General features: G+C 43.6%; 2 protein-coding genes across 12 annotated transcripts; both read left to right on the top strand.

The window, feature by feature from the left end:
• The first annotated feature begins 46,806 nt into the window (after positions 1-46,806).
• On the top strand, positions 46,807-261,787 carry pik3cd (phosphatidylinositol-4,5-bisphosphate 3-kinase, catalytic subunit delta). Of its 8 annotated transcripts, XM_068016968.1 has the most exons (27): positions 46,807-47,039; positions 47,235-47,310; positions 107,062-107,170; positions 149,676-149,813; positions 151,241-151,752; positions 172,945-173,113; positions 178,019-178,247; positions 185,707-185,939; positions 190,981-191,160; positions 193,867-194,022; positions 203,645-203,734; positions 217,608-217,829; positions 223,234-223,330; positions 225,743-225,873; positions 226,840-226,890; positions 228,074-228,241; positions 237,704-237,825; positions 238,079-238,222; positions 238,373-238,472; positions 238,674-238,852; positions 239,601-239,710; positions 241,551-241,629; positions 244,151-244,318; positions 248,263-248,386; positions 250,125-250,270; positions 252,947-253,079; positions 255,790-261,787. In XM_068016968.1, the coding sequence occupies exons 6-27, from the start codon at positions 172,973-172,975 to the stop codon at positions 255,925-255,927; spliced, it is 3,141 nt and encodes a 1,046-aa protein (XP_067873069.1). In that variant the 5' UTR covers positions 46,807-47,039; positions 47,235-47,310; positions 107,062-107,170; positions 149,676-149,813; positions 151,241-151,752; positions 172,945-172,972; the 3' UTR covers positions 255,928-261,787. The 8 variants fall into 8 exon arrangements, with proteins under 8 accessions (XP_067873069.1, XP_067873067.1, XP_067873070.1 ...); XM_068016966.1 differs by lacking the exon at positions 151,241-151,752; XM_068016967.1 differs by lacking the exons at positions 46,807-47,039; positions 151,241-151,752 and adding an exon at positions 47,047-47,129.
• An 855-nt stretch (positions 261,788-262,642) lies between these two features.
• lzic (leucine zipper and CTNNBIP1 domain containing) lies at positions 262,643-287,769 on the top strand. Of its 4 annotated transcripts, none has more exons than XM_068016965.1 (7): positions 262,643-262,716; positions 274,490-274,597; positions 282,016-282,151; positions 283,679-283,777; positions 285,589-285,684; positions 285,936-286,017; positions 287,503-287,769. In XM_068016965.1, the coding sequence occupies exons 2-7, from the start codon at positions 274,497-274,499 to the stop codon at positions 287,559-287,561; spliced, it is 573 nt and encodes a 190-aa protein (XP_067873066.1). In that variant the 5' UTR covers positions 262,643-262,716; positions 274,490-274,496; the 3' UTR covers positions 287,562-287,769. The 4 variants fall into 4 exon arrangements, with proteins under 4 accessions (XP_067873066.1, XP_067873063.1, XP_067873064.1 ...); XM_068016962.1 differs by lacking the exon at positions 262,643-262,716 and adding an exon at positions 268,905-268,973; XM_068016963.1 differs by lacking the exon at positions 262,643-262,716 and adding an exon at positions 268,979-269,056.
• Positions 287,770-288,358: the final 589 nt, after the last annotated feature.

The following is a 288,358-nucleotide window of genomic DNA, read 5'->3' as shown; positions in this document are numbered from 1 at the left end:
TTCTCTTTTTCAATTGTTTATCCACTTTTTTTTAAAATGCTGTATGGGTTCCAATTCCAGCATTGTTTCTGGTAGGACATTCCATGTAGCAACATCCATCCGTGTAGAATAAGGTCTCCCAATCTCTCATTTCCTTCTTTTTGCCATGATCCTAAATATTAATCACAGCTCATCCAACAGTAGAAACAATATTCCCTGTTTACCGAACCAAAAGCCCACAGATTCTTAACATACTGCTTTGACTCAGAATCGCCAATACAAATGTTAACCTATCTTTTTTTTCTTTACCTGCCATGTGTTTTCAAACTTTTCCGAACTTAGTTCAGATTTCCAGCATTGATGACTTTTCTATTTATCTCTGTAAAGTGCAATCTGTAGTACGTTATGAACTAACAGGGTGGTCCCAATACACGCCATACATATAGACACACTTGCATAGTAAACCCATTTGCACACATGCCCATATTTTGCCAGTGGATGCTGTGAGTGGATATTTTAGAGCGACACTTTCTGCTGGCACTACTCTTGAACCAGGAAAAGGAAAGCAGCATGGCAGCTGGGGAATTTAAATGTAATCAATTTAATAAATCTGGAATAAAAAGTTAATCGCAGTAATGCTGAGCAGGAAACTACAAGTTTGTCGTAAAAAACCCATCTGGCTCACTAATGTCCTTTAGGGAAGGAAATTGGCTGCCCTGAACTGGTCTGGCCTGCATGTGCCTGCAGACCCACAGCAATATGGTTGACTCTTAACTGCCCTTTGAAATGGCCCAGCAAGTCACTCTGTTGTATTAAAGAAAGTGGCTCACCACCGCCTTCTCAAGGCCAATTAGGGTTGGGCCAGTGACACCCACATCCTGTGAATGAATTTTAAAAAAAAGAGACCTTACATGCACAGATAACCACATGAGCACAGCTTTGTTTACTAGCCTCCAACTACATGTGGCATTTTAAAATTTGGGAAAAAGCTATGGGGATAGTTAGTGCTATACCATCAAAGAAAAACTTAAAGCAATTCCGTGGTGCCTGGTATCTTCTTCAACGCTAAAGATTGGTTTCATACTCCAATCCATATGAAGTGGTGAAATTACTCTCAGGTATCCTCATAAACCAAGTAAAACAGCAAAAACATGTACTTGTTTATATAAATTCAAAGTTGGTTAAATATAATCCCTAATACTACCTGTATCAGGAGCCTTTCCAGGTTCAGCAGTAACCACAAATTAGGAAAAGATTGTATATTATGAGCTAAATATTAATAATACTGTATGTCAACAAAATGTAATTTCTATGTGATTTTATGTAGTTTGACTGAATTTCCACAATCTTTCTTTCGCAGCAGTGAAAAAGTATGGGAGAAACTTAAGGGACTAAAAGGCAACAATTTCCCAGGACCTGATGGCTTACATTCTAGGGTTCTAAAAGAGGGAGCTGCACAAATACTGGATACACTGGTTTGATTGTCCAAAATTCCCTAGATTCTAGAATGGCCCCGGTGGATTTGAAGTTAGCAAGGGTAACAACACTATTCAAGAAAGTATGGAGAAAGAAAATAGGGACCTACAGGCCAGTTGGCCTGACATGAGTCATCAGGAAAGTGCTGGAATCTATGATTAAGGAAGTCTTAACAATGCACTTCAAAAATCATAATATGATCAGACAAAGTCAATGTGGTTTTACGAAAAGAAAATCATGTTTGACAAACTTATTTGAGTTTTTTGAGGATGTAACTAGTAGGGTAGATAAAGGGGAACCAGTAGATGTCGTATACCTGGATTTCCAAAAGGCATTCAATAAGGTGCCACACAACAGGTTAATATACAAGATATGGGCAGATGTAGTTCGGGGTAAGAAATGAGCATGGATGGAAGGTTGGTTAATGGACAGGAAGCAGAGAGTAGGATAAATGGGGCATTTTCAAGTTGGCAGGTTGTAACTAGTGGAGTGCCGCAAGGATCAGTGCTGGGGCCTCAGCTATTTACAATCTATAATAATGACTCAGACAGAGAGTAATGTATCTAAGTTTGCTGATGATTAGAAGTTAGGTGGAAAGGTAAACTGTGAGGAGGTCACGGGGAGGCTGCAAAGAGAAGTGGACAGGTTCAGTGAGTGGGCAACAAGGTGACAGATGGAGAATAACATGCGGAAGTGTGAGGTTATTCACTTTGGTAGTAAGAATAGAAAAACATTTTTTTTAAAAGGTGTGAAACTTTTAGATGTTGATGTTCAGAGAGACTTGGGTGTACTCATACAAAGAACCCAGAAAGTTAGCATTGCAGGTACAGCAAGCAGTTCGGAAAGCAGATGGCATGTTGGCCATTGGAGTACAAGAATAGGGAAGTCTTGCCACAATTGTACAGGGCTTTGGTGAGACCATATCTGGAGTACTGTGTGCAGTTTTGGTCTCCGTGTCTATTTGCCTTGGAGGCGGTACAGCGAAGGTTCACTAGATTGGTTTTTGGGATGAGAGGATTGTTCTCTGATGAGAGCCTGTGTAAATTGGGTCGATACACTCTGGAATTTAGAAGAATGAGAGGTGATCTAATTGAAACATACACAATTCTGAAGGGGCTTGACAAAGTAAATAGTGAGAGGTTTTTTTTTCCCCCTGGCTGGAGAATCTAGAACACAGGGGTCTCAGGATAAGAGGTCAATTATTTAGGATTGAGATGAGGAGAAATTTCTTGACTTTGACTCTTTGGAATTCTCTACCCCAGAGGATAGTGGGTGCTCCATCGTTGAATACATTTAAGGTTAAGATAGACAGATTTTTGGTCTCTCGGAATCAAGGGATATGGGGAGCAGGTGGGAAAGTGATTTGAAGCAGAAGATCAGCCATGATCGTATTGAATGGTGGAACAGATTCGAGGGGCCGAATGGTCTACTCCTGCTCCTATTTCTTATGTTCTTATGTTTTTCATGACCCCTTCAGATAATTCTTTTCAAGATGTACATCTGAAAACCCATTTTATAACAGTTGGACAGCTCCACTTAGCATCCATATTACTTTAGTCAACTCCCATCAGAAACCAAATTACTGGTCTAACCCATGCAATACTCACAGCTCCAAGTAAATGTTTTCCTCAGTGAAGATGATAGCATAACTTAAAATCTAAATTAACGGAGAGGCAAAACGAATGTCATTGCTTTAGTTACACTATATAGGATACGCTATTGGTTTAATTATTGGAGACAGGAAACAGGGTGAGGGCAGCAATGGATTAAGGTGTTAATTGGTGGTTGATCAAGAGGGTCAGTGGTAATGAAAACTCCAGAATTGTTTCAGCAGTTGTGACTGTTTGGCAGGATTGTCACTGAATTCCCCAATCATGTGTGGGTCGAGCAAGCTCCAACAGACCAGGAATTCCCCGCATATGTTAATGCAGGCAGATACCATCTGTTGTGAACATTTCTTGATGGCAGCAGTGCGTACCATCTACAAGATGCACTGTAGCAACGTACCAAGGCTCCTTCGACAGCACCTTCCAAACCCACGACCTCTACCAACTAGAAGGACAAGGGCAGCAGATGCATGGGAAAACCAGCACCCGCAAGTTCCCCTCCAACCCACACACCATCCTGACTTCAAACTACATCGCTGTTCCTTCACTGTCACTGGGTCAAAATCCTGGAACTCCCTCCCTAACAGCACTGTGGGTCTACCTACCCCAAATGGACTGCAGGCTCAAGAAGGCAGCTCACCACCACCTTCTCAAGGGCAATTAGGGATGGACAATTAATGCTGGCCTAGCCAGCGACGACCACATCCCTAGAATGAATAAAAAATGTGCAGAAGCATCATTAAAACAATAATGCAATGGTCCAGGGTGATGTTCACTGTGTCATTTTGTACTATCAGTAATAGTTCACAGCGCTTCGGCAGTGAAACTCGTGAAGCTGAATCTCAAAATGCTTTGAGTCGCTTATTATTACAGTATCATATTAATATCTAACCACAGTTCATCTTAAAGATTCACTGATAAGGAGTATAACGATGCGATTTGTGGTTTCTACATTGTGCTCATGTATTCTCAAGTTTGAATTTATCTTCAATTCACCTAAATGACTTTTTACTGTTCATCTGACGGAAAATTCGTTATAATTCCGAGGACCATCTCTTACATTTCTATAGTTGTTTTTTTTTGAATTTCTGACAGTCCTTTTACATGCAGATAATTTTAAAACGAATTCCGATTAAAATCAATGTCCTACAGTATTGGGGTGTTGCCATTTAGCGGCGCCCCTGTTGTTTTTCCAAACTAGGAAGTGAACGAACCAAAGTTGGAAGAATTGGTTTCGACACATTTGTGAAGATTTCCTCGATACCTCCTTTTCGATTCGTTTGACTTAGCGAACAGAGGAAATTAGCGACGTGAGGGAATTCCTGCCAAAACACACCTTTATACTAATACCCGCATTGCTGGAAAGTGTTGGCAGTTTATACTGACTGCTGTATGATCTGCGGAAAAGTTAATAAAATCATAGCAAAAAGGGACGGTTGTTAAAATACCCCCTTACCGTCTCAGTCAGTGTATTACTCTGTTAGATCTAACAGAGTCTGCCTTTTAACAAGATAACCCGGCCTTTTCCGGTTCTGAGGTATCAAAGATTGATTTGGTTCCAGAACAAAGGCTTTCCCTCCACTCCCTCCCCTTGCACATGACTGGTGGATCACAAATTGATATAAACATGAACGATTTAGTTGAAGAAAATTAGTGTACAATTAGTCATTGCGTCATTATGGCACAGAAGGAGGCCATTCGGCCCATCATGTCCATGCCGGCTCTCTTTTATGCAATTCAATCAGTCCCGTTTCCCTGCTCTATCCCTGTAGCCCTGCAACTTTATTGCCTTCAAGTGCCCATCCAATTTCCTTTTGAAATCATTGATGGTCTCCACTTCCACCACCCTCATAAGGCAGCGAGTTCCAGGTCATTACCACCCGCTGTGTAAAAAAGTTCTTCCTCATATTCCCCCTGCATCTCTTGCCCAAAACCTTCAATCTGTGTCCCCTAGTCCTTGTACCGTCCGTTAATGGGAACAGTTTTTCTTTGTCTACTTTATCTAATTCTGTCATAATCTTGTACACCTCTATCAAATCTCCCCTCAATCTCCTTTGCTCCAGGGAGAACAACCCCAGCTTCTCCAACCTAACCTTGTAACTAAAATCCCCCATCCCTGGAACCATTCTGATAAATCTCCTCTGCACCCTCTCAAGGGTCCTCACATTCTTCCCAAAGTGTGTTGGCCAAAACAGAATCCAGTACTCTAGTTGTGGCTCTTTTGTACTCAATATCTGTATTTATGAAGCCCAAGATCCCATATGTTTTGCGAATTACTCCCTCAGTGTGTCCTGCCACCTTCAAAGATCTATGAACCTCCAGGTCCCTCTGTCCCTGCACACTCTTTAGAACTGTGCCATTTAGTCTATATTGCCTCTCCCTATCCCTTCTGCCAAAATGCATCACCTCACACTTCTCTGTATTAAATTCCATCTACCGCTTGTCTGCCTATTCTGCTAGCCGGTCCATGTCCTGTTACAGTCAATTGGTATCATTCTCACTGTCTGCCACACCTCCAAGTTTGATATCATCAGAAAATTTAGAAATTTTACCCTGTATTCCAATATCCAAGTCATCTGTGTATATCAAAAAAGCAGTGGTCCCAGCACTGACCCTTAGGGAACACCACAGTCTACCATCCTCCAGTCTGAAAAACAACTATTTACCACGACTCACTGTTTTCTGTCCTTAAACCAAATTATTTTTATCTAAGCTGACACTGATCGTCCTATTCCATGAGCCTCAATTTTGTTAACCAGCCTTTCATGTGGTACTTTATCAAACACTTTCTTAAAATCCATATAAACAACATCTACTGCATTCCCTTCATCAACCTTCTCTGGTACTTCATCAAAAAATTCAATTAGTCAAGCATGATTTGCGTTTTACAAATCCGTGCTGGCTATCCTTAATGAAGTCAAACTGTTATAACAGCGTGTATTAATCAGCCAATGTATGAAATAGTACAGTTAAAATAGTTTGGGGCCAGTTACTTATTTCTGGCAAAGCTAAATACGAAAAGTTCTTAGTGCATTCTTAAAATGCAATAAGCCTTCTCCCAAGAAAAGTAGCTTGTGATGAGATCGCCAGTAAAATAAAAGACGGAAGGATGGAGGACTGGTCACATTCTGCATATAATTGCAACTGCAATCTTTCTTAGCAAGGGGTTGCGACTTATTTATAGGCAAGACTGGATCGAGAATTTTGGAGACCCTTAAAAGTAGGTGATGGCCCCTTACTCAGTTTGTCCCTTTCTCAGTCCCACACCTACCCATCCAAAACCCACTCATTACCATTACAATTCCGATTTCTCCAAATAAAATATGATACACTCTGTCTTAAAATGTTAACAGCGTCATTACCACCAATTGATGTCCCTGTATGAAGAGGCTCTCCCCCTTACTTTTGGATACATTTCAGAGAATGGACATAATCCACCCCCCCCCCCCCCCCCCCATTGATTTCTGTCACCCCGAGGACAGGAGACTAACAGTGGCGAAAGGAGTTATTCACAATCCCAGCAATCCTTCAATGCACGGTGAATAGTTTTACCCAGGAGCTATTCCGGGGTTCGTGTAGAACCCAAGCACTTTATTAACGAAAGTTAAAAGGGCGAATGTACTCGTTATCAGATTACGATTATTTGTCGTATTTTCGATCGAATAAGGCACTGGCATATGTAGTTTCAATCAATATTCCGTAACAAATAAGTGCACCGAGTTAAACTATGTGTCTCTCCCCTTTCAAGCCTATTTGTTTGGTCAAATATCACTAGATTATATGAAAAATATCATATAGTATAAAGCACAGAGCACAGCCAATCCCAAAGAACAGAATGTGGTCATGAATAACAATTGTGGCCATTTTACTGAAATTAGTTTATTTTCGCCCCCAAAATTATTTTTGTTTGTTGAAATATTTACACTATTTTTGAACATTTGGTGTATCTGTGCGTGACAAGAAATTATATTTCACCAGCCGCTTCCTAAAGTTAATAAACTTGCACCACAGCAAAGGCAGCGTGTTTTCGGTACAAGCTGCAAATGAAACCCAGCCTGTGTCCTGTGGTTAGCATCGCTCCTCAGGAACAATAAAAATGTTGTGAAAATATTGAGCTTAGTCATAAACGGTAACATATTAAAACTAAATGCATACGATTTTAATGACATTTACATGCGGGAGGACTTTCTTAGAAGCATTCTTTTTCCTTGTAACTTGTGGCAATAATTTGATGCTGCAGACGTGTATCAGAACTGCAACATTGAACAAAATCAAAATAGCAACTTTCCCCTGGACTCCAGTGGAGAAAACTCCTTTGTGAAGAGAAAAAAAAAGAGCAACTGAGACAGTGGTGTTGACAACCACCTGAAAGAGCTCCCTCCTGTTTTGAAGGGGTGATCATAATTATTGGTCATATTCGAAGAAAGAATTTGGTGAGATTAGCTGCTGTCCTAAGGAAATAAACTTGCTCTATAAACGATGTGCCTCACAGTCAGAATTGGAAAACCTTTTGAGGGGATCCTGTCTCCCAATCATTTGCTAGTGCTCATATGAAGTATTTGGCATTGCTTTTATACTGTGGATAACAGTCTCAGGCCCTCCTCACCCCCTATACCGACTGGAAAGGGCTCATAGATTTTTTGATGTGTAAGAATGCATCTTTACTAGTAGTTTTGTGCCCTGTGGTGTGGTTTCCCTTGGCAATGCCATAGATGCATTCAAGAGGAAACTAGATGAATACACGAGGGAGAAAGGAATAGAAGGATATGCTGATAGGGTTAGGTGGAGAGGGGTGGGAGGTGTTTGACATGGAGCATAAACACCGGCATGGGGGCTGAATGGCATGTTTCTCTGCTGTAAATTCTATATGATGGATGTTAGATCCTGTGCCAAGGTTCCAAATGACTCCAAAATGAAGGAGAGGAGCTGTGTATATGAAAGTTATTTATAAAGGATAGTTTGTGACCTGTTATTCTTTCCCCCTTTGAGGGAATGGATGGCAGAATCTCCACTGTAACTAGATGTTAAATTGTTGTTGCACATTGGCTTGTTCATTGTTTACTAAATTTGTTTTAACTGTTTAAAAGTAGAACAAGGGTCGAAGTGATGTCATACCATTTACCAAGGACTGAGAATAGGAACAATTCAGTTGTTCTCCTGGGCACCTTACTGTGCCTTTACATAAGAGCATAAGAAATAGAAGCAGGAGTAGACCATATGTCCCATCGAGCCTGCTCCGCCATTCAATATGATCATAGAACCATAGAATGGAAATAGGTCATAGAGACACAGAATAATAGAAATTTACAGCACAGAAAGAGAACGTTCAGCCCATCATGCCCATGCTGGCCAAAAAAGCTATCTACTCAAATCCCACATTCCAGCTTTTGCTCCATAGCCTTGGAGGTTACAGCCCCTCAAGTACACATCCAGGTGTTTTTTAAATGCAACGAGAGTTTCTGCCTCTCCCAGTCAGTTGCCAGCATTCGCCAGAGCTGGCGGGCAGCCATAAAGACAGGGCTAAATTGTGGCGAGTCGAAGAGACTTAGTAGTTGGCAGGAAAAAAGACAGAGGCGCAAGGGGAGAGCCAACTGTGCAACAGCCCCAACAAACAAATTTCTCTGCAGCACCTGTGGAAGAGCCTGTCACTCCAGAATTGGCCTTTATAGCCACTCCAGGCGCTGCTTCACAAACCACTGACCACCTCCAGGCGCGTATCCATTGTCTCTCGAGATAAGGAGGCCCAAAAGAATTCTTTAAGGTTGTGAGTTCTGGGTTCCCATCACCCTCTGGGTGAAAATATTCTCTTCGACTTCCTTCTAATCTTTCTACCAATTACATTTATTCTATGCCCCTGGTTTTTGATCTCTCTGTTAATTGATGATCTTGAGCTTTAATTCCACTTTCCCACCTTCTTTCCATGCCCCTTGATTCCCTCAGAGACCAAAAATCTGTCTCTCTCAGCCTTAAATATATTCAACGATGGAGCATCCCCAACCCTCTGGGGTAGAGAATTCCAAAGATTCACAACTCTTTGAGTGAAGGAGTTTCTCCTCATCTCACTCCTAAATGATTGATCCCTTATCCTGAGGCTGTGCTCCTGTGTTCTAGATTCTCCAGCCATGGGAAACAACCTCTCAGTGTCTATCCTGTCAAGCCCCTCCAGAATCCTATATGTTTCAATGAGATCACCTCTCATTCTTCTAAACTCCAGAGAATATAGACCCAATTTACTCAGCCTCTCATCAAAGGACAACCCTCTCATCCCATGGATCAATCTAGTGACTCTTCACTGCACTGCCTCCAATGCAAGTATATCCTTCCTTAAATATGGAGACCAAAATTGCACACAATATTCCAGGTGTGGTCTCACCAAAACCTCATACAATTGTAGCAAGACTCCTTTATTCTTGTACTCCAATCCCCTTGCAATAAAGGCCAAATGCCATTTGCTTTCCTAATTGTTTTCTGTACCTGCATGCTAGCTTTTGTTGTTCCTTGTACGAGTACAACCAAGTGTCTTTGCACATCAACATTTACAAGTTTCCTACATTTTAAAGATATTCTGCTTTTCTATTCTTACAACCAAAATGAATAACCTCACGCGTCCCCATATTATTCTCCATCTGTCACCTTGTTGCCCATTCACTTAACCTGTCCATATCACTTTACAGCCTCCCTGTGTCTTCCTCACAGCTTACATTCCCACCTAGTTTTGTATCATCAGCAAACATAGATACATTACTCTCTGTCTGAGTCATTTATATAGATTGTAAATAGCTGAGGACCCAGCACTGATCCTAGTGGCACTCCACTAGTCTCAGCCTGCCAACTTAAGAATGCCCCATTTATCTCTACTCTCTGCTTATTGTCCATTTTTTAATCCTCTATCCATGCTAATATATCACCCATAACTGCATGAGTCCTTATCTTCTGTATTAACCTTTTGTGTGGCACCTTATCAAATGCCTTTGGAAATCCAAGTATAGTACATCAACTGGTTCCCCTTTATCTACCCAACTTGTTACATCCTCAAAAAATGAATAAAATTGTCAAACAGGATTTCCCTTACGTAAAACCATCTTGACTTGTTCTAATCATTCTGTGCTTTTCTAGGTGCATTGTTAATAATTCCTTAATAATGGATTTACCTTGATAAGAAGGCTAATGAAAACACTTTGAAAGTGTATCAATAAAAGTGATATAAGGTACAAGAGCCTTTGAAGCTCCTGATGTATGGGCTTTGTGTAGTTGGTGGCAATGCCAAACCAAACTTGTCAGATCAGCTCTGTGGCAACTTTTATTCCAGTGTCAGTCAATTGGTGGCTCTCTCCTTTCTGAGTCAGAAACTTCTGGGTTCAAGACTCATTCTAGAATGTGAGTACAAACTCCATGATGACACTTCAGTGCAGTATTGTGGGAGTGCTGCACTGTCAGAGGTGCCATCTTCCAGATGAGAGGTTAAATTGAGGCCCCATCCGCCTTCTCAAGGGCTCTAAATGATCCCATGGCACTATATGGAAGAAGAACAAAGGATTTTCCCCGGTGTCCTGGCCAATATTTATCCCTTAACGAACATCACTAAAATAGATTATCTCATTGCTGTTTCATTATTTCATTATCTGCAGTGCCTGTGGAAGAGTCTGTCACTCTAGAATTGGCCTTTATAGCCACTCTAGGCACTGCTCCACAAATCACTGACCACCTCTCGGGGCTTACCCATTGTCTCTCGAGACAAGGGGGCCAAAGAAGAAGATTCCTCAAAGCCATGTTGATGAAAATGTAATTAACAATTAACATTCAAAGACAATCACTAAAACAAAATGAAAAGAAACAGAAGGAAACAGTGATAAACGTAACAAATCTGTTTAACTAGTCGCTTTGTAAAAGAGGAATTCATGGCTTCACCAACTCCTTCAGAGTCATTCAGGGCAGAATGACTGCAAGAGACTCAGCTCTAATGCTACCCCCCCCCCCCCCATCCCCTCACCACCCACCCCCCCCCACCCCCCCCCCCCCCCCCAATCCACCTGACCTCCACATTGAGACATCTCACCACCATCCACAGCCGAGGGTCAGCCCATGAAGAATGAGTGAAGCAACAGAGGGTAGCTGCACCAGTTGAAATATACCCCAGCAAGGGTCAACATTACGAAGGGACTGGAGAAGAAAATTGGGAAGTGAGAGGAGGAGGAGTGAATGCCTCTTTAAGAATTGAAATACAAGAAAAACAGATGTGAAAACCTAAATGTTTTGGTTACTTTGCAAACCTGCATTAATTCACTGTACAAGGTTTCCATTTAACAAATGATAGCTTTCACCATAAAGGCCCGACTATTGTGTCGGTTGGGTTGATCCATTACACCTTGTTCACACACTTGTTAATTCTTTTGTTTCAAAACATTATTTACTCACAAGATACAAAATAATGCAAACACCAGAGCCCAAAAACATTGCAGACTTGAGAGGTGGGTTAGGAAATGTTTCTCACAGACAGAACTTGGTTTCAGATGTACCATGTACACTGTGATTTGTCTGGCAGGGCTAATGAGTGCTTCACTCCCTTATTATCACTTCCCAACATAAAAAGGTGACCACAAAAGCAAACATGAGCAAACCATGTACACAACTTTGGGCGAATCTTCAGCTCATTTTCACCAATCAGATTGGGAAATTTATAGAACTCCATTAATTTATCCCAACATCACAATCTAACACGGGAGAGAGGAGGGTAGATTTAGACTTTGTGCAATAGTGTGAAAAAAGTGATAGCGAATCAGCAGCCTGTTTTGTACCCCCCGGCAATTTTTATGTCCAGTGACATCAGTGAAAATAAAAAAACCTGAAGAGATGTAAAATGGCTGCTGATTCATTATCACCACATTACACTATCATGTAAAGTCATAATTTACCCTGATTTGCGGGAAGCTCAGACACGTCAGTCCAGATTTTCCCAGTAGCTGAACTCAGGTGCACCTTGGGCCTGGCATATCTTGTGGCCCTGACATAGAATTAGGCTCCAATGAGGAGTCAGTCAGGAGTGAAGGTGGAGTTATTCTGCAGCGGGCCTTGGAGGTCCACCATCCCTAGAGAGTTGTCAGAAACCTTCAAACTACCAAAACAATTAGGCAAATGTCTTGCTAAAATTTGAAGCCTTCTTCCTAGTGGCTCTGTGTAGGCTTTGTCAGTGATAACAATTGAAAGGCTGTTCTCTGCCGCCATGACAACACTGGATACCTGGAACTAACAGATACCTTTGTGTCCAGAATGGTGCAGACTCAATGGCATGAATTTGTTTTTTTTTCAATTCATTCATGGGATGTGGGCGTCACTGGCCAGGCCAGCATTTATTGCCCATCCCTAATTGCCCTTGAAAGGCAGTGGTGAGCTGCCTTCTTGAACCGCTGCAGTCCATGTGGGGTAGGTACACCAACAGTGCTGCTAGGAAGGGAGTTCCAGGATTTTGACCCAGCGACAGTGAAGGAACGGCAATATAGTTCCAAGTCAGGATGGTGTGTGATTTGGATGGGAACTTGCAGATAGTGATGTTCCCATGCATTTGCTGCCCTTGTCCTTCAAGGTGGTAGAGGTTACGGGTTTGGAAGGTGCTGTCTAAGGAGCCTTGGTGCATTGCTGCAGTGCATTTTGTAGATGGTACACACTGCTGCCACTGTGCGTTGGTGGTGGAGGGAGTGAATGTTTATGGATGGGGTGCCAATCAAGAGGGCTGCTTTGTCCTGAATGGTGCTGAGCTTCTTGAGTGTTTTTGGAGTTGTACCCATCCAGGCAAGTGGAGAGTATTCCATCACATTCCTGACTTGTGCCTTGTAGATGGTGGACAGGCTTTGAAGTGTCAGGAGGTGAGTTACACCCCGCATGATTCCTAGCCTCTAACCTGCTCTTGTGGCCACTGTATTTATTTGGCTACTCCAGTTCAGTTTCTGGTCAATGGCAACCCCAGAATGTTGATAGTGGGGGATTCAGCGATGGTAATGTCATTGAATGTCAAGGAGAGATGGTTAGATTCTCTCTTGTTTGAGATGGTCATTGCCTGGCACGAATATTACTTGCCACTTATCAGCCCAAGCCTAGATATTGTCCAGGTCTTGCTCCTACTGTGCTGTACTATTCTATGAGTCAGTGCTATGGTGCAAATAGTACAAAACATTGGAGGAATGTACTATCTCCATTTGCATCTGCTTACAATATGTCCGCTCCCTCCTGAATTACGGCAAAACATTGACAAAGGGTCTATGGTAAAACCACACTATTATGCATACAGAAGTTGGGAGCACATCCTGTATTCGATGTTCAATATCCCCCTCCAGGGCTTCAGCCTATGAAGTGGGCTGAAACTTCAGTGCCTACTATAAAACACGTTAATAAATGTCTCCCAATGGACCCATGGTTCCATGGAGATTGAGTGATCATCAGAAGGAAATGAATGAATTGATGTTTAAAGGGTGCTTGTCGGATATGTTAGTCTTAGAGGGCATGTAGTATTGATTTCTAGTGATACCTGGATTGTAAGGCTTAATTTACGAGAAGAATTTAAACAAACTCGGGTTGTATTCTCTGAAATTTAGAAGGTTAAGAGGTGATTTGTTTGAAGTTTTCAAGTTATTAAGGGGAGCAGATTGGAGAAACTGGCTGGAAATTTAGGCCAACCCAACGAGCTGGATGGTGGCTGGGGGGTGGCGTAAAATGGAGCAGGAGGCTCCAAGAGGCCTTCCCGACCTGCTCCTGCCTCCGCCCCACTCTACGTACAATGGGGGGCGAAAAACGGGCCTCCTGCCCCAGCCAATCAAAGCCCTTAAGTTGCCAATTAACAGCGATTTAAGAGCCTTTGCCCGCCTCCACACAGATTTTGCGCGTGGCAAGTGGATGTTCTGGACCCAGGAAAAGCCACCTGTGAAAGACAGGTGGCTGCAATCGTCTTGGTGGGGGGCGCAGGGGGCTCTGCTCATCGGGCACAGGGTGCCTGAGGGAGGGCCGCCCCCGCTACCCCAACCACCCCCAGCAGCCAACACGCCCTCCCTTTGCCCCAACCGATCACCCTTGCCTTGCCGGGGCCCGACCGATTACCCCTAGCAAGGCAACCAAAACCTACCTGTCTTCCCAGCACCATGTCTTTGCCTGGGCTGCAGTCCCAGCAGTGGCCACCGCTCCTGGTGGCGCTGCTGGGACTAAGAGCTGCCTACCCACTGATTGGCTGGCAGCTCAATGAGGCAGGACTGCCTCCCTCAAGTGGGTGGAAATCTCGCCTCGGAACAATTAAAGCCTGGGGACCCTTTAAAATGCGGGTTGGAGCCCCAGGCGAGGCGGAAGCGGGTTCGACACCGACTTTACAGTTGGTGGCCGGCTCCCGTCCATCCAACGTGAAGTCCTGGCCGCTATTTCTGCTGGTTGGGGAGTCTAGAACAAGGGGGTATAATTCTAAAACTAGAGGCAGACCTTTCAGGAGTGAAATTAAGAAACACTTCTACACACAAAGGGTGGTAAAAGTTTGGAACTTTCTTCTGCAAATGGCTATTGATGCTGGACCAATAATTAATTTTAAATCTGAGATTGATAGATTTTTGTTAACCAAAGACGTTAAAGGATATGAGGGGGGTATATGCAGTTAGTTCACAGATCAGCCATGATCTCATTGAATGGCGGTGCAGGTCTCGAGGGGCTGAATGGCCTACTCCTGTTTCTACGTTAACAAATTACACAAGTGAAGGCCAGAGTGCTATTTACGACTAGTTAGGATGCAGAATGCCTCTCCAGTTTGCTTCGATAAGTAATATATAATGGTTCCCCAAAGCCAAATGGTGAGCACTACACTTGATATCCAAAATTAATTTTTAAAATTTACAATTCACTCCCGATAATTTGAAATTATTTTTAATGGTTAAAAAGTTTTCAGTTATCTACTATTTCAAAGTAAGCAATGCAAACTATATAGAAAAGTATAATTATATGTTAAACATTGAATTATGGGATTATTTAAATTAAGCAAATTTGATTTTAGAGGAACAAATTGCACACATTTATTCTATGGTGAAGGGAAGCTGGGGTGGGGGTAGTGCAGAAATAGACTCAGTGATCGTATTAGCTCATCCTCCGGGTGCTCCGGTTTCCTCCCACAGCCAAAAGACTTGCAGGTTGATAGGTAAATTGGCCATTATAAATTGCCCCTAATATAGGTAGGTGGTAGGGAAATATAGGGGCAGGTGAGGATGTGGTAGGAATATGGGATTAGTGTAGGATTAGTATAAATGGGTGGTTAATGGTCGGCACAGACTCGGTGGGCCGAAGGGCCTGTTTCAGTGCTGTATCTCTAAATCAAAAATCAAATCAAATCCACATGGTGCACGACACACCAGGGCTCAATTTATTCAGTGCTCTCATTACTTATAATGGACTTGACATTGTTTGAGATGATCAGCCTCTGTCATTCAAACAGCTCCTCAATGGCACTGGCAGAGTTAGCTTCTCGGACCTCAGAACTTAAAAGTTTTCTCTATCTCTCTTAAAAAAGCTTCTAATTCGTAAATTACTTTCACATTCATGACTATGGGATAGCTAAACTCTTGCTTGCAAAGAATCATTTAGTTTGAAAAAAATTGATCTCTTGATATTTTCTTTAAAGTGGCCAGTCCCTACAAACAAAATTTACCTTTTTTTCAGTTGGAGCTGCCTTTCCTTCAAAGAAGGAATCCATCACCATTGAGTGTTCACTTAGCGCTGACTAGTGGACACATGGAATACTACAAGCCATTTTTATTTCTCCTCAATAGGGAGGAAAATTAGATCAGGTGTATATCTTGCTAATGGGCAAAGCCCCATGTGTCAAGCATGAACATAGACAGCAGGGATGGGGCGAATGGGGGTCAGCGAGAGGGCAGATTTTCCTGTTGGCTGTAATAGCTACATAACCTCAGTAAGGTGGAGTCTGCTCCATGACTGCCCCTCTGTCTCTCCGTGCAGCACCCTAAGAAACAATAACCTGGATTTTGCAGTGGTTATGAGGGCAAAACTGTCAGCGTTCGCCCTCATTACTCCTCTGAAATTGACAGCAATCTCTGGAGTCTGCACATATGCAAAATAATGTGGAAATCCAGATGTGTCAGTGATTCAAAATAAAAACAAGAAATGCTGGAAACACTCAGCAGGTCTGGCAGCATCTGTGGAGAGAGAAGCAGAGTTAACATTTCAGGTCAGTGACCCTTCTTTAGAACTGGCACAGTGATTCTGTGCTTTTTGAGAAGGTGCGCTGTTGAGGCTCTCCAGACTGCAATCAATGGAAATCAATTGAATTGATGAGATCTTAGTCTTGCTAGTAAAAGCGTTGACAAAGTTACTCCTTGTTGAATGAAGTGTAAAGGGGTTTTTGGCAGCACACTAACTTCATAATTACTGCTGAACGCCCTCACACTGCACCGCAGTACTGAGGGTATGCTGAGGTGTTGGAGATGCAGCCTTTTGGATGAGATGTTAAACATCTGTCCTTTCAGGTGGATGTAAAAGATCTCCTGGCACCATTTCAAAGAAAAGCAGGGGAGTTCTCCCCAGTGTCCTGCCCGATATTTATACCTCAATCAACTTCACAAAAACAGATTGTCTGGTCCTTATCACATTGCTGTCTGTGGGATCTTGCTGTGTACAAATTAGCTGCTGTGTTTCCTACATTACAACAGTGAATACACTTCAAAATGTATTTAATTGGCTGTAAAGCGCTTTGGGGCAACCCAAGTTTGTGAACGACGCTATATAAATGCAAGTCTTTTTAAAAAAAGTCTATTTATTTTAGCTGCTATCTTAATTTAATCATAATCATTTTTTTCAAAATCTGAAAATTTTAATTAAAAGTGAAGGATATTAAGTGTTTTTAACTTCCTGGTTTGCTGTATGTGAGAATACTTCAATGTGATTGGCTGCTTACTGGCTTGCTGACATCACTGCTGCTGCAGGTCCAGACATTCACTTGACTTGGCGCCAGATTTAAACTGCTGTTGGGAATGGGGAAAGCTGCACCACAGAGATTGCTGGATTTTCCGGGGCAACTTTCTTCATGTGCCCTTACTGCACCACTAACTACAAAATCCGGGCCATTGTGTGCAAGCATCAGTGTGCTTTGCCACCAGGCCATGCGCTTGATTGCATCTAAGCAAAAAGAAAAATAATTAATTGAATAAGATAGTCTCAGTGAGTGAAGTTTCACTTCGTTTCTGTTTCGAAGAAAAATGTTTCACAATTATCTCACTTGTATCTTCAATAATTAAGATCAGTCCATCAACTTCTTAGGGGTAATTAGGGATGGGCAATAAATTTCTGTATTCGTTATCTGAAAATTCAATTTTATGCACCAAATTGCCACATTGATATCTTATTTAGATTTCTTAATTCAAATTATATTCTCGTGGTGAAAAAGATGACCTTGAATTATCAGGAGCGGAGCGTACCATAATGTTGCAGTAATTCTGCTCTCCTTGTGATCAAGAATAAAACGCTGGCCTCAACTTTGTACTTGCTTAACTAATGCTAGAATTTAAAATGAAAAGGCACCAGCAGTATTCGGAAATGGTACGAGGCAGAATTTAAATGTGCCACACCACAGTTCTTGAAAATCAAGTGCCCAAATGCTGTGCCAACATGTTCTGCTGCTTAATTGACACAAGAGGGCACTAAAAGCCCAGAAAAGGCCGACTTTGTGCATTATTAGGAAGTGGTGTCTCTGATGGTGAGTTCGAGCACAGGCTACTTTGTAATGACAGGAGTTGTTAGACTACAGACCCCCTGTTCATAGCAGCCACATTGGCTTTAACGCGATTTATCCAGTATAAGCGGTGTTCGGTTAAACCATAACTGGTTAAGTCTCCTCATTTCAATCTCAGTGTTAAGCCTCCTCATTCTGTTGCTCTAACAGACTGAAGCTTGGTAGCATATTCTCAATAGGATGAAATTAAACAATATTTAGACGCTGAGGATTAAATGGCAACCTGTGAATTAAGCAGCTTTGAATTAAATGCGGAGTGTATTTGGATAGGGCACAGAAGTGTAAACCCATTTTTATTTATTATTTATTCTTGGGATGTGGGTGTTGCTGGCAAGGCTGGCATTTATTGCCCACCCTGAATTGCCCATAGAAGATGATGGTGGGCTTTTCTCTTGAACAGCTGCAGTCTATGTGCGGAAGGTGCACCCGCAGTGCTGTTAGGGAGAGAGTTCCAGGATTTTGACTCAGCGTCACTGAAGGAACTGTGATCGATGTCCAAGTCAGAATGTTGTGTGACTTACAAGGGAGATGATGGTGTTCCTTACAGCATAATTTCCTCTTTTAGCTCTCTTATCTTCAAAAACAGCAACAGGTTTATATAGTGCCTTTAACGTAATAAAACATCTCAAGTTGCTACACAGGAGCATTATAAAACAAGACATAAGGAGATATTAGGACAGACGACCAACAGCTCGGTCAAAGAGGTAGGGTTTAAGGAGATTCTTAAAGGCAGAAAGCAAGGTGGAGAGGCGGAGAGGTTTAGGGAGTAAATTCCGGAGCTCAAGGCCTCGGCAGCAGCAGGAACAGCCACCAATGGTGAAGTGATTAAAATCAGGGATGCTGAAGAAGAATTAGAGGAGCGCAGAATCTTGGAGAGTTGTGGGGCTGGAGGAGGTTACAGAGATAGGGAGGGGTGAGGGTTTCAGCAGCCTATGAATTGAGGCAGGGGTGGAGTCGGGCGATGTTAAGGAGGTGGAAATAGGTGGTCTTAGTGATGCTGTGGACATATGGTTGGAAGCTCATCTCGGGGCCAAATATGACACCAAGGACAACATGACATCAAATAACACATACTTACTGATCTCATAAGGCATCAACAACAACTTATATTTATATAGTGCCTTTAACATAATAAAATGTCCCAAGGCACTTTACAGGCACGCTATAGAATAAAGTATGACATTGAGCCGCATGAGGAGATATTAGGTCAGATGACCAAAGGCTTGATCAAAGAGGTAGATTTTAAGGAGTGTCTTAAAGGAGGAAAGCGAGTTAGAGAGGCAGAGAGGTTTAGGGAGGGAATTCCAGAGCTTGGGGCCCAGGCAACTGCAGGCACAGCCAGCAATGGTGGAGTGATTAGAATCAGGGATGTACAAGAGGCCAGAGTTAGAGGAGCACAGAGATCTTGCACGGTTGTGAGGCTGGAGTAGATTACAGAGATATGGAGGGGTGAGGCCGTGGAGGGATTTGAAAACAAGTGCCCAATATCTTTCTAAGAATGATTTGATGGATCACTCACGAGCAGCATTAGAAGATCTTGTTTCACTGAAGTAAATGCGTTGGAATATTTTAAACTTTCCAGGACAACACTAATCAATGTATGGTGTGTAGTGTAGTGTATGGTGTAATATTATATAGTGGAATACTGTATAGTGTTTTGCAGAGATTGATTAAATTATCTTGTTACAGAAGCTTCTGAAGATATTTTCATCTTCTAGGTGCAGCCAGTCCTTCCGTCTGCTTGGGGACTTCCAAATTGAATAGTAATTTAGATCACATATGGACATGTGCTGTGCAAGACTGGCACAGACTTGATGGGCCAAATGGTCTCCTTCTGTGCAGTAAAGCTTTTATAAGAACATAAGAAATAGGAGCAGGAGTAGGCCATTTGGCCCTTTGAGTTTGCTCCACCATTCAATAAGATCATGGCTGATCTGATTGTGGCCTTAACTTCACTTTCTTGTCTGTTCCTCATAACCCTTGACTCACTTGTCAATCAATAATCTGTCTAACTCAGCCTTGAATATATTCAATGACCCAGCCTCTGGGGAAGAGAATTCCAAACACTAACGACCCTCTGAGAGAAGAAATTCCTTTTCATCTCCATCTTAAGAGGGAGACCCCTTTATTTTGAAACTGTGCCCCCTTGTTCTAGATTCCCCCATGCAGGGAAACATCCTCTCAGCATCTACCCTGTCAAACCCCCTCAGAATCTCATACATTTCAATAAGATCACCTCTCAATCTTCTAAACTCCAATGTGTATAGGCCTAACCTGCTCATCCTTTCCTCATAAGACAACCCCTTCATTCTAGGAATCATAGAATGGGGGGGGGGGGGGGTGGGGTATAGGGGCCCATTGAACCTTCTCTGAACTGCTTCCAATGCAACTATATCCCTCCTTAATTAAGGAGACCAAAACTGTACACAGTACTCTAGGTGTGGTCTCTCCAATGCCCTGTACAGTTGTCACAAGACTTCCCTACTTTTGTACTCCATCCCCCTTGCAATAAAGGCCAACATTCCATTTGCCTTCCTAATTACTTGCTGTACCCTCATGTTGATGTTTGCGATTCAAGTACAAGGACACCCAGATCCCTCTGTACTGCAGCATTCTGCAGTCTCTCTCCATGTAAATAAGATTTTGCTTTTCTATTTTTTTCTTCCTATGTTTCTATGTCTTGATTTGAGTCAAATTACAAGGATTTTGGTTGAAGGTCACTTTCTGATGAAGTTACCCACAACATCAACCTGCAAGAAAGAAAGAGGAATGACTTGCATTTATACAGAGCTTGAATGACCTCAAGACATCCCAAAGTACCTTTCAGCAAACAAGCACTTTTGAACTCCAATCACTGTTCTAATGCTAGTCATAAATATCAGAATTAATCTTTGCTGACCATTTTTTCAGTTCTTGTCTTTGTGTTGGAACAGTCCAATCTGTTCTGTGAATAATGAAGAACGTGCAGAGAGCCAGACCGAGTCCTTTGAACATTATCCCATCACTTGGACAAAACCAAAAGAGAAATCAAGGTTGCAGCAGCACTAGTAACACAACGGAGCCTGTAGCACAGATTAAGGTGAAAGTACTTAAAAGCAAAGCAAGTTACTATAACGTAGCTCACCGCCACCCCCTACAATTAAAATTTGGATTGGTGGTCATCTTCCAAGATTCTACAGACTCTGGAACAGCTCCTACAGATTGGAGGGTAGCTAATGTAACCCCACTATTTAAAAAGGGAGGTAGAGAGAAAGCAGGGAATTATAGTCCAGTCAGCCTGACGTTCGTAGTGGGAAAAATTGCAGAGTCCATTATCAAAGATTTTATAGCAGAGCACATGGAGAACAGTGGTAGAATCGGGCAGAGTCAGCATGGATTTACGAAAGGGAAATCATGCTTGACAAATCTACTAGAATTCTTCGAGGATGTAACTGGTAGAGTTGATGAGGGAGAGCCAGTGGATGTGGTTTAATTGGACTTTCAGAAGATTTTCGACAAAGTCCCACATAAGAGATTAGCGTGTAAAATTAAAGCGCATGGGATTGAGGGTAGTGTATTGCGATGGATAGAAAATTGGTTGGCAGACAGGAAACAAAGAGTAGGGACAAATGGGTCTTTTTCCGAATGGCAGGCAGTGACTAGTGAGGTACCACAGGGATCGGTGCTAGGACCCCAGCTATTCACAATATACATTAATGATTTAGATGAGGGAACTAAATGTAATATCTCCAAATTTGCAGATGACACAAAACTGGGTGGGAGGGTGAGTTGTGAGGAGGATGCAGAGAGGCTTCAGGATGATTTGGACAAGTTGAGTGAGTGGGCAAATGCATGGCAGATGCAGTATAATGTGGATAAATGTGAGGTTATCCACTTTGGTAGCAAAAACAGGAAGGCAGATTATTATCTGAACTGCTATAAACTGAGAGAGGGGAATATGCAGCGAGACCTGGGTGTTCTCGTACACCAGTCACTGAAGGTAAACATGCAGGTGCAACAGGCGGTGAAAAAGGCAAATGGTATGTTGGCCTTCATAGCGAGAGGATTTGAGTACAGGAGCAGGGATGTCTTGCTGCAATTATACAGGGCCTTGGTGAGGCCACACCTGGAATATTGTGTGCAGTTTTGGTCTCCTTATCTGAGGAAGGATGTTCTTGCTATAGAGGGAGTGCAGCGAAGGTTTACCAGACTGATTCCTAGGATGGCAGGTCTGACGTATGAAGAGAGATTGAGTCAGTTAGGATTATATTCGCTGGAGTTCAGGAGAGTGAGGGGGGATCTCATAGGAACCTATAAAATTCTAACAGGACTTGACAGGGTAGATGCAGGAAAGATGTTCCCAATGGTGGGGGAGTCCAGAACCAGGGGTCATAGTCTAAGGATACGGGGTAAACCTTTCAGGACTGAGATGAGGAGATATTTCTTCACCCAGAGTGGTGAGCCTGTGGAATTCGCTACCACAGAAAGCGGTTGAGGCCAAAACATTGTATGTTTTCAAGAAGGAGTTCGATATAGCTCTTGGGTCTAAAGGGATCAAAGGATATGGGGCAAAAGCGGGAACAGGCTACTGAGTTGGATGATCAGCCATGATCATAATGAATGGCGGAGCAGGCTCGAAGGGCCGAATGGCCTACTCCTGCTCCGATTTTCTATGTTTCTATGTTAAATTGGCAGTAATCTGAACACATGCTGACTGTATGAGCAAGTTTTAGTGACTAGCTTAAAACCTCCATCACTCCCAGGCAGCTTGAGAGGGGAAGTACACTGACAATTTGAAACATACTGCTGGTGAAATTTAAAGTCATTTAAAGGCATAATTCATTACAAAACACTGCATTCTCTGATTTACTTTGATCAATGCCACAGGTGGTCAGCTCGTAAATAAAATAACAATGGTAGCTGCAATAAACACTCGACAAGGCACATCTGGGAATTCTGATCAGCTGAACTCCAACACCTGTGAAATAGCTACTGCTTGCGTTATGCTGTATATCTTACTCCAGGTAATGAAAGAAAGAACCTTTCACAACCTGAGAAGGTCCCAAAGTATTTCATAGCCAATTGAAGAGTAGTCACTGTTGCAATGTGAGAAACACAGCATCCAGTTAGTGCAGAGCACATCCCTCAAACAGCAACGTGATGGTGACCAGACAGGCTCTTGGGTTGACGGATAAATAATGACTCCCCTTCTCTTCAAAATCTTTTACATCCACCTGAGAGTGCAGATAGGGCCTCATCTGAATGTCAGCATCTCCCAACAATGCAGCTCTCCCTCAGTACTGTACTGGAGTGGCAACCTAGATTTTGTGCTCAAGTCCCTTGGATGGTACTTGAACCCTCTGAAGGAAAGGTACATGTGCTACCCACTGATCAAACTCCCGGAAGCAAAAGCAAACCTTGATTTGCACTGTTGCCCAAACTCATTTGAGGCTTGTGGTTTCACGACTGACTTCTGCTTATTTCCATTAAAATATTGCAGAGGGGATGAAATCTCAAAATCTTTTTTTGTTAATCAGTAGCAGCAGCTTTCAAAATTGGCAAACACTCAAGAATTTTTGTTTGTAATAACATGAATATTTTCAAAATTACATTTATTGGAATTATTTAAGGGTATAACAGCCAGAATACTATTCACGGTGGATGGATCCTAGTGAGGGAACTGGGGAGGGGGACGAGACACAAAATAGACCAAAGCAATTAAACAGTTTCGGTTGGAAAGTTAATTTTCATTACCAGACATAATGAGGCACTTTGCCGCATCTCAGCTGTTACTCTTTCTCCAGATTCTGACCTCACCCAATGTTTAACTGCCCATCCTTAGTTAATTAGAGCTAGCTGATTAGATCTATACTCTGTAGTATGTGGTAAAGGCATTATGATGGCATACAGAACCCAAGACCAGTCAAGCAATAGCCTGACAAAGTCATACTCACAGAATCAGACCTTGCAGACAACGTCCTAGACACTGCTATCACTGTCCCTGGGTATGTCCTATCCCACCGACAGGACACCACCAGAGGTGGCAGCACAGTGGTATGTAGTTAGCGGGGAGTTGTCCTGTATTCCTCAACATTGACTCTGGACCCGATGAAGTCTCATGGCATCAGGTCAAACACGAGCAAAGAAACCTCCTGCTGATACCATCCCTCCCTGATTACCATCCCTCCCTCCACGCCTCGGCTGATGAATCAGTGCTTCTCCATGTTGAACACCAATTAGAAGAAGCGCTGAGGATAGCAAGGGCAAAAAATGTGCTCTGGCTGGGGGACTTCAATGTCCATCACCAAGAGTAGCTCGGTAGCACCATTACTGACTGAGCTGGCTGAGTCCTAAAGGACATAGCTGCTAGACTGGTTCTCTGGCAGGGAGTGAGGGAACCAAGAAGAGGAAAGAACCTACTTCAGTACCATTCACGACTCCTCAGATACTGAAGCAGTCCATATAGAAATGCAGCAAGACCTGGGCAATATCCAGGCTTGGGCTGATAAGTGGCAAGTAACATTCACGCCACACAAGTGCCAGGCAATGACCATCTCCAACAAGAGAGAATCTAACCATCTCCCCTTGACATTCAATGGCATTACAATCGCTGAATCCCCCACTATCAACGTCATCGGGGTTACCATTGACCAGAAACTGAACTGGAGTAGCCATATAAATACTGTGGCTACAACAGCAGGTCAGAGGCTTGGAATCCTACAGCGAGTAACTCACCTCCTGACTCCCCAAAGCCTGTCCACCATCTACAAGGCACAAATCAGGAGTGTGATGGAATACTCTCCACTTGCCTGAATGGGTGCAGCTCCAACAACACTCAAGAAGCTCGACACCATCCAGGACAAAGCAACCCGCTTGATTGGCATCCCATCTACAAACATTCACTCCCTCCACCACCGATGCACAGTGGCAGCAGTGTGTACCATCTACAAGATGCACTGCAGCAACGCACCAAGGCTCATTAGACAGCACCTTCCAAACCCTCGACCTCTACCAACTAGAAGGACAAGGGCAGCAAATGAGCATCTGCAAGTTCCCGTCCAAGTCACACACCATCCTGACTTGGAACTACATCATCATTCCTTCATTGTCGCTGGGTCAAAATCCTGGAACTCCCTTCCTAACAGTACTGTGGGTATACCTACCCCACATGGACTGCAGCGGTTCAAGAAGGCAGCTCACCACCACCTTCTCAAGGGCAATTAGGGATGGGCAATAAATGCTGGCCTGGCCAGCGACGCCCACATTCCACGAATGAATAAAAAAAAAAGCCCTGACGGTGAGCTGCTGAGTTTTTGACAATTAAATACATGAGGGAACTTGCTCTAATCCCATTTCCACACCTACCCTATTATTGCAGCTTTTTCTAAAGCAAGGAAAACACAATTACATCATTTTGAAATCTGCACATAAACAGGTTGCTTTTGAAATTTACAGTCTAAATTTACCAAGACCATGCTGTGCTCAGGACTATCGACTACTGCCAGTCAATATTAGTACAGTGCTTCTCAAACCTTTTTAGTAGAAGGACCCTTTTTCAAATGGATTCATAATCAAGGACCCTGCCCCACACCTAAATTATAAAACTATATAATACTCAACTTGTGTATTTGCGTCTTGACACCCTTTCTTTGAGTTTATGTAGTTAGCTCCCCTCTCTTGAGCAAGGCTGAACTCACCTAGTAGCCACTACCAGCCTTGGTTACTGGTCTACTTGGTGATCTTTCTGTCACTCTCAGTGCTCCCCTCCAACATGAGACAGCCAGACCACTCTGCACTGCACATATGGTGGCCGCACTAAACTCCTGCCTCCCAGCCAGCATCAAGCCCACCTCCGGACGCTGCTCATTCGTGTACTGTTTGACCATTTGGCAGACCCCTGGAAAGTTTCTACAGACGTGCAGGGGTCCGCAGACCTCAGATTGAGAAACACTGTATCGAAAACCACTTTGCATTGACCATGACTTTCCACCTGCTGATTTCATGTGCCCACGTTTTTCTTTATGTCCAAATGACTGGTGAATTGACAGTCACTGGGGAATGGGTTGAGGCTGCTCAATCTTGTGCACTTAGAGCTATCTGACAGTAGACTTCCAATGCATTAAAAATTTAACAATAATTAGCCAAATGTTTATAATGCACTGAAGGGTTGGGGAGGTGTAGTGAGTTGGGTTTTAATTTCTAGGATTGTAGGCACCTACAGTCTGCGACGCCAGAGTTCCCAATCTGAGCTGAATTATAGTGGGGAGAAATGCTAAGCAGAGGCCAAGTGCTTATCAATGACACCAACAAATAGCAATAATATTGCACCTTTTACGTCATAAAATATTCCAAGGCACTTCAGAAGAGCATTATTGAACAAAATTTGACACTGAGGCAAAGAAGGAGACATTAGGACAGGTGATCAAAAGCTTTATCAAAGAGGTGGGTTTTAAGGGGTGCCTTAAAGGAGGAGATCAGAGAACTGCTACAAAAATTCTATCCCTTAATCAGTGGCCTAGCAAGGTTTGACCGAGCAAGGGGTGGAACTTGAGATTTGGCCAACTTGGCAGGAAGGGGTCCAATCTGGGTCTCGGGAATGCAGACATAATTAGTCCGAAAAATGATCAGGGGAATCTCACCGTTTGGCAGGTTAAATCTGGAGGCCCATGACAGAGGTGCCAAGGAACAAAATGCTGCCCTCCAAACTGCATTGATCAATCTCAAAATGATTGGGCAGGTCATGACCCCACATTGGCTCCACTACTGCCTTTGCTGTTCAGATCATCCAAGGCATAGAAAGAATTTCTGAAGAAAGCTGAGAGAGGAGCACACTAATAATTCCAAAACTTTCCACATTTTGAAAGAAAAGTTTGTAACCTTCCACAGCCAAGAAAAACAAATTTTAAGGAACAGATTTCTTACTCAATGTGTTTAAAGGGGAAGTTCAAAATAAGGATGTAAATCCCAAAGAGGATCTTAAGATAAGAATCTGTTTTAAAGTTATTTGGTTCCCTAAAAAACTGCCTTTTGCAGGAAGTGGGGAAATAGCTAGATACAACTAAAGATCTCATAAGCTTTACTGAGTTGAACAAGTTGCCACATTTGTTATTTGGTTAATTTACAATAAAGCAGGAGAAATGGAGACTGTTCCTTTTTGCAACATGTAAATCCACAAGAAAAATCGTAGAACTGTAACCACTAGAGCATACGCTCGTATTTTTCGGAACAAAGTGTTAATTGCCTTAATTTCCTTGTTTATTATGCAAATAAAACCAAAATGGAAAGTTAACCTTCAGTACTCGACTGTGGCACCTCAGAACCCACCCCCCCCCCCATGCTGCTAGTAATAAACTTCCTCCGTCTAAGAGAGATAATGCTGGTGCTGGTAGCTTGCCCTCCGTGGATAATGATCCTCAACCCAGGAAAATGGGTCAGGGGTCACATGCAGGAGCCCACTCCATCCTATCCTGCCCCATCTCCATCAACAAAAGTGCATCAGTGCTTGGGCATCAGCTGTTTACAATCTATATCAATGACTTAGAGGAAGGGATCAGGTGTAATGTATCCATGTTTGCTGATGATACAAAGTTGGGTAGGAAAGTAAACTGCGAGGAGGATGCAAAGAGGCTGCAAAAGGATTTAGACAGGGTAAATAAGTGGGCAAGAATGTGGCAGATGGAATATAATGTGAAGAAATGTGAAGTTATCCACTATGTTAGGAAAAATAGAAAAGCAGATTATTTTTTAACTAGTGAGAGACTCTCAAGTGTTGGTATTCAGAGAGAGCTGAGAGTCCTTGTACATGAATCACAGGACATTAACGTGTAGGTACAGCAAGCAATTAGGAAAGCATATGGTATGTTGTCTTTATTACAAAGGGATTGGAGTATAAGAGTAAAGACCCTGCAATTGTACAGGGCCTTAACGAGAACACACCTGGAGTACTTTGTACAATTTCGGTCTCCTTACCTAAGGAAGGATATACTTGCCTTAGAAAGAGTGCGACAATGGATCACTAGACTGATTCGTGGGATAAGGGGACCAACCTATGAGGATAGATTGAATAGACTAGGCCTAAATTCCCTAGAATTTAGAAGAATGAGTGGTAATCTCATTTGAAACCTATCAAATTCTTATGGGGCTTGACGGGGTAGATGCTGAAAGGATTATTTCCACCAGCTGGGGAGTCTAGAACAAGGGGTCACAGCCTCAGAACAAGGCTTCAGCCATTTAGGTCTAAGGTGAGGAGAAATTTCTTCATTCAAATGGTTGTGAACCTTTGGAATTCTCTGCCTGAGAGAGCTGTGGATGCTCAGTGGTTGAATATATTCAAGTCAGAGATTGACAGATTTTTGGATACTAAGGGAATCAAGGGATATGGGGATAGTGTGGGAAGGTGTAGCTGAGGTAGAAAATCAGCATTCATCTAATTGAATGGCAAAGCAGTTTCAAGCAGCTGAATGGTCTACTCCTGCTCTTATTTCTTATCTTCTTTTGTTCTTATATCCTTATACATGCAATGTGAAGCACTGCCTCAGAAATCAATGAGCCGCAATAACTTTAGTAACACAGTACACCTGGCACTGCACCAGGTGTTATCAGTGTTAACGGCAGATGTAAATGTCAGCCTTCTGAATCCCAGGCAGTTCGCTGTTCAGCTGGCAGTCAGAATCAGTCTCTTCTCCTTAGGCAGTCCCTTGGGAATGAGGATGACTTTCTTCCACTTGAGGGTTGTGGGTCCTTAGGTGACTGAAGAGTCCAATTCTGCGATCCGCACACTCTGCCACAAATGGGGCAGGTGGTGTCTGATGAGGCGAGTGGATGGGATGCTGGAATTTCCAAACTCTCCTTCTGCTGTTTGTGTTTGGTCACTGTCTGGGCATGTCGCTTTTGTTTGAAATGGCTGGCACCTTCGCGGATGCTTCTTCTCCATTTTGGGCTGTCTCGGGCAAGAGATTCCCATGAATCAGTGGAGATGTCACATTTTTTTCAGGGAGGCTTTAAGGATGAATAGGAGAAATATTTTACAGATTAAAAACTAAAGGCCAGTCGGAAATTTAAAAAACAAATTAACATCTAATTAAATAAAATAGAGATGCAGGGCCAGGCGATGTGCTGTACCTGCATGATGAGAGCTGGTGGACCCCATTGTGGTTCCTGGTGACCACATCTGTAGCAAGTGTTGGCTGCTCGAGGAACTCAGGCTCAGAGTTGATGAGGTGGAGTCTGAGCTTCGGACACTGCGACACATCAGGGAGGGGGAGAGTTACCTGGACGCTGTGTTTCAGGAGGCAGTCACACCCCTTAGATTAGAATTCGGCCAGTGGTCAGGGACAGGAGGGTGTGACTATGAGTGAGGCAGGTAGAGGGATCCAGGAGGTAGTGCTGCAGGAGCCTCAGCATTGTCCTTGTCCAACAGGTTTGAGATTCTTGCTCCCTGTGTGGATGAGAGCAGGGACTGTGGGGAGGATGAGCAAACTGACCACAGCACCGTGGTACAGGGAGCCATTCAAGTGGGAGGAGAAAAGGGAAATGTAGTCGTAATCGGGGATAGTATAGTTAGGGGCATAGACACTGTTCTCTGTGGCCACGATCCAGAGTACCGAAGGCTGTGTTGCCTACCTGGTGTCAGGGTTCAGGATATTCCATCTGGGCTGCAGAGGAACCTGGAATGGGAGGGAAAAGATCCAGTTGTCGTGGTCCACGTAGGTACTGACGATACAGGTAGAGCAAGGTTAGAGGTTCTGCTGAGGGAATATGAGCAGCTAGGGGCTAAATTAAAAAGCAGAACCGAAAAGGTAACAATCTCCGGATTACTACCTGAGCCATGAGCAAATTGGCAAAGGGGCAATAAGATTAAAAAGGTAAATGCGTGGCTCAAAGATTAGTGTGGGAGAAATGGGTTCAAATTCGTTGGACATTGGCACCAGTACTGGGGAAGGGGGGAGCTGTTCTGATGGGACGGGCTCCACCTGAATCATGCTGGGACCAGAGTCCTGGCGAATCGTATAACTAGGGCTGTAGATTGGGCTTTAAACTAAATAGTGGGGGGGAGGGTTCAGTTACATGGAAAAACAGGAAGTTAAAGGAGAAGGTAGGAGTGCAGGTTAGTGGTGAGGCTGATTGTTACCAAACCGCAAGAAGTAAACTGGTTAAACCAGAAGAGAGAAATAATAAACTGGTGAATAAAGCATCAGTGTTGAGGGACAGGTTAGGGGGTATTGCCCAAATAAGAGTTCTATATACAAATGCACGGAGTGTAAGGAATAAACTAGATGAGCTGCAGGCGCAATTTCAAATGGAAGATTATGATGTGGTGGCCGTTGCGGAGACGTGGCTGCAGGATGGTCGGGACTGGGAACTAAATATACCTGGTTATAAAGTTTACAGGAGGGACAGGGAAAATGGCAGAGGGGATGGAGTAGCCTTACTGATTAGAAATAATATCACCTCATTGGTGAGGGAGGATATAATGAGGGGAAAGCATCCAGTGGAGACCTTATGGGTGGAATTGAGGAACAGAAAAGGATCTAAAACTGTAATGGGTGTTGTGTATAGACCCCCTGGTAGCAGTTCTGAGGTGTTAGATTGTATAAATGAACAAATTAGGCAAGTGTGTAACAAAGGCAGAGTAGTATTAATGGGGGATTTTAACTTACACATAGATTGGGAGAGGCAGACTAACACCTGTCAGAAAGGTAGTGAATTTCTGGAATGTGTCCAGGATAGTTTCCTACAGCAATATGTCCGAGATGTAACAAGGGGACAGGCAATATTAGATTTAGTTATGAGTAACGAGCCAAATTTAATTAGTAGCCTAACTGTGCGTGAACATTTATCAAATAGTGATCACAACATGATTGAATTCAAGGTAGCGTTTAAAAGTGAAAAGCACGAATCAGCTACTAGAATTTTAGACTTGGGTAAGGCTGACTTTACTGGGATGAGACAGAGACTGTCCACGGTAAACTGGGTAGATCTGTTAATGGGTCAAACTACTAAAGAACAGTGGAGAATATTTAGAGAAACATTTAACGAAATACAGAGTGAGTATATACCCCTGAGAGGAAAAAGCTCCACTTCACAGAAAAAACAGCCATGGACAACTAAAGAGATTAGGGATAGTACAAAACAAAAAGAAAGGGCTTACAAAAATGCAAAACACAGCACAGATCCGGCCAAATGGGATCAATACAAAGACCAGCAAAGGGTCACAAAGCAGCTTATAAGAGCTACTAAAAGAGATTATGAAAGGAAACTTGCAAGGGACATCAAAATCAATAAGAAGAAATTTTATAGTTACATAAAGGGAAAGCAGGTGGTCAAGAGCAAAGTAGACCCACTAAAAGCTGAAACTGGAGATATTGTCATTGATAATGGGGAAATGGCAGACATGTTGAACAATTACTTTGCCTCAGTATTTACAGCTGAAAAGGAGGATAACTTGCTGGAAGTCCCGAAAATATTAATAGCCGATAGGGGACAGGGACTTAATACAATTAACATTAGTAAATCATCAGTAACAAGGAAATTAATGGAACTAAAGAGTGAGAAATCCCCAGGACCTGACGGTTTCCATCCGAGGGTGTTAAAGGAAGTAGGAGAGCACATTGTAGATGCCCTAACTATAGTCTTTCAGAGTTCCCTAGATTCAGGAGTGGTCCCTCTGGATTGGAAAGTTGCACATGTCACTCCACTTTTTAAGAAGGGTGAAAAGGGGAATCAAGGAAATTACAGAGCAGTTAGCCTGACATCTGTGGTGGGCAAGTTGCTGGAGTCTATAATCAAGGATAGGGTGACTGAACACCTAGAAAAATTTCAGTTAATCAGGGACAGCCAGCATGGATTCATGATGGGAAGGTCATGCCTGACTAATCTCATTGAATATTTTGAAGAGGTGACTAAGGTAGTGGACAGGGGAATGTCCATGGATGTTATTTATATGGACTTCCAGAAGGCATTTGATAAAGTCCCACATAAGAGACTGTTAACTAAGGTAGAAGCCCATGGAGTTGAGGGCAAATTATTGACATGGTTAGGAAGTTGGTTGAGTGGTAGGTGACAGAGAGTGGGGATAATGGGTAAGTACTCCGAATGGCAGGATGTGACTAGTGGTGTCCCACAGGGATCTGTGTTGGGGCCTCAATTATTCACATTATTCATTAACAACTTGGATGATGGTATAGTAAGTCATATATCCAAATTTGCTGATGATACAAAGTTAGGTGGCATTGTAAACAGTCTAGATGATAGCATAAAATTACAAAGAGATTTTGACAGACTAGGTGAATGGGCAAAACTGTGGCAGATGGATTTCAATGCAGGCAAGTGTGAGATTATCCATTTTGGACCAAAAAAGGACAGAGCAGGGTACTTTCTAAATGGGAAGAGGTTAAATACAGTGGATATCCAAAGAGACTTGGGGGGTTTCAGGTGCATCGATCTTTAAAATGCCACGAGCAAGTACAGAAAATAATCAAAAAGGCTAATGGAATGCTAGCCGTTATATCTAGAGGATTGGAGTATAAAGAGACAGCGGTTATGCTGCAGCTATACAAACCCCTGGTTAGACCCCACTTGGAGTACTGTGAGCAGTTCTGGGCACCACACCTTAGGAAGGATATATTGACCTTGGAGGGAGTACAATGTAGGTTTACAGGAATGATACCTGGACTACAGCGGTTAAGTTACGAGGAGAGATTACACAAATTAGGCCTGTTTTTGCTAGAATTTAGAAGGTTAAGGGGTGATCTGATCGAAGTCTTCAAGATATTAACAGGAAAAGACAGGCTAGATAAAGATAAACTATTTCCACTGGTTGGAGATTCTAAAACTAGGGGGCATAGTCTAAAAATTAGGGCCAGACTGTTCAGGAGAGATGTTCAGAAGCACTTCTTCACGCAAAGGGTGGTAGAGGTTTGGAACTTGCTCCCACAAACAGCAGTTGAAGCTAGAACAGTTGTTAATTTTAAATCTGAGAGAGATAGATTTTTGTTAAGCACAGATATTAAGGGATACGGGCCAAAGGCAGGTATATGGAGTTAGGCCGCGGATCAGCCATGATCTCATTGAATGGCGGGACAGGCTCGAGGGGCTGAATGGCCTACTCCTGTTCCTACCTTCCTATGTTCCTGTGATATTCTTGTAGCATCCCTGATACAGGACAACTTCGCAAGAGGGCACAATACACCGCAATATGAAGTAGGTTGCAAATCGCAAGGCATAAACACCACAGAGAACACACGGAAAACCTGTACTCAAACACCACATGCACGAACTTAATAAACAAAATAATGTGCTACTTCTAATAAAAGGACATCAGCCTGAAAATGTTAACACTGTTACACTCTTCACAGATGCTGCCTGGTCTGCTGAGTGTTTTCCAACATTTTCTGTTTTTATTTTTAATATATTTTGTCATTTGGTATTTCTTCATAGAGCAGAATAGGAGGGCGTGTTTTCTTTGAAGCTGACCAATCCGAAAGTGGGAGCAATTCTTTGCCAAATTTAAACGGGTGAAAAAATGAGCAGTTTCCTGACACATAAACTATAGTTAATTCTCACGGCCAATTGAAGTGGGAACCAAATTCCTGCGGATGACTCCTGCACACTATCATCCTTTTGTCCTTCCATTTCTTGCTGCTGTTCTTTATCCAATCACAGTGCAGCTTTAGCCTAATGTTACAATTTTACCCACCTTCTGAAATCTGAAATGTCTGAAATTTTGTACTCACAGCCCAAATGTTTGCTCAATGATGGTCGTGGTTCACACCTGTGCTCCTTTGTGTCTGCTGGGGTACAGAGGCTGTACAGAAGTGTCATCAGTCATGATTCCATTGCCGAGCCTGTATCTCCAAGCAGCCAGCCTTCCATCTGTCCTTCTCTTTCAATGAGCTGTGTCACATTTGATTGTCTCAGAATGAAAGCATTGCGAGTACTCTTTGAGATGACATTATTTTCAGCCAGGAGGTGTATATCATTTGTACATTAATGAAATAAGAACTTGCATTTATACAGTGCCTTTCATAACTTTAGGTCAAGAATCCAAACTGCTTCATGTTAGGGCCTGAAGTTCTGTTAATGGATGATGGGTGAAGTTCTTAAAGTGCCTCAGGGTTTGTATGTTTTTTCTCCAATGTTTACAACACCTTTTTACCATAGTGTTGTTTTTCTTAAACATACTTTTCCTATTTCTGAAATTGTTATTACTAACTGGTGGATTTCCTGTAGTGTTGTATGCCATTTCATGGTTTCTGCCTGTCTTGCTTGCACTGCTGATTGTGTCTCTATCACCTCCTTTGGTTCTCTCTGCCTTGTTACATTATTTTCTGGCTGCCTCTCTTTGCTTTTTTGGCTTGTGTTTCTCTTTGTTTTCATTTTTTTGATTATTCGTCTGTGTCTGTTCCCAGGTCCTGCAGCTTCTCTTTCTAGCTCCTGTGCATCTGAAATGCAATGATCCCACCACCACTGCAATGGGATCGCACAAGAGCCCCTTTGTCAAATAAAGAAAATCCTGAATTATTATGTGAGGAACAACGAGCAGCTTTAAATTGGTAATGAACAAATAATCCTGAGCAATATCTGATGAAGATGTTTGGAGACTGGATGCTTCATCAACACTGAATTAAATCCTATTGGTTGAAAAAAGCTGAACAGTAGTAAATGAAAAATATTGGCCAGCTCTTGGCAAATAATGAGTTGGAATTGGTGAAATATTTTTCATTCTTGCAGATACTGAGTTACGAGCACAGAGTTTATGTAACAAGAAAAAATATTGACGTGATGTTGACTAAATGATTCTTTTTTAACTCATTCATGGGATGTGGGCATTACTGGCCAGGCCAGCATTTATTGCCCATCCCTAATTACCCTTGAGAAGGTGGTGGTGAGCTGCCTTCTTGAACTGCTGCAGTCCATTTGGGGTAGTTACACCCACAGTGCTGTTAGGAAGGGAGTTCCAGGATTTTGACCCAGCGACAGTGAAGGAACAGCGATATAGTTCCAAGTCAAGATGGTGTGTGACTTGGAGGGGAACTTGCAGGTGGTGGTGTTTCCATGCATTTGCTGCCCTTGTCCTTCTAGTTGGTAGAGGTTGCGGATTTGGAAGGTGCTGTCTAAGGAGACTTGGTGCCTTGCTGCAGTGCGTCTTGTAGATGGTACACACTACTGCCACTGTGCGTTGGTGGTGGAGGGAGTGAATATTTGTGGATGGGGTGCCAATCAAGCATGCTCATTTGTCCTGAATGGTGTCAAGCTTCTTGAGTGTTGTTGGAGCTGCATCCATCCAGGCAAGTGGAGGGTTTTCCGTCACACTCCTGACTTGTGCCTTGTGAATTACTCGCTGCAGGATTCCTAGCCTCTGACCTGCTCTTGTAGCCATGGTATTTATATGGTTACTCCAGTTTAGTTTTTGGTCAATGGTAGCCCCTAGGATGTTGATAGTGGGAGATTCAGTGATCATAATTGCATTGAATGTCACGGAGAGAAGGTTAGATTCTCTCTTGTTGGAGATGGTCATTGCCTGGCACTTGTGTGGCGCGAATGTTACTTGCCACTTATCAGCCCAAGCCTGGATATTGTCCAGGTCTTAGTGCATTTCTAAATGGACTGCTTCAGTATCTGAGGCGTTGTGAATGGTGCTGAACATTGTGTAGTCATCAGCGAACATCCCCATTTCTGACCTTATGATTGAAGGAAGGTCATTGATGAAGCAGCTGAAGATGGTTGGGCCTAGGACACTACCCTGAGGAACTCCAGCAGTGATGTCCTGGGACTGAGATGATCGACCTCCAACAACCACAACCGGGTTGGACTTGTCCTGCTTTTTGTGTACAGGACATACCTGGGCAATTTTCCACATTGTTGGGTAGATGCCAGTGTTGTAGCTGTACTGGAACAGCTTGGCCAGGGGCGTGGCAAGTTCTGGAGCACAGGTCTTCAGTACTATTGCTGGAATGTTGTCAGGACCCATAGCCTTTGCAGTATCCAGTGCCTTCAGTTGTTACTTGATATCACGTGGAGTGAATCGAATTGGCTGATATCTGGCATCTGTGATGCTGGGCACTTCAGGAGGAGGCTGAGATACATCATCCACTTGGCACTTCTGGCTGAAGATTGTTGCAAATGCTTCAACTTTGTCTTTCGCACTGATATGCTGGGCTCCCCCGTCATTGAGGATGGGGATATTTGTGGAGCTACCTCCTCCAGTTAGTTGTTTAATTGGCCACCACCATTCACGACTGGATGTGGCAGGATTGCAAAGCTTAGACCTGATCCATTGGTTATGGGATCGCTTAGCTATGTCTAGCACATGCTGCTTGGCACGCAAGTAGACCTGTGTTGTAGCTTCACCAGATTGACAATTCATTTTGAGATATACTTGGTGCTGCCCCTGGCATGCCCTCCTGCAGTCTTCATTGAACTAGGGTTGATCCCCCGGCTTGATGGTAATGGTAGAGTGGGGGATATGCCGGGACATGAGGTTACAGATTGTGGTTGAGTACAATTCTGCTGCTGCTGATGGCCCACAGCGCCTCATGGATGCCCAGTTTTGAGTTGCTAGATCTGTTCAAAGTCTATCCTATTTAAGATAGTGATGGTGCCACACAACATGATGGAGGGTATCCTCAATATGAAGACGGGACTTTGTCTCCACAAGGACTGTGCGGTGGTGATTCCCACGCATACTGTCATGGACAGATACATCTGCGACAGGCAGATTGGTGAAGACAAGGTCAAGTATGTTTTTCCCTCTTGTTGGTTCCCTCACCACCTGCCGCACCACCAGTCTAGCAGCGATGTCCTTTAGGGCTCGGTCACTAATGGTGCTACCTAGTCACTCTTGGTGATGGACATTGAAGTCCCCCAGCCAGAGTACATTCTGCACCCTTGCTCCTCTCAGTGCTTCTTCCAAGTGCTGTTCAACATGGAGGAGTACTGATTCAACAGCTGAGGGAGGGCACGGTCGGTGGTAATCAGCAGGCAGTTTCCTTGCCCATGTTTGGCCTGTTGCAATGAGACTTCCTGGAGGTCCAGAATGGATGTTGAGGACTCCCAGGGCAACTCCTTCCCGACTGTATACCACTGTGCCGCCACTTCTGCTGGGTCTGTCCTGCCGGTTGGACAGGACGTACCAGGGGATGGTTATGGTGGTGTCTGGGACATTGTCTGTAAGATATGATTCCGTGAGTATGACTATGTCAGGCTGCTGCTTGACTAGTCTGTGGGACAGGTCTCCCAACTTTGGTACAAGCCCCCAGATGTTAGTAAGGAGGACTTTGCAGGGTCGACAGGGCTGGGTTTGCCGTTGTTGTTTCCGATGCTGGGTGGTCCATCCAGTTTCATTCCTTATTGACTTTCTAGTGGTTTGATACAACTGAGTGGCTTGTTAGGCAATTTCAGAAGGCATTTTAAGAGTCAACCACATTGCTGTGGGTCTGGAGTCACATGTAGACCAGACCAGGTAAGGACAGCAGATTTCATTCCCTATAGGACATTAGTGCATCAGATGGGTTTTTACAACAATCAACAATGGTTGCATGGCCATCATTAGACTAGCTTTTTAGAATTACAGATTTATTAATTGAATTCAAATTCTACCTTCTGCCATGGTGGGATTCGAACCCATGTCCCCAAATTAATACCCTGGGTCTCTGGGTTATTAGTCCAGTGACAATACCAATGCGCCATCACCTTATATTGTGCTTATATTATGATGGAATAAGTTGATTTATTGTCGATCATTTTCCTTCTTTTTTGCTGGCAATAATGTCATGGACACCACAGCAGACAGAAGGCTGAAGCAATTTGGTCAAGTTTCTTGGACACAAGGGCCACTGGGATTGATTATACTGTGTGTTCCAGGCATATTTCATAGCTAGTACAATATAAATATATTACAATGCATTACTAGTTGGAAAACTGTACCATGGGACTGTGTGAGTAATTCACATTTCACAAAAAGAGAAAGACTTGCATTTATATAGCACCTTTCACAACCTCAGGATGTCCCAAAGCACTTCACAGCCAATGAAGTACTTTTGAAATGTAGTCACTGTGTATGGTGGGACATGTGGCAGCCAATTTGTGCAGAACAAGCTCCCACAAACAGCAATGTGATAAAGATAAGATAATCTGTGTGTTAGCCTAGACTTTTGTGTTCAAGTACCCGGAGTACTTTCTGACTCACCGGTGAGAGTGCTACCAACTGAGCCACAGCTGACACAAGTATTTACTTAGCATTGGCATAGATGAGGTGTATGATGTTGAGTCAAGCTTACATTGGATTAAACGGGTGCCCATGATTAGAATTCATTACATAACTCGCCCATTTTGTCTCCACCTAATTATTGTGTTGCTCTCGAACCTCTTATTATCTGATCTGAAAATTGTGTTGTTCGCATCCAAGTTACCAGGTGCTGGATTACTATACAGCATCAGATTGTTATCTGCTTCCTCTCATATACTCCAAACATCATTGGAAGGGGGATGAAAAAAGGTGAGGTTATTAGCTGGAGTTTGTACTCGGCATTTTGACTCAGGGCAACTTTACTATACCTATTGGGAGTAGTATGGTCATAAGACAAACAGTGCTGATCTCTGTGCAACCAGAGGAAGCGGCTGCACATATTGACCACTCCTGTTTGTCTGAAACTGGGAACACTCCCTTCCATTTAAATTTCAGAGCACCCCTTCAATCTAACTAGAAGCACAATGACTAATAAGTAGCACTTCATTTGTGTGACATCAGAATCATCTCTTGTCCTCTACCTAATCACAGATCATTCATTTTGGCTCCCTGCCTCCTGTTCCCTGGCTCCATTCCTCCTTATAATCTGTTCATCTCAAACATCTTCTGGCTCTGATGAAAGCTCATCAAACTGAAACATTTATCCCCCATCATCCTCTCTCCCCAGATGCTGCCTGAGCTGCTGAGCATTTCCAGGAATTCCTCTTTTAATGTAATCTCACCACCATATGTTGCTTGTAAGGTCAAAGAGTAATTTGAGACCATGGTAACACCAATGGAATATTCCTTTTTTCTATTATTGCTGATATTAAAATCGAAAGACTTGTTCCTTGCTCATGTGCACCTAAGACCATTGGGTTACTTGGTAAGGCTGTATATATCATTAAAGATATCTTATAACATACACACTTCTTATACACTTTGGGTGAAGGGTCTCCGTCTAGACGATTACTGGATTGAAAATGGTCTATGCCAACAGCGTGAAGCAGGCTGATAATGAGTTGCCAGCCCGTTCTACACTGTGTCCGATTTACTTTGGCTTCAATGAAAAACGTTTACCAAGGAGGGCCCTGCAGTTTTTCTGTGTTATAAAAATACAAGTCATTTCTTCTCAAAATAAAATTTGAAATGGATGAACGTTTGCTAAATTTATGTTCTTTTTACAAGTTACACATTTCTGGCGCACATGCTGTCTGAAGTAAATACTATTGCAAAAATTAGTAAAGAAGATTGTAGGACACATATACTTCATGACACTTCTTTTCCAGTTACGTTTTGTGTTCCGTATACCTTCACAAATTAGACTTTGACTGTCCGGATTTCAGAAATGTTGTTTTTAATTCCCCTTCATTGTTTTGTAGCGATCACTCATTTAACTCAGAACATTTCAGCACAAATTCAACAATGAATGAGGTAAGATTAATCCAATGTACAGTCAACTTCACATTAACCTAATCGATGCAATGTTCCAATGCAAACTGTAACACTTTAATTATGCTCAGCCAGTACTGGAGTAATTTACAGTTGATCTAATAATCAGGGGATAGTAGCATAGTTGTTATGTTACTAAACTAGCCAATCCAGTGCTCTGGACTAATGATCTGGTGACATGAGTTTAAATCCCACCGTGCCAGCTGGGAGAGTCATCTGAGAGCCTTGGGACAAGCTCTTAGGTCTGTTGCACCATTTCTGTACCTTCGTCCTGGTCTTCTAGAGTCATAGAGTCATACAGCATAGAAACAGGCCCTTCAGCCCACCGCGTCCATGCCGACCATAATGCCTATCTATTCTTCTTCAAGCAAATACAGCCCTTGCTGCAACGAGAATGCACCTCGCTTTTAAGAGGTGCAGCCTGGCTTTAAGTAGTGCAGGCCAGCTTCAAGTGATGCTAGCCTCGCATGAATTTAGACCCCCTGCTGAGGCATGGAGAATGCATTCAGAACTGGCTGCATGCCACAGTCATTATAATTAACTGGCAGCATGCAGTTTCATTCCTGCCTGCATCATTGTGAAAGGGCATGGGGCAATTGCTCAACGCAATCCTTGCTCCCGATTTCGGCTGTTATCCAATTTAGCCTTGCCAATCAACCATTAGGTGTCTGTCTCCAATGAATATTCCACTGTAAATTTACTCAATTGGCTATGCAGTAAGTTCACACACAGCAGATGTTACATCTTTTACAACAAACATTTGCACTGGAGTTTTATTACAATTTTTATTGAGTTTTATAGGATAACAACACCACAGGAACAGTTGCTGAGGACAATTCTGACTCTATCCAACAAAACAGGGCAGATAAAAATAAAAATTGCAAGGTTAGCTGGACATATGAAATAAAATCAGAAACTGCTGAATATATACCGTAATGTCTTTTAGCATTTGAAAAAGAAAGGGATGAAATCAGTCTCTGAAAGATCATCAAACTGAAATATTAACTCTGCTTCTTTGCGCTGCCTGACTTGCTGAGCGTTTCCGGCATTTTCTGTTTTTATCACTCGTTTAGTACTCCATTAATAGAATGCAAAATCGACACAGTGTAAAATAGGCTGTGGATTTGAGTCAGTCTGTTTGGTCTACCGGATAAGACCAATTCCACCCCATAATATTTCAGATGGAGACATTTTGTGCCAAGTAAATATGAGATGTCTATGTTACGAGATGCCCCTAATAGTATATACACCATACCAAGTACTCAATGGTTTTAGGAGGGCATGAATAAGGGACGAATCTTTGCATTTTGTATTCTGCAGATAAAGAATAAGGTGAGTTCGGCCAGAAAATGATTCACTGCATGAACGGAATCAGCTGCCCCCATGCTTTCATTTTTCTTTAATTTGGGTTAGAAAATAAAAACACTATGATTATGAAATTAATTCAGTGAGCTTTAAGCAATGTAAACGTCTCAAATTTCCTCCTCTTGATCTTGGTATTGCCAATCCCTATGTTTGACAAGCCCAGTTTACCATGTATTAGATGAGGACTGATGGATTTATTGTGCATTCACTAAATTCTGCTAGGTATACCATGCATAATATGAGTGCTGCTGGGTTTACATTGACAATTTCTGGTGGTACAAGATACATCAAGGACTGGGTGAGTGATGCTGGGTATATTAGGCACTGGGTGAGCGTGCTGAGTAGATCAAACACTTGGGGCTGAATCTTTGGGCCCCCATGAAGTCAGGAATGGAGGTTGGTGGTGGGCCCCAAAAATACTGGCACCGGGCAGCCTGAAATTTCAAGGTGCCAATCCTGGCACTGGCAGTAATCATCAGGGCGGGGGTAATGGGGGACAGGAATTCCCTTCTCGTCCCAATTCAGGGCAGTTAAACTAGTTAAAAAGCTCATTAGGAGTTTGTTGAAAAGAAAGGGGGGAATATATAAAGGGGCCAATGGGTTTTAGAAGCTTCAGTTTCTGAACAGCTGAGGGGATGTGGGTACACAGTGGGGAGCCCATCAAAGATGCCCCAGGGCATCCCCTGGCCCCATAAAAGGGTCAACGGGGCAAAAGGGAACTTGGCACTTGGTAAATAGGTGCCCTTGGTGCTGTGCAGGTGACAGGGAGAGTGGGCAATCAGCGCTTGAGCATTGAATGGGACCATCACCCCCTGGTATCGTGGAGACAGAAGATCCGGGAGCAAGGCCTGATAGGACGGCTAGCTGTCTAAAAGGAAAGATGCAGCTGGCATTGGGGCATGACTGTCAGATATTGGGCCCAGTGGCGATGAAGAGCAACACACTCTGCCAGAAGGACAGAACCCCCGGTGACAGGAGGGCACAGGAGAGGAAAGAGGGGCAGGAAGGCAATGGAGGCCATACCCTCAACAGAGGATCTACCACTGAAGATGGAGCTACCTGGAGATGACCGAGCCCCAGTGCTGCAGGAGACTGCAACTCTCCAGGCAGATGATCACTGACATCTGTGCCCTCATCACCGCAGACCTCACACCTCATAGCACTGATCGCCATGCCCTGCCATAGGCCATCAAAGTCACTGTGGCCCTGAACGTCTTTGTGTCTGATTCCTTACAAAGATCAGTTGCGGACCTTGGTGGTATCTCACAAATGGCTGCACACCACTGCGTCTCGTTGGACACTAATGCCCTGTTTGCCAGAGCTGGACAGTACATTTATCTGACGAGGGACACAACCTAACAGGAACAAAGGGCATTGGGTTTCGCCACCATCGCTGGATTCCCCCAGGTGCAGTGCATCATCGACTGCACCCAAGTGGCCATCAAGGCACCCAGCGACAGACCAATGAGATTCATCAACGGGAAGGTCTTGCACTCTCAACATCCAACTGGTCTGAGATCACAAGAGTGATCTACCATGTGTGCGCTCATTTTCCTGGTAGCTGCCATGACTCCTTCATCCTCTGCCAGTCCAGGCTGCCTCAGATCTGCCTCTATCACCTAGAAGGACAAGGGCAGCAGATGCATGGGAACACCAACATCTGCAAGTTCCCCACCAAGCCACATGCCATCCTGACTTGGAACTATATCACCGTTCCTTCACTGTTGTTGGGTAAAAATTCTGGAACTCCCTTCCTATCAGCACTGTTAGTGTACATCCACCCCAAGGACTGCAGCGGTTCAAGAAGGCAGCTCACCACCACATTCACAAGGGCAATGAGGGATGGGCAATAAATGTTGGCCTAGCCAGTGACACCCACATTTCATGAAGGAATAAAATTACTTCCAAACCCCAAAGTGTGTGGATGGATCCAAGGGGACAAGGGAAATCCCTTGAAGACATGGCTACTCACCTCTCTATGGGTGCCCCAAACAGAGGCACAGAGGTGATACAACCAATGCCACCTGCTTAGCAGGACAACCATTGAGTTGGCCATCAGGCTTCTGAACATGCGATTCTGGTGCCTGGACTGGGTCTAGGCCATTGTGATGCTCTGCTACGCTCCCCATGACACGGCCTTCCAGAGAAGTGTGGACCTTGAGGACATGAGGCCCTGGAAACAGACAGCTCATCGGGCAGGAGCAGGAGGTGAGAGAGGAAGAGGAAGAGGAGGGGGAGAAAGAGAAGGAGGAGGAGAATTTTAGTAAACAGAGAGGTGCCCCTGCTGCACGATGAGGTGGCCTCCTCCTGCCACCCTCTGGGAAAGGGACCTCCCTCCTCTCCCTCACGGCCTTCAGCATTAGATCTAGGTTGGCATCGATGAAGTGAAGATCTGCACTGCCCAGGGAGCCAATCAGCTGGCTCTCCTGTGTTATCTCACTTCCCTCTGGTGCTGTAGAGGCTTTGGCACAATCAACAGATCTCTCCCTCAGGACAACCAGCAGCCTCAGTGATGCCTGCCATGGGGAGTCTCAGTCAGTCCCACACTTCATCTGACCCACCTCCGTTGCTGTCCCAAATACTACTAAGTGGTCAGGAAACACATTTCCATATTAATTTGGGGCTTCCCATGCGAAAATCTGAACTTTAATCAGTTTTCCACCAGAGATGGGTTTCTGACCTGAAAACAAACACTGCTCTTGTTTCCTGCCTCCATGGTGAAAATCCAGCTCTTGGTGAGGGTGCTGAGTATATCAGTCATTGGGTGAGTGATGTTGAGTATTCCCTGGTCCTCGGTGAATGATGTTGAGTGTTCCCAGGGTCTGGGTGAGTGATCTTGAGCATTCCCAGTTTCTGGGTGAGTGATGTTGAGTATTCCCAGGTTCTGGGTGAGTGATGTTGAGTATTCCCAAGTTCTGGGTGAGTGACGTTGAGTAATCCCAGGTCCTGGGTGAGTGATGTTGAATATTCCCTGGTTCTGGGTGAGTGATGTTGAGTATTCCCAGTTTCTGGGTGAGTGATGTGAGTATTCCCAGGTTCTGGGTGAGTCATGTTGAGTATTCCCTGGTTCTGGGTGAGTGATGTTGAGTATTCCATGGTTCTGGGTGAGTGATGTTGAGTATTCCCTGGTTCTGGGTGAGTGATGTTGAGTATTCCATGGTCCTGGGTGAGTGATGTTGAGTATTCCCAGTTTATGGGTGAGTGATGTGAGTATTCCCAGGTTCTGGGTGAGTCATGTTGAGTATTCCCTGGTTCTGGGTGAGTGATGTTGAGTATTCCCTGGTTCTGGGTGAGTGATGTTGAGTATTCACAGGTTCTGGGTGAGTGATATTGAGTATTCCCTGGTTCTGGGTGAGTGATGTTGAGTATTCCCTGGTTCTGGGTGAGTGATGTTGAGTATTCCCAGGTTCTGGGTGAGTGATGTTGAGTATTCCATGGTCCTGGGTCAGTGATATTGAGTATTCCCTGGTTCTGGGTGAGTGATGTTGAGTATTCCCAGGTTCTGGGTGAGTGATGTTGAGTATTCCCAGGTTCTGGGTGAGTGATGTTGAGTATTCCCAAGTTCTGGGTGAGTGATGTTGAGTAATCCCAGGTCCTGGGTGAGTGATGTTGAATATTCCCTGGTTCTGGGTGAGTGATATTGAGTATTCGCTGGTTCTGGGTGAGTGATGTTGAGTATTCCCAGGTTCTGGGTGAGTGATGTTGAGTATTCCCAAGTTCTGGGTGAGTGATGTTGAGTAATCCCAGGTCCTGGGTGAGTGATGTTGAATATTCCCTGGTTCTGGGTGAGTGATGTTGAGTATTCCCAGTTTCTGGGTGAGTGATGTGAGTATTCCCAGGTTCTGGGTGTCATGTTGAGTATTCCCTGGTTCTGGGTGAGTGATGTTGAGTATTCCATGGTTCTGGGTGAGTGATATTGAGTATTCCCTGGTTCTGGGTGAGTGATGTTGAGTATTCCCTGGTTCTGGGTGAGTGATGGAGTATTCCCAGGTTCTGGGTGAGTGATGTTGAGTATTCCCAGGTTCTGGGTGAGTGATGTTGAGTATTCCCTGGTTCTGGGTGAGTGATGTTGAGTATTCACAGGTTCTGGGTGAGTGATATTGAGTATTCCATGGTTCTGGGTGAGTGATATTGAGTATTCCCAGGTTCTGGGTGAGTGATGTTGAGTATTCCCAGGCTCTGGGTGAGTGATGTTGAGTATTCCCTGGTTCTGGGTGAGTGATATTGAGTATTCCCAGGTTCTGGGTGAGTGATGTTGAGTATTCCCAGGTTCTGGGTGAGTGATATTGAGTATTCCCAGGTTCTGGGTGAGTGATATTGAGTATTCCATGGTCCTGGGTGAGTGATGTTGAGTATTCCCTGGTTCTGGGTGAGTGATGTTGAGTATTCCATGGTTCTGGGTGAGTGATGTTGAGTATTCCATGGTTCTGGGTGAGTGATGTTGAGTATTCCCAGGTTCTGGGTGAGTGATGTTGAATATTCCCTGGTTCTGGGTGAGTGATGTTGAGTATTCCCAGTTTCTGGGTGAGTGATGTCAGTATTCCCAGGTTCTGGGTGAGTCATGCTGAGTATTCCCTGGTTCTGGCTGAGTGATGTTGAGTATTCCCAGGTCCTGGATGAGTGATGTTGAATATTCCCTGGTTCTGGGTGAGTGATGTTGAGTATTCCCAGTTTCTGGGTGAGTGATGTGAGCATTCCCAGGTTCTGGGTGAGTCATGTTGAGTATTCCCAGGTTCTGGGTGAGTGATGTTGAGTATTCCCTGGTTCTGGGTGAGTGATGTTGAGTATTCCCTGGTTCTGGGTGAGTGATGTTGAGTATTCCCAGGTTCTGGGTGAGTGATGTTGAGTATTCCATGGTTCTGGGTGAGTGATATTGAGTATTCCATGGTCCTGGGTGAGTGATATTGATTATTCCCTGGTTCTGGGTGAGTGATGTTGAGTATTCCCTGGTCCTGGGTGAGTGATGTTGAGTATTCCCAGGTTCTGGGTGAGTGATGTTGAGTATTCCCTGGTCCTGGGTGAGTGATGTTGAGTATTCCCAGGTTCTGGGTGAGTGATGTTGAGTATTCCCAGGTTCTGGGTGAGTGATGTTGAGTATTCCCTGGTCCTGGGTGAGTGATGTTGAGTATTCCCAGGTTCTGGGTGAGTGATGTTGAGCATTCACTAGTTCTGGGTGAGTGATGTTGAGTATTCCCAGGTTCTGGGTGAGTGATGTTGAGTAATCCCAGGTTCTGGGTGAGTGATGTTGAGCATTCACTAGTTCTGGGTGAGTGATGTTGTGTATTCCCAAGTCCTGGGTGAGTAATGTTGAGTATTCACTGGTTCTGGGTGAGTGATGTTGAGTATTCCCAGGTTCTGGGTGAGTGATGTTGAGTATTCCCAGGTTCTGGGTGAGTGATGTTGAGCATTCACTAGTTCTGGGTGAGTGATGTTGAGTATTCCCAGGTTCTGGGTGAGTGATGTTGAGTAATCCCAGGTTCTGGATGAGTGATGTTGAGCATTCACTGGTTCTGGGTGAGTGATGTTGAGCATTCACTAGTTCTGGGTGAGTGATGTTGAGTATTCCCAGGTTCTGGGTGAGTGATGTTGAGTAATCCCAGGTTCTGGATGAGTGATGTTGAGCATTCACTGGTCCTGGGTGAGTGATGTTGAGTATTCCCTGGTCCTGGGTGAGTGATGTTGAGTATTCCCAGGTTCTGGGTGAGTGATGTTGAGCATTCACTAGTTCTGGGTGAGTGAAATTGAGTATTCCCAGGTTCTGGGTGAGTGATGTTGAGTATTCCCAGGTTCTGGGTGAGTGATGTTGAGTATTCCCAGGTTCTGGGTGAGTGATGTTGAGTATTCCCAGGTTCTGGGTGAGTGGTACAGGCGGCCTGCCCAGTGCTGACTCACTCTGTCATGTCCTGCGCTGTGGGCGCTGTCGAGCTTGTGTTGCTGATCAATGTGAGCCGCACATTTCAGCACTTCCGCTTCTCAAGTCACGGGCCTCCATTTTTTGTTTGCACTTTAGTTATTTAAAAAAAAAAGAATCAACATTTATTTTCTTGTTTCGGTTACAGTAAAAGAAACTGAAAGGGAGCGGCTCCCCGCCCGGGAGGTGTCTGAACTGCGGCTGCAGCTCTCATCAATTTCAGTGGGAGATGTGGCTGAGTTCCTGTCCACTGGCAGCTTGTGAATCCACATCATTTCGGTACAAACCCCTCAATCAGTGTGTGCATGTGTAGTATATTGAAAACAAATGTTTTTGTTTCCTATTAAGCCGCGTATCAATACTTTAAACGTAAATAAAACAGAACGATGTGTTTATTTTCAACCTTCTAACAGCTTAAAATGTTATATTTGTATCTCAATCCCTTTCAATGATTCCCTGCCTCTATTTTTCTAGGGCTGAGCATTAAGCCAGTGAGGAACCGACTCAGAGACACGGTTTCGGACCTATTACGGGAGTGACTGAATCACTGGTGAGTAATGTCTGTTCCTATTGACCCAGTAAAGATTGTTATGGTGAGAAACTCTAGTCCTGGGTCTGTGTGTGTGTTTTGATGTGTTTATTGTTTTAATAAAGGGTTTGAGACCCTGCCCTCAAATCATTCTTAAAAATGTAATATCAAATTTAAAACGCATTGCCTTTGAAGTTCACGCGCGAATTTACATGTTTACCACTTGCTTTGACGACAAAACTGGTCATTAAGAACTGTGCACTTGTCATGTTTTAAAAGGGCTTGTGTGTGTTAGACTTTTTTTGAAATACTTTCGGCCAATATTTTTTTTTCCAGCAATCCATACACACCAAGAGATAGGGTCACGTACTAAAAGAGTCTGCACAATAATTTAATTTTTTAAATATTTTACGTAGGATAAAGAAATGAATGGGTGAGGGAGCACCAGTTTACTTTCGATACCTTGTAACTGATGGGACGTGTCACAACCTGCTGACAGTGAATGGTGCTAATAGTTCAAGTATATGAAAAAGATTGAGTGTAACTGCTGTTTCCCACTAAACATAAGGGAGCTATTGCTATACAGATGCTATTTATAATCTGGTGTCTTTTATATTGTTTCCTGAAGGATGTCACATGTTCAGGTGTTTTAAAATCAAATAGAGATAGCTTAATCTTTTTTAAAAAAAACAAATAAAACATGCACCATTGTATTTATAGTATTCAGTCCTACAGATGTTGGTGTGTGAATAATCTAGTGTTGGAGGAGGTAGGGGAGAGAGGAAAGCTGGGGGAATGTATGTCAATACTTGGAATGTCAGACCTCTCGGGAAAGATTCTACTGCATTTGAACACATGTTTAGGCTCCAGCCACAGTCTTTTGGTGCTTTTCCTTTCTTCCTTGAAGAAATGACATTGAGTGAAAGTGCAGGATTGGCTGTAACTGGGAGCATTTCATTACATGGGCCCAGGGGATTGCAGCATGCAGCATTCCCATATAAAAGTGAAACACTATAAATAGTTACAAAATGTCCTGGCTTTATTTTAAGTGATGTTAAAATGTCATTGCTAAAGCAGCTTTTAAGGGACGTGCCCAGTGATATTAATTGTTGTCTCCAAGAATTTCCTTGAGGTTTATTACAAAACATGTTGTTAAGGCAGGAAACAAGCCTCATATTAGTTTTATTCCACGGCGTTCTGGGATTTTTACCTATGTTTTATTTCCTTTGCTTTAAGATGGCTGAATAAGTTTAACTCTATAGGTCATAATAGGATTTTTCTGGGATCTTTACCTGTGTTTTAGGATTCTCACTCCATTACACCTCCCATGCGAGTCATAAACCATTTTTTTTCATATTTTCCTTTTCACGCAATGCATTATGTTGATAGCAAAATCATCCTTTTAAGCAGCTGGTGTCTGTTTGATGTACTAATTGAAGTTTAATCTCTATCTGGCTTTTGTCTGAATACAGAAAAGGTTATATTCAACTACTTCAGCAAACTAAGCATCATTTGATAGTTGAAAACTAAATGTTTATTAAATCTGGTGCTATTCAGAACAATATTATACAGATCAGTTTATTTAATTTAAATAGATTAATGAGAGAGGATCCCATTTATTGGCCAAAATGCAGTGGGGGTTTAAATCCATTCAAAATCAGACCTGAAAATTATTATTTTTTTGTTTTGTAATTTAGTTGGGGATGTTTTCCTGTTGTTGATTGTCACAGTTAAGGTCATAACACTGTTTCATATGGATTCCTTAGGTAAGAATTTTGACTGGACTGTTAAGGTATTGGTAATTTTTATGTTCAGACTATTTACTAATCAGTTTTAGATGTGTTTCATAAAGTCTTGGTCCATTCTCACAGATTCCAGGAGAAATTGTTGCAGTAAAATACATTTTAAGAAGTAATTGTGATGAGGATTAAGTTGCAAAAATAGTACAATGATACGATAAATATTATATTTATGAACAATAAGTAGCCTCAAAGACTTGATCCATTTTCAAGCCGCAAATAAAACTGTGGTTATATATGTTTCTTGTGGAAATGATTTGAAATATACAGAAAGTGGGTTTATATATTTCTTCTTTGGCCTCCTTATTGCGAGAGACAATGGGTAAGCACCTGGAGGTGGTCAGTGGTTTGTGGAGCAGCGCCTGGAGTGGCTATAAAGGCCAATTCTGGAGTGACAGGCTCTTCCACAGGTGCTGCAGAAAGATTTGTTTGTCGGGGCTGTTACACAGTTGGCTCTCCCCTTGCGCCTCTGTCTTTTTTCCTGTCAACTGCTAAGTCTCTTCGACTCGCCACACTTTAGCCCCGCCTTTATGGCTGCCCGCCAGCTCTGTATTTATGAGGGTTATAATGTGACCAACAACTGTGACAATATGACTATAATGACAATCGTGACAATTGTGTCTGAATGCAGAAGAATGCAAAGCAATTTCAGGCTCCCCTGTGGCTTATGGAGTAATGGGAAAGTCCCAGGTTTGATTCCACCAATAGTGATGAAATAGGTTTTCTCAACCTGGCCGAAGGTTGGGTCATTACCACTGGATTGAGAAGGGTAGACATTGACTAGTGAAAAGAAAGACAGACTTGCATTTATATAGTGCCTTTCATGATCACTGGCCATCCCAAGGCACTTTACAGCCCATGAAGTACTTTTGAAGTGAAGTCTCTGTTGTAATGTAGGAAATACAGCAGCCAATTTGCACACAGCAAGATCCCACATACAGCAATGTGATAACGAGCAGATAATCTGTGCTTAGTGATGTTGGTTGAGGGATAAATATTGTCCAGGACACTGGGGATAGTAACACTGGGGACAGTAAACTGAGAGATACATTTTGAGCCCCATTCCATATCATACAGAAGCAATTGTAGTTTATTGGGCTTGTTGTTCTTGATTGTGGTAGATAGCATTACTCACAAGTAAATCAATAAAACCACTACATACACTTGAGATATCCAGATGTTAACATACTGCATAATTTTATGTAATTTAACAGTTCAGGTGATTATAATAAACCATTTGAGCTGTGTTCTATTGGTTTTAAATCGTTGAACCCAGAGAATAGTTGGTGCCGCAGTTAAATTGCATTACTGGGGATCTTGCCACCGACAATTGATTTTCTGCCTTTGCCTACATCATAACGACTGCATTTTAAAAATAAAAAGTTGTGATGCGCTTTGGAACTTCTTATTTTCACAAAACAAATAGGAACAGAACCCCTAAAATAGTCAGTATCCTGTTTTATATAATAAAATATATCAACCTACCCTTTGTAGGTTTTACATAATTCCCTCAGGGTTGCCCTGAAAATCATTCCACTGCAGTTACAACAAAGAAGCTCATTTTATCATGACAGAAACCCCAAAGTAGACCAGGTATTTAGAGTGTACCAATTCCTTCGAGTGATCTACTGACCCCTTCCGGACACACTGAACAAACAGCAGTGACAATAGAATCAGGTTCAGGGATGATTCCCTTCCAACTGCGGACCAGCCGACTATCATTTACTGTCAAGTATTGCAAATAATCATGATCAGTTGGATGAGCTACTAACAGATGACCAGTGCTCTTGGAACTTTACGCCAGCAAGGAGTCAAAAACTCCAACACATTGAGGAGATAAGGGAAAAGGAGCAAGCTGCAAGAAAGAAAAATGTTATTATCTTATCTGATCATCTGTAGACATCTGAAGTGTAAATATTTGTAATATTGAGATATTGTGAAGTTTTCCACATCTTCAAAAATGGTATCCTTTTTCTTAACTATTCCAAGAGGATATTTAACACTCTGGAGCAGAGAGAAAACTAACCAATTGTAAAATGTGTAATTAAATCATTATTACGTTTCACATCTCAGCAAAATAAATGTTGGGATTGGTTAGTGTAATTGGTTTCTGAAAGATGATTTGACTTGGACAAATTAAGTTGCAAATATATTTCTGTCCCAATAAAGAATCATTTCAGACTAACTCCAGGCCGAGGCATTGTTTCTCTTATGGAAAGCATACAGCATGGACTCAATGGGCCGAATGGTCATTATGATGCTCTTTATTCTCTTCAGTTTACAGCCAAAGTCTAGGGAGCTAATGAATAATAGACAGTGTTGTTCTAAAAGATTTAATCCATAAATAAGCAGTCCTAATATAAGTAGCTGCTGCCAAATATTCTGACATATGGAAGATACATATGGGAAGCAGTGACTTCACTTATTCTGCACGTAATCAGGTTATGAATGAGTTATAGCATTTTTCCTTAAAAAGGCAATAAACTGGATTCCCTGCTTCCTATTTATCTTCTGTTTATTGCACAAGATTGGAAATTTAAAAAAAAATTTTTAACTTTATTTTATTATAAAATGCAGGATGCTTTCCATGGTTCTCATTATGTTGGCAGAGATTTTTTACTGTGTCCTTTGCACTTTTAACTGGCCCAACCTTGTAGAATTCCGAAAGCCTGAATTTTTAGATTGGGCCTCCCATTAATTCACATGCAATTGCTTTCAGTAGCATGCTGAGTGATCATCTTTGGACTCGAGACTCAAATTTTATTAAAATAAGAATTAAAATATGTTTCACTTTCGATTTGGCTGGTGTGGTGTGATTTAAAGCACCCAATTATAATGGGAGTGGAGAGAAAAAAAGAATTCTGAAGTTATTGGAGTCCCACTGGACTGTGATTTTTTGTAAAACAAGCTGGAGTGAAACGGCAATATAATATAATCGGCCATTATTACATTTCAATAATCTTATTGCTTTGGAGTTTTGTATTTTGATAAATTCTAATTGACTTCAATCTGTCAGTAACTTCCTAATTCTGGCACAAGTTATTTCTGTGAAGTGGTATTGTGTCTATGCCCTGTCCTGCTTTTCCAGAATGCAATTGTAATATTCAATTCAAAATAAATGTTGTATCAATAAGCAGCAGGAGAATTAAATCAAGTGAAAAATGTGTCGTATATAAAAAAAAAATTTTTGAACATAGACAAAATTAGGAAGGAACTCTGCCTTGGATCACTCAAATGTATCTCCTGATGAGTTGAGCTAAGAGCAGCCTTTATGCTGTCTATACAGTTCTCATCTGTTGGTCTTAACACTTTCAGATAAGATATTGAACCAAGGCTCCAGCTGCTCCTCAGGTGGATATTAAAATCCCATGGAATTATCTGAAGAAGGTCAGGGTAGTTCTCCTGCTGTCTTCGTCAACATTTATCCCTCAACCAATATTGGCAAGAACAGATGATCTGGTCATTTATCCCATTGCTGTTTGTAGGAACTTGCTGTGTGCAAATTGGCTGCTGCAATAGCTGATATTATAACAGTGTCTACACTTTGAAAGTACTTCATTGGCTGTTAAATGCTCTGGGATGTCCTGAGGATGTGAAGGATGCTATATAAATGCAAGTTCTTCCTTGTATTTTGTGGCTTTGGTTGGGGGTGGGGGCGCGATTAGTGGGGTGTGGGGACATTTTATTATGGGTCTATCAGTGAACCCCAGCAACCTCTCAGTAACTTTCTGATTTTTTTTTAAAAGAAAGCGAGATTTTGATTAAACCTAAGTATCAACTCCTTTGTTAAGTAATACGACCATATGAATTAGGAGCAGAAGTAGGCCATTGAGCCTGCTCCGCCATTTAATAAGTTCATAGCTGATCTGTTTGTGTTTTGAATTCCACACTCCCATCTACCCCGATAACCTTTGATTCCCTTGCCTAACGAGAATCTATCTACCTCTGCCTTAAAAATATTCAAATATTCAATGACCCCACCTCCACCACCTTCTGAGGCAGAGTTCCAAAGTTGCAAAGTTCAAAAATTTCTCCTCATCTCTCTCCTAAAAGGGCGACCCCTAATTTTAAAACAGTGCCTCCTAGTTCTGAACTCCCCCACAAGAGGAAACATCCTTTCCACATCCACCTTGTCAAGACCGTTCAGGATCTTATAAACTTCAATCAAGTCTCACCTCACTCTTCTAAACTCCAGTGAAAACAAGCCCAGTCTGTCCAACCTTTCCTCATAAGACAACCCGCTCATTGCAGGTATCAATCTAGTAAACGACCTCCAGAACCACCTCCAACGCATTCACATCTCCTTTAAATAAGGAGACCAAAACTGCACACAGTATTCGAGATGTGGCCCTGTATAACTGAAGCATAACATCCTTGCTTTTATTTTCAATTCTTCTCGTAACAAAGGATAGCATTCCATTAGCCTTCTCTATTACTTGCTGTACCTGCATACTAACTTTTTGTGACCCTTGCACTAGAACACCTAGATCCCTCTGCACCTCGGAGTTCTGCAGTCGTTCCCCGTTTAAGTAATACTCTGCTTTTTTATTCTTCCTGCCAAAGTGAACAACTTCACATTTTCCTCCATCTGACAAATTTTTGCCCACTCACTCAACCGATCTGTATTGGTCTGCCACCTCCTTATATCCTCTTCACAACATACTTTCCTACCTATCTTTGTGTCAGCTGCAAATTTAGCTACCATGCCATCACTCCCCTCATCTAAGTCATTGATATAAATTGTAAAAAGTTGAGGCCCCAGCACAGACCCCTGCGGGACTCCACTCGTCACATCCTGCCAATCAGAAAAGGACCCATTTATGCATACTTTCTGTTTTCTGCCAGCCAGCCAATCTTCTATCCATGCTAATATGTTACCCCGTACACCATGAGCTCCTACTTTGCACAATAACCTTTTATGTGGCACCTTGTCAAATGCCTTCTGGAAATCCAAGTACCGTATGTCAAAAGGCTCCCCTTCATCCACGGCACATGTTACTCCTTCAAAGAACTCCAATAAATTGGTTAAACATGATTTCCCTTTTACAAAACCATGCTGACTATTCCTGATTAACTTGAGTTTTTCTAAGTTCCCAGCTATAGCCTTCGTAATGATCGATTCTAACACCCTCCCCACAACAGACGTCAAGCTAATTGACCTATAGTTAACTGCTTTCATTCACCCCACCCTTTCTTGAATAGAGGGGTTATATTTTGCTACTTTCCTGTCTGATGGAAACTTTCCAGAATCTAGCAAATTTTGAAAAATTAACACCAACGCATCTACTACCTCTATAGCCACCTCTTTTAAGACTCTAGGATGAAGTCCATCAGGACCTGGGGACTTGTCAGCCCGCAGCTCCATCAGTTTACTCAGTACTGCTTCCCTGGTAATTGTAATTTCACCAAGTTCCTCTCTTCCTTCCACCTCCTGATTTATAGCTTTTACTGGAATGTTTTTAATATCCTGCAAAGTGAAGACAGAAGCAAAATATTTGTTCATTTCATCTGCCATTTCCTTATTATCCCCATTCTCACTCTCTGGAGGAACAACATTCACTTTACTTACTCTTCCTTTTTAAATACCTTGTTTTGTTTTTAAATAGCCTTGTTTCGAGAGTTTGCATGCTTGAGTAATCTTGATTGGAAGAAGCAATGTGTCCTCTTTAAAAAGCCTCAAAACCTTTCGGTGGATCCCAGAACTCCCGTCTTCCTCTTTAGACACTGGCTCATTTTGTGAATGTAATTCTTAAACAGTTTTGTTTTACACTCTTATTTGTATTTATTTAAAATGTTCATTGAAATTAGGAATGAAATGCAAAATACAGCACAGAAATGTTTTCTTTTGAAAGCTTAGCTCATTTAATGTACAGATACTGTATAAACGTTCCTGTCTGTGTTTACTTCCTTCATATGACCTTTTGACTGTCTGGAGTAATTTTACAAACCTTTATCAGCACCTTTTACAGAGGGTTTTCTGACTGCCGATGTGATTTTCTCGTTTTAGTTTGTTTCCTTAGTAAGCATTTGCATTGAAATTGTAAGTAAAATTTGTCAAATCATATAGGCTGACTAATGATACTTCAGTAGAGCTAGTACAGAGAGCTTTCCTGCAGAACTCAACAATGTTATAAGCATCAAGTTAACCAGTAGTGTGAAGGGTTATGATAAACAGTACTGTTGTCACAGCACAGATGCCATAATGCAGCACATTTTATAGTTTGCTATTAACAATGACTTCCATTTGTATAGCATCTTATGTTTCATATATAATGAATTACTTTGAAATGTGGTGACCATTGTTATGTGACCACTGCACTGAAGTAGCAGAAGTTGTGCTGCAGTGAGGCTTAAACCCACAACTTCCTTACCTGGCAGCGACAGTATCGACAGCTATATCAAATTAGCCAACTGCAAAATGATGCCATGAACTGTTTACCAAGGCTAATCATGCTTTAAAGCACAAAATTCTACTGAATGTGTTTGTTGCTTTTCACTCAAATCTGGATTTCATTCACAAAATACATGCTAAACTATTTTTTTCATATTGCAAGGCCTTTTCCAGCTTTCAAAATATACCTATTTCTTGATTCCCTTGTCCTTTTTGAAATGATGGAATTAAGGTTGAAAAAGTCACTTGTTGCATGTCTCAAGATTTGCAGAAAACGGCACTGTAAGAATTGCTGGCACTTTCGACTACTTTGAAATGCTGCCAAAATTTCTCTTTGCAATGAACTGACTTCTATTATTTATGATCAGAATCTTGGCATCAATGGGATCGGAACAATTTCTAGCACCATTATGTGCGGGATTACTGTTTTATCTCAATTTACCTCAAATATGATCATGTCAGGGAATTAGCTCTGTATATATAAAAACTGCAGTGCAGTTGTAGTGTCCTCAGACTGTTTTGCAATAATGTGTGATGCATGGAGTGTGACTTTTGCATGCGCTAGATGCACCACTTTTAATATATAACTAGCAGGTCTCCTGCAGTGTTGCTAACAGTGAGTTGGACGATATGCTAATAGCAATAGGCATGTCATGGCAGACACTGAATTCTCAGAGCCCTAATACCTGGTGCCTGAATAAGTTAAATCATATTCGTTCCATATGGAACGTTTGAGCAGTATTTTGCGCATTCCATATTGGGAGTTTGTCCATCCTTCCTTGCAACTTGGGTTGGCAGCCTTAATGTTTATATATTTCTTTACCTGCATACTTGATATTTTTTCTCACTTACCTTTTCTTAAAGGCCTAGGTTATACAGCAAGATGGTAGACAAAGTAGACTCAGTTGTGGGGGGAGGGGTGGGTTGGAGGTAGTGTGGGTTGGCAGCAGTGATTGGTGGGAGCCCTGGGCCTTGGTAGTGTTGGGAGGTGGTCCTAGGATTTAGTAGCATGGGATGGGATTTTTGGGGTTTGGCACCACTCTTGGGTCTGAGATAGTTTTAAAGCATTGGGGGCAGAATTCTGGGGAGTCAGCAGTATGGGGTGGGGGGAGGTGTTCATGGGTTTTATCATAATGGGGTTGATCCTGGACCTTGACAGCACAGAACATGGGGGTTGTAGGGTTTCGTAGCTTCAGGGGTGGGGGTGAGTTCTGGGTTGGTGGCCTTTGGAGATGGTTTAACACTGGGGGTGGCGGGTGGTGGAGTTTTACTTGCTGACACTTTGGGGTTGGGTTCGAGTAGCGTGTGGGAAACCTGGAAAGTTGGGGTTTCCCCACATGTTGTGGAGTTTGAGTTTTGGCCCTGATACCTTCCTCACCCAGAAATCAGCCTGATTGATGGGCTTGGCTTCCAGTCAAGTGGGGGGGGCACTCTGGAGGAGTATGTCCGATCCAGGGGTGGGGTGGGATGGGGGTGGGACGTCTGATGGTGGGGAGATTGGGGGGCTGAGAGGAAGAACTCTTGCTCATCCTGGTCCACTAGGAGCGCTGTAAAGCCTCGCAGGTTAAATCCGAGGCTTCCAGCCTCATTAACATGTAAAATGCCAACCTGTGCTCAGAATATTTGCCCATTCACCCATGTTAAAATTCCCCCGTCTCTCTGAGTAAAAAATAAACCCAAGTAGCATAAATGTAACATTTTTACTGTAAAAGCCAACAAAATTGATTATCCACCATGTTTTTAAATCATTTGGAAACTCATAGGATTGCTTACCCTGGAGCATTCAGGAAATTGCAGGGGAAAAATATTAAATTGCAGCTGAGGCCTTCAAGTAAAAACTTTAAAGATACTCTCAGACGCAAAAGGAAATGTTATTGAAAAATGAAGTGTATAATGTATTTCTGTTTGCATTATACATATAATTTTCAAACCCCCGTTAGCAGGCTAAAGAGGAAAGAATTGATGGAGGAAGATTTTGAGCATTTTGATTGGTTCACCTCTTGACGGTCCTTGAAGGAGTGGTTGTTTTTCATAAGCACTTAGTGATTTTTCATTGGTTGCATTTTTAGCTTCTCTCCTCACTCTTGACTTTCAGATTCCCTATCTCCTCGGTGCTGACTTGCCAGATTTTGTCTGGTAATGTACCCGTGAAGCACCTTGGGATGTTTTACTACATTAAAGGCGCTATATAAATGCAAGATGCTGTTGTCACTGTTTTATTTTTCTCGGTGAAATATCATGCCAGAAGTGTGTGCAAATGTAGCAATTTTATAATGCAAGTAATGTTAATTCACCAATAAATCTGTGGTTGTAGTTCACGCCCTAGTTAGTTTCTTCATTGAGGGATTGCAGAAGTAGTTTGTAGCATTTTTGATGCTTGCCTGATAGCTCAACAATTTTTTTTTCATGGTGTAGAGTAACTGGCTTTTTATACCTGGGTAAGCTGGGGATTCTGACACTGAGTTCCACCCCCCCACCCCCCCTTTAGCCTGACCCAGTTTCCTAGCTAATGTATTGCACAGGACAGTCGTAGTAGATTTAATATTTTATTGCTGTAGTTTAATAGGAGACTTTATGCAGCCAGGTAAATCTGGATAGATTGAGGGTGCATTATCTAGACTTTTTTTTTAAAAAAAAGCAAAGATTCTCAAGAATGCCATAACCAAAACAGCTACAAGAAATCAGCCCAGGCTCAACAGAAAGGGATACATCACTTCACAATAATAATATGCACCCCACACTCTGAACATTCACAATTACTAAGTATACTGTCTACAAGGGTCATCCTCTGTATTTGAGATATTGGAGCGATAAGACTTACATCATGGATTGTACAAAGACTATCTGCAATTTTCTTCAAATAGTTCAATATTTTCTTTGAAAAACAAGGCTGTACGTTCTTGTACAAAGAGTTCGAGCCATTAAAAAAAGCACACAGCAATTTAATAGTGGCTCACACAGTTGGTCGAGTGCCAGTATAAGCTTACAAACAATGGATTTTGGAACATAATTCTTATGTGCTAAATTAGTACAAACAGCACTTCACGTGATTTCGTCCATTGAATTTTAATCCATCAGGACACGCTTGACTTGCGTAACACTTGACTTGTTTAATGCTTGACTTGTGTGGGTGTAACTTAACTTAATTATGAAGCATGGCCATACTTTAGTGTCACCATCCTTCTCTACTTTGTTTGTTTTCACTTCCGTTATCATTTGGATCTCATTGTAATCACTCTGTGTAATCTGATTAACTACGCTATCACCTTTTTAAAAACACTTGCAAAGAAATGTCAGTGTCCTCAAAATTTCATTGTTATTGTTGAGCGCATTGAAGCTTCTTTGACTTGTTGCTTTGTGAGTGAAATCATTTCTTTATATTTTAAATAAGGCCAAGTCCTAGTCTGTATTAGTCTGCACTGTTAGTGTATCAGGAAGGTGTTTTATAAATAAGTGGTATAGGACACAATTGACTGGAAATTTACTATTGAATAGGTCTCTCTCTTTTTATTGTTTCTCTGGCTCCAGTTGCATTGCCACCTTTGTGTCATTGTAACACATCAATGCCAAGCACAGCATAATTTAGCAATTGAGTTAGTGACCTGGCTGTTAAGTGTACTAAACTGAGACTTGTGAGATTGCTTCCATGGGCCATGCCATGTATTGCTTAGGAGTCACAATAGGGGGAGGCGGTGGCATAGTGGTATTGTCACTGGACTAGTAACCCAGAGACCCAGGGTATTGCTCTGGGGACATGGGTTCAAATCCCACCACAGCAGAAGGTGGAATTTGAATTAAATTAATAAATCTGGAATTAAAAAGCTAGTCTAATGATGGCCATGAAACCATTGTCGATTGTTGTAAAAACACATCTGGTTCACTAATGTCCTTTTAGGGAAGGAAATCTGCTGTCCTTACCTGGTCTGACCTACATGTGACTCCAGACCCACAGCAATGTGGTTGACTCTTACATGCCCTCTGAAATGGCCTAGCAAGCCACTCAATTAGGGATGGGCAATAAATGCTGGCCTGGCCAGCGACGCCCACATCCCATGAATGAATAAAAAAAAAGATGCACTATAATTTCAGTGTATGCTCTGAACCTTTAGAAGTTTATTTGTCCATCTTTTCGAAATGACCAAATAAATGAGCATTCCCACCCATGTCAAAACATTTGAAAGTTTGCCAAGTTAAAAACAAAATAATGCAGAACCTGAAAACTGAAAATACTGGAAAGACACAGCAGGTCAGTCAGCATCTTTGGTGGGAACAGAGGAGTTTAAGTTTGAGAGGTGAGCTTTTCTTGTACTCTAAAGCATTTATATCTAAAGCATAAATGTGTTTGTCCCCCACAGAGGCTGCTGATTTGTATGTTTCCAGCATTTTCGTCCTTTTTTTTCCTATATTAACTTAAAAATCAGCTGCCTGGACAGCAGAACCAAACACACATAACGTAAGAACTAGGAACAGGAGCCCCTCGAGTCTGCTCCACTATTCAGTAAAATCATGGCTGATCTGCTACATCAACCAGAGTTTCCTGCCTTATTCCCCTTGTGGATTGTAACATTCTACAGATACCACCAGAAGCTAAGTTTGTACTATAACTACAGTCTACAACTGCACCATGGAGGGAGCGAAAGATTCAAGATGAAACTATCCCAATGCACATCTCCCAGGAGCTGATTCGGCAGCCTTCTCAATCATGAGTGGTACAGGGGTATGCATTTTTTAGAAAGGGGCAGAAAATATATATAGAATGATAAAGAAAGGTTTGGGCGCAGATGAAGTATCACCATTACATTCAGCAGTAATGGCAATGATTTGAACTGAGCTCAGTGATCTGTTTTTATGTTTGTGTTTTCTTTTTGGTATGTACGAGACAGAAGGAAAAGGGCACCGCTCATGCCACAGGTCCAGGGAAGTGAGTTTAAATTGCGGGCCACAGAATATGAGGGTTGTACAGATGAGAGAGTTCGTGTGACATTGTTGCGTCAAACTTCCCTATGGACTAGTTGGTCGTACCCTCATCGTTGAATCAAAAAATTGTGCATTCAAGCCCCGCTCCAGGACTTGAGTACATAATCTATGCTAACACTTCACTGCAGTTCTGAGGGAGGATCAAGTTGTCTTTCAGGCAAGATATTGAACCAAAGCCCATTTGTCTGCTGTAAAAGATCCTTTTGATATAAGAGCAAGTACATCTAGTGTTCTGGCCAGCATTGCTATTCCCCGAACAACAACACCAAAAACTGGCCAATCATCTCATTTACTGTTTGTGGGACTTTGAGCTTGCAAATTGGTTGCCTAGGTGATAACGGTGCCCGCACTTCAAGAAGTAATTCAACAACCACTTGTATTTAACCAGTTCCTTTAATGTAGAAAAACATCCCAAGGTGCTCACAGAGGTATTTAAAATGGATGCTGAGCCAAAGAAGGAGCTACTAGGAGGGTAATCAAAAGCTGGATCAGGTTAATTGACCGTAAAGCACTTTGGGATGTCCTGCAGGCATCAGGAGGCATAGGTTTGGTCTGTAGTCACTGGCAGACCTGTGCTGTGCCATTCTATGCAAATCACTCCCAACCGGGAATTGTACCAACCTCAGCTCCTTTAAGGCTGTTTAGTCTTTTATTTGATTTTGATTGGTTAGCCAGCATTATCTCTTGGTATGAGCCCACTCCAGCTATTAGTCACCTTTCTCATAAATGACACAAAGACTCACAATATTGGTTAAATGTGTCAATACCACATCTGTAACCCCAAACTCAGTTAGGTGAAAACAGGCTGCATACAAGGGTGCGACATTTGGTTTCAGACTGCAATCACACTTCTATTTACATTGAAAGGGACACTTTGTTTTTTCCGCCTTTGCAGCTTTGATTGGTATTTTTACCTTGCAGCAAGACTTGTCCCGAGTATTTCTGAGTGATAATTAATGTTGCTCAATGATAGTAATGATCTGGATGCTTTTTACTTTCTGCACAGATGGGGGTCTGTATAATAACCAGTGGGACAGAGTCTGTTTCAGGACACAATTGCCTTGTAAACATATACACAAAAACCAGGTTTTTGTCCTTTTGCAGCTGGCCTGAGACTCATCCCATTTCAATATAGTGAACTATTCTTCACACTGAAAGGGACATCAAGGCTTGAGCACTTCAGTGCTCATGATTGCAAGAAGCATATGTTCAGGATGTTGTAACTGAAAATAATCACAGGAAGGACATAAGCTGTATCTAGTTAAGATCAACTTGGTCAGTCTGCTGAACAACATCTTAAATGGCAACTGAAAGTGGAAGGTTTTTAAGATAATTTGTCGTTCAGTTTTAATAAACCACTGATGCTCCTTGTCCTGTAGTCACACTGTGGAAGTCACGGATGGGTGCAGCCTAGCCATATTTAAGTAGAAAACTGCTTTCCCTGATCCTTTAAGTAAGTACACAGAATGAATAGCTACTCATCTTGCTTGGCTAATATGGAAATGGTCTGTGTATGTCTGTCGGGGTTGATTTTTGATAGGATGGGGAATCAGTTGTTGATTCCTGAGCATTTGGATGTTCGACACACACGAGCTGGACTCTGACTCTGAATGAATGTTCTTCTCACTGTAGGATGTTAAAACCACGTTGAAAACAGTACAAGCCCAATTTTAAACAGGCTTTAACTTCTGCTGATAGAGCAGTACTAATATTCCAGTGTTATGTCAGTCCTGGGTTGATTGTGACTGAAGTTTGATTTATTATACTTTTAGGTGTCAATATTAAGTTTCCAAAGATGGCCAGTCTCTGTTCTTTTATCCATTCTTACAACAATAACACCCTGTAGTTATATCGTGACTTTAACGTCGTGAAATGTTCCAAGGTACTTCACATGTGAAACTATCAAACAAAATTTGACACTGAGCCACTTGAGATGTTAGGACTGGTGACCAAAAGTTTGGTCAAACTGGTATGTTTTGAGGAGCGTCTTAAAAGGAGGAAAGAGAGGCGGAGAGGTTTGGGAAGGCAAATCCAGAGTTTTGGGCCTTGCCAGCTAAAAACATGGCCAGCCATGGTCGTATGATTAAAATCAGGAATGTGAAACCCATCAACGGTTGTTCTAATGCGGTTGAATATGCAGCTGTATGTTTTAACTTTGTATTTTATAACTTATGGTTGGGTGGGTTGAGTTATTTTTAATGATTTTTGATATCAGTTTCACTTCAGGAATTGCTTCAAAAAGGGTGGAGCTGTGAACTTCGATCCCCAACAACTTGCTAGTTTCATTGGGTGGTGAGCCTTGGTCCATCATTTCCCAACACCTTTCCAGCTCCATGCTGGAACTCAGTAACTAGTCTCTGGGAAAGACATGCATTCTCTTTTGGCCAACAGCAAAACAAAGAAGAAGCTGCAACAAAAACAAGAAATGCTGGAATCACTCAGCAGGTCTGGCAGCATCTGTGGAAAGAGAAGCAGAGTTAACGTTTCGGGTCAGTGACCCTTCTTCGGAACTGACAAATATTAGCAAAGTCACAGATTATAAGCAAGTGAGGTGGGGGTGGGGCAAGAGATAACAAAGGAGAAGGTGCAGATTGGACCAGGCCACATAGCTGACCAAAAGGTCACGGAGCAAAGGCAAACAATATGTTAATGGTGTGTTGAAAGACAAAGCATTAGTACAGATTAGGTGTGAAACCACCCAGGATCACAGGTATCTCCGAGAAATACAACGTTCCTCGGACTGCTACTCTCGCCACATCCTGAGATCCACACTCAGTGCTATGCGCCGCCACATGCACACACTGGACCTCTCTCTCCAGCATTCACACCTAATCTGTACTAATGCTTTGTCTTTCAACACACCATTAACATATTGTTTGCCTTTGCTCCGTGACCTTTTGGTCAGCTATGTGGCCTGGTCCAATCTGCACCTTCTCCTTTGTTATCTCTTGCCCCACCCCCACTTCACTTGCTTATAATCTGTGACTTTTCCAATATTTGTCAGTTCCGAAGAAGGGTCACTGACCCGAAACGTTAACTCTGCTTCTCTTTCCACAGATGCTGCCAGACCTGCTGAGTGGTTCCAGCATTTCTTGTTTTTGTTTCAGATTTCCAGCATCCGCAGTATTTTGCTTTTAAAGAAGAAGCTGCGGTGGTTCTGGGTTTTGTGGTCACACAGAGTGGACGATGACTCCTTTAACTCCATACAATCAGCCATCTGTCTCTGTCTATAGTACAGGCCACAGGGAGTGAGCCATACCGATTGGCAATGATCATGAGTTCTTTATGGAAATGATGTGATCAGGCTGGATTAAATATCCCCCAAGACTTTTGCTGAAGCAGACAGAACAGAGTTCTGGCATCTGTATTTAACTGACCTGTACGTGGGATATTAAGTGGTCGTTGTTGTGTCAGGAAGCTATCTGTTGTCTGTGCTGACTGCATAGAATTCTTTACTGCATCAAGTTAAGCCATCTTAACCTGGTCATTTTAATGATACACTCTGTCGGTTTTACCGTATTATTGGCAATAATTATAGAAAAAAGCATACTTGGGTCAATATGCTTTTAACATTGTGACACCATACTTCTCATGGGGTGGCATTAGCCTCTCGAATTGCTCGCAATGGTGCCAGAGCTATGGACCATCTATGAAGGTATTTTCTCAATCGCATGGGGCAGATGTTCATCCTGACATGTCTCGTAGCTCAACTCTTGTTTTGGGTCTGTAGCCTACATGATTTCTGGGATCATAATTAGGTATATAGCCAGCATATATGTGTGCGTGTGTGTGTACATGTGCACATATACATGAGGTTTTAAATATCAAATACCCCTTGCCTTTGCTAATGGTGAGTCAGGGTTTTTATAATAAGGATATTATGACAAATAGCATTCTCGGCAAAATTATTTATGATCTTTTTGGGAGTGGCTGTGGAATCTGAATACACTGGAAAGCAGGACTGGAATCTAGCATGGGTGTATGTGACTTGCCAATGCCACAACTCTGAGGCAGTTCCAGGGTCTTGGGATGTGAGGGAGAATGGGTCCTGGGGATGTGAAAGGGAATGAGTCGTGGGTGTGGGAGCACAACAGAAAGAGGTTCTGGAGGCACCAGAGGCAACTGGAGAAGGAAGCCCCAGGATCTGACACTATTGAGTTGCCCACAGATCGGGAAGAAGTCCTGGGATCTTGGAGCATAGCGGGTGGTGGAGGATGGAATGTGGAATGGGTGAGGGACATGGTATCTGATGATATTGGGCTTTTCTGTTCTCCAGCAATGCGTAAGAGCTGTTATTGGAGCAGAGTAACATCTGCACAGTATAACATTTCATTTCCTACACTACATGTCCTTATGACCCCTTTTTTTGAATCAGTGAGCCAATGTGCACTGAACTCTGTACAATTTCATGCTGTGAATTGACGGTCACTAGGGAATGGGTTGAGGCTGTTCATTCTCCTCAATTACAGCTCTCTGAGAGAGACTTCCACCTCATTAATATCTAACAACAGTTCGGCAAAAAGTTTATGGTGCACAGAAGAGCACATAATTATTCAAAGAGACTTGTGGGAGGGTGGGGACGTGCAGTGAGTTGGGCTTTATTTGCTATGATTGTATGTGGTTTGCACCTACAGTCTGTGGAGGCAGAGCTCCCAATCGGAGCTAAATTTTAATGGGGAAATTGCAAAGCAGAGGCCAAGCACTTCACAACAACAACTTGCATTCACAAAAATAGATATTAGGACAGGTAAGTAAAAGCTTGGTCAAAGATGTAGGTTGGAAGGGAGGGAATTCCACAGCTTGGGGTTTGGGCAGCTGAAGACACCGTCTCCAATGGTGGAGCAAAGAAAATCAAATACGAGCAAGAGGCCAGAAATCTGCAAGGGTTGTGGGGCTAGAGGAGATTACAGAGCTCGGGAGGGCGTGAGACCATGGACGGATTTGAAAACAAGGATTCGAATTTTAAAATTCACCACTGGGAGCATTAGTAATATGAGTCCTAATGAGGCCCTACACACATTCCAATTGGCAAACTAATTCTGAGCGGCTTTAGCGAAGGTCTGCGTGTGGGTTGACTGTCTGCTTCACTTGTTTCTGGGAAGACAATCTGAAGGGGAAATCAGAGAAATAAGGAAAACCAGAATGGAAACATTCTCACTGTTGGGAATATTAAGAGCCTCCCAGATTTTGCAGCTACAACAGCAGCCTTGAAACGAATGGGTTAAGACACAATCTGTTGAAGTGTCGGAAAGTATAGCTGAATTTCCTTCTTGTAACTTCTCAAAAATTAAAATCTAAACGGTCCTCATTTTAATACAAATGAAAGTTGCTGATAGTTCAGAAAGACACATTTGAAAACCGCCTTCCTGATTTTTTCGCAGAATTTATGCTGAGTCTTACTCTGGTGAAGGAGTCTCCCTCAGTAATGGTTTTGCTGTTAGCACCAATCAGATAAAAGCCAAAACTGAACAGTAGGTGCAGCATGGCTGTAAAATCGGGCTGTGTGGAAAGGAGAGACTTTGCACAGCAGACCAGGAAGAGTCCAGCATACTAGACTGCTGTGTCGAGGGACGGGGGATTTCTTCTGAAGAAGTTCAATTCTGAGTCAAATTGTGAAAACTAGGACAGAGATCAGTGATTTGTGAAACAGCCAACCCAAATCACCTTTGTGGTCAGCCTTAGCATTGGTCGAAGTCTGGTAATGAATCACCTGCCTCTTGTTTGACAGTGAAAAACATATGCTGGCAGAGGACCCAAATAATGTAAAATAACCATAAGAACTTTGGCACTCTTACTAGCATAAACAATTGTTTCAACCTTTTGAAAATAATTTTTTTTTTTTTTTTAATCCTTTTGACTTGCCTTTCATGACAACCAGACTGCCAAAGAAGTACTTTTGAAGTGTAGTCACTTTTGTAATGCAGGAAAAGCGGCAGTCAGTTTGTGCACAGCAAGCTCCCACAGACAGCAATGTGACAATGACCAGTTAATCTGTTTTTGTGCTGTTGATTGAGGGTTAAATATTGGCCAGGACACGGGAGAACTACTCATCTCATCTCTTCTTCAAAATTGTACCATGGGATCTTCTACATCCACTCAAGCAGGCAGATGGGGTCTTGGTTTAACGTATCGTCTGAAAGATGGCTCCTCTGACAATGGAGCACTCCCTCAGTACTTTTTGAAGGACCACAATACCTGTATAAATTGAGGCAAAATATGTTTATGTACTGGTTATGTATTTATGTAGGAAGGTGAGAGAGATACTGAAACTGTATGGGACTGAAGAGCACCAGGTATGACAATGTGCCTTTGTCCCAGATAGTTTTTGATCTAAGAGTATGGTAGCATAATGGTTATGTAACTAGACTACTAATCCAGAGGTCTGGACTAATGACCTAGAGACATGAGTTCGATTCTTGCTGGGGCAGCTGGGGAATTTAAATTCAGTTCATTAAATAAATCTGGGAAAAAAAAGCTAGTCTCAGTAATGGTGATCATGAAACTACTGGATTGTTGTAAAAATCCATCTGGTTCACTAATGTCTTTTAGGGAAGGAAATCTGCCATCCTTACCTGGTCTGGCCTACATCTGACTCCAGATCCACAACGATGTGGTTGACTCTTAACTGCCTTCTGACATGGCCTATCAAGCCACTCTGTTCTATTCAAGAAGGTGGTTCACCATCACCTTCCCAAGGGCAATTAGGGACGGGCAATAAATGCTGGCCTTGTCTATGACGCCCACATCTTGAGAATGAATATTAAAAACAAAAAGGGCTGACAGAATTCTGTCTCTTCATCAAAATGGTAGACAGCAGCCTAAGACTGAGGGGGGAATTTTATGGAGGTGACGGGTGTCATGGCCGCCTACTAGACAGCCATGAGTGACCCATGTTGCCTCCTTTGGGGAAGGCCCGCCAAATGATGAGCCAATCAGGCACTTGTGAGGCGACTGGCAGGCATTTCCCCGGATCAGGACCCCGGGGCGGGAAGTCCTGCCCACCGAGAGCTGCCAGTCAATCCGAGGCTGGTAGCACCACTGGGGAGGTGGTGGCTACTCCAAGAATGGCACCCACCGCAGGCCCAGGATCGCAGGAAATCTGGGCCAGAGGTAAGTGATGGCAGGAGAGGATTTGCAGGGTGGGGGTCAGGGGGGTGGTAGAGTGTTGGGGGGTCAGCAGCAAGGGCAGGGGGATGCCTCTCCGCGGGCTCCCCTTCTTGATGCTGGGTCCCTTGATCAAGCACTGAGTGTCTTTGAATGAGGGACCCCACTTGGGAGACCACAAGCAACCCGCACGGATTTGCATGTCGGGCTCCTTGTGTGGCGAAAGGCCCACCCACCGCTGGGATAATCCCTGTGGTGGGAAGAGGCCTTTAATTGGGCATCAATTGCCCCTTAAGGGTCTCAATTGGCAGCGAGGCAGGAAGGCCATCCAAGGGCCTTCCCGCCATGGATTTAATCGGGCTCGAGGCAGAAAGGTGGGGGTGTCCACACCCGCCATGATCCCGCCCGATTTAAATGGCCTCCCCACCTCCAAACTCACCAAGGGGGAAAGCATAAAATACCGCCCTGCGAACCAGCTGCTTTTGGGTGAAGAAACTGGCAGATGTCACTTGACAAGTTTGTAAAGCATCTTAGTTGCACCAACACATTACAGGCACTGAATTGCAGCTGCTTTGGTTCTTCTTTGCAAAATGTATTTTGGTGCTGGTGTTGTACTTTATTCTGAGATAAAACTCGTGGCACGTTCAAAGAATATGCTTGGCATAGACTTGGTTTCCACTTACCTGGTGGTGCCTTCTGTTAGGGTGTAGTGTGTAACATGGGAGGACCTGCAGAGGAGCTGGCAAAAGCGAGGCTTAGACAGGGACAAAGGGAAAGTACAGTGCATGTATGCTGGGCATCAGCAGTTAAGGGATTAGTCCATTTTCGAAAGTTGTTATTTTCTCCTCTCCTTCTCCTGACCTCTCCCACTCAACTTCCCAGCTGGAAATTTGCTCCCAGGTTCTGCCAATACTTTGGTACAACTGTGAGAGAGGACTGGAGTGACTGAGTCACTGATATCTTCTTCCCTTCCACAGTCCCCCACCCCCACACCTCACACGCTCTCTGAAGTAACTGGACTTTACTCAGTGCCTCCCTGTAACAATGCAGCTGAGCTCGGAAACTTGCCTTGTCCTGTTTTTGCAGGATGGAACTTGTATCTTGACCTGGGGATTCATCCAGTTTCATGTTGGCCTAAACGCCGCCAAAGAAAATGTGAACTCATTTTGCAATTCTCCATGGAGGGGACCATTGTGGTTAATGCACTTTAAAGGGAAAGTATTTTGTGCAGAATCTTTCCAAAACGTTCACCCATCAGTTTATTTTAAAAACACAAAAATATTACTTAGCCCTTTGAATGCCCATAGGTTTTACAACTTGTTTGTCCGACATACTTGAACTGTCTTGATGAGCGAAATGAATAAGAGCTCCAATCATTATTTTATTTTTGAGGTATTGACCGTGTGGAGAAATGATGTTTCTTTTTTATTCTAGTTGCAATGTAATTTAAAAATTAATACTTTTTTTTTTATCAGTTAAGGGAAATGTATGTAACTGTTTTTCACGCTCCTCATCTGAAACCATTGTGAGGGTGTAGCTAGCTGCTGTTTAGTCTCTCAAGTTGCCTTGTGAAATAGATGCCCTGTGGTTTTAATTTTACATTAATTCCAAACCTTCGCTGTGACTAATTAGCAGAAACATGGGAAGAGATAGCTTGCATGATTTTTTTTTTCCCGTCAAGTGTTCTTGATGCTATCTCTTCATGTGACAGCAATGTCCAAAAGCACTTATCAAATCTGAAGAGTTATAGATCCTTCTGCCTTGCTCTTATCTGTTTAGACTACATCTTATTGACGGTAGGACCCAAGCTTCACAAATCAGGCTATAAAGACTCAGAGCTCTGCAGACCTCTCGAGTGAGTGTTTGCAAGTGTGAGTGATAGATATTTATATTTTTCTAGTTTCCTCTCCTCTCTAATCTTTGGTTGGGTCCTTCTGACCGAGAGAGCAAGCAGGTGGCCCATGATTGCTCCTCAGTCTCTACTTCTGCTGCTTGGACCCCAGTTACGAGGTTTCACATGCAAATGATACAAGTTTGTCTGTCTGCCGGTTTTCCTTCCCTTGCAGAGAATTGTTTTGTATCAGCTTTTAAAAGTAAAAATGAGAGCAATGAGGTTCCTGTTCTTTGGTATTTGCAGATGTATCTCATCAGTCAAAGAGTTTCTGTTATATTTTTAGAAGTATGCTTGCTGGAGGTCATGAATCTAGGAACATAGGAACAGGAGGAGGTGATTCAACCTTTGCCGCCATTCAATTGGATTGTAGCTGAAATGAATCTCTGCTCCATCTACTTTTAATACCCTTGCCTAACAAAAATCTATCAACCTCCGTTTTGAAATTGACCTCACCGCAACAGGATTTTGGGGGAGAGAGTTCCAGATTTCCACTACCCTTTGCATCACAACCATTAACAAACCAATTGATTTGATCTTACAGAAAGTTCATATGTGACTTTCTCATACAAGATTTGAAATGTTTTGAAGGTTAGCTTCGTTGATTCAATTTGCTGGTCAAATCCTTTTCAGTCCTGAACTACTAATCCTACAGAATTGGAAACTTCCTTTTTACCTGGTGCTATTTAAGTTAAGTTCTTTGCTTTTTAAATGCTGCTCATGGGTACAAAGCTATATTTCAGTTTACCATATATCCACATATGAATTTGAGCTGCTTCTAGGAAGTCCTGCTCTCTTTCAAGGCAATAAAGCAAAGACAGAAAATGCTATCTCTCCTGGATATAATTTTCTAATTAAAATCTGTAGAGCAGTTGTTCAGAAGTTGAAATGGCTGTTTTAGTGGAAGAAGGCTGGATGTTGAACCTGAGTTACACAGATTATAAGAACATAAGAAATAGGAGTAGGCCATTCGGCCCCTTGAGCCTGCTCCGCCATTCAATAAGATCATGACTGATCTAATTGTGGCCTCAGCTCCACTTTCCTGCTTGCCCCCCCCCCATAACCCTTGACTCTCCTGTAGATCAAAAATCTGTCTAACTCGGCCTTGAATATATTCAATGATCCAGCCTCCACTGCTCTCTGGGGAAGAGAATTCCAAAGATTAACGACCCTCAGAGAAGAAATTCCTCCTCATCTCCATCTTAAATGGGAGACCCCCTTATTCTGAAACTGTGCCCCCTAGTTCTAGATTCCCCACAAGGGGAAACATTCTCTCAGCATCCACCCTGTTGAGCCCCTTCAGAATCTTGCTTCAATAAGATCACATCTCATTCTTCTGAACTCCAATGAGTATAGGCCCAATCTGCTCAACCTTTCCTCATTAGGCAACCCCTTCATTTCAGTATTCAGCCTAGTGAACCCTCTCTGAACTGCTTGCAATGCAAGTATATCCCTCCTTAAGTAAGGAGACCAATATTGTATTTGGTAATCTAGGGGTGATCTCACCAGCGCCCTGTACAGTTGTAGCAAGACTTCCCTACTTTTATACTCCATCCCCCTTGCAATAAAGGCCAGCATTCCATTTGCCTTCCTAATTACTTTCTGCACCTACATGCTGTCATTTTTTGAACGTACGAGGACACCCAGATCCCTCTGTACTACAGCATTCTACAGTGTCTCTCCATTTAAATAATCTACTTTTCCATTTTTCCCATCAAAGTGGGCAACCTTTCCTTTTCTCACATACTCCATCTGCCAAATTTCTGCCCACTCACTTAACCTATCTGTATCTCTTTGTGTTCTCCTCACAACTTGCTTTCCCACCTATCTTTGTATCATCAGCAAATTTGGCTGCAGTAAACTCGGTCCCTTCATCCAAATCATTAATATAGATCATAAATAGTTGATGCCCCAGCACTGATCTTTGTGGCACTCCACTAGTTACAGTGTGTCAACTTGAAAATGACCCATTTATTCCAACTCCCTGATGGCTTCTGATGAAGGGTCACAGACCTGAATCATTAACTCTGCTTCTCTCCAGACCTGCTGAGTATTTCCAGCACTTCTCTATTTTTATTTCATATTTCCAGCATCCACTGTATTTTATTTTCATCCTGACTCTCTGTTTCCTGTTAGTTAGCCAATCCTCTATCCATGCTAATATATTGCCCCCAACGCCATGAGCTCTTGTGGTTCCTTCTTGTATTTAGATTTCCAAAAGGCATTCACTACATCTACTGTTTCCCTTTATCCACTCTGCTTGTTACATCCTCAAAGAACTCTAATAAATTCGTCAACCACGATTTGCCTTTCACAAAACCATGTTCACTCTGCTTGATTGTATTCTGATTTTTTAAATGTCCTGCTACTACTACTTTCATAATGGATTCTAGCATTTTCTCATTGACAGATGTTAGACTAACTGGCCTATAGTTTCCTGCTTTCTGTCTCCCTCCTTTCTTGAATAGAGGTGTTACATTTGTGGTTTTCTAATCTGCTGGGACCTTTCCAGAATCCAGGGAATTATTACGTGCAAATTGCTGTCCTCAACATTTATCCCTCAACCAACATCATCACTAAAGCAAATTATCACATTGCTGTTTGTGAGAGCTTGCTGTGTGCAAATTGGCTGCCACATTTCCTACATTACAACAGTGACTACGCTTCAAAAGTGATTGTAAGGCTGTAAAGTGCTTTGGGATGGCCTGAGGATGTGAAAGGTAATGTATCCATGCAAGTACTTTTTCTTTGTGACTTTCAGAATTGCTCAGACTACATGGATTAATCTGTAAAACTGTTTTCAAAAGTTGACTATTGGAATGCTCATTGCTAGCCACGCCACTGTCGCTTGCTAGGTCTGAGAGTATTTTGTTTGTTTAATGTCGGTATTGGTTGGATTTAATGATGCGTTTAAGTGGATGGATTTTTAGAGAGAAAAAAACCTCTCCATCTAGGGTTAACACTAATAAACTGCAACACCTTTTTGTGTCAGGTCAAATTTAACACTTTTGAATGGGGCCCACTCAGAGTGAAAAATTGCAGGTCAGAAGTGATTAAATGGAGAATGCAGACCACAGTTGGTGCTTTGTAAATAATTGAAGTGGTGCCACTGCCTGTCAGTGCTTGGAAATTAAGGCAGCTATCGCTCAAGTGGCTTATTTATCATAAACCACTAATTCTGACATTTTTTTCCTATTTATTCAATGCGTTGATTCTTGAATTTTTTTTTTGCACTTTAATTTTTATGTGTTTTGTTTTCCTAAGTAAGAACTAATTTCCTGAACTTTATTGAAAATCATGTACTTATTCAAAAGTACCAGAACACAACTCTGGTGTGGTTGCTTCGAGGCTTTGACTCACTATATCTCTGTAATTTCCTTGACTTTCCTGCTACTCCATCCTCCTCCAGTGTCTCTCCTCGATGGTCTATCTCTGTCGTACTCCCTTCTCTTGATTCTGCACATACATGTAACAATGCAACCATTATGATGTCTCCATTGACCTTTTCCTCCTCTGTTGGTATGAGCGCCTCCAATGTGTCCGAGGATTCCATTCTTGGTCCCCTCTTCACTATCGTGTACCCTTGATCAGCAACTTTGAAACCAGCTTCGTTATGCATGCTGATGGCACGTACCTTACCTCTTTCCATTCACCCACAATCTGCTATATGGTGCTTTACAGCTGCTACAACACTCACCTGTTTGGCTCATCCAGATCTTAATATCAATCTTCATTTCAGTTCCATGTCAGTAAAACTAAAGCTGTTTTCGCTGGCTCCGCCCAGTACCAGATACTTCAGACCTTGACTCCATAAGCCTACCCAGTGCTACATTGGCTCTAGATGAGATGTCGGGAAGCTCAACGTATTGCCCAAGTCCAAGCTGAAGTTCTCTCCCACATCCGTTCCATCACAAAGACTACCACTTTCCACTTCTGCAACATTGCCATTCCCTACACTTCACTATCCCAAGATCCTAGTCCGTACTGTTATCACCTCAAGGCTGGATTTTTGTAAAGCTTTCTTAACCACCTCTCTGTTCCAAAAATGTATCAATTATAATTCATTCAAAATGCTGCAGCCCTGAACTCTCCCACACAAATTCTCACTTTCGCATTGCTCCTGTGTTTCTAAGCCCCAGTAGCTTTCCTATGCACAAGTGGATTGAGGTCAAGATTCTAAACCTTTTTCCCAAATCTCTTCATGGCTTTCCCTCATTCTACCTTAGTGATTTTCCCCAGAACCTTTAGCACAGCGACTCCTCCTTGTATGCTGCTCCCCTGTCCATGTTGTCTTTGCAACCTCTACATTCCAGTCCTCTGAAATTCCCGTCGTAGACCTCTCTCCCTTATTATCTTCCTTTCTCTATTCAAGAGCCTCCTCAAACCCTTCCTCGATGCCTGACCAAGCCCCCTCTACTTTCCCATTACCGTCCTGCTGAGCATCTAATTTCATTATTAATACAAATTCCAATAAGGCATTTTATGTAAGGAGCACTGCAACGTTGCAAACTATTTTTGGATGAGTTAACTTTTCCCTCACACATCAACATCCTGGGGGTTGCCATTGACCAGAAACTGAACTGGACTAGCCACATCGATGCCGTGGCTTCAAGAGCAGCCCAGAGGCTGGAAATGCTGCGGCGAGTAACTCGCCTCCTGTCTCCCCAATGCCTGTCCGCCATCTACAAGGCACAAGTCAGGAGCGTAATGGATTACTCTCCATTTGCCAGGATGAGTGCAGCTCCAACAGCACTCAAGAAGCCTGACGTCATCCAGGACAAAGCAGCCCGCTTGAGCAGCACCCCATCCACCACCTTCAACATTCACTCCCTCTACCACCGACACACAGTGGCAGCAGTGTGTACCATCTACAAGATGCACTGCAGCAACTCACCAAGGCTCCTTTGACAGCACCTTCCAAACCTGTGACCTCTACTGCCTAGAAGGACATGGGCACCAGATGCATAGGAACACCACCACCTGCAAGTTCCCCTCCAAGTCACAAACCATCCTGGCTTGAAAATATATCACCGTTCCTTCACTGTTGCTGGGTCAAAAACCTGGAACTCCCTTTCTACACCACATGGATTGCAGCGGTTCACGAAGGCAACTCACCACCATTTTCTCAAGGCCATCTAGGGATGGGCAAGAAATGCTGGCCTTGCCAGCAACACTGAGATCCCATGATTGAATGAAAAAAAACCACACTTCCCTGGAAGAGAAGGCAGTTAGGCAGCTCTGAGTCCAATAACTTTGATCAAGAATCATTGTGTTGGTGGGGAGTCTCGTGCACAAGCTCACATCCTGCCACACTATAGCATGACAAATGGCATTTCAAAACCTTTCTCAAGGTAAACTTCCTGTAGAGCTGTGTTTTCCAGCTGATGGTCATTTCTCCTAACATCCCACCCCCATTTCCAATCAAGGGCCTGTTTCTCTCTCCTGTGAAATTCATTGGGAAATTTTTCTATGTGCTATGTTAATCCAAGTTTGGTGTTGATCACAGATCAAATCTAGAACCTCTAGCATATATTATGTTTTAAACATAAATCGTAGGGTTCTGGTTAGCCCATAGTGGAGTAATGCTTTGTCCTTTATATCTCAGGGACTTGGGTGTGAATTCAATCAAGATTCAATCAAGTCCCACATGAGAAGGGGCAGTACTGGACCTAATCCGAGGGAATGAAGCCAGACAAGTGGTAGAAGTGTCGGTGGGGGAGCATTTCGGGGATAGTGACCATAACTCTAAGATTTAAGGTAGTTATGGAAAAGGACAAAGATGGATCAGAAATAAAGATACTGAATTGGGGGAAGGCTGATTTCAATCTGATAAAACAGAATCTGGCCAAAGTGGACTGGGAGCAGCTATTTGTAGGAAAGTCGACATCACATCAGTGGGAGTCATTCAAAGAGGAAATAGTGAGAGTTCAGAGCCAACATGTACGCGTTAAGGTGAAGGATAGGTCCAAGTCCAGGGAACTCTGGATGTCAAGGGATATAGAGGATTGGATCGGGGAAAAAAGGAGGCTTATGGCAGATCCCAAGCGCTGAAAACAGCGGAGGCACTAGAGGAGTATAGAAAGTGTAGGGTGGCACTTAAAAAAAAAAAGTAATTAGAAGAGTGAAGAGGGGACGTGAAAAAACACTGGTGAGCAAGATAAAGGAAAATCCCAAGGCGTTTTATATGTATATTAAGGGAAGAGGATAACCAGGGAAAGAGTAGAGTCCATTAGGGACCAACGTGGCAATCTTTGTGTGGAGCCGGAGGACATGGATGAGGTTTTAAATGATTACTTTTCATCTGTGTTCACTATGTAGGTGTAGAGATCAGGGAAGGGGATTGTGATATACTTGAACATATTAGCTGTTTTAGCGGGCTTAAAAGTGGATAAATCCTCAGGCCCAGATGAGATGTATCCCAGGCTGTTATGTGAGGCAAGGGAGGAGATAGCAGGGGCTTTGACACAAATTTTCAAATCCTCTCTGGCCACAGGAGAGGTACCAGAGGACTGGAAGACAGCGAATGTGGTACCATTATACAAGAAGTGTAGTAGGGATAAACCAGATAATTATAGTCTAACATCAGTGGTTGGGAAACTATTGGAAAAAAATTCTGAGGGACAGGATTAATCTCCACTTGGAGAGGCAGGGATTAATCAGGGATAGTCAGCATGACTTTGTCAGGGGGAGATCGTGTCTAACTAACTTGATTGAATTTTTCGAAGAGGTGACTAGATGTGTAGATGAGGGTAAAGCAGTAGATGTAGTATACGTGGATTTCAGTAAGGCTTTCGATAAGGTCCCGCATGGGAGATTGGTTAAGAAGGTAAGAGCCCATGGGATCCAGGGCAATTTGGCAAATTGGATTCAAAATTGACTTAGTGGCAGGAGGCAGAGGGTAATAGTCGAGGGCTGATTTTGCGATTGGAACCCTGTAACCAGTGGTGTACTACAGGGATTGGTGCTGGGACCCTTGCTGTTTGTAGTGTACATTAATGATTTAGATGTGAATATAGGAGATATGATCAGTAAGTTCGCAGATGACACGAAAATTGGTGTTGTAAATAGTGAGGAGGAAATCCTTAGATTACAGGGAGATATAGATGGGCTGGTAAGATGGGCGGAGCAGTGGCAAATGGAATTTAATCCTGGAGAGTGTGAGGTAATGCATTTTGGGAGAACTAACAAGGCAAGGGAATATACAATAGATGGTAGGACCCTAGGAAGTACAGAAAGTCAGAAGGACCTTTGTGTACTTGTTCATAGATGACTGAGGACAGCAGCACAGGTAGATAAGGTGGTTAGGAAGGCATATGGGATACTTGCCTTTATTAGCCGAGACATAGAATATAAGAGCAAGGAGGTTACGATGGTGCTGTATAAAATGCTAGTTAGGCCACAGCTGGAGTACTGTGTACAGTTCTGGTCACCACACTATAGGAAGGATGTGATTGGACTGGAGAGGATGCAGAGGAGATTCACCAGGATGTTGCCTGGGTTGAAGTATTTCAGCTATGAAGAGAGACTGAAAAGGCTAGGATTGTTTTCCTTAGAGCAGAGAAGGCTGAGGGGAGACATGATTGAGGTATACAAAATTATGAGGGGCATTGATAGGTTAGATAGGAAGAAACTTTTTCCCTTAGCAGAGGGGTCAATAACCAGGGGGCATAGATTTAGGGCAAGGTGCAGGAGGACTAGAGGGGATTTGAGGAAACATTTTTTCACTCAAAGGGTGGTTGGAATCTGGAACGCACTGCCTGAAGAGGTGGTGGAAGCAGGAACCCTCACAACATTTAAGAAGTATTTAGATGAGCACTTGAAATGCCATAGCAGACAAGGCTATGGGCCAAGTGCAGGAATATGGGATTAGAATAGTTGGGTGCTGTATGGCCAGCACAGACACGATGGGCCGAAGGGCCTGTTTCTGTGCTGTATAATTCTATGACTCTATGAAGAGGGACCAGCTGCCTCTGTCTGGCGCGAAGGTTCTGTTGTAAATTAATTCTGGGCAGTAGGTGTCAGCCCAAAGCACAAAACTGCTTCAAATTTTGTACTGAAATAGCACTCTCACTTGGAGGACAAAAAATGCAATAGGCAGAGGTCGCTGGCTATGTACTTTGTGGGGGCTGAGGAGAAGCAGTTTTACTCTGCACTATACCTGGAATCCGTGCGCTGACACCGGGTACCAGTATTACCAAGTAAGATTGTTGGTGATTTCCTGAGAAAATGAAACTTTCTTCTCATGTTGCAGGGCAGCACAGTAGATTGACCCGGGACTGGGAGGAGATGATATCTAGAAGTAACCTTTTCAGATACTATTTCAAACATTGCAACAGGGATTACAGTACTTCATTGGCTGTAAAGCAATTTGCGATGATAGCTTGTGAAGCTATATTGTCATTTATTTTTCTCCTTCCTCTCTCTCTCTTTATACCTCCCAGATCTGGTCAGTGGGACTAGTTCTGTTGATTTATTCCTGTTCTGTTCTGCCTTTTCTCAAATGTCACCAGAACATGAGTATTCTCCAAATCTTCGTCACTTAGTCGGGCTTAATTTCTATTGGATGAAAGTTCCAAGTATTAATGATGTACCTAAAGATATTCTAAGTACAGCCCCAGAGGTTGGCCAGTCTTCAGAGTAGAACAGCACAGGACTATGTAACCTTGCTAATGCCTTCCTAAAGCTGCACTTTGTATTTTCTTCCCTTACCTCTTCCTGTTGGGTTGTATCTTATGCTCAGATGTGGTTGCAGCCACAGTGATGGTGCTCTTGACTTTTGATTCTTGATTTTGCTCTAGTACCCGGGGGGGGGGGGGGGGGGGGTTAATCCCCAAAGGGCCAAAACCTGTCATCAACCAAATAAACATTCCCAGCAGGTATCGATTGCAAGACGATTAGGGGAATTTACTGACCTAAGTATTCAGAGATCATGCTTTTACTCAGTGAATAAAAAAAAACTGAAGAAAAGATCTCAGCACCTGAATAAATGGAGGAAAATAGCGAGTTAAGAAATGACAAAAATACTTTTCTGAGAAGGTTTTAGTTCCTTTTATCTCAATAACAGGAAAAAAGATGAACTATCTTTCTGTCCTACCAGGAGGAAGACAGATATTTTCCATGTTAGGAGTACTGGTGATTTCCGAGCAGGCTGTTTGCCCTTGAACTCTGCAATGATGCACATTTGAAATGTGCACTGTTCTGTTATACTTTCAGCTTTGAATAAATGTGAATTTTGATGGCTGTGAATTATAGTTGAGACAGAGATTTCACTCTTGCTGCTGCCTTCAGCTGGGATGTCTGAGCTAACCAAAGAGAAGTGAACAGGTTTCTCAAAATGTGTGAACTCAACCAGACTTTCACTTCACTTCTGCTTGGCTAAATCCTCTCCACAATGTTTCAAAACCCATGTAAACAACTCAAAATAACAAGAAAGTGACAAATGTCAGTCAGCAGTGTTTCCACTCATAGGGCATCTGCTAATATAAGGCTAAGTCCCAAAGGGACTTCACAATGATCAGACTGTGAGCAAAGGTGAAGAGCTCGCATTTATAAAGTCTCGTATCACATTCCTGACACATCCCAAGGTGCTCCGCATTCACAATTGATGCTATATGGGTGAATGCAGCAAGCACTTTGCCCACTCACCCACAATGAATGACTCTTTAATTTGTTCTCCATGGTGTTGGTTGGGGGAGAAATGTTAGCCAGGACATCAGAGGCACTTCTTGCCCGTCTGCATCAGTTACATAGATGTTTTCATCAGTTGCGACTAAAAATTTAGCAAAGGACTTGGCTTTGTCCTGGAGGTGATGGTTCAAATTCTCAGCTACGTCACTGATTCTCTCAGCGACTGTGTTTCTTGAGAGGTTGATATTTGCACAAGCTCTCGCTGACCTGGACACTCTATACCTACAGCTTTTAGCATGCAACTCTTCAAAAATTCTCCACCACAAAATGGTAATGCGGACTCAGGTATTTCATAGGCAATCACATTGCTTGCCTGAACAGTAGCATCACTTACCTGCAAGCATTCGTAAATATTGCTGCTTTCGCAATGACTGTGGGAACGCAACACATATCTTCCCACAATTTTCCTGTGTACTTATTATTTCTCATCATGGTTTGCTTCATAGTGACCTTGAACGTTGCATTCTTTCACCATAGCTTACAAATCAAGCACATGGGCTTTCCATTCATAACTACAAAGAAATACAGAATTTACCATTTCTTTAGAAATACACAACACTCTTGATTTACCTTTTCTCCTCTTGACTGAAGGCTTGTGGCTGGAGTACTTGAAAATCAGGGATTATAATCACGAGATGGTGAATGAATAAAGAAAGGAAGATTCTGCGGGAAATAGTCCTGTCACATTAAGCAACTTTTATTTTTATTCCTTCATGGGATGTGGGTGACGCTGGCCAGGCCAGCATTTATTGCCCATCCCTAATTGCCCTTGAGAAGTTGGTGGTGAGCTGTCTTCTTGAACCACTGCAGTCCATGTGGGGTAGGTACACCCACAGTGCTGTTAGGAAGGGAGTTCCAGGATTTTGACCCGGTGACCATAAAGAAACAGCGATATAGTTCCAAGTCAGGATGGTGTGTGACTTGGGGAACTTGCAGGTGGTGATGGTCCCATGCATTTGCTGCCCTTGTCCTTCTAGTTGGTAGAGGTCACGGGTTTGGAAGATGCTGTCTAAGGAGCCTTGGTGCATTGCTACAATGCATCTTGTAGATGGTACACACTGCTGCCACTGTGCGTCGGTGGTGGAGGGAGTGAATGTTTGTAGATGGGGTGCCAATCAAGCGGGCTGCTTTGTCCTGGATGGTGTTGAGTTTCTTGAGTGTTGTTGGAGCTGCACCCATCCAGGCAAGTGGAGAATATTCCATCACACTCCTGACTTGTGCCTTGTAGATGGTGGACAGGCTTTGGGAAGTCAGGAGGTGAGTTACTCGCCTCAGGATTCCTAGCCTCTGACCTGTATCCAGTATGCACAGGCGTTGGTTCGACTGCTAAATTCATGGAGCCTGGTTTGTAGGGATTCCAAGTGAGTCCCTAAAATGGGTGTTGGGTCCTTTTTAAATTTATAAATTACGAGTCTGAAGGACTCCATCTGGAAATGAGTTGGCAATGAATGGAAGAGGCATTAGGTCTGTCAGGCTCCAGATTCATCAGCTGCCCTTGTTAAAGAAAATTGTTCCTGGAGATCTGTTGGAGCAGGAATGCTCCTCTGACTCCACAGGAATTGCAATTGCTCCGCTCACCCCTCCTCCCACACAGTGTAGCCCACTCCAACCGCATTCACCCAACCCTGCCCCAACACCTCTCCTGAGACAGTAGTTTTGGTCTGCCCAATATTTAATTGGAGGAATTGCTCTCCAACCAATACTGGATATCGGTCAAGCAGCGTAGCAAGTCCAAGGCAGTGGAGGAGTTGAGAGAGGTGATGGTGAGGTCAAGCTGGGTGTCATCACTGTACGTGTAGAGCCTGGTGTGTGTTTGGCTGATGCCACCTAGGGGCAGCATGTCGATGAGAAATCGGAGGGGCCAAGAATAGAGCCTTGGAGACCACCAGAGATCACGGAGCAGGAGTGGGAAATGAAGCCATTGATGGTGATTCTCTGTTATTACTGGATAGATCAAATGTCATTTTAAAAACTCTCACAGAAATCAGAAATGTTACAGTGCAGAAGGAGGCCATTCAGCCCATCGTGTTTGCACTGGCTCTCTGAAAGAGCAATTCACTTCGTCCAAACACCCTCCTTCCCTCGTAACTCTGAATATTCTCTAAATACTCAAGGTATTGAAGATGACCTAAGCAATTAACATGTCTCATTTACGGCAGTTTTTAAAAAAAAATTAAAATAAACTGTAATTCTGAAATAAAACCCATAAATACTGAGGTCCTTCAGTAGGAAAAACAAAGTGTTAACATTATGTGTAGAGACTCATTATAAGAACCTTTAAACCGAGCTGGCTCAATGTCTGATTTAGGAATTAAATTAACAACAGCACAGTAAAATGGCCTAAAGTGCTTCACAGGAGCGTTACCAGCCAAAATTTGACACTGAGCCACACATTGGGACAGGCGATCAAACGCTTGGTCAAAGATTTTAAGGAGCACCTTAAAGAAGGATAAAGGAAAAAATTACATTGATATAGCACCTTCCATGATCAGAGGATGTCCCAAAGTGCTTTATGGCCAATGAGGTACTTTTTTTTCCCTGGAAGTGTGGTCGCTGTTGTGATGTAGGAAACGCAGCAACCAATTTGTGCACAGCAAGCTCCCATAAACATCAATGAGACGATGACCAGATAATCCGTTTTAATAATATTGATTGACCAGGCCACCAGGGGAAAGACCGATAAAGTGGTGCAGAGATTTAGGGAGGGAATTCCAGAGCTTCGGGCTTCATCAGCTGAAGGCACGGCTGCCAATGGTGGAGCGATTAAAATCGGGGTTGCGCAGGAGGCCAGAATTGGAGGAGCGCAGATATCTTGGACAATTGAGGGGATGGAGGAGTTTAAAGAGCTAGGGAGGGGCGAGGCCATGGAGGGATTTGAATACAAGGTTGAGAATTTTAAAATCGAAGTGTTGTTGACCCGGGAGCCAATGTAAATCAGCAAGCACAGGGCTGATAGGTCAAGGGGGCTTGATGGAAATTAGGATAGGGACACCCATGGTTGGGATGAGCTGAGGTTTATCTAGGGTGGAAAATGGGAGGCAGGCCTGAAAAAGATGTGGATAGCATTAATTATAGAGGAAGATCATCATGCATGCCGGTGGAATCTCAAATCATGGAAAGGAAGCAGTTCAGAAGGAATAATGCAGTGTGTGAGGTTAGATAGATACTCTGGAATTTCACTTCATTTCCTTCGTGAGGGTTTTATGTCTTCGTTGAGTCTACAAAGCTGAGAAATACAATTATTGCCTCTGCCTCAAACTGGGAAGAATAATAAAAGACATGTGTCACCTGTGGGGTGACATTGCAGCTGTAATAAAAGCAAAATACTGCGGATGCTGGAAATCTGAAATAAAAACAAGAAATGCTGGAACCACTCAGCAGGTCTGGCAGCATCCGTGGAAAGAGAAGCAGAGTTAACGTTTCAGGTCAGTGACCCTTCTTCGGAACTAGCAAATATTAGAAATGTCAAAGGTTATAAGCAAGTGAGGTGGGGGTGGGGCAAGAGATAACAAAGGAGAAGGTGTAGATTGGACAAGGCCACATAGCTGACCAAAAAGTCATGGAGCAAAGGCAAACAATATGTTAATGGTGTGTTGAAAGACAAAGCATTAGTACAGATTAGGTGTTAGCGGGCTGAATATTGAACAGCAGCAAGTGCAAACATGAAAAAAAAACAGTGGGTAAGCAAACTGAACAAACTAAGATGAAATGAAACAAATGCAACAAAAAAGGTTGTAAAAAATATAAAAAAGAAAAAACAACTAAAAATGAAAGTAAAATGGGGGGCTGTCATGCTCTGAAATTATTGAACTCAATGTTCAGTCCGGCAGGCTGTAGTGTGCCTAATCGGTAGATGAGATGCTGTTCCTCGAGCTTGCGTTGATGTTCACTGGAACACTGCAGCAATCCCAGGACAGAGATGTGAGCATGAGAGCAGGGGGGAGTGTTGAAATGACAAGCAACCGGAAGCTCGGGGTCCTGTTTGCGGACTGAGCGGAGGTGTTCTGCAAAGCAGTCACCCAGTCTGCGCTTGGTCTCCCCAATGTAGAGGAGACCACATAGTGAGCAGCGAATACAGTATACTACATTGAAAGAAGTATAAGTACAAGTGCTTCTGGTATGACCTCCTTTTTCCTCAACTGAGGATTCCCCCTCACTGTTGTTGACAGGGCCCTCAACCGTGTCCGGCCCATTTCCCGTACCTCTGCCCTCAACCTTTCCCCTCCCTCCCAGAACCGTGACAGGGTTCCCCTTGTCCTCACTTTCCACCCCATCAGCCTCCATATCCAAAGGATCATCCTCCGCCATTTCCGCCAACTCCAGCGTGATGCCACTACCAAACGCATCTTCCCCTCCCTTCCCCTGTCAGCGATCCGAAGGGATCATTCCCTCCGCGACACCCTGGTCCACTCCTCCATTACCCCCACCACCTCGTCCCCATCCCATGGCACCTTCCCCTGTAATCGCACGAGGTGAAATACCCGCCCATTTACCTCCTCTCTCCTCACTATCCCAGGCCCCAAACACTCCTTTCGGGTGAAGCAGCAATTTACTTGTACTTCTTTCAATGTAGTATACTGTATTCGCTGCTCACAATGTGGTCTCCTGTACACTGGGGAGACCAAGCGCAGACTGGGTGACCGTTTTGTGGAACACCTCCACTCGGTCCGCAAGCAGGACCCTGAGCTTCCGGTTGCTTGTCATTTCAACACTCCCCCCTGCTCTCATGCTCACATCTCTGTCCTGGGATTGCTGCAGTGTTCCAGTGAACATCAACACAAGCTCGAGGAACAGCATCTCATCTACCGATTAGGAACACTACAGCCTGCCGGACTGAACATTGAGTTCAATAATTTCAGAGCATGACAGCCCCCCATTTTACTTTCATTTTTAGTTGTTTTTTCTTTTTTATATTTTTTACAACCTTTTTTTTTTGCATTTATTTCATTTCATCTTAGTTTGTTCAGTTTACCCACTGTTTTTTTTTCATGTTTGCACTTGCTGCTGTTCAATATTCAGTCCGTTAACACCTAATCTGTACTAATGCTTTGTCTTTCAACACACCATTAACATATTGTTTGCCTTTGTTCCATGACCTTTTGGTCAGCTATGTGGCCTTGTCCAATCTACACCTTCTCCTTTGTTATCTCTTGCCCCACCCCCACCTCACTTGCTTATAATCTGTGACTTTTCTAATATTTGTCAGTTCCGAAGAAGGGTCACTGACCCGAAACGTTAACTTTGCTTCTCTTTCCACAGATGCTGCCAGACCTGCTGAGTGGTTCCAGCATTTCTTGTTTTTATTGCAGCTGTAATCACTGTAAAATATTTCTCTTTTTATAAAGTTCATTCACAGGATGTGGGCATCACTGGCAAAGTCAGCATTTATTGCCCATCTCTAATAGACCTTGGGGAAGTTGGTGGTGAGCCATCTTCTTGAATACAATGGCTTGCTAGGCCATTTCAGAGGGTTGTTAAGAGTCAACCACATTGCTGTGGGTCTGCAGTCACATACAGGCCAGACCAGGTAAGGCTGGCAGATTTCCTTCCCTGAAGGACATTAATGAACCAGATGGGTTTTTATGGCAATCTGGTTGTTTCATGGTCAACATTACTGAGACTAGCCTTTATTCATTTCAATCCCCCAGCTACCATGGTGAGATTTGATCTGGTGTCTCTGGATAACTAGTCCACTATGCTATTGCACCCCTTGATTTTGACCAATCACTTGAACTTCCGAGGTGTTTTAACGTCAATAATTGTATCATTTAAAGTACAATGTTTTTACAATGTCTTTGTAACTGCTGCAATATTTTTGAATGAAGGTTTTCAATGTCGTTGGTTGTATTCCTAAACAACTGCAAAAAAAAAAGGCTGAATGGAAGATAACAGCAATGATCCTTGGCCATGGTTCACGATTGATAAGGGTTTTATTGGTATAATTCTGGACTGTTAGCTTGCATTTTGAGGGCTGCAGTCCATATCCAGATTTCTGGAAAATGGACAAACGGTGAGCTGGGCTATGATTTGATGTGAATGGATGAGTGGGATGAGAATTCATTTCTGTGGGTGATGATGTTTTATTCACAGCGGCACAGTGGCGCAGTGGTTAGCACCGCAGCCTCACAGCTCCAGCGACCCGGGTTCAGTTCTGGGTACTGCCTGTGTGGAGTTTGCAAGTTCTCCCTGTGTCTGCATGGGTTTCTGCCGGGTGCTCCGGTTTCCTCCCACATGCCAAAGACTTGCAGGTTGATAGGTAAATTGGCCATTATAAATTGCCCCAAGTGTGAGTAGGTGGTAGGAGAATGGTGGGGATGTAGTAGGGAATATGGGATTAATGTAGGATTAGTATAAATGAGTGGTTGTTGGTCGCCACAGACTCAGTGGGCCGAAGGGCCTGTTTCAGTGCTGTATCTCTAAATAAAATAAATAAACATGGCCCCTCCCAGCCAAAAGTAAATGTCCAAATATTCACCATATTCGGTAAAAGGTCTGTCACCCGACGTCTTCCCCCCCCCACCCCAACAAGTACCGTTAGTGTGTGGCACTAAGCTGTACAGACCAGGATGTTCAGGCAGCACAGGTTCCAGCCAGGGCAGCAGCTGTACACTGAGTCCCTGGGCAACAAAGAGAATCAGCCAAGGTTCCTGCAGAATTGGACTCTTTAGGTGCCATCCACAGCCATCCCTCTCCAGGCTCCTGGGTGACTGGCATTGGGTAAGGTACCCATGCTGCACACGTGTCTGATTCAAGAACTCAATGAAGTTGGGGTAATGCTGCAGAGACCCAAAAACAGCTACATAGAATTAGATTTTTCTAAGCCTTGTGCTGATTGAATGTCCTAATGTTGTCTCCTTTGGCTCCATGTCAATTTTTGTTTGTTTACACTCCTGTGAAGCGCCCTGGAATGTTCCAGTAAGTTAAAAGTGCTATATAAATGCAAATTGTTACTGTAAATGTTGATGTGTGTTTACCATAAAGGTAAAATAGGCCCAAACAATGACCTTAACAAATTTGGTTTGATGTATGTCAGATAGACCGAGCACATTCAATCAACGCAACCAAATATTTTTTTAAAAAGGAATTCACATTTAAAGCAGAAGTTTATAAAGGAAAACCAACCAAATTCTTCCTAACTCTTTATTTACTGGCCCACATCGAGAGTTCTGAGAATCAGTTTCTCAGAAGTGTTTCTTCTCAGAATGCAACTCCACAAATAGATTGAAAGGTGGCCCCTGCGTCTCCACATACAGAGCAGATAAAAGCTGTTATCGCTTTTGGAGCCTTCGTCAAAGTAAACCTGCACAGTTCTCATCGTTATTGAGCAGCTGCCTTACGGGACTCCTGCTCTAGAGTATTGGGCAGTTTTATGAGTAAGCGGACCTTTTGAAATATGGCCCTATTATTAAAGCTTCGGGGCTAGCGTACTCACACGGAAACTTTACATATGCTAAATTGCAACATTGCTGTTTTACGTATCTTTGTGTTGCACTTGGATAGTTGTATCTTTTAACTTTAATGCGTAAAGTACTTGGAGATTAAGAAAATCAGTGAAGGAGGCCATTCAGCCCATTAGGCTTGTACCAACTTAGATGTCCCATTTTCCTCCCCTTTCCTCATATCCTTTTAATTTTTTCCATCATAAATATTTATCCACTTCCCTTTTATTATGCATTTCTCATACCCCACTGATTTCAGGTAGGGCTTCTCATGTCCAACCAACTCGCTCATCAAAAAGTGATCGAACCCCTTTGGGTTTTGATTGATTTCATTTCTAATTTATGCCCTCTACTTACAACTCACTGACCAATGGAAATAGTTTTGCTGGAGTTGACAAATCACGACCCAGCCTTCGCCGGATTGTAATTCCTTCCGTCAACTTTCTGCCCGATTGCCAATTCCTTTCTCATCCACCTTTCCTGAAGCGAATTGCATTTGGAAAGGTATGCACTCTGGGCGAGCGTTTAAACGATGCTCAGGGTAGCTGTCCTAATGACTCCGATCAGTAGGGGCTTGATTTGATTTCCTGGCCTCAGCTCAATTCATTAATTTTAGCCAGAGGTAGTGGGCCTGCTGTGGTGGGTCCCACTGCCCCTGCACTAGGGAGAGGAATTTCAGTTTCTCCAGCTGTCAACTGTGAATGGACATTGGCCGGAATTTTACGGTGGATGGACGGGAGCCAGAATCCGATGTAAAAGTCGGTGGTGACCCCACTTCCTCCTAGCCCGGGGATGCATCCCGTATTTTACGGGTCCCCGGGCTTTAATTGTCCTGAGGTGGGACTTCCATCCACTTGATGGAGGAGGTCCCGCCTCAGTGAGCTGCTGGCCAATCAGTGGGCTGGCAACTCTTAGTCCCAGCAGCGCCACCGGGAGTGATGGCCACTGCTGGGACTGCAGCACAGCCGACACCATAGATCAAGGAGGGAAGGTAAGTAGGGGCATGCCTCATCAGTGGGATCGGTCCTTCCCTGGTGAGGCTGGAGTGGTTGTTTGGGGAGAGGGGGGTGTCTTGGGTCCCGGGGGTGGGTTGGGAGGCGGGGGCGGCCCTCAATTGGGCACCCTGTGACCGACTGCCATGCCCCCCCCCAGGGCGCAGAAAGGCTGGCAGCTATCGCTGGGCGGCCTTTCACATCCCCAGCACACCTGCTTGCCACTGGTAAAATACCCATGGAGGAGGGCAAGGGCCCTTAAGTGGCTGTTCAGTCACCACTTAAGGGCCTTGATCGGCCTCGGGTGGGCGGGCCGTTTCCCACCCCCCTGCCTGACGCTGTAAACTTGTCCAGAGGCAGAAGCGGGCCGGTAGGCCTCCCAGAGCATGCCGCTCAGTTTTACACCGCCCCCACGCCACCATCCGACCTGCTGGGGCGGCATAAAAGTCCGGCCATTGGGTGAGAACAGCATCAGACATGTTTGGTGATGCCTTCCATGATATAATGGCCTCCTGATGTGGGATGAATTAATGATGGGTTGTTGACAGCTGTGGAACTGCATGGGCCAATATTTCAAAGAAAGAGTGAATGACCACATAAACATTGTCAGTTGACATGTTCGGGTATAAATGAATTATTCCCCTGTTACGACCGAGGTGGGAGTAATGCACTGTGAATTCAGTCCCAACACTCCACAGGTCGCAGCATATTAATGAAGTTTTCCCACCTAACCGGAAATTAGCCAAACACTTTATTAACCCCCAGAATAAAATACAGCAAGCCAGGTATCGTTAGACAACAACAAATTAACTATTTATTAATAAACTAAATCTTAACACTATTAAGATAAACCTATGTCTAAAGACCTTATAACTTCTTATTTAGCCTAAGCCTCCCCATCCATACACATGCATACATTCAAAAACTAACAATGGTTAATTGGTTTTTAAAAATAGTATTTCTTAGAAATAAAATAAGTAGCTGGGTTGTAGGTCCTGGTGAGTTACATTCCTGGTTGGTGACATGTCCCAGATTAGAACAACCAGATACCACTTGAAGTCTCCAGGTGAATTTGTAACACTCTTTTTTTTAATAGATAGGCATTTGAAGCACTTTGGTTGCAGCAGGTGTCACACAGTTCTTTCAACAAGGAGTATAGCCACAGGTCTATTTGGATCCTAAAATTGGTAGTTTTTCAGTGGAAACTTTACTGAGGATTCCAGCAAACAGAAACAAATGACAGAGAGTCCCTCTTGAAGACAAATGTTCTTTTTTTCCAGGGTTGTTTTATTTTTTCTCTCCTTAGGCAAGACAGAGCCTGAAGATGAATGTAGATTTTCCTGCGAAGAGAACGTGTTCCTTCCTTTCAGTGAAGCACTCTTCTCCGGTCTCTAGTTCAAACCAGTTGAAGCCTGTCTTTATCCACAGTTAAAAGTTACAGTACACCATGTGACCTTCGCTCTCTCTCCTGCTGTGGCCTAGGAAACGGGTGCAGCTGCTGGCACACTAGACTCAGTCTTAAAAGGCACACCGTTTTAAACAGAGAAGAAAAAAACACTTTTTCGTGACACCCCATTCACGAGATCTTTGACACAAAGGAGCTGCCTTTAAATATACCAGGAACTGAGAGGTGTGTGTGAAGATGATTCTTACAACAGGCAGCATCTCCCATTCTCTTTGTACTATAGACTATAATACATATTTAAAACTGGCCTGGATGTGAAGTGCTTTGATCAAAGCCACTTTAATATTGGATTTGTTGGGTTACTTGGGGCCATCAGCACCCACAAAATAAGCTTGTCTTCCCAGTTGCTGGCAGTGGTAAATCCCGCATGTGAACCCTGGAGTGGTTGCCGGCTATGGGAGACCCATGCGTTGGTGGTGAGCAGAGCAGACACACCGCTAAAGCCCAATGATAAACCAAGCTTTGTTTTTCTATTCATGAGAGAGAGGGTCGTCCCATCCCATTCAATGTGGACATCAGGATCTTGAGGCAAAAGGGCAAATTTGCGACACGCAATAGGTCTTGGCGAGACTGCGGTGAATTTGCATGTTTCTCTTGTTGGAGGATGTCAGAGCCGGGGACATGGAATGTTTCGTCCTTTGGCTCTTGCCGAGCACTTGCAGGGCAGCACAGCTACTTCCAGAGTAACAATGTGCCTTAGCCCCAGAGGGGGTCAGCATGGCATTCCAATTTCACACAGCCACCTTCAAGCCTCTTGCATTGGGCAGGGTTTTGGGCCCCAGTAGGGTGGATGCGGACTGGACTCCAGAAATATAGAGGTATATAAAATTATGAGAGGCATAGATAGGGTAGCTAGCCAGAGTCCGTTTTCCATGGTCGGGGTGACTACAACTAGAGGGCATAGATTTAAGGTGAGAGGGAGGAGGTTCAAAGGGGTAAACTTTTCACACAAAGAATAGTGGGTATCCGGAATGAGCTGCCTGAGCTAATGGGGAAGATTCTTGGTAGTGTAGATGAGCAGAGAGATCTTGGTGTCCAGGTACATAAATCCCTGAAAGTTGCCACCCAGGTTAATAGAGCTGTTAAGAAGGCATATGGTGTGTTAGCTTTTATTAGTAGGGGGATCGAGTTTAGGAGCCACGAGGTCATGCTGCAGCTGTACAGAACTCTGGTGCGGCCGCACCTGGAGTATTGCGTGCAGTTCTGGTCACCGCATTATAGGAAGGATGTGGAAGCTTTGGAAAAGGTGCAGAGGAGATTTACTAGGATGTTGCCTGGTATGGAGGGAAGGTCTTACGAGGAAAAGCTGAGGGACTTGAGGTTGTTTTCGTTGGAGAGAAGGAGGAGAAGAGGTGACTTAATAGAGACATATAAGATAATCAGAGGGTTGGACAGGGTGGATAGTGAGAGCCTTTTTCCTCGGATGGTGATGGCAAACACGAGGGGACATAGCTTTAAGTTGAGGGGTGATAGATATAGGACAGATGTCAGAGGTAGTTTCTTTACACAGAGAGTAGTAGGGGCGTGGAACGTCCTGCCTGCAACAGTAGTAGACTCGCCAACTTTAAGGGCATTTAAGTGGTCATTAGATAGACATATGGATGAAAATGGAATAGTGTAGGTCTGATGGTTTCACAGGTCGGCGCAACATCGAGGGCTGAAGGGCCTGTACTGCGCTGTTATGTTCTAGGAGGTGGTGGAGGCAGGAACAGTAGCGACATTTAAGAGGCATCTGGACAGGTACTTGAATGAGAAAGGCATAGAGGGATATGGAATTAATGCAGGCAGGTGGGATTAGTATAGATAGGCATTATGGTCAGCATGGACGCGGTGGGCCGAAGGGCCTGTTTCTATGCTGTACGACTCTATGACTCTATGGCAGGTGTGCCGGTTTCCCAACCCATTCCTGGCGCAGGCCATTTTTGCCGAGTGGTGGGACTATCCGCTCCCACATGGTAGGTAGCTGATTAAGCTCATTAAGAGCCTTGTTAACAGCGATTAAAGGAGGCCAACTGGGATCTTCCAGATTTTCCAGGCAGTTTTCAGTTTCCCGAACCGTAGGGGGCAGTTTAACTACCTGGAGGTGGGCACCTAGCAGCAGACTGCGGTGGGTGTGGGGTCGGGGCAGTGCTCCAGGCAGGCCTAGAGGCCCTTCATGCCTGGCTGAGTGCGAGAGAAGTCACAGACTGCCCTGTAGAGAGGCCTCTGGCCCTCCAGCTTCAAGAACTCACCCCATCCCCCCCACCCCACCTTGATTGGACAGGGAATCTGTCTCCATGCCAATTAAGGGGACACCTCCATGAAAATCTCAAAGAGTGACTATTTCCACCCACCCCCACCAGGGGCAGGTTTAGGACCCGGAAACAGTCCTGACTCCTGTATCTTGGCCCCAGGGGGAAAATCCAGCCCATTGACTCTGCCAGTTAGGCAGTTCCGAAGAAGGGTCACTGACCCGAAACGTTAACTCTGCTTCTCTTTCCACAGATGCTGCCAGACCTGCTGAGTGAATCCAGCATTTCTTGTTTTTGTTTCAGAATTCCAGCATCCGCAGTATTTTGCTTTTATTTTAGGTCCAGCTTTGGAATGTGTTCTGTCTGCTCATTCTAGCTCTGAAATGGGTTAAGACAGGACTGTGTCTGAAGAAAAGTGAGTGGTTGTGATCTGGTTACAGAGCCTGAAAAGGTGATGGAAGCAGAACCAATAATAACTTACACCGGGATAAATAATTAGGGGAACAATTACAGGGCTATGGGAAAAGGGGAAGGGGAGTGGGACCGATTGGAAAGCTCTTGTGAAGAGCTGGCACAGATATGATGGGCTGAATGGCCTCCTTCTGTGCTGTATTATTTTATGATACTTTTCCATAAATAGCTGCCTGCTGAGCTGACCCGATCCTGCTTTGGACATTCCTTCATCTCTGGGTCAAAATTGAGCATCTCGCTACCTGACAGCATTGTGGGAGTACCTTTACCATACCGTTCAAGGCTGCAGCTCACCACCACCTTCTCGTGGGCAACAAATGCTGGCCTTGCCAGCGATGCTCACTTCCCAAGAATAAAGTTAAAATAACTACAAATGTTATACAAAATGTATAATGTTGATAGTGGTGCAGCCTCAGTTTGTAGGTATGAAGACATTTCTGTAATTTATTATGAATTTCAGTTCGAGTTAAACTGCACTGAACATGAGCCTGTGACCGATATCTGTAATTGTCCATTTTAAAAGCTGTGGATTTGTACACATTTTTAGTGGTTTCATGCAGGCTGTGTTCATGTTTGGTGTCATCTTGGCAATGATAACCACACGGTGCTGACTTGTGTTGCACGATGCAACAAGCAACTTGACAGTGATGAAATTTATCTTGGGCAGAAATACGAAACAGATAATAGTGAATTAACAGCCCTTTTTTATACACTCGGTCCGGTTTCCTGTAAAACACACTGCTGATGCACAATTGCCCAAATTGAATATTGCCCCCAATATTCTATTGCTCTTCTGGGTTGGATTGGGGTCTGCCCTCTGTGAAATCCCACGCTCTGGATCTCATGCTGATGGTGCCAAAGAAGTCCTCGACCCACTCTTTGTGTTATGTGTAACTTCTCTTTTCTTTGGTGGGTGAGAGGGAAATAGAAATTGGCCACTGCACTTGGGAACCACATCTCCAGATTGTTGTCTCTGCCACCTGCTCAACATTGGTGTCACGTTATGGAACACAGACGTTAACCTCTGGGCTGGCTGCCAGCCACCAGCCAGTTCCTGTTTCATAAACATCCTGGTGAGGCTGCAGTTGCCAATATGATTGAGAGATGCATTGTAGATTGGAGCACAGATCCTTGATGATATCTGTGGCAGGATGGCTACCATTCCATGTCTGTTAGGAAAGTGTGGGTGAATAGCACTAATTGGATAGTGCTTTCGAAGAACCGGCACGGACATGATGGGCTAAATGGCCTCCTCCTATGCAGTATGATTTTCTGATCAGTGACAACCCTTCAGCCATCGCAGCCCTGCATGCTGGAATTCTGTTCCTGAACCTCTGTGTGTCTCGTGATGTCTCTCCCCACCTTCAAAAACCTCCTCGCACCCAGATTCTTCAACCATGTCTCCCATATCCTCCGTTAACATTTTCCTGTTTTTGTCACTATCTTTTTTTATTAAACCAGGTGTCAGCTTTGCTCAGTTGTGAACACTCATGCCTGAATTAGAAGGTTGTTGTTTCCAGCTATGTAATGAATCACAGATTGATACAGCCCACAGGAGGCCATTCGTCCCATTATGACTTGTGAAAGAACTAGCCAATTAATCCCATTCCCTTGCCCTTTCCCCATATCCCTGCAGGTTCTTCACCTTCAGCTATTTATCCAATTCTACATTGAAGGTTATTCATTGAATTTGCTTCTTTCACCCTTCCAGACAGAATGTTCCAGACCAGATGTGTCAAATGCAGGGTGAATCCAGCCCACGAACACTTGCATTAAGAAGGTGGGCGCCTTCCCATTTGCACCTTGTCAGCAGGATGGCTGTGATTTGCAGGGCTATGGGGAAAGAGCTGGGGAGTGGGACAAAGTGACCAGCTCTTTCAGGGAACAGGTCACATGGTCTCCTGTGCTTTATAATTAGAGTCATAGAGTGATACAGCACTGAAACAGGCCCTTCAGCCCACCGAGTCTGTGCCGACCAACAACCACCCATTTATAACAATCCTACATTTAATCCCATATTCCCTACCACATCCCCACCTTCCCTCAATTCTCCTACCACCTAACTACACTGGGGACAATTTACAACGGCCAATTTACCTATCAACCTGCAAGTCTTTGGCTGTGGGAGGAAACTGAAGCACCCGGCGGAAACCCACGCGGTCACAGGGAGAACTTGCAAACTCCGCACAGGCAGTACCCAGAATTGAACCCAGGTCGCTGGAGCTGTGAGGCTGCGGTGCTAACCACTGCGCCACTGTGCCGCCCTATGAGAATTCTATGAGAATGCGATGCAACACGCTTTCGATTTTCCCTGTGCTCAGTGCAGCTGCAATAGCTTGAGAAATGGCTTTGAATTTTACTGTCCGACTATCTACCATTGCTGTGCATTGTCTCTATTAGGAAGAGAACTTTGTCAAATGCGCTGGCACTGTGTAATTCATGTGAATGTGACTCTCCACTCTCTCTCAAATTGCATCATGTTTTCTGTATTGCATTCTCCAAGTATAGACAGGATTCACCCATCTCCCAGCAGCTTCCCAGCAAAGACCAGACGCTGCTGGTCATGAGGAACATCCTGTAACTTGGCTTTGATGTCGAGTACTTTATCCATAAATTCCGGGGATGTCTCAGTATTTTCAGCTGGATTTCTGTTCCTGTTTTGTAAAAGTTAAAAAAAAAAAATTCTGCATGCTAATTTTGTCATCAGTTTTTCTCCCCTCTCCCTCTCTCTGTGTTGCTGTGGAATAGCTTCATAAAAGAAAAATGAAAGACTTGCATTTCTATAGCACCTTTTACCAGCACAGGATGTCCCAAAGCCAATTAAATACTTTTGAAGTGTAGCTACCGATGGATTGTAGGAAACACAGCAGCCAATTGGTGCACAGCAAGCTCCCACAAACAGCAGTGATATTGACCAGATAATTTGTTTTAGTGATTTTTGATTGAGGGATTAATATTGGCCAGGACACTGGGCGTAACTTGCCTGCTCTTCTGTGAAATAGTGTTGTGGGATCTTTTGCATCCACCGGAAAGGGCAGATGGGGATTTGGTCTCATCCAAAAGATGGCAGCTCCAACAGTGCAGCACTTCCCTCAGTACTGCATTGGAGTGCCACCCTTGATTTTTGTGCACGAGTCCTGGATTGGGACTTGAACCCACAACCTTCTGACTCAGGCAAGATTGTTACTAACTGAGTCACAGCTGACACTTCATAGATGGCTGCGACCTCACCCAAATGATCATTATTCATCCCTGTTAATTTAGTGCCAGGAGGCTAATTGACAGCAGGAGCCATCAGCACCACATATAGTTCCATCTGCACTGTATCTAGTAGTAACTGTATCACAATCACCAGTGAGGAACCTGGTTACTTGCTCCTCCCAAACGTAAGGAAGCTGAGGCCAACTTCATCGCCTCTAGCCCTGCCCAACTCCGCACAGGGAAAGGCTGAATCTGGGGAGCTTCCTCATCATGTGACTCAGCTACACTGTCATCAGGGGAGCCGTATCTACAAGGTTAAAGGCTGAATTATCTATCACCAAGGTTGGCCAATTATCAATTATAGCAAATTTGTGCTTTGGTACCCAGTATAACTTCACAGTCTTTCTGTGCTAAACCAAACACAAATGCCAGGTGGATGATGTATTGTAGTTGTCTCCAGTTCCACACTTTAAAAAATGTTTTTTTAATGGGATGTGGGTGTCACTGGCAAGGCCAGCATTTGTTGCCCATCCCTAATTGCCCTTGACAACTGAGTGGCTTGCCAGGCCATTTTCAGAGGGCAATTAAGAGTCTGTTATATGGCCTAAAAGAGAGACTTGCATATTCCTATAGTGCCAATCTAGGGTCATTTTATTTACAGCTAATTAAGCACTTTTAAAGTGTGGTCACTGTTAGGAAATGCGGCAGCCAATTTGTGCACTGCAAGGGGTAACAGCCAGCCAATCTTTATAGTGTTGTTGGTTGAGTGATAAATATTGGCCAGAATACCAGGGAGACCCTCCAGCTCTTCTGTGAAATAGTGGGATCTTTTGCCTCGACCTGGTAGAACAAATGGGGCTTGGTTTGAAGTTCCCATGCCAAAGACAGCGCAGCATTCTCTCAGTACTGTGTGTGGTGTCAGATAAGATTTTGTACTTAATTCTCTGGAGTGGGGCTTGAACTGACAACCATCAGACTCGGATACAAGCTGCTATTGAGCCACAGCTGACCCAATTAAATAAAAACTATTGACACTCTTACACTGCCTCCTCTTAGACTGTAAATTTTAGTTGAGGCAAACATGAGTTCACCATCAAATAAACTGGTGCTACAACGCTGATTTAATTTTTGCACGATATGTCAATTGCTATTTATCTGTTCACTGTATCGTCTTTTTACTGAGCATGTCTTTCTAAAGTGAATTCTTGCTGGTGCATCTCCTATTTTCCAAACATCAGCTTTTAACCCGTTCACTCTCTTAAAGTTAAAGTCACATCAGCACTCCATGCTGCACTAACCTCCCAGTTTGGTCAGCACTCTCCGTTCTAATCAAGCTTTCAAGTAGAACATTGCACCATTTTTTGAGATTCCAAACAGGATGAATTAATTCATTTTTAAAAAGTGCTAGAAAAACAATGTAATTCTCTGAAAAACAGAATAATCATGAAATAATTTTGTGATGAGCAAGAACTCGGTCACTGCACCACGAGGACCATCTGGGAAAGTGTTAACCACGTCTGCTCTAAACGTTTTTTGGTTAAAACGGAATGTGCCCAGATCATCATCAATGGACAAAATGGTTTAATGGGAGTGAAATAGTTTAATACAGAAAGGATTAATTATTTGTCTTAAATGGCTGTGGTTTTTTCTAGAAAGCAATTATTCCTTAAGGAAACTAAATATAGTTTCTTAACAGTATTTTGAATAATTGAGTATGACATTTATTATGACTTGGGGCAGCAATAATTAAAATTGTCACGATAAATGGGTGGTATGTAAACAGCAAAATGCATGGGCAGAATTTCTGTTCAGCTTGTGTATGTTTTTAGTATGCAGTACTATAATGTTCATTTGGTCTGAAGCAAACACAGGGCCTTTTAGCTGACTGGGTGCAAAAAACCACATGGTGCACTGTAAATGTCGGTCATTATCACATTATAAAGTATTTTAAGGCGAAACTTTATTTAAATTTTTTTATTTTTTATTTAGAGATACAGCACTGAAACAGGCCCTTCGGCCCACCGAGTCTGTGCCGACCATTAACCATCCATTTATACTAATCCTACACTAATCCCATATTCCTACCACATCCTCACCTGTCCCTATATTCCCCTACCACCTACCTATACTAGGGGCAATTTATGGCAATACTTGTGGCAATAAGGGGAAAGCCAAACAGTTCAGAAGATGCAGTTATGCAATTAAAATGAGTAAACCAGAAAGAACAAACTTGTATTTATATAGCACCTTTCACGAACTCAGGACGACCCAAAGCGCTTTAAGTGCAGTCACTGTTATAATGCAGAAACAAGAAACCCCTTACAACAGGCTATAGTTCTCATTTAATTACAAATATGGGCTTTATTGTATTTTAAAAATTGGTTTCAAGTTCTCCTGTTTCTCTGTAAATTTTCTGGTAATGTAGCAGAAAATGTTGATTAGTTCTTCAGCCTCTCCCGTCAAGAGGATGAGTGCGTTATCTAATTCCAGAATGTCCTAGAGTAACCAGTCACCGCGGGTGCTGTTCCCTTCACCTCACAGGGTGATGTCACAACCTCCGCTCAGATCAGCAACTGGCCAGAGGAAGATCTGAATGTGCGTTCATCCCAACTCTCTGGCATCAGGGCTTCTATGAAGGGAAGAACTCATTATAGGGTCTTTCATATCCATAGGTCATCCCAAAGTGCTTCGTCGTAAATGAATGGAAATGCAACATGGTTGTTTTTAGGCAAATATGACAGCAAATGGCACACAACAAAATCCCACCAATCACAATGAGAGAATTGATAAATATTGGTCAGGACACGAGGAGGCTCCCTTGATATTCTTTGAAAAGTTCCACGAGAGCTTTTAGTTCCAGACAGGCTTTCCGCTTCAAACACCTAATACGAAAAATGGCAACTGCAACAGTGCAGCACTCCCTCGGTACTGCTTTGATATGTGGGTCTAGATCAGGGGTTGGCAACCTATGGTTCCAGAGCCACGTGCTGCTCTTTAATATCTCATTTGCGACTCACGACCTTTTCCAGTTGGATCGCATTATCGATTTTAAAAAAAAAAGCCGAAAAGAAAAATTAAGTTAAGTAAGAGCCGTGTTTTTATTGTGGAGTAAAAAGCCAATCGTGATGCTGCACTTTACAGTTTCAAATGATTATTTTAATGAAAAACATCATCGTGCTCTAAATAAACCTGCTCGAGCGGTACAGCTACACCATGGTTATAGATAATGCCTTTGGTTTGAGGAACAGCTTCCATGATTGCAACCATTATTGTTTCCAATATAGCTGAGATGATAAATTATTCTGAATGTGCTGATAGAAACTTTTTAAAATTAGAATTAGAACATTACAGCGCAGTACAGGCCCTTCGACCTCGATGTTGCGCCGACCTGTGAAACCATCTGACCTACACTATTCCATTTTCATCCATATGTCTATCCAATGACCACTTAAATGCCCTTAAAGTTGGCGAGTCTACTACTGTTGCAGGCAGGGCGTTCCACGCCCCTACTACTCTCTGAGTAAAGAAACTACCTCTGACATCTGTCCTATATCTATCACCCCTCAACTTAAAGCTATGTCCCCTCGTGTTTGCCATCACCATCAGAGGAAAAAGACTCTCACTATCCACCCTATCTAACCCTCTGATTATCTTATATGTCTCTATTAAGTCACCTCTCCTCCTCCTTCTCTCCAACGAAAACAACCTCAAGTCCCTCAGCCATTGATTATCATGAGAATCAATAGCTAGAAAAATTATATTAATTCTATGCATCTTATGTTATAGTTTGTTTTAAAGATAGCTTTACTGACAAAATTATAGTTTAAAAAAAACTAATTCAGTTAGATCTAGTTTAATTTTTTTTCTATTGATACATAAATACATGTATTTTATTCATGCAAATTATCCATTCTCCCAGCGACACTTGGCAATTTGCCAAGTAGTTTAGAAATGCCAAAATTTCAGCTTGTGGCTTCCAATAGATTTTACTTTCAGTAGTTTTAAAAAAAAAAACTCTTCAGGTACTCAAGGTTGCTGGGCCCTGGTCTAGAGTATGTGCTCAAGTCTCTCGAGTTGGGCTTGAACCAACAATCTTCAGACTGAGAGGTGAGAGCACTGCCACTGAACCAAGCTGCCATAGACATCTCTAACACTCTCCACCAACATGGAAATCTCCATCCCCATCCAGTTCTTTCCTCGCAATGTTCTGTCACTGCCATGTGCAGGATTGCGAGCTGCTTTACTGTCAGGATTCCACCAATGGACCTTTTCATGCACGGAAGCACTCTAGGCTCATCAGTCCTCTTCCCTTCGGATCCTCATTTGGGGAAATACAAGGACGAATCACAATCCTGCCTAAAAGCCCAGTTATGGTCAAACTTATTAAATCCGACCTCCAGTTTTAGAGGGAAGAGGAAGTTCATTTTGACAGTGTCACATTCACCAATAATTCTTGTGCTGTTAGAGTTAATTTGTTGAGAACCCCATGCTGTAACCACAGAGAGAAATGCAGAACAGGGTGGATGCTGAGAGCATGTTTCCCCTTATGGGAGAGACTGGAGCTAGGAGACACCGTTTTATTTAAATGAGCAGGAGAATTCTTTCCTTTCAGAGGGTCGTTAGTCTGTGGAATTCCCTTCCCCAGAGAGCAGTGGAGGCTGGGTCATTAAATATTTTTAAGGCTGTGTTAGATAGATTCTTGATTGACAAGGAAGCCTAAGGTTATGGCAGGTGGACAGGAATGTAGAGTTGAGGCCGCACGTAGATCAGCCATGGTCTTATTAAATGGTGGAGCAGGCTCGAGGGACCGAATGGCCTACTGCTGCTCCTAATTCATATGTTCATATGTATGTTCATAGATTAAAATGTAGGTGCATTTCCTGTTCCCTCTCTATCCCATGTTAACATTTAAATATAAGAGTTTTGAACCATGAAACCCGGAAGCTTGCTCCCATTAACCAAAGCAGAACTCATTGTGGGTTAATGGATGGATTACTCTTTTGGTTATCTCCACCCATTATCAGCACATCAATCCTTATTGCTTTGTGGAATATCCAATTTCACAGACTAAAGTCAATTTTAAATAAGTATCAAACGTCCTTGCAGTACTTGAGTCTGGTGGGTGGGGGGATTTGTTATTGGTACAATGAAAAACAACATTGTATAGTGTGGGTATGGAGGTGTGGGGAGTGTATGGCGGTGGGAGCTTTAGTTATTATCATACACACACAATTGAAAAGGGAGTCGTCACTGTTTTGCAGAGTGAGCAGTGTCTTTTTTTTTTTGCGCAATCTGAAGGCTTCGCTTGAAGACTGGCGGATAAAAGTTGTGTGGGGCCAAATTCTGTTTTTGCAACGAGACATCTTTGTCAACTTTGGGTTGGATTACGTGGGGGATTGGGTGAGCTGGGGGGGGGGAGGATGTCTTGGGGGTTTGAGTTGCATGGAGGTTTGGGTGGGTGGGAGGGCTTGCTACTCTTTAATGCAGTCTATGTAGTTTCTGTTCTGCAGTTGGATTTCCTGTTATTGTGTTTGTGTGTGTGTGTGTGTGGATTAATTAAACATTTAGTGCTATTGGTTTCTAATCATCCTCTCCGTTCTGTGCTGACCACATGGCTAACAGGTTCAGGTGTGTTCACACTATAACGACAGCAGCTTGCATTGATATAGCATCTTTAATGTAGCAAAATGTCTCCACGCACTTCACAGGAGCCTTAGTGATTTAAAAAAAAGTTTTATTATCTCCACAATAGGAAATACAAGATAGATGACCAAAAGCTTGGTCAATGAGGTAGGTTTAAAGGAAAATCTTAAAAGAGAAGAAAGTGGCAGAGGGGTTTGTGGAGGGAATTCCAGAGCTTGGGGCCGAGGCAGCTGAAAGCAAAGCCGCCAGTGGCAAAGCCTAGTTGGGTAAAATTAAAATCCGACCCAACACCAGTCAACCTGAACCCAACCCGTGTCCGAGTCCTTTAATTTTTTTAAATGCCTGACCCGACCCGAACCCAACACGTAGTCGGGTTTGGGCGGGTAGCCAGGCATTACTGCAGAGTGCAGAGTCTGGACTGCACGTTTCCCGCCTTGACGTCCTTAATGTTCATTTGAAGATTACTTACCGGAGCAAGGCAGCACTGCCCACGTCCAGCCGTACCCGACCCGAGCCCGAATGCTGGACCCAGAAGAGAGACCCGACCCAACCCGAACCCAACACTTGTCGTCGGGTCTGGTTGGGTTCGGGTAGGGTAGCCATGCTTTAGCCAGTGGTAGAGCGATTAAAATCGGGAATGGTCTTCATGCCACAATTGGAGGATGGGAGCGATTGAAAAGACTCGAAGGGCTGAGCGAGGTTACAGTGTTAGAGAGGAGCGAGGCTGTGGAGGGATTTTAGAACTGGGACTTTGTCAGACTGGGAGCCAATCTAGGTCAGCAACACAGGGGTGACAAGTGTGAGTTAAGATATGGACAGCAGAGTTTTGGATGAGTACAAGTTTCTGTAGGGTGGAAGGTGGGAGGCCAGTCAGGAGTGTTGGAATGATCAAGTCTGGAAACAGCAAAGGCATGGATGAAGGTTTCAGCAGCAGATGAGCTTAAGCCGAGTCGAGCAGTGATACCGAGGTGGAGGTAGGCGGTCATCGTGATGGAGCAGATATGTGGTTGGAAGCTCATCCCCGGATCAAACACAGCAAGAGTCCAAACAATCTGGCTCAGTTTCAAACAATTGCCAGGAAAAGGGGTGGAAACTGTGGTCAGGGAAGAGAGTTTGTGGAAGGAAGCAAAGACAATGGCTTTGGTCTTCCTGATATTTAATTGGAGGAAAGTCTGCCCCTCCAGGGTGTTGGATATGCAGTGTGATAAATGATTCTGATAAATGTGGTGAGATAGAGCTGGGTGTTGTCAGCATACATATGGAGTCTGATGGTGTGTTTTCAGATGATGTTGCTGAATGATACCATGTAGGTGAGAAGTAGAAGAAGACCGCAGATAGCTGGACTGTTGATTTAATGCGGTTTTGTTTTGCACCAAGGCTACAGTTATAGCGTTTAGTGTAGCCGGAATCGGGAGTTTGGACCCAATCTGACACTGTCAGAGCCAATCGGATCTTGTCTTACAATTCGCACTACACATGTTTAGTGTTGGTACGAAGCCACAACCGTTGCATATTGGCTGAACTTGTAACGTGGATGCTCTGTCCGTGCCTAAGTGCCAGACTCCAAATGGCGTCCATTTGGAGCTGAAAACGACACTAAATCACGATGCATGTTTGTAGTGGTACAGCTTCACTGTACTCTTTGCTAGTTTTTACTTCTAAATGCAAAATATGCTGGAGATTGCTTTCCTTGTCTTGATGGATTTAGCACTTTGCAGAACATGTTATCTTGTTGCACGCTGTGTACGTGTTGACAACGAAGGAAGCAAACCAGTTGAGGCAGCTGTCGTGCAGGTTGTTAAATTAGAGGGCAAAAAATTACGCTCTTTAATCTTGGGTTTCTCCCCGATTGAGCAGTGCACCTGGGGGAGGAGAGGGGCTGTTACAGATCGGACATAAAATTGCTTGCGCTAGAGGTGGTACAAATGTATCCAGTGCTTGCAGTGGGACCGAGTTGGTTCAAATCATTGAATGAGTAGTTTGACTTCTAATATTTCTTAGAGTAAGAACTTGCATTTTTGACCAAGCTTTTTGTCCTAATATCTCCTTGTGTGACTTGGCAAATTTTGTTTGATAACACACTTGTGAAGTGCCATGTGACATTCTACTGTATTAAAGGCGTTGTATAAATGCTAGTTGTTGTTGCATTTATATGGCGCCTTTCACGTCCTCAGGATGATCCAAAACATTTCATAGCCAATGAATTCCTTTTGAAGTATGGTCGCTGTTATTGTGTAGGCAGAGTGACCAATTTGTGCACAGCAAAATCCACAAAGAGCAATGAGATGACTGACTGGTTAATCTGTCTTTGGTGATGGTTGGGCTTGTGCTCCTTCCTCTTTGTCAGTTGCTGTTGCTGTAGGTAGTGGTCTGTTGAGTCAAGTGGGACATGGTAGACAATAGGAGTGAAGGGTCACATCCTTTATCCTTTCCTTGGCATGCAGAATGCTTATGAGCCAGAACTTGGATGATTAAGGACTCAAAACATTAATATTGTACAGTCTAGGCGGATGGTTCCATGCACCACTGAGGGAGCATTGCATTGTTCATGATGGGGCATTAAACCGAGGCCTTGTCTACTTATTTTTGTGGAGGTAGAAGGTCCCAGAGCAGCAGAGTTCCACTGGTGCCCGAACCAATGTTTACCCCACAGCAAACCAATTGCCATTTATCTCATTCATGGGACCTGGCTGTGTGCACTTTGATGTGTTTGTCTACATCACAACAGTGACTACACTTCAAAAAGTAATTAATTGCTCTGAAGCACTTTGGGATAGTCCAAGGAAGTGAAAGGTGCTACATAAATGCAAGTACTTTCAGGTAACTAACCATGGTTAGGAACAGGAGGAGGCCATTCAGCCCCTCATACCCATTCTGCCATTCAATGAGATCATGGCTGACCTGTGACCTAACTCCATATACCCACCTTTGCCCCATAACCCCTAATACCTTTGGCTAACAAAATTCTATCAGGAGCAGCATCTAATGTTTCGATTAGGCACTCTCCAGCCTTGCTGACTGAACATTGAGTTCAATAACTTCAGAGCATGACTGGCCTTTTTTTAATATTTTATTTTTTAACCATGTGCCTGCTTTTCATGTCAGCGCTGCTAATTATTTCATTATTAACACTCTCTCTGGACTAATGCTTTGTCTTTCACCACAAGCATTAACACACACTTTGCCTTTTACATTTCTAATATCTGCCAGCTCTGATGAAGGGTCACTCACCTGAAATGTTAACTCTGCTTCTCTCTCCACAGACGCTGGCAGACCTGCTGAGTATTTCCAGCACTTTTTATTTTGTTTCAAAAATCTATCAATCTCAGTTGAAGATTAATAATTGATGGAGCATCAATTGCTGTTTGTGAAAGTGAGTTCTAAATTTCTGCCACCCTTTTGCGTGAAGAAGTGTTTCCTAATTTCACTCCTGAAAGGTTTGGCTTTAATTTTGAGACTAGACTCCCCAACCAGTGGAGATGGTTTCCCTCTATCTACCCTGTCTGTCCCACTTCATAGCTTGAAAGCTTTGAACAAAAGGAGTCACTTTGAAGTGGTATTAAGGGCTTCTGCTGATTAAAATGCACAGAGCAGCAGAAGGAATCATAAAAATTACAGCACAGAAGGAGGCCATTCAGCCCTTTGTGCCAGCGCTCGCTCTGCAATCCTGTTTCCCTGCTCATCCGCTATAGAATGCATACATAGGAGGAGGCCATTAGATCTATCACGTCTGTTATATATGTACAGTGTGTATATGTGTACAATATGTTTAAATGAGGATATAGTCTCTGGCTCATTAGTCCCTTGTAGTAAAGCATTCCATGTTCCAATGTTCCTCCATATGGAAATATCTCTTCTAACTTTTCCTTTCATTCTTTCAAGTGAGCTGGGCATTTTACAAGTACCTCCCAATCTGTAAACTTCCCTATTCAACAATATTTAGCCTCAGGAGTTACAGGAAAGGAGAGGCCACTTAAACACAGCCCCACCCATGCTGCAGAATGCATCGGGTGTTACATATTATAACACTCATCTTTGCAAAATAACATCCCACCGTGGAATATCTATATATTCCATTGGCAGTGAATCCATTTCAAAAGAAATCTAGCTCTGGAGGTTTACAGCACGTACCTTTATTTTGCTGTTTGAGGCTGTGTATGTTTTTTAAAATTTGGAATAAAGAATGTAGACATACATTTAGTGAAGTCACTGTGTAGTTTACTGTGAAACATGATCTCTCGAGGCAATTGGTTGCTGTGCTGAGCTGCTGTTGCCTTGACGAGTGGTTAAAGCAGTCAGTCGTGCTACTGTCTCCGTGCACTCTCCATGGCGATGGCATTCAGTCTGGCTCAGTGCTTTTAACAGGGTGGGTTCCAGTGATGTGCAACGTGGAACTCGCTTCCCTTTGTGCATTGTGATGATCTAGAAGCACCTTTTTCTGCATAACCAAGGGGTGATTCTGTCATCCCAACAGAGACACGCTTACAGGATAGGGCTTACAGCATTGTTGCTTCAATTCTTTGACCTGCACCTCTTCAGACTGCACGATTGTTAGTTTAGTGTCTTTGTTCATTTCAGTGGAGGAACTAAACATGTGTGTGCTTGTATGTGTGTGTGTGTATGCTTAGTCCCAGTTACAATGTCAAAACCTTCAGCCTTTTAAGAATTTATATTACATATTACACGTATACTGAAGGACAGCGAGGCCTGGACAACGTATGTCAGCCAAGAGCGAAGTCTCAATTCATTCCATCTTCGCTGCCTCTGGAGAATCCTTGGCATCAGGTGGCAGGACCGTATCTCCAACGCAGTAGTTCTCGAGGCGGCCAACATCCCCAGCTTATACTCCCTACTGAGTCAGCGGCGCTTGAGATGGCTTGGCCATGTGAGCCGCATGGAAGATGGCAGGATCCCCAAGGACACATTGTACAGCGAGCTCGCCACTGGTATCAGACCCAGTGGCCGTCCATGGGTTTGACTGCACGAAGTTAGTGATAAATTAACAGCTTAACTGACATTAAAAACAGAAAGTGCTGGAAATACTCAGCAGGTCTGGCAGCATCTGTGGGAGAGAGAAGTAGAGTTAACGTTTCAGGTCAGTTCTAATGAAGGGTCACTGACCTGAAACGTTAACTCTGTTTCTTTCTCCATAGATGCTCGCAGACCTGCTGAGTATTTCCAGCACTTTCTGTTTTTAATGTCAGTTAAGAAGTAATTTATCACTAACTTAGTGCAGTCAAACCTGACTTTTCAAGGCCCATTCCAGGACTTGAACGTGAATCTAGACTGGCGTTTTCTTTTTTTTATGCCCAAAAAATATGCTTTTCATAAAATTTGTAAAAATTAATAACAATTCAAACTTGACATTACATGAAGTGCAATACAGATCAGTTTCTTTCAGTACAGTTTATGAGGAGCCTCACAATACTTGCCATTACAGGTTATATTTACAATGTACATTTACATTTCATTTCAAACATTCTCTGACGCAAACAGCCCGAGGGGTTTTACACAGTCTCCAGCCCTTCAGCATGCTATAGCGGGAGAGCCTTTCCCCATTGAGCCTTTGCAGCTGCTGCCCCAAGCTTTATTGCGTCTTTCGGATGTTTAATCTAGGCTGCCATTTCAGATGGAGGATCAAAATGCCATGGCACTATTCAAAACAAAAAACAGCAGGGAGTTTGGCCGGATCTGCATTCCTCCTTGAAGCAAAGCCACCAGAAGCCGAGTAAATGGCCAGTTATCTCAGTTGCTCCTGTGCATAAATTAGCTGCAGCATCTGCCTAAATAACAAGTGAGTGCACTCCAGAAGTAATGCATTAGAGGCGGAGTGTCTTGATGTTCCTGAAGATATGATGAGGTGTCTCTGTCACAAGCTGGTGCCCGGGAAAGGGACTTCGCTGCCCAGCGAGCAGGAACATGCAGCTGCAGTTCCCTCCAAACAGGAGCACTGACCGGTTGTTTGGAGTTTGATCCCATTTATAAACAGCAACAGGAAAAGCTGGAAGTAAACGGCAAGTCTGTGAGCAGCTATGAAGAGAAAAGATGAGTTAACATTTCGGGTGTCGCCCTTTGCCAGAAAATTCTGTCCACACCTGACGTTTTAAACCAATTCTCTCACCAGATTCTGACTGACCAGCTTTGTATACCTGCCGCAGTTTTCTGTTTTGGTTTTCAATATCCAGCATTTCCAGTTTTTTTTTTTTTCCTTTTTATTTCGACTTTTTAAATAACATCATTAGAATTTTCTTTTATGTAGCTAACAAACTCCAAGTTCTTTTACAAACACAAGAAGCAAATTGGTCAAATTACAACATTTATCTTAGGAAACTAACTGCACAGGGTCGAAGTGAGCTGTTGTGAATTATACCAATGAAGGTATGCAGTTTGTCTTGGAATAGTATTTATGTCCTTTTGATGACGTTTCAAGTTTTGGATGTAGCTATGTTAACCATGTTCTCTTTTTTTAAATTTTAAATAGAGACTCAGAAAATGCCAGTACAATCATGAAGCTGTTTCAGTAGAAAGTCAGATGGATGATGATGAAATCCGGGGATTCTATAATTCGTGTTTACTTCTGATACAATAAGGTTTGTGCCTGTTTCAGTAGAGCTATGGGTATTAGGCTTCCTTCAATAACCACAAGCCTGTAGAGTACTATTTGTTACTGTGCATTTGTGATAGTCTCTAACTATATCGAAAGGCTGGGATAGTCAGAATTGCATATACCTTGAACTTGGAGTGCTGTATTGTGAATTATTGTCTGATAGTTCCAGTAGGATTGTATGTAACTCCTCTGTTGTTGTGAAACTTCCCCTCTTGGTAGTTTTTCATCACTCTACCATTGGCGGCCGTGCCTTCAGCTGCTGAGGACCTAAGCTCTGGAATTCCTTCCCTAACTTTCTTCCTTTTAAGATGCTCCTTAAAACCTACCTCTTTGACCAAGCTTTTGATCACCTTATAATATTTCCGTATGTTCTTCGGTGTCAAATATTGTTTCATTACATTCCTGTGAAGAGCCTTGGGATGTTTTAGAACCATAAGAGAATTTAGGCACAGAAGGAGGCCATTCAGCCCATTGTGTCTGCACGGCTGAAAAACCTAGCCGCCGAATCTAATCCCGCTTTCCAGCACCCGGTCCATAGCCTTGCAGGTTACAGCACTTCAGGTGCATGTCCAGGTACCTTTTAAAAGAATTGAGGGTTTCTGCCTCCACCACCATTCCTGGCAGTGAATTCCAGACACCCACCACCCTCTGGGTGAAAAGGTTTTTCCTCGTGTCCCCTCTACCCTGCTACCAATCACCTTAAATCTGTGACCCCTAGTAATTGACCTCTCTGCTAGGGGAAACAGGTCCTTCCTGTCTACTCTATCTAGGCCCCTCATAATTTTGTACACCTCAATTAAGTCACTCCTCAGCCTCCTCTGTTCTAAGGAAAACAACCCAAGCCTATCCAATCTTTCCTCATAGCTGCAACTTTCAAGCCCTGGCAACATTCTTGTAAATCTCCTCTGTACTCTCTCCAGAGCAATTATGTCCTTTCTGAATGTGGTGACCAGAACTGTACACAATATTCCAACTGTGGCTGAACCAATGTTTTATACAGTTCCAGCATTACATCCCTGCTTTTGTATTCTACACCTCGGCCAATAAAGGAAAGCATTCCATATGCCTTCTTCACCACTCTTTCTACCTGTCCTGCCACCTTCAGGGACCTGTGGACATGCACACCAAGGTCTCTCACTTCTTCTACCCCTCTCAATAGCCTCCTGTTTATTGTGCATTCCCTCATTTTATTTGCCCTCCCTAAAAGCATTACCTCACACTTAACTGGATTGAATTAATTTGCCACTTTTCCACCCACTCAACCAAACCATTGACTATCCAAAGGGCTATCCTTTTCACTTTCAACTACATGGCCAATTTTTGTGTCATCAGAAAATGTCCTAATCATGCCTCCCACATTTAAGTCCAAATCATTAATATATGCCACAAACAGCAAGGGACCCAACAGTGAGCCCTGTGGAATACCACTGGAAACAGCTTTCCATTCAGAAAAGCATACGTCGACTATCACCCTTGTTTCCTGTCCCTGAGCCAAATCTGGATCCAACCTGCCATATTGCCCTGTATCCCATGGGCATTCATTTTACTGATCCCAGTCTGCCATGTGGAACCTTGTCAAATGCCTTACTAAAGTCCATGTAGATCACATCCATTGCATTACCCTCATCAATCCTTCTTGTTACTTCCTCAAAAAACTCAACTAAGTTAGTAAGATACACCCTTCCCTTAACAAATCCACGCTGACTATCCCTGATTAATCCGTGCCTTTCTAAGTGGAAGTTTGTCCTGTCCCTCAGAATAGATTCTAATAATTTATCCACCATCGAGGTCAGACTGACCAGCCTATAATTATTTGGCCTGAAACTCTCACCCTTTTTAAACAATGGTACAACATTCAGTGGTCTCCTGTAACTAGTGAGGATTTGAAGATGATCCTCAGCACATCCGCTATTTCCTCCTTGGCTTCCTTTAACAACCTGGGATGTAATCCATCCGGCCCTGGCAATTTATCCACTTTCAAGGATGTCAGACCCTCTCGTACTTGCTCTCTCATTTTGCTTATTGTATCTAATACTTCACGCTCCTCTGTTAAACTACAATGTCTACATCAACCCTCTCCTTTGTGAAGACAGAGACAAAAAACTCATTTAAGAACCCTGCCCACATCATCTGCATCCACGTGCAAGTTCCCCTGTACATCTCTGATAGGCCCTACCCTTTCCTTAGTTATCCTCTTGCTCTTAATGTACTGATAAAACATTTTCGGGTTTTCCTTGATTTTACCTGCCAATAATTTTTCATGTCCTCTCTTTGCTTTTCTAATTTCCTTTTTTACTTCACCCCTGTACTTTCTATACTCCTCTAGGCTTTCCAAAGTATTAACATTTTTGTGATCGTCATAAGCTTTCTTTTTCTGCTTCAACGTACCCTGTAAGCCTCCAGATAACCAGGGGGCTCTAGATTTGGCAGTACCACCCTTTATCTTTTGGGGACATGTCTACACTGTGCCTGTAGTATCTCGCTTTTGAATGACTCCCACTGGTTTGCCACTGATTTTCCTTCAAGTAGCTGTATCCAGTCCACTTTCGTCAGGTCACCTCTCAGTTTCTTAAAATTTGCCTTCCCCCAATTTAGTACCTTTACTCCTGTTTTATCTTTGTTCTTTTCCATGATTATGCTAAAACTAACTGTATTGTGGACACTATCTCCAAAATGGTCACCCACTGTTACTTCATCCACTTGCCCAGCTTCATTACCGACGACTAAATCTAGAATTGTGCCCCCTTTCATTGGGCTTGTTATGGGCTGGCTAAAAAAGTTCTCTTGAACACAGTTCAGGAATTTTGTCCCTTTACTATGTGAAGGTGCTACATATATGCAAGCTGTTGTTTTACTGGTAATATTGGTGTGATGACCTTTCACTCTCTCAAGTGTTTACATTTAAGCTTTTTGGTGGTTGGTTAGTCATTCTAATAAATCACAAAATTCTAAGCTTCCATTGAAACAGAAAATTCCAGAAGTACATGCCAGTTTAGTCAGCCTCCAGAGAAGAGGGAAAAAACATGGATTAAGGCTTCAGGTGTAGACTGAATGCTCCGACGAGGGGTGACAACTTGAACCATTAACCCACCTTTTCTCATCACAGAGGCTGATAGACTTGCTGTCCTTCCAGCATTTCCTGTTGCTGTTTCGGGGGGGAAAAAAGGGATTGTTCCCCTGACATTGCGGTCACAGCTCCTGTTCTGAGAGTGAACAGGCAGAGGAAGCTGCAGTTCCACGTCTGGCAGCTGAATCCCATTCCTGGGCACCAGCATATTACAGATACGACCATGATGGTTCTTAAGCATGTCTGTGTTTAACCTTGAAGCAGGAGGGATGGGTGGTCAAATATGGGGCCTCTGGTAAAACACAGCGTAGTGCAGAAAAACTGCATGCAATTGCTGGATCAGTTTCATTTAAGCCTAGTATATTGTGATCTGATTTGCTTTATAACTAAGGCAATGTGTAAATATTCAACAAGCCTGTTTCCTCATGTGTTTACCATACATTTTGTGTGTTAATGTATCGGGAGTGTGGTGCTTATGGGGGTGCTCGGGACCGAAAGAATTCTTCTGTGTATAACTGAAAGTTTAAGAAGAAATCTGAGGATGGTTGTACATTCATTTTTTTTTCAATACCATTCTTTTAATTGTTGAATAAATAGGAATTGCGTGCTGTTAACATAATGATTGCAGTGAATAAATAACTTGTTAATTGTCATAGAGTCTGATTTTCCCAGTTATAACTTCTGCTTTTTGTTCAAAGAATTTGAAAACTTCTTGCTTTATGTGGGCTATGTTTGTTTTTCGTATTTTGATATTGGATCATATATAAGTTGTAATATCCATGTGTCACCGGTAAGTGTTGCTAATTCCTTTAAATATGATCATATTGATGCACAGTAGTGGATTCAGAAGCTCTGACATCATTCAAGAGACAGTTAGATGAGGGGAGAGTTTCTCAGGAATGATGAGTCTGATGAATGATCTTTTTAACTTGCACTTAATCTTGTGATCTTTGTTCTGATACATTTATATAACAATCAGGACAGAGAAAAGGCCATTCAGCCCACTGAAATTCATCTCTCAACTTTTCCAACTTTCCCATGGTAGTACCAAGACTTAATTTAAGCATTCCCACCATTGATATTTCTATTAGCCCACCTGGTAGAGAAGTTTTTTTCAAAAACAAATGCAAAATACTGTGGAGGCTGGAAATTTGAAATCGAAACAGAAGATGCTGGAAATGCTCAGCAGGTCAGGCAGCATCTATGGAGAGAGAAACGGTTAATGTTTCAGGTTGGTGACCTATCATCAGAACATTTAAAAAACACTTCATGTCCTCTGCTCCTGTGTCTGGCTTAATTTGAGCTAATCAAGGTTTATCATTTTAATATTTTGTAATTTGTATCATCTCATGTGCTGTCGGTAGTATGAAGTTGTTCAGTATTTGTGAAAGTTGGTTCCAGAGCAAACTTTATACAAGCTTTGTTAGAATTAGAATTAGAACATTACAGCGCAGTACAGGCCCTTTGGCCCTCGATGTTGCGCCGACCTGTGAAACCATCTGACCTGCACTATTCCATTTTCATCCATATGTCTATCCAATGACCACTTAAATACCCTTAAAGTTGGCGAGTCTACTACTGTTGCAGGCAGGGCGTTCCACGCCCCTACTACTCTCTGAGTAAAGAAACTACCTCTGACATCTGTCCTATATCTATCACCCCTCAACTTAAAGCTATGTCCCCTTGTGTTTGCCATCACCATCCGAGGAAAAAGACTCTCACTATCCACCCTATCCAACCCTCTGATTATCTTATATGTCTCTATTAAGTCACCTCTCCTCCTCCTCTCCAACGAAAACAACCTCAAGTCCCTCAGCCTTTCCTCATAAGACCTTCCCTCCATACCAGGCAACATCCTCGTAAATCTCCTCTGCACCCTTTCCATAGCTTCCACATCCTTCCTATAATGCGGTGACCAGAACTGCACGCAATACTCCAGGTGCGGTCTCGCCAGAGTTTTGTACAGCTGCAGCATGACCTCGTGGCTCCGAAACTCGATCCCCCTACTAATAAAAGCTAACACACCATATGCCTTCTTAACAGCCCTATTAACCTGGGTAGCAACCTTCAGGGATTTATGTACCTGGACACCAAGATCTCTCTGCTCATCTACACTACCAAGAATCTTCCCATTAGCCCAGTACTCTGCATTCCTGTTACTCCTTCCAAAGTGAATCACCTCGCACTTTTCCGCATTAAACTCCATTTGCCATCTCTCAGCCCAGCTCTGCAGCCTATCTATGTCCCTCTGTACCCTACAACATCCTTCGGCACTATCCACAACTCCACCGACCTTAGTGTCATCCGCAAATTTACTAACCCACCCTTCTACCCCCTCATCCAGGTCATTTATTAAAATGACAAACAGCAGTGGCCCCAAAACAGATCCTTGCGGTACACCACTAGTAACTAAACTCCAGGATGAACATTTGCCATCAACCACCACCCTCTGTCTTCTTTCAGCTAGCCAATTTCTGATCCAAAGCTCTAAATCACCTTCAACCCCATACTTCCGTATTTTCTGCAATAGCCTACCGTGGGGAACCTTATCAAACGCCTTATTGAAATCCATATACACCACATCCACTGCTTTACCCTCATCCACCTGTTTGGTCACCTTCTCGAAAAACTCAATAAGGTTTGTGAGGCACGACCTACCCGTCACAAAACCGTGCTGACTATCTCTAATGAACTTATTCTTTTCAAGATGATTATAAATCCTGTCTCTTATAACCTTTTCCAACATTTTACCCACAACCGAAGTAAGGCTCACAGGTCTATAATTACCAGGGCTGTCTCTACTCCCCTTCTTGAACAAGGGGACAACATTTGCTATCCTCCAGTCTTCCGGCACTATTCCTGTCGACAATGACGACATAAAGATCAAGGACAAAGGCTCTGCAATCTCCTCCCTGGCTTCCCAGAGAATCCTAGGATAAATCCCATCTGGCCCAGGGGACTTATCTATTTTCACACTTTCCAAAATTGCTAACACCTCCTCCTTGTGAACCTCAATCCCATCTAGCCTAGTAGTCTGTATCTCAGTATTCTCCTCGACAACATTTTCTTTCTCTACTGTAAATACTGACGCAAAATATTCACTTAACACTTCCCCTACCTCCTCTGATTCCATACAGAACTTCCCACTACTATCCTTGATTGGCCCTAATCTAACTCTAGTCATTTTTTTATTCCTGATATACCTACAGAAAGCCTTAGGGTTTTCCCTGATCCTATCCGCCAATGACTTCTCGTGTCCTCTCCTTGCTCTTCTTGGCTCTCCCTTTAGATCCTTCCTGGCTAGCTTGTAACTCTCAAGCGCCCTAACTGAGCCTTCACGTCTCATCCTAACATAAGCCGCCTTCTTCCTCTTGACAAGCGCTTCAACTTCTTTAGTAAACCACGGCTCCCTTGCTCGACAACTTCCTCCCTGCCTCACAGGTACATACTTATCAAGGACACGCAGTAGCTGCTCCCTGAATAAGCTCCACATTTCGATTGTTCCCATCCCCTGCAGTTTCCTTCTCCATCTTACGCATCCTAAATCTTGCCTAATCGCATCATAATTTCCTTTCCCCCAACTATAATTTTTGCCCTGCGGTATATACCTGTCCCTGCCCATCGCTAAGGTAAACCTAACCGAATTGTGATCACTATCACCAAAGTGCTCACCTACATCTAAATCTTTACGTGTAGGAGATTTCAATTTCGAAATGTTTTTGTTGAGTATGGTGCATGTAGTGTTCACACAGAGATCTAGGCCCAACTATGGATGGTCCTTCTGTACTGGATCCTTTTTAAAAACCCTCATTCTTCAGGAGCTACACCAAGCACATCCTTACAAACCCATCCAGATATCTGTGCTCCTCCAATTGTGGCCTTTTGAAAATCACCAATTTTAATCGCTCTGCCATTGATGACCACGCTTTCAGTTGCCAAGGCTCAAAGCTCTGGAATTTCCTCCCGAAATCTCTCTGCTTCACTAGCTCTATTTCCTCCTCCTAAGACACTTCTTAAAACCTGCCACTTTGACCAAGCTTTGGGTCATCTGCTCTAATACCTCCTGATGAGGCTCAAGGTCAAATTTTGTTTGATCACGGCCTGTGAAGCACCTTAGGATGGTTTATTATGTGAAAGGTTCTATATAAATATCATGCTGTAGTTGTAATGAGGGTATGTCGAGAGGTTGTCCTGAACTGTTTGGTAAACAACATGCAGTTTATCATTCAGAGTGCCTTGGATAAAGTGGGGTTGTTCAGTGTCTTTTTCATAGCCTTGGATCAAGTGCTTCCGTTCCCTCCCCCACTGGCTTTAATTGGACAGGAAACCTACCTCCAGATCAAATTTAGTGCTTCCCCACACGAAAATGTTAACTTTAATCAGTTTCCCACCGGAGGTGTGTTTCTGATCTGAAAACAAACGCGGCTCGTGTTTCCTGCCTCCAGGGCGAAAATTCGGCCCACAAACTTTGTTTATAATTTAGAAAGCGTGAATTCAAAAAAGGTGAGTAATGAATTAAAACAAATGGATTGGAGGAGATAGTTTGTCAACATTTCAGTCGAAGATAAATGGAACAACTTTAAAGGAATAATGCCGGGCTTGCAGCACATGTACATACTAAAATTTTAATTCAGTCGAGATTATTCAAGATTGAGATTAGTCTAAAACTGATCCTTTTCCCTTGCGAAACACTTCTGGCCGTTCAGTAAATTGCGTTCAGGTAGCGGACATGTTTTAGTTGGCCGCTGCTTCAGAGAGTGACTGGAGCTGCTGCAGCCAATAGTGACATACTTCTGTTAAAAGTGAATGTGACAGTTTAAACCTGTTGTTGTTATTTCAGGTTTGCAGCTGCACATACCCTGGTGGTTTTCTTCTCTTTTATATATATGTTTGCTTTGCTGGTAGCAGCTTGTTTGATCTGCAGTTAAAAGACTGCAATGAAAAAGTTTGTGCAACAAAAATAATTGTGACGAGTTCGTAAACCAAAGCGTTATGATAGAATTCTTCATTAAGATGGAGAGTGAAGTACTTGAATCCGAAACTAAGGTCCTGAATCTAAATAAAGGAAACTACAAAGGTATGAGGCGCGAGTTGGCTATGGTAGATTGGGGAACTTTACTAAAAGGGTTGACGGTGGATAGGCAATGGATAATTTTGAAGAAGGTGTGCATGAATTACAACAATTATTCATTCCTGTCTGGCGCAAAAAATAAACCAGAAAGGTGGCTCAACCGTGGCTTACAAAAGAAATTAGGGATAGTATTAGATCCAAAGAGGAGGCATATAAAATTGTCAGAAAAAGCAGCAAGTCTGAGGATTGGGAGCAGTTTAGAATTCAGCAAATGAGGACAATGAGGTTGATTAAGCGGGGGAAAATAGAGTATGAGAGTAAACTTGCGGGGAACATAAAAACTGACTGTAAAAGCTTTTATAAATATATAAAGAGAAAAAGTTTAATGAAGACAAATGTAGGTCCCTTACAGTCGGAAGTGGGGGAAATTATAATGGGGAACAAAGAAATGGCAGAACAATTAAACACATACTTTGGTTCTGTCTTCACAAAGGAGGACACAAATAACCTCACAGAAGTGTTAGGGAATCAACGGTCTAATGAGAGGAAGGAACTGAAGGAAATCAGTATTAGTAAAAAAAAAAATAGTGCTAGGGAAATTAATGGGGTTAAAGGCTGACAAATCCCCAGGGCCTGATAATCTACATCCCAGAGTACTAAAGGAAGTGGCCCTGGAAATAGTGGATGCATTGGTGGTCATCTTCCAAAATTCTGTAGACTCTCGAGCAGTTCCTACAGATTGGAGGGTGGCAAATGTAACCCCACTGTTTAAAAAAGGGAGAGAAAAAACTGGGAACTACAGACCGGTTGGCCTTACATCAGTAGTGGGGAAAATGCTAGAGTCTATTATAACGGAGGTGATAGCAGAACACCTTGAAAGCATAAACAGGATTGGGCAAAGTTAGCATGGGTTTACGAAAGGGAAATCATGCTTACTAAATCTACTGGAGTTTTTTGAGGATGTAACTAGTAGAATAGATAAGGGAGAACCAGTGGATGTGATGTATTTGGATTTTCAGAAGGCTTTTGATAAGGTCCCACATAAGAGATTAGTGTGCAAAATTAAAACACATGGGATTGGGGGTAATATACTGGCATGGATTGAGAATTGGTTGACAGGAAACAGAGAGTAGGAATAAACGGGTCTTTTTCCGGGTGGTAGGCAGTGACTAGTGGGGTACCGCAGGAATCAGTGCTTGGGCCCCAGCTATTCACAATATATATTAATGACTTGGGTGAGGGAACGAAATGTAACATTTCCAAGTTTGCAGACAGCACAAAGCTGGGTGGGAGTGTGAGCTGTGAGGAGGATGCAGAGAAGCTCCAGTGTGATTTGGACAAGTTGGGTGAGTGGGCAAATGCATGGCAAATGCAGTATAATGTGGATAAATGTGAGGTTATCCACTTTGGTTGTAAAAACAGAAAGGCAGATTATTATCTGAATGGTGATAGATTGGGAAAGGGGGAGGTGCAACAACACCTAGGTGTCCTTGTACACCAGTCGCTGAAAGCAAGCATTCAGGTGCAGCAAGCAGTTAGGAAGGTGAATGGTATGTTGGCCTTCATTGCAAGAGGATTTGAGTACAGGAGCAAGGATGTCTTACTGTAGTTATACAGGGCCTTGGTGAGACCACATCTGGAGTATTGTGTGTAGTTTTGGTCTCCTTATCTGAGGAAGGATGTTCTTGCCATGGAGGGAGTGCAAATAAGATTTACTAGGCTGATTCCTGGGATGGCAGGATTGATGTATGAGGAGAGATTGGGTCGACTAGGCCTATATTCACTCGAGTTTAGAAGAATGAGAGGGGATCTCATAGAAACCTATAAAATTCCAACAGGACTAGACAGACTAGATGTAGGGAGGATGTTCCTAATGGTTGGGGAGTCCAGAACCAGGGGTCACAGTCTCAGGGTACGGGGTATGCCATTTAGAACCGAGATGAGTAATGTCTTCACTCAGAGGGTGGTAAACCTGTGGAATTCTCTACCACAGAAGGCAGTGGAGGCCAAGTCATTAAATATATTCAAGAAGGAGATAGATATATTTCTTAATGCCAAAGGGATCAAGGGATATGGGGAGAAAGAGGGAACAGGGTACTGAATTAGACGATCGGCCATGATCTTTTTTAAATGGCGGAACAGGCCCGAAGGGCTGAATGGCCTACTCCTGCTCCTGTTTTCTATGTTTTTACTGTTATAAAGCGTGAGTGTTGCTACTGTCAAGAGATTAGTAACTCAATTCAGTAATCTTGAATTAATTGCCACTTACGGGCTGCCTCCTGCCACCGCTGTTATTTTACCAGTGGTGGTCTGTCACTTTGAAACCTGGGAAGGCCCCCCCAGTTAGACCTGGCAGCCTCCTTGCACCCTCCAAAAGCCCAATGACTGGCCTGCGGAGAAAGGGGTGGCATTTATTGTATTGCCTCTGGGCCGACTGTAGAGGGGTGAGTAACCATCTCTTTAAGGGATCCCCTTGTTCCGTAGGATCCATCTACACACCTTATGTGTTGGAGTGAAGATTTGAGGCAGCTTGGACTGATGGAGGATGAAGGAATCGTGGCCGCTGCCAGGAAAGCGAGCACACATCTGGTGGAAGCTCTTGTTGTGGTCGCAGACCAGTTGAACGTTGAGGGAGTGGAAGCCCTTCCTGCTGATAATTCTGAGTGGGCAGTTGCTGGGTGTCTTGGTGGCCACATGGTGCAATCGTTGATGCCCTGCACCTGGGGAATCCAGTGGTGGAGCTGAAAACCAATGCATGGTTGCGTCTGTCATAAATGAATGTGCTGTCTAGCTCTGGCAAAGAGGTCATCAGTGACCAGTGAGAGGTGGTGGTGCGCTGCCGTTTGCCGGATGCTGGAAGGAGCCGGAAGCAAAGAAGTTTAATGCCACAGTGACTTTGATGGCCTCTGGCAGGGCATGATGAGCAATGCTGGAGGGTATGAGGTCTTCCATGACTGGGGCAAAGATGTCTTTGACCAACTGCCTGGAGAGTCACAGTCTTCTGTGGCACTGGGGCTCAGTCATCACCAGGTGACTCTGTCTTCAGTGGTAGATCTTGTGTAGAGGGTATGCCTCCAGGGTCTTCCTGCCCCTCTTTCCTCTCCCGTGCTGCTTGAGGCTCTGCCTTTCCTGTGTCCTTGGCAGCCTTGCCCCTGCTCGCCTACCCCTGCAATGCCAGGTGGGGAAGGGGATGACAACCCCAGACAGTGGTGAGTGCCCACTCTCCCTGCCACTGCACAGCACCAAGGGCAGCTCCTTACCAAATGCCAAGTCCCCATTTGCCCCGCTGACCCTCTTATGGGGCCAGGAAGGAGAGGGGGGCTGCCAGCCTTGACTTGCTCCCTGCTGTTTACCTGTGTCCTCTTCAGCTGATCAGAAACTGACAGCTCCTGAAGTCGGTGAGCCCCTTTAAATATTCCACCCACTCCCTCCAACAAACTCTTAATGTGCTTTTTAACTGATTTAATTGGCCTCAATTGGGAGGAGAGTGGGTTTCCTGCCCTCCCAATGCACTGGTAAACATTCCGGTGCTGGGAACAGCATCCTGAAAATGACACACTGGCCGGAACTGGTATTTTTGGCCCCACCTCTGCCTCCGTTCCCAACATTGGGGGCCTGGAACCTTGCCCTATTTGTCAGCTGTGACTCAGTGGGTAGCACTCTCACCTCTGAGTCAGAAGGTCGTGGGTTCAAGTCCCACTCCAGGGGCAGACTTCCACTCCTGCTCTCGGAGCGGACTGGGGGAGTGTAAGATTGAATGGGGGTGGGGGGGGGGGTGGTGCCTATCCTGTTGCCTACACATCCTGCTGCAATTTTACCAGTGGCGGGAGGTAGCAAAGGGCCCGCCCTCCCCATGCCAATTAATTGCCAATTAAGGGCTGCCTCCCGCCACTGCTGCTGGTTTACCAGTGACAGTCTGTCACTTTGCCACCTGGGACAGCCACCCAGTTAACCTCGCGGCCTCTTTGCAGCTGGGGGTGTAGGGGGACCTCCCCTGCTCGGGTACCCTGTGGCACAAAACTACCCTGCTGGAACACCCCCATTCCCCTCGCTGGGGTCCAGACGATTGTCCCCAGCGAGGCCCCACATACCTACCTCTATTCTGGGGCCTCTTCCATCTTGTCAGTCCTGGCTAGTCTTAGTCCCAGCAGTGGCTACCGTTCCTGGTGGGACTGAGAAGCTACCGGCTTGCTGATTGGCTGGCAGCACCTGGAGGCGGGATTTCCTGCCTCGGAGGGGCAGAAGTCCCTCCCGAAGCCAATTAAGGGCCTGGGCCACACCAGGCCTGGCAGAGGTGGGCTCACCCCTGGCTTTTTTTGCTGGTGGGCAGGGCCTCCACCACAAGGTAAAATTCTGACCCAGGACTTGAACTCAAAAATCAAGGCTGACACATACAGTGCAGTGCTGAGGGAGTGCTGCACTGTTGGAAGTGCCGTCTTTTGGATGAAACGTTAAACCGAAGTCCTCACGTCCAGCTAAAAGATCCCATGGCACAATTTTGAAGAAGAGCAGGGGAGTTCTCCCCGGTGTCCTGGCCAATAATTATCCCTCAATCAACATCACGAAAACAGATTATCTGGTCATCACTACTTTGCTATTGGTGGGAGCTTGCTGTGCACAAATTGACTGCCAGATTTCCTACATTACAACAGTGACTACACTTCAAAAGTACTTCATTGGTTGTAAAACACTTTGAGACATCCAGTGGTCATGAAAGGCGCTATATAAATGCAAGTCTTTTTCTCAAGGTGGCTGGTCTTGTAGCTGGGTTCAACTGTTGCACAACACGTGTGATTAACATAGTCAGGGACAGATATTCAACATTGGGGGGATTTCTATGGAGGCAACCTGGGTCTTCCCCGTCAGCTGGAGAGCTGGTGAGAGACCGACATTGCCTCTTTTGGGGAAGGTCCGTCGTATGCCAAGCCCAGGCCACCGGTGGGTCTTTCCCAGGATCAGGACTTCAGGGGTGGGAGGTCCCGCCCACCGAGAGCTGCTGGCCAATCAGAGGCAAGCAGCTCTTTTGCTCGGCAGTGCCACTGGGGAGGCGTTGGCTGCTGACGGCACGGCGCCCACCAGAGGTCCGGGATCACAGAGCGACCCAGGCCAGAGGTAAGTGATGGCGGGAGGGGTTTCACGGGGTGGGGGTTGCAGGGGAGGGGAAGTGTAGGGGGGTTAGCAGCAAAGGGCAGGGGTTGGTTGTAAGCATGCTCTCCCCCTTCCTGATGCCGGGTTCCTCGGTCAGGCACTGAGTGCCTTTGAACCAGGGACCACCGCCCCCCCCCCCACCCCCCGGGAGACCGCAAGCAACCCCGTACCAGTTTGCATGGCGTGCTCCCCATGTGGCGACAGGCCCACCCGCTGCTGCATTAATACCAGTGGCAGCAGGAAGAGGCCCTTAATTGGGCCTCAGTTGGTAGCGGGGCAGAAAGGCCATCCCCGCCACAGTCTTAATCAGGGTGGAGGTGGGAAGGTGGCGGGGTCCCCACTCAGTACCATGCCACCCAATTAACGTGTGTGTGTGTGTGTGTGTGTGTGTGTGTGTGTGTGTGTGTGTGTGTGTGTGTGTGTGTGTGTGTGTGTGTGTGTGTGTGTGTGGCTAAGGCAAAAAGGGGATTTTAATATATTTCAATCTGTGTGTTTATGCTTTACTTCATTACTGGTTAAGACGTGTTTAATAATAATCTGATAATTTTGTTGATTATAAAGCAACCTGGTTGGTGTGATTTTTTCCGGGATAAAAATACAGTCTATGATTGACCGTATCGGTAAGCGGGAAAAGAAATTAAATATATGTTGTGACCTATGGAGAAGTGGAAGTAGAATTAGCAGTGTACTCCTCCTGCCTCGGTCGTAACAACCTTCATCCATCGCAAATAGTATCGGAGGCACAGCAGGTGGACAGTTACACAATCTGCAGAAACACCTGGCTCTTCAAAAGGAAGCGGGTGTTTTGTCAACAGTTCTCAAAGTTAAGGCTTCCCGTTCAGCCAATATTCTCTGCTACTCTTTTTATGGAACACACTGTTTAGCTTTTCGAGCTCTCCGCTGCAGATAAAACAAGTCAGAACTTCTATTTTATTTAGCAGAGTCTCTGTGGCATTGCTCACAGGGAATTTGATGTTTGAAAGGGACTGATAAGAATGGAATTTTATGGCAAGCAGTATTCCCAGGGACACTGATTTCTCAGGGCAGGATTTACCCTGAGGGTTCCTGAACCCTGCTGTCAGGTACAAATGGGGGTCAGAAGCCCTCACCATGTAGGAAATGGTCACTCAGTGATTTTCCCCGAAGAGGCCAATTAACGGCCAGAGGGCAGGCTCACTGTCCAATTAAGGATGGTGGGTGTGCTCTTGAAGCTGGAGAGCCAATCAGAGGTCTTCCAGCTTGTTAGCTACAGCAGGCTGCAACGGAAGGGTAATTGAGGGAGAGGGCACTTCATAATGGAGGTGCCCTCTCTTCAACTTTTTCAAACTTTCAATTTTAAAAAAATGGTCTTTATAAACGGGCCATCACTGTTGGTGGATGGCGCCTCCAGGCAGCTAAACTCCTCACCCACCGCCTCTGGGAACCTGGAGGCTGATAGGAAAATCCTCATCAGCCTCCTTCAGTAGGCCTTAATAGGCCTTCAACTACCTCAGTTGGCTACCCACCACTTAGCCTGGAGGCAAGATGGCGCCGGGGAACAGGCACACAGGCCGGAGGTGCAGAAATGATCAACAACAGCAGAAAAACATGGTCATGAAGCTATCCGGTTGTCATAAAAACCTAATTGGTTCATGAGTGTCCCTTAAGCAACATCACAAAAACAGATTGTCTGGTCATTTCACATTTATATTATTTATGCTGTTTTTGTTTATTTATTTTATTTATTTAGAAATACAGCACTGAAACAGGCCCTTCGGCCCACTGAGTCTGTGCCGACCAAGAACCACCCATTTATACTAACCCTACAGTAATCCCATATTCCCTACCACCTACCTACACTCGGGGCAATTTACAATGGCCAATCTACCTATCGCCTGCAAGTCTTTGACGGTGGGAGGAAACCGGAGCACCCGGCGAAAACCCACGCGGTCACAGGGAGAGCTTGCAAACTCCTCACAGGTAGTACCCAGAATTGAACCCGGGTCCCTGGAGCTGTGAGGCTGCGGTGCTAACCACTGCGCCACTGTGGAAGCTTGCTGCGCGCAAATTGGCTGCTGTCATTCCTACATCGCAACAGTTGTAACACTTCAAAAAGTATTTCATTGGCTGTACAGTGCTTTGGGACGACCTGAGGTTGCAAAAGACGCTATATAAATGCAAGTCTTTTTTTGGAATGAGGCATGCTGGCCTGGCCTATATGTGACGCCAGTCCCACACCACCGTGTTCAACACTGAACTGCCCTGGCAAACCACTCACTTGTATCAGCACCTTCCCTGGACAGCTAGGGATGGGCAATACATGCTGGCCTTGCCAGCGACACCCACATACCAAGAGTTAGTTTTTTTTTAAAAAAGAAAAGCAAATTACCTCATCAAGTGCTCAAAAGTTCATACTTTGTTGTTTCCAAGTTTATATACATTTTTAAAAGCCCTTAAGCCTCAAAAGTGTTTGAGTGATTTTTTGCACTGATTTTTATTTTCTCTTCTAGCTGTCATCAAAAAACATGCCACAAGTGCTGTTGTGTTTGTCTGCAAGAAATTCCTCTACGAGGATGAACAGCAGTTGCATTTCGATAAATAACAGACTTGCCTGATATAAAACTTCGGCTGAAAGCTTATTTTGGGAAAATAGTACATTTCAATTATAGAGGGGAGAGAAAAGGACAATTTTATTTTCAAAAAGCATTCTCGATGATTTAATTTGGTTCAAGTCAACAGTGAAATGTTGACTTGGTCGTTGTAGGGTCTTAACCATTATGATTGCAGTATTTACTTGGGGACTTTCCAGTCTAAATGTTGACATACAAAAAGTGTGACAGTAGACACTGAAGGTTTATTGACAGGAAGCATGCAGTCACAAGATAGTTTGCAGATAGATAGATCGACATTCAGTGAGCAGTCTAGGTGACCGAAAGGAAGGATGGAGGTTGGCGGGGGATCCACCTCATCTTATTTCAACAATCCCTGGCAGTCGAACAGCAGAGGTTGGATGCGGTTATGATTGGGCTTGCTAGTTTTGCATTAAAGTTAACCTGGTTTGAACTTTGGCACCCTCAATTATATCTTTCTTTAATAGATGCATGAGAGGTTAGGGAAGCTGGTCACTGCATCTTGGTGAGAATCATAAAATGATTACCGTTCAGAAGGAGGCCATTTGGCCCATGCAACCTGTGCCAGCTCCCTGCAAGCACAATTGAGCTAGTCGCACTCCCCCACCCTTTCCCTGTAGCCCTGCAATTTTTTTTCTTTTCAGTTGCACATCCAATTCACTTTTGAAAGCCATGATTGAATCTGCCTCCACCACACTCTCAGGCAGTAACCACTCACTGTGTTTAAAAAAAAAAGGTTTTTCCTCATGTCGCTTCTGATTCTTCTGTCAATCACTTTAAATCTATATTGTCTGGTTCTCGACCCTTATGCCATTGGGAACAGTTTCTGTCTATCTACTCTGTCCAGACCCCTGATGACTTTGAACACCTCGATCAAATCTCCTCTCAACCTTCTCTTCTCTTAGGAGAACAGCCCCAGCTTCCTTGATCTATCCTTGTAACTGAAGTCCCTCATCCCTGGAGCTAGTCTCGATTCCCTCACTTGTTTCTATTGTTAAGACCAAGGCAGGAGTAATGCACTGTTAATTCAGTCCTGCTACTCCACTGGTCACAGTATATCAAGAAGGTTTCCCACCTACCGAAGAGTAGCCAAATTAGACACTTTATTTGTCCCCCAGAATAAAGCACACCAAACCAGGTTTCTTTAAACAACAGCAACATTAACTATTTATTAGAAAAGAAATAATAAGTCTCAACTACTAACAAGATAAATCTATATATATAAAAAACTCCTTATTTCCTTAACCCTCATGCACACACATATTCAAAAAGAAACAGTTAACCAAGGAAAAAGGATTTTTTGGTTTACAGCTGTTTCCTAGGAATAAAAAGAAAAAATAAAATGATTTAGTTTATCATGTTCTGGTATGATGTTTTTGGTACAGTGAGGTGTCCCAGAGTCAAATAATCAGATGCCACTCAAAGTTTCACCAGGCGAGGTTGATGAACAGTCTGTGATGGGTAGGCATTCAAGGCAATTTGTCTGCAGCAGGCATCACACAGGTCTTTCAGCAGGGGTGCAGCAACCAGTCTGCTCAGGACTCTCAGCAACAACACAGCAGTAGAAGCTGTCTGCAGATTCTAGGGTTTCCCAAAACACAGGAGGCAACAGGAACCACACTGGATACAGGAATTCTTCAGAGACAGGAGGCAATAGGAATCTGCCACCTTTCAAATGCAGGATTTCTTTTCAAGAGATGCAGGCTTCCTTTACAGAGAGAGGTCTTTTCTCTGGTCTCCAGGCAGGTCACAGCCAGATTTCAACTGCCTGCTCCTTGTCCAGCTCACTGGTCTTTTCACAGGCCAAAAATGAAACTAAACCAACAATCAAGTCACATGACGATCATAAATCTTGACCTGTCATTCCCTTCTGAGTTGCTTGGAAACAGGTGCCTTGCAGTCTGTGTAATTCACTCAGTTCAAATCCATCAAGTTTCAGCAATTAATGTCCACAGAGAAAATTCCTCTCCTCAGTTTTTATAAATGCACAGAATTCCAAGCTTTCAACACAAAAACAAACTCTTGTAACAATATTCATTGTGGCTAATTTAAAGCCATTTAGTTCCTTCATTCGAGATCAATATAACTAATTTTTTTTTACAGTTTTGCTAAATAAAATGAATTTTGGGAGCTTTCTTGATACTGTTGTGGTTTGGTTTGACATCGCGTTGACGTCCAACAGCTGATACGGGTGTCACAAAGCATCAGGTAGGGTGAAAAATCAGCACTCACTATCAAGTAACAAGAGGAAATATATTAGATAAATGGTTATGGGCAAAATAATTTCAAAAGTGCTTTGATGTGTGCTGGAGAGAAGTTTGGCCAGATTGATTTTGTGACTTGGAGCTGTAAGTTGTAATTCACGGAACTGAACTTGGATCTTTCAGAAGGGAACAGGTCATTTTGGATTGAGAGTGGAAAGTTAACAGGCTTCAATGGAAGTGAACAGTTTCAAGCAATTTTCGGTATCAAAAGATTTTGTATGTACATGCGCGCATGCAGTGAAACACACACTCGCTAATGGATAAATGGAATAGACTTTCAGTCAAAGTGGTTCATGTTCCTTAATATTTTGAAACATTGGCTGGTCCAGTATCTAGTTTAGAATAGGATTGAAGATTATAAGGATGATGCATCTGTGGAGTGTGACTAGTTAATAGTATGAGTTGTAAGTTTGAATTAATAGCCTGTAATATAGTTTGATTACTATTGGGGAGAAATAGAGCCCTTTTGAACACTGTATCTCTGGTCTCCCTCAGGAGTTCAATGGGCTCACGAGAGTCCATGATCAAACAAATTACCTGTTTGGGTTGATGTTCTCACCCTGTACTCCGTTCTTAATGCCTGACCTAGTTGACGGAAAGGTGAGAGGGAGCCGGGTATCACTAGCCCCAGTCCATTGATTGACAAGACGCCAAGGCTGAATGATGTAGTATTCTGAAGGATAGTAGTGCCACTGTCCGGCATAAAATAGAGAACGTGCTTCCTTCAACTTTTCGGATAATTGCACTAGGCGATTCGTATCGGATAGCTGATGCTTTTATTATAAAGCATCTAGATATGTTAAGTTGTGGCAGACTGAACCACAACACTGGCCTATCCAGAAGGTTATGTTTTTAATGGGTATCACATGCTGCTACACCGCAACCTCCCACACAACTACTTGAATGACTAAGCATGGCTGTTTTCTTTATGACTGCTGGTAACAGCTCTTGTTCAGGAGCAGATCCGAAGAGGCGTGTTTGATATCTAAATATACCAACTCGCCTGTAGCACAGCAATACAGTGCACCACACCACTCTTGTCTAGTTGAGCAGGCAAGGAGCTGGTCCACTCCTAGCCATAGAAGTGCGTGACAGCAGTCTAGTAGAGACACCTCTGTTTACTGTCCCTTCTTGGGCAGTGGCTGAGAGTACGCTTGGAGCTGTGTCTTTACACTCCACGGTGCTGAAATGAGCAGCTCCAAGAGACTTTATCTAAAGACCTGCTACCCAACCCAAACCCGACGGGACCCGACGATGTGTCAGGTTCGAGTTGGGTCGCTCTTCGGGGTCTGGCTTTTGGGCTCGGGCTCGGGTCCGGTCGGGCCGGGTCAGCTTTGGACACACACGGTATTAATTGGACATGAAAAGTTGTTTAAAAAGATAAAAATTAGAGCCACAAAGTCAGTGATTGGTCACGAGTTAAACAGAAACCCATGGAGTTGTGCCCAGACAGGTTGTGCCACACTGTACCACTATCTGTATTGCTTCAAATAAACACAGCAATTGCCCGAAGGCTCAGAAAATATCATTATACATTACCTAGACTCCTGCTTTACAGGTTGAAATACTTGCTGCAAGTTTATCCAGTGAGCAGCTGAGATGCAGAAACCAGGAAGAGCTCCAATCTTCAGCTTTTTAAACAACCTTTCAAGCTCAATTACAGTTTTTGTTGCTTATCTGCACAAACTGAAAAATTGAACAACGGATTCGGAATTGGAAGGTGAGTAAAGTGAACATTCCGGTGGTCGGGTTGGGTCGGGCACGGGAAAAAATGGAAGGACTTGGGACGGGTCGGGCTTGGGTCCGATGTGGTTCGGGTCGGGTTTTTCTTTTCCTGACCTGAGCAGGCCTTTACTTTAAACTTCTTTACTTAATAATGCAACAGCCCCCCTTATGTAGTTCTTGACAAACAAAAGCAACCTTCTAAACGTTTTCATGAAAATGTTAGAAAGCAGGGACAATTTCAGTATTATATTTCACATGACTTTAGATAAAGAGGATAAATCCAACTTGAAGTCAGTTTGAGCCAGCTACTTCTCTAAAGGAACTATCCTCTCAATGATTCAGCCACCCAAGATCATTTATTTTATTTATTTATTTAGAGATACAGCACTGAAACAGGCCCTTTGGCCCACCGAGTCTGTGCCGACCATCAACCACCCATTTATACTAATCCTACATTAATCCCATATTCCTACCACATCCCCACCTTCCCTCACCACCTGCCTATACTAGGGGCAATGTATAACAGCCAATTTACCTTTCAACCTGCAAGTCTTTAGCTGTGGGAGGAAACCGGAGCACCCGGTGAAAACCCACGCGGTCACAGGGAGAACTTGCAAACTCCGCACAGGCAGTACCCAGAATTGAACCTGGGCCGCTGGAGCTGTGAGGCTGCAGTGCTAACCACCGCGCCACAGTGCTGCAAGCAATGAGCTTGTCTATTTCCCCCAATCTGTGCACTCAGGATTCACTAGACTGCTTCCTGGAATGGGAGAATTGTCCTATGATGAGACATTGAGTAGATAGGCCAATATTCCCTGGAGTTTAGAAGAATGAGGTGTGATCTAATTGAAACATATAAAACTCTTAAGGGGCTTGACACAGTAGATACTGGGAAACATTTTCTCCTGGGAATCTAGAACACGGAGTCACAGTCTCAAAATAAAGAGTCAGCTATTTAGTACTGAGATGAGGAGAAATTTCTTCACCCAGAGGGTTGTGAATCTTTGGAATTCTCTATCCCAGAGAGCTGTGGATGCTCAGTCATTGAGTATATTCAAGACAGAGGTCGATAGATCTTTGCCTACTGAGGGATATGGGCATAGTGCGAGAAGGTGGAATTGAGATAGAAGGTCAGCCATGATCTTATTGAATGGCAGAGCAGTCTCGAAGGGCCAAATGGCCTACTCCAGATCCTGTTTCTTATGTTCTGTCAAAGACTTGCTCTGGCCAGCAAGCAGTCTTTGGCTTCATTGATTTCTGGGGTGGGTGGGGGAGGAGAAGGATGACAATGGCTAATATACAGAACTCATCAGATCTAACTAACTATTGAATGAGAATCGAGTAGCCTTCGTTGCTGGTACCATTTCTTGTGTTCAGAAATTGATTGGACCAAAGACTGTTCAATGGCAAGGGCGAGATTCTCTTTGAAATGTTAATCTATACACATCAGGTTGGGAAAATTGAAATATTTATTATCTCGGGTGGCTTCCATCAGGGAGGATATTTGGGAGGAAGACAATTACTATCTTAAGATTAACACCTATGACATGAAAGACCTACGTTTGCATAAATCATGGCTCCAGTTGCTCAACTTTAGTGCAGCTCTGACTAGACTAGATTATGTGCAGTTAATGAGGAATTGTCAACCACATAAAACATTACATTGGTGAAATCTGCATTCGGGGGTCTTGTGCATAATGAGCTGTCCATTGAAAAATGCTGGAAAAGGGTATTTAAGCCCTTATGGACAAATGTTTTAAGTGTTTACTTTTAATTTGTTGCTGCCTTGTTTTTTTGATCATACCAATAAATCTGACGTTTTTAGCTGAGACACTTAGTTTGGATGGTGAGATAATTATTGCAGAAGATTAGAAAACAACACTGGGCAGCTACACAGTAGACCATAATGATGGACTAGTTATTACTCCTGGGCAGGTATTCCCAGACACCACTCACACAAGAGGCACAAGAGTCAGTTTACAAGAGATTTAATCGGCTTATCTTTTTGTGAGGGGAACCCAAGGTAGAAGAATCAAGGACATTTGAAAAAAAAAAAGATTTTAGGCTTATAAAAACCCTTCTATAATAAAATATTATTTGATCATTTCATTCCTTGTTAGAGAGCTCTTTGAGTTGTTGGATTGTGTATTTTCAATCATCAATTTGCCATTGAGTTTTTCTGCTTCAGCACTCTCATACTAGGAAATATTTTAATTGTGTTATAGGACATGGTAAGAGGGTTTGAAAGAATATTAAAAGACACTATACAAAAGGGATGAACACTTTTTATAAATATGACCCTTTTAAATGATCTAGCTGTGGGGGTGGAGCAACATTCAATTTTAACACATTTTTATCCTGTTGTAGGGAAAAACGTCTTTATTTTAGAATATACCTGGTACTGAATTTTTTTCTGAAGCCAGTTTCCTTTAATTGAATGGTTCCTTACAGAGACAGGGAGGCAAATCTTTCACGTGGAACCTGCTGTAGTTGACTGAGAGCCACAGGACCCTGAATGGGAAGTATCCTGCTGCTCCCATTAATTGCTATGTGGTTGGTCTTTTTTCAAGCTGATAGCGAGCAGTCTGTGTCTGTCTGTCTCTCTCTCTTTCTCTTCCAGTGCCCACCAATGTTCTCAGCCAGATTTGCTAGGGACTCAATTAAAAAGACTGGGTTAGGCCTCAGCTGGTGGACATAATCCACCAGGGTCCCTCCACTGGAATGCATTGGTCTCACTGCTAATCTGAGAAAACATCTGCCTCCCAGGCCACGTAGGGCAGCCTTTCAACAGAAGCAGCTAAAATAGCAATGTGGGGTTTACCAGATTAGTGCCTTCCTTTTAATTTTGTGAGCTTTCAAAGCAATAAAGTTTGTGGAAGAACACAAGATATCCTACATTTCCAGGGACATTGAAAGTTGCTTTCTTTCGCAATTATCTCCCGCTTATCATCTTGTGTTTGTTTCTTTCTGTGAAAACTGCAGACCCGCTTTGTGACGGAACAGTTGATTTCTCCGGGGTGGGGTGTGTGTGTGTGTGTGTGTGCGTGGCTTTTGACTTTTGATGGCACCAAGTCACATGGAGTGTGTTTGAAGTTAATCAGCTGAACTGTTTTGAAATTATCGCAACTGAACCAAGGAAAATGTTTGCTGCGAGGCATTGTGGTTTGAAATCAATTGTGGTGTTTTGCATTCAGCATTCACTCAGTGCTTTCAAATTGATTGGGATGGCCACCAGAATGCCCGAGTATCACTGATGACCATCTGCCATTTTATCAGATTAGCTCCAATTGAAATAGGAAGTCAGATTTTAGTGCCAGGAAATCCTATATAAGATTTGTCAACTGATAGAATTATTTCAGAGATATTGTGATCACAATAACCTGGTCCTGCCATCAGCAATCATCTTGGGTTCAATCTGGTTTTGAACGACGAGTTTCATCTTGTAATATTCATTGTGTTTTTTTTTGTGTTTATAAGGAGGTGCATGATTATACTGGGAAATGAAAGACTGCTTCCATTTGGTACTCGGTAATCCCTATCAACCAACCCCAGGTTCACTGACGGGACGCACCCTCTACACCACCCAAATAAACGGCTTTTAACCCCCCTGCTGTTGGAAGATACTCCCTCTTACACCAGTGTGAACTTTTTATTCCCCATCTCAGCCACCCTTGTCTTTTGCTGGTTGCTGATTTTGTGACAAATTATGAATCTCTCTGTCCAGTGACCTCTGAACTTGGGTAAAGCGGGCCTGGGACTGCCCAAGCCCTTCATTAAGGACCCTGCCAGTTGACGGAAAGAGAAGACTTTTGTGTTAAATCTGGGTGAGGTTTGAACTTGGGGCCCAAAAGTAGCAGAAATCAAGAGTGAGGCCATTTAGGATGGGGAAATCGGGGAGTAATGTTTTATACAAAAAGGTAGCAGAAATCTGAAATTCACTTTCCCAAAAAAGGCTGTGGATGCTGGGACAATTGGAACTTGCAACACTGAGCGATTATATTTTTGTTAGGTAAGCGTATCGAGGCATATGGAGCTAAGGCAGGTTGGGATTGAGGTACAGATCAGCCATGATCTAATTGGATAGGGGAGCAGACTCGAGTTGCTGAAAGGCCTACGCCTGTTGCTCAGTGAAAGGTGGTCATAACTGTGTGCCCATATAATTCAGTTTTTTTTTCAATGAAAGAAGTGGAATGGCTGAAATAGATCATTCAACATTTGTTGTGTCTAGTATAAAATAGAGGCACCATTCACCAGTAGAGGGCACTTGTAGCTGCCTGGTAACTCTGCCTTTTAACAGTAGGAGTGAGTGAATTGATGTAGTTGTGCTGGAGTAGGTGCGGGGAGAATTTTAACTTTCCCCGCTCGGTGGAGGTGTATTAGGCGAACAGTTAAAATGGAATGGTTCTATTTCCCGCTCAGTTGCCATTGATGTCTGATTTTAAAGTCGCTGGTTTTAGTGGCATATGAGGTGCCCACCGAACTGAGGCCGAAAGGCTGATTGGTCTTATGGCTTATATAGGTGGCATTTTTACGGGTCTGAGCGATGAAACTGCCGTGGGTTCCCCGCCAGGCTGACACAGGTCAGCAGCTGGTGGGATGAGGAAGGTGTCCTCCTGGTAAGTGAACAGATTTCCTTTTGTGGGGGCTAGGAGTCCTCCTGTGGGCCACACAAGGAAAGTCGCAGCCTCACCTGTCCATGACTCCCTGCGCTCAACCCCTTTTCCCCTCCCGCAAGACCTTCCCGTAATCTCCTTCCCTGCCACTATTCCAAAAGCCGGCAAGAGGCCAAAGGGCTCTGGGATCCTCCCATGCCTGTAGCCGCTCTGCGCCCTCATCCTGACTGGAATGGGCAGCAAGTGGACTGGTGGCATTTTAAATGTGGCCCAAGAGTCAAAATACCCCCAAAAAATTCCATAGGAAGTGGAGACCAGACTTGGACTATACAATGTGGCAGTATAACTCCGAACTAAATAGTGTTCCAAATTTGAGGATGTCAAAGTTTAGAACATGTATTTAAAGCACATGTGCAAAGCCGCATCCAGTGGAACTTTTAACTTTAGTTATCCAGTGACGTTGAATACTGATTATGTTTTTGATAGTTACATAAAAATGATAACTTTGTTCAATGGATGAGGAATAGGGAAGAGAGGGGAATCCATCTGGTTAACAGGTTGAAAAACAGTGCCGCTAACATCCATTTTTCACACAGGATGGTGGAAAGTGGGTATATAAAACAGTTGGGCAGTCAAGAGGTCATCACTGATCAGGTTTGTTTGCTGCTATTTAATATGCTTTTTAAAAAGAAACTCATGTATCTGAGGCCAGAAATGGAAAATATAGATGTAGCAATTTGGCTAGACTACTCCTGCTTTAATAGGCCAGACGCTGGAGGTGGTGTAACCTAATTGGGCAGATTAATGTGCTCTGCATTATGTCAAACCCAGAAGTTGTCATGTGGAAGCGTCAGATTTGGTTAACGCTCCTTCTGAAGTTGGATCTCCAGATGCCGCAGTTTCCTTTTTAAGATACTTCAGGTCTAGAGTAGTCGGAGGACAAAAGAGGAAAATGGACAAAATGCTAATAATTTAATGGCCCATCTGTTTAGTAGACTTCTAATGACACAAAAGCCTGTAAATGGAGGCCATGTGATAACTGTCAATAAACCGTGATAAACGACTTGCACACCATCCCACAGTTCCAGACCGAGCTTTTTTCCTATTTGCCTGCAGGACGTTGCTTCCATTAATCCACACATTGAATCAGTTTTAACGTGATTGTGTAACTTGACATTCCCATTATTAATGATAAGATTCTGGATCCTGAAATCACGAGAATGTTTAGGTTCAGTGATTGCAATGGTACATGTTGTTGCTCTGTACCTTCACTACTGCCTGATATCGAAGCTTTCTTTTTCTACCTAGTGCAAATCTTGGACACAGACATTTTGTACCTGTAAATCACATGAGCGACTTCCAGGGGTAAGACATTTGGACAACGACCATCAAAATGCATCTTGATCACAAACTTCTGAAACATGACCGCGACACGCAGGAAAATATTACACAAACAACTTGCACTTATATAGTGCCTTTAAAATAGAAAAACATCCCTAGGCACTTCACTGCGGTATAATCAAACAACATTTGATACCAAGCTACATAAGGAGATATTAGGACAGGTGACCAAAAGCTTGATCAAAAAAGGTAGGTTTTAAGGAACGTCTTAAAGGAGGAAAGCGAGGTGGAGAGATTTAGGGAGGGAATTCCAGAGCTTAGGGCCCAGGCAACAGAAGACACAGCCACCAATGGAGGAGCGATGGAAATCGGAGATCAGATGTGCAAGAGGCCAGAATTGGAGGAGTGCAGACAACTGCAGAGGTTTGTGGGGCTGGAGGAGATTACAGAGATGGGGAGAGGTGAGGCCATGGAGGGATTTGAAAACGAGGATGAGAACTTTAAAATTGAGGTGTTGCCAGTTCTGGAGCCCATGTAGGTCAGTGAGCACAGGGGTGATAAATGAACGAGACTTGGTGTGAGTTTTGACACGGGCAGCACGAGGATGAGCATTCTGCCAATTGCTGTAAGTCCTAGGTGTCACCAAAATTAGTGGATGTCCTGGACAGCGTTACACGCCCGGAGCTTGGAGGGTCCTGAACACTTTCCATTCATCCAGGATATATTATTAAACTAGTGAGGTAAGAGCACAGGATTAAAAAGTGCAGGTGAAATAGTAGCAAGTTGAAATGACAGTAGCTATGGATGGCATTTAATTAGATATGTGGCTGGGGTGTCAGATTTCCACCATCAATCTGTGTGAGTTTTGTTTTCATTCATGGGATTTACGAGATAAGACATTTCCCTTTTAACAGTGCACTGAAGTCAACCCTGGTATCTAGGCAATATAAATCACGTGGTGCAGATCAGTTCAAAGTCACATAATCTATCAGTCAAACAAGCAAAGCTACTCTTTAGCTTTGCACACGCTACATTTACACATACACACTCACCTTTCTTCCTGTATGTATTGGTGTTGTGAGGCATTTCATTGATGGAACTCATGACTGGCATAAGACTGTGTTACGGTCAAGTGAGGAGGGGTCGAACGGCTTCCTGCTTTTCCCTCTCCTTCTAATAATCATAACAAGAACCAATCGGAAAGGTTTTCTTGGGTTAACTTTATTGTAACTGAACTAATAAAATAATAAACAATGTGCCAACTTTCACTCACTCACACACACACACACACACACTAGAGGTTTACACACACAAATAGGTTAGAGTGTGGGGAAAGGTAGAATTAGAGTCCATAAAAAAAGGTATACAGTCTGTGGAGTTTGGTGATTCGGCTGGCTTCTAGTAGGCCTGAGTCTTTTAGTTTGGAGAGGTAGATGTCTGGTTCGGTGAGCCTCTTGGCGATAGCGATATGGATGATTTCCTCCAATGGGGTTTCTGATTGTAGCCAGAGTATGCAAAGGTGGTCAGTCAACAAGCAGGATTTGAAAGCTTTTAAGCTGGAATGGAGAGAGAGAGCGAGACCCTTAATTAGGGTCTGCGCATGTCGGAGTCTAGCTGTTTCTCCGCTGCAGAGAAAACACCGCTTAAAACCATAGATGGGGACGGGCTGGTCACATCACAGCCCCTCAGTCATTCAAGCATAGCAGCAGTATTTCTTCTAGCTAAAAGAAAGAGAACAAATACTTCCCGTAAACTTCCTGCATCTTGGTTCTTGCTGGGATATCAGCAGACATTTCGTCTCTCTCCTCACAAGCATTGCAGTGTAGGATATAGTGTTGCAAATTAGGTAAACATCCAAAACTGAAAAGATGACTTTGCTGGCAGCTTGTCTTTTAAAAATGTCTTTTTAAAAAAAAAAATACAAATTCAGATCTCCAGTGAGTGGACCAAGGAAAATTATCATTCAACAAAATACGTTGGCATCACAACTGACTGACAGGATTAAGGGTAAAGCATCCCTGCGTACTTTTATGAAATGACTAATACTGTGATTCTTACTGGGCTGTTTATTCTCATTTGGCTGCAGCTTTGAGGGTAGCTCCCAGCAGTGAGTAAAGCTACAACCCATTTATTTCCCTAGCCCTGCACTTGGACAAAATTAAACCTTTTTGTGTTTGTGTATTTTATTCATGACTGACGGCATGACTCTGATTGCTGAAATTTCAGAGCTGGAAGGTGTTTAGCGCACCAACCTTGGAGGAACAGCTTGTGCAACTGGATATGTCACTGTCCCAGTCGATGTGGAACAGCGCAGTCTTAATTTATCAGGAAGAATTTTATTCAAATTGACAGGGTAGATGAATACCCTTAAAATCTCAGTAGGAATGATTTGAGCTCCTCCTCCCTCGTCTTTATTTCTGGATGACTGACTGGCTTGTAGCCTCTGGAACTCCACAGCCTGCGAGCCCTGCTCACTAGCTGGAGAGCTCAACATTCAGGGTCCCTTTCGATCTTCTGAAAGAGGCTTTTCCTCATTGGGGTTAAGTATGATCCAACTTAAAGTTAATAAAGGATTGTGATGACACATTCCGGCTCTGATTTAAGCTGAGAGCACGTTTAAATCTCCCTCCTATACTCACCAGGTTCCACGGCTTTAAACTCAACAATGTTGAGTAGTTTCATCGGTTGTCAGTGCAGCTTTTTAGTTTTCATTAAGCTTGCGTTTTGGAAGTCTGAAGATTGTAGCAGGCATCAAAATTTTCATTTGAAACATTTTTCTTTTGCAAGAGCAAAGTGCTGCGGATGCTGGAAATTTGAAATGAAACCAGAAAATGCCGGAAATGCTCCGCAGGTGGGGCAGCATCTGTGGGGAGAGAAACGGAGTTGACATTTCAAGTTGGTGATCCCCTCATCAGAATTATTTGTTTTCTTTTCTATCTCGAGGTGCGTTTACAATTTATTAGGGTTTAGGTCAGGAGGCCTACTTCCATGCATCACTTTCTCACAAGGAACTGGTTCCGGCTCACATCACGCCTGCATGTATCCCTCACCCCTTCACTGTCAGAGTTTCTGCACTGCCTGAGCAGTTGTTCAGCGGCCTTTGAGTGGTGGGTTTGGAACTCAAATCAGGCTGGCTGACTCAGGAACAAGTGGGACTTCACTGTCAACTATAAGCTTAAATTTGCTCTATCATTAATTGCAGAAGGTCTGTATTTTGGAAGTCAACAGCATTGGGATCATGTAAAAGTACTTTTGAAAGGATTATGAGATAACGTGTTTTAGGAGTTCTCGAACACCTGTTTGCAGCTAGGCACTGGAGATGCTGAAAGAGTTCCCCAGTATGGCATCTAACAATGTTATTTTCACTTTTCCACACCACCTGACACTTGCCCATGATGGCCTGATGGAAGAAACTGAGCATGTGAACAACACACCCCTTGAAAAACTTTTCGGTTTCATTTGTTAATCCGAACTTCAAAGTAGTCAAAAGTGCAATTGTTTGTTTTTGCTTCAAAATGAAGATGTTATGCTTTGCCCCCTCGTCCCTCCTGCTTCTCATTGAGGTGAATCTCTTAATGATTAATTCATCAATCGCCACTCCTGCCTACTTTCACGTGGCATATTATCTGGCTGTGTTATTGAATGCGTGAGATTTGATGCCAAGTACTGTACCATGAATAGACAATGAACGTGGTCGCAAAGTGATATTCAGCACCTGCTACAAAACACATGCACTATTACAGTTTGACAGTGTCGATGATCTGGGTTCTGAAAGTTTTATGAGCTATCTGTTCCTCAACACAAGCTTTGTAAAGCTGGTTTAAATACTGAACTAAAATATTTTCCATTGTTTAAGTAAGACTGAATCGGAAAGTTATTTACTGTTGCTGTAACAAACCGTTTGTTGCATGCCTCTTCAGTTGAAATATGCACAATTTCAACCCTAGAACTGTTTGACAGAATTTGCTTGTTGTTTATTCCACCCCCCCCCCCCCCTTGCAATGTTCTCTCTTCCTCTTGAAATTGGTGCTGGTCCCTCGCCCGGTTGAGGTTCCAGCTGAAGCCAGGCTACCCGGCCCGACCCTGACTAGACCCAACTGCACTTGTAGGATTCAGATCGGGTCGAAATTCCGAGTCCAGCATTCGGGGTCGGGTCGGGCTGGACAATTCTTCCGGGAAGTCACGGGATCAGGCTTACCCATGATTCCCCACAACTCTATCTGCTGGAATAGCTTGCAACCGGAACGGATAAAGGATATTTGTGTCAGGTTGGGTCGGGCGCGAAAAAAAGTTAAAGGGCTCTGGTTTGGGTCGGGCCCGGGTTGGGTTTTAATTTTATACCTAAGCCAGGCTTTAGTTCCAGTACAGCCCAGGAAGCCTTTCTTTATGTGATGGTCTTTGCGGACTATTTGACAATCGAATGCAGTCAAGCACACTTCTATTCTTGCTGTCCGCCATGCACGTACTTTGTAGCAGAGGTCACTGGACAACCCTGACAGGCGGGAACTCCAGCTGAGGCAAAAGGCACAACAAAATTTAACAGCCTGTGTTTAATATCTTTTGCTCTGTGAATTGTTTAAGTGTAAATAAATTTGATTATTTTATCCTGTACAAAGTGATCGAGAATGTGATATTTTCCATCTTTCAGATCACACAAGAGGTGCGTTGAGTATACTTGCATGATTTCCAGAGTTCAATGTTACTGCAGAACTGGGTCATTGTTAGCTCTGGATTGCATGATCCAAACTTACATTCCCAGTTCTCATGGGGAAGTAGCTGCCGTACTGAAGGCTGATACAACCAGTGATGACTAATGGTGCTTAGAAAGCCTGGATCATAACAAGCTGTTAGTGTTGCTGGTAAAGGGGGAGATTGATTTTAGTGTAAATACTACAAGGCTGCAACTTCAGTGAAAGATCAGAAATGAATTCAAACAGACTTGTAGGAAAAAGAAACAACCCTCGGAGACCACCAACCATGATGGGAATTAGGCTGGCCAGACGTTTTGACATTTTAGTTAATTCACTATAAAGGGTTAAAAGAATAAACCAATTGCTTTAGTGATTGCAAGCAAGCTGAAGAGTAGAACCTGCTCATGGGATCTGACAACTGCCCATAAATCACATATTTCTCTCATAGCTTGACATACAAATGTCAGACCTTTAAGCAAACAAGTCCATTATACCCTTCTAATATGCTCCCAGACTATTTAACCCAGTAGAGTTACGATGTTGCTGTGGAGGCAGACGACTGAGGAGAAACACTATGGACTGCAGTGTCCTCTGCGTTAGTGCCCATAAGCGCACATCATCTGGGAGCAAACCAATAACGTGGCTTGTTGAGTCGCGTGTGTAACTACAATATGTCCAACTCTCCTCGATCTGTCGCTTCCCTCAAACCCTCTGTCTGAAATGAATCTCTGCTCATAAACCTGACCAGGGCCCCAACTCCCAAGTGTGAGAATCCTCCAACTGTGCTCGCTCAGAGGTGTCCCTCGCGCTGTGAACCGAAATTCAGGTGCTGCAGGAAATAGTGATTCTTGTGCTTTGTTGCAATTTTTTGCGTTTTCATTTTAGTTACTCCTCACTGAGACTTGCTTTGTATTTTCTGCTTCTTTGAATGCGTTTTAATGACATAAGTGGAAGTCACATTGAAAAGATTCCCTGATTACAGGTTGTTGAACTTGCTGGGCAGTGTTTTCCCGTCCCCGGGATGCTGGGCTAGGGATGGGAGGGCGCTTGAAAATAGTTGGGGAGCCATGTCAGGATGGCTTCCCATGCATTCCTGCCGTCGGGACGGTTCCCTGACCTATTCGCGCCATCAGGGATGTTTCCCACTGGTGAGCAGGATCATAGGATCACAGGAAGTAGGAGTAGGCCATTTGGCCCATCGAGCCTGCTCTGCCATTCAAACACATCATGGCTGATCATGTACCTCTCTGCCATTGCACCCCACTATCTTCATATCCCTTGATATCATTAGTATCCAGATATCTATCAATTTCTGTCTTGAACATGCTCAATAATTGAGCTTCCACCGCTCTCTGGGGTAGAGAATTCCACAGATTCACCATCCTTTGAGTATTGCAATTGGCTGCTTGCACCATGGAGGCAGGAAGCCAATTTAAATAATTAAGGCTTCCATTAGGGGCGATTTAGAGGGCCCATCGTTTTTTTGCTGGTGGCACAGCAGCCCCCTGCCACAAGCGGAGGCTGCCAGCTCCCTGGAGGTGATTTCCCTGTGGCAGTCCAGGTGTCATCAGAACCTGAGGCGCTATCCGCCAAGGAGGGACCGCCAGCAGCAAAGGCCCGCTTGGCCCCTCTGAATATTTACTTTAAATTTATGTCACCGAGGGCGCCTCCATTTTTAGGCTCCCTCGCATTCTCAGACCTGTCCCAACAGTGCCCACCGCTCTCAATGGGGCTGCCGAGGCTCTAGAGCTGCTGGCCCTGTGATTGGACTGGCAGCATTGGGAGCCCGCCCAACGTCCTTAATAGGAAGGCGAGCTCGAAGGCGGCCAATTAGGAGGCCGTGTTGGGGAAAATAATTCCCCCAATCTGGCTTGTGGCAAATGCGGACTCCAGGAGCCCCATTTGGTCCAGACATGGGGGTCCTCCTGCCCGCTGTGTCCAATGTTCAGGAGTGATGGTTGTATTAGTGGAAACTCAAATTTTGAACATGGTGTTTCATTGGTGTTTTCCCTGGGCCCCAGTTGTTTACGCTGATTTTTGTCCACTTTAAGTTTGAGCGTATTGTAATGAAGTTGGGAGGATACTTGTGCATAACGTGACATCAACAGAAAATGGACACAACATTGGGCGTATTTTCAGGTCAAAAGTCCATGTGGTGCCCACGGAGAAAACGCCTGACCGATATTCATTCATTTACACCTGGACTTGTTGGCCTGCAGTATTTGTGAATGAGAGGCAAAAGTGTTTGTTTTAAAAGTAGTTTAAGTTTCAGTTTCCCAAAATGAGGAAGTGCCGCCTGAGTTCTCAACAACAACTCATTCTGTTTCCAGATGCACTCACGTTCCCTCGTATGCACAAACACAGAGCTGCACTAGATGTTTACAAGTCTCTAATGTGACCAATTAAGGTACAGCCTTTAACTTTCCACCCCCGAACCCCCACCCCCGGTCCCTATAGATCACCGATTTTTGATTTTATGCTGCCAGATCAGTAGACGTTTTCCGTATCCGAATTTTTTCAGTCACCTCCGTGGAGGTGGATGAGTTTGAGCACCAGCTAAAGAATCAGGTTCACCTGCATTCCAGAGCTGAGTAATCCTGCATCCCACAGGAATCATCGGTGCGTCCAATTCCACAGAACTGTTGGTCATGTTTCGAGGGACAACAGTGTGTCTACACCACTTCTGGCTTCTCCTGTTCTTGCATGTTACCAACTGCACTCAAATGGAGATGAGGGCACTCTTAGGCATTTCAGCAGTAAAGGATTCCATTCTATCAACACGTGGCACTGTGATGCCTGATAAAAGGAATTTGTATGTGAATGCACAGTATCCAGAATTAACAAAATGCTCATTAATTCTGTCCCGGATGACCTGGTCTTTTTTTTTTTGAATGAGATGAGCAAAAGAGGAGGAATTTCATCCATATTTGGAGCTTAAAGCCCCTTTTGCCTGGTCATATTGTACTGGTATTTACAAAGGTACACGCAGCCAAGCAAGCTACCCCATTGTGCCAATTTTGCAACCTGCAGTGCCCGATGATACAGATTTTTTTGTCTTTTATCTTGTCCCCTTTCCTATCTTCCTTTCTAAAGAAGTGTCTTGGTGTATGTGCTATGATTCGACGTGCCTCTTACAGAAGACTGGGTATTTTAACCTGTAGGCAACGCCCCAGGACCCCATCTCACCAAGCCACTTAGCTGCAGTGGAGATGGAAGCATCAGACCTAATGCTGAGCGGAGTTGTTATTTTAACTAATCTGGAGTGGAGTGCAAATTCAAACTGTGACGGCACACGGTGGCACTGTGCATTACTGTTCTGAGTCCATCTCTGCTGCACCCTGTTAGAAGATGTTCTTCTTAGATAATTACATTCCTGAAATGTTTCATCCTGATGCAGTGTAGCAAGTAGACAGAATTTTTAGGACTGCCAATTAATTAAAAGATAATTGCTTCCTGCAACAGATGATTTCTCCCTATTTCTTGGCAAAAATACGAACATTTTTATATATTGCTATTTATTTCTTGATTTCCTTGTTGACTTAATAGAATGAGAGTAGGAACTGATAAGAGTAGGGTAGGTATTTGCATGTGCATTTCTGTGAATTGGACTTCCGTGAAAGTTAATTTGATTAAACAGCCACTGGGACACGAACAGATCTGTCTGATCCAGTATGCTTGATGGCTCACTAACTATCAGAGGGCAATAGTCGATCAAATGGGTGTTTTGGCAGTGAGACCCCGACTACATTTCAGCTTACAAGATTTGATTGTATTGAAGATTGCCAGAAATACAACTCTGAGCCCAATTAAATGGTGATGCTAGTTGTGGAAGGTCTAGTATCGGATTGTACCTGGTGGTGTTTTTGCAGCTGCTTCGACTTTGTCGTATGCTGTAGCTTGAGGGTGACTGAACGGAAAACAGCTAAAGGTAAAGTTTCAACAGTTTGTTGTTTCTTTCCAGATTAAAATCCTGGTGGACCAATGTTGCAGTAGTTCTGATTTCCAACTTTTTTTTATTATTCATTCACGGGATGTGGGCATCACTGGCAAGGCCAGTATTTGTTGCCTTTGAGAAGGTGGTGGTGAGCCTTACAACTGAGTGGCTTGCTCATCCATCTCACAGGGCAGTTAAAAGTCAACCACATTGCTGTGGGTTTGGAGTCGCACATCGGCCAGACCGGGTAAGGACAGCAGATTTCCTTCGCTAAAGGACATGAGTGAACCAGAGGGGTTTTTACGACAATCTGGTAGTTTCATGCTCACCATCTGTTGTGCTAGCTTTTTTCCCCAGAGGGTTCACTTGATTTTAATTTCAATTCCCCACCTGCCATTTGAACTCATGTTGCTGGATCATTAGTCTGGGCTTCTGCATTACTAGTCCAGTGACATAATCACTGTTCTACCTTACCATTTTTAAAAAAAGTTATTCTTTCATTGGATGTGGGCATCACTGGCAAGGCCAGCATTTGTTGCCCTAGAACTGAGTGCCTTGCTAGGCCACTTCAGAATCAACCACATTGCTGTGGGTCTGGAGTCACAGGTAGGACAGACCAGGTAAGAATGGCAGATTTCCTTCCCTAAAGGACATTATGAAGACTAGCTTTCAATCCCAGATTTGTTGAATTCGAATTCCATCTGCTGCCGTGGTGGGATTTGAACCCATATCCCCAGGGTATGAGCCTGTTCCTCTGGATTACCAGTCCAATGACATTACCACAATGCCATTTTCTCCCCATAAAAACACATATACCCTGACTACAAGCCATTATGCTCTCCAGTTGTGTTAGAGACATTGGGCTGAATCTTAACTTTTTTTTTATTCATTCATGGGATGTGGGCGTCACTGGCCAGGCCAGCATTTTTATTGCCCATCCCTAATTGCCCTTGAGAAGGTGGTGGTGAGCTGCTTAACTCTCAAAAACAGATGGATTGGGGTCATGTCAGACATTAAAATGCAAAAAGCCTGGAATAGGAACCAAACACACCCGATTACGGTTTTAATAGAGGTGAGAAGAGGGGCAGGCGACCAACCCGCTTGTGGGAAGTGGGATGGTCGTTTAAATATTATAATGAGGCTGCACGCCTTCATTTTAACAATCATTCTATTTATAACCACAGATGGCCACATTTCTCGGGCCTCAGGTCTTCTGGGTTTCCCAACCTCACAACCTTCTCCATCCCCGCAACCCCACCAACCCTGCATAGAACTCACCTCCAGGCCATTGTTGCCATAGTCGCCTGCATTGTGAGATGTGCCAGCTGTGGCTGAGTTGGTAGCACTCATCTTTGTGTCAGTAGGCTGTGGTTTCAAGTTCCACCCCAAGGACTTGAGCACAAAACTCCATGAGGAAAGGCATCATCACCCTCATCTACAAGTGGAAGGGATAGAGGGCAGAAATCAGAAATTGGCAGCCCATCTCACTGCTTAATGTTGACTACAAGATTCTGTCCAAAGTCATAGCCCCTCAAGTCAAGTCTGCTCTGGAGTTGGTGATCCACCCTGATCAGACCTGTACTGTACTCGGCAGGAAGATCTCGGATAGTCTCGTGCTACTCAGGGATACGATCGCCTGTGTATGGGACAGGAGGGCGGACACCTGCCTCATCAGCCTGGACAAGGAACAAACTTTTGACAGGATATCGCACACCTACATGATGGACGTGCTCTCCAAAATGGGGTTTGGGGAGGGAATTTGCAATTGGATCAAACTGCTCTACACGAACATGAGTAGCTCAGTCTCAATCAATGGGTGGGAATCAGAAAGTTTCCCGATCCAATCTGGAGTCAGACAGGGCTGTCCTCTCTCCCCTGTCTTGTTTGTTTGCTGTATTGAACCCTTTGCTGAGTCTATTAGGATGCGAGCATAAGAGGGGTGACAATCCCAGGCAGTGGAGGTACTCGAGTTAAAACCTCCCTCTACATGGATGACGTCGCCGTCTTCTGCTCGGATCCGCTGTCTGTTCGCAGACTGATGGGCATTTGCGACCAGTTCGAACTGGCCTCGGGAGCCAAAGTTAACCACGGCAAGAGCGAGGCCATGTTCTTTGGGAACTGGGCTGACCGATCCTTTGTCCCCTTCACCGTCCGGTCAGACTATCTGAAGGTGCTGGGGATATGGTTTGGAAGGGCCGGGGCGTGCACCGAAACCTGGGAGGAGCGAGTAGCCAGGATACACCATAAGCTGAGCATGTGGAAGCAGCGATCTGTCTCCATTGTGGGTAAGAACCTGGTCATCAGGTGCGAGGCACTCGCATTGTTGCTGTACGTGGTGCAGGTCTGGCCCATACCCCACTCCTGCACCGTGGCTGTCACCCAAGCCATTTTCCGCTTCATATGGGGATGCAAAATGGACCGGGTCCGGAGGGACACGATGTTCAAACCCATTGATAAGGGCGGGTAAAATGTACCCAACGTGGCCCTCATCCTGATGACCACCTTCATGTTTGGCTGCATCAAGCTGTGTGTAGACCTCCAGTACGCAAACTCCAAGTGTCACTACTTGCTGAGGTTCTATCTGTCCCCGGTGTTGTGAAGGATGGGTCTGATCACATTGCCATGGAACGCGCCATCCAGTTGGTCCGTGCCTTACCACCTATCCTTCGTGGAAAAGTTTCTACGGAAAAGCACCTTTGACCACCGATCCATCAGGCAGTGGTCTGCACGGAATGTCCTCAAGGCCCTACAGGAAAAGGAGATGGTGGATCTGGTTGGATGTTTCCCTGAGCAGACCGTCAAAGTCATTTGGCAGAATGCCTCATCACCAGAACTTTCAAACAAGCACCAAGATGTAGCTTGGCTGGTGGTGAGAAGAGCCCTCCCTGTCAGATCCTTCCTGCACGCCCGGAGTCTCACCCCCTCCGCATAATGCCGTCGAGGTGGCTGTGGTGGGGAAGAGACGGTCGCCCACCTCCTCTTGGAATGTGTCTTCGCAAAGCAGGTGTGGAAAGAGATGCAGTGGTTTTTGTCGAGGTTCATCCCAAGCAGCTCTGTAACACAGGAGTCTGTGCTCTATGGGCTGTTCCCAGGGACGCACACCGAGACAAACATCAACTGCTGGAGGACCATCAATTCGGTGAAAGACGCCCTTTGGTCTGCCCGAAACTTGCTGGTCTTCCAGCGCAAAGAGTTGTCCACCACCGAATGTTGCAGACTGGCACATTCCAAGGTCCAGGACTACGTGCTGAGGGACGCAATAAAGCTTGGGGCAGCCGCAGCAAAGGCTCAATGGGGAAAGACCACAGTGTAAGGTCCCCCCACCAAGCTGAACTGAGGGACTGGATCCATGGGAAACCCCTCGAACTGTATCGGGAAAATTTTCATTTGCTGTAAATGTAAAACTGTAATTGGCATGACAATTGTGAAATGGAAGGGTTGTGAAGAAACTCATGATAGTATTGAAGGAAACTGATCTCCCTTGCAATGTTTGTATTTTTTGGTGCTGTTTGAAACTGTTTGGCAATGTAATTTTTACAGATTTTTATGAATAAAGTATATTTTGGAAATTAAGAAAAAAAATATGCAGGTGACTTGGAGGGGAACTTGCAGGTGGCGATGTTTCCATGTGCCTGCTGCCCTTGTCCTTCTAGGTGGTGGAGTTCGTGGGTTTGGGAGGTGCTATCGAAGGAGCCTTGATGAATTGCTGCAGTGCACAAATGGTACACACTGTGGATGCACTGGTGGTGGATGGAGTGAACATTTAAGGTGGTGGATGGGGCTGATCAGCCTTATTTGATTTGGTGTGAGGATGGTGCAGTTCTTAGCTATCACCTGGGGTTGATCACAGAGGTAGTTTCCCAGATTTGTATAAATCAAGATATGCTTTGTAGTCATTCTGTTTGCACGTCATTTATCAGTTATCGAAAGTACATCATTGGTGTTGAATGTCAGTGAGCTCTGCTTTTACGTTTACTGAGCCCAGCTGTTTAGTAATTCTGGTAAATCCATTGTTTTATGCCAAGTAGGTCATTGGCAAATGGGTGACATTGCTGCACAAAGAACGTTTTCCATTCTGTGATCTGGCTGGAAAGAAACCCAAAATGTCCCGTTAAATACCATTTAACTCATTCTGCGGCCACTTCATGGCCAGCTTGCAGTCAGGTCTGAGCTGGTGGTAGGTGTAAAGTGACCACACTAAATGTGGTTCAGATTTACTAAACAATGCTGTTTAAATTTGGCAGAAGAAGGCCTATATTATTTTGGTACAGCCACTAAACTATGAAAGATACCCAGCTGAAGAAGGTGGAGGGAATTTCAATGGCCAGTCACTTATTTCTCAACTGTAAATCAGGTGACTGGTAGCCATGGCTGTCCCCATTCATAACTAAGTGGTAATAACAACATCTCACCTGTTTGAAAAATGGTCCACTCGAACAAAAAAGCCAGAAAGTCCAGGTTCAGTGAGCAGGGGGAGGATCTGGTGCTGGAGGATGCAGCATCACTTTGCAGGAAGGTTATTCCACTTAATCCATGAACCAGGAGGGAGTCTTCGAACAATGTTGCTTTAACAGTTGAACTCCATCTCCAGAAAAGAGAGAACCTCACAGAACATTCATAAGTATTGTGACGACTCAAGGACACCGGATGCTGCTAAACCACCAAACCCACCGTGAAGAACCTTTAATTCTGAAGGAGATAATGCAGGCTGAAGTGAAGATTGCTGTGGTATTAAAACCCATTTCACAGAGAATGTCAGAGGCCGCATTGTAATGTCCAAATTTTCAGGTTTTCTTGGATATGTACATGGCTTTTACAGTTGAAAATGGATCTGCAAGAGCACATGAGAAGCACAAAGCAACATTAAATGTGGTCTTGACAAGGTTGGAGAATTCTGATTTGCTCATGTTGAGGACTTGAGCATTAGGCAAGAAATTTTAATCTAGAAAGCTTCTTCGATGAATACTGTGAAGTAAGGGGAAAGGTCATTACCCTTAGTGATGGCCTTCCTTACTTACCCAATGCAAGGAGGGCCATTGGGATGTCCACCTTCAGCTAAAGTTCAGACATAAATTGTGATCGGCACATTTGTAATTGTCAAGTTCTGTATAGCCTGAACAAATAAATGGAGGATCCCTCCGTTGGGGATATGTCTTGGGCAACATTTTTCTTTCACACCTTTTTGATGGGTGGAGCACTTTAGGCCTCATTGAACTAACAATGTGAATTGTTGAAAAGTTTCTCAAAATAATTTCTAGTTTGGTGTAAGTTACTCTTTTGAAGTTCATGCAGATATTTTCCAGCTTAAATAAGACTGTTGCAAGCCTACATCTGTTTCAATTTATATCTCAAATCCTGAGGCCTAAAGTAATGGAATTTAAAGTATTCTGAAAACTCTGCTGTTTTATCATCAAATGCTCTGAGGTCCGTTATTACATGTAAGCTTTTTGTTCTGTAAAAGAATGTATGTCATTGTTGTGTTGTGTCAATAAAGGTCATTTTGCAGTGCCTCACATGATAACTTATTGATTTGCTGCTGGCTGTTTTAGAAGGTGCTGGGACAGAGCAGAGTTGGGCTGGATTTCCCAGTCTCTTGGAGACAGGGTTGGAAGCTTGGGTGGAGGGGGTGCCGGGATGGCTCCCTGGCACATTCCTGTCTCCGGGGAACTTTCCCAGGGGCGGGCTGGGAACTGGGTCGGCTCATCACTCCACTGAGGCGGGCAACCAATTAGTCCACGTAAGACCCCACTTAGGGGGCCATTTTGCATCAGCGCTGGTATTTTACTGATGCGGAGACTGCCAGCTCATTCAAGGCAGCCTCCTGGCAGCAGGGCTACCCGAACCAGTGACGGTGCCACGGTGATGAAAAGCTGCAGGCTTTGATTGGGCCTGCAGTATTGGGAGCCCATCCACCGTCCTTAATAGGATGACGAGCATGGAGGCGGCCAATTTGGAGGCCGCCACCAGAAGGTTACACTGGCGGACGCGCTGACAACATGGGCGGGCTCGGGAGCCCCATTTGGACCCCATTGCCTGCTGGAAAATCCAGCCCAATCTCTCCAGCCGAACTGTGGGAACATCAGTAATCAAAGCAACATGGATTGTGCTGGTGCACTAGTTAACTGCCTCTAAATTGAGACTGGGACCCAGCTTCCTGGGATCCATCTAAAGCATGAAGTGGTGTGTAACGTACAGGCAATCTTGAAAATAAGGAAACACATTTTTAAAGAAAAGTCTATTGTTTTAGTAAATTCATTTGTTGGTGGTAGTGGAATAAATGAGCGGAAATATAATCTAGCTCATTCTTTGAATCTAATTGTGTCTTCACGTACAGTGCTGACCTGCTCCAAATCCTCTTTCTGATCTACAACCTGAAGTTTATTTGGTATGTCTTCAGATTTTTTTTTTTATTAGGTCTCATTGCTACCAATACAAGGCACTTGTACACAACAGCGAAGGGAAGCCTAACTAAAATGCCCCAAGATACTGTCATTCTCCAATTCGGTCGTCTTGAACATCCCCAATTTTAATCGCTCCACCATTGGCAGCTGCACCTTTAGCTGTCCAGGCCCTAAGCTCTGGAATTCCCTTCCTAAGCACCTCTATCGCATTGTTCTCCTTTAAGGCATTCTTTATAGCCTCCCTTTTTGAGCATGCTTTTGGCCAAATGTCCCGATATCTGTTCTTAGGAAGCTCAGTTTAGAATTTTGTTTGCTAACGCTGTTGTAAAGTGCCTTGGGATGTTTCACAATGTTATAGGCACTATATAAATGCAAGTTCTTGTATTTTCCCTTTGCAATGTATTTTTTGTACTTGGAGATCAATCTGCATTTAAAGACAATATGTATAGTCGGGAATCGAACGTTATTTAACAGATATGTCACTTATTATCAAATATCCCATGATCAACTCAATATCATGCCACCTGGCTTCAGTCTTTTCAAAAGGTTGTGCTACCTTTTCCTCCCTCTCTTTGCATGCAAACAGCATTGCAACACCTTAACCAGGAAATATATTTTGTTTTTTACCACAGTGAGCACTGGCTTTGCCTGAGAATAATACTGCAGAACTTACTTTTGCCACTTTCTATCACCAGCTCACCTAGTAAATGGTGTATTATAGTCCTTCGATACATTTCAGACATCTCAATATTGTTATTTGTTACAGATCCACCAGATATTAACTCTTCAAAGTTGCATTCTTCCCAATGTTTCTCTGCGTTTGCTGCAATATTCGTTCATGTAATGTGGGCATCGCTGGCAAGGGCAGCATTTATTGCCCATCCCTAATTGCCCTTGAGAAGGTGGTGGTGAGCCACCTTCTTGAACCGCTGCAGTCCATCTGGTGCAGATACACCCACAGTGCTGCTGGGAGGGAGTTCCAGGATTTTGACCCAGCGACAGTGAAGGAACAGTGATATAGTTCTAAGTCAGGATGGATTGTGACATGGCGGGGAACTTGCAGGTGGTGGTGTTCCCATGTGTCTGCTGTCCTTGAACTTCTAGGTGGTAGAGGTCACGGGGTTTGAAGGTGCTGTCGAAGGAGGCTTGGTGAGCCACTGTATTTTGGTAGTAGAGGGAGTGAATATTTAAGGTGGTGGATGGGGTGTTGATGAAGCAGGCTGTTTCGTCCTGATGGTGTCAACTTTCCTGAGTATTGGAGCCACACCCATCCAGGCAAGTGGAGAGTATTCCATCACACTCCTGACTTATGCCTTGCAGATGGTGGACAGGCTTTGGGAAGTCAGGAGGTGAGTTACTTGCCGCAGAATTCCCAGTCCCTGACCTGCTCTTGTAGCCACGGTGTTTATGTAACTGGTCCAGTTCAGTTTCCTGTCGATGGTAACCCTCAGGATGTTGATAGTGGGGGATTCAGCGATGATAATGCCGTTAAATGTCATGGGGAGATGGTTAGATTCTCTCTTGATGGAGATAGTCACTGTCTGGCACATGTGTGTTACTCATCACTTATCAGCACAAGCCTGAAAACTAATCTGCTCAATCTCTCCATTTGCCTTCATGACAGCTGCTGGCACTCTTTCACCTGAACAGCAAGCTTATCTCCATCAACTGATGATCAGAAACTCCGCTGCATGTCCCTGAACCAAATTACAGGAGTACCCAACGCCAACCTTTGCCCAGTCAGCTGCCATCAGCAACAACAGTAAGTGTGCCCATTACATGTCCATTTTAATCATTTTTTTTTTAAGCGTAAAATTCTGGTAGAAATATCATAAGTCATCTGGCACAAGAGTTTACAGAGTATAGTGGCTGTAACGTCCCAGTACCTGTCTTCAGTTTATTTTTGAAAAGCACAGTCTTTTGCTGCACACCCTAACCAGCTCCTGTATTGGTTATCATTGAATATTCGTCAAGCGCTCCTGACTTATTTTCAACTTTACTCTTCTAACAAGGGCTTAAGGCAAACCAGAACCAGAGGGGAGATGAAGAAAATTGTTTTTTTACGCAGTGTTATGATCTGGAATGCACTGCCTGAAAGGGCAGTGGAAGCAGATTCAATAGTAAACCTTCAAAAGGGAATTGAATATGTACTTGAAAGGGAAAAATTTGCAGGACACTGTAACTAATTGGATAGCTCTTTCAAAAGAACCAGCACAGTTATGATGGGCTGAATGGCCTCTTACTGTACTGTGTGATTCTGAGTTGAGTTTACACAGTTGTGTAATTTTCCTCGCTCCACTTTGAGTCATCAACACTAATCACATTTTCTTGCTGTTCCCCTACTCTTTTTAATATTTTCTTCAACCGTTTATATATTTCCCTCTTAAACATCATGACCGACTGGCATCAGCAGCCACTTGCATTCCATATTCTAATAGTTCTTTGCTTGAATTAATTCCTTATGACCTCTCCCTTTATGCTTTTACTATCAATCTTCAATTTATGTCCCATTGTTTATCAATTCAGTGGGGAAATGATCTTTCACCATTTACCTTTTATAAATTTAGAGTATGTCTCTCATATCCCCTGTGCTTCCTACTGCAGTGAGTAAAACCCAAGTTTTCCAAATCTCTCTTCATAACTATAGCCTCTTCTCACTGGTTTCATCATAGTAAACTCACATTGTACACTACCATGGTTCCAATATCCCTTCTCTGATGGGTTACTTGGTAAATTACTATGCTCCTGGACCTGGTGCAGTCTCCTAAAGTGTGTTCTTGGATTGTTCACAGCTTGCAAAGCTACATGAAACAAAGTATTGTCCACTGACCTTTGTCTGTACTCTGTAGCCAACACACAGATTATTTATTCTGAAAAGTAACATACCATAGTCTGATTTTCTAGCATGAAATAATTTTGAGTCTGGATAAGAAAGTCAAGTGTATATAAAGCTTGCATTTATATAGCGCCTTCAACATAGAAAAATGCATAACAAGAAAAGTGTGTATTTGGGGCATATTAGTGCTCCCATGTTTTAATGGGAGCACTGATATTCCCCGGGTAATAAACCAAATAACGAAAGAGTTAAGGTAGGAAAAGATAAGAAACAATGAGATTTGATTCTGAAACAGAGCAATAAACAGCTTTGATATGTTCAGTTTGTTTGACGGTGCGTTTGCATTATTCCAGTGCTTTCAACCCTCCACACTTGGTTCTCATGGAGGTGACTGCAGAATAACTAATTTAGCAGCTGGCTCGCAATGGACAGCAGTGGAAATTGCATTTTACCTGGGTCTTTGGACCCATGACCAGTATTGCTGCCTCTTACACTGGTCTGTGAAAAGCACCGAGAGAGGAGAATGTACTACTTCACCATGGTGTGAACTGATACCATTACCTAACTCTGTGTGACCTACTGGATTAGTGTCCGTTTGGTGGCAGTTTCTTTTGTTAAAAATGGAAGATGTTTTACAACGAAAAGAATAGTGGCATCCTCAATGCTATCCTGTTCTGTGAAGGAGGCCGATTTAACAGAGGCAGAAGCTGTTCACATGCACAGAAAACGAGGTCTCCATTTTTCCAGTCGCCTCCAACATGACCGGGACAGCTCGAGTATATAAACAGCGGAACGCACACCGAGAGGTCCACTTGGTGTCACCACCACCACCACCCCCCCACCCCCAACAAAACCCAGAACAGAAGTAAGCGTTTCTTGAGATGATATTTTGGAGTTGGACGCAATTTCTTGAAACCTTGGAGTGTGTATAATATTCACATGTTAGTTGAATAGTTGTGCTAAAAGTATTCAGGGCACTTAAAGGATCTGTGTTGGTGCTTGCCTTGCGTACGTCTTTGGTCTTTGTCTCAAAAAGGTGCATTTATTCCATTGTGTAATGCCTTCTGGCTTCTTTGTATATCTGAGAAGACCTAGTGTGGAAATTGCCTTGGAATGCATGAAGTCAGCCTCCTTAACTCAATTACTCTACCCAACAAGTAGTTCTTTTCTCCCTCCTCAACATCCCAGTTTTTGGCTGCTTTAAACATTCTGCACAACAGCCTTGGGCCACATGAGAAATGGTTAAGAATAACATATAAGTTCACTTAAAGTGTACAATGAAGAACAACCATTCAATTCTACTGTGTCCTCAGCGAGTGATAAATAAATAATGTATTTGATAATCACATGTTAACCTTCCATTGGATGATGATGATGGCATCATAAGTGCTCCAGGTCTCAGCCGCACAGTTTTAAAGTTATGTCGGTAAGAGCAGAAATATAGCAAGATGACCTTTTAGACTCAAAAAATCATCAATACCACATCAATGCAGAATTGGTTGGAAAATGTTAACGCCTCTTACAAAGCAGTTTCTTTGAACTTTTTCACCCACGTAGGCTCAATCTGAAAGAAATGTTTTGTGTCTAAAACAACCCAGGCTCCATGAGATAATATTGTTCTGTGTGACCTAGTTAATTCCCCAATTTGGTAATGGGATAAATACTTTAAAGGAGAAGCTTTTGCAGCTCTATGGGGAGTGGGACCAATTGGATAGCTGTTTCAAAGTCCTGACCCAGGCACGATGGGCCAAATGGCCTCATTCTGTGATGGTAGACCAACGAGAACAGTGGATAAAACTGGTACACAAACAACAAAGACTTGGAGCTTTTGGGTCCTCAAATTTGCGCGCTAACAATTGAAATTAGGCCACTTGAACCTGTGTGTACTGTATTAAAATTTACTTAGACCACAAACTTTCATTTATCTTGTTGGCACTGGCAGATCAAGATCACCACAACCCAGTGTGCCACCATATCTGTGTCATAGTGCTGAATTCTGCATTTACATTGGTAACGGTGCAAACTACTGGCATTTTAGGTCAGATTCTGGGAGGTCAGCATCTGTACGTGAGCTTTTACACCATCAAATCTGGCTCTGGTGTCCCACCGACAGTATTAAAATCTCACCGGTCAAAGTCACAACTTGCATTTTGTGTGATTGTCACTATGGCTCCCTATCTCTCCTCTTCCTTGACCTTTGTCATAGACAACCGCTCCACTGTCCTCCAGTCTCCTCTAAAGTCCATCTCTGGACCATGGCTTTCTTCTCATTTTTCTCTTATTTTGAAAACGAAGCTACTCCAACGCTGCTTCTCCTCTGCTTGTGCAGTCAATTGCTGTGCTCTGCATCCTCCTCTTCATTAACTACATGCTGCCGCTTGGCATTATTATCCAGAAGCACAGAGTTCGTTTCCACATGTAGGTTGACAACATCCAGTTCCACTTCGCTGCCTCCTCCCATGACCCAAAGAATTTTTTACCACGCTCTCAAGTGGCCAATTTTGATATCAAGACCTGGATGGGTGAAAATCTCCTACAGTTGAATCACCACACAACTAAAGGCCTCCCTGTTCAGTTGCTGTGAGCAGCTTCTTGCTTCGATTCCATCAGCCTCTCCAGCTTACCATCATAAACTAAGCTGGAAAGTCCAATACCTTGGGGAGTCTGAGAGAGTGGGAGAGCGGAGCAGGGGGAAAATCGAAAAGTGACATTATAGAGACGTCACAATCAACAGAGAGCAGAGAAGAAGCTACCTGTTTGCATCGGAGCTGTGAGTATAAATAACTTACCTCAGGGATTTCGCGGCTGAGTCACCAGGGAGCAGAGGTAGAGTGGACCCGGAGGGGCGGAGTGGCTTTCACTGCTTCCAACTGATACTGAGAAAAATCTGAAAAAAGTGACGTCACAGGAAAACTGGTAGGGAATCTGCACTAAATTTGAAAAATTAATTAACTAAACTAAAGTAGAGATGGCAGGGCAGGTGATGTGCCATAGCTGCATGATGTGGGAGCTGGTAGATCCCATTGCGAGCCACAGTGACCACATCTGCGGCAAGTTGCTTGCAGCTCGAAGAACTTCGGCTCAGAGTTGAGGGGCTGGAGTCTGAGCTTCAGACACTGCGGCACATCAGGGAGGGGGAGAGTTTCCTGGACACTGTGCTTAAGGCAGTCGCGCCCCGTAGATTAAGTATCTCAAATTCAGCCAGTGGTCAGGGACAGGAGGGTGTGACTGCAAGTAAGGCAGGTAGAGGGATGCTGAATTCAGCAATGGAGGAGACTCAGCTCTTGACCTTGTCTTATAGGTACGAGGTACTTGCTCCCTGTGTGGATGAGGAAGAGGACTGTGGGGAGGATGAGCAAACTGACCACTGCACTGTGGTACAGGAGGCCATTCAAGCGGGGGGAGCCAAAAGAAAAGTGGTAGTGGTAGGGGATTCCATAATTAGGGGTACTGATAGCATCCTTTGTAAGCAGGACCGAGAGTCCCGCATGGTATGTTACCTACCCAGGGTGAGGGACATCTCTAACCGGCTTGAAAGGATATTTGAGAGGGACGGGGGGGGGGATCCAGTTGTTGTGGTCCATGTTGGGACAAACAACATAGGCAAGACTAGGCAAGAGGACCTGTTTGGGGATTATCAGGAGCTTGGAACAAAATGAAAAAAAAACAGGTCCTCAAGGGTCATAATCTCTGGATTATTACCTGAACCACGTGCAAATTGGCATAGGGATAAGAAAATTAGGGAAGTAAACACATGGCTAAAGGAGTGGTGTGGAAAAGAGGGGTTCCATTTCATGGGGCACTGGCATCAGTATTGGGACAGGAGGGAACTGTACCGTTGGGACGGACTCCACCTGAACTGATCTGGGACCTGTGTCCTAGCGGAAAGGATAAATAGGGTGATCACAAGGACTTTAAACTAATAAATGGGTGGGGGCGGAGGCCTCGGGAAGTCAATACAGTTTCAAAAACAAGTAACAGGGCAGAGAGTAAAGAAACAGTCAGGAACCCGACTTCAGGAACTGCAGGTAATGGCAAAACTGCAAGAAGTATACTGCTTAAACCAGAAGAGAGAAGTAATAAACTGGTGAATAAAGCATGAAGGCTGAGGGACAAGTTAGGGGGTATAGCCCAAATAAGAGTTCTATATACAAATGCACAGAGTGTAAGGAATAAACTAGATGAACTGCAGGCGCAATTTCAAATGGAAGATTATGATGTGGTGGCCATTGCGGAGACGTGGCTGCAGGATGGTCAGGACTGGGAACTAAATATACCTGGTTATAAAGTTTACAGGAGGGACAGGGAAAATGACAGAGGGGGTGGAGTAGCCTTACTGATTAGAAATAATATCATATCATTGGTGAGAGAGGATATAATGAGGGGAAAGCATCCAGTGGAGATCTTATGGGTGGAATTGAGGAACAGAAAAGGATCTAAAACTGTAATGGGTGTTGTGTATAGACCCCCTGGTAGCAGTTCTGAGGTGTTAGATTGTATAAATGAACAAATTAGGCAAGTGTGTAACAAAGGCAGAGTAGTATTAATGGGGGATTTTAACTTACACATAGATTGGGAGAAGCAGACTAGCACCTGTCAGAAAGGTAGTGAATTTCTGGAATGTGTCCGGGATAGTTTCCTACAGCAATATGTCCGAGATGTAACAAGGGGACAGGCAATATTAGATTTAGTTATGAGTAATGAGCCAAATTTAATTAGTAGCCTAACTGTGCGTGAACATTTATCAAATAGTGATCACAACATGATCGAATTCAAGGTAGCGTTTGAAAGTGAAAAGCACGAATCAGCTACTAGAATTTTAGACTTGGGTAAGGCTGACTTTACCGGGATGAGACAGAGACTGTCCACGGTAAACTGGGTAGATCTGTTAATGGGTCAAACTACTAAAGAACAGTGGAGAATATTTAGAGAAACATTTAACGAAATACAGAGTGAGTATATACCTGAGAGGAAAAAGCTCCACTTCACAGAAAAAACACCCATGAACAACTAAAGAGATTAGGAATAGCATAAAACAAAAAGAAATGGCTTACAAAAATGCAAAACACAGCACAGATCCGGCCAAATGGGATCGATACAAAGACCAGCAAAGGGTCACAAAGCAGCTTATAAGAGCTACTAAAAGAGATTATGAAAGGAAACTTGCAAGGGACATCAAAATCAATAAGAAGAAATGTTATAGTTACATAAAGGGAAAGCGGGTGGTCAAGAGCAATGTCGGCCCACTAAAAGCTGAAACTGGAGATATTGTCATTGATAATGGGGAAATGGCAGACATGTTGAACAATTACTTTGCCTCAGTATTTACAGTTGAAAAGGAGGATAACTTGCTGGAAGTCCCGAAAAAAATTAATAGCCAATAGGGGACAGGGACTTAATACAATTAACATAAGTAAAACATCTGTAACAAGGAAATTAATGGAACTAAAGAGTGAGAAATCCCCAGGACCTGACGGTTTCCATCCGAGGGTGTTAAAGGAAGTAGGGGAGCACTGTAGATGCCCTGACTATAGTCTTTCAGAGTTCCCTAGATTCAGGAGTGGTCCCTCTGGATTGGAAAGTTGCACATGTCACTCCACTTTTTAAGAAGGGTGAAAGGGGGAACCAAGGAAATTACAGACCAGTTAGCCTGACATCTGCGGTGGGCAAGTTGCTGGAGTCTATAATCAAGGATAGGGTGACTGAACACCTAGAAAAATTTCCGTTAATCAGGGACAGCCAGCATGGATTCATGACAGGAATGTCATGCCTGACTAATCTCATTGAATTTTTTGAAGAGGTGACTAAGGTAGTGGACAGGGGAATGTCTATGGATGTTATTTATATGGACTTCCAGAAGGCATTTGATAAAGTCCCACATAAGAGACTGTTAACTAAGGCAGAAGCCCATGGAGTTGAGGGCAAATTATTGACATGGTTGGGAAGTTGGTTGAGTGGTAGGTGACAGAGAGTGGGGATAATGGGTAAATACTCCAATTGGCAGGATGTGAATAGTGGTGTCCCACAGGGATCTGTGTTGGGGCCTCAATTATTCACATTATTCATTAACAACTTGGATGATGGTATAGTAACTTATATATCCAAATTTGCTGATGATACAAAGTTAGGCGGCATTGTAAACAGTCTAGATGATAGCATAAAATTGCAAGGAGATATTGACAGACTAGGTGAGTGGGCAAAACTGTGGCAGGTGGATTTCAATGCGGGCAAGTGTGAGATCCATTTTGGACCAAAAGACGAAAGAGCAGGGTACTTTCTAAATGGGAAGAGGTTAAGTACAGTGGATGTCCAAAGAGACTTGGGGGTTCAGGTGCATGGATCTTTAAAATGTCACGAGCAAGTGCAGAAAATAATCAAAAAGGCTAATGGAATGCTAGCCTTTATATCTAGAGGATTGGAGTATAAAGACAGAGATTTTGCTGCAGCGCTGTACAAAACCCTGGTTCGACCCCACTTGGAGTACTGTGAGCAGTTCAGGGCACCACACCTTTGGAAGGATATATTGGCCTCGGAGGGAGTGCAACGTAGGTTTACAAGAATGATACCTGGACTACAGGGGTTAAGTTACATTAGATTAGATTAGAGATACAGCACTGAAACAGGCCCTTCGGCCCACCGAGTCTGTACCGAACATCAACCACCCATTTCTACTAATCCTACACTAATCCCATATTCCTACCAAACATCCCCACCTGTCCCTATATTTCCCTACCACCTACCTATACTAGTGACAATTTATAATGGCCAATTTACCTATCAACCTGCAAGTCCTTTGGCTTGTGGGAGGAAACCGGAGCACCCGGAGAAAACCCACGCAGACACAGGGAGAACTTGCAAACTCCACACAGGCAGTACCCGGAATCGAATCCGGGTCCCTGGAGCTGTGAGGCTGCGGTGCTAACCACTGCGCCACTGAGATTTCACAGATTAGGCCTGTTTTTGCTAGAATTTAGAAGGTTAAGGGGTGATCTGATCGAAGTCTTCAAGATATTAACAGGAAAAGACAGGCTCGATAAAGATAAACTATTTCCACTGGTTGGAGATTCTAAAACTAGGGGGTATCGTCTTAAAATTTAGAGCCAGACCGTTCAAGAGAGATGTTAGGAAGCACTTCTTCACGCAAAGGGTGGTAGAGATTTGGAACACACTCCCACAAACAGCAGTTGAAGCTAGAACAGTTGTTAATTTTAAATCTGAGATAGATAGATTTTTGTTAAGCAAAGATATTAAGGGATACGGGCCAAAGGCAGGTATATGGAGTTAGGCCGCGGATCAGCCATGATCTCATTGAATGGCGGGACAGGCTCGAGGGGCTGAATGGCCTACTCCTGTTCCTATCTTCCTATGTTCCTATGTTGGCGTTCTTCTTGATCCCCAAGCCCAGCCTCCTCCCCCAACTCCGCTCCATTACCAAAACCAATTTCTCCATCTCCGCAGCATTGCTGGTATTGGTTTCATCTCTTCCCCTCCTGCTGCCGGAACTCCTGGTCAATGTCTTCATCGCCTCGATGTTTGACCTTGAATGTCCTCCAAGCTGTCGCCCTGCCTCAATTCTCCATTGTTTCAACTTGCCCAGAATGCCATAACTCTTTCCTCCTTTTATAATGAAGCTCTCCTCGGTACCTTCCTGTAAGTGAACAGCACAAGCTGTTGTTCTGACAGGCAGAATTGTATTCATATTGGATCTAAAATTCTACTGGGATAAGAGAGTCAGGTTTTATAGATTGCTGCGAGCTGAATGGTTACAGCACGTTGAACTCTCCTCTGAATTAACTTTCATCTTGTAAATATTTTGGAATAATGCAAGCACGCTCTGGTTATAATAACACATTCAGCTCCATGCCACTCCCAATATTGGGTTCATTGTGGCTTCGTTGTAATTATATAATTTGTTTTTTTTAAAACAATGACTGTCTGATTGTTTACCACGAGTAAATATTCTGAATTACACAATAAGTGGATTTTCCCTTCCATGCAGTGTAATTGGCCCTGGCGACCGTGTGATATAAACCTCTCATGCCTATGAGAAACTGCCCAACGTGACATTGTAGCACGGGCCCAGAGCATTGCCACGCATACAGCTTGCATCCCAACTGGGAAGCCTGAGGATGGCCCAAAATTTGACTTGGGGACTCATTATTTGGGCAAGGGGCCAGTGCGCATCATGCCTCCATGTATAGCTCCCCGATTTTACAAGTGTGAATGATGGACCACTTGCCTTGCTGGTGGTCACTTGAAAGTAAGGGTCGGGGAGGAGAAAAATGGAAGGGGTGCCAATCGCAGGTCTGAACCTCTTTATAAACAAAAAAGACTTCCATTTATATAGCACCTTTACAATGGCCCATTGCACTTTACAGTTAATGGAGTACTTTCTGAAGTGCAGTCACTCTTGCAATGTAGGAAACACAGCAAGCTCCCACAAACAGCACAGGACACCAGGGATAACTCCACCGCTCTTTTTCAAAATAGTGCCATGGGATTTTTAAAAAATTCTTTCATGGGATGTGAGAGTCGCTGGCAAAGCCAGCATTTGTTCCCCATCCCTAATTGCACTTGACAACTGAATGGCTTGTAAGGCAATTTCAGAGGGCAGTTAATCGTCAACCACATTGCTGTGGGTCTGGCGTCACATGTAGGCCAGACCAGATAAGGAGAGTAGATTTCCTTCTCTAAGTGACATTCGTGAACCAGATGAGTTTTATGGCAATTGATAGTTTCCTGGCACCATTACTGAGACCAGGGCCGGGATTTTATGTTGGATGGACGGGAGCCGTCCTCTGACGTAAAAGTCGGTGGCGAGCCCGCTTCCACCTCGCCTGGGGATCCGTTCTGTATTTTAGGCTTTAATTGTGCCGAGGCGGGACTTCCACCTGTTTGAGGGATGAAGTCTCGCCTCATTGAGCTGCCGGCCAATCAGCGGACCGGCAGCTCTTATTCTCCGCAGCGCCACCGGGAGCGGTGGCCACTGCTGGGACTGCAGCCCAGCCAACTGGAAGACATGGAGCCGGGAGTTAAGGTAAGTTTTGGTTGCCTCGACGGGGCCCCAGCGAGGGAAGGGTGGTTGGGGTAACGGGGGCGGCCCTCCATCGGGCACCCTGTGTTCGATCCTAAGGCCCCCCCCAGGACGATTGTCAGCCGCCTGGTATTTCCAGGTGGCAACTCTGGGTCCTCGGCCGCCCGCTTGGTACGCGTAAAATCCACATGGAGACGGGCGAAGGCCCTTAAGTGGCTGTTAAGTGGCCACTTAAGGGCTTTGATTAGCCTGGGGAAGTCGGGCTGTTTTTCGCCCCCGCTGCCCTACATAAAGTGGTGGCAGAGGCAGGATCAGTTCGGGAAGGCTCCCGGAGCCTCCTGGGATGGTGTGAAATTCCAGCCTGGCTTTCAATTCCAGATATTTATGAATTGATTGAATTTCAGTTCCACCAGCTGCCGTGGTGAGATTTGAACCAGTGTCCCGAGGGCATTAGCCTGGGCCTCTGGATTACGTTCAGTGACATTACCACTACGTCACCGTCTTCCCCCTTCCACTGTCCACCTGAGAGGGCAGATGGGGGTCTCGGTTTACCATTTCATCCAAGAGACAGCACCTCCGGCAGTGCAGGACACCCTCAGTACTGCAGTGGAGTGTCGACCTTGATTGTTTGCACTCGAGCCCTGAAGTGGGACATGAGCCCACAACCTTCTGACTCCCAATTGAGCCATGACTGGCACCCATGAGAGTGTTGTGGGGTCAGGAGGACCACTCCTGTTCCTTCTGATTGTATATCAGCCATAAAATCTTTTAAAAACCTGTCGGCCACTTACTAGGATGCATTCATGTCTGGAAAATCTGGACAGAGCAAGCCCAGTGCCCGCTCTACTTGGGGACAACCCAGTTTCCCTGAGGGGAACTAAAACGGACATTAGGTCCTAAATTAGCACATGCGAAAGACCTAATGCCTGCTTTCAGCAGCCACCTCAGCATATCTGTAAAACGTGCATAATGATGTCCAGTTTCTACCCTGCAAATTCCATCTGTGACGCAATCTTCAAACTAACAGATTACAAGTATCGCTGATAAGACCCACTGTTCTGAATTTTGAATCTTGGCTCCAATTTGTCCGTGCAGTGGAGATTCTCCGATTGGGGAGGTGTTTGTGATGAAAGCATTATGTTAATGCTTTACCTGCTGATCAAGCAGAATGTGCCTCCATATTACTGATGTATTTTATTTTGAGCATTGTGTATAGAGTGCTGTGAGAAATGATACATCGGTTTATTGCATTTCACAACATACCTTTGTTGGCTTTATAAGAATGAAGAAATTCCATTTGGTTTAATGTGTCTGCAGAGGTTCTGAAATTGGCAAGTCGAGGAAACTGATTCATTTTTAATTGCACTGTTGTTCAGTAAAACCTTCTGTAACTGATCCTGAGGTGGAGCTTCTGTTGTTTGATTAACATTATCTAAGTCCAACCTCCAGTTGGTGGTTGGACTGGGAAGTGTTTGCGTTCTGGTTATGTGTGGGTTTCTTTTTTGCTTCTCTCGTTGTTTTCAAGTTGTGCTTTATGAAAAGCAACTCACTGTGCTTGCCAGCAGCCATTAGAAAAGGACATTTCATATGAGATGCAGCAAGGGAAAAGGAGAAGCATTGCAAGACTATGGAGAGGATTAAAGGCTGAAGTGTATTCTGGCAGTGCTTCTGGCTGTGATGTTTGCTCGAAGCTCTGACTTGTGTCAGCTGGCATGCTTTCATCATTGAACTGGTGCAAATTCTTGACTTTCCACATGAACCGCCGCTGGACTTTACTGCTGCTTGGTTGAGAATTTCAGCCAAGATTTTATAATTACGCACAGGATTGTTGGGTGATGTAACCACTATCGTAGTTCTGAACTATAAAGTTGATTAACAATCAAACCTACATTCATTCAAGGAAGACTGTTCCTAGTTAAGTGTACTCATCACTACAATGAATCAACAGGATTGTTCATTTTAATGTATGGGTCTTGTAATCTACTCCACGTATTCCAACTCGGGAATTGAGGCAAGTTAGCATTCATTGTATTAACATTTAATTTATACAGCAGAACTGTAACGAAATGAATTTTTATGTGTATCTAAAATGTTAGTTTAACTAATACCTTGTGCACTGTGCAAATTGTTTAGAAGCAATGCTCTCTGATTACAATACATAACTGATGTTATTTAATAATTAGATGTTGTCTAGCATAACAACCTCAATATAACATCTGTCGAAAAATAATCCTGATTAGAACACCCTGCTTCAACCAAACTGACCATCAGATGGAACGAAATATTTGAGAAATGTAATAAAACCTGCTGGTTACGGCGTCTATAAAATAACTTGCTTTTTAATTGACAACTGTGTGGAACATTTTACTTATTTATGAAGATGGGAACATTTGTGAGGGTTTCATGATAGACATGGATTGATATACTTTGATAATAACAAGCAAGTTTTTAAAGATGCCAACATAGTTGCCATTTGTATTGGTGGCATGACTCTCCTATGTATCATCTGTTGGATTTGTTTTTTAAATCTGATAACAGATACACAACCTTGTAGTAATGGTTGTATGAAATGTATCTTGTTCATTTAAGTTTTCCCATTGGCCTGTTTTAACAGAGTCAGTGTGCCAATCCCGATTGCTTGCTTAGCTTTTATATCCTCTAAATCTATACTTGCACCTTGGAATACCTTGGGAAGGTTTTTACCAAACTGATTAACATTAAGTCAGAAGGTAGATGATGTGGTACTGTGAACCTTCAGATTTTTTTTTAACGCATTGAGTATTTAAACCTTGTCTTGAATTTAGTAAGAACTGTGTAGGGTTAAAACCCAGGTAGGCAGGTGAGCTAGTTTACCTTTTTCTTTTGGAGTGGGAAGTATTATCCAGCTGTAACCAGGATAGGTGTCTCACTGATTTTCCAGTTGTTTGTTGAAGTATCAAAAGAGTTTGATGTTGTAATTGAGAAAGAGGGAAAGGTTAGATTTGCCAATAATGTAATAGTGCTCTGGCAGTCTTGCTTCAGGAAGCTGTGGTTAACTTGGCATTTGAACCTGTGTATACAAGGAATGTGTATTCAGACAATGACACTAGCTGGGCCAGGTTTTCACAGATGAGCAAATTTGCTGTATCAGGATTTTGTGCAGGGTTTTTGGATTGATGCTCAATGTTGAAATGAAACCAAGGCCCTTTCTGCTCTCTCAAGTGGATATAAAATATCACATGCCACTATTTCAAAGAGCAGGGATATCATCCCTGGTATCCTGGCCAGTATTTATCCCTCAACCAACAGCACGAAACGAAACCCGGATGTCTGGCTGTTTTCTCATTGCCGTTTGAATTTGCACACAGCAAGCTCCAACACTGCCGTGTTTTCGACGTTACAACAGTGACTACACTTCAAAGAAAGTACTTCATTCACTGCTTTGGTATGTCCTGAGGTTGAGAAAGGCGCTATATAAATGCAAGTCTGTCGTTCTTTTTAAGGTTATTACTTTGTGAATGAATGAAAGGACTGACTGCATCCTGTGCCTCTTTTAGCAAGGCGGAGGTGGATGGCTGGCTTCTAGATTCCTTTTTGGCTGGCAGCCCAGCAACGCTGCATAGTGACCTGACACCACCTCCACCTGACTTTTTTTCTCTCTTCTGCAATCTAGGATATATTTAGCTAAGGCTAAATAGTTGCTTAAGGGGGAAATCTAAATTTTGCACTTGTCTAACACTTTATCACCTCACCAAAATAACTCAAAGCACCTCAAGAAATCATTACTTTTGGAGTTCACTGAACATAGAAACGTAGGAGCTGGAGTAGGCCATTCAGCCCCTCGAGTCCGTTCTATTGAATGAGATCATGGCTGCTCTGTGACTTAACTCCATATACCCACCTTTTCCCCATATCCCCTAATATCTTTGGTTGTCAAAACTCTATCAATCTCAGATTAAAATTAACAATTGATTTAGCATCAGTTGCCATTTGTGGAAGAGAGTTCCAAACTTCTACCACTCATTGTGTGTTGAAGTGTTTCCTAATTTCACTCCTCCTAAAAGATCTGGCTTTAATTTCTAGCCTATGACCCCTGGTCCTAGACTCCCCCAAACAATGAGAATAGTTTCTCTCAATCTACCCCATCTATTCCCCTTAATATCTTGAAAACTTTGATCAAATCACCCATTAGCCTTTGAAATTCCAGGATACAACCCTGATTGGAGAATCTCACCTGATAATTTAACCCTTGGAGTCCAGGCGTTGTTCTGCTCAGCCTACTGTTGTTATTAATTATAACAGATCTCCAAAGTATTATAGCGAGGAAGGTTGTTGTATACAGTGGTGCTTTTGAAATGTTTCGTGGAGGACACCCACTGCCAATGCTGACCTACCGCTGGGGGAGACCACCCATCCTAAAAGGTAGTGCCAGCCACATAAAGGAGAACTGGTCATTTCCGGGGAAAATCTTAGTAGTAAAGAGCAACTCAAATAACTTGTTAGTCAGTCAGCAAATACAGAAAGACGGATATCTAATCTGGGTAGAAGTCTGTTGGTCCGGCAGATCCCTTACTGTTCAGGAACCTCCCCTGTCCCGTTTCCTCACCCCCCACCCCTGCTTTTTAAAACATAGAATAGAGAAGTTCTTTTTGCAGAGCTAGAAGGCAAAAATCAGATGACATGCTAAACATAGGAAATCACTAATTATACTATGAGGAGGAACTTCTTCATATCTAATGCATAGAAAATGGGCTCACTGCTGAGTGGTAAAAAAGAAAGACTTGCATTTATCTCGCACCTTTAATGACCACGGGATGTCCCAAAGTGCTTTACAGCCAATAAAGTGAAGTGTAGTCACTGTTGTGATGTAGACAATGCAGCAGCCAATTTGCACACAGCAAGCTCCCACAAACAGCAATGTGATGATGACCAAATAATCTGTGGTTTTTTTTGTAATGTTGATTGAGAGAGAAATATTGGCCAGGAAACCGGGCAGAACGCCCATGCTCCTCTTGAATGGGATCTTTTATGTCCACCTCAGAGGGCAGCTGGGGCCTCGGTTTAACGTTTCGTCTGAAAGGTGGCACCTCTGACAGTGTAGCACTCCCTCAGTACTGCATTGGAGTGTCAACCTAGATTTTTGTGCTCACATCTCTGAGGTGGCATTCCAAATTGGATGGATCGGTTCCTCATTTAACAAAAGGAGATGGGACTGTGGTCTTTGAACATGATTGTGACCAAAGGTGTTTTTTTTTAAGTAAAGCTATAGTTTTTAACCTTTTATAATGGTACATTTTACGACCCAGTGAATTTTAATGACACAATATAAAGATACCAAAGTATGCTGCCCTCTAATGCTGATGGGCAAATTGAATTTGGAAGGCAGTCACAGATTAACCAAAAACTGATGGAATTTTTTAAATTAAACTAATTTAGAACGGGTCTCAGACTTGCTCAGCTACGTGACAAACATCACGTGAAAAGGTTAATGTGGCTAGATGAATGAGACAACACTAAATCATGAAAGCATTAACACATATTCCATAGAGAAATTGACTTTAAAATCAGGATAGAATGAAACACGCTGGTACCTGTCAGAAGGAGTAAAATGAAAGTAAAGGGATGCAGAATTTGGATTGGGACAATTATGGGCTAGGGAGATTTGTCTTTATCTTGCTTCATAACTCTGTTTTACCTTTTTTTTTAACCTACACTAACCATAGAAGTCAGTAACTTGCCAGCATGTTGCCAAGTGCTTGATGGAGGTGTCCTGTTTAACTTGGAAATCATTGAGTTGTTTAAGATTCTGTCCTCAATGCCCCTCCCCCAACTCCCCCATAAAATAATACTATACTATTTATCATTTCAGCCAAATAATAATATAATGGAACATCCAATCACTGCTCCAATGATCAGTTTCTCTAACTATTTGTCAGAATTTGTGAGGCAATCTCTCCCGTGAGACTGATCTTGGAACAGCAGCAGGCTAACACCAAATTCAGCAACAACTTGTATTTATATAGCACCTTTATGTAGTAAAATGCCCCAAGGCACTTCACAGGAGCGTTACCAAACAAAATATGACACCGAAATAAAAGCAAAATACTGTGGATGCTGGAAATCTGAAATAAAAACAGAAAGTGCTGGAAATAATCAGCATCTGTGGCGATGCTGCTAGACCTGCTATTTCTAGCACTTTCGGTTTTTATTTCAAAATATGACACCATGACCATATAAGGCAATATTGAGGCAGGTGACCAAAAGCTTGGTCAAAGAAGTAGGTTTTAAGGAGCATCTCAAAGGAAGAGAGCGGGATAGAGTGGCCGAGAAATTTAGGGAGGAAATTCCAGTGTTGGCAGTTGAAAAAGCAGCTGCCAATGGTGGAACAATTAAAATCGGAGAAGCTCCAGAGGCCATAATGGAAGGAGTGCAGAGATCTTGGTGGGATGTCAAGTTGGAGGAGGATACAGAGATAGGGAGGGGTAAGGCCAAGGAGGGATTTGAAAACAAGGATGCAAATTTTAAAATTGAGTTGTTGCTTGACTGAAGATCAGTGTAGGTCAGCAGCACGGGGCGAGGTGGCGATGGGACTTCGTGTGAGTTAGGACGCGGGCAGTAAAGTTTGGACAGCCAAGTTTACCTCCTACCCAAAAGAAATCGACCTGTAGAGCAAGAAAAATCAAATTCACTTTGCATCATTTATATCGTTTTCTTCATTCCCATTCTATGGTACTACTATATCATATGTGCAAGACGTTTGGACTGCATTCTCCCCAATTTCCATCACCAGCCAGGGTGGAGAGGCTCCTACATTTTTTATTTTTTATTTAGAGATACAGCACTGAAACAGGCCCTTCGGCCCACTGAGTCTGTGCCGACCAACAACCACCCATTTATACTAACCCTACAGCAATCCCATATTCCCTACCACCTACTTACACTAGGGGCAATTTACAATGGCCAATTTACCTATCAACCTGCAAGTCTTCGGCATGTGGGAGGAAACCGGAGCACCCGGTGGAAACCCACACGGTCACAGGGAGAACTTGCAAACTCCGCACAGGCAGTACCCAGAATTGAACCCGGGTCCCTGGAGCTGCGGTGCTAACCACTGCGCCACTGTGCCGTCTGAACACATTCAGTATTTCGCTCTGCATAATGAAGTGTCTGCAGTAAGGATGGGCGAAAGTTACAAACCTTGTGCTTTGTTGATGACTACCAGTCAAACTACACCATACAGTAGTGTCACCAAAATATCAACTGCCGCTGTTTATCCTCCCTGGCTTTACTTTGTTTCCCTTTCCAAAAAAAAATAATCACAGCCTGATATGTCAAGCCTACAGTGTTTCCCCTCGTTGATGCTGGTACTTAGTTGGCCTAACTCTGGGCAACTTTTCCAGGCTGAGAAGGCATTTCCTTTTGGTGAGTTTTGGTAACCAGCCAAGGGGAAATTCAAGCAGGAATGTCAGATGGAAGTGGAAATCTGAAGCTAGTTTTGTAACGAGCTCTCATAATTATTGGGGCGGCTTTCCACCTCGCTGTGAGCCCCTTTAAAGAGGATTAACTTTTAGTATTATCATTCACTTCTAAGCCATGCCCAGCAATCAGTGTCCAGCACTATCGTTATACTGTAAGGGTTGCTGCAATCGCGTGAACGCCATCAGTAGCAGCCCTGCAGTATAAATGACCTGACCTTGCCGTTGATGGTACCCTAATGGTGTTTTCATCAACTCGACTGCTGCCAGTGACTTTACTCCATGCTGTAACTCTATATCTAACCATTTATCTACCTCTGTAAATATTGCAAGGAAGCTGCTGAAATATTAATTTCAACCCATGTAGATGTACAGAAGAGATGGTGGAGTCAGTGGAAACAGGAATCTGATGATCACACTAACCGCCCAGTCTATAGTAATTTATTAATACTGAAGTTAAAACTGTGCACTCAACCCACTCCGAGACAGGTTAATGACATCTGTGACTCCACAACATACGCCTCTGGAGGAAAGATGGGATGTTTGTCAGGCGTGTGCTTTTGAGAATAAACAGTTTTAATCTTCACAGTCTTAGAGTCGAGAGATTTCATTTGTCTTAGAATTACATACGAACATATGAACTAGGAGCAGGAGTAGGCCATTCAGCCCCTCCAGTGTGTTCTGCCATTCTGTAAGATCATGGCTGACCTGTTCGTGGACTCAACTCCACTTTCCTGCCTACCCCCAATACGCTTTGACTCCCTTTGTCAAGAATCTGCCTCTGTGCTAATAAAAGTGATTTGAGTAAATGCTTCCAAAACTAGTTGTTTCATCAATTTGAGAATCCCATTCCCTGAATAACAACAACAACCTATATTTATATAGTGCCTTTAATGTAATAAAAGGTTCCAAGGCATTTCACAGGAATATTAGCAGAATAGATAAGGGGGAACCAGTGGATGTAGTTAATTTGGATTTTCAGAAGGTTTTCGATAAGGTCCCATAAGAGGTGAGTAAACAAAATTAGAGCACATGGGATTTGGGGTAACATCCTCGCATGGATTGAGAATTGGTTAACGGACAGAAAACAGAGAGTAGGAATAAATGTGTCATTCTCAGGTTGGAAGGCTGTGACTTGTGGGGTACTGCAAGGATCAGTGCTTGGGCCCCAGCTGTTCACAATTGATATCCATGATTTGGATGTGGGGACCAAATGTAATATTTCCAAGTTTGCTGATGACACAAAACTAGGTGTGAATGTGAGTTGTGGGGAGGATGCAAAGAGGCTTCAAGGGGATTTAGACAAGCTAAGTGAGAGCAAGAACATGGCAGATGAAATATAAAGTGGAAAAATGTGAAGTTATCCACTTTGGTAGGATAAACAGAAATGCAGAGTATTTCTTAAATGGTGAGAGATTGGGAAGTGATGATGTCCAAAGGGACTTGGGTGTCCTTGTTCATAAGTCACTGAAAGCTAACATGCAGCTGCAGCAAGCAACTAGGAAGGCAATATTATGTTAGTACAGGAGTAAAGAAGTCTTGCTGCAATTGTATAGAATCTTGGTGGGACTGCACTTGGAGTACTGTGTACAGTTTTGGTCTCCTTACTCAAGGAAGGATATACTTGCCATAGAGGGAGTGCAGTGAAGGTTCACCAGATTAATCCCTGGGATTGTCTTCTCTAGAGTTTAGAAGAATGAGAGGTGATGTCATTGAAGCATGCTTACAGGGCTTGACAGGGTAGATGCAGGAAGGATGTTTCCCCTGGCTGGGGGAGTCTAGAACCAGGGGACACAGTCTCAGGGTAAGGGGTAGGCCATTTACGACTGAGATGAAGAGGAATTTCTTCACTCAGAAGTTGGTGAATCTTTGGAATTCTCTACCCCAGAGGGCTGTGGAGGCTCAGTCATGGAGGATATTCAAGACAGAGATTGATAGATTTCTAGATATTAAAGATATAAAGGAATATGAGGATAGTACAGGAAATGACATTGAGGTAGAAGATCAGCCATGATCTAGTTGAATGGTGGAGCAGGGTCGAGGGGTCGAATGGCCTACTCCTGCTCCTATTTACTATGTTCCTGTTATAAAACAAAGTATGACACCAAGCCACAAAAGGATATATTGGGTCAGGTGACCAAAGGTTTGGTCAAAGAGGTAGATTTTAAGGAATGTCTTAAAGGAGGAAAGCGAGGTAGTGAGGCAGAGAGGTTTAGGGAGGGTATTCATTCAAAAAGTTTGCTAATGTAAGTTCACAAACTTGGAAAACCCCATTTGTGTGTGGCTCATTTCCTCATTAGCTGCTGGTTGCAGTTTTTAAATAGCTTGACTTATGTTTCAAGGAAGCAGCAGGTGCAACATCAAGTGGCTCGTGCAATATTTAGACATTCTTCAGTGGGAGGTGGAGTGTCAGGGTAAATGTGTACTTAGCCTAGTTGTAAAAACTCTATATATCTTAGTTCACTGTTGTTGATGATATTGTTGATTGCACAGTTTTGCGTCTGTCACGCACAACAGTTTTTCTAAAAGCACAATACTGCAGATGCTGCAAATCTGAAATGAAAACAGAAAGTGCTGGAAATACTCAGCAGGTCTGGCAGCATCTGTGGAGAGAGAAACAGAGTTAACGTTTCTGGTCGCTGTCATTAACTCTGCTTCTCTCTCCACAGATGCTGCCAGACCTGCTGAGCATTTCCAGCATTTCCTGTTTTAAAGCTAGGTTTTTTTTCTTGCGTTCGTTCAGTGTATTTTCTTCTTCCTCATTGATTTTTGTGTTTCTTCATCCCAGTTGGTGATTTTCTGCTTTTGTTATTCACTAATTATGTTAATCATTTCTGCAAAAGATATATCTGTTCAATTGCTTTGCAGCAAAACAATCTCAAAGGTTCAGCCTCTGTGATCTCAAGCTTCCCTTTTGAAAGTTACTATTGAATCTGATTCCACCACCCTTTCAGGCAGTGCGTTCCAGATCACAACAACTTGCAAGTCATTCAAAAGCGAACAGATCATTACATGCTCTTAGGAATAAGATGATAGAAATTACACACACAAGCCTGCAACATCCTTTTACAGCACATCAACGTCTGGGTATGCAGGCTTACACAAGCATCAGACAAAACTGTTGAGACCTGTGCCCTGTTCTACACTTCCCTCAGGGTCATGTGCACTCCACTCCCTCCTTCACTACTCACCCTGACTGCTGTAGTGCAGCTCCCTACCCTGCACTCCTCCCCCAACTTCGACTGTAAACTCAGCCTCTAATTGCTTCCCAGTTGAGCAATGCACTGACCTGCAACTCTGAGGGGTTTTGATAGATCGAGTAGGTTGGTAACCTGAGGCCACAAATTTGAAATAGTTGACAAAATAATTAAAGAAGTTTCACACAGAGGGTTGTTAAAATCTGGATTGTGCTGCTGACAGGGAGGTGTAGTCAGATTCCATAGGAACTTTGAAAAGGCAATTGGATATGTACTTGAAGAGGATTAATTTGCAGCATTTTGGGGGAAAAAGCTCGGGTGTGGGATAAATTGGGCAGTCTTTTCAAAGAACTGAAAGAGGTAGATGGGCTGAATGGCCTCATTCTGTGCTGTAAGATTCTACAATTTTATCCCTTCCCACTGTTGCGCCCCCCCCCCCCCCACGTCCCTGATGACTCCCCTGCCTTTGAAAAGAAAATGTGCTATAGGAACAGGAGAAGGCCATTCTGCCCCTTGGGCCTGTTCTGTCATTAAGTTAGCTCATAGGTGATCTGTATCTTCACTCCATTTACCTGCCTTGTTATCCCTCAATACCTTTACCATACAAATTATCTGCCAGTTTCTGTTTTTGAATTTGCAATTGACGCAGCTTTGGGGAGGGAGGGGGAGAGTTCCAGATTACCACTACCCTTTGAAGAAGTGCATCCTGACATCACCCCTGAACAGCCTGGCTCCATGACATCCCATAACCTGGTAACGACGCTGTGCAAAATCTATTAGTGTGTACGTGCATTCAGTATCTCTGCTGGACATGTGTTGTCACGCTGCAAGTGTTTTTGAGTTTAAAAAAAAAATTCTATTTCTGCAAGTGGCTGCATTGTGGTTGTCTGACCAAGTGCTGTTATGTAAATTTCAGCGCTAGGCATAGCCTGAATGTTATCTTGCTGTTTATTGCAGCTTTGATGATGGCTTCTGTTGGGTCAGAGTAGTGTATCACTTGTAATGAACAAAGATTTAAGATATTTGGCAAGATACGGAGAATTTCTTTTACACAGTGAGTGGTTGTGATCTGGAATGCACTGTCTGAAAGAGCAGTGGAAGCAGATGCAGTAATAACTTTCGAAAAGGAATTGGATATATACTTGAAATGGAAAAATTTGCAGGGCTATGGGGAAAGAGCAGGGGCGTGGGAGTATCTGGCTAGCTCTTACAAAGAGCTGGCATAGGTAAGATGGGATGAATGGCCTCCTGTGCTCTAAGATTCTAGGCTTCTGTTAAGATGTTCAAATGTTGGAATCTGTGAATCAGCAATGAAAGAAACAAATTGGTTGAGTTCCAAAGACCCAAAAGAAAATGTTGCTTTGCCAAGTGATGCTACAGCTTCATGTCTGTCAGAATTCTCTTTCCTTCTGATGCACCTCAGATTTCTCATTTCTGTGCATGGGCTGTAGAGAGGTGTCGGGGGAGGTGGGGCAAGGTTTTTGGGGAAAGTTGGCTGTGAAAATGCTACATTTTTATTCCTGAATGTCAAATCGCAACTAATCGCTTTCCTGTAAGTAACTTAAGGAAAAAATACAAGCATGTCAAATAATTCAGAAACCAGAACTATTTTACATCTTGCATTTATTTAAAGAATGTGCTTACTTTCCCTTGACAGAGGGGAAAATCCAGGCTTTATTTTTATAAATGTCAATAATTTAATATACTGCTGAACAGTCATCTTAGAAATCTACAGTTCTGTCAAAAGACTGAAGGATGGGACTGGGGAAAAATTGGCCAGGCCTCAGACTGACTGTTCCATTAAGCCTGATGGATTTGGGCATCTGACCATCTCCCCATTGAGATTTAAAGGGGACTGAGTTGTGATCTATGCTTTAAAGAGGGACATAAAAAGGGCAGTAATTCCGATCGGCAAAGTATGAATGCACTTGTAATGCACTCGTACAGCGATCCTGCGTGTGTACTGCTTGTACATCTGCATCAACCTTTTATTGGGCAGACTGTCTTTTAGAAGTTGCAAGCTGTTTTTATATGAACCTTCAGTTGCTCCTTGTACTACTTCCTGCACACCAGGGAAGTGGCCCACTGCAGATTTTCTCATCCTTCATCCAACATTGAGAACTTGCTGTTTCTGTGATGTTCCTGGGAAATTTAGTGTTGCTTCTCCTTTTTCTTTCTTTTTTGGTTTTTGGATCCAAATAATATCCCAAATCCAGATCTAAGATCTGTAAACTTAATAGAGGTGTTTTTAGCTGATGCACACTGCAGCTTGAATCAATTGAATCATCTTTAGAACTGACATAGAGAGCTCACTGCTGAAGAGCAATGTTCTGTCCATATTTGAAAATCCATTTTATGCTTTTGTATCGCAGGGGAAATTGCAGCTGAGAACTGGCCATAATGCCTCCAGGAATACATTACCATCAGGACTTCTGGACTGAGGACGAGAGTCCAGATGTAGAGGTTGAATTTCTGTTGCCGACAGGGATTTACTTAAACTTCTTTGTGCCTCGCAGTTCTACAATCAAATACATCAAAAAGGTAAATTAGTAAAGCATTGCTTGTCATGAGAACATGGTGTCTTAAAATATCCAGGAGTTAGGCATTTGCGTTTTAAAAAAAAAAAAAATTCAATTGCTTTCTCACTAACACAATCCTCTCTTGTGGTTTTCAAATTCCCTCTTAAATTACATTATTGTTGTCATTTTTTGGTAAAGCAGTCTGTGTTCTAACAATCCTTGGAGAGAAAAAATGTTGTCTCATTTTTCTCCCTTCATTGTTCTAATGTTAATCCTGGGTTTATGCCCCTTTGTTACTGGTTTGTTAAGTCCAAAAGCAATCTTTCGCTCTCTATCCCTCTTAATTTTCAATAGTGTCGCTATTAAATTCCCCCTTTAACATGCAGCGGAAAACTGCCAATGTTTGGAGTATTTCTTCATAATTTTCATGTCTTATTCACAGTATTGTAGAGGATTTTGGCTGGACCCCACTCTGTGACTCCAGCATATTATAGTCAGATACCCAGAACATACGAACATACGAATTAGGAGCAGGAGTAGGCCACTCGGCCTCTCGAGCCTGCTCCGCCATTCAATAAGATCATGGCTGATCTGATTTGTAACCTCAACTCCACATTCCCGCCTGCCCCCAATAACCTTTCACCCCCTTGCTTATCAAGATTCTATCTACCTCTGCCTTAAAAATATTCAAAGACTCTGTTTCCACCGCCTTTTGAGGAAGAGAATTCCAAAGACACACGACCCTCTGAGAGAGAAAAAAATTCCCCTCGTCTCTGTCGTAAATGGGCGACTCCTTATTTTTAAATAGTGACCCCCAGTTCTACATTCTCCCACAAGAGGAAACATCCTTTCCACGTCTATCCTGTCAAGAGCCCTCAGGATCTTATACGTTTCAATTAAGTCGCCTCTTACTCTTCTAAACTCCAGCAGATACAAGCCTAGCCTGTCCAACCTTTCCTCATAAGACAACCCGTCCATTCCAGATATTAGTCTAGTAAATCTTCTCTGAACTGCTTTCAACATGTTTACATCCTTCCTCAAATAAGGAGACCAATACTGTACACAATACTCCAGATGTGGTCTCACCAAGGCCCTGTATGACTGAAGCATAAGCTCCCTACTTTTGTATTCAATTCCCCTCTCAATAAATGATAACATTCTATTAGCTTTCTTAATTACTTGCTGAACCTGTATACTAGCCTTTTGTGATTCATGCACTAGGACACCCAGATCCCTCTGCATCTCAGACCTCTGCAATCTCTCACCATTTAGATAATATGCTTTTTTATTCTTCCTGCCAAAATGGACCTTTTTCCATTTTCCCACATTATACTCCATTTATCAGATCTTTGTCCACTCACTTAACCTATCTATATCTCTTTGTAGCCTCCTTATGACCTCCTCACAACCTACTTTCGGACCATTCTTTGTTTAGCAAATTTAGCAACCATATCCTTGGTCACTTCATATAACCATAGAAAAATTACAGCACAGAAGGAGGCCTTTGAGCCCATCGTGTCCATGCCAGCTGAAAAAAACTAGCTGCCCAATCTAATCCCACCTTCCAGCGCCTGGTCCATAGCCTTGCCAGACAGCACTTAAAAGAATTGAAGGTTTCTGCCTCCACCACCATTCCTGGCAGTGAATTCCAGACACCCACCACCCTCTGGGTGAAAAAGTTTTTCCTCATGTCCCTTCTAATCCTTCTACCAATCACCTTAAATCTGTGCCCCCTGGTCATTTATATAAATTGTAAAAAGTTGAGGGCCCAGCAGTGATCCCTGTAGCACACCACTCGTTACATCTTGCCAACCAGAAAATGACCCGTTTATGCCTACTCTCTGTTTCCTGTTAGCTAGTCAATCTTCTATCCATGCCAAAATGTTACCCCCTACACCATGAGCTTTTATTTTCTGCAAAAACCTTTGATGTGGCACCTTATCAAATGCCTTCTGGAAATCTAAGTCCAGTACATCCACCAGTTCCCCTTTATCCAAAGCACATGTTATTACTTCAAAGAACTCCAATAAATTGGTTAAACATGATTTCCCTTTCACAAAACCATGTTGACTCTGCCTGATTTACCTTGATTTTTTCTAAGTGCCCTGCATCTTTAATAATAGGTTCTAACATTTTTCTTAGGACAGGTGTTAAGCTAACTGGCCTGTAGTTTCCTGCTTTCCGTCTCCCTCCCTTTTTGAATAAAGAAGTTACATTGGCTATTTTCCAATTTAATGGAACTTTCTGCCAAATCTAGGGAATTTTGGAAAATCAAAACCAATGCATCAACTAGCTCACTAGCCATTTCTTTTAAGCCCCATGGATGAAGTCCATCAGGACCCGGGGTCTTGAACCGCACATGATATTCCTAACTGTGACCTAATCAATATCTTGTACAAATTCAACATCCTTTCCTTGCTTTTGTATTCAGTGTACCTAAAAGAGAAAAACCCAAAACCCCATTATTGTTTTATTCTGGCTTTTTGAACCAGCACTGCCACTTTTATAAATTAATGATCTGCATCACTAGTCTTTCTGTTCCTCTATGCTTGTTAAGAATCCACTCTTTTAGGATATATTTCCTTGCATGTTCTTTTACCCAAAATTTACCACTTCATATTACTCTGCATTGAACCGTGAACCTCGGATTCAAGTGTTGCACTTTGTATAAATAACCAAATTAACTAAAGCAGTAAACAAGAGAAAGAAATACACTTTAGCAATATCCATCATGAGTCTGTTAAACCTATAACTGACCTCTGATCTGCTGCTACCAGGAAATGGTGGCCTTAAAGAGATAGACAGAATAGAGCAGACTGACATACATGATAGAATTCTACAGTTCTTATAGAGCAATATATCCTGATGTGCGGTGAGCAACGCCATGAAAGATCTACAAGTAATATTAAAAGCCCTCATTTTGAACATGCTCTGAATAAAGTTAATGTGCCTCAGTGGATAATGTCAAATTATTAAGCACTTAAGACTTTCCTATTCTAATACTGTTGGACTCTAGCCCACACTGTGCTAGCTGAGCTGATTCCTGTTACAGAGGAGGATCTCAAACTTCCGCAGTGAGTGGTGATGATGGGCGGTGGAAGCAAATTCAATAGTAGCTTTCAACAGGAAAATGGATAAGTATGGAAAGGAAACATTTGTAGGGCTAGAGGGAAGGAGCGGGGGAATGGGACTAATTGGATATCCGTGCCAGGAATACCCTTTACTGAAGTTATTGTGGTCTGTGTCTTGCCACCACATTTATAAGGATATGGGGAAAAAGCAGGGGGTATTAAGACTAATTGGATTGCTCTTTCAAAGAGCTGGCACAGGCCGGATGGGCCAAATGGTCACCTCCTGTGCTGTAAGGTTGTATGATGGGAAGTTGATTGGTTGCAATTTTGAAGACTGGGACATATATGGTTAATAACTTCTTGCCAGTAATCTCATTATTTCACAGACCTTGCAGTTGTTGCTTCATTGCTGACAGTAAATGGTTAGCACGGAATTTCCTGTCCAACAGTTTTGAGGAAGGATTGCGCACACTGCACCTGTAAGCGCAACGGAATATTGTGTTGTTCTTTCAGAAAGAGATTGCATTAATTTACTTACCTTGCAGTGCAAGTTAATGGTTCCAAAAGGGTTGAAAACAAGCTCAAAGGTCTTGTGAAGAAATTGCTATCCTTCCGAGCGTTTATCAAAGCTCCAGACTATTATAACCAGCTTGTAACTTTAATGTTGATGTATTTTCTTTTGGTAGTCATTCTTATTTTTAAACCTAAATATATTCATTATTGGAGAAGAAAGTGAAGGCACCCATTCCTTTGCCCCTAGTTGAGTTCTTGTACATTTGCCCCTAGTTGAGTTCTTGTACATTTGCCCCTAGTTGAGTTCTTGTATTAATGACCGCAGTTATGGTTTTCCTTCAGGAAAAAAATAGATGTTTTATTTTTACTTCCCTTGAAATTCATTGAAAATTGTGCATTTAAAAAATATTCTGCACAGCATAAAGTTACACAAGCAAGAAAATAACACACGAGGTGCTCAGCCCTGCTCTCTACTTCTATGGAGAACTGTCCATTTTAGGATGTTGAAGTAAGAGAGAATATGACCTCTATGGGGCATTGATTATTGCCATCGATACTACTCATTATGGAAGGGAGAATGGGTGATATCCTGTGGATCCTGGTTGTAGCCTTCCTAGCAGGCAGCCCATTCTCCTCCAGCATTCCATTCATACTAGATTGGAACAGAACCAGGAAAATCATTGAATTTTAAAGCACAGACGGAGGCCATTCAGCCCATTGTGTCTGTGCCGGCTGTTTGGTAGAGCGATCCAATTAGTTCCACTTTCCTGCTCCTTCCCCGTAGCCCTGCACTTTTTTCCCCCTTTCAAGTATTCATCCAATTCCCTTTTTGTAAGTTACTATTGAATCTGCTTCCACCACTCTCACTGTAGATGTCTTCCAGGTCATGACAACCTGCTGTGTTTATATATTTTTTTTAAATCTCCATCACCATTGGTTCTTTTGCCAATTATCTTAAATCTGTGTCCACTGCTTATTGGCCCTCTGACTATCTGATTTTATCTTGTTAATAAGTTGATCCGGAGAAGTTTATGGGGATTAAGGAAAAGAAGCAATGAGCAAGCAGCTGCAATATGCAAGTAGAAGCTCTATGTCTCTCCCCTTAAAGAGTTGATCAAGTAACAATAGTGAGTCAAATTCAGATCACAGCAGCATTGGGTAAGAATGGAAGTTTGATGCTACCTCTCCAAATAAGTCACTTTTAATTGTACAGAGAAGTCGTACTAAAAGGTGGGAATTTTCAGAAAGAGTGCACTCGTCTTTGTCAAGTCCTAACAATAGAATCTTGATTTCCCTTAAAAGATATTCACTGAAATAATGAACGGTGTCTCCTCCTCCCGCAGTTGCTCTGGCAGCAGGCTCAGCATCAACCCCTTTTCCACACTTTAAATGAGCCGGACGCCTATGTCTTCACCTGCATCAACCACACAGCTGAGCAGGAGGAGCTGGAGGATGAACGCAGGCGTCTCTGTGACGTGCGGCCATTCCTTCCTATCCTGAAACTTGTAGCAAGAGAAGGAGACCGAGCAGAAAAACTCATTAATTCGCAGATAAGCCTTCTAATTGGAAAAGGTAAGACCAACAAGGTTGAAAATACTTATAATTCATTCACTGTATGTTATTCAGCATTAGCTATGAGTTTTGGAAATGCTACTAAAAATGTCAACAAATGCGATGAGCTTTCTCACTAATTCTACTCTATAAAGAATATTAGCCATTTACAGCTTTTGTTGCTTCCCGATCTTTCTTCCTGAAGAAGGTGTTAGATTTTAATGGGTTTCACTTCCACAATTGGAGCCTACCATCTGGTGATGTACCAGCTGTGCATCACCCAAGTGGGTACGCTTCATGCCTTTCCGTATAACTGTGATCACCAGTAGTCTGCAGGTGCATGGAGTGTACCACAAGGAACCCAATTCTATTTTCACTTATCGTCTAACCACTTTCCAACAGGGAATATCAGACAAGAGTAGGAACTGCAGCTGCACTTCCCCATCTCTAGCCTAGACTGTGCAAGACTGTGACTGCAGTGTTCCAAGTGGAATTAGTTCGGGAAATAACACAGATTGATTGCTAAAATCTTCTGGATTGCATGGCTCGGTACCAGAGTGTCTTTACCCAGTAGGCCGTCTGGGAAGTTCCTTCGAAATGATTCAATTTGCCTCAGTGATTACCAACCAGTTGATGTTATAATAACAGAGGGGAGGTGGTGACATAGTGGTAATATTACTGGACTAGTAATCCAGAGCCTAGGCTAATTCTCTGGGGACATGGGTTCGTATCCCGCTACGGCAGATGGTGAAATTTGAATTCAATTAATAAATCTGGAATTAAAAAGCTAGTCTGATGATGACCATGAAACCATTGTTGATTGTTGTAAAAACCCATCTGTTCCTTTCGGGAATGGTCTGGCCTGCAGCAATGTGGTTGACTCTTAACTGCCCTCTGAAATGGCCTAGCAATTCAAGGGCAATTAGGGGTGGGCAATAAATGCTGGCGTAGCCAGCGACACCCACATCCCACGAATGAATAAACAAAACTCACTGAGTTGATGTTAGTCAGAATTTTTCACTGCTTTTTTCCAGCACCATACAAGACAGTTTACCTGAACAATTCTTTAAAAATGGTTTGATTTATAACTCTATAAAAGAATTGTTCAGGTAAACTGTCTTGTATGGTGCTGGAGCAGATTGTCACTTTCTTTAAAACAAAAGAACTTTGATCAAGTTTGACCTGCAGCAAACATAGCAGATTCTGTAGCTTTCCAGCAGCCTATTTGGGACAGCTTTCAATTCTCCAGGAATTGAAAATTCCTGAGAAGATTTCAATGAAATTGAAATGACATTAACACAGAAGTTCATGCAGCATCCAAAATTGAATCGTGAATGCGGTGCATTTTGGATACGTTGTCGCCAAGTTGCAGTCAAAGTAACTGTCTCTGTGGATGAATGTGTCTGCTCCAATATTCATAACCGTGCTGACACATTACCCAAAATCCAAGGCAGATCATGACTTCTCAAAATGACAATAGATGTTGAATGACAATAGATTGCTTCCTGATGGCACCGTGAGGCCACCGTACACCATTGGGTAGACTGGCCATTCATTCAGCATGCTTTGGCTTCCTCCAAAACCTGGGCCACCTCTGAACGTGCACAACCATACGAACATACATATACACATTGCATCAGGCATTGCTTATGTGTCTGCATGTCCTGAACAACACTCTGAGGGTCCGAGAATATTTAAAGTGTGTGTCAAGAATCCCCTTATAGTTGGCGCAGCTGTTTCTGGTGAGGATATAGACTGAAGAAAAGTCGCCTTTCATGCTCCTGTACATCCCTTTGCCCCTATAGTGGGCAGAGGGTTGGCATAAGTTTTCCTGAAAGGGGCAGCATCTTCATGTGTAAGTATGTGGCTGACGTTTTGTTTCTTAAACGTGCAGTACGATGCTGTAAATCACATCAACACTTCATGGTATCACGATGAAAATGTCATTAACATAGTGGGAATTTCACCACCATTATTACAGTGGCTCAGGATCCTGCACCAGCTTCTCAGGGCAGCTAAGAATGGGCAATAAATGCAGCCTCACCAGCATTGCCCATACGCCAAGAAGAAAAAGAAATTACACCCGATCCTGCAACCTCCTTGGCATGTTTTCCACTCTAAATGACTTTGCTTCACTTGGTTTGCTGTGAAGATCTACTTTCACAGACACCTGACACTTCTCTTAGTTGATTATTTCTGGGGGTCTGTACTCTGTGTAAGGAGTCACTTGGTCAACTGCAACTTGTAATCCAAATGGGGAACAGAACAATCAATCCACACTTAACCTTCTTGTTTCCCATTTGCAGGGAATAGTTTAGTTTAGTTTAGTTTAGAGATACAGCACTGAAACAGGCCCTTCGGCCCACCGGGTCTGTGCCGACTATCAACCACCCATTTATACTAATCCTACACTAATCCCATATTCCTACCACATCCCCACCTGTTCCTATATTTCCCTACCACTTACCTATACTAGAGGCAATTTATAATGGCCAATTTACCTATCAATCTGCAAGTCTTTTGGCTTGTGGGAGGAAACCGGAGCACCCGGAGAAAACCCACGCAGACACAGGGAGAACTTGCAAACTCCACACAGGCAGTACCCAGAATTGAACCCGGGTCACTGGAGCTGTGAAGCTGCGGTGCTAACCACTGCGCCACTGTGCCACCCTTCTTAAAAAATTCGTTCACGGGATGTGGGCATTGCTGACTAGGCCAGTATCTATTGCCCATCCCTAATTGCCCTTGAGAAGGTGGTGGTGAGCCGCCCTCTTGAACCGCTGCAGTCCATGTGGGGTAGGTGCACCCAACAGTGCTGTTAGGAAGGGAGTTCCAGGATTTTGACCCAGCAACAGTGAAGGAACGGTGATATAGTTCCAAGTCAGGATGGTGTGTGACTTGGAGGGGAACTTACAGGTGGTGATGTTGCCATGCATCTGCTGCCCTTATCCATCCAGTGGTAGAGGTCATGGGTTTAGAAGGTGCTGTCTAAGGAGCCCTGGTGCGTTGCTGCAGTGCATCTTGTAGATGGTACACACTGCTATCACTGTGTGTCGGTGGTGGAGGGAGTGAATGTTTGTGGATGGGATGTCAATCAAGTGGGCTGCTTTGTCCTGGATGGTGTCGAGCTTCTTGAGTGTTGTTGGAGCTGCACCCATCCAGGCAAGTGGAGAGTATTCCATCACACTCCTGACTTGAGCCATGTAGATGGTGGACAGGCTTTGGGGAGTCAGGAGGTGAGTTACTCACCTCAGGATTCCTAGCCTCTGACCTGCTGTTGTAGCCACAGTATTTATATGGCTACTCCAGTTCAGTTTCTGGTCAATGGTAACCCCCAAATGTTAATAGTGGGGGATGTTGATTGTTAATAGGTTGTAAATAGATGTATGGATTTTGCCCTGGGAGTGAATCTATATATCGCCTCATACCATTGGTAAAATGTAATTAATTGTATTGGAGGGATTATGGCTGTGATTCAGCTTTTCTGGGAAAGGGAGTTGTTAGTTCAGCTCTATGTTGCCTATTGCAACACAAAGTCTACAAGAATGTTCGTTGGTAACATGTCAACTGTAATGAGCAGCCAATTAAAACTTGAGGAATTCTCCACGTGGCTGAAAGAAACCCATTGCTTCAGGAGTATGGTTGTGATTTGATTGTTGCGGGAAAGGGCGGAGTTCCAAGCATGAGGCAGCTTTTTGGGACTTGACATTTCATGAGAGATGGAGGTAGCCCAAAAAACATTTCAGTGAAGTTCCCAACACAGTAAAAGAAAAGTATTGACTTAAGAAATCAGAGATGCAACGGAACTCGGGATGGGTTGAGGTCACTCCGTGTAACTTCACTTGGTTGCTCAGGCTGAATATGGAATAAAGAGTTTAGATAGATTGATGAGAGGGTGCAGAGTCCTGGATGCTGATTCTGAATGAGTAATGCAAAGCTCCAAATACATGTTTAATTTCTAATTGTGGTCATTAATAATTGTCTGTATATTTATAAGGATCTACTAAACTTAGAGGTATATATTTCAACACTTAGAAATAGTAATACTTTAGATGAGCTTTTATTTTTATATAGGGTTTCCAAAAGAAAAGCTGGAAATCTAAAATAAAAATAGAAAATGCTGGTAATGCACAGTTCTTCCTATTTCATTTGCTGACTGCGGCCTGAATTTTCCACTCAATTTTCCCCATTTTTTTTTTGGCATATTTCCCCCAATATCAGTCAGCTGTGGCGCAGTTGGTAGCACTCTTGCTTCCAAGTCAATTTCAGGACTTGAATGCAACAATCTAGGTTGACTCTCCAGTGCAGTACTGAGGGAGTGCTGCGCTGTCGGAGGTGCTGTCTTTTGGATGAGATGTTAAACTGAAGTCCCATCTGTCCTCTCAGGTAGATGTAAAAGATCCCATGGCACTATTTTTAAGAAGAGCAGGAAAGTTATTCCCGGTGTGCTGACCAATATTTATCCCTCAGTCAACATCAACAGATTATCTGGTCATTATCACGTTGATGTTTCTGGGAGCTTGCTGTGTACAAATAAGCTGCCATGTTTCCTTCATTACAACAGTGACGCCATTTCAAAAAGTACTTCATTGGCTGTAAAGCACATTGGAATGTCTGGTGATTGTGAAAGGTGCTATATAAATGGAAGTCTTTTTTCTTGTTTAATCGACACAAAGGATCGCGGAAATTTAAGCGCAAATTGCTCGAGTTTCCGCGATCTTTTGCACTGCTTCTAAAAACATCCTGCTCGCAGTCGGCCTTGCCCGCAAAACTGGCCACACCCCCAGGATGAATTAACCACCTTTGGGAGTTTCCACTAATTGCGTTCATTTACAGGTTCCAAAAATAGAACTGGAATTTTGGGAGCAAGGACGCTATTGGTACAAATTGAAAGGTTTTCGATTTTTAAAAAAGTTTATTAAGGAATTCACGTGCCCCAATCTAGCTAGAAAATAGTTTTTAAAACATTTTTTTAGGAGTCTGTCAGGAAATTAAAATTGGGTCTTCTCTCAGGTAGTATATTGACGCTTATTTTTTTTAATGATAAACCCATTTTCAGCTGTATTAATCAAACTTTACCAAGTTACCACTCTGAGATTTATCAAGGAATATTTTTTAAAGTAATTTTTTTTTTAAATTAGGTTTTGAAGCATTGTGCTGCTTCCAGGCAGGTTTTGGATATGGCCATTTGCAAATGTGTTCAGGCAGAAACTTAAAGCGGGCGATGGGGAAGAAAAAACACTTTGCAAAACAGGTGCAATTTTGGGAGCAGTTGCTCTGAAATCACTGAGTCTAAAGTGGAAATTCTCTAACTTCATTGTGTATATCCAGCATTTTCCTGTTATTACTCATTATTCCAATGCTGAGGAGGTTTTAACAGAAGCATCTTTCTTTAACAGGAGGGGCAGGAAGAACAACTGTTGATGATTTATCATGATTTGAATCTGTCTTTTTAAATGTATTTCCGGGATGTTGGCATTTATTGCCTATCTCTTGTTACCCGGAGAACGCGGCAGTGAGCCTCCTCTTTGAACCACTAATTGATGCACACTAAGTGGCTTGTTAGGGCACTTCAGAGGAATGGCTAAGAGTCAAACACGCTAAAACAGAGCATGTAAGAATAGCAGGTCTCTTTCTCTAAAGGACATCAATGACCCAATTGGATTTTTTTTACAGCATATCTTTTATTTTCCAATTTCGTTAAACTGAACGCAAATTGTCAATCTACCGTGGTGGGATTTGAACTCGTTTCCTTGGAGATGATTCATCTATGCCTTTGGATTACTAGTCCAGTAACATTAGCACCACACTGTTTATGGGCAGTGGTGCATGGGCGGCGCAGTGGTTAGCATCGCAGTCTCACAGCTCCAGCGACCCGGGTTCAATTCTGGGTACTGCCTGTGTAGAGTTTGCAAGTTCTCCCTGTGTCTGTGTGGGTTTCCTCCGGGTGCTCCGGTTTCCTCCCACATGCCAAAGACTTGCAGGTTGATAGGTTAATTGGCCATTATAAATTGCCCCTAGTATAGGTAGGTGGTCGGATGTGATAAGGACAGGTGGGGATGTGGTAGGAATATGGAGTTAGTGTAGGATTAGTATAAATGGGTGGTTGATGGTCAGCACAGACCCGGTGGGCCGAAGGGCCTGTTTCTGTGCTGTATCTCTAAACTAAAACTAAAACTGGTGTAGGCAGTGACAGTTTGCTCAGGTGAACTAGGTTTGGGAAGAGTCTCGTGAGAGTAAAGGCATGCAACCCGACCTGAACCCGACGGGACCCGACGACACGTGTCGGGTTCGGGCCAGGTCGGGTTGCACTTCTGGGTGTGGCATTCGGGCTCGGGTCGGGTCGGGCCGGACACGCTCTATCAAAGGCTCCGATGTTCATTTAATTTTTGGATTAGTAAGGTGGTTTTGTCACAGTTATTTTAAACTTGTGCAGGTCAGCAACAAAGTGAAAAATGGAAGTTAACTGATGGTCAGGGCGGGGAAAAAAATGGAAGGACTCTGGCCGTGTCGGGCTCGGGTCGGATGTGATTCTGTTGGGCTCGGGTCGGGGGTTTTTTTTTTTTTTGCAGACCCGAGCAGGCCTTTACATGAGAGTTGGTTTGAGTTCCTCTGTTCACGTTGCAGCTTCTATTAAAAGGGGCCTTAAAAATGCTAAGTGTTGAGTATGCTGGCGGAATTTCAGTGTCACCAAGAAATGGCCTGATCAGCTCTGTGAGAGGAGCCTCACACAATGTGCTTCTCCTTTGCTTCTTTCTTCTGTTGTTCATGGGGTAACAAAAAAACTTTGAAAAGAGATAGGACAATTGGTTGTAGATTTGTTTTAAAAAGCAAAATGCTGCGGATGCTGGAAATCTGAAATGAAATCAGAAAGTGTTAGAAATACTCAGCAGGTCTGGCAGCATCTGTGGAGACAGAAACAGAGTTAACTGATGAACGGTCACAGACCTCAAATGTTAACTCTTTCTCTCTCTCTCTCTCTCTCTCTCCACAGATGTAGTTTTTTTTTCCTCACTCAGGAGATTTTAAGGTTAGGAGTGACTCAATATCATACGTTTTTCACCATGTCTACATTGGATAAACTTCACGTTTTCCTAGCCTTGTTTTTTTTGTAGGTAAGGAAACAGGAACAGAGGGCAAAGGCAACTGGTGGGAGCGATCAATGTTGGATGGATCCCCTTGCATTTTTTTTTCAGTCTTTTATTGAGTTATTTTCAAGGTGAGAATATCGTTCAAAGGAAACAGTGTAAGAAAACGCTCCAGCGCACCTTCGAACAGCATGTCAGTATGGTCTTCCACTCGCTGCTGGCGCTGTTGTGCCCTTTACCTGCTGCCACTGACCCCTATGACATTCTGCCTTTCCAATTCCTTTTTGGCCAGACTTGAACCCCTGCTGATGATGTGGTCACGATGATTTTTTTTGATTTATGCAGCATTACATGAAAATGATTTGAGAGGAACAATTTACTCTTCATTGCAGGTCTTCATGAGTTTGACAGTGTGCACAATTCCGAAGTGAATGAGTTTCGTGGGAGCATTCGTCAGTTTTGCGAGGAGAAAGCGGAAGAGAGGCAGCGACTGTCATGGCGGCAATGGATGGAATACAGCTTTCCCAGGGATCTGGAGCCAATCCCAGAAGTAGTAGATAACAGCATCACCAGGAAGCAGAGTAACCGAAACATTGTCATAAATGTGAAGTTTCAGTTCACTGAAGTGAGTATGCAATGCTTTCTTACTTGTTCTTCTAGTCTGTGTTGAAACAACTGCAAAAAGATCAACTTTGTTTTAACTGCATTCAAAACCCAATCTTTAAGAATTGGGAAAAGCCACACTGCTGCAAAAAATTAAATCTCAAAGGAGTGATTACTGGTTAATAAAAGAAAAATACTGCGGATGCTGGAAATCTGAAGTAAAAACAAGAAATGCTGGAAATACTCAGCAGGTCTGGCAGCATCTGTGGAGAGAGAAGCAGAGTTAACATTTCAGGTCAGTGACCCTTCATTAGTGATTACTGGTTGTTTGAAGTGTACACAGTACAGTAATAAAACCATAGGAAGGGGGCAACGGTGGGGCACTTAACCAGTTTACATTGAGAAAGCAGTTTTATCCAAACCAAAAAAACTACACGTTGACTGAGGTTTACAAAATAATATTCCTCATCTCAGCCATTAGTTTAAAATTCAATTGTCAACGCACCTTATAAAAGTGCCAGAAAATGGAATGGCTTGGTAGTTATTGGAGGGTTTAACATACTGGCCTCGAGGTTGTACTGTGCTGCACCTATATGGGTGTGGAACAGTTGCCTAAGTGTCCAATACAATGGCTGGCGTGTGTATAAAACCTTTTCAGAGCAATGTAACCTTTAATGATTGTCAGCTTAATGGAAATAGTAATTCAATCATCCTTCTGTGCTGAATAATGACCTACCATTCAATGTTGCACCAAAAAATACTTTCCAGAATTTCTCAATGACTTGATTGGCAAAAGCAAAATGTAACTGAGCAAAAGCAAATCCAATTTTAGGCTTGATTTCCTGTCTGGTTTGAGCCAGCTGATCTCTGCCAGGGTATCAGTAATGGACATCTAGTTAACCTAAGCATCCCAGCCTAGGGAGTTTTTTTTAATTCTTTCATAGGATGTGGGCATCGCTGGCTAGACCAGCATTTATTGCTCATCCCTAATTGCCCTTGAGAAGCCTGAACACTCAGATGAACAGGGAAAGACTATTTCTCTAATTAGGGAATCATTAAGACAGTGATATAAAGAGAAATGTTTTTACACAAAGGGTTGCAGGAGTATGGAATATGTCATCACAGACTGGTCAAGGCACAGACCATTGCGCTATTTGAGGGTGAAGGAGATAAGTATTTGAAGCAAAGGAAGATAGAGGGCGATGGGGAAAGATTATGGCAATGGGATTAATCTTGGTTGCTCAGAAGGTTGCAGGTTCAAGCCCCACTACAAAAACATGAGCACAAAAGTCTAGGCTGACACTCCAGTGCAATACTGAGGGAGTGCTACAATGTTGGAGGTGCTGTCTTTTGGATGAGATGATAAACCGAGGCCCTAGCTGCCTTCTTGGGTGGAGGTGAAAGCTCACACAGAAAGGTCTGGGACATTTGAAGAAAAGCAGGGGAAATATCCTCCGCGTCCTGAGCCAATATTTATCCCTCCAGCAACAGCACTAAAACAGGTTATCTGGAAGTTATAACTTTGCTGTTTGTGGGAGCTTGCTGTGCGCGAATTGGTTGCCATGTTTCCTACATTACAACAGTGACTATACGTCAAAAGCACTTTATTGGCTGTAAAACACTTTGGGACATCTTGAGGTTGTGAAGGGTACGATATAAATGCAAGTTCTTTTTCACCTTTCTCTACCATGATGCCAGTACCAACATGATGGGCTGAATGGCATCTGTCAGTGCATCAAACTTTAATGCTGCTATAGTTCCTGACTGTTACTCAGTGTGCTGTGTGGGAAACTGTGCATCTGAGATGTTAACAGCAGAACTGGGCTTGGCTTCTGGCACTTCATGGTTTAATAAGTAATCGGTGCTCATCCTTTGCGATCACAGGAGTATAAATTAAGCGAGAATGCTTCTCACAGCAGGGAGGCGACTTTGAAAGATGACGGTTTGAAAGAATGAATAATCAGGGCTATAATGTTGCAGCCCTGTGTCCAGTCCTGGCCTCCCTCTGAGCACAGCTCTCCTTCTGAAAGTCCTGACTTGACCCTATGTAGAATGGTCACTTGGGAGAAATTCCGGAAGGTGTCTGGAGCCTCTGGAACTGTTCCCAGCAGAGTCAACAGTTTCAGGAAGCAGAAGATGGGAGAAAATTGACTCGAAAAGAAAAACATGCTCCTGTCCAACTGTGGGAATATTGGGAACAACAGCAGTTAGCAAAGAAGATGCTCTGAGGCTTTAACCCTTTCACTGCTGCAGTTTTACACCACAATCAAAATTAATGCTCTTGCCTATCAAAGGAAAATATTTCTGTTTCTCTCTTTTACTCAATCTTTACTTCAGTGAGCACCAGCTGTGCAAGAGAGGCCTTGGGGGAAAACCTCGATAGACTTGTTACAGATGAGAGGCACATTATTTAACCTGGCCTCTATATACCACGACATTTCTGAAAGGCCTAAACTAAGGCCTTGCCAATTAGTGTGTGATTTTTTTTTTTCTCCCACCCCCATAACGGTCAAACCCAGAGCTGAAATTAGCCTGGGGTGTAGCACAGTTTGTAAAACATAAACCAGCTTGAACCGTGTGTGTTCCAGTTACCACTGTTCCTCCAAGAAGGCATCGGCAGCAAAACCAAAGTCATGAGTTACAGAAACTAACGGTGAGAGACTCTGTCCTAACTTCTCTGTCCCTGACTCCATTCAGATCTGGCTTTGGCATTCTCAAAACTTCACGGATCTGGGGTTTGGAGCATCACAGTGGATACTTTCCAGAGGAAGACCCAGTCTCACTAATGTTACCGTCCACCATTACTTGACCCAGATCAGCTTCCACAAATGGGAGAGAGAAAGGAGAAGGAAGACTGATTTTGTGGCAGTCTGTTCGGGTTGTACCATCAGAGGAGCTGGCCTTGAGCTGTAAATGGCTTGTCAATTTACTGGAATTTGCGATTCCTCTATGTTGTATTCCAGAAAGCCAGATGGTGAAGGATAGAAATGAAGCTGATCTTTATACACTTTTATAAGCATTTATTTAAAGAGTTGAACATTACAAACATGCACCTCCTCACCCAGTAACCACAGTTTCAGTCTGTTCCTATTTATAGGGGCACAAGTGAATCTCCAGTTAATCCCCACCACTTGCATACAATTAAATATACTCTATGCCTTGCCTTTCATCCCGTCCTAGTCTGAGTCAATGACAAGATTCAGGCAGGGGAAACTACTATGATTCTGGTCAGTCTTTATTAGGCTGAGCCAGGTTTTTGGATGTCTACCCCTAAACATTGCTTGATTCGATTGAATTCCTCTAAACAAAATCTGGTGCAATGAACCAGAAAGCCTCCAAGTTCCTGAAGAGAACCAGCTTAACAAAGGACACTCTACATTTTGTAGGTGAAATATTCCTGGCAATTAAGGGAGTCTTGAATGTTTCGTCCATTGATCTCAAGAACACAAAATAAGCCAACTTCCTGCTGTAATTACCAATGTTACACGACCAGAGGTTTTAATACCAACTGCTAGGTTATCTTAAGCTTCCCAACTTAATTAGAAGAAGTTGGAATCTGCAATTGGGCACGGTATGGATCGCTCCTGTTGTTTTGGTTATATGCTGCACATTGGAAGTGTGATACTGCCTCAATAAAGGGGCTAAATGCAACAGATTTAAAAGAGTATCTATGGAGCATTAATTGGAGTTGTGTTGCACTATGTGATTCATATCCCATAGTACTGGAGTTCAAGATCAACATTTTATCTGGCTGCATTTTACAAAACACCTGCTGTGTAAATTTTTGTCTAAATCCCCTTTTAACTTCTTTTGCAAGATTACATTGACATGGGTCCACAGCACAAAGCTGCCCATGACTTGACTTGAAATGATTCCAATTAAATAGTCTCAGTTGAGGCACAAAGGTGGTTGCCATGGCAAATGAAAAACACCACATTGGTGGTGTCGAGAGGTTGGGTTTACAAATTTTGGGTCCGATTTAGTTGAATGGTGGAACAGGCCTGAGGGGCTGAATGGCCTACTCCTGTTCCTATGTCTGCACTAAATATTGTCTTGAGTTAAGCATCACTAGTCACTCCTAAGCAAACTCTGTCCTGTACAATCTGAAACGTGCCTGTACAGTTTGATATTTACTAGAGGTTAGAACTGCCTGAATAGCTAGTTCATTATCTCTATGCTGTGTTATGGAGAATTACATATAATTCTGGAGGTCACCATTGACCAGAGACATAACTGGACCACCCACATAAATACTGTGGCTACAAGGGCAGGTCAGAGGCTGGAAATTCTGCAGCGAGTAACTCACTTCCTGACTCCCCAAAGCCTGTCCACTATCTACAAGGCACAAGTCAGGAGTGTGATAGAATACTCTCCACTTGCCTGGATGGGTGCAGCTCCAACAACACTCAAGAAGCTCGACACCATCCAGGACAAAGCAGAGCAAAGCTTTATTGGCACACCATCCACCATGTTAAATATTCACTCCCTCCACCACTGATGCACAGTGCCAGCAGCGTGTGCCATCTACAAGATGCACTGCAGCAACTCACCAAGGCTCCTTCGACAGCACCTTCCAAACCTGTGGCCTGTACCAACTCGAACAAGGGCAACAATTGCATGGGAACACCGCCAACTGCAAGGTTTACTCCAAGTGACATGCTGTTCCTTCACTGTCACTGGGCCAAAATACTGGAATTTCCTCCTTGACAGCACTATGTGTGTACCTACACCACACAGACTTCAGCTGTTGAAGAAAGCAGCTCGTCTCAAGGGCAGTTAAATGCACAGTATAGAAACCGGCCATTCGGCCCAACCAGTCCGTGCTAGAGTTAATGCTCCACTCAAGCTTTGTCTCAACCTTCCTTATCTAATTATATGAGCATAACCCTCTATTTCCTTCTCCCACATGTGTTTATCCAGCTTTCCCTTAAATGTATCTATACTATCACTTCAACCATTCTCTAATAGTGAATTTCAATTTCTCACCACTCTCTCGGTGAAGAATTTTTGGACTGCTTTGTCTTCTGCAGCTCATAGATGTTTATTTTTTTTTTTAACATCAGGAAAGTTTCAGCTTCCAAATTTCCTCCCAAGCGCCTCCTGCACTTCTAATGAAATTGGCAGTGAAGAAAAAAGCTACAGTTTTCCGGCATAAAGTAGTTGAAGACCCAGAAGATTACACCCTTCAAGTGAACGGAACGGAAGAATTTATCTACGGAAACTACCCTCTTGGTCGATTTAAGGTGAGCTGCCTCATTTTTGTTGTCTTCATTTTGGTGATATGTACCATCCAGTTTGTGTTGTTTTACCGTGCCACTCCGGTGCCAGTGTTTGCTTCAAAGGGTCCTGGGTATTTGTTCGACCCTCAGCAGGGTTGATGCCCAGACCTATCAGAGGCAGGGCTTGGCATTATGGAGCTACAGTGCTTGACACTTCATGAAGGGTGGCTCCTATCAGTTGACAACTGAAGTTGCAAATATTGGAGCGGCTTTTGTACACCCTGTGAAGAGCAATGATATTTCTGGTCTTAAAACTCAACTGTAGGATTGGAATAGCATAAAATATATCTACAGTTAGTATGTGCTTGTTTATTAATTGTGCGATGGCAGCCAAGTAATTTGAACGGACAATCATGAGTTTGACTTCCAGGGAAACAAACTGCCTCAGTCAGGTTTCATCTAATCTAACCTGCTCATCACCTCCCCTGTCAGCATTCCGAAGGGCTAGTTCCCTCTGCAACCGCAGGTCCACTCCTCCATCACCCCCGACACCTCGTCCCTTTCCCACAGCACCTTACCATGCAATCGCAGGAGGTGTAGTACCTGCCCTTTTACCTCCTCTCTCCTCACCATCCAAGGCTCCGAACACTCCTTCCAGGTGAAGCAGCGATTTACCTGTACTTCCTTCAATTTAGTATACTGTATTTGTTGCTCACAATGCAGTCGCCTCTACATTGGGGAGACCAAACATAGATTGCATGACTGCTTTGTGGAACACCTTTGCTCAGTCTGAAAACATGACCCGAGTTTCCGGTTTCTTGCCATTTCAACACCCTCCCCCCCACCACCCCCCCCCTGCTCTCATGCCCACATTTCTGTCCTTGGCCTGCTGCAGTGTTCCAGTGAACATCACCGCAAGTTTGAGAAGCAGCACCTAATCTTCCACTTGGGCACATTACAGCTTTGCGGACTCAAGATTGAGTTCAACAATTGCAGAATATGACTGGCCTTATTTTATATTTTTCTATTTAAAAAATTTTATTTTTTAACCATGTGCCTATTTTTCATGTGGACAGAGCTGCTCATTATTCTGCCATTCACACTCTCACTGGACTAATGCTTTGTCTTTCACCAGAAACATTAACATGCTCTTTGCCTTTGTCCCTTGACAGCTTTGTTATTTAATCTCTCCTGCCCTCTGCCCGATTACCCTTTTGTTCTTTTCTCCACCAACCTGCCCCTCCCTCACATGCTTAAAACCTAATTCTTTTCCAACCTTTGCCAGTTTTGATGAAAGGTCACAGACCTGAAACGTTTCTTCTGCTTCTCCCTCCACAGATGCTGCCAGACCTGCTGAGTATTTCCAAAATGTTCTATTTTTATTTCCTCTGTTCTAATCTGAGCTACAACTTTGTAGTGTTGTGGTGTGCCATTCCATCTGGGGACAGTGGCAAAAGACTTAGCCCACTTGGGACACTCCTGAGAGATCAGGAAACAGCGTCAGTGAGAGTTATGAGGATCTCTATGATTCAGATCACCCGACTCATCCGTCTGGAGGGAGGTAGAAGATAACGATTGCAAACCTCTTGAGATGGTAGAGCAGTGGCTGGAATGGAGAGCTGTAATTTGAGGATAGGTGTCACTATTTTAGCAGTTATCTAAATCAAATGAATATATCACATCCTTCAACTGCCTAACCTGCCAACAGAGAACCTATTTGAATAGGTAAATCAAAATTATGCAAAATGAACCAGAAATTAGATTGTCTGAATATTTGGAGTGTAGAGGAAGGGCTGGTTAATTGAATTTGAATTCAATTAATAAAATCTGGAATTAAAAAGCTAGTCTAATGATGGCCATGAAACCATTGTCGATTGTTGTAAAAACCCATCTGGTTCACTAATGTCCTTCAGGGAAGGAAATCTGCTGTCCTTACCTGGTCTGGCCTACATGTGACTCCAGACCCACAGCAATGTGGTTGACTCTTACATGCCCTCTGAAATGGCCTAGCAAGCCACTCAGTTGTATCTAACCACTAGCACTGTGGGTGTACCTACCCCACATGGACTGCAGCGGTTCAAGAAGGCAGCTCACCACTACCTTCTAAAGGGCAATTAGGGATGGGTAATAAATGCTGGCCTGGCCAGCGATGCCCACATCCCATGAATGAATAAAAGAAAAGCTGTTATGAGGTATAATCACTATGATGATCTGCAATAAAGCCTGGCTCGGGTATAAAATTAAAACCCGACCCAACCACAGCCAACCCGAACCCGACCCGGGCCCGAGTCCTTTAATTTGTTTTCGCACCCGACACAACCCAAGATGAATCTCCTTCATCCGTTCCGGCAGCAGGCTATTCCTGCAGATGGAGTTGTGGGGAATCATGGGTAAGCCTGATCCTGTGACTTCCCGAAGCAGCACCGTCCAGCTCGACGCAACCTGAGCCCGAATGCTGGACTCGGTATATAGCCCAGAACCTGACACATGTAGTCGAGTCTCATCGGGGTTGGGTAGCCATGTTTTAATCTGCACTGACACAATGGCCACCTCCTGTTCTGCAGCAATTCTGTGATATCAACTCTCAGATTATTTCTTGTACACTGTTTTGTGATCTTATGTTTATCGAGAAAATGATTAGCCGGTAATTACAAGGACAAACTGCATCAAAATGTAATGTGCGTTAATAAGTTACCAGCACAAATAAGCCCTGTATTTTTCTTTTTGCAGTATATCTGTAACTGTATGTCCAGTAATCTAACTCCGCATCTGACAATGGTCCATAATACCACAATAAAGACCTGCCAAGATGAGCAGTCCAATTGCATGGGACAAATCACAAAGAGCCGTTCACACTCCAAACCACCGCCACTACCAATTAAAAAGGTAAGGAACTCAGATTGTTTATTCCCTCAGGACCTGTCTAAGGGGGAAAGGAGTGAACCGGATTACCCAGTGATGCAAATGCAAATTCTAAGCAAATATCGAACAATAAAGGATCACGGCAATCAAAAACACAGGTGGGTTAGTTTGTGTCACTTGGCTCTGCTACATTGATATTTGTTTGCTTTAGTGCAGAAATGTTTGCTCAGTTTGAATGAGCTAAATTTATCCTGTTTAAACAATTACAGCAATATTGAACAGACGTCTACAAGCTATAGAAAATGGTGCAGAAATTCTAGGGCAAATAGCATTCATCTGAGGTCTCTGGGCAATGAGTGAGTGGAAAGTGAAAGGATATAGGAAGAGGCTGGGTAAATGTAATTAGGACTATTTTCTCAGCTGGAGGGACAATGCCAGAATGGACTGGTGGGGCTGAATGGCCTATTTCAATGCTGGAACATCCTTGTCTTTCTATGAATGATACACAAGAGATTTCCTATGTCACTGAACCAGGTTTAATGGGACAGCGCAACATCTGCTGAAAACAAATGTTGATTTTATTTTACTCAAAAACATTTATTTTCTTCAGATGCATAAAAGATTGATACTGGAAAAGCCCAACCTATTAACAAAGTGAAAGGCATTAATTCTGAGATGGATTTCAACTTTGCCCCACCCCCGCTCAGTGAATGAAATACCTTGTTTGCACTTGTAGCTCTAGATAATGGAGTAGTCTTATTTACTTAACGACATCTAAGTGGAGCTGCTCCACTGTTTCATTGAATGGTGTCGATCAAACACTCATTTTACTGCATCGTAAACATAACTTGTTTGCAATTTGAGCCAATGTTTGAGCTGTAGCAGATGTCTCAAGGCAATGGGCAGGTTGACTTGCCCCATATACAATCCCTCTTGGGGCACCTGTGCGATTAGGTTGAAATGTCCAGAGTTTGCAGCAAAAGTAGGAACTTGCAACATATATAGTATCTTTCACATCCTAAATTGTTTTACAACCAATGGGGTTACTTGTGAAGTGCTATGTGGACAAATTTTTTTTTTATTTCCAAAATATACTTTATTCATAAAAATCTGTAAAAATTACATTCCCAGTTTAAAACAGCATCAAGTCAAAGAATACAGACAGTTCAAAGGTGATCAGTTACCTTCTATACAATCATGTGTTGCCTCACAACCCTTCCATTTCATTGTCATGCCATATACATTTTTACATTTACAACACACAAAATTTCTCCGATACAGTTCGAGGGGTTTCCCATGGATCCAGTCCCTCAGTTCAGCTTGGTGGGGGGACCTTACACTGTGGTCTTTCCCCATTGAGCCTTTGCTGCGGCTGCCCCAAGCTTTAGTGCGTCCCTCAGCACGTAGTCCTGGACCTTGGAATGTGCCAGTCTGCAACATTCAGTGGTGGACAACTCTTTGCGCTGTAAGACCAACAAGTCTCGGGTAGACCAAAGGGCGTCTTTCACTGAATTGATAGTCCTCCAGCAGCCGTTGATGTTTGTCTCGGTGTGCGTCCCTGGGAACAGCCCGTAGAGCACAGACTCCTGTGTTACAGAGCTGCTTGGGATGAACCTCGACAAAAACCACTGCATCTCTTTCCACACCTGCTTTGCGAAGACACATTCCAGGAGGAGGTGGGCGACCGTCTCTTCCCCACCACAGCCAACGCTGGGGCACTGTGCAGAGGGGGCGAGACTTCGGGTGTGCATGAAGGATCTGACGGGGAGGGCCCTTCTCACCACCAGCCAAGCTACGTCTTGGTGCTTGTTTGAAAGTTCTGGTGATGAGGCATTCCGCCAAATGACTTTGACGGTCTGCTCGGGGAACCATCCGACAGGATCCATCGTCTCCTTTTCCCGTAGGGCCTTGAGGACATTCCGTGCAGACCACTGCCTGATGGACCGGTGGTCAAAGGTGTTTTTCCGCAGAAACTGCTCCACGAAGGATAGGTGGTACGGCACGGCCCAACTGCATGGAGCGTTCCGCGGCAATGTGACCAGGCCCATCCTTCGCAACACCGGGGACAGATAGAACCTCAGCACGTGGACAAATGCTGCAGTCTACGAAGAGCAAATGAACGACCAGCAGTGTGACAACACTAGGTGTTTGACCTGTACTCGTACGTGAGCCACATTAAAGTCTCCCTGGGTACCAGTGCTATCAACAGAATTACTTTAACATCTGGGATACTGGGATAATTTTAAAATCCAGTCTGATTATGGATTGCACATAAAAATAAGTCATCGGGTTACTGATGAGGCATTTCACCAAGTATAATTTTCACCCGGTTGTTATCATGGTGCGTTATGTTTAGAATCTTGTCCCTCCAGCTCAGTAAATAGTCTTAACTACATTTACCCAGCCTCTTCCTATATCCCTTCGCTTTCCACTTACTCATTGCCCAGAGACCTCAGAATTTTGATGAATGCTATTTGCCCTAGAATTTCTGCACCATTTTCTATAGCTTGTAGACGTCTGTTCAATATTGCTGTAATTGTTTAAACAGGATAAATTTAGCTCATTCAAACTGAGCAAACATTTCTGCACTAAAGCAAACAAATATCAATCCAGCAGAGCCAAGTGTGTTTTTGATTGCTGTGATCCTTTATTGTTAGACATTTGCTTAGAATTTCCATTTTTACCTTTTCTTGAATTACTTATGGAGATGTAAGTTCAGATATTTAAAATGCCCCAAATATGTTGCTTAAGTAGGAAATATAGAAGCAAGCTGCAAAAAGGAGAAAAAAAAGATTAGATTGTAGAGTTGAAAAGTTTTGAATGATCTTGGAGAACGTGAGAAAGGTTGCCCTGTGGTAAACAAGCCAAAATTGCAGGAAATAAGTTGTTGAAGTGACCACAGTCACTTGGAGTTCAAAGTACACCTCAATGCTTTAGGGACTTTACAATTTTAAAAGCAACGTTGCACCAACACATGATACAGAAATCCTGTAGTATTCTAACATTCAAAGTTAAAAATAGACACCGGTAAGTACTTTCAATATACTGTGTGGTTAATAGTGTTCGAGATGCTAATCAGAAATACGACGATAGAAACAAATTTTCTTTGCAAGAATGCTTGAATATAGTAAATGTAAACTGACTAGGTATTTCTATGAATATAATTTACACTTGATGCCTCAACTTATCTTGCAGATAGTGTCATTTGTTATTCCTATTGATAGTTCTGTCTTGAAAGAGGTAAAAAGAACATTGATTCTAGTGACAATAGACTTAGCACATTCTTTAATTCCCATCAATCTGTCCTTTGACTGGAGGCTGTGTTGAAGCTACCGCACCCACCCCCCGCCCCCCATTAAACTTGATGCCGTGTCTTCGTTTTCTGTCATGCTTCCGGCTGGACCATCCTTACCAAAATGCTGTCAACAGTTTTCTTTAAAGTAAAAGATGTTGTGCAATTCAATCCCTTGTCTGTGCTGAGTTAACCTATCAGCTTGGTCTAGGCACAGGGTTACTGAAATTGTCATTAATGCCCATATGGAGGCTAACGTCAGCAGGGGAATGGGGTTTGTTGCCTTTCCCAATTACGATTGACACTTACATTTGTGGATGTCATTTGAGGAAATAACTCGGCTTGGCTGTAATGGTCCTCAAAACTGAATCCCTCAACGTCCGAACTTGTTAGCGAACATTGGCCAAATGGGCATGGTATGGAGAGCGACTGGTGCCTGTGGTGCTTGTCCCAGCGAGGAGTCAGTCCCTTCAGGAGAGGAAGATGGGTGGGAAGAAAATTTGGCAGAATAGATCGGCGGAAAGGAACTAGAGTTATACAGCACAGAAACAGGCCCTTCGGCCCATCATGTTTATGCCGGCCATCAAGCACCTATCTATTCTAATCCCATTTTCCAGCACTTTGGCCCGTAGTTTTGTATGCTATGGTGTTTCAAGTGCTCATCTAAATACTTCTTAAATGTTGTGAGGGTTCCTGCCTCTACCACCCCTTCAGGCAGTGTGTTCCAGATTCCAACCACTCTCTGGGTGAAAAAATCTTTCCTCAAATCCCCTCTAAACCTCCTGCCCCTTACCTTAAATCTATGCCCCCTGGTTATTGACACCTCCGCTAAGGGAAAAAAGTTTCTTCCTATCTATGCCCCTCATAATTTTGTGTACCTCAATCAGGTCCCCCCTCAGCCTTCTCTGATCTTAGGAAAATCCTAGCCTATCCAGTCTTTCTTCGTAGCTGAAATGCTCCAGCCCAGGCAACATTCTAGTGAATCTCCTCTGCACCCTCTCCAGTGCAATCACATCCTTCCTATAGTGAACTACACCATGGAGTAGATAAATAATTTTAATGCACGGAAAAAGATGGTGTAGCTGTCTGGAATCTTTTGGTCAGTGGTTTACTATTGAATCTTTGCCAGAGACATTTCTTTCCCCCCTTCCTGCACTCTGCTCTTCTCTGCTGGTGTGTGTGAGAGTAGCTTAGGGCACAAACAAGCTTCAGGAAGCAAGGATAGAACAATTCAGATTTGATCTTTTGCCAGTTCAGAGACATGTGCTTTAAAGCCACTTCCTTTGTTCTTTCTTTGTTATCTTTTAAAATGCAGCACTACAATATTACTATTATGCACAGACCTGAAGTCTGCTGGGAACACAACAAAGCTCGGCTGTTGGAGCTGCTTGTAGTTTCACAACATTCAGAGTGAAGATATCACATGCTGTGTACTCAGTGACCTTCCAGATAGATTGGAAACAGCAGCTTTTTAAAAATATTCCTTCATGGGATGTGGGCGTCGCTGGCAAGGCCAGCATTTATTGCCCATCCCTATTTGCCCTTGAGAAGGTGGTGGTGAGCATGTGATGCACGTCTTGTGAACCAGCAGAGAGGAGGGAGTTTTGGTTGTTGGCCGAACTGGGCTGAACTTGATTGGCTTCACTGACGCAGCATTTATACTTGGTCTGTTCACTTGTGCCAGATTCGCTGCGAAGGTGCAGGGGAATCCCAGCAGCTTGCAAAGAATTAATAGCATACAGGCCGAGCACCTGTACTTTACATGGACGGTCAGTGTTTTGGACCCTGTGTCTGTCCGCTCATATTTGCAGATGGAAAGCAATCGCTATTTAAACACCATAACCAACTGTGCTGACCTTCCCCTTTTGGTGGATCTCCTGTGGCTCTAATTGTGGCCTGCAGCGGAGGTCGGTCAGTGTAGCTTGCATAGTGGCGGGGGGTGGTTTAGGAGGAGGTTAGTGGTGAGGCTCTGAGTGCGGGTGGATGCCAGGTTTGGGTTTGGAATATGAATGTGTGGGTAGCAAGACATGGTAACTTTATTTACAAAATGAAAATTAAATTCCAATAATGTTGAGGCATTAGCAGGCTCCAGAGTGGATTACAAACAGTCAGCTGTAGAGCAGGACATGTACTTTTACAATTGAGTCCAAGGCTTATTTTTATTTTATTTTTATTTTTTATTTCGAGATACAGCACTGAAACAGGCCCTTTGGCCCACCGAGTCTGTGCCGACCAAGAACCACACATTTATATTAACTCTACAGTAATCCCATATTCCCTAACACCTACCGACACTAGGGGCAATTTATAATGGCCAATTTACCTATCACCTGCAAGTCTTTGGCAGTGGGAGGAAACCGGAGCACCCAGCTAAAACCCACACGGACACAGGGAGAACTTGCAAACTCCGCACAGGCAGTATCCAGAATTGAACCCGGGTCCCTGGAGCTGTGAGGCTGTGGTGCTGACCTCTGTGCCCAAATGTCTTTGCTTCAGCCACAAATGGAGTTGCATGTTGCTGTAGGTAACCTTAAAATCACAGAATGACACAGCGTGAAAGAGGCCATTTGGCCCCTTGTGCCTGTGCTAGCTCTGTGGAAGAGCTCGCCAGTTAATCCCACTCTTGCCCCATGGTTCTGTACATGTTTTTCCTTCAAGTATTCATCCGATTCCCATTTGAAAGTTACTGTTAAACTATTTCGGGCAGTGCATTCGAGATCACAACTCGCTGAGTTTTTTTTAACAAAAAAAGTTCCCTCATGTTGCCTCTGATTCTTTGGTCAATCACCTGTAACGTCTTCCGTGCTGTGTCATTCTGTAATTTTAAAATTACCTGCAGCAACGTGCAACTCCATTTGTGGCTGATGTAAAGACTTTCGGGCCTCTGCCACAAGCCTTGGACTCAATTTTAAAAGTACATGTCCTGCTCTACAGCTGTCTGTTTGTAATCCACTCTGGAGCCTGCTATCCAGAACACTATTGGAATTTAATTTTCATTTTGTAAATAAAGCTGCTATGTCTTGCTACCCACACATTCATATTCCAACCCCAAACTTGACATCCACCCGCACTCAAAGCCTCACCACTAACCTCCTCCTAAACCCCCCCTATGCCAGCTGCACTGAACAGCCTCCGCTGCAGGCCACAATTACAGCCACCAAAAGGCAGAGGTCAGCACAGTTGGTAATGGTGTTTAAATAGCGATTGCTTTCCATCTGCAAATATGAGCGGACAGACACGGTCCAAAACACTGACCGTCCATGTAAAGTACAGGTGCTCGGCCTGTATGCTATTAATACTTTGCAAGCTGCTGGGATTCCCCTGCACCTTCGCAGCGAACCTGGCACAAGTGAACAGACCAAGTATAAATGCTGCGTTAGTGAAGCCAATCAAGTTCAGCTCAGTTCAGCCAACAACTGAAAGTCCCTCCTTTCCGCTGGTTCACAGGGAATGTATCACATGCTCACCACCACTTTCTGAAGGGCAATTAGAGATGGGCAATAAATGCTGGCCTTGCCAGTGATGCCCACATCCCACGAATGAATAAAAAAAAATCTATCTGGAAGGTCACTGAGTACACAGCATGTGATATCTTCACGCTGAATGCTGTGAAACTACAAGCAGCTCCAACAGCCGAGCTTTGTTGTGTTCCCAGCAGACTTTAGGCCCTCTAGTCACTGCTGCTATTGAAAACAGTAAACTATCAAAACCATTCATAATTTAGAGCACCAGTATCAAATATCCAAACCTTTTGTAAGCTTTAAGGAACTTACTGCCATTTAATTCCTAGGAGAATTCATTGATCAGAATTCAAATGAAGGCAACACTATTCCAAAGACATGCCACTAAGTCTCGACTTGGATGGTGTAATCAATTTTGCTTATTTAAAAATTTGCTTCATTGTGAATTGCCAGAAAGGTTTTGTGTAATATAAAAGAGTAAAGCAACCAAGTAGAAAGGAGAAAAATACAGGAACTTAACCAATGAGGAACAACTAATAAGGACAAGAAATTTGATGCGAGGTACCCAACAATTGCAGTGCTGATATAGGAAATTTTATCAAGGTGGCAAAAACTCATTTGAAGCAACATAGTTGAGGAAAACTGAGCACCTGTCACAATGTTAGTTGTAAAGACTATTGGGGATATCCTTGTCTTGACGTGTGCTTTTATTTTTGTATTTTCACACATGTTCCCCAGCTGAGAAGATAAAAAGGCAGCATGTCCTAGATCTGTCAATCTATATTTCTAACCATAGCTGTTTCTATTATTATGGGCTTGGATTCTTTCCAAAAAGGGGAAAGTAATCATTATTTTCCTCTGTGCAATAGGTTTAACAAATCCATAAAGGAATGATTAAATTCTTTCAAACGCGCAAGGGTGAAATTAAACCTTCGCAGATGTGCAAAACACCTGCCTAGGTGAGACGTATTTCTGAATTTCACCCTGAGAGAGGAAGAGGGGTCTATGACTTTAAAAGTTTTTTTTTTAAATTTGGCACAACAGAAAATATAGACCAAATTTTTAACATTTTAAAATTGGGAGCAACTTGCTTATTTGTCAAAAATGTAGCTTCAAACCCTGCTTAACAGGCATCTGATGCAGTAAAAGTATGCCGTTTTACAGTTTATTACAAATGTTGCATTGTTCATCTTTTTATTTGAATGTATTATAATGTGTTCAGTGCATGCTTCCAGATGCAAAAGCAATCCAGTTACCAATTCACATGAAATTTGTCAGAGGAGCCCTCAGTTACCAGAGTCTTTTTCAGTGGCAACAAGAATTTTTTTGTTCTTCAAATGAATAGCATTCGTTTCAATATGTTAAATGTTGGTAGAAAAAAATTGATGTGATTTCAACAAATGAAAAGCAATGTTACACCTTGTGATTTAAATAAAATTTGCAAAAAAATGCAAATGTGATACTATGATAGGGGGTGGATAAAAAAGTACTTTCAATTATGCCATTGATCCCTCCTCAATAAGGTGTTTCTGATAGTTTATACTTTGTCAGTTTGTGCTTCCAACATTTTGTGTTTTTATTTCTACATCTAAAGCTGTTGTGTTTTCTCTTTCTTCCTGCGATTTTCCCATATTTGGGCCTTCACTGTCTCTTGTAATTAACGAATCTATGTGGACACTCTTTTGTCCTTTCAATATCCTCACTGTCTCACTGAGGTGATCTTTGAAAGGAATAGTTTCCCACTTTTCTGCTGAGACATTTGTAGGTCATTTTACTCAATATCTTCCTTTCGGAAGGTCTGTTATTCCTTCTCACTCTTTCTTTCCAACCCTATTAAGGAAGGTTCTTTTTTAATCTTTAGTTTCTGTTCTGATGAAGGGCACATGTCCAAAATCTTAACCTGTCTTTTCTCTATACAGAATGACTTGCTCTGTATTTCCAGCATCTGCAGTTATTTTTCTCTCCTTTTTCTTCTGCCCTTTTGTTTTTAAGCATGACCTGCTAGTGAAATGTTATTAGACAAGGATACTAAGGGTTACAGAACCAAGGCTATGGAGTTAAGATACAGATTGGCCATGATCTAATTTAATAATTTAAATAATAATCTGTTCCTATTTCTACTTACGAATATATAATCGACATTTGCAGTCAGACAGAAGCCGGCTGGCCACTTGCTGTGTCCCAGACGCTCTGATGGTGGCTGGGTGTCAGAGGGCTGCTGTCATTATATGGAACAGGAACTGGCAGACTTCCTAGATGATGGTGATCTTTGTACCCAAACACTGTATTAAAAAAAAAAATGACAGCCAGCTGGGATTGGCCAAATATTGGTGCATTAGAACTCCGACAAAGACAAGTTGTGAGCAGAGCCACAAGCAGTCTGTGTCCCTGGGATGCGAGAACCAGTATCGTTGGAAAAGTACTGCTCAGCAGATCCTTGTGCCTAATTTGTCCATTGTAGCCAGGTGGTGAAGGATAGAACACAGGAACCTAGATTTTATACACTTAGAAGATTTTATTTGCAGAAACACACATTGCAAATCATGAATCTCCAATGAAACAACCACAGTTTCAGCCTGCTCCTATATATATAAGCACAGGTGAGCCCCCCAATCCCACCTCAAATACAATTAAACAGCCAATTAATATATAATTAACAAGTAGAGTGGTTTCTATCGAGTTGATGGAGACAACATAAAGAGCCATCATGTCTCTTATTTTCAATGAGCCTGGAGAAAGTGTATGGTGAATGTGTTCCAAAAATAACAAATTCACAGTTCTGTTATCTGTGAGTTGGCAGTCCAACTTGCCGATTCTGCTCACCAAAATTTAACAGTTGGCACCTTGGCAAATGTGCGTGTAAGTTGATGTCCCATTTCCTTTCTTATTTCAGCAATCTGGCATTAGTCTCTGGAACTTGGAAAAGCCCTTTACAATTGGTTTAATTTCTGGGAGCAAAGTGAACGCAGATGAGGGAATGAAGGTTGGTGCTACTTTTTTCCCCGATTTTATGAATTTGCGTAGTTGTTTACTGTGTTAAATGATTAATATACATAGATTACTGGTCATATGACCTGAACCACAAATCCACATTTGTGTTGTAACCTAGTTTGCAAAATTCAGATGAAAGCACAGGAAGTGTAGAGGTTTGGGGGTTAGACCTCCTGAAGCAAGCTTTTTCTTCTTAGAACCATGTTTTCTCGGTAGTAATATTTCTATCTTTTTGTGGTTGTCAGCAGTAAGGGGAAGTTTAGTCTTGCATGAGTGAAAGGGGGCGGGGGGGGGTTTCAGCCACTCATGTCCCATTTTGCAAGAAATTGGTTTGTCATTGCATGATGTTTTTCAAAGATCTGAAAGAGATATAGCTAACTGTCAGGTGTTGTTTTTCAAAAATCAAAGCATTTTGGGAGTTTTTGTGAAAAAAAAATCTTGTAATTTGACCCCAAAGAAAGGTGAACACTGCCAGAGCAAAACAACTTATTTTTCAATGAAGAGCTGAAAGAATGGTGACTCGTCAGTGTGGACACAATAGTTAGAGCTGCCAACTCTGGACGCATTCCTGAAGGTTTTATCACACGACCTCCTGCATCCAATGTCCCCGCCCCTACGCTTTCGCCGTTGGTCACCTGACATGTCCGTCTTCAAGGTGCACCACCTTCCCACCCCAACTGGAAAAGGAACAGACTCTTTTGGCTGAATTTTCCTGGTTGGGTAGTGATCCCGACATCAGCCTTAATTCTGGATCAGGAACCCGGAAGTGGCTGTGGCGGGACGTCAGTCGCCATCTTCTCGGAGGCGGCAAATTAAGAAGCTGCCTCGGGGAGCCCTGTATAATTGAAGATGGCGGGCAGACCAGGGAAGTGGGGAGGGCCAATCAGAGAGCCCACAGCGATGCCCGGCCGGCAACCCCACAGGGAGAATTGGCCATCGTGAGGCAGGCAGGAGACTGTGAGGTTTCCTCAAAATGGAGGCACTCTTTGCAGCATTGTGAAAAATTAAAAATGACACCTGGCCACAGCTGTCACACCATCATTGTGACAGGAGAGCCCCTCCATGGGATGGCTATTGCATCCCAGAGGTCCTGTGCTGGGGTGATTGAGACGAGGTATCGATAGCCTCATGGCCTGCCACTGAGAGGTCACCTTCAGTTACCTGCCCAGCTCCGCCATCAGTGGGGACCCCGTCGGCATCGGGAAGATCACCTTTCTCCCAGTTGGCCCATTATTGGACCTGATTGGCTACCTGCTGCTGCTGGGTGGGTCACCTCTGCTGCGTTGACCCCGCCTATGGAAAAGTTGCCTGGATGCAGGAATGCGTTGGGGAGCCTGTCTAAGACACTATTTTCCAATTTAGCTCCTGGTCTCCTCTCCAAACCCATCTCGGCAGCACCGGGAAAATTCAGCCCACTGTAATCCAATTGGATAATTCTTGACTCTCTGTCTCCAATATTTTATGACTAATAAGCAAAAATGTTCAAAGAAAATGAAAAAAACCCAAATAATTATGTTTGAATGCCACAATGTTTCTTGCGTTCACTCGCAGCAGTGTTCTGGAGAACAATTCCTGGGTCAAAAATCTGGAACTCCCTTCCTAACAGCACTGTGGGTGTACCTACCCCACATGGACTGCAGCGGTTCAAGAAGGCAGCTCACCACCACCTTCTCAAGGGCAATTAGGGATGGGCAATAAATGCTGGCCTAGCCACATCCCTTGAGAATCCAGGTTAATTGAGAGGGCAGGCGACCCTATTTCAATCCAGGACTGTTTATAATTTATACTGGGAAGGATTGTATAAAATAGACAATCTCTAGCTAGATGCAAATCTTGTTAGTTTGGTAATAAAAAGAAGTGTAGGAAAGTGCACTGTGGTACGTAGCCCTCCTTGAGCCTTTTCCATTTATCTCTCACCCTTGCTGTTCTCGCCCTTGTGGTTCCTAGGTTTGATATTATGTCATCTCTCCATTGTCTTGGTCTCCCCCTTCTTCTTTTTCCTGTTCTTGGCTGCTACTCCATTAGCCTTTTTGTACAGCTGTTATCATTTCTTCAAGCAACATCCCCAGCCCATCTCCATTTGGCTCCTTTTATCTTCTGAATGACATCCTTAACTCCAGTTTTCTGGCATATTGCATTACACCTGATTTTGTCATGAACGGAGATGTGTAACCTTTGTCTTTTCATTGCTCTCTGAGCTGGACACAGTTTTGTTCTATATATTTTGTAGTTGGCCATGATTCTGCCCCATATATCATGGTCAGTCGCACGCACTGATCATACACCCTCCTCCTTAATGCCAGTGGTATTTACTTATCACACTGAATATTTCTGTATCTCCTGAAACAACTCCATCCTGCCCTAATCCTACTCAGTACCTTTTCATTTGTACAATCCACCATCTTAAATGTTTGGCCCAGATTTTTGTATTCGGTCACTTTTTCAGTTTCTTGGTCTTCAGTTTGTATGGTATCTTCTGTCTTAAAGGTCATCATATACTTCTTTTCCTTTGCGCATTTTCAGTCCAATATTTTTACTCTCTTTATTTAAGTTATTTATTTGTACTACCAAGTCTTCAACAGATTAAGCAATCAGTGCAACATTATCTGCAAAGCATAAGTCTGTTAGTTTTTCTCCATCAATATTTAATCCTCTCTCCTCTAAGGGTATCTTGTCTATGTCTTCCATAACTATGGTGGTAGTTTTTTAAAATGTAGAAATTATTCATTTAGAAAACCCGGTTGTGGACTTTTTGTGCAGAATATTCCAAAATATATTGGGACAGATTTTCGAAATTAATATTTGGGCATGAAACGTCCCTGAGCAGAAGGTGCAAAGGGAAATTAGGCAGGATGTGTTCGCACACATGCAGTCCTCCCTGTGCAAAGGAAATTTGGGCATTTTATGTTTTGCACGCCAACATTAACAGGGAAAGTCTCTTCCACAGTAACACCACAAAAATTGCTCTAAGATTTGCGGTACATACCGACAGCACCATGCTTGCACAAAATATCGAACTCGCCCTTTCCCATCATCATGTTACGCCTGACCTCCCAACAAGATTCCTGCTTTACTGGTCTGAGTCGGACGACGTGGATTCACCACTTGCTCTACTCCAGCCATTAATGCACACTTGGTACTTTCCCTCGCTTTTGCTGTTTTTTTTCTTCAAGGAATCAGGTGGTGGGGTGGACAATGGGGGAGGTGGGGACCAAGAATTGAGTTCCCCAATACACAGCACCATTGGTGAAAGAATCCAGGGGAAAGATCACCATCATTTGCAAAATTATAAATAGTTTTAATGCACAGGCTTGTCAATTCACTAAGATCGACAGGGTTTATATGTTCTCACCCCCAAATGAGCCTGTGCAAGATGTAAGGTACCGTTTTTATTTAAAAGAAACCAGTTTAACTAAATGACTAAAATAACAAGCATTAAATGTCTTCCAAAACACGGGGATTATATACAAGTTTCTCACAATTTTAAACGGGTACCGTCTTTATCAATGTAAATGATTGACGCAGCTTTTTCCAACACTGAGTTGCACTGTAGCCGCTGTGTTTTCTGGTCACATTACATGACCAGCTCTCATGAAATCAGGAAGCCCTGCAACATTGCTCACTGTAGCTCCATGAAATCATGAAGAACGGACATCCTGTTCCTGAAGTGCACTGTCCCTTCATTCGGTGGTCATTCTGCTGGGAAGCCTGTGGAGCAAGCTTGGCTCCTAAACTGAGTGGGATTTTCTACAAAGGAAGTGGGTGGGAGGGTTAAGGAATGTATTTAAGGAATGTGTGGCGGCATGCCAAAATGACTGGAATGAAAGTTAAGCTTGCTGGGGAAACTTTCTCCTCCAGGTCATCTTGGAAACAGTCTCTTGGATGCAAAATTTGGAAAATGGACAGCATAGGAGTACTCAACCTGCTGGACTTTTTTTTGGTTTTCCTCCCTATTCACCACTGCCCTTCCCCCAGCCTCCAGGTTTCACTGCCACAGGTAGCAGAATCTTACCTCACTGAAAAGGCCTGTCATATATGTTTGATCCTTGATCACAACCATTGGATGGCAATATGGGTGTGGAGGATATAGTCCTTACTTGCCATCTATACATGCCACTTTCATTTTGTTGCAATCAATCGAGTGTGAACCCTGGGGGTTTAGTTGCTGTTTTGTGTGTACAGTTGGCCTCGGCAACTCAAGGAGGAAGGTAATCATTCAGGGTTCTTGCTTTAGATTGCTGTAACTGCACGTATGTGGATGCCTGTTGAGGGCAAGATCAGGCTCATTTGGGGTAGACCATAATGTCAAGGCTGACACGTGAAGTATGGGCTCTTGAACAAGGTGCTCAAAGGGTATTCCAACCAGGAGTCAACACAGCAGTGGGCCTGACAATACCCTTGGTCTGAGCAGGTGGGGTGAACAAGTGGGGCTGAAGACACTGGGGCAAGGGAGACTGGTGAGAGGGAGCTGGCAGTATGGGACTCACCAAAGGTCAGGCGGGATGTATTCAGAGCAAATGGACAGACTAGGATCTCTTTTTGCTGGGTGAGCGAGTGGGTAGATCAAAAGGCATCTCATTGGACAGGTGAGTGAATAACCGTTTCGGGTGGGTGGGAGACGTTCGCTGTCATTCAAGACTCTGCATCTCCCAACGTCACCCGTTTCCCCCTCAGCTATATCAGGATGATGTCCCTGTAGAATTTGTTTGAACAGTAAACTGGTGTAAGATTGTTTTAATGTGTTCAATTTCCAATTAGAAATAGTAAGAGTACAGGGGAAGCTAAATTCTCCAGTCACCTAAGCCCAGGTCTGCACATTTGGCGTAAAGGCCAAACCAGGGTAGTATTTGAAGAGAGAGGATTGGGAATTGAACAGGGGAGTGGGAGAACTCTGTCTGTGCAGAAGTAAATAAGCAAATGGATGCTTTAATATATGTAAATTGCACAAGCAAGCCGTGTACATAATTATTTACAACATAGTTTATCTTGATTTTTTTTAAAATTCACCTTACAGACTTTTGGCTTTTTCATTTGACAGTTGAGGGAGGGCAATACTTGCAAACTGCAAATCATGACATGCTGTGTGAATGGTTGATTCTTGCTGCAAGTTATCAAACTGTTGTGTGATTCATCGCACACCCTGCCCCGTCCCTCCCAACCTCCTCCACTGCAATGTGTGGTAGTGTTCACTAGACTCCAAAGGGGAGGATGCTAAATCTGCATTCTGGATCCAAAATAAAGAGGACACGGGCTTCCTGCAATTAGCATGAACCAAGTGTCAGCAAAACTAAAGCCCAAGATTCATGTCAATTCTCCAAATTGAGCAGTGGGCTCCTAGCACAAGAATTGATTCCTGAGAAAGTTTGGTGGGGATTTTTCAATATCACTTAAAAAAAATAATTTAATGTTTATAGGTTTCTGAGGTTATAACTACAATCAGTTATAAGCTGGGCGAGGGGGGCGGAATTTAAGATGGCAGCTCAAGTAAACTTTTGGAGCAATTTGATTGGTTGCTTCTGGTTATTTTTTTTTAAGTTCAAAATTGTTACTTGCCGGTTCAGGATTGGTAGCTTTCAATAAAACAGTCGAATGATTTAGTTGCTCTGTTTTTTTTTTTGCTGCTTGCTTGTTCTTTTTGGTACCTGCTGTCTAACATATTTAGTCAATCAGATATTTGGCGATGTAACAGCTAAGCCCACAGTGTGACACAATAGGTTGGGACAACATGCAATGTTACAGTTTTCACGAGTGACACCTTTGAGAAGTGGGGCACGACAGGTGAACACTGGGGCTGGATTTTGTGGCATTGGCGGGGCTCCCGGCGCCAGGTCAAAAAGGCGAGGTTTCCCCCGCCTCGACCTTTCCCCCGCCTCGACCTTTCCAAGACCCCCAGCACGATCTTGCGTCGTTCCACCACTCAAGTGGCCGGCGCTGGGATCCTGGACCAGAGTTAGGTGAGGTGGGGTCGCTGGGGCCAGTCGGGAAGGCCTTGGCAAGGGTGGGTGGGTGTATAGTGCAGGGGGAGGGTGGTCCAAGGAAGTAGAGTTTTTCCTGGCGAGGGTCCTCCATGGGCCACAGATTGCCCACAGAAGAGGGCCCCCCCCTCAAGCCCGCAGGGAGGGTTTTTTGTATTTGATGATCACCCCACATGATGGAGGCCACCACCCCCCCCACCTGCACCACTGGTTAAATCCCAGCGGCAGGGGAGGAGGTCCTTAAGTGGCCATTAATAGGCTGTTTAGGGGCCTCAATTGCCAGTCATCGACCTATCCCGCTCCCAACAAAATCACTTGGTGAGGGGCCCTCCGCAGCCCCCCCCCCCCCCCCTCCCAATCACAATTCTACGTGACCCCCCACCTCTGACCCTGCCCGGGGGGGGCCCCATAAAATTCAGCCCCATGCGCAATCATTTAAAAAATATAATAGATGATGTCCGAGAAGTGCTTAACTGCAGCAACCCCTTCCTCCTACCTCACGTTAAGGAATAAAGTGGGCTTTGTAATCCTGTAAAACACACTCACTGCAGTTCACACACTGGCACTCTGGTTACTTTCTTGCAACTTTCGCTTGTCTTTATATTGTTTCTTTGCTCAGGGAGGAATGTAATTCCCTGATATGATTGTGATTTCTGGATAACTTTACTCTTTTTTCTGTTTTGGCTGGAGTGTATTACACTTCCAGGAATGATCAGTCTCATTTGAGAATAAGATGAATGATTCTTTCTCCCTTTCTTCGTCTGCGGCTTAGAGTTTGGCCACTGGAATTCTGTCGGTCTGTCTCTTGCTTCTAATTTCCTGCTAACGCCCACCAGAGGGACACATTATGTCCCATCATTGCCACTGCAGCATTGGGTCTTTGATCCAGGTGACTTCTGTCAACTGGACCAGATAGACTGGATACCAATATTCATGACGCTTGAGGTAATGAGCAAATCATTATGTAGGCCTCAGTTTGGTAGGCAGGGGAATCAGTGGTGTGGTTTGGTTCTCATATAGAGAGGGTACAGAGCAGGTCTATGAGAATGTTGCCAGGAATGGAGAATTTTAGCTATGAGAAAAGGTTGGGTAGGCAAGGCTTGTTTTCTTTGCAACAGCTGAGGGGAGATTTAACTGAGGTCTATGAAATTATGGGGCCTAGATAGAGTGGATAGGAAGGACCTGTTTCCCTCAGCAGAGAGGTAGGGGCTATAAATTTTATGTGTGGAACGATTAGACGGGACTTGAGGAGAAACTTTTTTATCCCGAGGGTGATGGGGGTCTGGAACTCACTGCCTGAAAGGATGATAGAGGTAGAAACCCTCATTGCATTTGGAAAATACACATTTGGCTATGAATGTGAGGTGCTGTAAGCTATAGGACTGTGGACCAAGAGCTGGAAGGTGGGATTAGGCTGTTCTGCTGGACGGACATAATGCGCTGAATGGGCTCCTTCTATGCCATAAATCTTTCTGTTCCTCATATGAGATGGCCATGTATGCACATAAGCAGTCAAATAATTGTTATTGCTGAAATTAGATTATCGTTTTTTTTTACCTAAAACTTTTTGGAAACCTTAGCGTAATTTTTCATTGGGCAGGAGGCCCCGCCCACCAGCCGAAAAGTCATTGGTGAGCCTGCCTCTGCTGGGGCTGGGGAGCCAGACCTGGATTTCTCGTTTCCTGCCTTGAGGCAGGAAGTCCCGCCTAATGGAGCTGCCGGCCAATCAGCAGACTGGCAGCTCCAGTCCCTGCAGTGCCATCGGGAGCAGTGGCCACTGCTGGGACTACACCAGCCATCGCAAGCAGGGTGAAGGATGGCCCCAGGTGTTTTTCGGGCCTCGTCGGGGACAATCGACCAGGCCCCAGCGTGGCAAGGTGGGGGGGGGGGGGTCGGCGGCAGTTGGGGCTTCGGGGGCGGTCCTCCATGGGGCACAGGATGCCTGATCAGGTGGGCACCCCCTCCCCGCCCCCAGCCCACAAGAAGGCCACCTTGTTTTACCAGGCAGTGTTCTTGAGGCTTCTGCCATCCAGCCGCCGAGGGTAAAATACCCGCAATGGCAGGAGGAAGCACTGCCCTTAAGTGCCAGCTAATTGGCCTGAGGTGGGCAGGCCATTTCTTGCCACCACCACCTGCGTAAAATTGCAGCAGGGGCGGGAATGTCCCCTCCACCTCCCATTCAATTTTAGGCCTCCCCCCCCACCACCAGCCACTCGTTTGGGGGCTGTAAATTCCCGGCCATAATGTCAATCCTTGTGTATACCAGTATGTTTAATTATTTAAAAAGAAAAATGACAGTAGGCATATCAGAGAAAACTCGGCTAAATATTTATCCCCGTTTCCACTGGAACATTCTGACGAAGGGTTCAGCCCAAATCTTAACCTGTCTTCTCTCTTTGCAAATAAACTGACCTGCTGTATATTTCCAGCATTTCCTGGTTGTATTTGAATGTTTTTGGTATTGGAGCTTTTAAAAAAAAAACTCATTTTTTTGTAATTCTTTGCTTTCCAAAAACTTCAAAGAGTTGTCGCTTGAAACTTGACCGAGTCTTGTCCTCACTCATCTCTTTGTCTACTGTGGGAATTGTCTTGTACATCAGAATTTTGTGGAGGAAGATGCAAAAATATATCAGACTGTAAAAATGATTAACTGCGTAACTTGAAATAGGTTGTAGTATGTTTTGAGAGCAGAGAGGCCTCGAGCAGTTCACATAGACTCCTGCTGTTCAATGAAATGACTGAATATCCTGTCCTTTTTTTTATTATTCATTCATGGGATGTGAGCATCGCTGGCCAGGCCAGCATTTATTGCCCATCCCTGATCGCGCTTGAGAAAGTAGTGGTGTGCTGCCTTCTTGAACCGCTGCAGTCCATTTGGGGTAGGTACACCCACAGTGCTGTTAGGAAGGGAGTTCCAGGATTTTGACCCAGTGACAGTGAAGGAACGGCGATATAGTTCCAAGTCAAGATGTTGTGTGACTTGGAGGGGAACTTGCAGGCGGTGATGTTCCCATGTATCTGGTGCCCTTGTCCTTCTAGTTGGTAGAGGTCATGGGATTGGAAGGTGTTGTCGAAGAAACCTTGGCGAGTTGTAGATGGTAAACACTGCTGTCACTATGCACTGGTCATGAAGGGAGTGAATGTTGAAGGTGGTGGATGGGGTGCCGATCAAGCGCAGCTGCTTTGTCTCTTCTGAAGTTGGTAATTGCTGAGATGTTGTTTCTGTGACATTGACCATCCTCTTGGACTTGTACTCAATTAGTCATTCATCCTGCGTGGGCAAGCTATTTGATCATGAGTACACCGAGCACTTATTTCTGTTTTTATTTTCTGCTTGCTGATCAAGATGAAGAAGGTCAATGCTCAGAAATGGAACATGTCAATTTTGGCTACCCAATGTGAGCATCAAAAGATTGAAACAGTAAAATGTCTCTTGTCCATCTAGCTTATCCTTCCCTTAAAACTCTCAATTTATCCCTTCCAAAGACTCACAAGCCATCAATGCATTTGATAATCTCGCCTCGTGAACAACTCCAGAGTTTTTGCTTCCAGGACCATACTGGAACATCATTCCCAATGTCAGTCATTTTTTGTGTGAAGACTTGCTCCCAATCCCTACGAAAAGTTTCAGCTCCAACCTCGAAAGAACCCCTGTCTGCAGTGTGACAGAATAACGTGTCTATCATGAATTGCTTCAACATAATCACCCTCACACTTATGCGCTTAGCTTTAAGGTGTAAATATATATCTTGCATTGAACAGTATAAAGTGATTAACAAAACTAACAACAAAATGTGCATTGATCCCTTCTACTCTAGTTTACATCTCTAGTAGCACGTAGTGAACCCTAAGAGAATCCTATTGCACAATATTGTGTTCTTTTCTTAGAACTATAGAAAGTTTAAGGCACAGAAAGAGGCCATTTGGCCCATCGTGTCTGTGCCGGCTGAAAAAAACGATCTTCCTCTGCATGATGCATTTGCACATATGTAAAGTGGATATTCTTGATTTACCGAGTATTTGTAGACTTGCACTTCCCATATTTTTTCGCCTCAGGCATTGTGGTCTTTGAGTTCCGAAGAAGGGTCACTGACCCGAAACGTTAACTCTGCTTCTCTTTCCACAGATGCTGCCAGACCTGCTGAGTGATTCCAGCATTTCTTATTTTTATTTCAGATTTCCAGCATCCGCAGTATTTTGCTTTTATTTTAGTGGTCTTTCATCTCTCAGACTTGGCTTTAAATCTCATCAAGGCAGAATTCTCCTCCATTTGCTGCCTAGAGCGATTCTACATGAAATGGGCTTGGGCAGTCTCAATCTAGTTAGTGATGGTTACAGTCTTGCAGCACAGAACTGCTCCTAATTTTGTACCAGGTTGCTGTGGGAAACGGATAGGTGTTCCATTGATACGATGTGGCTTGCACTTCTGAGGGTGGGGCCTGTTAGAGGGTGTCCTGTACCCGACCTGATACTGGGGCCTGAAATGTTCCGTTCCCTTAACAACGAAAAGAAAGGTAATTGAAAGAAATTGTCAGAATCTTGTACCAACATTGTTTCATCACATGGACTGAATATAGGGGCAACTATTTTGAGGTCATTTTGGTTCACACATCTCAGATAAATAAAAAATAACTTTTGTAGATTAGACCTCAAGTTGTGAGGCTCTTTTTATTTTTTTTTAAGAAGTAGCATTTCTTTGAAACAATAAACATATTCATTGAGCTTTCAAGCTTGTTTTCCGAAGACTCGTTTTTGAACTTTAAGCTGCTTTTCAGTAGCTTAAACATGTTGTCGTTGAGCTGATCTTTTTAAAGGTCGTGCGTCATGAATTGTGAATTCAGCATTCCAGATCAGAAATTCTTGTTTCAAAACGGTGTGTCCAATTTCAGCTATCAAAGAGAACAAAGAAATAGCCCCAATCAAACTAGATTTGTGACTTTGATCACGCAACCACTTTTAATAGTGTTCATGATTTTCTTCACCTTCCCATTTGACCTTCCTCTACCGCACTCATTTCCACAGAGAGAGCAACTGAGTAATCCACATGCATCTGCTAGTAGTATATTAGAGCAGGTTAATGCTCCACCCCCATCCACCCCCCCAATTTTGGGGCAAATGTCCTGACCTTTGCTTAGCACGTTGTCACAATGTCAAAGACGAGATAAGAGTTTCCCATGTGTGATCGTGGGCAAAAACCCACATCCTTCCTCTCAGTTAACAAAGTGCATTTGAGCAACTTCGCCTCCACTTTTACCCCATGCCGTCGCTGTGGTGATAGCTAATGGCACTAACCTATCTCCTTATCTCTGTAATCTCCTACAGCCCTCCGAGATATCTGCATCATCTAATTCTGGCCTCTTGAGCAACCCTAATTTTAATTGCTCCACCATTGGTGGCCGTGTCTGCAGCTGCCCTGGCACTAAGCTGTAGAACCTCCTCCCTAAACATCTCCGCCTCTCTGCCGCTCCACCTCTCTTTCCTGATTTTAGGAAGCTCCTTATACCCTACCTCTTTGACCAAGCTTTAGGCCATCATATGTCATCTGTGGCTCAGTTGATCACATTCTTGCCTCTAAGTCAGAAGGTTCTGTGTCCAAGTCCCACTCTGGGTCTTCAGCACAAAAGTCAATGCTGACACTCACGTGCCATACTGAGTGAGTGCTGCCCTGTTGGATATGCCATCTTTTGGATGAGAGGTTAAACTGAGGCCCTGTCTCTCCTCTCAGGTGGACGTGAAGCATCCCATGGCACTATTTTGACGAAGAGCAGGGGAGTTCTCCCGGCTCTCCTGGCCAATATTTATCCATCAATCACAAAAAACAGATGATCTGGTCATTATCACATTACTGTATGTGGGAGCTTGCTGTGTGCAAATTGGCTGCTGCATTTCCTACATTACAACAGTGACTACACTTCAAAAGTACTTCATTGGCTGTAAAGCACTTTGAGATGTCCAGTGATTGTGAAAGGCACTATTTAAACGTGTCTTTCTTTCTTTCTTTCATCTGCCCTCATATCTGTTATGTGGCTCGGTGTATGATTTTGCTTTATGATACTCTGTGAAGTGCCTTGAGACATTTTCTTATGTTTAAGATGCTATATAAATACTTTTTGTTGTCATTGGAAGCTGTTTGCCACTATTGAAGCCACGCATAGAATGATACTGTGCCTTTAATACTGAAATGTTGATTTAATGTGATCTGGTATCTACGGAGATGATGCAGGCTTGAAAAACAGGACACTTTGTTTTCCCGGATATTTCAAAATGAGTAAGGCTAGCTTATCAAATGATGGCAATAATTCTTATTTAATCTGTTGATCTTTGTGTGGTTTGTAGATGTAATCTTTTCTACTATTGGTATTTCACTCCTGCCACCAAGTGTTGGCAATTGAATCATTACTGTCGACCCTCTAAAAGTCTTTGACACCAAGTATCAACATCACCAGTGTTCTTCAAAGAACTTCATCCTAGAGCAACAGCTTCTGGCCTTTTGTTTTTATGCATTCTTAGGTAGTTGCATTATTTTTTGGTTCTAAGTTGGAAGATTAATTCAGCACTTGACCCATTCAAATAAAACAAATCCATGAATTGATGGTAAGCATTTCAAGGCGAAGATGATGGGAATGAGATTGTAGCACTGAGGAAATAAAACAAGTTTATTTTTATGTCACTAATCTATGACTTATTTGAATATGCGTATAGAAAACGTCACTTAAGAGAAATGGTTTGTGGTTGCACACATTTCTGCAACTCAACCAAATTGGCATGCAAAATGATGTAGCAAAATTAATGGGCTTGCAAGTAATGAAAGAAGCTCCACCCCAGAGGATAATTTTGTAGGAATTTGAATGAGTGAGTTACTTTTGTTTTGAGGGTGTTTTTACTTGTCGAAACAATTAAAGACATCTTATTAATGGATCTGCATACACATTGCTTCATGAGCTACAAGCAAAGACCCAATGGTCAATCGCTAGTCTGCATCAAGTTGGCTGATTTCAGCCCAGCTGGAAATGCAACTGGCATCAGTCTAGAGGAGCAATCAGCCAGGGCTCCTGCCTCTGGTTGCTCTCCAATGACTCCTGTTGGATCGTGCATGCGTGTGGGGGTTGAGTGAGGACCGGTTATGACTCAGCTATGATGGTTTCCAGATGGTAGCTGAATAACCTGCACTGCCCAGGCTTGCATGTGATGAATGGTCAGTGGGGTAAGGCACTGAGGGCTGTTGGTACTGCTCGTGGGGCTTTACCAAAGTGAGTCGGCACCTTCAAACCATGGGAGAAAATTCAAAAGTACCGCATTTAAAAAATGTGGAGCTAGTTTTTTTTTAGAGAAATATTTAAAAGTTGGCATATTTACGTAGCTTTAAAAAACACTAAAATCACAAGGGTTGGAGGTGATCTTAACAGCAAGAGGTCATTCATTGAAGCTTTGTGTATCCAGCCCTCGCCTTAAGAGTCAGAAAGTTCTGGGTTCAAGTCGCACTCCAGAGTCCTGAGCATAAAAATCAAGGCTGACACTCCACTGTAGTACTGAGGGAGTGCTGAATTGCCGGAGATGCCATCTTGCAGCTGAGATGTTAAACCCAGACCGCGTCTGCTCTCTCAAGTGGGCATAAAAGATCCCATGGCACTATTTCGAAGGAGAGCAGGGGAGTTATTCCCAGTGACCCAGCCAATACTTATCCCTCAATCAATATTATTAAAACAGATTATCTGGTCATTATCACATTGCTCTTTGTGGGAGCTTGCTGTGTGCAAATTGGCTGCTGCATTTCCTATATTACAACAGTGACCACACTTCAAAAAAAAGTTTCCTTGTAGATGTAACTATGACCATTTGTCACTTGTATGATTAACCATCATGTATGTTTTGTTCCTCCTTCCATCCCAGCTCGTTGTTCAAGCTGGCTTGTTTCACGGGAGTGAGATGCTGTGCAAGACAGTCTCTAGTCACGAAGTTAATGTGTGCTCTGAGCCTCTGTGGAACCAGAATTTGGAGTTTGACATCAACTTCTGCGACCTTCCACGTATGACACGACTCTGTTTTGCTTTGTACGCTGTGATTGAAAAGGCCAAAAAGGCTCGGTCCACCAAGAAGAAATCCAAGAAAGCGGTAAGTTTTGCATTTGCTTCGGCTGGCTCCGATTTCTGCAATAATCAATACAATATTCATTTTGTATTTAGTAGATTGTATATGCATTACTCAGATTGAGTGATCCATTTACTAAGTAACCTTCAGGTAAGTTTAAGTTTGTGACCCACATTTGGTGCTACACTTGGCAATAGAGTCAATGTTGTGTCAGAGGATTAGGGGAAGAAATCTTCATGTACGTACTGAGTTGCTATTTCCGACGGATGTTATTGCAACAGTCAACAAACATGGCAAATTTGAGCAGATTTTCCAGAGCACTTTGTACCACTTTATTTTCAATAGGAATTCAGTCTACCTAAAGCTTTCCTGTGTGCCTATAATTTACCAGAGGATTTACCAGAATGATACCTGGGCTCCAAGAGTTCAACCATCTGCCCCCCAGAGCTCCTTAGATTTGTGTTTAATTCATCTTGAAAAGGGCTTTAACAAAGTCAGTGTGCGAGTTCACTTGATAATTTGTTCAGGGCATTATGGAAGGTCTGCACTAACGGTGGGGAAGGGACTAATGGATTGACAGCGTGATTTATAACCCCCCCCCCCCCCCCACCCCACCCCCGACCAATTCTTTTTTCCCCATTGAAGTCAATCAAGCAGTTGATAGTTTTCCAGTCAAGTTAAAATTCCCCTCGCAGACCCAGTCTCTCCTCAATAGATTGCTGCAGCTAGCTGCAAATATGTTATTTTCACTGCAGTTTGAACATAACCTGAAGGAGGTTTTGAAGACTCCAGCACTGTACACTCTGTAGCACAGCGATTCGTCATGTATCAGACGTTGTTACGCGGACAGCGAGCAGAAACTCAACTCCGACAAAAGTGCCAACTCTAAAATATAAGTTCAGGTTCTTTTTTTAAACTTCAGTTTTGGTGCAGAGATACAAGTCAAAGTGTTGGCAAGCACAGCATTGTAAAGTCGTGTGAAGATAAATAAATGAGCAATGCTCTAAAAGGACAAGAGCAGACTCAGTCTGTGTAACTGTACCGTGAGAACTGTATGATGGCACATTCAAATCTAACTGTGCTTTGTGAGCAAGAGTTCATGAAAATACGTTAACAATGAATCAGATACATATGCAAATATATATTTCAGATGACTGAAAAACTGTAGGGAATGCATGAGATGTACTTTTGCCCAGTATTACTGAACATTTTCAAACCAACCTGTTAATTGTGGTCAAAGCTGAGACAGAATTGAAGGTTGGGTACTTGAACAACAACAACTTGTGTTTATATAGTTCCTTTACCGTAGTAAAGCATCCTAAGGCACTTCACAGGAGTGTTATCAAACAAAATTTGACTCTCGGTCACATAAGACATTAGGTTCAATGACCAAAAGCTTGGTCAAAGAGGTAGGTTTCAAGGAGTGTCCTAAAAGAGGAGAGTGATGTAGAGATTTGGAGAGGTTTAGCGAGGGAAATCCAGAGCTTAGGGCCTAGGCAGCTGAAGATACGGTCACCAATGTTGGAGCGGTTAAAATCAGGGGTGCCCGAGAGGTCAGAATTCGAGGAGAGCAGATATCTTGGAGAGTTGTGGGGCTGGAGGAAGTAACAGATAGGGAGGAGCGAGGCCGTGGAGGGATTTGAAAACGAGGGTGACACTTTTAAAATTGAGGTGTTGCTTGACCGGGAGCCAGTGTAGGTCAGTGAACAAAGAGGTGATGGGTGAATGCGACCTGGTGGGAGTTCGGACACAGACATCAGAGTTTTGATTGATCTCAAGTTTACAGAGGGTAGAATGTGGGAGGCCAGCCAGGAGTGCATTGAAATAGGCAATTCTAGAGATAACAAAGACATGGATGAGGGTTTCAGCAGCAGATGAAAGTCTTACTACCATAAAGGCCTGTTCGGGTCTGCAAATGAGACCTGACCTGAGCCCAACAGAACCCCATCCGACCCCAAGCCCAACCCAGCCCGAGTCCTTCCATTTTTTCCTGCACCCTACCCGACCATCAGTTAACTTACCTTCTGTTTTTCACTTTGTTCCTTACCTGCACAAGCTTAAAATAACTGTAACAAAACCACCTTTAAAGTCCAAAAATGTAATTAACATTAAAGTCACTTACCTGAGCTGGTGATAGAATGTGTCCGACCCGACCCGACCCGAGCCTGAATGCCTGACCCGGAAGTGCGACCCAACCCGAACCCGACACATGTGGTCGGGTCCTTTCGGGTTCGAGTCGGGTAGCAGGCCTTTGTGCTACCCTACTTTTCACGTTTTGGGAAAGAACATTTATATAATGATGTTTGCTTTGTAAACGTCTTGTACCTCCCAGGTATTGACATTGTTTCCATTCGAGATGTAAGGCAGGAACCTAAATTTTCTAGCTCTCAAACTTTTGGTCTGCTTTGCTGTATTTTATGAATTTTTATTAGGTACCTGATTTAATTGTTATCAAAAATAATAATATCTTATCCAGCATTGGAGTTGTTTGATATCTGGCTATAGATGATGCTTAATACACAACTTTGACAGCTGGTATCAGATTGTGGTGTATATACAGTTTACCAGCAAGGGCCCAACTCTCTCAAATTGGCCAGCAGTTGACATTGTCTAAGAGGTGGGCCTGACCAAACCTCTATGTAGTTTGTATGAGAATACTGTGTTAACTGTGAAGTTTGTGGTAACATAAAAAGTCATGTTATAGTAGAAATGTCACTAAGATATAGTTAAAAACTCAAAAACCTGGACTCCCAATTGTCTGCAAGATTCTGGCTTGTATTTTTATGTGGCTTTCCAGGACTTGGCTTGAACCCACAACCTTCGGACTCAGAAGCCAGTGTGCTACCCGCTGAGCCATGGCTCCCACTCCAGGACTTGAACACAAAATCCAGGCTAGCTCTCCAGTGCAGTACTGAAGGAGTGCTACACTGTCAGAGGTGCCAGCTTTCGGATGAGACATTATACCGAGGCTCTCAGATGGACGTAAAAGATCCCACGGCACCAATTCAAGGAAGAGTAGGGGTGTTATTCCCGGTGTCCTGTCCAATATTTATATCTCAATCAGCATCACAAAAACAGACTATCTGGTCATTATCATTTCGCTGTTTGTGGGAGCTTGCTGTAGGAAATGCTGCATTTCCTACATTGCAACTGACTACTCTTCAAAAGTACTTCATTGGGACGCTGAGTGGTTGTGAAAGGTGCTAATAAGTGCAAGTCCTTCAGGTCTTTTTAATGTTGATACATAATGCCCCCTGCCAGCAAGATCAGATGAGATGATGTGCTCTTCACCAGCTTGGGGGCACAAGATGCTGCCAGGACCTGACAACCTTGTGTTTATACGTATACATCCATCCATCCATCCATATGTATTCACACAAGACTATACAGTGCTGGCAATGCTGCTGAATGGGATCATCAGTCAGATGGCCAGCACAAACTGATCACACCCATTTAGTCATACTGGTTTTATATGAAAACCAATGTTTTACTACAGCCTGTGTAATGCTAACTCCCTGATTATAACCATCTGCTTGAAACTGTTTTTCCAAATAGAAATCTCTGAATAACTTCTCGCTGCTGCCAGGTCATGAATTTCTGAGAAGTCTGTTGTGGACGGGTAAAAAGAATGGGGAAGTAGCAGCTCTCGATAAACTGTGTGTGTGCATGTGTTGTTTAACACTTAGTTCAGCTGCACCCCCGTCCAGTATTTTGCATGCAAACTAAGATAGTGGTCAAGATTGTGAACTGCAGTTATTTTCTGCTCAGCTGTGCTGGGATTATCTTTCAGATACCAAGTTTCAGTTGTCACTAGGGGAGAGGGAAGAGTAAGGGCAGAATTGGAGAGATTTTCTCACTGGCAGTGAACAAACAAATCACCCGTCAACAATCTAACATAGTTTCTACTAACTGGAACAAAGCTGCAGAGTTTCTTGGCTGCTTGACCAGTGCTGCACATCATTGTGGCACTTTTGTTTTTAAAACAAAAGAGGCGATAAAAAGATTAGGGACAAAATAAAAAGAGCAAATGAACTCAGTGCTTCATTAACAGCTGATAGTCACTGTGCAGAGAGAAGGTTTCTGTTCAGATCCAAACCCTCTAGAGGTCTAAGTGGAAAAGTGTGGGTGGCCTGATGAACGGGTTAAGTTGCTTCCGAGTCCACTGCATCAACTCACTTTATGCAACTTTCTGCCTGAGACAGGTATCATGGCACCCAATCATCAGGGAGCTCTGTGTAATTAACAGGAGATGATCATGTTGAAAAATTAACCATTGTAATCTGCATCAAGTTTATTGAATGCTCAAGCGCAGTTGATAAAGTTATATCGCAAAACATGCATGAGAGTTTTCAGGTGTTGAATTCATATGTTTTTTTTTACCTGTACAGAATTCTCAATCTAACCTAATTATAAACACTAAATAAAAGATCACTTCTGCAAAAGTCCAACTGAATCTTTGAACTGTTCTCCAGGATCAGACCATACAATCCAGGCTGATATTTCAGTACACTACTGAGGAGGTGTATTGTGATCGACTCTAACTGCCCTCTGAAGGGGCCGGTCAAGTCATTCTGTTGTTTTAAACAGCTACAATAGTTCATGAAGGGGGTCTAACACCACCTTCTCAGGGCAACTGGTAATGGGTAATAAATAAATAGAAATAAAGACAGATTGTCCTAAAGCTCTTTACAGCCAATGAAGTCTAGTCATTGCTGTAATGTAGGAAACATGGCAACCAATTTGCGCACAGCAAGCTACCACAAACATCAAATTGATAATGACCAGGTAATCTGTTTTTTTGTGATGTTGATTGAGGGATAAATATTGGCCAGGACACCGGGGAGAATTCCCCTGCTCTCCTCCTTTGAAATTGTGCCATGAGATCTTTTAGGTCACCTGACAGGGCAGATGAGGCCTCAGTTTAGCCTCTCATCCGGAAGGCAGCACCTCCGACACAGCAGCATTCCCTCACTGGGAATGTCAGCCTTGATATTTGTGCTTGTGTCTCTGGAGTTGGACTTTGAACTCACAATCATCTGTCTCAGAACTACCAACTGAGCCACAGCTGGCCTCGCCAGCAACGCCCACATTCTCAAGAATCAAATTTTTTAAAAGGCGCCACCTTTTGGATGAAGCCACATCTGCCCTAGTGATGTGGATGCAACAGATTCCTTGGCATTCGATTGGCAAATTGTTCTTTTCTCAATCAACATCACAGTCATTACTTGTACGTAAAGTACATTGAGATGTCCTGAGGATAAAGCCCCATATAAAAGCTTTCATTATATTATTGTACGGATGAGATGAAGTACTCCTTTGTTGAATAAACCACATCTCCATTTGGCTAGTACGAATTCATTGAAGAATTCTATCTGACCTCATTTAGTCTGTACCTTTACTGATGTGAATGTTTCTGATTTCTTTCCAGGATTGTCCAATTGCTTGGGTGAACACCATGGTATTTGATTACAAGGATCAGCTGAAGACTGGTGATGTGTGGTTGTACACATGGCCATCAGTGCCTGGTAAGACACAAAGCTGCTCAGTTGCTCAGTCAAGGAATGATCAACACTGCCTCCTTCCGTTCCCAGTGCGAGGCCATTATCACGCTGTTTTAATCAGAGTGACTCTAACCCAAATCAAAAAGGCTAGGTAGATGATTGAGTAGCAGCAGAATTCCTGTCTCTTCCAGACTGTGCCATGAGCAAAATTAACAATAAGAATTATACAAGCCTCTTTAACTGTACCCATGTGGAACTAGTTTTAGGACACCGTCAGATGCGATCAGTGAGAGTTGAATGAGTGAGAGAGAAATCCAATGTCATTGGTTTAAACGAAGAAAGAAGAGCCAGACTGCCATTAGCGGCATCTCATGTATATTCAGTGCAAATATCAGTTTGTTAAAGCAGCCGTAGAGTTAACGAGAGAAGTGAAAATGTTTGAAACTCATATTTGAAATTCAGCACTCCAAGCCACACCTTCCATCAGCATGGAATATCGGACCATCCAGGCTCTCAAAGTGCAAGAGAAAGGGGCAGCAAGCCTGGTCTCTGGTCATCAGAGGGAAGGGCTATGAGGAATTACTTTGATAACGTTGGGCTTTCTGAGCCACAAGAGGCATCGTGGAGGAAATCTCATCGAGAATTAAGATGGTTAATATGTGGCTGTAAACCTCAAGCATTCTCTTAATGCAACATGGCATAAGGCCAAGAGGGAACAGAGCCAGAGTTTTAAAAGGCAAATTTAGGACAGATATCAGGAAGTATTCTTTTACATGGAGTGTACTCAACAGCTGGGAATGATTGCTAGCAAGGGCGGTTGAGACCAGGAAACAAGACTGTTTAAGAAACAACTAGATGCTAGGGAAATCTTAGAATTGGCATTCTGGAATGAGATCAAACAGTCTGAAGAATTTTCATTCAAAGATCTTTTAATTTTAATATTACTCATTATGCAAAGTGTGGATGTGGAAAGGCATCTTCAAAGCTTTTGTTTTAAATTAATATCACACACGCACTGGGTGGACTCTCTGATTAAATGTAAATCAGATTTCTTTGGAATCTCAAGCTTGTTGAAGTAATGATGATTTTAGTTTTATGGAAGATGGCATTTTATACTTGTAATTGAGAAGCAGCACCATTACAAAAATAATCCAAACTACTTCTGTATTATAGTTTAAACATTTTGGGGTATAAATTCATCTTGGGTATTCACGCAGACCAGGTAATAGTCAATTAGCAGCTTGTTTAATCCTCCTTTCCATGAATGTGTAAAACGAGCTGCTGATTGGCTATCACCAGGTTTGTTTCACGGCCCAAAACAAATCTAACCTCATTGGTCCGGATTTCGTGGTTTGCAGCGAGGTGATGGCACTCGCCACTGACCTCGAAAGCTGCCCACAAAGATCTAATGATCTCTGTGGTGTGAATTTCCCCTTTCCTGACTTTAGTTTGAATCTGGTGCCAAGTCAAGGGGGATCTCCAGGCATCCATCAGCAGTGATGTCATCAAGCAGGGTAAGCAGCCAATCACATTGAAGTATTCTCACAGACAGCAAACCAGGAAGTAAAATACACTGATTATCCTTCACTTTTTAATATCATTTTATAGAGAGCTAAATAAATGATTGGGACATACACATCAGATTAAGGTAGAAGCTGAAATATTATATTAAAAAAATTTAAATTTAAATATGTGGATTTTTTATCATAATGGAGAAATTTGATATTCCTGAAATACAAATCTAATTTTCCAGGGTCAATGAGGTTGTTCAGCAGTAAATATGAACTTAGTGCACTGCTAAAAACCCAGTTACGGCTCATTCAACAAGGTTTAACTTTTTAAAGGGTTTTTAAGACCAATAGAATAAAAGAACAAGCTTTCATCAGTTGAATAATTTCTAATTGATTCCAGACTGGGGGACCTCAACAGAGCACCCTGTGGTGAAGCATAGGAATACTGATTGCAATGTCTGGATTTCTGCATTTAACTGCGCATGTGCAGACTCCAGAAGTTACTGTCGGTTTCGGAGGAGTAATGATGATGAATGTTGACAGTTTCGCCATCATTACTACCACAAAATCCAGGCCCAGATGTTTAGTTTCTTGTGCCTTTTAAGATTACACGTTGTCATGTTGACAGAGGCCAGGCTGAGTACTCGTGGAATGTTGGAGGATGTGAGCAGATGAATTTCGGGATGTTATTGGAATATGGGACTTGGCATCCTGGATTAGGAAAGACGCTGATCCTTGCTCAGAAATATCATCGTCACTCACCAATGGGCTGGCACTTATGTCAGAGAAATGGCTCTTCTCCAAATATTACAGTTCTATAATCGTCAAAATGTGGAAGAACAGGGGAGAGTAAAAGCATTTTCTTTTAATAAATGATAGATTAGTTTCAGACTTCGTGATGGTGTAAATTCTGTCTGTTTTGCAGATGAAAAGGGAGAACTATTGAACCCAATGGGCACTGTGCAGAGCAACCCAAACACCGACAGCACTGCAGCCTTGCATATTCATTTCCACAGTATTGTATCCCACCCTATCTACTACCCATCCATTGAAAAGGTACGTGCAGAATTGGATCTCAGAGTGTTTGATTAGACCTGATGGTGTTTCACTCCACAAGACTGGCAGTGGAAGGTCCTATCCAAAGTAAAACTGTTCCCCCTAGGAACGGGAAATGAAAGGGTACATTGATCCCGGCAATGTTTACATACCTCTGGACTATGAAGTGCTAAAAAGTAGAGATCAGATAGCAGCTTACCTGCCAATGATCCCATCTGAAGATTGAAGTGTTTCCTGGAGGAGAAAGAGGAAAGAAGATATATAAAATCTCGGGAGAAGAGGAAGGCAAACTGATTCTACAACTGGTGTTTTTTTTTTAGTGTTTAATTGTTTCACTGGCATGAGGCTATTTTTAAACAAACTCCATTCTGGCTATTTCTGCTGCTTCATTGCTTTATCATATTCCTCTTCACTGCCCTGCCCAAGGTGCTGACTTGTACAGTGGTCAGTCTCACCCATCGTCCCCTCGGTACATCACCTAAGTGACCATCTGCAACATGTGATTCTAGGCAGTGAGGGTCTGTGGGATGTTCAACTGTGGAGTGCTTCACAACCCAGTCTTCCAATGGATAGTCTTCATGAGTCTCCTGCACTTCTAAGAAGGGTCACTGGACAATCAGGAGAAGCATGAACCCTGGTTGATGTCACTCCCCTGCCCCAATCTAGACAATCTGCCATTAGCTTTGACATCTGTACTGGCTGAGATCATCTGACTTGTCATAGCCCAGAGACTGGTCTATATGTCCGAGCTATTGACTGCCTTGCCTGCCAAGGTACAGGGGAGCCCATAATGCTTGAACCTGATTAGTGACTTCCTGCTCCACGGGTGAATATTTACAAAATAGCAATCTAAATTTTCTAAAACAAAAAACTCAAACTATCTGTTACGTTGTCTTGTAATTTTGTAATTTGACTGCAAAGTTTTGTTAAAATATGAATTTGCTAATATATATTTCTCTCCCTCAGATTCTTGAGTTGGGTAAGAATGGAGACCGTGTAAAAGCATCACAGGCTGAGGTAAATCCCCAAGAATGTCTGCACAGCGCGCTAATGCCCAGGAGTATGTATGTTATGTGTTACTCCCAAGTCAAATGAACCGAGTGAGTTATTCCCCAGTACTTGTGCAAGCTTGTTAGTCCCCGGTAACATGTATATTATGTGTTACTCTCCAGCAGTGTGAAGGTAGTGTTACTCCCTACTATCTTGCTGTGTTCACTTGCCTGTTATGATCATACTGAGTTACTCCCAGGTAAACAGCAATATTGCTCTCCAGTAACATGTAGACTGTGTTGTCTACCAGTGATGTGTTCTGTTCTGTGTGCAACTCTCAGTGATGTGCATAATCACCAGTAATGTGCCCCAGCTATCTTCCCTCATCTAATTCTGGCCTCTTGATTGCTGCACCATTGGCAGCCATCTCTTCAGTGGCCTAAGCCCTAAGCTCTGGAATTCCCTCTCTAACCCTCTCTGACTCGTTACCACTCCTTCCTTTAAGATGCTCCTTAAAACCTACCTCTTTGACCAAGCTTTTGGCCATCCACTGTAATATTGCCTTATGTGACATGGTGTCTAATTTAATAACACTCCTGTAAAGCACCTGAGAAGTTTTATTATATTAAAGGCGATATATAAGTATGTGTTGCTGTGTACACTGTCGATTGCTCTCCTGTGATGCTTAAACTTGGAGTTACTTTTCCTCCATGTGTAGTATACTGTTATTCTCCTACTGTTACTGTTTACTGGTGACCCGCAGTCTGAGTGCCATAATCTGTTGAGCAGAAGAATATTTTTATAATTACAGTACCAGCCCCATTAAGCTGTAGCTTGACTCAGATGTCACTAGCCAGTGTTTCCCTTCTGTGTAGTCCCATTGTTACTGCACTGTGCTTTATTTATTCCCAGAGCTCTGTGGAGGTTTCTTCAACCACAGGAGCTGAAATTAATTAAATGCCGTGTTATTTGATGCAATTGCTGTACTGTAGCTCTCCCCATTGTTATTAATTAACCCCATGGTGACACCAGTACCTGCACAGTGGATATTTGGAGATGAGTGGGTGCACAGGCTTTTTACGAGGCCTTTCCATAAGAAGTTTTGTAATGTGTTTTGATACTCATTGACTGTCTTGTGAAAGGAGAAAATGATAGAGAATGTGCCGATTGAGAAACATGTGTAATGGTGTTCTCCGAAACTTCCACATAGCAACAGCAATTGAAGGAGATTATGGAACGCAAAACTTGCACCGAGTTTTTTGAAGACGAGAAGGATCTCGTGTGGAAGTTAAGATATGAAGTTCGTGACCAGTTCCCCGATGCCCTCGCTAAGCTTTTGTCTATAACAAAGTGGAATAAACATGAAGATGTTGCTCAGGTAAGAAGCAAGATGAGTAAAGCTCTCACTGAGCTAGTGCGAGGCCTGCAGGTGGATGTGCTGACGGTTTGGAGTCGAAATTGTGCTGTATTGTATTTGTGACACATGCATTACACTTGTGTGAAATTCCTTTGCCACTTTTTTTAAAGTTGCTAATTTTTACTTCAAATAGTTTTGTGCTTTTGTTAAAAACCCTAAACAGTGGGATTTCATGGGAATGCATTTAACTGCCATCACCAATATCTCCCAGCCTGATTTCATCCCATTGCGGTAAATGAGATCTGTAGACACCAGCTCCTTCATAGCCTGTTGCCAGCACACCGCCTGTTTAAGGGCAATGTCCTAACGAATATTTTAAACCTCTGTACTTCTCATGTTTCTCCTTTGAAGATCTGCTGGGTGTGATAAAGGGCAGCTCGCTGGGTGTTGTATTTGGAATTTGTGCAGTTGCTTGAGTTTGTCTTGGAAGATGGTTCCAAGTAGCATCAACAGTTGGACAGTCTGGCCTTCCACCAGGGAGTCATTGCGTTGTCACCTTCTGTAAGTGTAGGGTCTGGGCTTCACTGCAAAGCCATCCGTCCATTTGTAATTGTGATTCTAATAGGAATTGGAACTGATGGGATTTGGTTAATGCATGTACAGTAGCATAGCAGTTATCATATGAATTAAATAAACCTGGTAATTTGTGAGCTGGTTGCAAAATATGACCATGAAAGCTCGACTGTAAAAACTCAATTCCAGGTAAGGGAACCTCGCACTCCTACTGGTCTACATGTGACACCAGACTCTTAAAGCCCTTAGGGCAACAAGGGATGAGCAATAAATATAAAATAAAAACAAAAAATGCTGGAAATACTCAGCAGGTCTGGCAGCATCTGTGGAGAGAGAAGCAGAGTTGACGTTTCAGGTCAGTGACCCTTCTTCAGAACTCAATAAATACTACCTAATACTGGGAATTAAAAAGGAGTGAAAAAATAGGATCAAGTCTTAAAAGGGAACTTGTATTGTATCCTGTGTGTGTTCGTTTTGTGCAGGTGTCACCCATTTTAAATGAGCTTATTCCTGATGAAAAACTGCACAGGAAAGAATGTAAACTTTGCAGATTAGATGTTGTACCCTCAAATGTCTTATCTTTTACAAAACCATTTGTTTAATAAAATCCCACAAAATGCAGTGTAGTTAAAAAGAGTGGACAGGCAGATCGTTTTCAGTGAATGTGTTCATGTCTGAATCTAGGGACAGGCAGAAGCTAAAGGCACCTCAGTGAGAGTGGGGTGGGGGACAGGATCCCACATCTAGCAGCGGTGGGTGTGACAGACAAACATCCTTGGCGCCTTATCCTGCACGACCAGATGGAAGATGTAGCAAACAGCCCCATATGACTTAGTGTACTCACCCTTCTATTTCCTGGGAAGGGGAGGCCAGGTTTCCAAGAAAGGGAAAAAGTGGAAATGTACAACCGGGGCTGCATCACAGGAGAAGGATTGTGACCCTTTTTCCTTCTGCATTTGAAAGCTGTCCTGTTTAATGTAGAGTATAACACAGCTGTCGATGGAGAATTTGTCATGACTGAAGACAATCCTTAATTAAGTGCACATTGGACTAAATTAGCAGTTTTAATTCTTCATCCTAGTTCCTGCAGTGTACAGATGCAATGCGTCATCAAGCAACCACAGTCCAGACCATTCAGTGCCAAGACTGCAGAGCTGGGCCAGATTTCTCTGCTGACTTTCTGCACCAGACTTGCATTCTATTGGAGAGACAGAGATCTAGCTACTTAGACAATAGGCCAGCTTCAAATACCTCAGGGCTGTTTTCTTTTAAGGGAAGGACTACACAGTACATTTTATTGATCTACATATCATAATTGATCTACATATCAACACGTACGCTGTTACTTCCCGTTACGTGAGATTTTTTTTCTTTTAAAAACAAATATGCAGGCACTAAGTCATGCTGGTTCACAGTTCACTAGGTAAACTGCTCTTTCGGAGCATTGGCACAGACACAATGGGGTAAATGGCCTTTCTCTGTGCTGTAACAATTCTGTGATTCATGGGTGCCAGCAGCCCTCCTATACCTAAACCACATGAACCAAGCTTGATATGTGAATCTAGATAATGAGTGGTGTCTGGTTACCTGACCTCTCTTCTCTTCTTTGGCCTCCTTATCTCGAGAGACAATGGGTAAGCGCCTGGAGGTGGTCAGTGGTTTGTGGAGCAGCGCCTGGAGTGGCTATAAAGGCCAATTCTAGAGTGACAGGCTCTTCCACAGGTGCTGCAGAGAAATTTGTTTGTCGGGGCTGTTGCACAGTTGGCTCTCCCCTTACGCCTCTGTCTTTTTTCCTGCCAACTACTAAGTCTCATCGACTCGCCACACTTTAGCCCCGTCTTTATGGCTGCCCGCCAGCTCTGGCGAACGCTGGCAACTGACTCCCACGACTTGTGATCAATGTCACACGATTTCATGTCGCGTTTGCAGACGTCTTTATAACGGAGACATGGACGGCCGGTGGGTCTGATACCAGTGGCGAGCTCGCTGTACAATGTGTCTTTGGGGATCTTGCCATCTTCCATGCGGCTCACATGGCCAAGCCATCTCAAGCGCCGCTGACTCAGTAGTGTGTATATGCTGGGGATGTTGGCCACCTCGAGGACTTCTGTGTTGGAGATACGGTCCTGCCACCTGATGCCAAGTATTCTCCGGAGGCAGCGAAGATGGAATGAATTGAGACGTCGCTCTTGGCTGACATACGTTGTCCAGGCCTCGCTGCTGTAGAGCAAGGTACTGAGGACCACAGAGGGAATTAGTAGCAAGAGTGATCGCAGCCTCGCCCAATACAAGAACAACTTATATTTATATAGCACCTTTAACGTAATAAATAAAAGTCCCAATGCGCTTTACAGCAGTATTATAAAACAAAGTATGACACTGAGCCACAATAAGAGATATTGGTCACATGACCAAAAGCTTGGTCAAAGAGGTAAGTTTTAAGGAGCGTCTTAAAGGAGGAAAGCGAGGTCGAGAGGCGGAGAGGTGTAGGGAGAGTATTCCAGAGCCTGGGGCCTAAGCAACTGAAGGCGAGGCCACCGATGGTGGAGTGATTAAAATCGGGGATTTACAAGAGGCCACAATTAGAGGAACGCAGGTATCTTGGAGGGTTGTGGGGCTGGAGGAGATTTCAGCGATGGGGAGGGGGCGAGGCCATGGAGGGATTTGACAATGAGGATGAGAATTTTAAAATCAAAATGTTGCCTGACCAGGAGCCAATGTAGGTCAGAGAGCACGGGAGTGATAGGGGAACAGGACTTGATGCAAGTTAAGACGCGGGCGACAGAGTTTTGGATGACCTCACGTTTACAGTAGAATGATACACCTGCGGGTGTAGCAGGGCTGGTTGGATAGGGAGCTGAAGCATTAGCTAATTTCCCCCACCCTCCCCTTAATAGCCCAGGGCCACTGATTGTCAATCCCTGACTCCTGCCTCAGCTGAGATCAGTTAATTCAGCACCAGTCAGGGATGAACCTGGCGACAGTGACAAGATCTGTGGATGTATTGGCTGCTGTCAGGAATGAACACTCGATTTGATTCTGTACAGACTGAACCTCTTCAGGCAGTTTCTTTTCAGATGATCCTCCAGTGTCACCTCCAGGATATTTCATATATAACCTGCCCTCCACCCCCGTCATGGTCCTCCAAACCCAGGTGATGAATGGACCTGAGGTGGATCACCCATTTAAGACAGAGATGCGGAGAAATTTTTTCTTAAGGGTCGTGAGTCTTTGGAATTCTCTTCCTCAAAAGGCAGTGGAAGCAGAGTCTTTGAATATTTTTAAGGCAGAGGTAGATAGATTCTTGATAAGCAAGGGGGTGGAATGTTATCGGGGGTAGTTGGTAATGTGGAGTAATCAGTTCAGCCATGAACTTATTGAATGGCGGAGCAGGCTCGAAGGGCCAAGTGTCCTACTCCTGCTCCTAATTTGTATGTTCGTATGCTGCAGACTGTTGTGAGACTATTCATTTTAAATACGAATTGTTAGTTGCTGAAAATACCTCTAACAGACACAGACTGTGAATATTGAGTATAATGTGGCCTGGATTAAACAGGAAAACTGAGAAACTTGAGAAAAACAATTTTCGTTTCCCGACTGAGTTAGAACACTGTTTCCAGAAAAGTGCCTGTTATCTCCTCCGATATTCTCACTTCTAACCTCCCCACACATGTTTTCCTCTTGGTTATGAGTTATTTGCAGTCATTATTTTCAGCCTGCTCATGGTGTGAGTTATGAACTAGGCTATTTTCCCAGAATGTGCTTTACCCAATTGCAGGAGGTCAGGACTGATTGCTTTGTGATAGTCATACACAGCACTGAAACAGGCCCTTCGGCCCACCAAGTCTGTGCCAGCCATCAACCAGCCATTTATATTAATCCTGCATTAATCTCATATTCCCTACCACATCCCCACCTTCCCTCAATTCTCCGAGCACCTACCTACACTAGGGGCAATTTACAATGGCCAATTTACCTATCAACCTGCCAGTCTTTGTCTGTGGGAGGAAACCGGAGCACCCGGCAGAAACCCAACCAGGGAGAACTTGCAAACTTCGCACAGGCAGTACCCAGAACTGAACCCAGGTCGCAGGAGCTGTGAGGCTGCGGTGCTAACCACTGCGCCACTGTGCTGCCCTGAAAAATTCTGAATCCATCACCTTAACCAATCAGCCGTCAGTACCCACAGATTTTATTCCTCAACAGTCATAAGACTTAGACTTTTTGCTGGATATATTGATGAGGCAATGATGGCAGATGTACAAAAATGTGGGGAGTTGGCTTAGTGGTAGCATTCCCAGCCCTGAGTCAGAAGATACAAGGTTCAAATCCAGCCTGTTCAAGAGAGCGAGACCACAATTCCAGCTCGGAATTCTGTGTTGACATCCAGCGGGATACTTGAGTATCCCCCTCAACAAGAGGGTAATGGGAGCTCATAAAAACCTCCAGCTGTAAAGAACTAATCAGCCCATCACTGGTATAAGGATGGTAAAGGAAGGAACATTTCCAGTGGCAGAGCTCCCAGATTGTAATTCCCCTGTGAATCCTTCCAATACTTCATACTGTTCTCCAAGGGGAATGTTTGAAGATACAAAAACACCAACAATCAATACGTATTGAGACACTGAGTCTGTAATTTGTGTTTTTATTTTAAAAGGAGTGTTTATTTAATTTCCTGCCCCAACTTACTACTTTGTTTACCTGGCAATAGTCCCTTTGGTGACCAGCAGTTTATTGGTACCTCACTCAAGTAATCATTCATTGTGAGCAGACTCTCCAGCGGTGGAGTTTGCCCCAGCTTCATAGTTTTGGAGTCAAACTGTACAAATTTCGAGTGATAGAGCTGCCTCATCCTGTTTGAGACCTGGAGGTGACAGAGTGATGACTGAGGGACATTTTTGGGCCGTTTGTACAAATGGGAAACGATCATATTTTTTAAGAACGTGCCAAGAGATCCTTTTATTTTTTATTAACAAGTTGGCTTCTAACTAAATTCCTTTTAAAGAACAGAGTTGCAACTGTAGGAAACCAGGACTAATGAACTTGGAGTAATGGCAATAAAAATTCTTTAGAGAATTCCATTATTTATAAAATCGAAATGATTAATCCTGTACCTGACAGAAAGAAAGGAAGACTGGCATTTATATAAAGCCTTTCACGACTTCTAGATGTCCCAGAGCATTTTACAGACAAAGAAGTACTTTTGAAGTTTAGTCACTGAAGTGATGTAGGAAGCATGGCAGCCAGTTTGCGCACAGCAAGCTCCCACAAATAATGATGACCAGATAATCTGTTTTTATGATGTTGATTGAGCGAGGAATATTGGCCAGAACATCATAAGATCACAAGAAATAGGAGCAGGAGTAAACCATTTGCCCCTCGTACCTGCTCCACCATTCAATGAGATCATGGCCTCAACTCCACTTTCCTGCTTCCCCCCCTCCCGCCCCCCCCTCCCCACCCCATAACCTTTGACTCCCTTGTTGATCAAAAATCTGTCTAACTCAGCTCCTGCTCTTCTTTGAAATAATGCTATGGGATTAGTTTAGTTTAGAGATACAGCACTGAAACAGGCCCTTCGGCCCACCGAGTCTGTGCCGACCATCAACCACCCACTTATACTAATCCTACACTAATCCCATATTCCTACCATATCCCCACCTGTCCCTATATATTTCCCTACCACCTACCTATACTAGGGGCAATTTATAATGGCCAATTTACCTATCAACCTGCAAGTCTTTGGCATGTGGGAGGAAACCGGAGCACCCGGAGGAAACCCACGCAGACACAGGGAGAACTTGCAAACTCCACACAGGCAGTACCCAGAATTGAACCCGGGTCCCTGGAGCTGTGAGGCTGCAGTGCTAACCACTGCGCCACTGTGCCGCCCATGCAAGGGCAGACAGGGCCTCAGTTTAACGTCTCATCCAAAAGACAGAACAAGCAACACTGCAGCTCTCCCTCGGTACTGCACTGGAGAGTCAGCCTAGATTCTTGTGTTCAAGTGCTGGAATGGGACTTCAACCTACAATCTCTGACTCAGAGGTGAGAGTGCGGCCCACTGAGCCACAGTTGACACCGAATGTTCATGTGTTGTGCCAATCACAGTTATTCATTGACACCTGGGCCAGCCAGTAACAACCCAGGTGAGAAAGATTAGTGCTTTCGGGTTTTTCATATTGTTATGAAAGTGCCTCTGTTTTGTTAAATATATTTTTTGAGGATTCATTTTTGAAAGATTGAAGAAATGTTGAACTTTGGGGTTTTCAAAGGGCAGCATGGAAAGGCAACTTGACTTTGAAAAAAACAGTCCCTGGAAACGTTTTATTAAAAGGGGCAGTCTGTGAGGAAAATGAGCCTTTTCGGGAAACCACCAGACTTCCAGTTCAATAAACAACAGAGGACTTTGGACACCTGGAGAAGTTGTTTACAAAGAAGTGACAGGTTAAGATTGTTGGAGGTCAAAAGGTTGAGTTCCTGTTTGGCTTTTGAATTGTTTTGAGTTGGGGTTGAACTGTATAAAAAGGGAGAGAACTTCCAAGGAAGGAGAGAAGACCACAACCCAGCTCAGCTTTCCAGCACCTCTCTAAAAGACCCCAAGAAGTCCACTGTGTCAATTCATCTCGTCTCCTGTCTTTGAATAAAAACCTGCTAAATTAATTCTTAACACCACCTGAAAAGAACTGTTCTAAAAGATCCCAGTGACCGGTCTACATGTACTTGGAGGCCAGACTGTATGCCAATTTTGGAACACAACATATCTCATCTGCTGTTGCTTCAAGAATGAGCAAGTATTCAGCCCAAGTGTTTTTTTTTGTCTGTAATAGAGCTCTAAAAACAAAAATCCGTTATTTTTCCAGTTAACTGGTGTATGTGTGAGTGGCTAAGGTAAAAAGGGAACTTTAATATTTCAATCTGTGTGTTTATGCTTTACTTGATTACTGGTTAAGACTTGTTTTATAAAAATTGATAATTTTGTTGTTTATTAAAGAAACCTGGTTGGTGTGTTTTATTCTGGGACCCGTGGAGGTGGAGAAGTAGAACTAGAATAAACAGTTTACTTCTCCCGCCTCGGTCATAATAATATGCAAATGAAAATTCCATTTTACTGCACCCAATTGCAAAAAGTCCCCTCCTCCCTTCATTAAAGTTCAGTCTGTTTCCAAAATGTCTGGCCAGCCAAGAAGCTCTAAGGGTTTATTTATCAAACCTAAGGTGTGCTGAGTCCATTAGTGTTATCAATAAATCATGAAAAGGATTGTCTAGCTCTAGATTCTAGACAGACAGCGCTATTGATTGACTCCTACTGCGATGTCCCTAAATGATGGGCGGCATTTGACATCTTGTCAATGACAGACAAATGTTAAAAGAGGCTTTACTCTGAGAATAATAGATGCCTAACCCACTGTGACCATCATAACAAGACCACCAGACCCTTGTGTGTGTCTTTTAGTTTGTTTTCAAAATTTGGAAGAAGGAAAATATGTAGTTATACTTGTGGTCAGTGAGCTTGGAACGGCGCAGTGGTTAGCACCGCAGCCTCACAGCTCCAGCGACCTGGGTTCGGTTCTGGGTACTGCCTGTGTGGAGTTTGCAAGTTCTCCTTGTGACCGCGTGGGTTTCCTCCGGGTGCTCCGGTTTCCTCCTACATGCCAAAGACTTGCGGGTTGATTGTTAAATTGGCCATTGTTTAAAAAAAATTTTTTCCCCTAGTGTAGGTAGGTGGTAGGAGAATTGAGGGAATGTGGGGATGTGAGAGGAAAAAATGGGATTAATGTAGCATTAGTATAAATGGGTGGTTGGTGGTCAGCACGGACTCCGTGGGCTGAAGGGCCTGTTTCAGTGCTGTATCTCTCTATGACTCTGACACTGTGGCACTTCGAATCTTACAAAGGGAAAGAAAGGCTGCTCACACTTAATATTCATTTGGACCATCTTCTGAATGTTGAAAATCACTGCAAAAACAGCCAGCTCACTTTTTTTTTAAACTACAGGGTAAACCTTCTAGTTTTTGGCGTGAAGCCTCACTCAGCGGGTGGACAGATTGAATTCAGGTGTGAGGTGCATGTACATCAAATTAAATTTTGTGTCTTTTCTTGGTACTCGTTGTTCAATGTGTGTATATACACGTTGATGTCTCACTGTCCGTGTGCGTGTCTTTTCTCATCTATGTGTGTGTGTGTGTTGTTTTTGTCCAATATTACGTGCTTTTTCTCTGTCATTTTATTCTCCTTTTTTTGTGGAAGTGAAAAATTTTGTGGCTGCTGAATTGATAGACCTGAACTCAGATGTTTGGAAAAACACTTGACCCCAGGATCTCTGATGACTGTTGATGGAGTTCAAATAATGGAGCTGTGCGCAGCGCAGTATCAATGGCAATTAACTTCACCTGTATCTTTGATCTGAGTGGTAGAAGCTTTCTCTCTGCTGGATATCTGCTCGAAGCAGCACTTTCTGCTCTCTCTCTCTTTCTTTCTCCACAAACTCAAGTCCTAAGCAATTAACCCTGGGTCCCTTGTCAGCAGCCTGCTGTTTGATGAAGCATTCTACTGCAGTGGGAGATCTTAACCATCTGAGAACGGAAACTTGTTCAGATCTTGCAGGTTAACACTTCAGTATTAACAGAAAATAATTACAAAGGGTATTGTACAAAACCTATTTTATAAGTTTCCAGTCTGCAGGAGATGATTGACTCTCGTTATAAATGTTGGAGGTAATTGGCATATACAATGTTCAGTGTGGTAAGCAAGGAAACCTCTTTGTTTATGTTGGATGATAATTATTACTTTTGGACTCAATACAGTTTAATGGGAATGAATGGACAGTGATTTGATGCAGTGCAATAATGTCTATCTGCTCAGGGGAATTAACTGTGTAATTGCAGCCGGAGTTGATTTTCTCTTGCAGATGATATACCTCCTGCAGTCATGGAAAGAACTACCTGCACTAAACGCACTGGAGCTTCTGGACTATAGCTTCCCCAGTCGCTATGTCCGCTCGTTGGCAATAAACTGGATAAAGAAACTGAGGTATGTAGTGCTTGGGAAAGCACGTGACGTAAGCTAAATCTCTCATGAACAGAAAGTGAACTTTCAATAAAGTTGGCCTTATTTCCCAAGATATTTGTCCAATTGGATTTGTTTTGGATAAACAGATTGTCTTGTTAATATGAGAAAAATGTTACTGTATTTGAGTTTATGATGGTCTCTGGTTTTAGGTTTGATTTTATATATTTGGTTGAACAATCTTTTCTTGTATTGCTGTTTTCCCCTTGCCCCACAGTGAGGAAGAGCTCTCCCAGTATCTGTTGCAGCTGGTGCAAGTGCTGAAATATGAGCCATACTTAGATGCTGAACTAACCAAGTTCCTATTGGACCGAGCTTTGAGCAACAAAAAAATAGGACACTTCCTGTTCTGGCACCTCAGGTAAAGGACCCAATATATTTATACACAGTGTCTTAAACCATGGCGATGGGGATTGGATTCCCACTTTGTTAATGTTTACAGTTATGAGGGGTCCACCATTCAGCTTTATTAATCATTCTGATGATGAATCCTGTTTTGTGTATGCTTCAGGTCAGAAATGCATTTTCCAGCAGTATCACTACGATTTGGATTAATTCTGGAGGCGTACTGTCGTGGGACTAACTACCACATGAAGTCTTTGTTGAAACAGGTGAGTGATGGCATGGCTGGGACAATAATTCAGGCCATTAACTGTTGGAGAGCGATAGTTGTGTGATATGACTCACTGCTCTTGTTGAGTGTCCATAATTCTTATGCACCAAGCCCTTACTTAACATCGCAGTTTACTAAAATAGATATCACGTTAGTGCAGCTGTTTGTTGAATCAATCTGTCGCTGTATTTTTCTACAGTGTGAAGCACTGAAGAAAATGAAGGCCCTCAATGACTTTGTGAAATCCAGCTCTCAGAAGACAACCAAACCAAAAACAAAAGAAGCTATGCATCTATTTATGAGACAAGAGACTTACATGGAAGCTCTTTCTAACCTCTATTGTCCCTTGAATCCCAGTCACCACCTCACTGAACTCTGGTATGTGAAAATAATTGAATAGTTGCTGTGCAAACTGTGGTAAATGTCAGAGCTTATAACGGACATTGTCGTATTCTCGGAGATGGTGTTGATTTTGTTACAATGAGCAGTTTTATGGATCAGTTGTTCCCAATAATGTGGAAGTAAAGACACCATTGCTGAGCCACTGAGATTTGGAACATCTCATGATTGGTTATTGATCTGTGCCGAGTTAATTGATCACAGCTAAAGAATTGGTAAGAGCACTCAATGTGGTTACCAAGCCCTTGAGTTCGAGATGGCAATGTTGGCCGAGGCTCCACTCCTAATCTCGCAAATCTCACCAGACGTGCTTGTATGTGGTGATCAGGTAGGGCGTGTGACATCTCCCACAGTCAATCAGATCGCCTACACTGAATATCGAGGTGAACATTGGACACCGGGAAAGGTACTAACGAGTGGCGTGCTCCTTTAGTATCATAATCCCAATGAGGACCTCAGTGTCTTAAGGAGGGGAACATTGGCTAAGGAAGAAGTTTAGGTCCTGCCAGCAAAGCCAAAGCAATCAAAGACTATGACAGATTAGTAACTAACTCAAAAGAAAGGAATTCTCTTTTGAAAAGATAACTGCTGGCCAAAATGAGTTGTGGTCATTTTTACATCCAGTGCTGTGGAGTTTACTTGATATATTTCTCATACTAAAAACAAGAAATGCTGGAACCACTCAAATGAGCCAAATTAGTGATCGTTTTCTTACTGGCTTTTTCAGGGTGGAGAAATGCAAGTTTATGGATTCCAAAATGAAACCGCTGTGGATTGTTCACAAAAATCAGAGATATGATGGGAACCCCATGGGTATCATATTCAAGAATGGTGATGGTACGAAAATCTTTGTGTCGCTATAATTTTATTCTAATTTTTCTGCTTCAGTGTTATGGAATACACTATAGTGGATATCATCAGAACTTCATTTATTCTTTGATAAACAGTGGGCTAATTCCACGATCCCACACTGCACTCGAAGGTAGTGTGGCTCAGAGATGGCGCTACAACACTGCACCCCTGCCTGTCTGAACTGCTTTCCCTGTATGGAGCTGGACAAGCCTTGTGTGTATACAATAACCTGTGAAATCAAATTATTTATACAAGGTATAAGACCATGAGTAGCATCTGTGAATGTACAATAGGTCTGAAACTATGGTGATTAAAAACGTAACCAGAACTACTCCTGCCAACGACCAGCAATTCACCCAATCATTGATAGTTCATTGATGCCCTGCTATTACCATGGTAATCTTCTTACCATGACTGCCTCCAAACATCTTGGAGCATTAACAAGTAAAGAACTAATATCAGGAACACCAGGGTGACAGCTGTCTGGTGTGGTGAAGGGTGGTGTTTTGGTATCATGACCTGACCTTGGTGGCAATGTTTCTTTGGTTCTGTTTTCTCTTGTGATGCCATCTGTACAAGTCACTGGTGGCACTGCCACACAAACGCTGTGAGAGGCCTGCTCCGCTATTCACTAAGGTCATGGCTAATCTTCTATCTCAACTCCACTTTCCCACACTATCCCCATATTCCTAGATTCCCTTAGTGCCCAGAAATCTTACTGATCTCAGTCTTGAATCTACTCAATCTCTGAGCATCCACGGCTCCCGGAGGTAGAGAATTCCAAAGATGCACCAACCCTTTGAGTGACAAAATTTCTCCTCCTGCCAGTCCTAAATGGCCAACCCCTTATCCTGTGATGGTGACCCCCTAGTCCTGGATCCTCCCACCAGGTGAAAGAATTTAAGAATTTTGTGTTTCGATGAGATGGGTACACAGTCACTTGTAATTCTGATCAGATTTATTACACTTATCCCCAAAATTTATTGAGCTAAATTACTTTTACATTTCCCTGATTCTAGCATGAGATAGGTGATTGCCTCTCAACCCTGACTCTCACTTTTGTAACAGTTGCAGCTAATTAAATAAATTACAACAAACTTAAGCAGCTCCAAGTTGGGTGAAAATGAACAAGTTTTAAACACTGCTTGTTAAAATTGAGATAATTTCCACTTCATATATTCTGCCCTTTCTTAGACACAAGACAGTATTAAAACTGCTGTGTGTATGTTACAGCTTCCCTCTTCCCTCCTGTCAGTCCCACTGTTTGTATCTGGTTAATGACTATTCAGCCAACCTAGTCCAGGGTGTTGATCTGCAGCTTAAATGCCAGCATTGTTTTTGACATTGCAGAGCATTAAAGTGACACACACCTACATTCTATTTCACGTAGTATAGGGTCCCTGTCTTTCTAAAACAGTGCATCCTCCCACTGTGAGCAGTGGGGCATTCACTGGTATGTATGAAATCTAGTAACGATCCATCACACTCCAGGGTCTTTAGCTTGTTACAGAGGCAAAACAATCTAAAGAAAGCAAGCTAGGAATTTCCTTCTGGGTTCTACTGAGCTGCAGCTTGAAATTTACAAGCAAATTTATCTAGCTGTAATTGAACCTTGCCCATTTACAGACTGCCGCAGTTAACCTGGATTCCTACAGGGAGCACTTGAACTCTGACCTTAAAGGGAGAGGACAAGTTAGCAGTGAAACATGAACATTTCTTCCTTTCCATTGACCACCTATGAGCAAACAGCATTGGAGATCCCCTGATGTACGTCCTTTCTTTTTAAAAAAAAATGGTTTTATTCTGAATCTTTTCCTTACTATAGATCTTCGGCAGGACATGTTGACAATTCAGATGATTCAACTAATGGATGTTCTGTGGAAAAAGCAGGGCCTGGACTATAGGTAATGAAGCATTTCTGACCACGCCTTCTGAATCACTCTTCGAATTGTACGGTGATACGGACAGAATTTAAACTGATCCCACTTGGAAGAGAGAGCATAGCATCAAAATATCATAATTAATGCCCTGGGGACATGGGTTCAAATCCCACCACAGCAGCTGGTGAAGCTTAAATTCAATTAATAAATTCAATTTCTTTAATTAAAAACATCTGGAATTGAAAGCTAGTCTCAGTAAGGGTGCCATGAAACTATCATCAATTGTTGTAAAAACCCATCTGGTTCACTAATGTCATTTAGGGAAGGAAATCTGCCATCCTTACCTGGTCTGGCCTACATATGACTCCAGACTCTCAGCAATGTGGTTGACTCTTAACTGCCCTCTGAAATGGCCGAGCAAACCATTCAGCTGAGGGCAACTAGGGATGGGAAAAAAATATTTTAAAAAAGTGACCTATGTTCTGATGAAAGGTCACAGACCTGAAACATTAACTCTGTTTCTTTCTCCACAGATGCTGCCAGACCTGCTGAGCATTTCCAACACTTTCTGTTTTTAGCATAAGTCTTGCTGTCAGGCCAATTAAGCCATAAAGATTCATGTAATATGGCTCTGACACTTGTGGAAAATTACAAAAAGCACTGATGTGATGAAGGAAAAAAATCTTTTATTCTAAGTGTAGCTGTTTATATTTCAGAAAATTACACTCTATAGTATTAATCGTATTGGAGCTTTATCACATTTCTACTCACTTAGCTAAGACGTAATGGCCCCAGTTTCACTGCCTCTAAATACATGCTTACAGACTTTGCTGAGGGAAATGATTATTTCAACACTCTTATCCAAAGGCTGAACTTAAATGATACAATACCCCCATCGAGGGAATTAAGTGCAGAGCAGCGTCTGTTGAATTACTGAATCTGAGTTCAAGGATGTTCCTATGAGCCATAATTCAAACCATTATCTAAGCAAACTATTAACAATAGCTTGCATTGATATAGCGCCTTTTGAGATAGAGAAATGGTGCTTCACAGAGGCATGAGGAGCCAGTCTGAGAATTTTAATAACAAATTTCTTACTTTCCTTCAGAAATATCAAAATGAGTAGTTACACTGGGATGCAGAGCACTGTGATTTTAAAATGGTTCTGTATAATTCATACTCAGCATTTGTTACAGTTACGTTGCAATATTAATTATACATGAAATCACTTTTAAATTGATGGATTTTTAATATGTGCTTCATTGTTTTGTTATTGAAGTGTACAGATTTGAGACTTTTAGCGTAGAGGAAAACAGTTCATTACTTGGACATAAACCTGCTTATTTTAGAACACAGTACACATAGGAATATTTACTCAATTGCATTAACTGTAAGTAGCAGCAGCTCAACCCAGTGAGATGTTGGAGTGTATGGTGAGATGATGCAGAAAACTATTGTGCATATTGTACAAGAGGACTATTGGCTGATAAGGCAGAACTTTCTCCATATATGACGTAATGTGTGGGAGTAGCAAAGGTATCTGAGAATCTAGATCATTGTGAAACAGGGCTGAGTGCCTTTGAACAGCCTTAAAGGTGTTGTTTGTAGTACATTTAAAACTTTAAAACACCTTGTTATTGGAAAATCTGAAGCATGTCAGTTACTAACCATAAAACTCTCAAACTAACCAGGGTTTACGTACAAAATAGTGAGTTTCACAGGCAGGAATGATTAGAGTTGACATATCTGGTGTTGTATCTGACCCCATAATGAGCTCTGTCCACACCATAACTAAGACCACTTACTTCCGCCTCCTTAACACCTCCCCACTCCGTCCCTGCCTCAGCTCATTTGCTGAAACCCCCATTCATGCCTTTACTATCTCTAGACTTGACCATTCCAACGCACTCCTGACCAGACTCTATTCTTCCAACCTCCATAAATGTAAACTTGACCAGAACGCAGCTCCTTGTATTGTAACTCGCACCAAGAGCCTTTCCCCCATCACCCATGTGCTCGCTGACCTACATTGGCTCCTGCTTCAATTTTTAAATTCTCATCCTTGTTTTCAATTCCCTCCATGGCCTCGCCCCCTCCCTATTTCTGTAACCTCATACAGCCCTGCAACCCTCCGAGATACCTGCATTCCAATTCTGGCCTCTTACACATCCCTGATTTTAATCGCTTCATCATTGGCAGTTATGCTTCCAGCTGCTAAGGCCTTCAGCTCTGGAATTCCCTCCCTAAATCTCTCCCACTCTCTACCTCCTTTAAGACACTCCTAAAAACCTACCTCTTTGACCAGGTTTTTGACCATCTGCCCTAATATCGCCTGATGTGGCTTGGTGTCTAATTTTGTTCGGTAACGCTCCTGTAAAGTGCCTTGAGATGTTTTCCTGCTTTAAAGGCGCTATATAAATGCAAGTTTTTGTTATTGGGATGCGTCTTTCAATGTCAACGAAGCTCTACAAGAGGAATGTTGTCCGGTTATTAAAATTCTGACTTACAGAAGATGTTCAAAATGTGCGCATACTTTTCCTTCCAGGATGATTCCTTACGCCTGTCTTTCCACCGGAGACAAGACCGGAGTGATCGAGGTGGTCTCGCATGCGGAAACTATTGCAAATATCCAGCTCAATAAAAGCAATATGGCAGCTACTGCGGCTTTTAACAAGGACGCTCTGCTAAACTGGTTAAAGTCGAAGAACCCTGGGTAAGGAATGAAGAACAATACCCATCATAATTTAGGACTTTTAAAAATCTTCATGCTCAACAGAAAATGTCAGAAATACCCATCAGGGCCAGTCAGTATCTGAGAGAGACAAGACATTTAATGTACTCAGCGGAACCTTTCATCAGGCTTCAGATGGAAGGTGCTGCCTAAGAGATAAACCTATTTTTTTCTCTCTCTCTCTGATAATGAGTGACCTGTGTACTTCCAGCGATTTTTATTCATTTTATCTCTCTCGGTATTGTCTGGACCTTTAATGAGTCAGCTGGAGCAGATGATGCTCTGAGCCAACATGAGCTTTCATTCATGATGCTTTAATTCACTAAACACTGCGCACAAAAAAAAACCAGTTTACGTTAATGAAACACTTGCCAAGTGGTTAACCTCGGAGGTAAGTCAGTGAGCTCGACTGTCGGACTGTTACTAATTCGCCTCTTGGAATTGTGGCATGTCTTACTGAAATTAAGCAACCAATCGTAACAACGTTCGGATTGTTCATCCGACTGTTTGGAATGTTAAGAATTCTTGAAAGGTTAGTCCCGATGATTTGTGGAAAGGCTTTAGCAGTTTGTTTTTCAAAGCCTCTGCTGCATTCTGTGAAGGAACTCCGTAGCCACTATCTCCTCACATTTGGCTGACATTTCCCTGCCATTGAGTGTTTCTCAGGCCTGATGCAAAACGTGAGTCATGGTGACATACCTTACTGGGTCTGAAATTAGATGGTATAAATTTCATATGCACAAGGTGTGGGCCCATTTTGTGCTGTTCTTTTCCACTCACAATTAGTGGTGAGTTTCCAACTGTTGCTATTTTGTATTTTCTACTGTGTGGTTTAACTGTTTTTAGGAAACTATGTTGAGCCTTGCTGAACACCCGGGAACCAACATTTGCATTTTGTCCAATAACATGACAGATCAATGGTTCGAAACAATTTCCTCTTTATCCCACATCCCTCCTGCCCCACCCCCTTGTGTTTTTATTTAAACAGATTGAACCATCTTTTGCACTCTATGAAATTGTAGTGTTTGTTTTTGCTCTGGTGGAGTGGGGAGTTACAAAAGGGAGCAATTTGAAAGGTTTAAAGTATTGTTGAGGCTTTAACCATGACAGTAGCTTATCTGGGCGCTTTTTTTTTCTGTCTGCCTGATTTTTTTTTTTAAGACTCACCTCAGAGTCTGGAAACAAAAGCTCAGTCTTCCCCATTGCGGGAGTTTGATAAAAGGAGACACGTGTTTTGACTAGTGAGAATGGAATCTGAGGAAATTTAGTGCTTCACAGAAGATGTGAAGACCAATTGTCAAAAAAGTAGCAAAAATGGCCGTGACTGCACTCCCCATCACCCCCAGCTGCCTAGAGAATGGAGTTTATAATTAAAACAGCCCAAAAGTGTGCAGACGCTGAGCAATACTGGTGAAATGCAACCAGAGGAGATTTGCATTCTAGTTATCAGCATGCTTGGTGATTCCAGTCTGCAAGCAGACTTTTGAGCTCATTTGCAACTTTGTCTGCAAACATTCAGCTCAAAATCCGCTTCTGAGTTGGATACGTTTAAACAAGAACAAAAACTTCAAAATTTTTCAATGTGGAGAGGGATACATTTTTTAAAAGTTGTTTACATTGGGTTGAATTTTACTAAGCCAACTTTGGCAGCCCGCTTTATAAATGACGGACCTCCCATAGCGGAGCTGCCATGATATTGATCAGGGCAGCTTATTTAAATGACGGGGCGGACCGCCCCCCAATGACATGACAATGACCATGTACAATTGCAACGTATCGTCTATGTTAACCACATGGTATGGCCAGCACGGGTGAATCACTGTGCGATCGTATGGCTGTCCTGCCTGGATGTGTGTTCTTCGCAATGCATCTGTACTATCCTTCCCCCTCTTGCACACCCCACCCCTGCCCTTGTTCCCAGGCTTCGTCACTACCAAAGAGTCATTTACGGCATAGAAGGAGGCCATTCAGCCCATCGAGCCCAGGCCGGCTCTCCATGGAGCAATCCAGTCAGTCCCACTCCTTCGCTCAATCCCCGTAGCCCTGCAAGTGCACTTGCCCCAAGTGGCCATCCAATCTGCTTTTGTATTCAATGCCTCTATTTATTGAAGCCCAAGATCCCATATGCTTTACTAACCACTCTCTCAATATGTCCTGCCACCTTCAAAGATCGATGCACGTGCACCCCCAGGTCCCTCTGTTCCTGCACAACTCTTTAGAACTGTGCCGTTAAGTGTATATTGCCTCTCTGCCCATTCTTTCTGCCAAAATGCGTCACCTCACACTTGGCAGTATTAAATTCCATCTGCCACCTCTCTGCCCATTCTACTAGCCTATTTATGTCCTGTTGCAGGCAGTTGATATTATGCTCACTGTTTGCCACTCCTCCAAGTTTGGTATCATCGACAAGTTTTGAAATGCTGCTCTGTATTCCAAGAGCCAGGCCTCCGTCCATACCTGGCTCCTTGCTCCCTGCCTCGAATTTTCCCTCCTGCTGCTTGCCAGGCCTTTCCTCCTCCTCCTCCTCTTCCTCCTCACTGATTTCACTGCAAAGAGCTATCTTCACAGACCTGTCCACACTTCCAAAGTGTCAGGAGCGAAACTTGAGATCAAAAAGAGTGAGTTGGATCATAAATCCACCTGCACCCATTCAACTTTGCTTAATTTTAAAAGTGAGATACATATTTCTAAACCGAAATCAGTGAGACTCCACGACATGGCTTACGAAACATCTGACAGTTTAATTTATAGCCAAATGCCACCAGACTTGACTTTTTTTTTTTAACTTCATTCATGGGATGAGGGCGTAGTTGACAAGGTAGCACATATTGTCCATCCCTCATTGCCCTTAACTGAGTGCCTTGCTAGACCATTTCAGAAGGCAGTTAAAAGTCATGTTGCTGAGGGTCTGGAGTCAGACCGGGTAAGGACGGCAGATTTCCTTCCCTAAATGACATTAGTGAACCAGGTGGGTTTTTACGACAATTGATGATTAGTTTCATGGCGCTATTACTGAGACTGGCTTTTAATTCCAGAACTTTTTTATTCATTAATGAAATTTAAATTCCACCTTCTGCCGTGATTTGAACGCATGTCCCCAGGGAAATCCCGTCTAGCCAGCTCCACGACACATTCCCACTTCCACAGGATTCTGTAGGAGTCAGGGTGACAGCAGAACTGGTTACCCAACCAGCTGTGGCGGGAAGTCAATTAAGCCCCTTGATATCTTAATTAAAAGCACTCCCCTGAACCCATCTGACTTTTCCAGCTGGCGAACGGGGTGCCAGTCAAGCCAGGAGGCCATCCGTGAAATGGTGGCAAGGCACCAGACTAATAAATGGCCACAGCCATGGCAGTGCCAGTTACTATGGGGGGCTTCCCCTTCCTGTCAGACAGCTGTAACCATTTTGGCCCTTCTTATACCCCAATTTGCGGCCAGCGACGGGGAATGAAGGCGTCCTCGCACCTCCCTGCACACTTTAGCACCTCTGATGGCGGGGCTGCCAATCTTTGCTGGAAGGCCGTCCTATTGGCTCTCTAGACTCTGGAGCCTGTCCGCCATCCTTAATTGGACGGGGCTTCCAAAGGCGGCCCTTCCAAAATATTCCTTGGGGTCCCACCGCCAGCATTTCCAGGTCCCCGACTCTGCATTTCATCCTGACGGCAGGATGGGGGCCTGGGAACAAAAAGTCTGCCCCTTGCTTTGATATCTTTTCATCAGCTGGTGTCTTGCACTAGAAAATTGAATTTTCAGCCACTGTTTTGCTTTCCTTGTTGAAACACAAGAGACTTGCCACAAGGCGATTACTGCACTAGCAGAGCTGGTGTCAGATGGGAGGTAATACTCGTTTAGCATCCATAGCCACGGGGAATTGTGAGATGACTTCCAGAGATGTACAAAATTGCTTTGCTGTTCATCTTTGCAGGGAAGCCCTGGAGCGAGCCATTGAAGAGTTCACCCTGTCGTGTGCTGGCTACTGTGTAGCTACCTATGTGCTTGGAATTGGAGATCGACACAGTGACAACATTATGATCAGGGAAAATGGACAGGTATGAAGAGGTTCAAGAAAAATCAAATTACTTGGATTACAAATAACGCAAAGTGTGGCCTTCCCAGCTGGAGTTACTGGATTGGGATTGGGAAACATGGCTGCCCTTTCCCTTCTCCTTCCATCCCAGGAATTGTGAAGCCAGTTACATAGTCCCTCCTGCTACCCTGCCTGAAATCACTCAACTCAGCACAGCCTAGTGACCATTGCACAGAACAGAAACATGTCACATGTTGTATTTGTAGCAATCAGCCCATTCCAAAAATGTGGAGATAAATTTCTTTTTCAGGGTAGGTGTAACCTTTTTTTATAAGGCTCGGGGAAGAAGGAGAAGGGAGCAATCATTAGCTTCACTCCTTCCCTTCAACCTCCCCTCACTCTAGTCCCTTCTTCGTTTCCCCCCCCCCCCCCCCCCCCCCATCCCCCATCCCAACCAAGCTGGAGATAGAATTGTGAGACTGAGTGTCAGTCTGGCTCTGCTGATGGCATTCTGACCTCTATGTCAATAGGTTGTGGATTCAAACCTCTGTCCAGGACCTGAGCGCTAAACCTAGGCTGGTGCCACAGGGTAACACTGTGTGAGTGCTGCATTGTCAGAGGTATTGTCTTTCAATTAAGACCTTAGACTGGGTGGTGGGGGAAGGTGGTGGGATGTAAAAAGGTCCCATGGGACTATGCAAAGAGGAGTGGGGGATGGGGTGGTGGAGTCTCTTGCTGTCCTGACCACCTCCACTATTAAAACAAATTACCTGATCTTTTTTATTATATTTGCAATTTTGGGGACCTTATTTACTCAAATTGGCTGCGTTGTTCACCCATGAAAAAGCAGTGACTTCTTTTCAAAAATTGATTGGTCATGAAGTGGTTTGGGACATCCTGAGGACAAGAAAGGTGCTATATAAATGCATGTTTGCTCTTTCTTTCCAGGGGATGGTGGAATAGTAAAATGTGGCAGGTTTTAATTCCTGTTAGTCCTGTAACCTGTTATAGGACAGGGGATGCAGGGATATTGATTCCAAAATTCAAGAAGAAACCAGATGCAAGGTTTGAAAGGGTTTGCTAGATGGGTCTTCTGACCAAAGCTTCGATCATTTTGTTACAATCAACAAACAGAGGGAATTATTCCTTCATGTTCAGCACTCAAACTGAATGAGGCCTCACCCTATCCTGTAGCTGCAACTTAACCAATTCTTAGCTGGAATCCCAAGCTGAATGGCAAGATAAATCTCCCATAACTGCCTCACCAAATTCCCAGTAATTTTTTTAAAAATTATTTGTTCATGGGATGTGGGTGTCACTGGCTAGGCCAGCATTTATTGCCCACCCCTAATTGCCCTTGAGAAGGTGGTGGTGAGCTGCCTTCTTGAACCGCTGCAGTCCATGTGGGGTAGGTACACCCACAGTGCTGTTAGGAAGGGAGTTCCAGGATTTTGACCCAGCGATATGACCCAGGAATTATTCTCCAGAACACTGCTGCGAGTGAATGCAAGAAAAAGGTCATTGTGGTATTCAAACATATTTGTTTTTTTCATTTTCTTTGAACATTTTTGCTTATTAGTCATAAAAGATATTGGAGACTGAGTCATGAATTATCCAGTTGGATTACAGTGGGCTGAATTTTCCCAGTGCTGCCGAGATGATTTCCTTAATCAGTTCTAGCCTTTAAATATCCTTTAATTCTATTCCAGGAAATCCTTCTCAAGTAAACGAATACATTTTCCACCTTTTGTCACCCACAGCTCTTCCACATTGATTTCGGACACTTCCTCGGAAACTTTAAGAGCAAGTTTGGGATCAACAGAGAGCGGGTGCCATTTATTTTAACGCATGACTTTGTGCACGTGATACAGCAAGGAAAAACCAACAACAGCGAGAAGTTTGAGAGGTAAGCGGTGCAAGCTTCCAGTCATTGTTCTGCTAACCAGAATGGATGGACAGCTACCACGGAGCCACGTGCCTGCGTTCCTGATGTGAGCCCCCCCGGACAGTGAGGCTCCGAACCCCAGGAGTACAAACTCAAAGAGCTGGAGCTGCTTTCCCTATCAAACGAGAAGGTCTAGGGGGTGACCTGATAGAGGTCTTTCAAATTATGAAGGGGGTTTGATAGGGTAGACGTAGAGAAGATGTTTTCACTTGTGAGAGAGTCCAAAACTAGGGGGTCATAAATATAAGATAGTCACTAATAAATGCAGTAGGGACCTGAGGAGAAACTTCTCTACCCAGTGAGTGGTGAGAATGTGGAACTTGTGACCACATGGAGTAGTTGAGGCAAGTAGCATAGATGGCTGTTAAGGGGAAGTTGGATAAATACACGAGGGAGAAAGAAATAGGATATGAAAATAGGCTGGAAGAATTAGGATGGGAGGAGGTTTGTGTCGAGCTAACCTGTTGGATCAAATGAACGTTTCCCTGTGGCAAATATGTAACTCCATGTACCAAATGACCCCTTTATAGCCCACCAGAGTTTGAAATATAAGCTCAAATCTTTATTTCTTGGGATCAACCCTTGTGACTGCTCTGGAAGTGGGCATTTGCTAATTAATTAGTATGTCGTAGAATCATTTACACCACAGAAGGAGGCCTTTCGGCCCATTGAGTCTAAGCTAGCTCTCCATGGAGAACACCGTCATCAAGAACATCAGTGAGTTATGTCAGGTAGATTTTCCTCAATGTTGCTGTCCACACACACAGTGCATTTAAAAAAAAATTCTGTCCTTTGTTTCCCTTTCTTCTTCTGCCAATATCCCCTACCCATGGGGTGAAGCAGGCGCCAGCTCAGTCACAAGTAACCTGCTGAGCGTAGCCTTCTTAAGAGTTTAAAAACCAAGCCCATTACAGTGTGAGATGTTGCAGCGGTGACAGAAAATATAATTTTAGTCACGTCTGCAAAACAAACAAGTGCGTGGCAACATAATTGTATTTTAGGAAATATCTTGGAGTTTCCCCAATGAGATCAGCCATTAATGTTTAAACAAAAATATCAGCAATGAGGAAGAAAAAGTTCCTTGTAAGAGATTTTAACTGTGGTTTTCCTTGGCAAGAGGCAAATTTTTTTTCTGAAAATGGGAAATTCTTTGAGTTTCATTTGAATATCAGTGCAATAGATTAGATTAGATTAGAGATACAGCACTGAAACAGGCCCTTCGGCCCACCGAGTCTGTGCCGACCATCAACCACCCATTTATACTAATCCTACACTAATCCCATATTCCTACCAAACATCCCCACCTGTCCCTATATTTCCCTACCACCTACCTATACTAGTGACAATTTTTATAATGGCCAATTTACCTACCAATCTGCAAGTCTTTTGGCTTGTGGGAGGAAACCGGAGCACCCGGAGGAAACCCACGCAGACACAGGGAGAACTTGCAAACTCCACACAGGCAGTACCCAGAATCGAACCCGGGTCCCTGGAGCTGTGAGACTGCAGTGCTAACCACTGCGCCACTGTGCCGCCTTCAAGATCAATATCTTGAAGAGGGATTTGCGTTGTGGAGAGAGAACAGCACTGCTATATTTTGACAAGTGGGAAGGGGGTTGAAGTCCCAACAGGCGATGGCATGGGTGGGTTTTACAACACGACCTTTCCATAGGCAGCAAACTTTCATATTGCTCTTCGAAACTTAGTGAGATTTCCTGCCTCGTTATGACATCACTGTAATTTTCCACCCAGTCTCAGTCCAATCAACTTGTGCCTCTACCCTAGTTTTGGTTAAGGGTATGCCACTTTCTTGCTCTGATGTTTTTGTTACTTAAAACCAGCTTCTTTTTACAGTGATTAGAAATTTGACCCTATAAACAGGTTAATGCACATGTGTGAGCATTGTGTGAGCATTGTGCATGTAGAGGATGTGTTAAGCGTTTGCACCTGAATATCTCTGATTGGAACTTGCACCTTTTTGTTTCAAACCAGCTTTGATCATCCACTGAGAAAATATTTTGAAACTGGAGGTTTACAGTAGCAGTGAGTGGTCGTGACAGGAACTTGCAGCTTTCTGTAGTGTAGTGTACAAGCAAGTATGCAAATGGATGTTGTGTAAGCCTTGACAGCTTTGAACCAAGGTTGGGTTGGGTTGTAATGTTGGGCCAACTGGCCTTTTCCTCTTCCTAGAAGATCTTGTGTAGAATCTAGATGAAGTTTAGTGTGAATAATGTTGTAACTAAGCTGTCCAAATGTGTTACATCTCTCAAGATCTCATCATCGTTATTTCATCGCTATATTTGATCTTTTGTAGTAACAATGTGTAAGATCTCTGGTTTCCAATTCTGTAGTGAATTTTAAAAAAGGACTTATTTATTCCGTGCACTGGAATTTCAATATTGATAAGTTAATAGTTCAGTTCCATGCTATAGAGATCCAATATTAATCATTTGAAACTGATAAGTCATAACACTGTCCAAATGAAGCTTCATCAGTTTAAATGTTCTTTCTAGAAAACGTTTTTTTTTACAGTAAATGAATGTGTTGAGTTTGTGTGTGTGCGTTACTAAAAAGTGCTCAAAATTCATAGAGTTTTTCCTTCAATTTCCATTCCTATCCTGTTGCCATCTTGAAAAGATTCCGCAAGTGTTGTGAACAAGCCTACATGATTCTCCGAAAGCACTGCCCTCTCTTCATTAATCTCTTTGCACTGATGCAAGCTGCTGGACTCCCCGAGCTCAGCTGCTCCAAAGATATCCAGTATCTCAAGGTAAGCAAATCCAGAATGTCTGTCGTGGCTCTGATACAATATCAGAGAGAATGTAATTACAAATCCTACAAAAAAAGCTCCAGAAACAGAGACGGTGAACACCAGCAGCACGGTGCTTGTGAGCACCTGCAGTACTTAAAGGGCAGACAGACTATGGCCTCGTTCTCTAACATCAACAGTACTTCAGATTGCAACCATTTTAAATCATCTCACTAGACCTTGGTAATCAATAACATGATCAAATTGGACATTGTAAGTTAGAACTATTGGGGTACCTAATCTTGTAAGGAGAGAGTTATGGGTTTCTTTCAATATGGGTTATGGTAGAGTCGTTGACTATGTTACTGAGCTACTAACGCAGGGGCCTGGTTTAACAGTCCAGAAAAGCTGAGTTCAGATCCCACTATGAATGTTTGAGAATTTATACAGCAACATTCTTGAGTTCCAATTTCTGTAGGAATCGCTCATGTAACCCTCCCTGCCCTCATTTTATCCGCTGCTCCCATCAAGATGTTGACTGTAACTGGGTACATTTCCATGGGTGCTGGCAAATCTCTGGTACCTCGCCTTATACATCAGGAGTCATAGAGTCATTATGGCACAGAGGAGGCCATTCGGCCCATCAAGTCCATGCTCCTGTAAAGCAATGCAGTCAGTCCCATTCCCCGGCTCTATCCCCGCAGCCCTGCAAATTTATTTCCCTCAACAGCCCACCCAGTTTCCCTTTTGAAATCATTGATCGCCTTCTGCTTCACCACCCTTATAGGCGGCGAGTTCCGGGTCATTACCACTCGCTGCGTAAAAATGTTCTTCTTCTCAACCCCCCCCTGCACCTCTTACCCAAAACATTCAATCTGTGTCACCTAGTCCTTGTATCATCAGTTAATGGGAACAGTTTTTCCTTGTCCACGCTATCCAAACCCGTCATCATCTTGTATGGAATTTAGTGGCAAGAGAGAGTTACAGGCCCAAGCCTGGCCAGTATAAGCTGGGAATCAAAGCTGGGGCCTGTTGGTCTGTAAGGCCCAATACCACAAGCCCACTGGAGGAGATGATCAGTCTTAGAACTTTATTAATCATAGCCGGTGATTTTGGTCAAATAATAAAGAACAGCACTGAGTAAAATGCCCAGGGACTATATTTAACCAGAAGATAAATCCCTGTTAATTTTGTCTGTGGAAAATTGCTCTCTAACATACTTAACAGTGACTCTCCTTGAGAAGCACCTCATTGGCTGTAAAGCGCTTTGGGACATCCTGAGGTAGTGAAAGGTGCTATCCAAATACAAACATTTTTCACTAACTTCACAACAACAACTCCTTGGATTTATAGAATGCCATTTACAGGGGAAACTGATGTTCTGAAAGGTGGGGGAGATGGAGGGGATTAGTCCAGAAACATTGAAGCTGGAAATCCTGAACTCAGCAGGTAAATGTAGGGATGAATATTTTTAATGTAAAGTGCCCCAACCTCAAAAAAAGTAGTAAAAAAAAAATTTGAAAAAGCAATTAACTAGGAGTTATGAATTATGGATTTTAATTGACGTTCTCATTTTTCACACTGCCCCACTCATTTAGTCAGTGGATACATAAAGGTTTAAGAACATACAATAAGACGTAGGAGCAGGAGTCGGCCATATGGGCCTATTGAGCCTGCTTTGCCATTCAATAAGATCATGGCTGATCTTCTTCCTCAACTCCACATTCCTGCACTATCTCCATATCCCTTAATTTCCCTGCTACTCAAAAATCTAACTTGAATATACTCAATGACTGAGCATCCACAACTCTCTGGAGTAGAGAACTTCAGAGATTCACAACCCTTTGAGTGAAGGAATTTCTCCTCATCTCAGTCTTAAATGGCCAACCTCTTACTCTGAGACTGTGACCCTCTGTTCTAGATTCCCCAGGCAGGGGAAACATTTTTCCGGCATCTACCCTGTGAAGCCCCTTCAGAATTTTATGTTTTCAATTAGATCATCTCTCATTCTTTAAACTCCAGGGGCTGTAGGCCTAGTCTACCCAATCTCTCCTTGTAGGACAGTCCCCTCATTCCAGGACCCAACCTTGTGAATCTTCCTTGCACTCCTTGTAGAGCAAGTGTGTCCTTCCTTGTAGGTAAGGAGACCAAAGCTGCACATAGTACTCCAGGTGTAGCCTCGCCTATATCCTGTATAATTGTAGTCAATTTCTCCGCAGATCTGGGGAGACGAGGTCAATCAGCAGGCAGCTCCCCTTGTGATCTGGAGTTCAGTGTCCGCTTTGCCAGACTGAAGGGTCTGTGCAGGACTGGCCCAGTGCTGAAGTGAAAAATATCCCCACTGAAGCCACTCACTGACCGGCTGAATCCTTACTGGTAGCAGAGAAGTTCCGGTCTGAGAATGGAGCCTGGAAATGGCAGGTGTCTTTGGGGAGATTGCCTCACTATTTTTGATCTTAGCAATTTGGGGAAAGGGGGTGGGAGGCAGAGTTTTTAATATTGAAAGAAAATAGTTTCCCTGACACTTGCCTTCTCCTTCAATGGACTTTTAATATTACACAGTGTAGACCTGTAAGCAGTGGGTAAGATTAGATACCTGATGGTGTTAAACTCACTGCTCTGCAATAGATGATTGTTTTGTTATACTCTGCAGTTGCGATAGCCACTGTCTGTGCATTTAATGCTCTTGTAACTGTCATTACTGCTTTATAATGGGTACTTTATTTGACAGGATTCACTAGCTTTAGGAAAAACGGAAGATGAGGCACTTAAACACTTCAAGATGAAATTTGATGAAGCACTGCGAGAAAGCTGGAAGACCAAAGTGAATTGGATGGCTCACAATGTAGCCAAAGACAATCGATCGTAGCAGAACTATCTCCCGCTCTGAAACCTTTAACCAAAAGGACGAAAATATGAGGAGGCTAAGAGACTGATAACCGCCTGTCCAGCTACAAATACGTCAATAAGTGATTGACAAGCCAATAAGTTTATGAAGAATACAAAGCTTTCTCAATATTTTATGAACTTTGAAAGATGTTTACATGTGCAGTGTAGTTACTTGCACTGTCTGCAACCACTTCCCTTCAATTCTGGGGTCTTAGATACAGGATTGGCACTGAACATGCATTTTAATTACCCAGGTACAGGGGCCTCCTGCCCTCTCTGCTGGCCTGTTGCTGTCTTGGACTTTCTCTTTCAGCTCAGTTGTTTAATAGACTCAGTAGGACTAGCAACAGGTCTACAGCCACTAACTTGAATTTGGAAAAGTACCAGTAGAGGTCAAGTAGGTAATTGTTCAACCTGAAAGTAATGCAGATTGAACGACTATCTTTTCCTGTAATGACAGAAAGACAGCTCTCAATCGGGTTTTCCCCTTTCAACAAAAGGGCAGTCGAGCAGATCGTAATTTCCAGAACTTCAAGCACCAAAGTCTTCCTGTGCTCAGTCGTTGCTTGTTTTGGGTTGAAGTAAAATGTTTGCGCCCTCACTGCACGTCCTCCAACCTGAGGTGAGGCGGCCTGCTGCTTCTATGAAGTGTCACGCCTGGAGACGAGCCTCAATCAATGGAGCATCCTAATAGTTAAAGAGAGCACTTTGCCCAATCTTAGCCCTGTTGGGTCATTGGGTTGTTCAGCGATGGCAGGAATAAAGCATCCAGTGGATTTCGGTGTTATGATCTTCAATGAAAAGTTGATTGTTGCACCTGATTCTATAACCAAGACTGATTATGAATGAGAGAGCGAGCAGCTTACCAAGAACTTTTTTTTTTCCAAAATAGGCTGTACCTGCTTCCTGAGTCATTTTTATCATAAAAGAAGAAAATATGGTTATATTTATAAATGATTGATTGAAAATGTGTCTGAAGGGTACTAATTTAATGTGCTTTGTTGTTGATGGGTGCTAAATCATCAACAGCTTTGTATTGAAGATCAATGGACTCTCCTTTCCAGCCAGTTGCAAGAGAACAGGACTGCAAAGCAGAAATGCTGGGGGGGCAGGTTTTTTTTTCACTTCTGCAAAGCCATAGTTAACAGTAGTGCCCTGTCAATAGCTTCACTGTAGGGGAAGCTGGTGAGCAAGTCCTGTTGGCACAGTGTGTTTCCAAGGCTTGAAAGGAGTAATGGCTTCAGGAGGGGTGGGGGGAGGGGCAGGGGGTCTGGTGGGTGAGATTGGCTACATTCATCCTATTAAACGTTTCAGCTCATTTGACGAACACCAGAAAATGTGTTGGAAGCGACAATGGAAAATCGAGTACCCAACAAGTGTTGGTGAGGGACCAAAGGAAGATGACTTGTCCCAACGCCCATTCCGAAGCAGTTTTGGGATACCTTTCCAAAGACCTTCAAAAACCACTGTGGATGTGTAATATTTCGAGAACAGATTTAGCTGAGGCTCTGTCTTCCACCAAAGTAGCCTTGTGTTGGTCGCACTTACTTGTTTAGATGCAAAGATAGTGTAATTGCACCTTGATGAAGTTAAATGTGCCTTTGTTTTGCTTCTTATGCAAACTTATTTGTGTAAATTGAGCTATTTAATATTTGCGTATTTAAAAAGAAGGTTGAATGTTTTTGTTTTTATTTGAGGCACATTTTGTGCATTGTAGAATCTTGAGCAATTGCTCTTGAAGGAATATGTTTACAAAATTAATACCCCAGGACTTCTGAAATGCTTTGTATAGACTAACTTTGCTGGAATTTTTTTTTCTGACTTTAAAAGAACTTTAAAATTTGGCACATTTGTAAAGCTGTGTCAAAGTTGTGTGTACAGTCTATAAATACCCTGAGATATGAGGCCAAGACTGGTTGTTACTAGTTGTTAATTGATGCGTCCATTCAACCCCACTCACTGGGGGAGAAATTGGGCTTGCTCCCTAGTTGTTATAGCGATTGCCCTGTGTGTCAGCCTGAGGCCTTGCCCTGTTTGCAGTACTGGCTCACTTCAGTGAAAGCTGTGGCCACCAAAGACAGCCCACCACTCGAGGCCTGACAAATTGCAGCCAGGCTTCGGTGCCAAGCCAAGAAGGTCGGTCTTCGGGGAGGAAGGGGTGGAGTTGAACCTGAAGAGGGTGAACCCAGGCCAGCACTGGGTCACTGCAGTCAGTGCTGTAGAGCCAAGAGGACTGTGTTCCTGTTCTTTCAGGCCACACAAAAATGTAACAACTTGGAAAAAGTTGAATCTCTCTTTTCAAGCAGCCTCCAGCAGCCCCTTCAGGGATTGTTGGTCAGGCCTTTCACATCCTGGTACAATGAGGCTAAAGCCTCTGCAGTGCAAGCAACACTTGCTCATACCTGAATTTCACATCAGAGTCCTACATCCAGCGCAGGACCCTGACTCCCTCTGTATTCCTTGGGCAGGGGGGGCTTACACCAATTTACTGGCACCTCCCCGCTCCCCCACTGCCTTCCCTGGAATATGGCATCAGATACGTCCATGGGTTTCAAAGCAGAGGGCGGAGGTAGAAGTGCCAACCACCCCTCGATGTACAACCCCTGGCCTCACGTTTCTCAGGCATGAGTTAAATATATCTCGCTCTGTATTCAGATACTCATTTTCCAAGTATATGAGCTGCATTTCCTCAGATAACAACATGCGTTATTTAGAAGTAAAAAGCAAAAGCTGGCTCTTTTAAGCTTCCACTCCTCCCTTTGCGACTCGATGTGTGTGTTACCCATCAGTGTTCACCACAGTATTGTCTGGGCAGAGCACAGGCTGCAATCTCTTTGTGAAACCAATCCCACTCTGTGGGTGTACTTCTCCAATTTGTGCGACTGTGGAAGACAGGGAGCAGTGACTCAAAAGCTCAGAAAAATACTCTGGAGCGGTGTACAGCGGGCTGCTAACTCACCTTCACCTGATTTCCACTGTCACACACCAGGAAAATCTACCCTGTGACTTGGAGGAAGTGATTGGCACAGAGCGAGAAGGACTGAATCTCCCTCCTTATCCCTCATCCACATTGTGGGCTTGTGGTGAGAACCTAGATTGTGGGTATGTTTTACTACCTACGCAGCCCATACCATTGTTAAGGATCTTAACCAATACACAAGCAGTTGACTGTTTTAGCGATGTTTGCGTATGTGTTTTAAACTATAAAATGAATCAAAAAGGGGTGTATTACTGTGCATTGTACAAATCTCTCTCCAAACCCCCCTCACTCACCCCCCCCCCCCCCCACAACCCCAACAGTCCATCAATATAAGATTGTTACTAAGAAATCCAATGGGGAATTCCGGAGAAGCTTCTTTTCCCTGAGTGTGGTGAGAATGTGGAACTCACTACCACAGGGAGTGGTTGAGGTGAACAGTTTAGATGTATTTAAGGGGAAGCTAGATAAACACATGAGGGAGAAAGGAATAGAGGGTTATGTTGACAGAGTTAGATGGGAAAGGATGTGAGGGGAGGCTCAAGTGGAGCATAGATACTTTGTAATACAAGAGGCTGGGAGAAAAATAACATTTGCCGCAGCTTCAACACTGCATCTGACTGCAGTGAACAGTTACACCTTTTTTTAAAAAAAACTTGGCCTTGTATTAAAATGTAAAGCCGTCACCAAGGCCTTTCAAAGCACGAAAGGTTTTACAAGCAGTTGCTGAAGTTATTTAATAATTGCTTGTAGAGTCTGGTATCTTACAGTCACGGTTGCTGTCACTGGCCGGAGGTCGAGGTTTGAAGAGGCAGTCAGCCTGAGAACTGAACTAGAGTGGTCACAAGTTTAAACATTGTCCTCACCTGCCCTTCATATTTATCTATTCCCATCTCCACCACCAGGTGGAGCCTCAGCTGCAGTACTGAGTTCCACCTCTGGGAGGCGTGTCAGTGGATGGGACAGCTCACAGCCTCGTATAGAACTACACAGGCCTGATTTTAACTCGGGCTGGCATCTGCCACAATTAGTGGGAGCATGAGCTTGTGACTATTTCAGGTGGGGTTTTGCCCAAGGTAGTCTGAGACCCACTGAACCAGTTGAACTGGTGACCGAATAGGATCTTTACAATTATGAAAGGTTTTGATAGAGTGGGCACAGAGTGAGTGTTTCCACTCGTGGGGAAGAGCAAAACCAGAGGCTGTCGATAAAAGATAGTCACCAAGAAATCCAATAGGGAATTCAGAAGAAACTTCTTTCCCTAGAGAGTGGTCAGAATGTGGAACTCACAACCTCAGGGAGTGATTCAAATGAATAGTGTAGATGCATTTAAGGGGAAGCTAGATAAACACACGAGAGAGAGGGAATAGAGGGTTATACTGAGAGATTTAGATGAGGAAAGATGGGAGGAGGCTCATGTGGAGTATAAATGCCAGTACAGACTGGTTGGGCTGAATGGCCTGTTTCTGCACTGGATATTTGATGTAACAACAATTCAGCCTCTCTGATAAACAGAAAATTCAGTGCCCTGTCTGAGGTTTGAAAGGAATGCTTTAAGTGCTATCCTTTTGCCTTGGTGGCCTGTGAATGCTCCCAATTGCATATTAAACCTACCATTCAATCCCATCATTGTCCAGTAAATAGTGAGCATGTTTGCACCAGGCAGTCTCTCCCTTTTTTTTTTGACAGCGAAGTCACTGAAAGCTGTCTTCAAGTCTCCAAGTGAAAAGGCAGGGGTCCACGAACAAGCCTGACCTCAGCACCACCATCTTAATCCCCAGGCCTTGTGCAGGTAGGTAGCAAAGGCCCACTCAGCTGACAGGAGGTTTCCAGACCAGCCTGACAGTCAGAAAGTGGGGCTCGGAGGAGCACTGCTGCTCCTTCCTAACCCCCGGAGGGAAAATATTTCTTGTAAGATAAAAGTCAACAATAAGCCTACTTCTTTGGGCCTCTTCTGGCCCTGACTCTATCCGTTTAATTGGAGGGACAGCACAGCGGCCTCCCAGCTAACACCACCAGCTTAAAATAGCAATTGGCCTCAGCGACATCAATCTGTCTGTTTAAAGAAGGATCCTGCCTGCTCCCAGTGGACATCCTTGCCGCCTGCTTGGAAGAGTGGGTTAAAATTGATGCCAACGGGATGTCGGTAGGTTAAGCCTCACTGGCAATTTTAACACTTGTCTATCTGGTTTCCACAGGGTTAAAATTGTGCCAGCCTATGGCATGGCATTGATTGTGACATCCCAGATGTCCCTTTTTTGCGGGAGTGAGGGGGGAAAGAGAGGAAGAAAAAAACAAAATCTAAGCAAAAAGTTACCATTCCTACACATACACAGAATGTAAAAAGTTGTGTTGGTCATTCACTCCCTTAATTTAAATCCTACAGAATAACTGTGGAGACTGCGGTAGATCCTGTCAGTTCCATTGGTTAAGTGTCTTGTCTATAAATCATGTTGTTTGTACAGAATTTAAGTTCTTTTCAAAGTAAAAAAACTGGAGCCTTGGATGAATTAAAACCTTGCTTCAAATCACTAAATGCTTCAATAATTAAAATGGTCAAGTTGTATAATAAAAACAACTTAATTATATTTAACGTATAATATGTGTAATAACAGGATAGACCATTGACAAGCTGCAGGAACCATCGGCTTGTGGCATGTCGCTCATTGCCTTGTTTAAGGTGCAAGTCTTCTGACTTCATGCGTAATCGATCTGCAAACTGAAATCATTCCAACTCTTTGGAAACCATACCTGAGGTACCAGTAGCATTATAAAATGCAGCCTGTATTATTGAGAAGTGGACATTTGAAATATCCCAGTGTGTTTGCAGAAGTAATGTTCGAAATAAAAATATCAGAATACACTGTTATGCATTTATTTAAATACAAAGTTCTTTAAAGCACCTTTCATGACCTCACAAAGCCCTTTGCAGCCAATGAAATACTTCTGAAGTGAAGTCATTCGTAATGTAGCAAACACAGCAGCCAATTTTGTGCACAGCAAGCTCCCACAAACAACAATGTGATAATGACCAGTAATTGTTTTTTCCCCGTGATGTAGATTGAGGGATAAATAATGGCCAGGACACTGGGGAGAACTCCCCTGCTTTAAACCAAAGGCCAGAATTATGGTGTTACAATTCCAGAAAAAAGGCAGATTTGTACCCTGCGAATTTACCAGGTATTTGTTGTGGAAACGGGGCAATGATGATCTCTCATGCTTTAGGCACACTGCCTGCACGTTAAATGTGGTTAATAATTCCTGTAATGACCAGAGTGGAACTGATGCTTAAATGATACTGATGGGCATGAGACACAAATTAACCACAAACTGATCCATGCACAAGGAAACTCTGACTGTATTTATATCACAGGCTGTGTGTTTCCCAGCGTCACACTGAATGAGCTCACCCACAAGGAAGTGGTGGGTTATGGAAAATATACAGCAGAACGTCCCAGGTTCAGTAACTCATAGGGGTCTCAGGTGTGAGTTTTTTTTTTCCATCGTTGAAGATTAAATCGTATATTTTTTACAATTTTTCTTTCAAAATGTTCCTTTTTTTTTTAACGGAATGGGCAGCCAGCACTCATCTGCTGGGACTGTGTGTTATTGCACATCAGTGTTGAGTCAAGCTATAGATTTGTGGGCCCCCCCCCCCCCCCCCCCAAACACATCAAACACAATGAGAAACAGAGACCAGTCGGATTATGACAATCGACACTGAGGACGTGAATGAGCCATAAGAGAAAGAAGACAACCGCACCAAGAGGAAAGTGACTGACACCACGGAGGGTGAGTTGGATGTGGGGTGCGTGTTTCGAGAACGAGTAGTGATAGACACCTTACAACAACAACTTTATTTATATAGCGCCTTTAATGTACTAAAATGTCTCAAAATGCATCACAGAAGTGTTATCAAACGCAATATGACACTGAGCCACCTAAGGCAACATCCTTGCAAATCTTTTCACCTTCTCCAGTGCCTCTATATTATTTTTATAATATGGAAAGCAGACTATGTAAAGTATTCTTAAGTGTGGTCTAACCAATGGGGAAGATAACCAAAAGCTTGGTCAGAGTTGGTTTTAGGAAACGTCTTAAAGGAGGCGAGAGAGAGACAGGGAGGGAAATCCAGAGCTGATAGCCTAGCCCCAGTCAGTTGAAAGCACAGCAGCCAATCATGGAGTCATTAAAATCAGGGTTGTACCAAAATTACAGGAGAGCAGACATCACAGACAGTTGTAGATGAGGAGGAGTATAATTAAGAAGTTTGTAGATTATACAAATATTGGCGTGTGGTTGACGGTGAGGAAGAAAGCTGTGGACGGGAGGAAGATATTGATAGACTGGTTAGATGGGCAGAAAAGTGACAAACAGAATTCAATCTGGAGAAGTGTGAGGTAATACATTTGGGGAGGACAAACAAGGTAGGGGAATACACAATGATTGGACACTGAGAAGTTTATTGGAACAGAGGGATCTTAGAGTGCATGTCCATAGATCCCTGAATGTAACAGGACAGGTAGATAATGTGCTTAAAAAGGCATACGGGATACTTTCTGGAAAGGTTGTCTAAAGTCTTAAAAAGGAATATATATAAGTTGAAGGACTTGATGCCACGTTAATTTAGATTACTGAGTTTTAACCTTGAGGATTTGGATTTGAATGTAACCAGGGTGTGTGGGCTCAAAGTCCTCCCCTCTTCAATTCTAAGACTCTTACATGCAATGAGGTCTCAATTCATAGGGTGGTTCTCGCTCAGCCGTAAGGGTGGTTGCTTTGGGAAACATTCACATTGGTGGAGTAAACGGTGCTCTCCTGCAGTTGGGGGTTAAGACCGGTTATTGGAATGGCATGGAACTCTGCATTTGGTCAGGCTTAATGTTCACACGGGATGGCAAATGTAAAAAGAAGCAGAGTTACCAAAAGGGATTTTGAAAACATTCAAAATCATTTAAAGTTCCTAATTGAGATAAATAAAACTTGAAAAAATTACATTTTGTTGGTTTTCAATGTAAATTATCAATGCATCGTTCAGCCTTTTTAATATTAATGCCTATCATTAGCAAGCTTTTTTTGAAAACAATTTGTGATGTCATTGAAATCCCTTTGATCACCACTAGATGGAGACATGGCTATTTGGTTAACTTTTACATTTATACAGATTAAAGCCTGGCTACCCGACCCGAACCCGACTAGACCCGATTACATACCCGAACCCGACTAGACCCGATTACATACCCGACCCGAACCCGACCAGACCCGATTACATACCCGAACCCGACTAGACCCGATTACATACCCGACCCGAACCCGACTAGACCCGATTACATACCCGACCCGAACCCGACTAGACCCGATTACATACCCGACCCGAACCCGACCAGACCCGATTACATACCCGACCCGAACCCGACCAGACCCGATTACATACCCGAACCCGATTACATACCCGAACCCGACTAGACCCGATTACATACCCGACCCGAACCCGACTAGACCCGATTACATACCCGACCCGAACCCGACCAGACCCGATTACATACCCGAACCCGACTAGACCCGATTACATACCCGACCCGAACCCGACCAGACCCGATTACATACCCGACCAGACCCGATTACATACCCGACCCGAACCCGACCAGACCCGATTACATACCCGAACCCGACTAGACCCGATTACATACCCGACCCGAACCCGACCAGACCCGATTACATACCCGACCCGAACCCGACCAGACCCGATTACATACCCGAACCCGACTAGACCCGATTACATACCCGACCCGAACCCGACCAGACCCGATTACATACCCGACCCGAACCCGACCAGACCCGATTACATACCCGACCCGAACCTGACCAGACCCGATTACATACCCGACCCGAACCCGACCAGACCCGATTACATACCCGAACCCGGCTAGACCCGATTACATACCCGACCCGAACCCGACCAGAACCGATTACATACCCGACCCGAACCCGACCAGACCCGATTACATACCCGACCCGATCCCGACCAGACCCGATTACATACCCGACCCGAACCCGACCAGACCCGATTACATACCCGACCCGAACCCGACTAGACCCGATTACATACCCGACCCGAACCCGACCAGACCCGATTACATACCCGACCCGAACCCGACCAGACCCGATTACATACCCGACTAGACCCGATTACATACCCGACCCGAACCCGACCAGACCCGATTACATACCCGACCCGAACCCGACCAGACCTGATTACATACCCGACCCGAACCCGACCAGACCCGATTACATACCCGACCCGAACCCGACCAGACCCGATTACATACCCGACCAGACCCGATTACATACCCGACCAGACCCGATTACATACCCGACCAGACCCGATTACATACCCGACCCGAACCCGACCAGACCCGATTACATCCCCGACGCGAACCCGACCAGACCCGATTACATACCCGACCCGAACCCGACCAGACCCGATTACATACCCGACCCGAACCCGACTAGACCCGATTACATACCCGACTAGACCCGATTACATACCCGACCCGAACCCGACCAGACCCGATTACATACCCGACCCGAACCCGAACAGACCCGATTACATACCCGACCCGAACAGACCCGATTACATACCCGACCCGAACCCGACCAGACCCGATTACATACCCGACCAGACCCGATTACATACCCGACCCGAACCCGACCAGACCCGATTACATACCCGACCCGAACCCGACCAGACCCGATTACATACCCGACCAGAACCCGACCAGACCCGATTACATACCCGACCCGAACCCGACCAGACCCGATTACATCCCCGACGCGAACCCGACCAGACCCGATTACATACCCGACCCGAACCCGACCAGACCCGATTACATACCCGACCCGAACCCGACCAGACCCGATTACATACCCGACCCGAACCCGACTAGACCCGATTACATACCCGACCCGAACCCGACCAGACCCGATTACATACCCGACCCGAACCCGAACAGACCCGATTACATACCCGACCCGAACAGACCCGATTACATACCCGACCCGAACCCGACCAGACCCGATTACATACCCGACCCGAAACCGACCAGACCCGATTACATACCCGACCCGAACCCGACCAGACCCGATTACATACCCGACCAGAACCCGACCAGACCCGATTACATACCCGACCCGAACCCGACCAGACCCGATTACATCCCCGACGCGAACCCGACCAGACCCGATTACATACCCGACCCGAACCCGACCAGACCCGATTACATACCCGACCCGAACCCGACTAGACCCGATTACATACCCGACCCGAACCCGAACAGACCCGATTCCATACCCGACCCGAACAGACCCGATTACATACCCGACCCGAACCCGACCAGACCCGATTACATACCCGACCCGAACCCGACCAGACCCGATTACATACCCGACCCGAACCCGACTAGACCCGATTACATACCCGACCAGACCCGATTACATACCCGACCCGAACCCGACCAGACCCGATTACATACCCGACCAGAACCCGACCAGACCCGATTACATACCCGACCCGAACCCGACCAGACCCGATTACATACCCGAACCCGGCTAGACCCGATTACATACCCGACCCGAACCCGACCAGACCCGATTACATACCCGACCCGAACCCGACTAGACCCGATTACATACCCGACCCGAACCCGAACAGACCCGATTCCATACCCGACCCGAACAGACCCGATTACATACCCGACCCGAACCCGACCAGACCCGATTACATACCCGACCCGAACCCGACCAGACCCGATTACATACCCGACCCGAACCCGACTAGACCCGATTACATACCCGACCAGACCCGACTAGAACCGATTACATACCCGACCCGAACCCAACCAGACCCGATTACATACCCGACCAGACCCGATTACATACCCGACCCGAACCCGACTAGACCCGACTACATGTGTTGGGTTCGGGTTGGGTCTATATTCCGAGTCCAGCATTCGGGCTTGGGTTGGGCTGGACAGTGCTGCTTCCGGGAAGTCATGGGATCAGGCTTACCCCACAAGTCCATCTGCAGGAATAGCCTGCTGCCGGAACGGATGAAGGATATCCGTGTCGGGTCGGGAGCGGAAAAAAATTCAAGGACTCTCTGGCTTGGTTCAGGTTGGCTGTGGTCGGGTCGGGTTATAATTTTATACCCGAACCAGGCTTTAATACAGACCAGTGCGAAAAGAGGGGCTGAATTTTCAAACTGCAGACAGGAACCTAACACCTGGATGATTTCCAGGTCCCAACCCAGTGTCTCAGCTAATGCAATCGTAAAATATAAATGCTCTAATTGGGCAGATGTTGAGCTCAGCAGGCGCCCAATCAGTGGTGCCGAGGGTCTGGGGGAGGCGGGAGTTGCCCGCACAGCGCGGGTGACGAGGGCAGGCGGCAGCCGCAACGAGCCATGCCGCTGCCTTGCTGATGAGAGCAAGCAGCTCCGCGGAGGGCCGGAATAAAAAGTTGAGGCAGCGCTTCCAAAATAAAAGATATCATGCACTGGGCCTGTGCGAGATTCCCATTGGACCCAAAACATTTCATCTCCCACCAAAAATCTTTGCTGCCTACCTGCTGTGAACCCAACCGAATGTAGCCCCTTCCACCCCACCCTGCAACGTGGTCCTCCGTGAACTCAATGGGCCATTAATTGGAGCTGAGCAGCTTCCCTGTTCCCTCCACCACCCCTTTGCATACTGTCCTGGAGCTGTTGGGTTCTGGACACGACCCCTGGGATGGCGATTTTCGAATCGCATCTGCGCTGGCTCCCAAGCCCCTGCCCCTTTGAAAATCCAGCTAGAGATCTCTTGGACTCAGGTTCTGTATGAAGGTGACAACTTTGATCAGGGAACATCCATGGCCTTCACATGTCAAAACCAACAGGCATTGATCAACCTGATTACTCTTTGAAAGGGCTGGTACAGACTCAATGGACCAAATGATAGAATCATCGAGTAGTACAGCACAGGAAGCTAAGTGATCACACAAAAGGCAGAATGATGAGTATTTGGGGCACCTTTCACAGGGCACACTGCCCTAAACTCAGCTCAGCACCAACAGTTTTAAACCATTCCCTGGGTTCGGACTCAATAAAGAAGAATTTTCATTTGAATGGTGGAAATTATGGCACAGGGTCATTCAGCCTGTTCTGAAGACACCGCTCTTTCCTGTAATCTCATTTCCCACTCCCTTTTAAATGATGTTTGAGTTTCTGCCTCGATAGTCACGTTTGGTGAAACATCCCAAGCCCCTTAGTTCAAAAACCTTCCTTCTCTCTACCCCTTTAGTTCTTTCAATGAGAATCTCAGTCTCTATCCACTTGTTCCCCATTCGCTTGCCAGCAGAAACAATCTTTCGCTACTTATCCACAGTAAAGTCCCCAGGTTCCATTCACCCCTTTATAGGCTTCTGCTCCCAGCTCCCTAGGAAATGACCCAAGACCCAATCCTCCAGACAATTCTCATTACGCCCCCCACCCCGCCCAACTGCAAGATCCCAACTGCTTGATCCCAACCTTTAATAACTTTCAAAAGAGAATTGAATGAATGCTTGAAGCGGAAACATTTGCAGGGCTACGGGAAAAGGGCATCCGAATGGGACTAATATTATAGCTCTTTCAAACAGCTGGCAGAGTTACGATGGGTCGAATGGCCTCCTTCTGTTCTGTCAGATTCAGTCTCCCAGAGCACAAACAGCAGAGAAAAGGGAAGGGGAGGAATAGCAGACAAAAGCAAAATATTGTGGATGCTGGAAATCTGAAATAAAAACACGAAGTGGGGGAAATGCTCAGCAGGTCTGGAACCATCCGTGGGGAGAGAAATTGTGTTGTAGTTTCAGGTCAGTGACCTATCATCAGAATAGGGCGGAATAGATGTTCGGGTTCCGTTGTTCCGAGGGACCCGATTGAATGTGGCACAGAAAGCGCCCGATGCCGTGTCCTGATTGGACAGCGAGCCGGAAGTAGATCCGTCGCCTGGCGGTTCCCCCAGTGCGCAAAGGTGAGTGTGGAGGACGGGGAAGAAGCCGTTCCCCGGGGAGGGGCAGTCAGTCGTGGGGATTTCGCCGGTGGCCGAACTCTGGGGTCGGTGTGAGCTCGACACCCGCAGCTTTCAAGCCTGTCTCCCCTCCCCACCCCCCGGGCCTAGAGACAGGCCCAGTCGCTGCCAATCTGGCTGGAGTCGGGAGAGCCACAATTCCAAGTCCTAGTCTCGGCTGACGGGGAAGCTCATTGAGGGAGAAAACAGCAGAAGCTTATACTGGGGAGAGGGGGGCTCGTGGGGCAGAAACACCAGTATGGGCCGAATGGTCCGTGTCTGCGCTTTCCAATTTAGAATCAGAGACTGGTTACAGCACAGAAGGAGGCCATTCAGCCCATCGTGTCCGTGCCAGCCCTCTGCAAGAGCAACTCACCAGTCTCTTCCCTGCAGCCCTACAAATTATTTCCCTTTAGATAATTATCCAATTCTCTTTTGAAAGCCTCCATTGAACCTGCTTCCACCACACTCTCAGGCAGTGCATTCCAGATTCTGCACAAAAAAGTTTTTCTTCATGTCATAGAGAGATACAGCACTGAAACAGGCCCTTCGGCCCACCGAGTCTGTGCCGACCAACAACCACCCAAACCCGGGTTGCTGGAGCTGTGAGGCTGCGGTGCTAACCGCTGCGCCACTGTGCCGCCCAAAAAAGACTATGTTTCACTGTCAAATGTCGTCGTCTTGTTTTGCCAATCACCTTAAATCAGAGTCCTCTGGTTCTCGACCCTTCTGCCAATGGGAACAGTTTCTCCCTATCTGCTCTGTCCCGACCCCTCGTGATTTTGAACACCTCGATCAATTTATGATAACTGAGAGAGTGCTGCAGTTCTCGAGGTACCACCCTTAAGTTGAGACATTTTGCCCTGTTTCCTTGACAAAGGGAATAAGCAGGTTATATCAGAACATAACAATAAATAGGAGCTGGAGTGTGTCATTCGGCCCTTTGAACTTCCTTTGCCGTTCAAGAAGATTCTGGCTGATCATCTCCCTCAACTCCACCTCCCCACATTATCCCCATTTCCCTTAATTCCCTTAGAACCTCTGCCTTGAATATACTCAATGACTGAGCATCCACAGCTCTTGGATAGACAATTCCAAAGATGCTGTGGAAGTCCAGTTTGACAGTCAGCAATTCTCTACACTCCCCCCCCCCCCCCCCAATGCCTGACCCTCTTGAGCAGTGTTTTGGTTTCCTGGCTAAGATCACTAATGATCGGCCTGAGCAATCTTCATTAAACTTCAGTTGTATAATTGATACTACATCACCAATAATGCAACTTAATTAACTATTTCCCCCAAAAAATACATTTTTAGAAGGTCCAATTAACAAGCTGCAATATTCCACCAAATGTTTCACTGTGTTTTACTGAAAATTCTGTCTCATCTTCCTGCCCTAATTTATATAATTCAGCATCTTAACACATGCATTTCTACCAGGTGTTAGCAGATAGCTAGCTATAAAGAGGAGGGACTCTGGCTGATATCTTCCCCCGGGTTATAGCTGCATCTCCTCAACCTAATTGTATCATTTTACTAACTCAGCACAAACTGAAAATCGAACCTGGAAGCAACTGACTGATACAGCACAGAAACAGGCCATTCAGCCCAACAGGTCTGTGCTGGTGCTTATACTGCACACAAGCCTCCTCCCACACCTCTTCATTTCACGCTATTACCATATCCTTCTATTCCTTTCCCCCCCCCATATACATATCTAGATAACCCTTAAATGAGTCGATGCTATTTCAGATAATAAGTAACACTGAAGGCTGTCTAAAACCTTGGCCCAACAGGTAGGTTTGAAGGAGTTTCTTAAAGGAGGGGAGAGAATTGGAAATATCTTGGGAGGGAATTCCAGAGCTCAGGACCTAGACAGCAGAAGGCAAAGCTGCTAACGATGGGGAAAATGCTGTGGATGCTGGAAATCTGAACTAAAAACAGAAATTGCAGGAAATACTCAGCAAGTCAGGCAGCATCTGTGGTGAGAAATAGAGTTAATGGTTCAGGTAAATGACCTCTTCTGGAATTGCAGGAAATAAAAAGAAAGGCTTGCATTTATATTGCACCTTTCACAACCACCAGGGGTCTCAAAGTGCTTTGCAGCCAATGAAAGTACTTTTTTTTGAAGTGTAGTCAGTGTTGTAATGTAGGAAACACAGCTGCCAATTTTGCACACCTCAAGCAGCAATGTAGTAATGGCCAGATCATCATGTTTTTGTGATGGTGATTGAGGGATAAATATTATCCAGGACACCCAGCTCTTCTTGGAATAGTGCCACTGGAACATTCATGTTTACCTGAGAGGGCAGACAGGGCTTCGGTTTAACGTCTCATCAGAAAGACAGTATTGCATTCCCTCAGTATTGCACTGGAGTGTTAATCTTGATTTCTGTGTTTAAGTTCTGGAGTGGGACTTGAACCCAGACTTTGTGCCTCCGAGGCATGAGAGCCACAGATGAAGTTAGATGTATAGTAGGTTTTAAGCAAGTACAGAGGCATGGAAAGGAGGGAGGGTGGAAGGCAGGAGAGATTACATGACAAAAGGGGTGATGGGACAAGTAAGGGTTTCTGTTGCAAATCACTGTCCAGTGATCTCTGTTGGAGGTATTTGTGTGTGGAAGTAGGTTGGACTCAGCTTTGATGGCTGCCGTTGTGGTAGCTCACTGGTGTGTACTAACTCAGCTAAGACATAAAGAAGTGGCCACTTGGACAAAGGACAGGAGGACCTCTCTACATGAGTCACTGCTTTCAGAAGAGAAAAGTTATAGGAGAAAAATGGAAAGGGGAATAAATATTGAAGGGAATGTATTTCCATGAGGAATCTTGGTAAGTCAGTTTGGTCTGGGCCACTTTAAGAACTATGCTAAGGAAGGAGATACTTGCATTGGAGGCAGTACAGCGAAGGTTCACTAGATTGGTTCCTGGGATGAGAGGGTTGTCCTATAATTAGAGGCTGAGTATGTTGGGCCTGTACTCTCTGGAGCTTAGAAGAATGAGAGGCAATATCATTGAAACTTACGCGTTTCTGGAGGGACTTGACAGGGTAGACACTGAGAGGTTGTTTCCCTGGCTGGGGAATCTAGAACATGGGGTCACAGCCTCAGGATAAGGGATCGATCACTTAGGACTGAGATGAGGAGAAACTCCTTCATTCAAAGGGTTGTGAATCTTTGGAACTCTTTAGTCCAGAGGGTGGTGGATGCTCCATCATTGAATAAATTTACGGCTGAGGTAGGCAGATTTTTGGTGTCTCAGGGAGTCATAGAATATGAGGAGCAGGTGGGAAAGTGGAGTTGAGGCAGAAGTTCAGCTGTGATCCTATTGAATGGCGGAGCAGGCCCAAGGGGGTGTATGGTCTATTCCTGCTCCCATTTCTTATGGTCTTATGCTGTATCAGCTTCTTGCTGATCTTTGTCAGACTGGCTAATATTGATTTTCCTTTCTTTCACCTGTTTAACATCAGCGCCATTACCAAAAAGATAGAATGCGTAAGGACCACAGTTCTCTCCTTAATACCAGCTGAGCCAAAAAGCAGAGAAACTTTAAAAATAAGAAGGAAAAACTTCAATCTTAAAAATCACATGGGGTTAGGGGCAATTTATTAGCTTGGTTAGAGGATTGGCTAACCAACAGAAAACAAAGAGTTGGGATAAATGGGTCTTTTTTTGGTTGGCAAGATGTAACTAGTGGGGTACCACAAAGTTCGGTCCTTGGGCCCCAACTATTTACAATATATATTAATGACTTGGATGCAGGGATAAAAGGTACTATAGCCAAATTAGCAGATAACACTAAAATAGGTGGGATAGTAAGTTGCAATAAAAAAATAAGAAATTTACAAGTGGATATGGATAGGTTAGGTGAATGGGCCAAAATTTGGCAGATGGATTTTAACGTGGATCAGTGTGAGGTTATCCACTTTGGTCGGAAGAATAGAAAGGCAAATTATTATCTAAATGGAGAGAAACCTCAGAGTGCTTTGGTGCAGAGGGATCTGGGTGTCCTCGTGCATGAATCGCAGAAAACTAGTCTGCAGGTGCAGCAGGTAATAAGCAAGGCAATAGAATTTTGGCATTTATTGCTAAAGGAATAGAGTATAAAAGTAGGGAAGTTTAGTTTAGTTTAGAGATACAGCACTGAAACAGGCCCTTTGGCCCACCGAGTCTGTGCCGACCATCAACCACCCATTTATACTAATCCTACACTAATCCCATATTCCTACCACATCCCCACCTGTCCCTATATTTCCCTACCACCTACCTATACTAGGGGCAATTTATAATGGCCAATTTACCTACCAACCTGCAAGTCTTTTGGCTTGTGGGAGGAAACCGGAGCACCCGGAGGAAACCCACGCAGACACAGGGAGAACTTGCAAACTCCACACAGGCAGTACCCAGAATTGAACCTGGGTCGCTGGAGCTGTGAGGCTGCGGTGCTAACCACTGCACCACTGTGCCACAACAGAAGTGTTGCTGAAACTGTACAAGGCATTAGCGAGACCGCACCTGCAGTATTGCGCACAGTTTTGGTCCCCTTACTTGAGGAGGGATGTAGTTGCATTGGAGGCAGTTCAGAGGAGGTTCACTAGATTGATTCCAGGGATGAGGGATTTGTCTTATGAAGAGAGATTGAGCAGTTTAGGCCTTTACTCTCTAGAGTTTAGAAGAATGAGAGGAGAATCTAATTGAGGTATATAAGATGATTAAGGGGATTGACAAAGTAGACATAGAGAGGATGTTTCCTCTTGTGGGGCAATCTAGAACAAGAGGTCATAGTTTTAGGATAAGGGTAGCAGATTTAAAACAGAGATGAGGAGAAATTACTTCTCTCAAAGGGTCGTGAGTCTGTGGAATTCACTACCCCAGAGTGCGGAGCATGCCGGGACATTGAGTAAATTTAAGGAGGAGATAGACAGATTTTTAATTAGTAAAGGTTTGAAGGGTTGTGGAGAACGGGCAGGAAAGTGGTGTTGAGGCCGAGATGAGATCAGCCATGATCGTATTGAATGGCGGAGCAGGCTCGAGGGGCTGAATTGCCTACTCCTGCTCCTAGTTCATATGACTTCATGCTGGGAATACACATTTCAAGACTTTTGATGGACACCTGAAACATCAGAACGTGCCTTTTCACAGAGGCTGACTGACCTGTGTATTTCCAACATTTTCAGTTTTTAAATTGGAGAAACTTGTTCATGGAAGGGAACTTCTTAGAATCACAATAGACAGTGGAAATAGGCCCACTCTAAATGAGACCTGCTAACTAGTGTAGGGGGATTGTACCTGTACAGCAACTGAGTGGATAACTCCTGCCAGATTAAACACTTTTTTCAAAGGAGATGTACTTCTCTGGTTTAATTAGAAGGAACATAAGATCTGGAAAATACTCTGCCACTCAACTGAGGAACATTTATCAAATATCCCCTGCAAATATTTAACAATGGATTTACTAAGGATAATCCCTGTTTGTCTTGAATCTAGGATAAAGATGGCATCACGAGGAAAGAGTGAGACAAGTAAACTGAAGCAGAACTTAGAGGAGCAGATGGATAGGTTGATGCAGCAGTTACAGGATCTCGATGCGTGCAGGTATGATTCAGTAACAGTCAAAAACTTCTGTTTTAATAGTTTTTATTTACTTTTTCCTCCTGTCACTTCCTTCACGTGTAAAATGTGCCGCTCATTACTGCTGCCATTGATGGTCAATCATCAGGTGGTGGGTAGTGTCCTTCTGGTTTAGTGACAACAAATTGCATTTCTATAGCATCTTTAACATAGTAAAACATCCCGAGAAGTTTCATAGGAGCATAATCAAACAAAAAGTAACACCTAGCCAAAGCAGGTGACATTAGAACAGGCAACCAATTGCTTAATCAAAGAGGTAGGTTTTAAGCAGTCACTTATAGGAGAGGGAGGTGGAGCAGTTTGGGGAGGGAATTCCAGAGCGTAGGGCCTAGCCAGCTGAAGGCACAGTGCCAATGGTAGGGGCAAATGAACTGTCGAAGTAATGTCATTCACATTCTCTTTCTCATTACCCCGGCTCCCGCCCTCCCCCTGAATAAAACCTCACTAAGTATCCACAGCCATGTTGTACGTCACTTTGCAGCTTGGTGACAATTGCTGAAACTAACCCCACCTTGAATCTTCACAAGCTGATGTGAATGACAGTCATCACTGGCATCTGATCTCAAAGGATAGCAGCAATCGAAATGGGAAACTACCAGTGTTATTGCAGGAGCAGTGTTGGGGCCGACCATGACTCATGGCCCTCCTGCCTTGGGCGCTATGGCGTTGGAAGGATGAATGAGAACGGGCAGAGACTGCTTGAGTTGTGTACCTATCATAACCTCTGCATCACCAACTCGTTCTTTCACACTAAACCCTGTCACCAGGTTTCATGGAGGCACCCAAGATCACGTCGTTGGCACCAGCTAGACCTCATTGTCACAAGGCGAGCCGCCTTAAACAGTGTTCAAATCACACGCAGCTTCCACAGTGCGGACTGCGACACCGACCACTCCCTGGTGTGCAGCAAGGTTAGACTCAGACCAAAGAAGTTGCATCATTCCAAGCAGAAGGGCCACCCGCGCATCAACACGAGTAGAATTTCTCACCCACAGCTGTTACAAAAATTTCTAAATTCACTTGTAACAGCCCTTCAAAACACTCCCACAGGGGATGCTGAGACCAAGTGGGCCCACATCAGAGACGCCATCTATGAGTCAGCTTTGACCACCTACGGCAAAAGTGCGAAGAGAAATGCAGACTGGTTTCAATCTCATAATGAAGAGCTGGAACCTGTCATAGCCGCTAAGCGCATTGCACTTTTGAACTACAAGAAAGCCCCCAGCGATTTAACATCCGCAGCACTTAAAGCAGCCAGAAGTACTGCACAAAGAACAGCTAGGCGTTGCGCAAACGACTACTGGCAACACCTATGCAGCCATATTCAGCTGGCCTCAGACACTGGAAACATCAGAGGAATGTATGATGGCATGAAGAGAGCTCTTGGGCCAACCATCAAGAAGATCACCCCCCTCAAATCTAAATCGGGGGACATAATCACTGACCAACGCAAACAGATGGACCGCTGGGTTGAGCACTACCTAGAACTGTACTCCAGGGAGAATGCTGTCACTGAGACTGCCCTCAATGCAGCCCAGCCTCTACCAGTCATGGATGAGCTGGACATACAGCCAACCAAATCGGAACTCAGTGTTGCCATTGATTCCCTAGCCAGCGGAAAAGCCCCTGGGAAGGACAGCATTACCCCTGAAATAATTAAGAGTGCCAAGCCTGCTATACTCTCAGCACTACATGAACTGCTATGCCTGTGCTGGGACGAGGGAGCAGTACCCCAGGACATGCGCGATGCCAACATCATCACCCTCTATAAAAACAAAGGTGACCGCGGTGACTGCAACAACTACCGTGGAATCTCCCTGCTCAGCATAGTGGGGAAAGTCTTTGCTCGAGTCGCTCTGAACAGGCTCCAGAAGCTGGCCGAGCGCGTCTACCCTGAGGCACAGTGTGGCTTTCGTGCAGAGAGATCGACTATTGACATGCTGTTCTCCCTTCGTCAGATAGAGGAGAAATGCCGTGAACAACAGATGCCCCTCTACATTGCTTTCATTGATCTCACCAAAGCCTTTGACCTCGTCAGCAGACGTGGTCTCTTCAGACTACTAGAAAAGATCGGATGTCCACCAAAGCTACTAAGTATCATCACCTCATTCCATGACAATATGAAAGGCACAATTCAACATGGTGGCTCCTCATCAGAGCCCTTTCCTATCCTGAGTGGTGTGAAACAGGGCTGTGTTCTCGCACCCACACTTTTTGGGATTTTCTTCTCCCTGCTGCTTTCACATGCGTTCAAATCCTCTGAAGAAGGAATTTTCCTCCACACAAGATCAGGGGGCAGGTTGTTCAACCTTGCCCGTCTAAGAGCGAAGTCCAAAGTACGGAAAGTCCTCATCAGAGAACTCCTCTTTGCTGACGATGCTGCTTTAACATCTCACACTGAAGAATGCCTGCAGAGTCTCATCGACAGGTTTGCGTCTGCCTGCAATGAATTTGGCCTAACCATCAGCCTCAAGAAAACGAACATCATGGGGCAGGATGTCAGAAATGCTCCATCCATCAATATTGGCGACCACGCTCTGGAAGTGGTTCAAGAGTTCACCTACCTAGGCTCAACTATCACCAGTAACCTGTCTCTAGATGCAGAAATCAACAAGCGCATGGGTAAGGCTTCCACTGCTATGTTCAGACTGGCCAAGAGAGTGTGGGAAAATGGCGCACTGACACGGAACACAAAAGTCCGAGTGTATCAGGCCTGTGTCCTCAGTACCTTGCTCTACGGCAGCGAGGCCTGGACAACGTATGCCAGCCAAGAGCGACGTCTCAATTCATTCCATCTTCGCTGCCTTCGGAGAATACTTGGCATCAGGTGGCAGGACTATATCTCCAACACAGAAGTCCTTGAAGCGGCCAACATCCCCAGCTTATACACACTACTGAGTCAGCGGCGCTTGAGATGGCTTGGCCATGTGAGCCGCATGGAAGATGGCAGGATCCCCAAAGACACATTGTACAGCGAGCTCGCCACTGGTATCAGACCCACCGGCCGTCCATGTCTCCGTTATAAAGACGTCTGCAAACGCGACATGAAATCGTGTGACATTGATCACAAGTCGTGGGAGTCAGTTGCCAGCATTCGCCAGAGCTGGCGGGCAGCCATAAAGACAGGGCTAAATTGTGGCGAGTCGAAGAGACTTAGTAGTTGGCAGGAAAAAAGACAGAGGCGCAAGGGGAGAGCCAACTGTGCAACAGCCCCAACAAACAAATTTCTCTGCAGCACCTGTGGAAGAGCCTGTCACTCCAGAATTGGCCTTTATAGCCACTCCAGGCGCTGCTTCACAAACCACTGACCACCTCCAGGCGCGTATCCATTGTCTCTCGAGATAAGGAGGCCCAAAAGAAAGTGCCCAAGAAGCCAAACATTTTCTTTTTTGAATTTATCACAGTAGAAGAACACCACAGAGTGATGGTGGTATATCATAGATAATTAATTCCATAAATTTTTGCTTTAATAAAGTTGGGATTCTTCTTCTTTGGCCTCTTTGTCTCGAGAGACAATGGGTAAGCACCTAGAGGTGGTCAGTGGTTTGTGGAGCAGCGCCTGGAGTGGCTATAAAGGCCAATTCTAGAGTGACAGACTCTTCCACAGGCGCTGCAGATAAAATTGGTTGTCGGGGCTGTTACACAGTTTGCTCTCTCCTTGCACTTCTGTCTTTTTTCCTGCCAACTGCTAAGTCTCTTCGACTCGCCACACTTTAGCCCCGCCTTTATGGCTGTCCACCAGCTCTGGCGATCGCTGGCAACTGACTCCCACAACTTGTGGTCAATGTCACAGGACTTCATGTCGTGTTTGCAGACGTCTTTAAAGCGGAGCCATGGACGGCTGGTGGATCTGATACCAGTGGTGAGCTCGCTGTACAACGCGTCCTTCGGGATCCTGCCATCTTCCATGCGGCTCACATGGCCAAGCCATCTCAAGCGCTGCTGACTCAGTAGGGTGTATATGCTGGGGATCTTGGCCGCCTTAAGGACTTCTGTGTTGGAGATACGGTCATGCCACCTGATGCCAAGGATTCTTCGGAGGCAGCGAATATGGAATGAATTGAGACGTCGCTCTTGGCTGACATACGTTGTCCAGGCCTCGCTGCCATAGAGCAAGGTACTGAGGACACAGGCTTGATACACTCGGACTTTTGTGTTCTGTGTCAGTGCGCCATTTTCCCACACTCTCTTGGCCAGTCTGGACATAGCAGTGGACGCCTTTCCCATTTCTATATCGAGAGACAGGTTACTGGTGATAGTTGAGCCTAGGTAGGTGAACTCTTGAACCACCTCCAGAGCGTGGTCGCTGATATTGATGGATGGAGCATTTCTGACGTCCTGTCCCATGATGTTCATTTTCTTGAGGCTGATGGTTAGGTCAAATTCATTGCAGGCAGCCGCAAACCTGTCGATGAGTCTCTGCAGACACTCTTCTGTGTGAGATGTTAATGCAGCATCGTCCGCCAAGAGGAGTTCCCTGATGAGGACTTTCCGTACTTTTGTCTTCGCTCCAAGATGGGCAAGTTTGAACAACCTGCCATCTGATCTTATGTGGAGGAAAATTCCTTCTTCTGAAGACTTGAATGCATGTGAGAGCAGCAGTGAGAAGAAGATCCCAAACTGTAGGTGCGAGAACACAGCCCTGTTTAATGCCACTCAGGATAGGAAAGGGGTCTGATGAGGCATCACTATGCTGAATTGTGTCTTTCATTTTGTCATGGAATGAGGTGATGATACTTAATAGCTTTGGTGGACATCCAATCTTTTCTAGTAGTCTGAAGAGACCACATCTGCTGACGAGGTCAAAGGCTTTGGTGAGATCAATGAAAGCAACGTAGAGGGGCATCTGTTGTTCGCGGCATTTCTCCTGTAGCTGGCGAAGGGAGAACAGCATGTCAATGGTGGATCTCTCTGCTCGAAAGCCGCACTGTGCCTCAGGGTAGACACGCTCAGCCAGCTTCTGGAGTCTGTTTAAAACGACACGAGCGAAGACTTTCCCCACTATGCTGAGCAGGGAGATTCCACAGTAGTTGTTGCAGTCACCGCGGTCACCGTTGTTCTTATAGAGGGTGATGATATTGGTATCGCGCATGTCCTGGGGTACTGCTCCCTCATCCCAGCACAGGCAAAGCAGTTCATGGAGTGCTGAGAGTATAGCAGGCTTGGCATTCTTGATTATTTCAGGAATAATGCCGTCCTATCCAGGAGCTTTTCCACTGGCTAGAGAATGAATGGCATCACTGAGTTCTGATTTTGTTGGCTGTTCGTCCAGCTCATCCATGACTGGCAGAGACTGGGCTGCATTGAGGGCAGTTTCAGTGACAACATTCTCCCTGGAGTACAGTTCCAGGTAGTGCTGCACCCAACGGTCCATTTGCTTGCGTTGGTCAGTGATCATTTCCCCTGATTTAGACTTGAGGGGGCTGATCTTCTTGATGGTTGGTCCAAAAGCTCTCTTAATGCCATCATACATTCCTCTGATGTTTCAGGTGTCGGAGGCCAGCTGAATACGACTGCATAGGTGTTGCCAGTAGTCATTTGTGCAGCGCCTGGCTGTTCTTTGTGCAGTGCTTCTGGCTACTTTAAGTACTACGGATGTTAACTCGCTGGGGCTTTCTTGTAGTTCAAAAGTGCAGTGCGCTTAGCGGCTATGACAGGTTCCAGCTCTTCAAAGTGAGATTGAAACCAGTCTGGGTATATATGAAAGGAAGGATTTTTACAGTACAAACAAAACTGTATGTGGTGGGGTGGATGTAGGGCAGTGCCAGGGTGCACTAGCTCATGCCACGCTATGGGCTGGGATTTTATGCCCCCCACCTGAGAGTGGACTGGGGGGTGGGTGGTGTATAATTGGGTGGGATAGTGTGGGGGGCACATGGACTGGGGGGTGGGTGGTGTATAATTGGGTGGGATAGTGTGGGGGCCTGTGCCCATCGCCTTCCTGCGGCCGCTGCCATTTTACCAGAGGTAGGTGGGTCGTCCGCCCTTATGCCACTTAAGGGCCTCTTCCTGCTGGTTCTGGTATACCCTGGTGGCCTCTCACCACCCCCACTGGAAGACCCCCACTCTTCACACCCCGGTGAGCCCCAACCCTACCTGCACACTGATTGGCTGGCAGCTCTTAAGGGCAGGACTTCCTGTGAAAGACACGACTATAGACAATTAAACTTCCTGAACAATGTAAAATCCGGTTGTGGCTTCCATGACTGGCAGAAATGGGGTTGCCCCTGACTTTCCAGTCGGTGGACGGGGGCCACCAACGCTCCATAAAATCCCGGCACGTATTTTAGGACATGAATGCTCCGCACAGGATGGGTTCCCAATCTTCGCTGTGGTAGTTGTGAGACAGGAGGGGCGGGACGATGCAACATTGGGTCATTCCCAAAATATCTGCTTATACCTCCTTGTGATTAATCAATATGTCAGGGATAGAGCAGAGGGCACAGCTCAGTTTGCTGCCCCTCTTCACTGTGGCTAGATTTAAAAAAAAACTACAGATGAGTTCAGTGAAAATGAAAAGTAGGAACTAAATGGATTTATCTTGCAATCATTGAAGTGAATTGTTTGGTAATTCTATGGAGAAGCGTAACATGGCAGGCGAAAGATCGAAAAAAAGGATTTGTGATAAATAAAATGAAGGCTGAGAAAAGCTTAAAGAGAGGAACAGAGTTTATTTCAAAAAAAATGTAAAAGATTAGAATCTTAGCAATCACTATATGTTGTAGTCATACATAATCCTAATACAAATTACAAGCAAAATTAAGCGGTTGAATAAAAATAACTTAAGTTGAAAAAAATTCTTGGATCAGCACGCATGTTGAATGGATATTTGAACTGTGCTTGTGCCATGTTTGTTGGCCTTTGACTGACAAGCCAATCTTTGTTACACAGAGAACTATTTTCCTTATCTGGAAGAATGAATAGTTCTGTAGCTATGTAATGTCTCTAAGCCACAGATTAAGAAAGTCCCAGGTTTGATCACTGGCCCGTGCTGAGCTGATTGATCTCATTGGCATGGCGTTATGGTGCATTGCAATTGGCTGCTGCAACCCTGAATTAAGAAAGAGAAAATTGATCAAGGGTTACCGCTTCAGGTGAGAACAGGATCATTATTTTTCCCCATAATCTCTGCTGCCAATAATTGTTAAGGCTCATCAATGAACAAAGTAAACAAGGATTCTTAGTGTCTACGGTACTGTACCCTAGTGAGAAATTCTATACTGTCAGAAAAGGGGGCAGGAGGAGGAAAATGTCCGATTATGGTAATCCATAGAATACTCTATTGAAAGGTGGAATGATTGTTGCAGGTGTCTGGAAATCTATCATGTAGATCTGAAGTTTCAGGCACGTTTATTGAACTATTTTTCTTCCCCCCATTTCAGAGAGGACCTGGAGCCAGAAGAATATGAAGAAACAAAACAGGAAACGTTGGAACAGCTGAGTGAAATGAACGAGTCGCTGAAGAAAATCATGTCTGGGGATATGACGTTAGTTGATGAACTCAGCGGAATGCAACTTGTAAGAAGTGCAGCTGACGAGTTTGTATTTGTTTCAAGCTGGGACTGTCCAGGGCAGCAGGAATTGAATTGCGCCTGTGTTAACTCACTGTCCTCCCTGGGAGATACTCTTTGCATCAAAAGGTTTAAACTTCAGTTATCTGTAGCAATATCTCCTTCACAAAAATAGAAAACGTTGGCAGCACTCGGCAGGTCTGGGAGCATCTGTGGTGTGAGAAACAGAGTTAACATTTCAATAGAACTGGAAGAAGTTAGAGATTTAAGTTCACAAGCTAGTGCAGAGGCAGGGAAAAGGGCTTTCAGTATTTTGCTTTTATTCCCGATTTCCAGAATCTGCAGTATTCGTTGCATGTAATCGCTCCTTTGGCCTGGTATTAATTTTAGTCTTATTATGCTCAAGTGGAGCACCTTATGATGTTTTCCTACAGTAAGTTAACTTAATATTAGTAATTTTCATTCCTCCCACTCCACCCCTGCCTCAGCAATACCTGAAAAGGGATAGTTAACAGTCTTGTCAGAAATGCTGTTTCAAAGCACAGATTTATCTGAGACTTGGGTTTGATATTCTACCTCCCAATTCACGCTTCAGTGTCTCAGGTACTGGGCTGATTTAATGTTTCATATTTGCAATTTTTTCCCAAACAGCTTGTGCCACAAGTTGAAAGCAGAATGTTTAATCAAAGACTTGTGTCTTTCTTGGATGCGATGATTTGATTGTGGACAGGATTTTGCCTTATTGACTTTATGCAGCACAGCAGTTTCTGTTTACAACAGAGTCAAGTATGAGGTGGGAAAGTGGGTTAACTGTGGTTTTCCTGCACCAGGTGAAGTGAGTGCTTATAGTTTCTGCTGATATTTCGCAGCTACAGCACAAAGCAAATTTACTGAGTGGCAATGGGCCTTTCAGCTCAATTATAGCTTTAATTAGGGTTGAGTTGGAAGTCTGTCAAGACTGCCTGTTGCCATATGAGTGCATTTACTCACTGAATCTTGAGACCATCTACTTACAATTCTACACAAGCGCCGAATGTCAGAAGGTAATGTTGAGCAGAGGCTGGAATAAAATAGAAAATGGAATGGGGTACATGGTAACTAGGACTTACCCCTGAAATACAGAAAGGAAGCAAGATAGCTGGGTCGTTTCAGTGCCAGTGTTGTATACCTAACTAGGAGATGTTGGGATTCAGATCGCACCCTTGACTGATGAATAGGGAGTGAGCTTGGCTGAGTCATGTGTCAGATAGTAAGTAAACTGTCCTGAATACAATATCCCTTTCCATACTGAAGCACTCCTGCTGGAGAATGGCTTTGATGTGGCTGCATCTTCCCAATTTCACAACTAAATGCCGATTAACTCCGTCATATTTTCTTGGGCAATATTCAGCATAAACCTTTGCGTGGAATCTTATTCCTGGAGCTGTAAGGAGATTGTATTTAGGGCATTTATTGGTGTGCTTCATTCAGGTTCATTTTTGTGGCAATCTTGTTAAAGCTTTTGATCTTTTTTTTTTATCCTTCTCTTCGGCAGGCAATCCAAGCAGCTATTAGTCAGGCCTTTAAAACTCCAGAGGTTATCCGAATGTTTGCAAAGCAGCAGCCTGGACAGCTGCGGACTAGACTGGCGGAGGTGAGCACCCCACAGTGATTCTGATTAATCTGCTGAAAGGTTCAGTGGTGCCATTGACACTTCTGAATATGAAGCAAGAAGGTTAGAATCAAGACAGATGGTATTGCAAATGATGGTTATTCAATATTTGCCACCATGTTATTGTTTTAACCCTTTCATCCCTGTACTAAGTTCATTAGAACAAAGTAATATTACAAGATTACTTTCTTAAGTCCCGGCGGATAATGATTATCAAAAGATTGGGGTGCATCAATCATGAAGTATCTTGTATGTTTTTCTATGTTAATTATTTTCCTTTCAATTCAAGGGGTTGAGGAGCTCCTGGAGAAGCCCAAATGACAGCTATTTTATTTCACTTTTTTATTCATTCACGGGATGTGGGCGACGCTGGTAAGGCCAGCATTTATTTTTCACCCCTAATTGCACTCAAGAAGGGTGTTGAGTGCCACCTTGAATACAACTGAGTGGCTTGCCAGGCCATTTCAGAGGCAGTTAAGAGTTAACCACATTGCTGTGGGTCTGGAGTCACACATAAGCCAGATTGGGTAAAGACGGCAGATTTCCTTCACTAAAGTACAATAGTGAACTGGATGGATTTTTAAACAACAATCTGGTAGTTTCATGGTCACCGTTTCTGATACTAGCTTTTTTTTCCAGATTTAATTTTGTTTAATTGATTGAATTTAAATTTCCCAGCTGCCATGGTGGGATTTGAACTCATGTCTTTAAATTACTAGCCTAGTAACATAACCACTCTGCTACCCTCAATCCGTAGTAGGAACACATTTAGTAGCTTTGATTTGTGTTGGACTTGTTACTGATTCAGAATCTTATTTATTTTCCCCTAATTTTCATTCCTTCTCTACTGCAGGGTCTGACTTGGTTTTTAAATAGCTGGTCACCCTCTCATTCCTTAGAACCATAGAAAAGTTATGGCACAGAAAGAGGCCATTCGGCCCACCATGTCTGCACTGGCTGAAAAGTCTCGCCGCTCATTCTAATCCCACCTTCCAGCACCTGGTCTGTAGCCTTGCAGGTTACAACACTTCAGGTGCAAGCCCAGGTACCTTTTAAATGAGTTGAGGGTTTCTGCCTCCACCATTCCTGGCAGTGAGTTCCAGACACCCGCCACCCTCTGAGTTTCTCCTCATGACCCCTGTAATCCTTCTACCAATCACCTTAAATCTGTACCGCCTGGTAATTGGCCACTCCGCTAGGGGAAACAGGTCCTTCTTGTCTCCTGTATCCAGGCCCCTCATAATTTTGTACACCTCAATTAAGTCACCCCTCAGCCTCCTGTGTTCTCAGGAAAACAACCCTATCCGATCCAATCTTTCCTCATCGTTGCAATTTTCAAGCCTTGGCAACATTCCTTTTCAAAATAGCTATTCTTCCTACATGAACCCAGTGTTGAAGTATTGGTTGACTATCCAATCATAGAGGACATCATTGTGAAGCCAGATCTGACCTTGCGTAGTATTTATACATGCATATTTTCCAGTATGGATCACTGGATAGTGGTTGAGCGATAAACTCAGGCTGGTTTTCCCATCCATTTTGTAGGGATGCTCAGAAAATTGTAGCTTCACAGAGTAGGAAGCAAACCTTGGTTCTTCCAATCTGTGTAGCTCAGTTAACACATTTCTTTGCCAATTGGCCTGTAGGAGAACCTTCAGAGAATCTGTTTTCGAAACCATTCTCAGGAAAATGTGGGTGCATTTTGAAAAATGCACTGCCCACAATGTCAGTGTGAAATAATTGTAGTTAATATATCTTAGCAATTCAGCTTTGATATTACACTATTCTTTCAGATGGAGAGGGATGTAATTGTAGGAAAACTGCCAAGGGATGTCTACATGCAGCAGAAGGTTGAGGTGCTTACAGCCCTGAGGAAGCTGGAAGAAAAGGTAACGATTTAAAAATCAATATTATGCCCAAACAGTTGAAGAATTGCTGCTAATTATATGAGATAATCTTGCAATAAGGCACAAATTGATGAATCTGAGTGATTGACCAGTGATGCTGTGATTGTGGTATATTATCTTGCAATGAATAGTCCTTGTAATAGAATATATAAGCAAATGTTGCCGTGCAGAATGAGATTATGGGCTGCTTTTGAGACTGCAAAGAAGAATTAACATTCTGATCCTTCATTCAGCTTACACCAGAAGAAGAAGCTTTTCTCTCGGCAAATGCGAGTGCTACACTCAGTCAATTTGAGAAGGTCTCCAGGGGCCTTGGTAAGTCATTATGCACCTGTGTCTCGTAACCATGTCGTTAAATTTTGCAGCTTGGTGAAATTAGTTGTGACAAATTTCAAGTGTGGTGGAAGTGAGCAGTACAAATTTTGTTTGATTTAAATGGTTATTTTATTGAGATTTTTTTTTTCTTGCTCATTTTTCCTTCTGCTTTTTCCGCTCTTGAAGACATTGATTGTTGAATGAGGTGTGGTTCCACTGGAGCCAGGTACCTGTCGTGTCTGTACCAAGTGGTTGGATTTCACGGGCAAGCCTTCACTCTGTCAACAGATTATTCTGCCAGTGAAGTATCTTGGCCCACATCTGATTTGGTCTTCATGTGACATTCGCGCTCCCAGCAAGTGTTGTTGGATACTAGTGTAGAGCAGTGTCCCTCGTCAATGTTCCCCCTCCCATATCTAGGGATACCTCTGCTAATTGTAACATCCCTATTGCCGCCTCAGCTGAGAACTACAGACTGAACTGGGGATCAAAACTGGTTTAGCCAGCCTGGGCAGTGAGTGTCAGTGGGCTATTGAACTACAGGGCTATGAACATCAAGCAGGCTTACACAGAATAATAACCAGGAAAGGGGAACTCTGGCTAATTTATTCTTTTTCTCTCTTCCCAGTCTGGGGACACTGAGGCAGCTTGACAGAAGGAATATCCAACTGTTGGCGCTTCTAATTACCAAAGTTTTCAGGCTGACAGTTTGTAGGTGATGGTGTCTGTCATGGACTAGCTGCCTCTGATGTTCTGTAAAAATTCTTGTGGAGCTTCATTTGCATCCTCCAAGAGCAAATAAATGGCAGAATCACTTATTCTGATGGGTCAATTCTTAACATAAATGATACATAACTTATGTGCAAATAGACCTGTCCCAATAACTTAAGCTATGAAGATAGAAAGCACCATTATGAGGTCAAAGAATGAAAATGGCACTGTTTTGTTGGCATATTTACCTGTGCAAAATAAATACCGAGTAGATTGTCAATGTAAACTGAAAAATTATACAACTTAGGCAGTGAAGCTTGTAGTTTTGCATCAGTTAATATTGTGATCAAATATATGCTAATGTAACCTTATTTATATATATGCTCGAAGAAAAGGAGGTCCTGACAGCAAGTTCAAAGTTTAATATTTTGCATTTGCTAATTATTCACATCTCCACTGAGCTGCTGGTCTCAGACACTATCCAAATAGAGACTGCAGTGGGAGATGGAGGCACCCCCTGTAGCACTCTGGACTGCTGCTGGAGTTCAGCGCAAAGCCCGAGGCGTAGGGGTCTGGGCACAAGTTACCTCATCATTCCTCTGGCCTCAATTGATGAGAATGCCCAGGTCTACCAACTGAGAGTGCAAGAAGGTAAAGGAATTCGAATCACCAAAAAATGGGGAGGCAACAGGGGGAAATACGTGAACTATATGGAATGGTAGGGAACCTTTTAACAAAGCACAATAAGAAAATGTGTTTTTTTTAACCTTGCAGGAACTGGAGATAAAGTCCTTGCTCTTGCCAGTTCTGGAGTGGAAATCACAAAGAAGTGAGGAATGATTTACCGTCCAGTTTTCCAGATACCATCCTAATTTCCTTGTTTACATTTTAATGTCCTTTTTTTTTTGTTTAAACCTGAATGAAACTTGTATATATGTTATTTTGTATGCACAGCCTTTGCAAATTTTTCTGTATGTATTCAGCTTTAAACACTAAGAGTAGCATTTTGAATTGTCTTTCTTTATAAAATAAAATCGTCGTTTCCATGTATCCCATTTGTTCTTTCTCTCCAAAGCAGGAGAAACTGATCTTGTGTTCTGACAGATTTTGATTGGAAGCAGCTATTTATTTGGGTAACAAGAATTTAACCAGGTCGATTTGATGGGCTTTTGAATTTGCTCATATTTTAGAGTATATCTGTCTTTTATGTGGGAGGCATTAAGGGAAATGGTTAGGAAATAGTTAAATAAATGAATTATTTTCTTTCTTTCTTTCCTTTGGGCCTCCTTATCTCGAGAGATAATGGATACGCGCCTGGAGGTGGTCAGTGGTTTGTGAAGCAGCGCCTGGAGTGGCTATAAAGGCCAATTCTGGAGTGACAGGCTCTTCCACAGGTGCTGCAGAGAAATTTGTTTGTCGGGGCTGTTGCACAGTTGGCTCTCCCCTTGCGCCTCTGTCTTTTTTCCTGCCAACTACTAGTGTTAATAATTTTAGTAATTCTTTTTAAGAGAGCTCTTTTTTGTTGCTCTGCATAACATCCTTGGCCTAGAGAACAAACACATAGCTGGCCTGTGCCTCATTCTTCTCTAGTGCTGGTCATAAATCAACCACTAGATGGTGTGTGAAACTG

Source organism: Heterodontus francisci, chromosome 37 (assembly GCF_036365525.1).
Source record: "Heterodontus francisci isolate sHetFra1 chromosome 37, sHetFra1.hap1, whole genome shotgun sequence".
Taxonomy (NCBI): domain Eukaryota; kingdom Metazoa; phylum Chordata; class Chondrichthyes; order Heterodontiformes; family Heterodontidae; genus Heterodontus; species Heterodontus francisci.
This window is presented reverse-complemented; position numbering and strand designations above follow the sequence as displayed.

Bases quoted from the DNA above. Each gene is read 5' to 3' on its own strand.
- pik3cd (XM_068016969.1), top strand. From the start codon at position 172,973: ATGCCTCCAGGAATACATTACCATCAGGACTTCTGGACTGAGGACGAG. The intron at 226,891-228,073 runs GTAAATCCCCAA...ACTTCCACATAG, and splicing joins TAAAAGCATCACAGGCTGAG to CAACAGCAATTGAAGGAGAT. The intron at 241,630-244,150 runs GTAATGAAGCAT...TTTTCCTTCCAG, and splicing joins AAGCAGGGCCTGGACTATAG to GATGATTCCTTACGCCTGTC.
- lzic (XM_068016965.1), top strand. From the start codon at position 274,497: ATGGCATCACGAGGAAAGAGTGAGACAAGTAAACTGAAGCAGAACTTA. The intron at 285,685-285,935 runs GTAACGATTTAA...TCCTTCATTCAG, and splicing joins TGAGGAAGCTGGAAGAAAAG to CTTACACCAGAAGAAGAAGC. The intron at 286,018-287,502 runs GTAAGTCATTAT...TTAACCTTGCAG, and splicing joins GAAGGTCTCCAGGGGCCTTG to GAACTGGAGATAAAGTCCTT.